We start from the raw sequence: 270,753 nt of genomic DNA, 5'->3' as shown, positions 1-270,753 counted from the left end.
GATATGAACCGTTCTGGTGAGGATGAGCTTGTGTCATATTTGCTGCTGTGTCACATTTCTGTGGTTGGTTAAGCTCAGAGTTGAGCTGCAATGTCACCAAGTATAACCACTGGAGTAACTCATAATGTCTGGGTTATGGGTTAGGGCTACATTCATGTGAACAAACTGGCAATACAACTATTCTATGTGCGTATTAACCATACAGAAATAGCTGTTTTTTTAAATTGCAGGGATAAAATAGGAAAATGTCATGTAAAAATATAAAAATCTTTGATTTAAATGAATTCTAAACTCAGGATACCTCAAAATTTCCCTTTAATAGCAATGGGGAACTTGGTTATGGTAAATGATGCTGGAGTAATTATTCTTATGCATTCATTTCTTCATGTGGGCTGAGTGTTTTTGAGGAAGTGCTGACGTATGACAGAGGAACAGCTGGAAATGGCAACTTCAATGTGTCGAAACACTTTCCACTTTATCTCTGCTCTCGATGTGGAAGCGAATATATTTCACTTTACGTCTTAGAAACGATGCAAACACGTGATAGATTTTTCTTGCTGCTAAAGGTTGAAGATCATAACATAAGCACCTGTCACCATCTTACAAAACATGGCCTCCCCAGTGAATCTGAGAGTGTGATTCAGTTTGACTCTTCACAGGATCCCACTCTGCTGTCAGTCATGGCTCTGATGTTGCCATGTGGGGATTTGCCACTGTGTTTACATTGTGGGCAGTTTGAATCGGCCAGTCATAGAAAAGGGAATTCTACAGAGAAAACCACTGCCTAATCTCACTGCTTGCAATCGGCCGAAAACTCTTGTCAAATCAGATTAAGGCTTCTAATATTTTACTTCAGAGGCTCCTGACTCTCCGGAGAGGCAGTTGTTCATTTGAAGAGTTTGAAAATGATATATCTACCATTTGAAAAAGTCACCTGAACTTCGTTGAAATATATTTTGAACAAGTGCTAAGGAAGGGTTACTAATTGGTTGTCAATATTACTTGGCAGATTTGTTTACAGCAGGTTTCAAACAGATCAGGAAAATATGATGAATGTGGACTTCTGTCTAAGATAGAACATTTACTGTAAATGTGTATTATAGCATTAACTGTTAACTGTCAGAAAATGTGTACGAGAAAAAGCCGATGGATTCAACCATATAGTGCCAAAGGGTGAAATATTCATTTTGAAAGGTGTTCAGAGTGGTTTTTTTTCCTTCCTCTCCTTTCATTTCCTTGTGGGGAAGCTACCACATTATTAAAGAGGCTGTATGAGGAGAGAGTCTTAACCACAACACCCGCTCTGGATATACTCTTAAGAGGCTTCATGTCCAGTGAAATTACATTTTACCTCTAAGAACCAATGACACTATAGATCCATAGGGCTCTTGTAATCTCTAGATCATAGACAATTTTCTCCCGAGTCATGTTAAGCTTTAACAACTGCTTTGTGTCACACAGGGCGCGGACTGCACATGCTCCCTGGGTATCAGTCAGGGTCTTATGCTCTGAGAGATATCAAGGGCAAGCAAAGACACTGACCTTTAAGGTCAATCTGCACTAGTGCATGGTATTAGCACTGAGCGACCAATGAATTTGCTGTATCCCGAACCAGGATTCACTGAAAAAATCCCAGTGGGAGAGTCTTGGTTTAATTTGAAAATTAATTTAAACTGGATTAGACATATTTTTCACATTTCCATATGTTTGATGGACTTGCCGAAGGGTCTGTGAGGTTTATAAGGTTAAATTATGATATCACAAATATTCAGAGGATAGGCCTACGTCTTTTAAAGTCTGTCTTAAAACAATACTGACATGCCCATATATTTGTCCTCCTGTCTATACTGGCCACAAACAGATCCCTTCCCAGCACAAATCCAATGCAACTGATCAGGGACAAAATCCACAGTCCACATTATGTTCCCCAAAATGCGTCCCAAAGTTCAACCCACTGTGTAGTAAAACCAGCAGTCTGAGTTAAGCGAGTCAAGCGTGTATCCTCCAAAGTTACAGTCTTTTTACCATGAAATTCCCTCTTTCTTTTATTACCCCTCTGCTACGGCACAGCAAGGAATCGCCGTCCGTGGAAGCACAAATAGGGAATTTGGCACTGAAGGGACCGTAATGCTGGAAGATATGCTTTTCATTTTTCTAACTCAGACTAATAACATTAGCCTCAGTTCAGCTTTGAATGCATTTTTGCACAAAATGATGATTGTTGGTTTTATCCCCCATCAGTAACACTGAAATCATGTTAGGAAAGTACCACTTCACGGCCTATAAGCATGGGAGGAATGATTACAACTTGCAGAAACTGTTTCACTGTACATATGAGCAAGTGGACACTGTTTTAAGAGAGAGTCTTGAAAAGTACTGTCATTTAATCTTGCAGTGACTCAATCAGCATCCTTAAGAGACTCAATCAAACACATTGTAACAGCATGTGGGGCACAAACACACACACACAAACACACACACAAACACACACACACACACACACAAATACTGTACATCAACATAAACTCACATCTGGTTCTGACAGATCCACATCAGTGATAGACCGCGGCACCTTTGGGGGAATCTGGGGTTTACACTCCTGTTTCAAGCTATCATCCTGGGCCTGCTGCTGTCTTCCTTCCCACTCCTTCCCATTTGGTGCGGTGAAGTCGTGGGAGTACACGCGATACTCTGTGAGCGGCCTGCGACAGGTGTGCTGGACGGTCCCCCAGGCTGGACTGCTCTCACCTGGATTGCTCCAGCGCTGGTGGTGGGCGTGGGTGGGCGTCGCACCACCAGGTAGGTTGACCACGTCCGTGCAGCGGCCCGGGGTTGTGTTCTCCTGAGCGGGGAGGGTGGACGACTTGCCAAGATAGGGCTTCCTGTCTGGTCTGTAGGGCACGTCCAGATAGTGGGGTCCCATGGGTGGGCTCATAACACTGGGCGGGGAGTGCACTGACAGAGAAGACAGAGTGGAAGAAATTCTACGAGGCTGGAGGATTGTCAGGGATGTTGAGACTGGTTTCTTCATTTAACCTGAAACCAGTTCATTACTGCAGTGTAGGAAGTGATTCATTCTATTGCAGGCTCTCCACGCTGAGTGGCATAACCCTGCCACAAAACTACTTGGCAGGTTCACGCAGTCATGCAAAGTAAAATAGTTTAGTCTCTTTAAACATTTACTTCACAACAGGCCAATAACAAAGACAGTGAGAAGACGTTTTGTACTGAAAAATGTCTCTTTTTTTCGATGATGGAGATAACTGTTAGACCACATAACATGCTGGAAGGAAACATGCTGCCTTTGTAACCACTATGTGTAGTTTGAAAGGATGCTTGTTTGCTATAAAACAGCCCTCTGTGCATCTATACTGTAGGGACACCACAGAGACATACGCTGAAGGTGTTGCAACACTTAAAAACAGAAGTACAATTCTATCAGAGCTACAAAGTCACAAACCAGAGTTGCCACACTTTGACAAATGGGCATGGGCCTGTTCTGGTACTGTAAGCACAAGTCTAGTTTAGTCATAGCTTGGTCATAGAGTAATATAGATGCCAGAAAGGTCAGAAAGGACAGTTTAATTTAGGGACTGGGGAGACAGTATCCTTCTCTTTGAGTTTTTGTGGCAAGCTGTCTTACCTGTGGGGTTGTGAATTTTCTTTGACCCCTCTTTCCCGCTCTTTCCTCCCGGTTTCTTTCCAGTCTTTTGGCTTCTTTTGACGGCAGGTTTAGACTCTGTTGTCGCTCCGTTGGCATGAATGCTCTGGCAAGATGCAACACACAACCCATATAAATACTTTCATTCCTAAATCTGTAAAATGTGACACCTCTTCTGATTTGTCAATGGGAAATAAAACATTGAGGGACCTTTTACGACATGGTAATAAAAGACAAAGAGTCTGTTCTATTCACTCTCACAAAACACGGGTCAGTTTTTAGCCATGCTAACTGTCAGTACTTTGGTTTATGACCTCTGGTTTATTTTCGTCGGATATTTATTTTTAAAAAAAGGGTGGACGCAGTATCTTCTCCCAACTTCCATTTGGGTCACAGCTCTTTTTAGCCGCCACACTGGGGGGCGCGGAAAACTGCTGCTTATCCAGTATTGGCAGGCTCTGCCTTGTTTGCTTCTCACTATGATGGGCATTAGTCAGAATAGGCATTGGGTGACTTAACATGAGGGCACTAAACCCTCACCACCCCAAACAAACACACACACACACACACACACACACACACACACACACACACACACACACACACACACACACAGTCCTTCTTCTTCCTGTTTTCACGTCTCTCTCTGCCATGTGGCCCAGAGATTACTCAGAGGGCAGTACCATGGACCATCTGCACTATATTAAAACCCAATCGGCATTTGCGTGAAATGATTGTGCCATTTACGATTTACGGCATCCAGAGGCTCTCTGGATGTCACGAGCAGGTGGCACCTTGAAACCTCATAAGTGAACACCAAAGGGTCTGGCGTGCCATGTGGCCATGAGTCTCAGACTTCTGGTGCAGCAACAGGTTCATGTTAATGCTGTTCCAACATCAGGCAGGCAAAGATACAGCAATCTGAGATGGACAATCATTTTATTTTATTTAGTGCTATTGTTAACAGCATTGCCGGGTGCTCTGACACGTTTATTGTAACCGGAGGACAACACAAGCTCGAAAACAGGTTCATGCTCTAACACTCACTCAGTCTTTATGTTTATTGTTTGGCCAGTCTGGATTTGGCTTCCATCCCTCATAGCTACTCCCCTAGAATCCAAAAGTACCAAGCTGTCCCCCGGGGTTCTTAAATACATTTTCATGTTACCCACACATATGCACAAAATACAATTGCAAAAAGCATTGAAAAAATTTCAGTGTAAATGTAGAATAACATGGTTGTTTTTGATAAATGAAACAGACTGAGCAGACCGCAGTGAAGCTTTTTACTCTAACCTGGCTTGAGGGCGGTTTCTCCTTTTTCTTTGTGCCAGAATGATGAGGTCCTTTCCCTCCTTTGGTTTCTGTTTTGTGTTTGGTCTTCCTCATCTCTAGAGGGAGACAAGATATTACAATATACAGTATATCTCATCAGGGTAGTGAAACACTGTGTAAACCAAAAGAAAAACCAGAAACCCCAACAAAAGGTTAGTGTACTCAGGAAGCTGATTTACTCATGTGTTTCTCTGTTCCTCTGGTTTTAAACTCCTGAGCACTGATTTGCTGTACTGTGTCACTGTCGTGAGAATCAAATTAAACAACCTTCTAGGCAGGTAGAAAAAGGCCTCCCACTTCTTTGTATTTACAAAACACGTTCGATCATTGCAGGCCTGTGTTAACATTATTAAACACCCAATGGTTTGGGGTGCAGTTTTGGTGGTGAAATGGTTGGAAACAGTTGGAAACCCCTGGCCCATTTCTTCGTACGTCATGCTGAGAATCCACATGATTGTTGGCAAGTAGATGAGCTTAACCCATTCATTTCTTATTTACCTTCAGTGTGATTGTTAGTGATGTGGACCAAATCTTCTCGGCTGTGGGCGGCCTGCCAAATTGCAGTATTACAGCCGGGGTTATCTGCAGTGGGGGGAGACAAATCATAAAACACTGAGGTTTTTAATTGAAAGGTTCGGGTTAATGGAGGCCACAGAGACACATTGGACTGAATGAAATGGTTTTCTGAGTCACGGACAGGCGGCCTGGTAGATTATTAATCTAAATAATAGACCAAAATATTTCCCAGCAGCTTTCAAAAAGTACTTCTCTGTAGTACTGAGGGTATCTTGGTTATTATGCACGAACACACTTTAACAGTAATGAAGGCAGTGGCTTTCTTGCTCCCATCAAATCTCTTTGAATGTGCAAATTACAACATGCAAGTTTTTAAATCGCATCACATGATCATATATGTGATTACATATCAATCACATTATTATTAATCAGAGGGGAATTGCTTGTACTCACCCAATGTTTCGTTATCTGATGCAGATTTGGATATATGTGTTCTGAAATTAAAATGAACAGAGATATAATATTACATGCTTGCCTTTAACTATCATTTGAGTAGTGTCTTTTAGCCCTTTGGTCAAACTACACAGCACAAAAACCACCCTGATATGACGTTGTTCTGTAATGTAGAGTCACCGAACGCAACAACAAAATATGACAAAGACACTTGGCAAAAATGACAACCATAGGCAACATAAAACACAAACGACGAGGGTAAAAGCTAACATCGCATCATGAGGAAGTAAACTCATGCTGTACAGTGGTACTCTGTGTTAAAGCAAGATCTAGTCTGGACCACACTCTACCATAAGTTGTGTTTCTTTCAAAGGGAAGCCAGGGGAGTCAAGGTGCTGAGGCAACTGATGACTCTAAGTAGGTGGGCCTTGAATCCGCTTAGTCAAACTAGCCCAAAGCCATAATCTGCCTTCTGCTGGCCCAACAGTCCGCAGAGCCCTGCCTCTCAAAAAGCATTCACCAACAGTGAAACTGAGTCATGTATATATAAAGCTTTTTTCAGTTGTTTCTTATGGGCTGTCAATCCCACTTCTAAGAGCAAAGCATTGTGTAAACAGACAAAATTAACTAAAGATAAGGTTGAGGAGAGGAGCACTGCTGAAGAGCCCGTCTGCTCTGCTGCCAGAAGGATTTACAGTATTAACCCTCGCAGAAAATAAACAGGGAGCCTTTCAAGCCATATTACTACTCTATGAGAAAGCCCTTTCACTTGGAGGGCAGCTTTCTGCTCTGGTTTGCACGCACATCCAACAAAACGAAACAGAATGAAGGCTAAAGTACACAGCAGACACACGCAAGGCTGCATGCCTGGCAGGATTACAATCTTTTTAATACAAATCAATTGTCTGTTTACAGCAGAATGACATTAATCATAAAGGAAAAAGTGTCAGAAATATAAAATGGATTTACCTGAGAGCTAAAAACAATGTATTTTTGTCCGATTAATACAATGCTAGCATGATTGTGTCTCACCTTCTAATCTTTTTATTAGAGTTGTTCCCCTGAGTCTGAGGCATCTCCTGAAGGAAGAACAAAGCATTTTCAGTCAGATGGTAGTGTTTTTCTGTCACATTCAAAAGGATTTGCTAAACAAACCATTGTTTTCTCATGTACAGAATCCCTGAAATGGCATTAGGGACATTTAATTTAAACGACAAGCTTGAATTAAAATTTTTTTGAAAAGTCTGGTTTCAGCAGCAGCTTTCCAATGGCTGTGTTCATCATTTCATGATCAGCTTTATGTTATAGGTACAATTTGGTCGGTGGGAGTCCACAAGTTTCAATGCCTGGTCTGGTCATGATTGTTCACATGGCTCCACCAGTCACAAGCTGTGCAACATGCATGTGTGCGGGCATGCATGATGTTTTTTGCACTGAAGATTGCCCCCCTCTCACCATGGATATAGATCTTCCAGAGCCTCGCCACTTTGTGTTGTTATCCAGCAGGACCGCTGGGCTGCAGGAGCGGCTGCAGGAGCGGCTGGATGAGCGGCTGGGGACAGGCTGGGGTGGGCCATCGCTGGAGCTCTGCACCGCCTCGTACAGGCTGTCCATAGACCCCTCCTGATGCCACGTGGACAGACAGACAGACAGGCAGGCAGACAGACAGACACACAGACACACAGCTGTTACACAGTTGAAATTTGGAAGCAGGTGTGATTTATGAATGGATTTCATCTATGATGTTGGATTAACTCTGATGAGTGCATGTGATGAAGTACATCGTGAGCACAGATCAAGCAGGTTTAGGGTTTTATAGATAACATGCTTTAGGTCAATGAAAAGGAAATTTCATGCTGTATAGTGATTGTTCAGTCAAACCTCATACTCCTGCATTTCAGGAAATAAGAATTAAATTTTCAGCTGCTGTACACACAGACAGACAAACACTAGTTTAAAGTTTAAACAATGGTTGATACCTGATTTTAAAATTCCTGAAATGTACGACACATCCCATGTAATTGTTCAGTTCATAGTAAACAGAAGGAAAGCATCAACATTAGAGTTATGAGGGTGTGATAAGAGAGGAGGGATATGCAACTGATGCTGCTCTAAAGCTCTTTGAAATTTTCTTGTCAGCCGTGGATGTAGGGGAGGATTGAAATTCCTCAGAACAAATCTCAGTGTGGATTAAAATTTGTTCAGCTTGTTTAGATTCCTTCTAGGAACACATAACTATTTCCTCTCTTCATCCATCTCGTCTTGTCGGTATGACGACATCTTATCTGTGTGTTGGACAGACGGACATTTTTAGTGGCAATAAGGGAAGGTGTTTTGGTTCATCAGTCTATACAGTAAGCCTTTTTAGGTTTGAATTCTCATAATTTGTTCTTGGTTTTCATTGTAATATGTTGTCATCTTGGATATAATCAGGTCATTTCATGAGTTTTTGTAAAACTTTATCTCTCACCATTGTGCCAAATATATATATATTTTTTTTTTTTAAAAACCTCATCAATGAGTTTGTGTTTGGGCAAGAAATCACTGTACATGTGACGTGGAATAACCACAATAGAGTACAATCAGTGCAACCACAGTTCAAGCCTCTGTTTACTCTGGCAAGACATTAGATAATCATCCTGATTATTGGTCAACATCCCCAACATCTGTCCAAAGACCAGGTTCTGTATACATGCCCTTGTGCCCACGTGTAGCATGACAGCTGCAGCAGCATCTGAGGGACCATATGTGTGCGTGGTGCATGTGCGTACGTGTGCGCCTGCCATTGTGGCCTTAACTCTTTTCCCCTCTGCTAACAACACTTTCTTTGTGCTTTCTCCTGCAGCATAACGTGTGTGCAAAAACACATCGATTGACTACATAATCAACAGAATTAAAAGCCACAAGAGTGGTACCACTGCGTAACATTCATCTCATGTAGTACACGGAGTTTAGAACAGTATTTTCAAATTTTGACACAAGTGAGGTGTGGATTGTGCAAAAGAAGCAACTCAATATCAGGAGGATATTTCTAACGATTAGTTAATAATCTAACTACGAACAAGACATAACAATGGGCCACCTGTCTTTTGGATAATGTTTGGCTTACTTAGAGACACACCGTGATAAAAACCTGTGCATTCCCTGTAGTTCCCGACACTTAATGGCTTACACAGCACGTTATGATTTACTTATACTCAGTGTATTCCTTGTGGACAAGCTTACACTTGTATCACAGGGCTAAATTCTCTGTCCCTCAGCTACTCACACACAGCTTGTTAAGTAGGTGCAGAAAGCAAAGTGTGTCTCCTACCAGTGAAAAGCAGAAAAGGTTCATGTCGGCTGAGAGGCGTCCTGTTCGCGTTGGTGCGCCTGATGGATGGTGAAACAGCGAGCTGAGTGACAGCCAGAGACTGAGAGGCACAACAGCTCAGTGTGAGCCCAGCCCGGGTCGCCTGCTGTCTTCTTAGATTAATACCACAGTGAAATCCCTCCACTAATCCAATAGATGGACCACCATTACTCTACCAGCTAAAGCAGAGCTCACTCTTGACAACAAGCCCACCATTGGCCGTTGGTGGAAGCAAACAGATTGAGTTTTTGTTTTGAATCTATTTTTTTTTTTTTCTTTTCAGGGAAGCTTTGTCCAGCAGCCATGCTCTTTTTTTAACCCATGAACAGGGGTGAGAGAGGTATTATGTCCTGTACTGAAGAGCTAGGAGCCAAATGCATCAAAAGTAAAAATATAAGATCCCCTGGGACTGATATATTATCATACATGATATTATTACATTGCTAATACTGATGCATGTACTTTGTATAAGCAGTATTTTCCTGTTGGAGCTGATGGAAATAGCTTTAACTACTTTACATAATATTAATTATACTGTTTTACTACTTAATATACAGTCAGCTAGTTTAATCCTGCGGTTCCCAACCTAGGAGCTGGGCCCCTCCAAAGGGTCACAAGATAAATCTGGGGGTTTGACATGACTAATGGCTTAGAAAGGAAGAAAAAACAAAGTTCTGCCATAAAAAAAAATTTTCATTTTTTGGATTGCGAGGTTCCAACTAGAGACTGCTTTTCTGTAAGGGGTCACAAAATGTTTTGGAACAACTGGTTTAATCTTTAATGGTAATTTATAAGATTATCATGTGTTTTTTTTAAATGTAAAATCTTAAAAGTAAAAAGTAACCAGTGATTATATCTGTCAAATGTAGTGGAGTAAAAACTACAATATGTCCTTCTGAGATTTAGTGGAGTGGACATTTAAAGTAGCATAAAATGGAAATACAGGAAAATGAAGTACCTCAAAACTTTTCTTAACTATAGTACTTGAGTAAACGTACGTAGTTACCTTCCACCACTGCACCCAGAGTATTACAAAGACCTAACAAGTTACTTTAAACTCTACCTATAAATATGAAACAAAAACATCTAAGCCTCTGACCGGACCTGTTAGACAAGTGGTTTATATAACAACAAAGGATATAATAATATGTGAAAAATGCACTTCCAAGAAGATGGTTCGAGCTTCAATTACAGTTGAGTTTCAGTTGTGTGCAGTATTTTTTCCTCATGCTCGAAATTAGGCTTTGTGAAACTACTGGCTTCTTTAGAAATCACAATAACTCCTCTAAATGACGGAAAGCTTTTGGTGGTCAATGGGTCAATCTGCATATGATTTGGACAAATTCCATGTACAATATGTGTGTGTATTAACAGATAACACCTTAAGTGTGAAGGGTGTGGTCTGTTAATCCACCAATCATCCACCTCTGATGTCTGAGCTGCTCTAATATAGAGAAAAAAAAAACAGCTGGAGAGATTAACACTTTTGACCTATATTTTCATGCTGACGTGACAGCATGATTTGCTATATGTGTGTCGCTGATTAGTATTTGGAATCCATCCTGTTCATTCAGTTTAGTCAATTCATTATTGTATTCTAATCTTATAGATTGGGTTTGTTTTTTTTTCTGTTTTTTTTAAATGGAACATGACTCCTAGAAATATCATAGGCTTATAAATGAATGAATGAATCAAATAATCACTTTCCCCCTGACTTCAGCCTACTTTGCATGAAGAAATTCCACGCAGCCTAGAGTGAGTAAATGCCGTGAGGCGAGATTAGCAACACCAGCCACAGAGATGTGAACGCAGTTGTTTATGAGTCTTTCTGAAATTCCGATCTGACATTCACACCCACTTCACACTGTGATTAGTCAGCTGTGTAGAGGTGAGAGGAGCCAGGCAATGTACTTCGCACGCTAGCTTTATCTATTTGTTTTTTTACTTGTTACACAATGGGAACAAACCAGTGCAACATTATAAATGTCTACCCGGAGAGAGGCTGCCTGAACAACATGCGCCATTATGCCTGTTTTTAAACAATATCGCATCCCCTCCTCTCTTTCAGAGCTGGCCTTACACTCCACCTGTCAGTGTGGCTGTTTGGAACCGCTATGAATACATTTGATTTCTGGTCCGACAGTATGTCCTAAGAACCACTTCTGAGAGACCATAAACCGGCCCTTAGACTCCCACTAGGGTTGACAGACCTGGGACTACAAGGAGCTATCACATATTAATGTACCACACGCGCATACTGGCTCTCCATAAAACATTTGCAGAGCAGATTTTTTGAATATTTTATAACCTACATTCTTTACATCCAGGTTTACATCGTCTTCTTCTTCCTTGCCTACGCCGTAGCGCTTTGCTACAACTATGTGCGTTACCTCTACTGTCAACCAGTGGAATAGCATGACACTGGGTTTTATTGCGTCACCCGTGTGCATCTGGTAAAGCACAAGATAAAAACAAAACGAGGACCCACTCATTAAAACTTTACAGCAAGTCCTCCAACCTCAACAACCATATATATATATATATATATATATATATTGTTTCTCCCTACCCTCAGATAAAACCCTCAGGAGTGTATCATCATGGTAAAAATAATAAACACACAGTTGAGGTTGTGGAATGGTCGCCTAAAAATAAAACGTAACAATGGGTTGTAAAAAGCTGCTTGCACAGGCGACTTATGGGCTTGTTTTTTCTTTTGTTTTTTTACAGAAGGACAGGTTCAAACATTATGGCCAATAAGTTTTGATGCTACCTTTAAAGTTAGCGACATTCAGAAGGGAACACGTGGATGAGTTTAACCCCACCCAAATAAAACCAATGAGGAACTCATACAGTCAGAACATGTTAGCTGCACTATGTGATTTGACCCATCTGGGACTCATAAGGTTCAAGAACTGTGACTGTGTAAAAGTGTGTGAACTTTTTAAATTGTAAGACATAAGAGTTTTTTTTCCTGCCTTACCTGTAACAAAAGACATCTGAAGCAAACTGGTGAGATCAATTAAAGATTTTTTATTTTTCTATTTATTGAATTTGAAGCAGATGACTTCCTAAAGGGAGTCCAAGTTTACATTGCAGCAGTGACAGACAGCGACCCACATACAGTAGCAATAGTCTGTTGCAGTGACCCACTAAGTGACATCAGGAAGGGATTAAATGTGTTTGCGTGTCTAAGTCCGTGTGTGTGTGTGTGTGTGTGTGTGTGTGTGTGTGTGCATGCGTGTATGTGTGTGTGTGTACGTATGTGTGTACACTGGTTCATTAAAGAAAAATCATGTCTGTGAGGACCAAGTGTTGCGCAGTTTCAGAAGGCCGTGGGATGATCAATGAGGCGAAACAATGAAGTCAAATGCCAAGTCAGACGTCATAGACTTCAATCAGTATCTTCAGATAAAAGCAAGACAAATCAAGTACAGGATTGTCAAATTAAAGTTTGATAAACTAACAAATCCTCTTTCACCATATTCAGATTTATGAAGTTAATTTGTCCGTAGTACTGCATTTAATCAGGAAGTGAAAGGGCATGCAGAGAGATGCCTCAGGCCGAGCACAAGTCAGTTTGGCAGCAGGTTGTGAAAATGTCTTCAGCACAAAATTCCTCACATGTTCGAGAAATGTCGTCACCTATTGAAAAACAAATACAACAATTACAAAACAATACAAAATATCTGCAAAAAACAAATATAATATGGATTTTCCTCAAAAAGATAAACACACATGTTAAAACATAGACTTAAGAGAAAACAGAGCGAATTCAACAGAATGAGCCCTGTGTACCTCTGACAAAGGTTTTGCAGTAGTGAGCTCCGGGATGGCAACTTTTCTCTGTCTTGCAGATTTTGTCATTCTCATCTTTACAGGTGTAGCAGCTGAGTGTAAGCACTGCCGAGAAGACGAAATCCATCAAAAATAGACTCGAGGTAACATCGGTATTTAGAATGCAGAAATTGAATACTGGAAAAGCTTTTCAATGAAAGGAGACGTTTTCTCTCCTCTTTTCCAGGAAATGTCCGTCCACATGTGTTGCACATTAACGATTAAATCAAATGGTTCCATTATAGTTAATGATTCCTGTGAAAGTATTTGGACCTGTTTTTTTTACGCTTTGCTTTAATAAAACATCATGCTAAAATTGAATATAAACCAAAGTTCCCTCACCCTGAGTGCTACACAGCAGCAGGAGCAGCAGCAGAAGAAGCAGGACCTTCATGCTGTCAAAAGATATGTGGACAAACCTCTCACTCTGGCACTTTTATAGTGGCACACACACCGCAGCACCGCACCCAACTAAAATCGGGCACTTCCTTTAGATAAGGATTACCTTCCTTTCATTTGAACACTATTGGTCGTAAGAAAATACAACCCAAAAGAAAACAAAGAGTCATTAAATCTGCTCTCTACTTTTGCAAATAAACAAGTTGTTGTGTTACAGTTTGCAGGAGGACGGGCTAAGGCTGTTTTTAACCCTCTCCTGTTTCTTATTTATGATGTTGTTGCTACAATGGAACAAGTGAATTTCTAAGAAGAGTTTTATGTCTGAGCACTGAACAGGATTCTATCTATTAATTTCAGATGGTGACTGATGGTATCTCTCTCTCTCTCTCTCTCTCTCTTCAACCCAACCGGTCGAGGCAGACGGCTGCCCACCATGAGCCGGGTTCTGTTCAAGGGTTCTACCTGTTAAAAGGGAGTTTTTCCTTGCCACTGTCGCCAAATGCTTGCTCATGGAGGAATACCGGGTCTTTGTAAATATAACTAAAAAGAGTGAAAAGTGCCCTGAGTTAACCTCAACTACATGGGCTTCAACACTTCCGTCTGTATTTTTGCACGCTTGGCTCTGCAGAAGTGCCCGCAGCATCACTCTTTCGTGGTACGTCCAACCAGTGAGACAACTTCTCTCCCATAACAGGACAACAATACTTGATTGTTATTGTTATTGCTCAGCCTACAGGACTTTTTGAGAAACTGGACCTGTTCAGTTTGGACAGCCTAAAAAAACAACTGGAAATGCTGCCATTTTTGTACAATTCTACAGGCTTTGAGAATAAAAGCTTAGCATCTTAGCATGCAAACGTTCTCTAATTAGCACTAAACACACAGGACAGTACAATATCTGTGAGGAACAGTCATACAGCTTAAGGACATTACAGGGGAGCTCCACTGATTTTACACCCCAAATTGTATTGGGGAGTACTGTTGCATACTGTATGAGAAAAGGTTGTATAAAGCCTTTTGTGGCTCCAGGGGGTGCTGTGTAAAGTCAAGAATATATTAGCTGCTACTTGCACAACAAAACTGGTTCTCCCACCAAAATGTCAGCAGTCCAGTTGCATGGTGGGTAATTTAGGTACTAGCTTTTCACAAGGGAGAAGAATGTGGAGTAGGTGGAGTTAAAGAGAAGATATCTCTTCTGCTGCTTCCATTTTGATCTAGTCTACATTTGCAACTTATCATCTTGTTACCATCACTATTATCATAATTATTTTAAATTAAAGTTTTAAATACTTTATTTCTTTAACAATACAAAACCTGTCACTTATTAGGCAATATCCAGTCCGATCGTGTGTAAAAGATTGCATATGAAGTACAATACATTAACCTATATCATACGCCACTCCATGCATCAAATATACTGTATGTTTATCCATTTTAAGAACAACAATGATACAACCTTGACATAACTCACTGAAATAAGATTTAGGCTGTGGATTTTTCCTTTGACACTATGTTCTACTGTGAGTCTGTACATTAAGTTCATGGTGTAGAGCATTAAAAGAACATTTAAAATGATAATAATGTGGAAGTGCTCTATTCAGTTCACCCACTGATAATGGATAAAGCTCTCAATCAACTGGCACAATTGGCATTAATTTCATTGATTTAATCAAATCAGGAACACAGCTAAGACATACTAAGTCGAAACAATGAGTTTTTGTCAATTCTCCTCTTGTTTCTCTTTGGTGCTGTGGGATTAATAAAATAATTTAATAGGTGATTCAATTCATCAGTATATATCCACAAATATATATCTAACATTTTGTGCATTCATACATACATCAGAATCTAACTATAGACATGTCTGAAGGTATTGTCAGCCTTACAACTCATTGAAACAATGCTCTGTTCTTCCTGAGAAGTGTTGAAGTTAAAAGCTCTTGCATCATGCATGCCCGCGTGCCTTTAGTTTGCCACAGAATAAAAACAAAGAGGGTGTGAAAAGAGTTGAATTCTTGCTTGTTCTACATAGAACTTCTAAAATGGCCTGGACAGAATGATTGGTACCCATTACAAGTGATGATAAATAAGTGGACTGTAGTGATATTTCAAGCAGACTATTGTCTTCAGTTAGTATCATAGTTGTCTTCAATTTATAATCAGTCATTCAGCCTATTTAAATGTAGAAGAGTGCTCATAGTGCTGTTTGGTATCAGTGTGCACCAAAATGAACATGGACAAGAGAAAGAAGAGAAATGATAGGAGATCAGAGAGAAAATAACTGCCAATCATGGTCAATGCGAAGGGTATGAGACCATCTCCAAGCAGTTTGATGTTCCTGTGACCACAGCTGCTAATATTATTAAGAAGTTTAAGGTCCGTAGGACAGTAGCCAACTTCCCTGGACGTGGCAGCAAGAGGAAAATTAATGCCAGGTGGAAGAGAAAGATCGGTCAAATGGTGGAAAAAGATCCAAGATAAACTTCAAAAACAGATAAAAGGTGGCTCAAAGATCAAGGTACAACAGTATCCAGTCACACAATGTGTTGCTTTCTGAATGAAAGAAGGAAGACCCTGCTTTTGAAAGAGATACGTAAAAAACTGATTGGAGTTTGGTAAAATGCCCAGAGTCAGAGAGCTCTGTCTCAGTTGTAGGTCATGGCTCCTCCAAAAAGGTTATTGACCCAAGTCATACATCTAAAAGAATCCGAAAATGGATGAGAAGGAAACATTGGACCTCTGAAGTGACCTGCTATTAGTCCTGATCCTAACCCAGCTGGACATCTATGGAAAGAGCTGAAATTCAACTTTGGGAGAAGTCACCCATCAAACCTGAGGGAACTGGAGCAGTTTGCTCAAGAAGAGTTTGGTCAAACTACCAGCTGAGAAGCGTCTCTTTAAGAGCTACAAAAAGAACCCAATTGCAGTGATAACCTTTCAAAAGGGTGGGTTACAAAATATTAGGTTAAGTGTCCCAATATTTTTGTCCATACCATTTTCATTTGTACCATTATTTAAAATAATGTGCTAGATTGAAAATCAAAAGCTACGTGTGTGTTCTATTCAATATATTATCTATTCTGTGCCCCAAGAATAATTTTGGTGATTATAAGTGAAGCTTTAATATGAAACAATTAGCATTCAGAAAAGCTGTTAAATACCCTGTGCAGACTCTCCTGCCTGTCAATGACTGTATTGTAGAACATGACTAAAGTATGAAGTTGTCCTTTAGTGACATCTGTAGACCACAATTGGAACATGCAAGAAAATGTCTGTGATGACTTTCTCAATTCAACCTGTTTTCAGTCATGCAACCCTTAACGGCAGCGAGTACTGTATATTTATGAAGAAACAGGAACATTCAACTGTGAGATGTAGTTTTTCGGTGGCCATCTGCCTTTACCGAGTTTGCAAGAAATCACGAATGCACTCCAAGGTACGCAGGCAAGTTTTATGTTTAAGGTTTTTAGCACCCTCTAAGCTGCTTTTGTTGCCATCTGTTCTTTTGTTGTTGTCACAGTTGCTCTGCACTCACTAAGCAGCTACAACAAGCAGCTTCTGTATTACAAACAAATTCTGTTCACTTTCATTTTGCTGGGCTGAAAGACCAACCCACACTGCCATCTCCACAGCCATGCACTGGTGCCCAAAACATCACAGTAACACATTCATGTAAAACAAGGAAGTGCTGTGAGTTTTCTTAAAGGTGGGTACGTTTAACAAAAAAAATCAAAGGAAGGTGACAGAGCTGATGAGATAATTCCTCCGAAGAATGAATTTCCAAAGGAAATGTTTAACAAAGGACTCGATTTACTTATTTTAGAAATTCATTTCCAGGAGGGCAGAGTTTCCACTATTGGTCGCTAGATACTTTCTTCTTAATCTTATTTAAAATGGCCTCAAGGAAATTAAATGAATGTGGCTGCGCACACACACACACACACACACACACACACACACACACACACACACACATAAAGATGAACAAATAATGTGACAATCCCACAGATTCTCTGACCTCTGTTTCAGGGCTTTCACTTCGATTTACTGTACATGGTTTCAAAGGACTGTGGAATATCAACTATATTATAATGGAAAATTCTTAATCAGGTTCTTGGATGATTCTGGATCTTACTCTTTATGAAAAATTAAAAAAAAGATTTTTTAAAGTACGTCTTCAGAGGAGTGCTGTCACTTTGCTGTGAGCTCACTGATGTCCCTAACAGATGATAAAATGGTCTGAGCAGCCATTGGTGTTGGCACAGTGTCACGAGTTCAGCTCGCCACCATTGCTGTATCATTTATACAATTTATAAACAAGAACTGTTAAAGCCATGCTGAAGGAAATCCAATAAACAAGCTGTCACACAGCAATTCTGCCACTGATCACATGTGGACGCCCTGAGGCTTCATTGTGTTGGAACATATTTCACATGTTGGTTCAGTTGCTAGCTGTAAAAAAAAAAAAAACACACACAGGAGCAGTGGAACGATCTCTTGCTATTATAACAATAAACCAAAAAAGTCATACATACATACAGTGCACCACTTCATGTTTCTTATTAAAATCTTTATTTGCACATTTACTTAGGTTACAGGCAGATCTTTCTTCTGTATCAATCAATAAATAAAAGTGTAGTTGGTACACTGACTGAAGAAAACCACATAAATGATGATAAAAGATGTACCACTCTGAAGAAACAAGCATGTTGGAGGAAACTTTGCAATTTATGCGTTATTCACATTTGAGGTATATTCCATCTATAGGAATTATTAGTCACAGCAAAACAAGCAGTAAACAATGTCCATGCTAAGGAAAGCTGGGTGATTAAAGTCTTCAAAAAACACATTATCAATCACATTATCCTGTGGCCTCTCACAGTTCAGTAAGAATTTCCACAGACATGAATGACTCATTTCTCCCAGAAAATGGCAAAGATCCAAACCAGTGCAATGTAATTGAGCTAATGTGCGAGGCGTCTGTGTAGACATTTGGTCTGTTTAAATCCAATTTATACAATATTACATTATGCAGTGTTGTCAGTATAAATCTTGTAATAGTTCGTGTCTCAGAGTCACCATTCCTGCCTCACCATCTCTTTAAGGTGAGGCAGAATTATGACATTTACATGTTATGTCATAAAGACCATATGGAAAGTCAGTATTTCCTCAAAAAATATCCAAATTTGGACCCTAGAAAAAACAGATGAGATGAGATTTGGATGCAGACACTTCTTTAAATCTGAACAGGTAGCAAATCGACTAATGAAATAGTCGTAGAGTGAAAAGCAGAGTGGTCCAATTCATATGATAAAAAGCTGCATTTCCTATCTTGATTCCTGATAGCTCTTCCGTATATTTTAAATTAGAAAAAAAAGTATTTTTTTTTATTTATTTAAAAAAAAAAAAAAGCTTCCATTAATTAATAGTTGTTTGGTATATATATATATATATATAAAAAAAACAACTTAACAAATTATACCACTTGAGCTTCAGTAAAACTGGTCTGCATGCAAAAGCATTTGTTTCAGGCAATGTTGCTAAAACACGCTTGTTTGGTGGTATAAAGCTAATAGAATGTCTGTTCATGATTGTTTTTAATCATCATTTTGAAGCTCTGAAATGCTGCCATCTTAAAACTGACAAATAGAACCCCCTTTTTTTTTTTTAATATGATGCCTCATCTTACAAGAGCTCCCCACCAGCACAGCACAAGTTATACTGCATCCCTATATGTAATTTTTTATAATGTTATACTTATTGTTACACTAAAATCAACAAGGGCATGTTACAAACTCGTCTCACGCAGTGAGAAGACTAAAACGCCAGATTCTCCTGCTCCGAGGCAGCCTTTCTGTCCTCCACACTGTTGTCTTCAAATGTTGATTTCTTACTTCTGTGGACAGATTGTGGTGGCAAATATGTAAGAAAAATTTGACGCTTTTCGCAGATAAGCGATTTTTCATACCGGAATAATACAAGAGTAGTTAAAATTCTACATTTGTTATTCTACATATTATCCAGTTTATTATAACAGAAATTAAATGAGTCAAATATCTTATTTCCACACTGTCCAGATTTAGAAAATAGTGTTCATTAATTTTCTTATATTATGGCCGTTACATTATGTGAGGATGTGTGTGCATATAGAATTGCTTTTTTTTTATATTTCCTTCAACATCTCACATATTAATCAGCCAATTACAATATACAATTTTTTGTATATTGTTATCAATTTGTAATCGCAGTGCTATAAAATGATTAAATCTGGGCTGTCTTAAGGTCTTATCCATAACCACAATGACATTATTTCCACTGATTTCCCCAACTTTTGCAGTTTCAGTGTGATTTACTCACTGAAATCTCTCTAGACAGTGCCGTCTGACTGGCCAGCAGCCAAATGATGATGACAGTACAGACAAGGTGGTAAAAATGTTGAGACGCTGAACTGAGTCGCCTTTAACTACTAGCATGCACTCACAGCATTTAGGCTTTAGGAGCAGAAGCAGGTGCTTTGAAAACTTTTTTGTCCCATGTTTTGCATCTCAGGCTACACAGAGTTTTTCTTATCCTCCTGTTGGAGGATGTTTGAGTCCCATTCATCCTGAGAGGGAGATTGCAGACACTACTCAGGTCTGCAAAAAGCACTTTCTACCTTCTGGACCTGGGTAAAATAAAATACCTTTGCTCACAGTTAATATTCTTCTAAAACACACCACAGCTGAACATCAATGAAAGATAATGCAGTGTAAAAATGGTAAATATAATTTTTTTCATAAAGCAACAGGTCTCTTCTCGAATCTGTCGAGGAAATTAGGGTTAGTACATTTATAATACAGACATTTGCATAATATTTCAGTGAAAAGACGGATAACCAGTTTCATCACAATATGTCATCTGGTAGATTTATAAATGTATATAAACGCATGAAATAGCTTGTTTTGTATGAAGCTTAATTATATAGAAAAAGAAAAAAGAAAATTCTGCATCTGTTATTCTGTGTTGCTTATCGTACCTGGATCCTTCAAACTTCCGTTCTCGGTAAGAGTCGCCGTTCTTCATTAGGTAGAGAAGGACCATGTCACAGAAGAAAGCTCCCTGTTAAATGAAGTTTTATTCAGCGATGAGAAAATACAAAAAGAAGGGGGTGGGGGGCAGTTGATCCAAAAACATGAAGACAAAATTATTAACGGTACTTACGGCACCCATCAAAGCCAGTCCTGAACCAACATTGATGGCTGTTGGGATGATGCTGAACTTCCCGGCCTGTGAACGAGAGCAGATCTACAAGAATGTGTTGGGTTTTTGTTTTTTTAGCACTGTATGTCCATCAGCTACTACTTAGCTCAGATCGTGTCACACTCAGATCATGTCACATCGTAATGATCTGGCAGAGAAGACCGTATTTCATGCATTCACCCTGAAAAATGTATCTTCCATACCTTTCCATGCACCATAATGTTAAATTGGACACCGTACACTTTGAACAAAGATCGAAAGGTCACATTGGCAGCATCTTTAAAATACCGAGTGTGTCTGTTGGAGAAAGTCAAAGGAAAATTGTAGGTATGGGAATACAACAAAATAATAATCTTGACTTTTTTTTATGACAATGAAGACCTTTGAATATTTTTCTCCTTTTCAAACCATTTGCTTGTAAGACAGTGTCTGCAGTGAGTATCACCTAAAGTTAAATCCTGTTGCGATGGTCGTGTTGGAGACACTGATGTCCAGGCGATTGAAGTAGTACTGTGGATGGCAGTTAGAGTAGCCTTTGTCAAGGTCACAGTCCCAATGTATCATTATGCCAATAGAGCCACCCTGGGAAACAGAATACAAATCTGATCATATGTGGCTTTAAAGCCTGTTAATAATCATTCAAACAAAAAAAATGGAGGTTTCCTCAGTGTTGCAGGGGCTTTACTATAGTGCAGCTTATGTCTGACTGCCCTGTGTGCACATCTCTATACTACAGCCCTACCGAGTCAAAAAGGGGCATGTCTTTTTCCACACATTAATGCTCCTATACATGTATCTGTAGGAAGAATGAATGTGAATGATACAGAATAAAGGGAATTTCATATTGACATGGATGATAAAATTGTGACAACATTCTGGTGGCTCACATTGTGTATCCTGATTAAAAACCAATAAAAGCTGGTTGTTTAAGATCATGCCATCACAATCAAAGCAAGATCTCTGTACATTATTAAGAAAGATGTGTGTTTCTTTCACTTAGGTGATTACTTCACTTTTCAGTGTGATTTTGTCAGAGAGAAACCCGTGAAATTAGTTTGTTTTATCAGTCCCTATGGTCATGATGTAGGATGTGACAGATACATTTGTTTTGATAATAAAAATGGCAGCTGCTTTGCCTGCTCCACCGTTCCCTCATCCCTTGGATTTCTTTCCCCCCCTTTTCTGGTGTATGCTTTACCATTCAAACATAATAGCCTTTGCTCTCCCTACTATTCAACACTTGTGATGTAGATGTAGATGACAGTGCCAAACATACAAAGAGAAAAACCAAATAATATCTATGAAATATCAGAAAAGGCCAGGCGATAAATCGACATAGTTGTCTGATATCTGATTCTGTGTGCAGCTCGGTGTGTGTCAGTTGTTATGCTGAAGATACAATTTAAGGCTCAAGTTATGTAACTTTCAGTAACTCTTGGCAATTTGCAGTTGGAAATCATAATACTAACAAATGTGGCTATGTCCGCAAAGTTGTGTCCGGCTCGCTGGGTGATGTCTCCCAGGCGAAAGATAGGGCAGTACGGATGGAGGTCCTCGTCATATCGGCATTTCTTCAAATATGAGTCATCAGTTGTCTCAAGAACATTGGACCTCAGAGTTGAGAAACACAGAGCAGTGCAGAGTGTATATGAGTGTGCAACTGCACTGTACACAACTCTCGTTTCCAGTTAAGCAAGCAGCACATGGAGAGGTCAGGGTGACTGCTGTTCACACAAGAAGAGGACTTACTTGGTAAATGTGAATTTGGGAAATTGAATGAAATTCTTTATGTAGATGGTGAAGTTTTCAGCATTCTTCAGCAGAGGCCCTCTGTAAAAAAACATAAAACAAAAATTGATTAGGAGCCCCATATTCTGTACATGGTTAAGAAAATGATTTGGTAATTTGATAAGACAAGTCACTGGAAATAATTCATTTAAAGTTTCTCATAGCGGAGGGGCTGCTAAGTAGTAGCTAATGGTAAGACTAGTGGAAGCACTTGTACAGTGATGGTTGACTTTTTGCACGTTGTTCATATATTTTGTGTCTGTCTTAGTGTCTGACATCTTGTATTAACTTACTATTAATTTAATTACTATGATAATTGTCCAAAGGACTGCGCTTGACTAAGCTCCTAAACCAACATATTGTCAAGTAGGAATCTTTCATTAAAGAAAAAGCTCTTCTTTTCAGGGATTGCTGGTTGTTATCTGCTTTCTGCCACTTTACATACAGAGTTTTTATGTGACTGCATTGCTCCTTACTTTGGTTTGAATTTTCTCTCAATGGGACACCAGCTGTAGATTTCACAGGTACCAGTGGAGTTTTCATCTTTTCTTAAGCATCGGCCACTCGTAATTCCTTCAGAAAAACAGCAGCATAAAACAGCCTGAGGTCACTCGCTTCATCACATGTGAAAACACACAACATTTGAGTTTCTGCTGCAAAATATACACTAGATACTATATGACTGGTTCAAATGACAATTCTGCTATTATTTCCAAGTTTCATCTGATTTACATTCAGCACATAGCCTTGAACAGACAGACACTGAAAAAAAAAAAAAAAAAAAAAAAAAACATGACATCAAAACAGAATTTGTTGATTTTACACCCAAATGTATCTTTCAGAATGGCACCAAGTCAGCTAGCTCAATGCTAAAATTAAAATCAGTAATGTTTCTTTCTTACCGTTACCAGCCACTATCATCTTCCCCTCTCCACAGTCCTCATCGCCTCGACAGTGGCCATCCAGCACTTTGGGACTCTGGGAACAAACGTCACGGAAAAGAAGTTCAAGAAACGCTTTAACCATAGCTGACCATTTTTCTCAAAAGTCACAAATTAACCGTCTTGGGTGAAAAATCTTTTAGCAGCGAGCTTGATTCAGGAAGTCCGCGTGTTGCATTGTGATATTAAAACCTGTTCCACTAGTCACACTATGAGGTGAAAACACCTCGACTTTAGGCACGGTATGGTAAGGCTCATATCTGTGGAAGCCCATTTTGGCCAAGTAAAGTAAAGATACAATTTTGACCTACTAAGTCAAAATTGTGAGATACTTTTTCATTTTTTTTTCAAACATAACTTTTTATCTGTTAGATATGACTTTCCATACACATCACATATATTGGCTTTTACTTTACAAAATAAATTGGAAATGAAATGTTGTGAGAAGGTGTGAAGCCTGTGCTTTTATAGGTGCACTACTCTTCCTGGCTGCTGGCGGTGAGGCAGGAGACCATGAGAGGCAGGGTTTACATACCAGGAACCCTCTGCAAATTTGTAGCTAAAGATATAGCTGTGGGAAATGATGAACAGGATAACTGACACACACACACACACACACACACACACACACACACACACACACACACACACACACACACACACACACACACACACACACACACACACGTGCCCATATCTGTGTCAAGCAACTGACCATCTCTATCGAACCTTCAATGAAACATGAAAATTCGAACAGTAAAATGGTTGAGGAGCTCCCAATGTTAAATTCTGTACCACACTACACAATAACTTGAGCATCACTGTTATGTTGTAAAACAGGACAACAATAGTGAATTAGATCTAAAAGACCATTCATTTTGACAGCTCTTATTATAGTCGTTGAAAGTAACGTAGTGGTCTAACGTACTGTCGGTGACTGACATTTAAATCAACTCTACAAAATATTCTTACCTCAGCACAGTGTCCCAGCTTCTGGTTTGGCGTCTCTAAGAAATTGGTCACAACAAATAGAACAGCTTCACCCTAAATGTTGAGGAAACACACACTGTAAGTTGGTCTTTATGTGGACACCAAGGTCGCGCAAAACCGGGGTGTCATGTTCGTGAGGCGTATTTCCCAAAATGTCATACTAGTCCTTTAACTCAGCCAGTCCTGCCTGAGTGACTGTATTTGGATCCTCGTCCCTGCTGCCTGAACAGTGAAAGATCAGGCACTGATGCATGTTTGTACTGCAGTTCGCTAACGCCCTGCTTCACCCACGAATTCAAGCAGTCATAAGGAGCAAATACAGTATGTGCATGGCTTTCTGTCGGTGTTCTTATTCTAAACAACACTACTTGCTAAAGATGGAAGCGCTGAAGTGTATAGTACTGGCCTGAAGGTCTGCACATGCTGGTGCCGTGGTCTAAATGTTTTCACCTGTGGTGGGATGACATAGTCCTCCGGTCCCCACACCATCAGACCAGACTCGGAGGTGTTAGTCACTGAGACCCCCTTCAGTTTAGTTATGACAGAGCTCTGTATGGCCTCGTCTGTCTCCTGGTAGCCTTTCTTGCTTAAGAAAACCCACCTGTGGGTGAGAGCAACTCTCAGAATAAACAGGTCTCGATTCTTAACACTAACAAAACCTGCGTGATGGAAATATTCAACATACAAACAAACAGAGTGTTTTATTTGATACTCAACGAAGACACAAGGTTGTTTTTTTTGGGGGGGGGGGGTTGGGGGGTATTGATATAATACTCTTACATGGAGTTAAAAGAATTGTTATGATACTGTTGGGTACAGGTCTAAAATGTACACTGTTACAGAACAGTGTACTATAGGACTTGCATTTGTCCAGTTTAATTCCCCTATTTTTATTTTTTACTCCATGTACCTTGTACCTATTTGTAATCTAAGTTAACCTATAAAAAAAGGATCTATTGAGGCTATTAGTTGCAAGCCGGCCCCGTCACTTGGCCTACTCTAGCACTGACTATAAATGTATAGGGTAGCCCATTCACTTTACCAAGCCTTGTAAACATCTTCATGGTCAGTCTGTAAACTGAACAATGTAGGTGCAGTATTTTATACAGGTATTACTCAGCCACCATAACCTTATTTTAAATTGCTACATTTAAATTGATTAATTTATGTACAATAGGCTATATAACCTACAGTAGGATTAGGGTCAATATAATCTCCTCACAGACATAAATTTCCACATTAAAATTATAATTTTTTTGCTCTTTGTTAACTCATTCATACCAGTTTATATCATATGGAAGGAGGTAATGCCTCTTTGTAAAGCCACGACAGTAATGCACTTACCCTATAATGTAACCGATGATGGATAACTGAATAAGTCTGTACAAAGTCCCAACTTTCTTATTTTTGGCAACAATGTATTTTTCCGTTTTGTAGTCAAGCAAGGAGAGGAAAGGTCCTTTGAAGAAGCTCCCGGCCATCTCTGCAGCTGTCTGCGGACGGTTGGATGTCAGCGCACAGTGACTGCTACAGTGGCCCTGAGCTTCAGTACCGTAACCAGCCTGCGGGCGGCGGACACACTCTCTCCCCGCTGCATCACCTGCACGGACGGAAATGGAGCTCCGACAGCCTCTAGTGGACACGAGACCGAACTGCATTTAGTACACACTTAAATAGAAGCATGAGGATTGCCTTACGTCTCGCCGTGATCTACATGACAGAATTACACCTGTGCTCACAGGGCTAGCTTGTCATTAGGAACGCCGACAGAAATTATGCAGCTAGATGGGCTACTAATGTGGGAAGAGGAAACCCTCACCAGGGCCAGTTAGGCTTGGGCCCCTCCGCCACACGCTTTTCCACTTAAGTTCAACCTGGTAAATAATTCACTGAAGTCCACTGGGTCTGGTGTAGTTGGTTTATTGCATATAGTCAAAAAGCATACAATAAGCCGAGCTGCTCCCAGGGGCAACTGAACCCGAATTTGAAAGCATTCATATTTATACCTTTCCAACTTTCCAACTGTGGCACTTACAACCTGACCCCTCCTTTGTTCCTGTGTTTTTCTTTTTTAGGCACTTTGCTTGGTCTCATAAATAATAATAGTGTAATATCATCTCCAACTCTTGATATAAAAAACAGTAAATGATGGTCTGCCATTCGATTTATTGTATTCGGTTAATCCTAAAACATGATGAACGGTTACGAATGAGTGGTCATGCATTTTGAAATGCGACATGCAACACTGAAAACAAACTACGGGAATCCAGGGTGGCACGGTGGCTTTACATCTGTGTAAAGATAGCAGGTTGTCCACCTGTCAGCGTGGGCGTCCCCCAGGTGCTCCGCTTTCCTCCCACAGTACCATGACATGCAGTATAAGTCAGCATAAGTCAGTGTATGATGAAAAAAATAACAAAACATTAATCAAGCTTATAAAAAAATGTCAAATAAACTAATCGTTTGTCACATTTTTTAGTTGATACAGTGTCACTTGAGGGATTCATTTTAAGCAAAATGAATATCCTTTATGGATTAAGGTTAGAGAAGCTAATTACTTCAGGTTGTCCCAAACGTAAAACAAACTTGCACTTAACTCCAACAATCTATTCAACGGAACTTATTCAATGCAACACACACATACTATGGAAAATTCAAAGGTTAAGTTCCCTTTAATTTCCTTCTAAACCAACAGATACACACTGAACCTGGGCAGTTTCCAACTTTGCCTAACAAAGCCCAGATTTTTTGGCTGCCTAACACGAAATTCAGGTTTTAAAATCTGTTTCTTTTACTTTTTGCTTTTTAGCCTCGGTGAAAATAAACCTTCCAATTTACACTTGTATGTTTCATTGCATGGCCCCTCTGTCCGGAAGCGACAGCAGGTTTCAACAGGAAGTGGTCTGGAGGCGATGTCATGTCAGACCTTTGGCAGTATAGTACCTTACATTGTCTTCATCTACAATGGTCGCTGTGTAAAAGATAATTATTTACTGATCTGAAGTTGTTTTGACAAGATCACCATACAGTTTGACTAATCAAACAACTGTGTCAAACATTTGGCTGCTGTCCATGTGAAGATGAAACAGCAGTAAAGCATTTCTGTAAAATGACAAAATGAACTGTGGTGGTCTTGTGGTTTTGTCCCATGATGCATTGAGGGGTTTACATACAGCATCATCACATTGCTGCTCACACTGTGCGAGATGTTTGCAATCAATGCTGACAAGTGGATTTTCCCTTTAGCCGTGTGCTTCATGTGTGTGCCTTCAAATGGTAAGTCCCTCTGTGAAATCAGAGAATCAAATACTATTTATAAAAAGACTTTCAATAAATGAAACGCCTCTTTCGCTAATTTAATTGTTTGATTTATTGGTATATTATTCAGTAATTTTAAGGTATCTTTGAAGTCTTGGGGTTGGATATTTAAAATTTACAAAATTGAAGCTTTATAAATATATTTTTATGTATTTTTTCATTTCATTTTTTCACTTTGATACACCTTGTTTATTAATTAAGATGATATCTTAAGAGTGTTAAGTGTCTATAATAAGGTGATTCATGCTTATCCTTTTCAAATTTTCTAGCTTTTTCTGCCTAAATGGCCAATTTAATTGTTATCCAGCTACATTCAAAATATTTATTGTCAAAGCTGACGGTTAAATTGAAGACGTCTCGGCAAGAATTTTGAATATCTACATTAAAAAGGAAGCAGAGTTTCTACTGTTGGTGCTTGTGCTTATTTGAGCATGTGATAAGTAACCTAAGCCAGAAAATTGTTTTTGTGTTTCTCCCTTCCTCTTAAGATGGCCAGCACTATGAGAAAAATTGCGAGCAGTACCTGGATTTTTGTGAGACGCACACACTCAGTGCTCCACTTGGCTCGTCTGTGCTTCTCCCGTGCAAATTTATAACCAGCAGCCACGATTGGGTGTCATGGGCCCACACTTCTGGGGAGAACCTGGTCAATCTCACATCTGAAGGGCGTATTAATTTCCTGCTCCCCAAAGGGGGCCGGGTGAAAGTTTTTCCAAACCAGGGCTCAAAAGGGGACTACTCCATCAGTATCGATGAACTTGAAGACTCTGACCTGGGGTGTTATTACTGTAGGCAGGGAGACGAATGCCTTCAGATGGAGCTGGTTGCTGCACCGGGTAAGTGGTTTTCTGTGTGAAGGTTTTAAGGTAATCTGTTCTCAAGACTGAGCAGCAGTCTGCGCGAGGGAGAGAGATGTGTGGCCTCGTCCATTTTGACGAACCTTGTAGGCCAAACGCGTGAGAACGGACAAGTGAATGAGCTAGAGTTTCCTGTGAAATGTGGCTTTGTAAAAACAAAACTTGTCATGTAGTTACACAGAGAGAGATGTGGCTGCTGATTTACATCTGTGCTGGCATGGCCGCTTTCATGCTGCTGAGTGTCTTCAGCTATGGTGAGTACCTGCACCTCACACTCTCACTCCAAAGCAGTGGATATGAGAAAGGTGTGTGGTTTATTTGATGGATGGATGAATGGATTGGTTATTTTGTTATTGGTTATTTTGTTTTTATTTCAGTGCTCTATAATAACAGAAAACAGAACAATACCAACAATCCTGTAGGCGCAGACACTGAGGGTAAGCAATAATTTCATAATTTACCATTTACATTAGATCTATCTTCTATAGACTGTTGCTTGGTACACAGTTATTTTTACATTAGAGAACAGGAATATATAGTAGATTGTTCACTGGTTTTGTGTCATTTGCACAACTATTTATCCTAATTTTTTGAACATTTATGTAACACTTGTGAACTTTTCAGGTGCTGGTAGGCAGATGTGTTTACCTTTGAACAAAGCAAGACTAGCTGTCTCCCCTTATTTCCAGTATTTATGCATATTTTAGCGTACATACATGAGAGTGGTATCAATAATCTTCTCTAACTCTCAGCAAGAAAGCAAATACTATTGCTATTACGTTTCAAACTACTCATTCAAGTTGCTGCATGTAATGTCCCACTGCAGGTGCTTGTGCTCCACCTCACATGAACATGCCTGAACAGCAGAGGGGTAATCTGTAGTTATACACACACACTCACTCACTCGGCTGTATACTATGTAAGACATGTGATGCACTATCCACAGCATGTTTCCTTTTCCTGCAGGAGCAGACAACATTGATCTTGTTTACGGTGCGTTTACACAGCTCTGATTTCCCCTATTGATTTTCCCTGCTATAAAGCTAATGTCATTCTATCCCACCTAAAACATCACTAATGTCTGTGGCAATATTTTTAATTGATTTTTTTTTTTTTTTTTTGAATATCAGAGAACAATGACCAAGACCCAGCCAACCAGCAGGGTGACCCCACCAGACACAATTGTAGACTACCAGGAGTTCTGCATTATCTGGACAGGACTCAACCCACTCAAGACACCAGTGGGATTTATCCAAACGTGAACCAGTTTAACTCTGAAAGGGAGGAAAGTCAGAGAAAAAAACTGAGATTTCATAGAGGTGCTTAATAATCAACATAATTACCGCAGCTTGTATTACCCATGACACTTAAATCAAACTGGCATAACTCAGTCTTCCCTCACCTCTGCAGAACTCATCAACAGATTACGACAAGCAAGTTTCAGTCAACATTATTATGGTAATATGATTATCTTTTCTCAAATTGCATCATTTCAATGCTGTCAGGAATTGCACTTATTCATTTTATTACACAGTTAACCAAAGTGAACTCAGCCAGCAACAAGCCGAGTCAGCTCAGGCGAATAATCATCACAGAGGTATTAGATTTTATTTGCCTAAAGGGAGTGCAGTCTTCATCTGTGGGCATGTTCAGGATGAAATCATACCATGCACTGAACTTCTCTCTCTTCTTGTTGTTTCTCTTTCAGCTCATGAATACCAAAACCCCATTTACAACAGGAGCAATGGCCAGCTCAACCATCTGTAGAGAACAAAGAGTTGAAACAGCTGTTGAGACAGTTTCAGTATCAACATCCTCTCGCAATGACAGTTGATTATTAATTTTCCCGTTTGCTGTTTGGTGAAGTTCATCAAATAAAGATCTTCACATACAAAAAAGCTCAACTAAGTAACTGCATGTCTCACAATCCAAAATTGCTTTTCTATCCTAACATTTCAGTAATGAAGTTCAGAGTGGTGATAATGAATGTAGAAAATTGTTGAAAATCAGTACTTTGAGCTCATACATTGCCTTCACTGCATTAAAAGTTTGACTTGCAGATCAAATATGAGACTTTTGTGTGTTCCTCAGCTGATCGTAAATGAAAAGCAAACTACATTCACGTCAACAGACAGTTCAGAGCTTCTGGTTGACAGTCTTTTAGCTGTGGAAGGAAACCCATACAGATACATGCAAACTCCAGAAGGGGCCTGGAAACCAGTTGGTTTGAACCGCAGACCCTCGCGCTGTGATACGACAGTACGAACACCACCACGCTGGCTCATTGGTTGTTAGTTACTATGAGTTTTAGTGTTGCTATTACTCTCACGGGAGTTGGGCCAATTAAGCCAAATGAGAACCAGCTGCTCCACCTTAAGACTCAGAAGCCAAAGATGGAGACCTACAGTACACACCTTGTCTGGGTGACATTCATTTCTTTATCACTGCTTCTTTTGAAATGCGAAGCCGATGCTGCTTCACAACAATTTCAAGCATCAGTTTATAACACTGTGAATAGTAACACGTCCCTTTGCCACGATGGGTTCATGTCTGTTTACATACCAAAGGTGCAATTTGCTGATCTTCCTTTCACCATTTATGTTCAAGGTAAGTCAGACAGTAAAATACATCTCATCGATGATGGCACATATCTTTAAAGTGGTTGTGTTTGCTATGCTGCTGTTTGTGTTCACATTTACACACAGATGAACACAGCGGATATTACCAAGCCATTGCAATAGCAAAACAGTGCCACTACTTCCTTGGAGAAAGTGACACCTTTATTATCTTAACAGTTGCTTCCCATGGCTGTTTTGTGAAAAGACACGTAAGCTGTTTGTGTGTTTATTTTTAAAGCTATATACATACAGATACATACTTTTTTTTTTTCCATATTCCAATCTTTCTTTACAATTTGGTTCAATAGAAATTCATCACAAGCCTGACTGTTGTCATCATGGCACTTGCAGACAGAGGAAGAGTTGATATTGTCAAGTCAATACCTCTCATCTGTAGAGGGAAAATTAAAGGTAGTAATTCCAAGTATACAGATAAATATCATGATTTTACATTTCAGAATTTTGTTTATAATTAATTCTCCAGTGTGTCTTTTACAGAGGCAAAGAAAAAGCATTATCCACCAGTGCCAAGACAGTATTCCTGCAACAAGGATGGGTTCAACATTACCATCCCCCAGAATGCCACAGTCCCACCTCTGAACCTGGAAGCAGTTTGGATCCCTTACAGTCAAAGCCAAAATTGTAAACCCAAAAAAAGTTCCAAGGATGCCGTCACTTTCAACTTTCCATTCACTGATTGTGGCGCTCAGTCCACGGTAAATGTAAATCAATTACCTCCCATCCAATGACAGGTCAGGTGTTACGTTTTGGGACTAAATAGAACAGGTTTGGTTGTGTCTTGTAGGTAGCAGATGGGATTATAACCTACTGGGTCAACATTGAGGTGAAACAACATCCCCAGAAAGGCTCTATATTTCGTGACACTCCTTTCCAGTAAGAATAAGAAAATGCTTCTGCTTCCTTTTTGAAGCTTATAGACACCCATTTTAATTTCCTTTTTTTTTTTTTTCAGTCTTACTGTGCATTGTAGCTTTGCACTGGCCCAAATGACTCAACTTGGCATTGAGGTTAAGAGAGAGAAATCTGAGTATCCATCAACATTGAAGAGCAAAGGAATACTAAGGACTGAAATGAGGTTTGCCAAAGGTCAAGTTTATATTTATTTAAATATATAATATTATATATGACAGACATCAGTTGTTAAGTTTTTTTTATTTTTTAAATAAAAAAATAAAACTTTCCATCATTCCTAATTTTTGTTTTGATTGTCCATGAAATGTATTCCTTCATAAATTTATGTCTGTATGCATGTTTTTATTCAGAAAATATCTTCAAAACAATAGAGAGTGCCATCAATTAATCACAGTTACTTTGAAGGGCCCATTTCACATTTTAGGCATTATGAAACCCTCTGGTCGCCAACTCTGTTTAAGATTTTTTTTTTTTTTTTTTTTTTCCCCTAATCTTTTATCCACAGATTCCTCTTACAGGTCTTTCTATTCCTCTCGAGACCCTCCAACAGTGACTGAGCTTGGCCAGCCTGTATACGTGGAGGTGTTTGTCCTCAAACATGAGGACAAGGACTTGGTGCTGCTGCTGGAGGACTGCTGGGCCACGCCGACTGAAAACCCCCATGACCCACAACGATGGAACCTGCTTGTTAAAGGGTGAACACGCCTGAAATTAATCGTCAGTTCGACCTCTTCTGAAATTCAAAAAAGCTCATTCTCTTTAATAAATTATTCACCTGTACTTTATAAGGAACGTATGATTCAATGGTCATCTTCGCATCCAATCCAGGTGTCCTTTCACTGGTGATAGACACAGAACTATTGTATTGCCAGTTGTGTCCAGTAAGGAGCTGATGTATCCCTCTCTTCACAAATGGTTTGTGGTCAAGCTGTTCTCATTTGTAAAGCCCCCAACATTTGAAAACCAGGTATGTAAGGGAAATAGATAATGGTATCTTTTTAGCCTTGGTGCTTTTTTTTTTTTTTTACAAGGATGCTCTTCTACAGGTATATTTCCACTGTGATATAGAGATCTGTAAAGGACCAGACTGCTTACAGTCCTGCAGCAATGGTAAGTGGAGCTGCAGCCAATTTATCCTTTATGAGGGGGCTTCGTCTAATGATTCTGTCTTCAATGGTTAATTTACACACTTACTGTCATGCAACACTGTGAACAATAGTTTCTGTTTTTCCATGTCTTTCAGGACAGCGTAAATTAAGAAGAATCACACCTGGGCCAGGACAGAGAATTCTTTACAGTGTAGTCTCTTGTGGACCTCTTTTTATCTAGTTTAAACAACCAGAAAAAGGACAGCTACTTCAAGTCACATTTGGAAGCACCTAGACTGAGAACAGTTCTGCCAAGAACTGTCCATGTTTTGTAATAAAAATAAATCTATACCTTACAATAATGGCCTTAGAAAGGCCTCCTTTACATCATTTTCATTCTATCAAGTCAACTCGTGCTGATTTTATCAAATTAACCTTGAATCATGCAAGTTGTCAGGAGGGCCACTTTTAAATTCAAGGTTCCTGTCCTCAAAACACGACTGGGTGAGCAGCATTACCACTTGACATTAAAACTGGGCGTGCACCAAATGCCCTGTTCCAACCAGAGCCCTAAGAAGTACCTTTCTGAGTCACATACAGTAACTTAGCTAGGTATAATCTAGAGCAGGGTTTTTATATTTATTTTATATTATATATTTTTTATAGATAGATATAGATATATAGATATAGATATATATATGATATATATGATATATATATATATATATATATATCATATATAATATAATATTTAAGTTTTTTGGTGTTTGTTAAAAATTTTGTTAATCAATACAAAACTGCAAATGGAAAATTAATTAATTCAGGCATGTACCTTATGGCCCGTGGATTTGAAGTGAAGACCTAAGAAGTGTTACCAATTTGCTCATCTCTTTGGCTTAATTTCACATCCACAGGTATTTTCAAGCAGAAAAGCTGTTAGTATTCTTATTTAATTTGATTTAATTGAAAATACAAATGAACAAATCGACTTAATGATTTTTTTTAAATGTTCTATCTATGTTTTTTTGTTTAACAAAAAGAAAGTCCAGCTGGACTTTTATTGTGGTAGAGCTTGGGTCACGTGCTCGCAACTCGACCAATTGAAACGCAGGATGGGTTGCTTTGCGGATGTTACTGAGCGGGTACGTCGTGTGAACGATGGAAGTGAGAGAAATAGGTGTTTTTGTAAAGTTTAATATTGTCTGTGGGGCACAACACCAACTAAACCGTGTTCGGCGTGATTAACGTCAGTATTTATTTCGCCTGTTTAGCTTCTCGCACAGATATCTGCCGGTAAAGCTTGTCAGAGTTGTCAGGCATGTCCAAATCGACGAGACTGGACCCAAAACACAACGAGTCAACACGCCTGCCGATCTACCAGCACAAAACCAAACTGATTCAGGCTGTCAGAGATGGCACTTTTCTAGTTGTGACCGGTGAGACCGGCAGCGGGAAGACCACACAACTCCCACAGTACCTGCATCATGCTGGTAAGCTGTAATTCTGCTGTCCCATCCATGATAATATGAAGTGAACAGCGCTGCTAAACACAGTAGTAGTAGCCTACACGTTAAAAGACAACATTTAAATACAACATGATGCAATTTTTGTCGGTTTATCTTGCACATCAGCCCTGGCTTGTGTTTGGCAGGTTTGTCAAATTAGGATACAAATGTGACTGTGACTTTAAAAGATGAACCATTTTTGGTCCCTTTTTTTTTTTCTTTTTTTTTTTTCTATAGGTTTTTGTAAAGATGGCAAAATTTGCATCACCCAGCCCCGCCGGGTGGCTGCCATTACAGTCGCCCAGAGGGTGGCCCAGGAGATGCAATGCACCCTGGGCAGAGAAGTTGGCTACCAAGTCCGCTTTGATGACTGCACTTCACAGGTGTGAGAAAGAGACGAGACAGCCCTGCAGAAAATTCAATGTATTTATTGCAAATATCTGACAACATGGAGATGTGATTATGTTTGAGCCAGGACACGGTGGTGAAGTACATGACAGATGGCTGTTTGCTCAGAGAGATCCTGGCAGACCCCGGGCTTTCCCAGTACAGTGTTGTAATCTTGGATGAAGTCCACGAACGCAGCCTGAACACAGTGAGTCGATATATTCACTAAATGTCATTAACACTTAGACTTCCAGCTCTGTGCTGCTAATATGCATACCGCTTGTCAGCATTCAAAAGCCAAAAACTGTTCTTCTTTCTCTTCATTCTCCATCACACACATTGAGTAAGTGTTTGTATTTGCTGCAGGATATTCTCCTGGGTTTATTGAAGAAAATCTTCTCCAACCCTGCAAAAGCCACAGAGGGTCGATCTTTTCCTTTGAAAGTGGTGGTGATGTCCGCCACCTTGGAAACTGACAAACTTTCAGCCTTTCTCGGCGACTGTCCCGTCTTTGCTATTCTGGGAAGGACTTTTCCTGTAACCTGCACGTTTGGTTCTGCTGTAGGACCAAAAGACACAGAAAGCACTGGTTATGTAAAAGAGGTACTGAGTTTAAGTTTTGAGTTAATTTTTTTTTTTTTTTTTTTTTTTTTGTAATATTAAGAATTTTACAGGAAAAGCCTTGGTTTCAGAACAAGAGATACTGTATATTGCATTTTATTGGTATTAATTTAATTTGACAGACTTTGCTCCACAGGTTGTGAAAATGGCCCTTGATGTGCACACCAGTGAAATGGCTGGGGATATTCTCGTGTTTTTGACAGGTAAGTTAAAATGATCAGGCTCCAAGATCATATTTATACCTTAACGCTGAAAAACTCTGCCACGTTAATTCTTTTAATGTTTGACAGGTCAGTCAGAGATTGAGCGTGCCTGTGACTTACTGTTTGAAAAAGCCGAGTCTATAGACTATCGCTATGATGTACAGGACCAAACAGTGGAGGGCCTTCTCATTTTGCCTCTTTATGGATCCATGCCCACTGGTAAACACATGCAACAGCTGTTACATCTTCCAAGGTCAATTTCCCAAATTGAAATCAGTGTCGGCTTTTTTTTTTTTTTTTTTCTCCTCTCGTCATAGATCAGCAGAGGCAGATCTTTCAGCCCCCGCCTCCAGGAATAAGAAAGTGTGTCGTGGCCACTAACATTGCAGCAACATCTCTCACCATCAATGGCATAAAGTGAGTAATGCTTGCGGTCGCTGGTTTACAATATGTAAACATGAAATTGTGACATTAAATAAACATCACTGAAATGTTTCACTCACACCTCTGCAAAAGCCATCATCATGCCATTCTTTTCTCTTACAGGTACATCATAGACAGCGGGTTTGTGAAGCAACTCAACCATAACTCAAGGGTGGGCATGGATATCTTGGAAGTGGTGCCAATATCAAAGTGAGTCTCAGCAAATGTAAAATGTCATTTCAAACCTGCAGATAGGTTGTTTTTTTTTGTTGTTTTTTTTAAAAGTGATTTTCCTTCTAACACTCATGCCACTTTTTCTGCGTTTAGGAGCGAGGCTCAGCAGAGAGCAGGCCGAGCTGGAAGAACCTCAGCCGGGAAATGCTTTCGAATCTATAACAAGGAATTCTGGGAAAAGAGCATGCCTGAATATACAGTTCCAGAAATCCAGAGGACAAGTCTGACCGCGGTGATACTCACACTCAAATGCCTGGGCGTTCATGATGTCATTAGGTACACTGGTACCCATTCTGTGTCTGTTTCCTTTCTTAAAGTTCATATTTTCTTTATGCCCCCTTTACTGTCTTTGATAATGAGTTAATTTCTTTTAAGGTTTCCTTACCTCGACTGTCCAGAGGAGAGGTTTATTCTAGAAGCACTAAAACAGCTTTATCAGTTTGATGCTATTGACAGGTGAGTTGTTATACCTGTGGACCAAGTGTTTGGTTTTCCAAGCACAGCAGAAGTGGGTTAAGTAGTTCCTGCTGACATTTCATGAGTTCTAAGTGTCTGGTGTGTGGGCTGTAGGAGAGGTAGAGTGACCCAGCTGGGGGAGTTGATGGTGGAGTTCCCGCTGCACCCAGGCCTCACCAGGGCCGTGCTCAAAGCCGCCGCGCTCGGCTGCCAGGACCTGCTGCTCCCTGTGGCCGCCATGTTATCTGTAGAGAATATCTTCATCAGGCCAGGTCAGCAATTTAGCTTATTGATATATTGGGAGCCTTAAAATAGAACAAAAAAAGCATGCTTGTAATTAAAGACTACAAGGGCAAAAAGCCTTCACCTTCCTGTGTTATCTGTAATATGCAGGGTTTATTAAGGGAATGGTCTCATAGCAGAGATACTAAACTTGTCCCTCAACTGTATGTGACTCAGATATAGATTATTTGTTTATTCAATGATGTGTTGGTTAATTGTTTAAATTTAGTCCCTGTGCCAGGAAATGGCATGTGCAGAGGAGTAGGTAAAGACGCGAGCTCTGAGTTCACATGGCTTTGACTGATCTCATGCTGCCCGCAGGCCATCCTGAGAGGCAGAAAGAGGCCGATAAAAAGCACAGACGACTGGCTACCAAAAGCGGCAGTATGAACGACTTTGCCATACTTCTGAGTGTGTTTCAGTCATGCAAATCCAGGTAATGTACTTAACTGATTATTGCTGCAAGATGAACCTGTATATATTCTTGATGGTACGAAGACATGTCAGTGTTAGTCCATCACTTGCTGTGATATCATAATTGTGAGCCTTTCTCTTGTATTCTGCAGTGACAGACCCTCAGCGTGGTGTAAAGAGAACTGGATCCACTGGAGGGCGCTGAAGTCAGCATTTAGTGTGGAGACTCAGCTACAAGAGATCCTCCTCCGTCTCCAACAGGTACAGCAGTGTACATGACTCAATTTCTCATCAGTGACTGCAGCATGTTGTGAATCCATGCGTTAAATGCGCCGTACTGGTGTAAGCATTACATCTGCAATGCACAATTCTGTCTATTCTTTATTAGCTGTGACAGATCGTGCTTGCTCCCCACATCAATGTTGTACTTGAATAATTGCGATAAACCTCTTTGCAGATCACTGTGGTTAGATGTACAACTCTGTCATTCACTAATTTAGCATTCTGTTTTCCAACACACTGCTGTGCTGATTAATATGATTGTCATTATTAATTTTTTTGGATGCGCCCTCTTGCCTCCCAGAAGAGAGATTTCCCTGTAGAAACATTTGATGGCAATAAAAGTGAACTCTTCAGACGTTGCCTGTGCACAGGATACTTCACCAACGTCGCCAGAAGGTATCACCAAGGAACATTTGAAATTATCCTTATTTTGACAGTTTTGCTGGTTGTGAATAATGTTCAGTTCATTTTTTTTCTATCCAAAATAGGTCTGTGGGAAAGGTATTTTGCACAATGGATGGCCATGGATCCATGGTTCACATTCATCCCTCATCATCGGTAAATGTATTTTTAAATTCATTTAAAAATCAGAATTAACAAACACAGTTTTGGTAGAAGACACCTCACGTTTGGAACCAAAACTGTCATGCTACTTCTCTAATTTCTCCTCTGATCATGATTTCTTCTTGCTCCAAGCTGTTTGACCAGGAGGCAGAACTGAACTGGGTCATCTTCCACGATGTGCTGGTGACTTCCCGAGTCTACATCAGGACCGTGTGTCCTGTTCGATATGAGTGGGTGAAGGACTTGTTACCTAAACTCCATGAAGTGGATGTCTATGAACTGAGCAGTGTGGCAAGAGAAGAAGTGACCGACAAAGAGATGATAAAATGGGAGACCAGGGAAGCAGCCAAAAGACCACCAGGTTTTCTGACTAATTAATCAATGATTAATATGGTAATTGTGATGTTGTACAGCTTAATGGTTAATATAAAGTTTTTGGTCCCTGCTATGACCATGCATCAAATGATCAAAAATAAGTCCACCTAAAGCACAGGGTGGATTAAAAGGCCTTTTTCGGGCATGAAGATCTTAAGTATTATACTGGGTGAATGAATGGAGCAGCTGTGCCATGCTTTATAACAAACTAACAGATTATTTCTGTACTTTGTTTTTTTTGTTTTGTTTCAGAGGTTTCTACTGAGGATGTCACAAAGAAGCTGGAGAAGCGAAACAACGAAGCATCTGTCAACGATGCTCGTGCTCGCTACCTGCAACGAAAGCAACAAAGACAACAACAAAAAGCTCTTTGACAGAAAGCGCTTTTTTGAGGACATGATTCATATAATGTATCACAAAGGAATATTTTGCAAAAGACACCTGAATAATAAACTTTTGTCACATTTATAACATTGCTCCTCCCCTGTTTACTCCCCCCATTCGTTTCATGAGTCTTTGACAAGGTTCACATTTAAAGTAAGTTAGTGCTTTATTCTTAAACAGTGGGTAGACTGAAGGAAAGCTATTGGTTTACAGAGGAGGTGGGAACACTGGTTTAAAAGGAAGACACGTTTTGGGACATTTCACACGGATTTTTAGACATTTTTTTTTGCACTGCCTATCTTTCAGACAATATCTAATCCAGTTGTGTACAGCTGGGGTGAAGTGAAGGTTACAGTATAGTACTTGATGTACTTTCTCACCGACTGTTCAGGTGCAGTGGACCCTTTCTGGCCTCGTACGTCACTTCCTTTTGTGTGTGTGTGTGTCTTCGGGGCTGTTGTACTATCTGGCTGGGACGGAGGGCTTCCACGCTAAGCAGGCGACTATCCACATTAAACCCCATAAAGAGGCGGGTTTTTTTTTTTCCCTAAATTTTTGATATATATCTATCTGCCCGGGATTTGGAAATTATTATAATCGTATTCAACATAAACTATCCATCAAGTTGAAGCTCGGTGGACTTTATTATCTGGCCGGTTTGCATACGCTTCAGTGAGCCACTGCAGCAGCAGTGACCAAGTCCAACAGACCGAGCACGCCGCCGCCGACGCTGCTGCTGCTGCTGCTGCTGCTGTTGTGAGAGAAGAAAACAAGCTCAGCGAGCAGTCCGTTAAAGCTGTGTGATCATTGACAGAGTTCAATACACACACGCTTCGAGTGATAACTGGTGGGAGCTTTGTGCGGTGCACCTCTGGGCCTCGTCAAGGACCGACAGCTGGGAGTATTTTTGTCACTGAAGTCGAGGTAAGTAAAAGCCGGGGTAATGAGTAGCGCAAGCGGCTAACTGGCATGCTAACTAGCTGTTAGCTGGAAAGCTATTTTGGCTAGCTGCCTTGTTTGGTCGTAATGCGGTCATGGTCAGTGTCCTCGCTGCTGTCTGGCGCGCCACTTGGCCAAACTGCCATCATCTAGGGCTGAAGTGTTGTAGCAACTCATGTATTGTGGAGCTACGATTGAAAAGCTAACGACCTGTCTTGAACTTGGAAGGCAACGTTCTTTTAGCTAGCCGCTACACTGAAAGGATGAGAAGGTGTTAACGTTACGGTAATGTTTACGTTAGGCTGCTTGTGGTCGTGTTGGGTAGTGTGTGATTTTGTAGAAATTAATTACGTAGAATTAACTAACCGCTTTTGTTTTTAAGGTATTGATATTCATTGTCTCTTTGTCGCTTCTTAAAATGGTGTACGTAAACCGCATACCATAACGCTTTACTGGATGTTATTGTTACCGATGTCCTGTTTGTAAAGACAAACAGGTGTGCAACGTACAGCGAGAAGTTGTGCATCTTATTTATTATCTCCAAGAGCAGCTACTTGTTACTCTGGCCATTTAAGTAAATGGGTGTATAGCTATGAACAACCCGTGGGTGCACCTCTAATGGCCATTAAAAAGTCTTGAAGTCGAGAGAAGCCTTAACTGTTTTTATCTTTGTAAACAAAACAGTTCGGGCAGTCTTTGTGTTCTGGTTACTGTATGCACTGTAATATTCAACCCCATCACTTCCACTGAAATACTTTGAAATTCTTGTAAACCTATTATCTAACATAAGCTGTTGATTCAGGGCTGACCCTGGATCACCAAAGCCTCTCCTCAAACATTCAGCAAGAGCCGTGGGTGGTTATTACATCTTACAATAAAGGAATTGCAGCCATTTTTCTAATTGTAAGATCAGTGGCATTGATCCCAGAGTTATTTGATCTTTACCTGGCATCACTGTAATACCAGGATCTACTATGAAACACCGGGAAATGTCAGTGAGAGTTGCATAAGATGATAGAAATGCCTGAGTTTTAAAGCTAGCTTGTGGTCATGATAGTTATTGTACTAGTCCCAGGTTGGATGTCACTGTCAGAAGTATCAGATGGCCAGATAAAAGGTTGGACCATATGTGCAGATTTCAGCAGTTTTCTTTGTTGAAGAGCTGTGTTTCAGGGCAACAGAGTGCCTCAGAAGGAGAGAAATTTATTCAAGCGCAGTACTGTAGTGACAACACTCAGATAGGCATCAAGAGCAATACACAGAAAGTTTCCTTTGTTATGAGAAATCAGTTTCACTTTATGTGTTTACCTCCAGCTCCCTAGCTGTAGTTTTACTTCCTTTAGGCCCTATGTTTTTCCACATTTATTTTTCAGTGTTCCTCCACATCCAAAAAGGAAAGTGAGTGTAAAAAAAATATTACCCAAGGGTAGTGAGGAACTGAACTGTAAATAGTCAGAAGTCACACAGCTGTTTTGCTCACACCTTTACAAGTTAGCAGAGCTTTTTAGTTTTTGACAGAGTAAAATTGCACTCATATACTAAGTATTCACTGTAATTTTTGCGATATTTTCTGATGTGGATGGTTCGTAGGCCTTCACACATGAATGAATGCTGATGGTCTTAGTGAGTTCTAATTACATTTTAAAGCTACACTAGACCACAGTGAGAATTGTTTTGTATTTTATCGACAATCTGAGACGCATTTTGTATCCTGCATTAACAGTGTCTCTTTCTTTTCCCCTTCTTTTTCCTCTAGGTATTATATAGGTGTTTTTTTGTATCTGAGCCACTGTCAGGCACTTGACCAATAGGAACAGATTGCACATTTCCACTAGCTTGTCTGCAGCCCCCTCCCAACCCAGACAGTCTTCTGCCCCAGCATGAATGAAGTCAGTGTTGTGAGAGAGGGATGGCTCCATAAGAGAGGTAAGAGGACCCCTTGTGTTCACTGTCCATCACCTGAGTCTACACCTAAGTGACAGTCCATCTCAAAATCTACCTTTTGAGCATTAAATACTCCCCCCTTTAGGTTCATATGGTATCTGTCAAGTTTGTAACTTCATTGATTGAGAACAGCGGTGCTCAGTTTAATTCAGTTTAATTAACGTTGTATGTCACCATACAAGCAAGTAGTTAAATATTAAAACTCAGTCGACTCAAAAATCTTCACCTGTCTGTGTTTTCTAGGTGAATACATTAAAACATGGCGGCCTCGTTACTTCATATTAAAGAGCGATGGCTCCTTCATCGGCTACAAAGAGAAGCCTGAGGTGTCCAGTGACCACAGCCTCCCACCGCTCAACAACTTCTCTGTCGCTGGTCAGTTTTCTATTCTGGCCGGCAAATCTCAATTCAAGTGCCAGATTAAACTCTAAAAAGGGTTTTTACATTTTCTTGTTTTTGCCTTCAATTCTTCCGTGTTAGCTGATGTGTCTGTGTTTTGTAGAATGCCAGCTGATGAAGACAGAGCGCCCCAGGCCCAACACATTTGTCATTCGTTGTCTGCAGTGGACCTCGGTTATTGAGCGCACCTTCCACGTAGACAGCAACGAGGAGAGGTAAAAAACATTCATCCCAAGGGCTTTATTTTAGGTGATATTTTCTGTCCCTGTGGTAGAAGTAGCCTTGGTTAAAATGTGAGAGTGCTGCCCTTGGTGGGCTCAGACCAGTACATCTGAAAATGCTGTTTACATGCAAAAACAACTTCTGTCCACACTATCGGACTATAAACTCTGTTCTTTTGCCTCCTGCTCCTCAGTATCACTTACAGCATGGTGTTTCAGTATAGCTAAACTCCTTATTTAAATCTTATCTGCATTTTTTCAGTTTCTTTTGCCAGACACCTGAACAAGTTTAAAGTAGTGAATTGATCACAGCTATATTAACTACGTGTTTGCCGAGGCAAACCATGTGTTTTTTACTGCTGCTCTGAGACGTCAGTCAAATCATGTATCACATGCTTCTTGTTTGAGGACAGCATAAACATAAATCATCCCCCTCAAATTATTTATGGAGTGAACTAATTTTCATGTGTTGTTAGTTTAGGCAAGTTTGAATGATCAAATCTTGCTTTAAGGACAGAAACACACGAGGAACCTTTTCACAAAATAAAACTCAAAGGGCCTAAATGGGCCATTGTTCACTACAGGCAGCAAAATTCATTTTAGTTTGTGAGAGTAGGAAAGACCATCATCCTCAAAATAGAGGTGGTGCCAGATTAGACCTGATTATTCACCCCGAACCCAAGCAATCGGCATTGAATTTTGTTTACATAGGCTCTGCCAAGTACCAAATCCCAGCATCCCTTAGCTGAATAGTACAGATTATCCTCTACCTTCTAAACTTAGCTTGCTTTTTTTCCTTTTAAGATATTTTTTTTGGCACATATAAACCATCTGTTTGAAGACAAAGAATTAACAATTTGAAAACATTTAGTGTCTTTTGGCAAAAGATACAAATTTCATATTCTTAGAGAATAAATTCAGAGTAATGTAGACATGGCACTGGCTAAATTTGATAAGGGTAATGTGTGTTTTCTTCTGGGTCAGGGAGGAATGGATGCGATCAATCCAGGCAGTGGCAAATAGCCTGAAGAGTCAGCAGCAGGATGAGGAGCCCATGGAGATCAAATTTGGCTCTCCGAGTGACAGCAGTGGCACAGAGGAGATGGAGATTGCTGTGTCCAAATCCCACACAAAAGTGGTCAGTATTTGCACAAGCAGTGCCTGGCAGCTGAGTGTTTGCTGTGTTTGTCCAGCTAAGCTCATCTTTATTGAGCAAGTTGTTCAAACTTTAAGCCTCTTTCTCAAAGCTTTTCTGGTGAAGCAACCTTTAAATGAGTGGAGGGTAGCATTTGCGAATATATTTTGTGCAGTGCTGATTCACTCATAGTGATTTTTGAATTGCTTTGGTTGTATGGACATTTTTAGTCTGCTGATTTTGTCATCCAGTGTAGAATGTATTTGTAGATGCAATATGGAAGTACACATTTGTGGCTCTTAAGGGTAGATTAAATTTGATTCCTTATTTTATGGAAAAAAAAATTTTACGTTCATGGACCTAACCTTATTTGAATTATTTCCTGCTTTACAGTGTATGCGATATTATTCCAACAGTGATCAATGTCTACCTTTCCCTAAACAATTGTCACTATGGGCCTGCCAAAGTCTTTTTTAAGTAAATTTTATTCAGTGAAGAAAATTTTCTTCCCCGCTGCTCTTTCTCAAGTGCTAATTGAAAGGCTCAGTTCTCTAATTTGAGTAGAAATATTTATAGCTATATCAGCACGTCACATCATGCCATGTCTCACATGTTATGATACAGAAGATGTAGCACACAAACATCAGCAATGGAGACAATGCATTCGCGAGCCACTGACTAATTAAAATGCTATTCCTGTACATTTCAAAGACCGGCCGGTATATGTTAATTTTATTTTACATAATAAGTCCCATCAAAATTCAAAGATGTAACATTCATGCTGTCTTTACTAAAAAAGCTGGGTATAAGCTCACTTTGGTGTGAGTACACTAGCAGTTGTATACACCTCTCTCATGGCTTATCTTTGACCGTTGTTCCAGCAGACCATGAGTGATTTTGACTACCTGAAGCTGCTGGGCAAAGGGACATTTGGTAAAGTGATCCTGGTGAAGGAGAAGGCCACAGGGATGTACTATGCCATGAAAATCCTCCGCAAAGAAGTCATCATTGCTAAAGTTAGTGTAAATCACAAAGTACAAATACAATCTTCACTTTAAACTGTTTTAGAGCAGCTATCTATTGGTATGTGAGCCTGCTCTCATTACATATTCTGATTGTGTGTGTGTGTGTGTGTCTCTGTCTGTCTGTCTGCCTGTCTGTCTGTGTCTCTGTGTGTGTGTCTGTGTCTGCGTCTGTGTCTGTATTCCTCCAGGACGAGGTTGCTCACACAGTTACAGAGAGCAGAGTTCTCCAAAATACGCGGCACCCCTTTCTAACGGTATGTTACCAGTGCCTGTATTGTAACAAAGTATATTCAGTATAATGCAGTCACAAAAATTTTTTTCCTTGTTCTTCCTCGACAGACACTAAAATATGCATTTCAAACACATGACCGGCTATGCTTTGTGATGGAGTATGCAAATGGAGGAGAAGTAAGTTTTCGTCCTTCATATCTGGCCTACAGTTGTGTCTGATGTGTTACTATACTTATGTATGACCATTTGGAAGATGGGTAATTGTATCAGGGGTGAAAATAAAAAACACATTGTGCTCCATCAATATAAGGTTTTAAATCCAACTTGGACTTTTTGGAACTATCCAAATCAGGTCAAATTGTGGGCTGAATGTGGGATTTGATGTTGCATCAAACAGTTGCTGTAAGAACTGACATCAGAACAGTTTTGAACTTTATTGTTACACCAATACATTATAGGGATTGCTTTGGTTAATGCATATACCAGGCTGGTCTAGCAATTTAGATTAAAAAAGCTTTTTTCTTAATGACATGCAGACACACATACAGAAAATTCTAAAAGCACACATTGAAAAATGACTGTAAAGAATAACTAAGAAACAAGAAATCTGTTCAAATCGAGGGTTTTTATTAATTGTTTTGTCCCTAAGTCCTGTTTATTTTTTTATTCTTTTCCAGCTCTTCTTTCATTTATCGCGGGACCGAGTCTTCACAGAAGACAGAGCACGATTCTATGGTGCAGAAATAGTGTCAGCACTGGAGTACCTACACTCACGCAATGTAGTTTACAGGGATTTAAAGGTAAGGTGTCTGCCTGCTCACACAGTATAGTATTAATATATTGTATAATAGGCAGTATTGATATTCTTCAATATGCTGTTACCTTAGATCATGTGTCATACAATCGCTTCAACAATCGACATTTGCACTAACCAACTTCTTAGATAGAGTGCTCTGTCTACTCCTCGGGTTTCAATAATGTCCTGTACCCATGGGCAGTTTCCACCACATTCCATTTTTAAGTCTGTTTCCCCCACAGCTGTAAACTAATTTGACTCTAATTTCAATCTTTCCCTGTACAGCTGGAGAACCTCATGTTAGACAAGGACGGCCACATCAAGATAACAGACTTTGGGTTATGTAAAGAGGGGATCACAGACGGCGCCACCATGAAAACCTTCTGTGGAACCCCGGAGTACCTGGCACCAGAGGTAACTCCACCATGGCTGTGGACTTCCACATCGATATGATTTTTGACCAGGATTGCGTGAAGAAGCACTGATGCCATGGATGATGGATGAGCACATGATGGAAACTAGTTTAAGTTGTTGATTAGGATGTCTGATAGGGTCATGTCTGAAAGTTTTGTAACAACTTTGATGACCTCATTGTTGGGCACTATGTGAAAACTAGTAAGGGCAGTTACTCAGCTGATGATCCTATAATTAAATGAAACTAAAACTGGTATGTAAGACGGATGTTTTATTATAATGTCTACAGAGCTCATTGTCTTCATTTCACCAGAGGGTAATACATTCTACAGTTTGATGACCGCTGCTAAATGTTTGCTGATTGTTATTTTGAGATTGTGAAACAAGTGCATTGCTGTAAAAAGGTTAATTGATAGTTTTGTATCCCTACCTTACTAACTGAATGTCAGTTGTTTAATTTCTCTCTCAACTCTTTTCATTTCTGCCCGGTCAGGTGCTGGAGGACAATGACTACGGACGAGCGGTGGACTGGTGGGGACTGGGTGTGGTCATGTATGAGATGATGTGTGGTCGGTTGCCTTTCTACAACCAGGACCACGAGCGTCTCTTTGAGCTCATCCTCATGGAGGAAATCCGCTTCCCCAAGAACCTGGCTCCTGAAGCCAAGGCCCTGCTGGCCGGCCTGCTGAAGAAGGATCCTAAACAAAGGTACGTGTGTTTACTGCAATAGCCAGGGACTAACAGGTGGATAAGTGAGAATCTGAGACATCGAAACTGGGATAAAAGCAAGCACGCGATAATGGAACAACGGCGTCCCTCATAGTGACGGATGTTTGTACAGATATATAACCGAAATTAAAACATTATTTTGTGACAGACATTTGATGTTTTTCCAGGATTTTTTATTTTTGTAAACATTTTGTAAACATACTACAACCATGTAAAGATGTACAGAAAAGGGTTTCCTTCTATCAAGTGGTGTTACAAAATATCAACTTATTGCAGTGCTACTCTGTAATATTGACATCTGCCCGACCTATACTGGACTTTTTTGTCAGATATTGATATTTTGAAATAAACTCAAAACATAATCAAGTGGTTTTTAAAAGGACTCATTAAATTTTTTTTATTAAAGAAATGTGACCAAGATATGTACTGTGTTGGAAATTTTTCAATTGTCAGTGCTCTCTGGTCGACAAACCATGCAATGGCATCATTTTAGATTACTGTGTATATTACATCAGACATATCTTAGGGATTCCTGTGCTGCAGTTTTTTGTTACTTATCAGCCAACATTTTCTGTGATTGACTAATAATCGCCAGGCTCTTATTATGAAATAAATACTGCTTACTATTTATATACTGTTTCTGTGCGCAAACATGACTGTTCAGCTGAATGTCTGCCTCCTGAAGATGCAGCAGTACAGCTCGAGAAAAAACATTTTCTTCCTGGAATTCTACGGCACGTCAGTTGCACTTGATTAGTTTTCTGAATCTACCACTGTGCTCGGGGGCACCACGTACTCAGCAATAAAATAAGTAACAACATTATTTAAGCCAGTGTTCCTTCTTGATTAGTTTTGGTACAGGGAAATGGCCACACAGGCACATAATTGATTGTTGTTTTGGTCAAGCCCCAGTGTTTCTGATAACAGTCAAACAACTGCTAATATTAGCAGATTGAGTTCTGCTTGCAGGCTGACTAACACATGTACCTGTAAGTAGTAGGGAAATGAAGAATAAATTTGTCGAGAAATTGGTAAATACAAGTCAGGAGGAGAACAACACAAGTGGTTTTTGTGCATTTCTGATGACAGGGCTTGCGCATTTATGTGTAAAGAAAGGTGGCTGATGAGTGGGTGATCATCAGTGTTTTTGTTTTCTTCACAGGCTCGGAGGTGGACCAGATGATGCCAAAGAAGTGATGAGCCACAAGTTCTTCACCTCCATCAACTGGCAGGATGTCACTGAAAAAAAGGTGAGACTGGGGGGAAAAAAAAAACAAATGATGTGACATTTAAAACAGGATGTTATCAGTGTAAAAAAGATTTTCTTCTTCCCCTCAGCTTATTCCTCCCTTCAAGCCCCAGGTAACATCAGAGACGGACACGCGTTACTTTGATGATGAGTTCACAGCACAAACCATTACGATAACTCCCCCAGATAAGTGTAAGTAGATCTGCTCCTCAGCAGCTCATTTTGTGCTATAATATTGGATTCACGTGTTTCTAAGGAACTATGAGTTTTTATGTCTGTTTTGAACTTTTGAATGTTTTTTCTTTCTTTCTCTCCCATTGTGCATACTCCAGATGACAGTTTAGATGCAGAGGATTCAGATCAGCGTACACACTTCCCTCAGTTCTCCTACTCTGCCAGCATACGGGAATGATCACTCAAACTCTTGAATAAGCAGGCAGGCTAACACACAATCACAATCCCACATACACACTCGCACTGCTGGGGAATCCGAACGACACAAACAGAAACTGGCACAAGACACATTTTCATTTGGTCTTTAATGCACCGACACACACACGCACACACAGACACCCACATACACCTTCTGGCAAATCAGAAAAGACACAGATTATATAGTATGAAGTGAACACACAGGCTGTGAATGACTGACCTCAGCAGGTTTGTGTGCATAGACTGGCAGCTTTGTCGCTGTACGTCCTCTCAGGGTTGGCTTTAGGCCTCCCTGCAGGACCTCTGCTGCACTACACTGGGCACCACATCAAAGCCTTGATACTTTGAAAACCAGGTTATGCCAGCAAGTACCACCTCTTTACCAGCTGTACCCATGCTACACACACACACACACACACACACACACACACACACACACACACACACACACACACACACACACACACACACACACACAAACCAACACCAACCAACCCATGCATAGACTGCATATATATATACACAAACGTACTTGATAGAATTTTAAAAAGTATAATCAAAATTAGGAAAATAGAAAACATTTTGGGAAAAAGACAAATTTTTATTTCATCAGTTGTTACGGTTTTAAATGTTAAGCCATATTTCTGCATTCTTTTATTTTATTTTATTATTATTATTTTTTTTTTTTTTCATTTTTTTTAACAAGTGCTCTTTCTGGAACTTGCTGTTACAAATCAGTTGTGGGACTGTTCCTACAGTAGGGGGAATTGGGGAAGAGGGGGAGGGCGAGGAGGGTTGCCATTTCTGTGTTTGCACTGCATGTGTGTATATGAGTGGATGCGTGAATGTATTCGTGTGTGCATATGAGTGCAGGAGAATGTATGAACAACCATTTTTGATTCTCAACCATCCATTTGTGTCTGATTTTATGCATGTTTTTAAAAACTCAGAACTATTGCTGGAATATCGACGAGGAGACACTACATGGCACACTCAATGGCCTTTTTTTTTTTTTTTTTTTTAAAGGGAACAAGCATGTAATTTATGATTGCTTTGACCAGCTTGGCACTAAATTGACCCAGTCAGGATTAGAAACTGGGATCTCATGCATGGCTAATCTTTGCTTTAAATGCTGCATTAATTTATCTCAAAGTGATGCAGCAATCAGGCTCTTAGGAGTCCATGTTGCTGTGTCCAGACTGACTGACCAACCATCTAGCTGCTGGTAGGAGGTGTAACAGTAAGTTTTCAATAAGGCCAGTCGCACTATGTGTTAAAGACAGGAATAATAGAAGGAAAGAGGAAGATAAGACTGTACGCTTGACCACAGTTTTTCCCAAACACGTCTAGAGAGACCAATGTAGACGAACACCGCCATTTACTGTCCTCAGTCCAGTAATTCCCACTCCCTAGCTGAGGAGTTAGGCACCAATCTTTTGTTCATTTTCTATTTTTAATATCAGTGTAAGTGTTTAAAATATTTTTAAAATAAGTCTTTGAATGTTCCTGTATTTAAATAATGAAAAGGTTCAATCTTTGTTTAGTCTTTATAATGAGGCCAAAAACTGACTGACTTGGAGGATTTATAACACTTCAAATGATTCCACATTTGATGTTTAGAGTCTTTGGTTTGTGTTTTCTTTAATGCTGTGTCGAAGCACTTAAATCTGCATTGTATGTCTGGAGCAACAGTCTGCAGGTTTACGATCCAACTAAACGCTGCATGAGCTGGTCGACCAACCTTCAACCTGCAAACGGGGAACTAATCAAAACATCAGCTGATGTATTGTGTCGTCGAGATAAAAACCGGCATGCTTTGAGTCATGACAGCACATGATTGAGAGAGGTTCTGGACAGCATATTGAAATGTGCTCACACTGACATAAGCATTTTATGATTCCATGTTGCTGGAAGAGATGTTGGTTGCTCTTTGAGCTTCACTAAAGGAACATCAAAACCTTTTTGTTTGTCATTGTTTTGTTTTTGTTGGGGTTTTCCTCCCTTTTTTGTCCATCTATTTTTCAAATTTTGGAAGACACATTGTCTTGTTTAAGTATACATTATATAAAAATATATATATATTAAAAGTTTTTAAACTGCTTTCTTTTTGATTAAGTTCTTCATTTCAAGGGGTCTCCATTAGATGATTGCTTGATTAGCTAAGATGCTAACTATTAGTAATTTGATTTTAAATGGGCAGTTCATTTCTGGTTTGCATCATCACTTCCCTTTATGCAAATAACTGAATTCATTGTTTATAATTAGCATAATTAGGCATATATTAGGTTAACATAATTAAGGTAAAGAATCTGTTTGATCATTCTTGTTAAAACTAAAGAGAAATTTGTCCCTAACCCTAAGTAGTTAAATAAACAAACGTACCCTACTTTTTACAAACGTACATATTCAGAAAACATTTTAAGTTTGTTCTGTTATTAAAATTGTTTCCAGACAATACCTGAACAAAGTAGATATGACCCATCCTTTGGTGTGTTCTGCAGTTGTGAGAATAATGAAGTTGACCGTTTTTTCTACCATTCTCTGCAGAGCACTGACTCAACAGCCATTTGTCAAGGTTTTGGTAAAATATCTATCAGCATTCGCTGGGGTACCCTACATGTCACGTCTTAATTTGTTTTGATTTACGTTTGTGTGAGTGACAGAGGGTGACTGTGAGATGTTTGAGTGAACGTGGTGACACAGAAAAGCAGCAAGTTTTGACTCACCGTTGAGCAGCAGGTGGCCCCAGTTCTGCAGATGTTAATGTGATCAAAGGCTTTGATTTACAGTTCACAACTCCAGCACCTCTTCTCACTGGCTCAGGCACAGCCATCATACTCTAGCCTAGTGTCCTGCTTTGGAAACAGCAGGACCGAATATCAGAACCACTGCACTGATGGACACCACTGTGGATTTGCCTTCATTGCTATCATGGCCATAAGGGGGTGCTGCTGAACTTTTTTAATATTGGTTGTGAAGCCATACACTGAACCTCGCTGCTGGCCACGCTTTAAGCAATGCTTCACAGCTAAACATGCAAATGAATACCCCTGACCTCTCCTGTAGGCATACACAGGCACAACAAGTGCCTCCTCACAATGGTGTAAATACAAAAAAAAAAAAAAAAAAGAAGCTTGATGGTGAATGCAGCATTAGTAGATGGGGAAGCCGGCAGCTTTGTAGTGTTTGATTTGCAGCTTTACTATGGTTACATTGCTTCTCTGTATATTTGAATGTGATCAACAGTCACGAATGTCACACCTGATGCTGGTGTAACAAGATTTTCTTTTGCTTGTTGCTGTTAGTTGAGGCTCAGAGGACAATGGAGAAAAAAAAAAGCAATCTTTATGGGGAGGACATTGTCCCAGTAGACAGTTTCAGCCCCCCTTTGCAAGACTTTGCAATGTAACGGGTGATACCTGCTACAACATGGTAGCTTATAAAATTTGCAACTATAACGTGCCAGTAAACATTTTTACTGAATAAAGCTCTGTGTGTGTCTTTTATGTTCATCTTCAGTGTACACTGTTCACCTGCGCAGTCTTAATGCGATCCCCTAAAAGCGATCTTTTGTAAAGCTTTATGTACTGGGACCATGGATGTCGCCAGCATTGAGGACACCGGGATGTTTATTTTTTTTATCCTGGCCAAAAAGGTGAAATTCCTCATTAAATTTGTCAGTTTTAGGCCAAAAACACTAACTAAACTAACAGGATTTGTTATTTCTCCATCAGACTAATGTTTCGGGCATCATGCGAAAGGCCTTGAAATGGCATTTAGGCAACTGTGTAGGGAGATTACATTTTCCAAAGTATATTTTAGCAGTTAAATGAATCTAGAAAAATCTAGGGGGATTTTTTTTTTTTTTTTTTGGAGAATATTCAAAAATTTCTACGGACGGGTGGGGTCGCACTGTGGGACTTTGGACTTTTCAGTATTTCTAAAACCCTGGGTACAGCTCTGACTATGACGCATTTCCAGAGAGCTATTAATATAACTAGGGGGTAATTTTTGAGGCTTTAGTAAATAGTTTTATTGGATTTTATTACATTTCAAAGTATTTGCATTGTTCTGTCTCCCTGAAATATGTAAATGAGGGTTGACAAAACAATCCACACCAAGAAAAAAAATGAATGAATGATAGTCATGATTTATTGCAGGGATAATAAACTGCACAGATATAGATTGCATGACGGCCAATTCAAGTCATTCCACAACAGCACATAAGTAGATGTGAAGTTTTTGTTTGAGGTGCGTTAAAATGTTTTCGGTAGATCTTGAATATCGGGTTAACAAAATGTTGCTATGTCATGGTGCATGTCAAGCTGTTTCACACTGACCCGTGACATTTAAGCCTGACAAATAAACTTTTTGTCACTTCAAATAAAAAAAAATTACATTAAAAAAAAAAAAATGACAATCGCATTGAGCAAAACCGGGTTTATTCTCCAAGCGTCGGCCGGAAGTCCTCGCCCTAATCAGTGCGGCCCACCTGTCTTTATTAGCTGCTCCCCGGGCGGCATGGCCGCCCTCTGCTCCGGTCCTCCGCCGACACCCGTGGATAAGTAGCTGCAGCGGTCCGGCACGGGAACTCTGTCTCCGGCTGTGACCATGGCCAGGACCGGTTTCTCCGACTCCAAGCCTCTGCTGGACTTACACAAGAGGGTGAGCATCTGAACAGCGCGCCCAAGAGACCAGTCATAATCACATTTTCTAAAGAAAATAAAAAGATATGGAGGAGTGTGTTGGGGGGGAATCACTCAATCAACGAGAAAACTCGTTGATTTATGCTTTCCCCGGATAACCCATGCTTCTTCGGATTAAGTTGTTTTAACTATTAAATCTTTAAAAAGGCTTGGCCCACTGGGTCTCAATCCTGTTTCTCAAATTCTACATGCATTCCTGCAGAATTTCTGTTTTGTCAGGAAAGTAAGTGCATTCACCAGGTGTCAAGGTGTCTGTGATTAGATGGCCGGGGTAGGACCCTGAGTCTTCATGCCCAGAAGTGAATCACCATTTGATCAAGTTTATTTCTTGGCATTACTGTCCACTGATATCTAGTTATCATACTGCAGCCACCTTACAGTTACATCACTTTTTAAAACCCCTTTTTTTTTTGTTGGTGTGTCTCAGTTGTGGTCATAAAAACTGATGGGCATAACAGATCAGTGAAGACTCTCTGTTGTCCCTGCAGGCGGATGAGAGGAGAGCCCCATTAAGAACTTGGGCTAACGCCTGTGGGCCTATAGATCGCTGGCAGCCTGTAGAAGTTGAGGAGTCCAGGATGGCCCCTGTCAAAATGGAGCCAGAACGCAGATGGGTACGCCTTCTGTCCTGTCTGTCACCTTCACCCAAAACATATCACAGCGTCTCTCTAATCCTTGTTCTTGTTTTAACTTCTTTTTCCAGCATATTAGTCTTAGATGGCGACTAAGTGGTTAGAGGAATAATGTCAGGATGTGAAGGGGCGAGCCCATTGTAGTAACAGAAGCTAGTCTTCGTAATCACGCTGATCTGTCAAATCGAGCTGTTCCATCAGCTTGGTGTATTTTGTTTTTTTTTTTTCTGTCATGATTCTTACAATTCCACTTGCAGATGCATTTTGCACTGATGTGCAAGGTGTTGTCTGTTTGCAGGAAAGGAGGTTATCGATGCAAACAAGTGAAGGCATCATCATGGGGTTCCACGAAGACAGTCAGACACACTCAACTGGTAGTGTAATCAATACCAAAAGGTTTTCAAATTTCTTTCAAAGAGAAATGCACTTTAATGTGGGGATAATCCCAATTTCTACACTTTTAATAAAATTATCAGAATGACATTTGCTGTGAAATGGATTGTTTGTGTAAAATGTTGTAATGAAATTTAAATAGCCACTTTGCTTGAGGTTTTCTTAGCTACATTTTTTTTTCCTTCTAGATGCCTAAATGTGTAGCATGAACACTCCATGACAAGTTAGTCGGAGATAATTTGATAGTTTTGTTAAAAATAGGCGAAAAATAATCTGCTTGTGTGTTGTGTGACATTGTCTTGTCCTCCTTTCCATCCTGTGTAGATGTAGACGCTTGTGTGGAGGAGAAAGTGCTTCTTTACCCTCATGGGCTGCAGGGTCTTCACAGCCTACAGGCGCTGGTGCCCAGCTTGCTGCGCCATGAAGTAGAGATAGCACTGGAGAAACTGGGCCTCATATGGGACCGGACATACGCCTGGGATATGTTCTTGGACATGATGGTGAGACATCATGAACAGAGGTCACTAAACTGCTTCATGTCAGAGTATGTTTCTCATATTTTTCAATTTAAGGAAGGAACATTATCCCTGAAATGGGCTGCACAGTCTTCATCCCTCATTGTACGAGAGGGACAACCTAGAAGACAAACACTTATCGCAACGTAGCTTTCTAATTATTTAGTGTGTGCCTCCTGTTTTTCCGTTTCCAACCTGCAGAGAACTCAAACATGGAACTCTTTTCCCAATGCTGAGCTGCCTCGGCATTTCACAGATTCCACTCGAGCTGTCCTGGTAGACTGGCTCATTCAAGTTCATGTGAGTCTCACTGTTGGTAGGCGTTTCTTTTTCTTCCTCAAAACAAAGCTTGTCTAAATATTGAGTTACTTTAAGGTCTTGTGCTTGTTGTTGGGCTCTGTTAGATGGCCTGTCAGGGGAATTGAAAACACATCTATGCTACATTAAAACAGTAGTCTGAAAATGTGTCAGTCTGCCCCCCCCTACCCTACAAACATAACTGGTTGGGGTTAGGGATGCATTTGAGCTCATGTTAAAATTGATGACGAATCACTTTATTACTGAGAGTTAGATGAAAAGATCAGTAACACTCCAGTGTCTGTATGTTAATTAGGAAGCCAGTTAGTTTGGCTGAACACAGACACAGGAAACTGGGGGAACGGGCTAGCCTGGCTCCCGCCAATGGTATCACATTCAGCACATCTAGAGCTCACAAATTAACACACATCTTGTGTGCAAAATTACAGTTTTATGGGGGTTATGTACCGCACTATTTCTTGGCCAGGCGCAGTGACTTCCTCACACAAACCAAAAAATAAAATATCTTAAGCAGTCTTTCCAGTGGTTTTCAATCTTGAATGTCCTGTTTATTTCGTACCAGGAGATGATGCATTTCCAGGAAGAGACCCTCTATCTGGCCATACACCTCCTCAACTGCTCCCTGCGTCAGATCAAGGTGACCACTGCCAATCTGCAGCTGCTCGGCATGGTTTGCCTCTTCCTTGCTGCAAAGAAGGAAGAGTGTCTCCTCCCTGAGGTATGGCTGGCTCAGCTCTCCCCCCAGCAATAAAGTTACAGTGCGTTAAACTTGCATGATTTGCGTGTGGTGTCCGCTAAACACTGTGACAGAAAAGTTGAGAGTTTTGAATGCCCAGAGAAAGTCAGTTGATAAATAGATTAATCATGCTTCATACTTAATCATACTTTTTTGTCAAAGAAATTATTTTTCCTATTTGTGCTGCTTCTTCCAGGTGTCTGGACTCTGCTACTTAATGGATCATACCTACACTAAGCATCAGCTGCTGCGAATGGAGCGCAAAGTCCTCTGTGGGCTGAAGTTTGATTTGTCCTACTGTCCCCCTCTGGTTTTTCTTCTGCTTCTTGCCTCCATTGCTCGCTGCAGTGCTAAGGTAGCTTGTTGGCTGATTTTCTTTGTCCGATTACTCATTTTTGCCATCCCCCCCCTTAATACTTTTAATAGAAGCATCCTCAGCAGTGAAGTGTCAGTGAGGTCTGAAGTTTCATCCCACCCTGTCACTTGCGCCACCAGGTGGTGTGGATGGCTCGTTACCTGCTGGAGCTGTCTCTCCTGGAGAGCCAGTGTGTGGTGTTTCTGCCTTTGCAGCTGGCAGGAGCGGCCCTCTGTTTGTCCCGCCAGGTCCTGCAGGAGCCCCCGACACCAGAGGGGGAGGCTGCTTGGTGTCTGGCTTCCAGCGTCCATGTCGGCAGGTGTGTATCTTGACTGCTAAGATGCGCTCCCCTTGTCCAAGCGTCTTGTATCACATGCCATTGAGTGATGACCACAATACCCTTTTTAAATGCCCTAGCCCTGGTATCATTAGCATTGTAGCCACTGAGCTCTGGGCTCTCTGTGGTCCTAACTTCACAGCTGCAAAGCTTTACTTTCCAGGTGTTCTTGGTGGCCACCGTCCATCCTCGCTGTCAGTTTGACATCTGTATGCTTTTGTGGTTTTCAGTGAGACTGCCCTGCTGAGGATCATGCACATTCTGGCCAATGCTGGAGCCAAGGCCCAAACCCGAGAGACCTGTGCTACTTTTATTAAATTCTCCTCCCCAGAGACTATGCATGTCAGCAGACATCCAGGTCTAAAGAACGCCTCTGCTCTGCTGGGCATACGCACTTGAAAGCTTCAAGGTAGAGATATTAGCCCAGTATAACTTAAGGACTTGACTCCTGTGTGGTCCAAGCCTCTGTATGCTGAGGAATTACCATGGAAATGGGTGAGGAAGAAGTGTGAAAGATTTAATGCCAAACATTGTTTGACAAAGAATTGCATGCATTTAGCATGCATGGGATTTAGCCAACCTAGTGGAACAACAGTTTTATGATCTTATCTTGCAGCCAATTTAGAAAATATTTGAATTGTACTGATGTCCTTGTCTTGTCATATTGTGGAGAGGATGTGGGCTTTCTATCTAGTTATTTGTGAGTGAAGTTTTAATGTAAAAATAAAGTGTCTGCTGCAAAGTATCATGTTTCACAAATTATTTTGCAAAAATTTATGAAATTTCTGCATTTCTACTAGTCCAACAGGCTGTTACTACAGCTCTACACAAAAGCAGGGCCGTGTTCTGGCTGCATTGCTGGCCACTCCTGCTCACAGGGGGCAGGCACGCCGACACATCTGAATGGCTCAAAGGAGTCAGCTTAAAAGAAGAAGAAAAAAAAAACGTGGGTCAGCTGCTACAGCACAATTTCATATCAACAGTATTCTTCATTAAATGTAAAGACACAAATTACAACCCTGCATACTCTAAAACTTCCTGTAGAGTATCACTTTTGTACACCTGTTGCATAAAATGAGCTCTTGACCACATGCAGAAATATTGTGCGTACTCAGGCTTTCATTCCAGCAAGCAGCAAACAAGATTAATTGGACAATATAGATTTCTGATCACAGGCCAGGTGTGAAAGTCTGTGATCGCTGGTCAGCTGCTGTTTGGAATAAAACCCAATAGCATGACTGGAGATCTGCACATCATGTTCTGGTGCATATCTCAGCCAGCTGTGATTTCCACTGAATCCCTCTTTTTCGGCACATGAATATTATCTTTATCCTAAACGTGACTGTTACCCAGCAATCCTCTCCCCTCTCTGTTTTCTGTACTCTTGGGTTTTCTTCTACTACCACTGTCTGGCTGCTACACGTGCATTAACGTCTGATTGGCTGTCGTATCTGTCTCACGGACCAATGGCCGTTTAGTGCACGGACGGATCGTATTTATTGTGTCTGGTAGGTGGTCCAACAAGCGGCTCTGGGTTCACCTAAGGTAATGCAGTCACACACTTGCAACACCGTGTCTAATTGTGTTATCGGTGGGCTGCTTTGGCTCAGTCTTGTTCCTTCGCCCCGGATCTAATGACATAGTATCGTCCTTGTTGTTTTTTTTTTTCTCTCTCTCACTGTTTTTAACATTTCGTCGTCACCTCAAAGTCGCCGTCAAGCTAGCCGGAATCAGCTACCGGGATTTCAAAACAAAAGCGTGACAGTTGCTGTTGGATAAACCATCAGGTAAGGACTGTCTGAGCAATATATAACAAAGACTAAGACACTGGATAGCGCTGGACATTATCGGACGAGTTGGTGTTACTAATAAAATCCTAGCGTTTTATTTTTTGCTTTTTTTTTTTTTAGCTTAGCATTTTATATTGACACCAACCGGATATGCTGCTGCTTATTCCAACAAACTTGACAGACGTCAAAGCTCAGCCAGTTTTCACTGTAGTCTTATCACATTGCATATTTGACAAAGAGGAAAATGAATCACTTTTTTTGCTGTAATTCCGGCAGATAACAGTTGCAACATGGTCCTGTTTGTTAACGCTAGCGTTGCTCGGCGCCCGAAAATTGAGCACAAGAGGGAAAACGACTTTAATTGGAAATAACTGGCTATTGCACATTTTGAAGGTAAGTTTTCCGGTGTAGATAAAAGCGATGATGAATCAATTAGCTTTTAAAAGACGTGCTTTTGCGAAATCTCTACGCTTCCAATTCAAGTTTTCGTTTTTTTTAAATTTCACATGGCTTTTCACGACGCACAATGTCGTTTAAAAGTTCATCCGCTTCTGCTTTCGTGTGTCTTTTGTATGTGGTTACGACCAGTGTGAGAGAGAGTGCACGTAAGACAGGGGCCGGATTCAAAGTTGAGTGTTACATAACAAGGGGGGACGACAGGGGGGGTCTGTTTCAGTTGAATGCGAGATTTGCTGCCTTCACGGAACCACTCCCTTCTGTACTGAATGTAAAGCCTCTTGAGGCTAAGCTGTGATTTTGGGCTATTTAAATAAAATTTGCCCTGACATAACTTTGCACTGCAGTTACACAGCTTATTATAAAAGTCAAATACCAATTGCAGGCCTGATACATGTTTCCTACCCAGAAGAGTGTTGCTGCAGTGTAGATTAAAATGTGAATATCAATGTCTTATGTCCTAGTGAAGACTTACCTTTTATGCTCCTCTTTCAGACACATAACTCAAAATAAACAACACAGCTGATGTTGTGCAGGGTCAGCTATAAAAGCCGATACAGCCTCCGATGTAGTCTGTGTTCTTCAGTTTTTGGATTTGTACTTTGACTATAAATTACAGCAATGGCATCCAGTGCCTCAGGGAGGACACAGGAACTACATACAAAAAGCATTTTGAAAAACAGCAAAAATCATCTGATTGTTTGACAAATTGTATCTACAGCTGAGGAGTGCTGTACCTATATGCATCATAGGGTAATTGTGTGTCGCTGTTTTATTGAAAGACCATTATAATTCGTTGTAGACAAAGGATTTGTATTACAATAGGGTCCTGTTAAATAACTGGAACCATGTGTGGACAGGTTACTATTTAATCCTGTTCTATCAACCTTTATAACCTTGTACTAATGTTAACATGAGGTATATCAGTTAAAGCCTAGTCGTATATTTGTTTATTTTAAATGCCCCTCTTTAGGCATTTCTTTCAGTTCTCAGGTTTTTCTCAGATGCCACTGACAGACAAAATGTGAGAAGAAATTTTGTCTGTCAGTGTACTGTATGTGAGACGCCATTTTGGCTGCTACAGCTTCAGGATTTATTGTTCTCATGCTGCTGTGCGTGAAAGAGAAAATAAAACCTCAGCATTAACTTGGACAAGCTGCAACAATCTTGTAAAAACATGAATTTACTCTGTGCTCCATGTCTCTGCCTCTTAGTTTGAATTATTTTTTATGGGTAAACTTTACCATTTGCTTTAGTGTTGACACCCACTTCAAGTCGCTTTGGATAAAAGCGTCTGCCAAATGAGTAAATGTACTGTCAAGTAAACAGAGTAGTAGGCTCAGTATTCCCTGTTAGGTATTAATAGAGGGGATGCACATGCTGTCATTGTGTGTGAGTTGCCACGGTTGCCACACAACCTGTAGTATGTGCCATTGTGGATGCACGTGGAGAAAAAAATTGGAAACGATGCTAAAATGTTATAGAACTGTTGCGCAGACTGCACAAACAAATTAACTATTCAGGCAAATATTTTTACAGACTGCCCAATATTAAAGAGAAGAGGAGCAACGTGACACCTGTTTTGGAAGTATCTAACATTAACAGAACAGTTGTTGTTTTTTTTTTCTTTTGGCTGGACCACAACATCGGGGCAAGCCCTATAAATGTGAAATTCCTTGAGTAACTGAGTGAGTAGGTGCGTGATGGAGTTACACCATTGGTCGGCCAGCCTAGTGTTGGAGTTCCCCCACTGGCTGTTGCTTTTTCAAAATGAATTAGTGCAAACAGTTTCTATTGCATCATCAGGGGGGTGTTTACAGGCAGTGTTGCCAACCCAGCGCGTAAATATAGCCAAAATCACAGCACAGCTGTTATTTTCAACTTCTGTGTATGGTGAATTTGTCAGACAACATCACCATTATAAAATCAAGGTTTAGCAGTGCAGAGCAGCAGCTTGGAAATGGCTTGGAAGTGACTGCTGGTTAACATGTAGTCTTAATGGGCCGCGTTTCAGTCACAATTTCATACTTTTTCCATTGTCTGACAACAGAAACAGAAAAACATGTAAATGAGAACAGCTTTATTGGGGATTCCACTGTATTAAAATACCTTATATGTGAGCACAGAGAGTAGGAGAGAAGCAAATAGATAAAGGACGGTCCAGCCACACTAGTTTTTGACCTAGTCTTTTTCTTTTTTTTTTTCTAATTATACTGGTGCAGCTGAAATGCTGTCATTATTGTCATCTAAGGCATTTCAATAATGGTGCACTCAAAATATGTATTCATTGCTTCAAACAACACCAGTATGAAGAAATTAAAAAAATCTAGCAATATTTAGATATGTGAGTTTTTAAGTAATTATAAGCCAGCAGCAATATTAATTTGTACGTTTTGCATCTAAACGCAAAAGAACATTTTCTGTACAGATGGCCATAAGGGGCTGGAGCCTATCTTAACATGCAGTGGGTGATAAGCAAGGTACAGCCTGGGCAGGTCATCAGTCTATCACAGGTCTGAAATTATGTTTTTATGCTGGTGTTTTCCAGCATTCAGAGACAGTCTTGATATCATGTATTTTCTCACTAGGGTCCAGTATGCCAAAGGAAAAGCCTTGCTTGAGCGAGCACGGTTGTTTTGCTACGTCCAGCAAGAATGCAAAAGATAAGAGCAACAGTACGACTCTACTGGCTTTACGTAATGCTAAAGACACAGATGACTCCAGGGGAAGGGGCTCCAACTGCAGCTCAGAAAAAGACTCGGGCTACTCTGGTGAGTTGAAGCAAATGTGTCTGAGATATAACAGTTTGCCAAGTTTGATGCTGTATGGCTGTTTCCTACAGACTTCCATATACACTGATCAGCTACAACATTAAAACCAGTTACCAGTTATATACTGTATACATGTGTGTGTGTATGTATATATATATATATATATATATATATATATATATATATATATATATAATATACTGTGTATATATATACACACACCATTCAGCCACATACCAGTTTTAGCCAACATTAATGTTGTGGCTGATCAGTGTGTATGTACCAATGACTATATGTAAAGACAGACGACGCGTCTCCACTTCCTTCCACTGTGCAAAAATAGAGCCAACATATCCCGGATACAGGCGCTGCCGTCTTGTGCCGGTGACCTCATTTGGAGCTAGAGTCTACGCATTAGCGATTGGGGGGTCGAGCCGTGATATTGAGGTCCAGCCACCTGACTCAATCACGATCACACAGAGCTGTCAATCTTGACGTCGCACCCCTTTTTATAGCATCAAATAACATTAAAACTGTGCTTATCAGAAAAGTGACCACTTCAATAAACATCGCAGTGGTAACAACTCCTTTTAGATGACAGAAGAAATTCTTTGCTGCCAATGACTGAAGGTCTAAAGTCTATCACCCATAAATTGACTATATAGGAAGTGAAACACTGTAACTGCCCAGTTAAACTGAGTTCAGGTAACTGACTTTGCCAATCGTGAATATCTCACCACTGGATCATAAAACCTGTTTGGTTGCTGTGGCTGTATGTTAAGGATCATTATCCTGCTGCATTGTTGATGGAAAAAAGAGAGTCAGCACTTCAACCTCATAGCCACCATTTCATTTAAAATCCAAAGAGCCAAAACATGAAAAATCTGTTACTTTCGTAACACTAACTACTGAAGGAACAACACTGTATAATTGGACACTGACACTTTATGAACATAAAGTAAATGTTTTAATGTTTTGACACAAGCTGGTATTACATAGCAAGATGGTATGAAAAAATGCAACAGTATCACTAATAACTTATGTCACAGCAGCTCAAATATCCCCTTAAGCATGGCTTTACTCTGTATCAGTCAGCATGTCTCAGTTCTCTGTTCGGTCTTCTCTGCAGATGTCTCAGACTGGCAACAGACAGATGTGGAGGACCAGCATAGCAACAAAAGCCAGTCCAGAGGCAGCGAGTGTGCAGAAACTTCACAGCCAGGCCAAAACCGAGAACGTGGGCGTGGAAATCCTGTAAATCTTACCCTGATGCCAGCAGGCCATGAGCTGCCATCCATCTACATAATCAAGAACATGGTGCTTAAGCCGGTAAGGCACGTGTATGTGCAGACACTGATGTAGGGAATGGGATAGACACTACTCCTGTGCTAATAATGATTTTCTTAAAATGTATGTAGAAACAAATATAAGAGTTACGATATTCACTGGGCAGTGTATAGCCAGAGACACTGCACAATAAGACCTGAGATGCAAAGTGAATCTGCAAAATGTCAGAGATATTTTGGTTTGATTCTTCACACCTTTCATTCATGGCTATGATTTTCTTCTGACTTTCTAACTTTCCTAGTTAAAGCCAAAGCTTTTGTAGACATGTATTTTGATACCATAAATGAACGCTCCTGCTAGTCATTGCTCATCTGCCAGAGACAGAGAGGAACAAGGGTAAATTTAGTTTTTGTATACATTTGCTGTCTTTTTATTTCTAATGTACGTTTACTCATGCCCCTCCTTCAAATATTCCCCTTTGGATGCATGTTTTCTCTGTGTGTCGTACTTGCTTTCTTCTTTCTCCCCATTCCACCAGCCGGGAATGATCCAGAAAAGAGGTCAGCTGCTCTGGAGAAATAAAAGCAGGGAGACCGGCAGTTCTGGTGCTCCCCATATGATTCTTTTCCAGCAGCCTAACTTGTTGCCGACTACCCTGCAGGTCCACAAGCCCTTGTCCCGGAAGTCCAACATCACAGGGAAGAAAATAAATGGCACATACCTACCTATTTTCAACTCCTACCCCCGCATTGCACCACACCCCAGCAAGAAGCCACCTGATAAATCTTCATCAAAAGATGAATCCCAGAATCTGAGCAAGAGGGTATGCACAGAACAAAACAGTGATAACACACCTGTGACTCAGAGTCTACCTGCGCAGCACCTTTATAAGCAACCCAAATTAGCAGTCTCAGCCTCTGGGCAGCAATGTTCCTCTTCAACCAGAGATGGCCTGTCCTCTTCCAGTTCTGCTACCGCTTCCTCGAGCCAGGGCTCCCCCTCTGTGCCCAGCATGCACACCACCTCCTCCTCCTCCTTCCTCGCAACCAGAGGACTTCACAGAAACAGCAACACCAGCACTCGCCACCGCCGTTTCCTCAACACAGTAGAAATCCTCAGACAGTCGGGTTTGTTGGACATTACACTGCGCACTAAGGAGTTGCTGCGCCAAAGTAACGCCAGCGAGCAGGACATTGCCCAGCTGCGCCAGCACACAGAGCTTCTGTGTCAGGCTGCCAGCAACCCCAGCTGCAGCCTGAACGGTATCACGGTCTTTGAATGTCTACACAAAGCCATGGCCGAGTCCAGCAGCTACCCCAACCTCAAACTCCTGCAGAATTTACAAATCCCGTCTCATCCAGATTCTGCTGGTCAAAAGGAGAGTATTGCCACAGTTGATGCCAAAGGGCCACTAGCTGCTGAGAACTCAGATGTGCCACAATCTCGCCTTCTCACCGCCATATTGGACCCAAGCCAGAACTGTCTTATATCACAGCAATCTCAGTCACAACGAAGCAGGAAGCTCGAGGCCGGTGAAAAAACCTCAGAGAATGTCACCTTTATGCCTCCTGACAGTTCTACCGGTTAGCACAATCTGCAGTGCCTTCAGAGGGAGAGCGACTACTCAGGGCCAGCCAGTGGAGAACCAGTAGTTATGTTTGGATATTGTGTGTGTTTTTAATGGTTTATCCCGGGTTATTTAAACCTAGTTTCATAGGGATTGCGCAAAATATCTCTGCAGGTCAATGGAAATTCAAGGATGACTTGATTTCATTACTTATTGTACATGTTGCAGATTTTTTTCCAATTGCTTGACTCCACCAGTTAAAGGTAGTATAAGCGATTCTAATCTAATACACTTTTTTATCAAATTTAGTGAATATCTCATAATGGTCCGCTAGCCGTCCGTTCTCTTTGTGTGCTGAAAAAAAAATCGCACACATGCCTGGTTCTGCATATGAGAAATAAAGAAAGTGGCTTGGATTGACAATTTCAGCCCATCAGCACCTTGGGGTGATCATACTCGTGCATAGGAGGGGGAAGGGGATAAAAAGGGGCTGTGGGAGCGAGAGAGACGATAATTGCTACACCACAGAGAAGGAGAGACCGTCAAGAAACAGCCTCAGAGCAGAAGGTCTGGGGAGCAAAGGTTGAAAAAGAAGGGCTACAATCAGGTGAGGGGGAAGACCCGCATTAACATCTGTGAGGCTTTCCAACAGTGGAGACTGCATGGTCAGACTTATCGGCTGGGACTGGCCTGCACCCCGACTGACAGGCACACAGGGAGGGTCGATAAAGAGACTGATGGGGTCAGTAAAAACTTTGTGGATTTTTAACGGTCCACCGGGACCGACGTGAAACTATGGTGGAGAGACCTCCAAGAGTTGAAAGGCATGAAGCGGATGCAGAGGTTGCTCTCTTTCTGCTTGACAGGTGTGTAAAACATTAGCTTTGCTACATTTCACAGAGCCAGTAGGTCAGTATTGTTTTGTCCTGTTTGCTAATGTTTACGAAAGCTAACTCCAGCTGGTTAGTTAGCAAACAGGCACCTGTGTCACCTTTGTGTGTCCGGTAATGTTAAATTACTTGCCCACGGACATTGTGCTTACTTTGTAGTTTGCCAAGTTATATATATATAGCCACGAAGACCTAAAAACAGAAGTTTGGTCCCACAGTGGATTTATTTGATTGGATACATAATTTGAAATGTTATCCCAGGTAATGTTACGTTCTTTGTTAGCTTAGCTACAAACCTAAAGTCCTTTCTTCTGCCACTGTACTTTTGTAAAAACAGTCTAAACAACTATCTTTGGCCAGTTTTACTACGTTGTGTTTTGGATGCTGTGTTTTTGTGAATGCTGTTGGTTTGATGATGTTACATGTTTTAATGTTTGTTTTGCTTCAGCCATGAGAAAGAGTATCCACTTCCACGCCGTATAAGTTGCCCTGGATTCCGCCATTGTGTTGTTGCGTGGGCAATGCCTGTCCATGAATTTGGGGGGCAGAGCTTCTGAAGGAGAACTGAAGGGAGGGGTGTATTTTTTATTGCTGTTGAGTTCAAATATCAAAATAACAGTCTTTCTCCAGAATCGCTTATTCCACCTTTAAGTGTTTCACATCTGAAAGCTGATCCCATAATTAATGTACTAAAGTGCAATTTATTCCCGAGCCACCATCTTTAAGTGCCACTGTGATGTACTTGTGAACCACTCAAAGGATTATGTGAAAATAAAATGTGTTTCCCCAGGTGGAGGAGGACATTGGCTTACACACAGGTGGTGCTTAATGCAAATATGACAGCTTCAGTGAATACTGTCGGTTCACTTGGTCATTTTGCTGTCACACCAGACTAACTTTATTCAGGGAATAAATCTATCTCCTGGTAGATAACTGTTGAAATAATGTTTTTATAACTTCTTTCACCTGAGAAAGAGAGAGAGATTAAGCAGTTTTCAAGACTGGTGCCTTCATAACAACATAGCTGAATAAAAGGCTCCCAGAAAAAATGGCACTTTAAGGAAACCGGAAGCACTCAAGGCACAACTTGGAGCTTAATGTTGCAGAGAAAATCCCTCTGTCACATCACAGACTGCACTACACTGGACTGCTTCAAGGAATTGAAATTCTTCTCAACAAAGCCTTAAAAACTCTTTTTCACTTGATGTTTTTTGCTTTACCAGGGTACATCATCATCACAGGTTATTACATTCATTTAGTTCACTGAAGTCTTTATTCATTTCACATATACAGCACATGTCTAGTGATAATAGAAGCATTCAACCACGGACTGTATGAAATCAACACGGCTCCTGCAGGATAATCACTGATGCCATTTCCATTCATGTAGCAGCTTTTTTTGTCCATTTTCACTTCGATGATATTCTTTTTCTATGTGGTCATCTGTTTTGATCATAGATAGAGCTCAGTTTTCATTGTAAGCTTGAGAGAGTTTGACAGTGTTCATGTATAAAAGTATGTTGTGGTATGTGTTTGATTTTTCTTACATTTCTTTGTGCATATGACATACAGCTATGCTAGTAATGCGTTTTTGAAATTTAAAGTGGTTTATACAGTGTATTTTTCATAATTTTAGGGTATTTAAATAAAACGATGTATAAAAATGTGAATTTCAGTGCGTCATATGAATCTTTTTAAATTGCATCTCATATTATGGTTGAATTTTTCTATAGTGAGTTTACATAACCTCAAATTAATCCAGCTGCTGGCATGGAAACTGAAAGACTCACCAAGGTTGTGATGCACATGTGAGAAGTACTTGTCAATTATCAGTTTCTCTGATTTTACTGTTTATAGGTATGTGTTTGAGTAAAATGAACATTTATGTTTTATTCTATAAACTACTGACAACATTTCTCCCAAATTCCAAATAAAAATATTTACCTTTAAAGCATTTATTTGCAGAAAATGACTAAAGGTCAAATAACAAAAAAGATAGTGTTTTCAGACCTCAAATAATGCAAAGAAAACAAGTCCATATTCATTTTTAAACAACACAATACTAATGTTTTAACTAAGGGAGAGTTCAGAAAATCAATATTTGGTGGAATAACCATGATTTTTAATCACAGCTTTCATGCGGTTTAGCATGCTCTCCACCAGTCTGTCACATTGCTGTTGGGTGACTTTATGCCACTCCTGGCGCAAAAATTCAAGCAGCTCAGCTTTATTTGATGGCTTGTGACCATCCATCTTCCTCTTGATCGCATTCCAGAGGTTTTCAATGGGGTTCAGGTCTGGATATTGTGCTGGCCATGACGGGGTTCTTGATCTGGCGGTCCTTCATCCATATCTTGATTGACCTGGCTGTGTGGCATGGAGCATTGTCCGGCTGATATCACTTGTGATTTTTATCTTTACAACTACAATGTCCATGATTAGCACAATATAGGTAATATAAATAAGACAAGTCTTGCTCATCTTTGACCTTTGGATTCTAGACTTGCCGCTAAGAAAAGCAGATGAAGTAATATAGCAATCAGTAACCAGCCCGCTCAGTGCCAAATCTTAATTGTTGGACCCATAAATGCAGTTGCCAGAGAGTTTGGGATCAGGTAACCTATTGTATCAGCTCAGCATTTCTCTTTTTGGTCGGTGGGCAGTCAGGGTCAGGCTGGAACAAATGATGCACACGCTAAGAAATTAAGATACTGTAAATATTTGCCAATAAGTTTCAACAGAAGTACACCGAAACTTTCCACAGACTTGGAGCAAACATGTAAAATGAAATATATTCAAATAGATTGTTATGATTTGGTTTATTTCTTTGTTGCTGTGGGGAAACAGCATTAACGCAATAATCACTATCAATAATACTGCATGTTGGCCGTTGACAGTTGGATCTTTCGAATGGGCACAAACTATAGAGAACGTAGTTTGTACTCTGGATATTAACATTATACTTTGGGGTGAGATGGAGATTTTAAACTTTTTAAGGCCCCCCCTCCTACATAATAATAATTCTAAAAATCGCAGGCACCTGGTCTCAGATCCCCATTTTGTAGATGGGGATCTGAGACCCAACATTTCCTAAGATGCTTGAGTCATTGTGCCAAGCTTCTTAAAGCTTATTGAAGCATTTAAGAGTATATGGGCATGGAGATGAAATCTGTTGACCACAAGCATTCATTGTACTTTTGCTTTTTTTTGGGACATACTCAAAAGTTCTGTATTAGTTAATGTTTTGCACAACGATTTTAAGAGGAAAGGAATCATGAAGCACAGAAACTGAACTTCGATTCCTGTTCCGTATGGTCTTAAATAGCAGAAAGGACTCATGTCAACAGTCAGTCAGTTTCTGCATATTTTCTGACCATGTTAAAATGGCCCATTTGTTACGAAACCTGTCCTTTACTTAAAGGACCATGTAAAATTCTGTACCAAATTAGATGAACAATCATGTTATAGAATAACTCATACACAATGCAATTTCTTGATTCGATTATCATAATCTATAACAAAGTTGTCCCACCTGACTGAGAGTTCCAGCTCCAGTTCCCAGCTTATATAATGCCCAGCCTGGCACAAGCAGGATAGAGGACAGGGCCAGTATCCAGCCCAGCACGTATTCCCACGCTGGGTACACATACCAGCGATTATAGATAAGAGGCTGATGCTTTACTAAAGAACATATAAAAGAGCCCCTAGAAAAAAATAAAAAGAGACACTCAGTTATTTTTGTAAATATATTCAGGTGAACATGGCGATAAGGACCAAGGCTGTGAGGATATTCATAATGCACATATAAAACACTGAAAACTTGACTCACCAAGCTTTCACCCCTTGATGGGAGATGAGGTTGGATAAACAGCTTAAAATAACCAGATGAGACCAGATGTTTGTGTTTGACTTGGTGTAATTTAAAGGGGAGCAGTTTTCTTCAGTCTGTGAAATCAGCAGCATGATCTTCTCTGTGGCTCTGGAGGAGCTGTGTCAAATGTGGGAAGATATCCATGATGATATCAAGACATGGTTGAAAGGCAATTGAACGTCTAGTACTAAATTGCTGGAGTACTCTTTTAAAGGAATTTGTTTTAATCTGTACTAAGAAAAAAAGTGTAAAAACAACAATTCACAATTTTACACGTGGTTAGCCAAGAACAGTTGCCAGGTAACCTTCAGAGACTTCAAAAGGTTACTCGAGACACAACAGATATAATGGGAATATTCCCATTAAAGGAAATATTCCTTTAAAACAGCATACCTACCAAATATCCATTCCAGTGCCAGGGTTTCAAACCCACAGAGAGAGAGGATGCAAGCCCCATTACAAGCTTATTAGTCAAATATCTCGAACACATCCATACATCCCTCCCTGGGGACAGCAGCAGAGACATTTATTCTGCATTTTACTGTAGTTGTCAATCTCAAGATGTATGGAATCCTATTTGAGCCAATTTTTTCACACTATTATTATTATTAATATTATTATTATTATTATACATCAACTTATATATGGTTATAAGAAAAATGTCTTAACAAGAAAAGCATCTAATTATAATGATGACTAAATTATTAAACAAAATCATGACATAAAAATGGCTATACTTTGACAACAAAACACTGCCATAATGGAGTAATAAATAATAAATGTATCAGTGATCAGGACAAGCTGAGAAAAGAAGCATGTGAGCCAGAAGAGGAGGAGGAAACACTCCCGTCAGCCTGCTCTTTGCATTACAGTAGGAAACGTATCTATGATGGATGTCATCACTACTTCCATGGCGACAAACTGAACAGAGAACAGACAAGACAGAATCTCCAAGCAGATTTCCAAATGGAAATGTGTTCTTCTAGAAGAACACATTTCATGTGCATCTTACTTGTGTGTCCAGACCCAAGAGAATGAGCATGACAAAGAAACAGATGGACCACAGTTGAAGCAGAGGCTTCATTGCTACAGCCTGAGGATAAGCAATGAATGCCAGGCCAGGACCTGGAAACAACATCAGAACAGATGCTAGACTGGTCTTCCATTAACTGACTTTGGGCAACTTACTGGAAATCACAAAGGGGTTTAAGATACACCAGGAAGAACCAAATGTTGAATAGGAGAAACATGGCAGAACAATGCAGCAAAGGAGGTCTTTTCACGTGTGCGTCTCGATATTAGATCAAGAAAATGATGTTTCCAGCAAACCGAATGTAAATTGTAAAGGGAAAGACCATAATTACCTAGGGTGCTGTAAACAACAAAACCCAAGGAATAACTTTATTTCTTTATTTTTGTGACCACTTGCAGTTTTTCTTCCTGGTTTTTTGGTGGGGAAGATAAAAAACACAAGTGTGGGAAAACAAGTGGGAATAAGTGAAAGAAACGAATAAGCTGAACGAATACCATTAATTTACTTAAAGAAATTGTAGAAACAAAATCAAACACTTAGCGAAGGAATTCCTGATGATAATATGTTTATCATGTTGTTAGTTAGAGCCTAGACATGTATAAATAAATATGTACACATCAACCCTTAGCACTGAATAACTACTAAAGAATAGACTAGTGTCTGATGTTGGTTAAGGGAAGGCACTGTAGCTTGTACTGATATGGAGTCTGGCTGATTGTGTTTGTAATGTAAATATTGGTCAGGGCGGAGAGGCCAGCGTCAGCTGCCATGCCTGGATGTGCCAAAGGGTGCGCACTGCTCAGCTCAGAACAAGTGTCCCACAGCATACCAGAGCAGGAATGCATGCAATGTGAGAGGAGGTGAAAGTCAGCTGTGCCCGCTGAGTAACTCTCACTGGGCTTGTCGTGCCTGTGGTTGTCCTCAAGATGGCAGCAAAGATTCTGCCCATCGTAGACAAGTGGTGGAAAAAGCACTGAGATCCTTTACTTAAGAAAAAGTACCAATACAAAAATGAAGAAATACTCTATTACTAGTAAAACTTGCACATTCAAAATTCTGCTTTAGTAAAAATACAGCAGAAGTTATCAGAAAAATGTACTTAAGGTGTTTTTGTTTTTGTTTGTAGTCACTCACAAGCCAAATAGTTGGGAACCACTGGTTTTAACCTCAACAATTTGTGGTATTTTGTTTGAGGTATTTTAAAAGTTTCTTATGTAAAATGTTAATCTGTAAAGTAACTGGTAACTATAGCTGTCAAATAAACATAATATATAAACTGCAATATTTACATCTAAAATACAGTGAAGTAAAAGTCTAAAGTAACATAAAATGGGTGCACTCAATTTAATTTACTGTTAGTTCACATCTCAGAGTGGAGGCCTCCTCTGCAGGGCCACAGCGAGTTACCATACTGATGCTTTTTAACAGTGGGTCCAGGAAGACGAGCTTGCATCTTTCTGAATATCTCTGGTGGCATGCATTACCTGGACTCGGTCACTTCTGCAATGGGAACGCCCTGCTCATGAGCCATGAACCCCAGCACTGAGAAGACTGCAAACCAGCCCACACACTGTTGCCACTGTTCAGCAAACACAGCCGAGGACAGTCTCTGCAAAATATCAAAGCGCAGCGCATGCTCTATGAATTCATAGCACAGAGTGGATCATTTTTAATATACTTCCTCTTAGCTCTTGATCAGGTCAGAAAAATTGATCTCAGAACCTTAATGATTGTTAGACATCAAGCCCGGTTACACACTGACAAATACTTACTTATAGCAGTTGTTGTTGTAAGTGTTGTAGCAGCCAAGCACAGCTAAGGAGCCCACACCCACACTGAATGAGAAGAAGATCTGAAGAGAGAGTCCAGGGATCAAAAGAATTAACAACATCACATAGGGGAAGGTAGCAGTGAAATAAACCACCTGGGGAAGAAAGACCTCAGTTTTAGGGCTTATATAAATACCTTTCCTGTAGATTTTAGACATTTCCGGACACGAAAGTAGCAAGTGACCCACATGGCAATTAGACACAACAGCACCTCCCACCTAATGCTGCCTCAGTCCCGCCTGAAATAGCCAGCACTCCTTGACAAGAAGAAAAAGATGAACAAGTGCAAATTGTTTTATTTATAAGTGGTTTATCTTGCATATCCTGGAGGTTTAGTTTGTTAATGATAGAGATACTCCCAGAGTTCTGTGGCAGCAAAGGCTGAGTTAGTCTGGTTGGTCCATTGGACAGTGTTATGTTTTGATGACAAGTCTACACAGTCATCTGAAAGGATAGTGAGAAAACATATTCAGACAATAATTTATATGATTTAAAAACAGTTTGTCAGAGTTTTGTCTTGTTAGTAACAGTTCAATGCATCACGCAAAACTGTCAACTTTTTTGCAGCTTATATGCATGCCATGGTGTGCTGCGGTTTTGTTCCGGTGTTTTATGCATAGCAAATGTTTCTTAATCCATCTGTGTGGTGTAAAAGCATGTGGACAATTCTAAAAAAAAAGGTTTTTCATTATTATTTTCACACCAATTGTCTGAGAAAGACATGTTTGTGCTCAATACATCTGGTTTAAGCCTTTTTCAGAAGAGACATTTTTGAACATAATAAAATCAATGACGGCTGAATTCCATTTAGCTGCCTCAGTTTCCGGGTCCGGGTTATTGCGCATGCTGGCTCATCTTTACACTTTTGCTATTCTTACTGTGACAAGTCAAAATGTTTGGGTTGAAAAAGGTCTATTACATATGTAGTTACCTAATAACAACCTATGTTTATTCTAATGATACAGTGATCTGGCTAATCTGGTGGACAACATGATTCTATGTAAGGTATAATTGTCATTGAAATGCAATTAAAAGGGACTAATTTCCCCCTAAAGACAACTAAATACAAAAATAAAGCTAATTTAACAAAGTGAAAAATAATTACAAATTTACAATCTCTGCCATATAAAGCTGGAAATTAGAAAACAGGCAAGTTTTTTTTTACAGGTTTTACTTAAGATTTTACCCAGGGGAATGTATTGGTAGACAATCACTCCAAGAATACCTATCTGCAGGCAAAATGCGGACCTCCACAGTGACAGGCACCGCCACAGTTGACAGGAAATCATATGACCCCAGCAGCGGAAGTTGGTTATCTTCTTGTCATTTTGTTCCCATCAAGTAGCACACGGATTTAAAAAAAAAATATATATATAGTTTATTCATCAGAAATATATTTTAAATTTCAATTGACTCTCTTAAAGGCTTTATACATTTTTTTAAGTTAAGTTTGCAATTAGTACTAAATTTAAAAATAGGCCAATATAAAGTTAATTCAAGAAGTCTTCAAAAAATTGTCAATTCTTTAAAATTTTTTAATGTTATGTATAAATAAAATTGATTTATTGAACTATCTCTTATAAACCACTTATTCCATTTGCCAAGGAGGTTATGTTTTCACCTGTGTAGTTTGTTGGTTTATTTTTTCAGAAGAGACATTTTTGAACATAATAAAATCAATGACGGCTGAATTCCATTTAGCTGCCTCAGTTTCCGGGTCCGGGTTATTGCGCATGCTGGCTCATCTTTACACTTTTGCTATTCTTACTGTGACAAGTCAAAATGTTTGGGTTGAAAAAGGTCTATTACATATGTAGTTACCTAATAACAACCTATGTTTATTCTAATGATACAGTGATCTGGCTAATCTGGTGGACAACATGATTCTATGTAAGGTATAATTGTCATGGAAATGCAATTAAAAGGGACTAATTTCCCCCTAAAGACAACTAAATACAAAAATAAAGCTAATTTAACAAAGTGAAAAATAATTACAAATTTACAATCTCTGCCATATAAAGCTGGAAATTAGAAAACAGGCAAGTTGTTTTTTACAGGTTTTACTTAAGATTTTACCCAGGGGAATGTATTGGTAGCCAATCACTCCAAGAATACCTATCTGCAGGCAAAATGCGGACCTCCACAGTGACAGGCACCGCCGCAGTTGACAGGAAATCATATGACCCCAGCAGCGGAAGTTGGTTATGTTCTTGTCATTTTGTTCCCATCAAGTAGCACACAGATTTTTAAAAAATATATATATATAGTTTATTCATCAGAAATATATTTTAAATTTCAATTGACTCTCTTAAAGGCTTTATACATTTTTTTAAAGTTAAGTTTGCAATTAGTACTAAATTTAAAAATAGGTCAATATAAAGTTACTTCAAGAAGTCTTCAAAAAATTGGCAATTCTTTTAAATGTTTTAATGTAATGTTTAAATAAAATTGATTTATTGAACTATCTCTTATAAACCACTTATTCCATCTGCCAAGGAGGTTATGTTTTCACCTGTGTATGTTTGTTGGTTTATTTTTTCAGCAGTATTACGCAAAAAGTACTGAACCAATCTGCAATAAACTTGGTGGAGGAATGGGGCGTAGGCCAGGGAAGAACCCTTTACATTTCGGGGCTAATCCGGATCATTACTATGAATTTGAATTTTTTTCTCTGAAGTCTGGTGTATGTTGTCTGAAATTGGCCTTGGCTGAGGTATGCACTCTACTGAGCGCATTGTCTAGTTAAATAATGTGAATAGGCTATGCCTAACTGGAAGATCCTGTGAGCTACTGATAAAAGACAGCGACCTTTAGCACTTTTAATGCATCCCGTGTTGCCAAATCAAAATGAACCCAGCTAGTATCCAAAGTAAAGAGACATCTTTTATGTTTGGGTTCAAATTGACCCCAGCAATTTAAACCTACAAAAACTGAATGTAATTGAGGCTGTTACCAGTTTACACTTCAGAACACATAGTTCAGAATCAGAATACTTTTATTGGCCAAGTACTGTATATTTGCACAAACAAGGAATTTAGCTTGGTGGTTGCATGTGTACATTTAAAGACAGAAAGAATAAAACAAAATGTAAATCAATTAAAAAAAAAAAAATAAATAAATAAAAAAATATATATATATAAATATATATATATATATATATATATATATAACATGTCATTTGTGTTTTACAGTTTGTGTCGGTTCCATTTGGTCAACCAGACACTAGGGAGTGCCAAGTGAATCCACAACATCACAAACAAGGAATCACACTACCAGAGGCCTGTACGACGAAGAAGGATTTGTGGTGAGCGAGTTAACTTCACGTTAAACCCTGGGTTTTCAGGGTATCGATGGTGGCTCCCTTCTTACCGGGGTACATCGCCATGGTAACTTAGGATAACTTCAGAGAATCAGATCAAAACCTGTAAACAGCCCCACCACTGACCAATCAGATCACTCGAAAGCCAGTCATCATTCCTACAGGATCCTGACATGGACAAAAGAGTGGAACTGCATAACTATTCAAGCTTCATTGTAATTGCAAAAAGATTTTTTGATTCCTGACGGGATTCCTGACCGTGTCCATTATTTAGTCTTTTTCTATCACTACAGCTCAGAATAACATGACGAGAATCTGTGACAGTAAATGGAAATAAAAACTAAACCCCCTGGTGTTAATTATTAGAAAAATTATCCACACACTATGCAATATTTCCTATGATTATAAATGAACATACCAGTCAGATTGATGTCATTAGATATGAACTACTTTTTTTTTCTTCTCCACTTTCCTCTTGGATTTGGCAGCATCAACAGCCTGACTCATTAGTTCAATTTGAAAAAATAATCTGCATCATATATTTATAATAGTTTGTTCATCATAAGTCCACAGAGCGAATAGTAAGAAACTTAATAATCATTTCTGTACTTATTTAAAGTATATCCTTAGCCTGACTTTAATATTCGGAAATTATATCTAGTTTTTATTTTTCTACTCTAGTTATGTGATCTTATTGTTTACATTTCACCTTGATGAATATCACTTTTGGATGTGGCTATAATCGAATTTACCTGCAGGTATCACCGTTTCTTCTGATATCATCCTAAGTACTTTATTCATGGCTTTGACAATGTTGCTTGTAATTAACAACCTAGATAACCTGCATCACAAACTTCGTCATACAGGTTATCTAGGATGGCCAATGTTAGGCTGAGTGAAGCCGGATAACGAAAAGATATCCTGGTTTCTTGAAATTGCTTTGTAGTACAGGCCTCAGGTGATAGGTAGCTGATTCGTAGGCATACAATCTACTTTGATGGCTACCATGCGATCTACAAATATCGTGCATCATTTTTAATTTCAACATAATAATTAACATGCTATTTGTTTAGCAGGTGTTACAAGGGATAATGTGGGCTGCCTCTTCAACTTGCTTTACAAATTGTAGAAATTGTAGATGAGGAATATGACTTGGTCTGGAATAAAAATCTGGTCAGAAGATTTTTTTTTCTTTAATCCCTGTAGGGAGAGTTGAGAACAAGGAGAGGAGGAAAACTGGACAGGGATGGAGACTGAAGAAGATAGAGGAGGAAGGGTAAAGAAGGTTTCTCTGTGGGAACCCTCTCCAGGTTGTTTCCTCTGCCGTCTTGGCCTGTAAATCGAACGCAATAGGGTATGCTGGGAACAGAGTCCACCCATCTTTACGCCAGTTTCCAACATTCTTTTACACTGCTTTGTATATTCATGCAGTTCCCCATTATTGTCTGGTTGAAAAAGTGGTGTCCAAATCAATCGCCCCATGGCAGTAATGTATTCTGTGTGATCTCAGATGTTAAGGATGAGGGAGGTAGAGCAGAGAAGATGCAAGTGCAAAGAAAAATCAAGTTATTGACGGCAATATTCAAATTGTTCATTATTTTATTCAGTGCACCTTGTTTAAGAATTACAGTAGCAAACACTTAATATCAGCAATCATGACAGACACATTTCTTTGCATTAAGTGCTCTTATTGTTTTTCAAATTTTATCCTCCAAAAAAGGACAAGCTTTATATCTTCTTTGATTAACTCCTCATCTGGAATACTGGGATCCAGTGATCAGCACATAGATTAGTTTGACCTGCAAAACACCTTTAATCACATCAAGCTAAAGCAAAGTAGAGCACAGCAGCCCTAAGAGTAAGAAAAAGACACCTGTTAGTGTTATCCGCCCAGTTCCACTGGTTTCTCTGCTCCTGTTTCTTAGCTTGATCTGCTGGCCAGGCATTAGCTGGCAGCGCTTCATGTTTCCAGCTGTATCCCACACCAGCAGCTCTGCCTGAGCAGAGCAGCAGCTGGATGTGTACTTCACCCACAGTGGCTGAGATGAGCCCAGGACCCATTCAGACACATTCAAAGGGGAGTCTCCTTTCTCCAATCTGGCCTTGTGGTGGTGGTGGTGGTGGTTCCGGCCTCCGCTGCTTGTCTTCTCCCTAATTGCCTGTTGCTGGTTACGGCCAGGCTGGGCATCCACAGAGGACAGAATCTCCTCTGTGGATGGGGGGCTTAGGAATAAAGTCAGAATGCCCTCACCCTTCTGTAGCTGGAGGGCAGCAAGTCCAGAGCGCCCCCTGTCTGACACGACCAGAGATACACTCCAACTAGACTCATTGCAAATGGAAGGGCAGGTGGACTGCCCTCCTGCAGCAGAGCAGGATGGTGGGGACGTGTCCGGATCCTACAAGAGAAAGAGGGAAAAATGTTACAGTGATGATCAGTGTGTGAGATTAATTTGTGATCTGCCCATAGACAAAAACCAAGGGGATTTCTGCAAAAAGTCGTAAAAGTGGAGTATATCCTATTAGTTTTCAGTTAATGCTCACCGGGGGGACTACGGTCAAGTAGGCAACTGCGTAATTTGAGTCTGTCGAGTCAAGAGCACGCACAGTGAGTGTAAGAGTGACAGTCGCTCCTGCCTGAGCCGTGGCAGGAGTGTGGAGGTTCACCTGATCATGGAAAGACCCTTGTTCTGCAACATGGAACCTGAGAGACAGAGACTCAAACTTTAAAAACAAAATTTTCTACATAATTATACTTCACAAAACATATAATTACGTTGATAATCCTGATTTTAAAAAGTACCAAATCGCATTTACTGAATATTATTTTACTTTGGAGAAAACAGTTCTCAAATGTTATGGAATGTTCTTTTCTAATTTTGCATTTATATTACAGTTGTTTCATCCTGTTTTATTTTGGTGTTTCCTGTTTACAGCTCCAGCCTGATCAGCTGACTGTCAAACGCCTGTGCTGGCTTGTGGGATGAGCCTATATAGGCAGGTCCTTTGTTCAGATCTCTCTCTCCCCATCCTACTGCAGTAGCACCTTTTTGTGGTGCTTGGTGTATGCTTTTCATTTAATCATCTATTTCATTAGACTTTTCAAGCAGTAAACTTCTACCCTGGTGGTGTCTTTGAGCCAGCTATAACACTATACACGGCTGCAAAGTGAGGACGTTGAAGATACTGAATGACAAAATAAGTGCCCTGCTGTTCAATTTCATTCAGTGGCTGAGCAACATTTATTTATTTATTTTGTTTTTTTTTGTTTTGTGTTGTACCTGTGAGGTCCTCTCTTATCAAGATATCCACAGTCGTCATCCATGCTCAGACTGAAGAGTCGGGCCGGGCCGTGGTTCAGGATGTCAAAGTCCACCACTGTGCTGTGGCCAGGTACCAGGCGAGGGACTGACAACACCTGAGGTACAAAAATATGAAATTGTATGAATCTGAGTTGTATGGAAAGTTGGCCAATGAAAAGTCAAATGACTGAACCCAAAAAGTTAAGTTGCAGGCTATAAGATCAAAACAATTAGCTAAAAGACACTAAAACAGTCCACAGAGATAAGAGGAACTGCAGAGTTGGGTGATAAATCTCTAAGGGGCTTTAAAAATGTTGAATAGTGCAGACTTAAATTTATGGTACAACACTTAAGAACATTGAATTTGTTTAACAGAGCAGAGTACTTAACATCCATAAAGCATATTTAACAACTGAATGGCAGTATTGAAGTACTTGTTATCAGCAATAGCAGGTTTTAAATTCTGCCCAACATCACAATGAAGGGCAGCCCTTGTCTTGTTTAGCACTGCTGCTGATTACCTGTATCTGAACATGAGTGGGCTGGACCATCTCTGTGGAAACCCTCTCCAGTTTGTTTCCTCTGCCATCTTGGCCTGTAAGTCGAATGCAGAAGGGAACGCTGGGAACAGAGTCCACCCATCCCACCAGCTCGTCCACAGAGTAGGAGGACGAAAAAGAGGAGGAAGAGGAGGAGTTCAGCTTCACCTTCTGCAGGGTCTCCCCTTGAGCTCCCAGCAGCATCACATGACTGAAGGATGCTTCCTCATCTGGAACCAGGCCTGTAACAGCCAGCACCACAAAGGCCGGGACACCTGGGAAATTCCATAAAGATACATAGCGTTTTTTTTCTAAATGGCAGACACATTCCTGGGTGTGAGACTTACTGTACACTACCACTGATACATCACTGATGATATACCCATCCCTTACCTGCTACTGGACTACCCTCCACTCTGGCCAGACCTGGGTGTGTCTCATTGGTTACAGTGGCAAAGTAATACAGGAAATCTACACTGCTGTCACCTGGTTGTGCAGATAAAAGACAAATCTTTTGTTTTTTTTGTCTCATTATTTAAGTGCAGTCACATAATATCTGACGAATTATCTGTTGGTGGATTTGCTCAATGTCTAACATGGTTTTTCTTTACCTATTACGTTGAATGTTAGGTGTCCGTCACTTTTGGCGTGGACTTCCCACTGGCCTTGCAGTATAGGAGGAAGCAGGCTGATACGGTACAGCCCCTTGAAGCGCTCCAACTCTGCTAGAGGGCCTTGATCACTTAGCAGGGACTGGCTTTGGTCTGACAGGGAGAGGGAGATGAACAACTGGGCTTATTGAATCATCAAACGCAAAGAAGACTAATGTTAGTCAAACATTTTATAAGCAAGTACAATAATATAGTTCACAGTCAGTAGTTGCCAGAATAAAAAAGGAATAAATAAACCAATGCTGCCTAGAATTAGCTTTCATCAGCAGTTTATAGTTGCATAGCGTATAGCTTTGCCCTACAATTACCTGAAGGATTGGTGAGGATGCACTCTATCAGGATGCCAGTGACATGTAGGGTGACGCTTTTCACTGAGCTGTCAACTCTGAAGGAATGAGAGGACATCAACTCCTGGGCACTCTCCACGTGGAGTAGGGTCACCTGGGTGAGGAAGGAGAAAAAATGTGCTTGACATATCTGAATGATAAATGCATGTTTCCACTTCAAAGAGATTTAACGTGTCTATGGTCAATATTTCTATAATAAAAATGGATCACACGACAACTTCTATGTGAAAGGAGATTTTTGACACACACATAATCACTACCAAACCCTGGAGTTCCTCCCCTGCAGTCGCAAGATAATTAACAAGGTAGGAGGGCAGGGGGGGGGGCATATCTCTGCAAAAGTGTTTACTTTTTCATACTTTCCTCTGATCTTTGTTTTGTAGCTAGCATCTTTGCCTCAAGAACTGGTTTGATTTAGTTCAGCTGAGTATGTAAAATGTTGATGTCCATCAAAAGATCCAACTGCTGTACCTTGTCAGCAGCTGTGTTATCCTCCACTATGGTAGAAACCTTGTGGATGTCAGAGTTGGTGGTAAATATAGTCAGTCCTCCTGACAGGGAGGACAGGGAAGAGTAGAGAGAGAAACGGTCAGGGGACAAAGGTCCCCTACTCCTCCTCTTTCTCCTCCTCCTCCTCTTCCCTCGGATCTCTGTCGTGTAGTTGTGGTCTTCGGTCAGGAGAAATGTCACCTGTGGGAAAATCAGATCAGAACTTAAGCGATGGTTGAGCTGAAACAAATATGCCAAAATTAGACTTGTTTGATCGCAGTCCTCTTGCCATCACAGTTTCTGTCCACAATTAATGCACAGTATGTAAGATAAGAAATGTAGGAGTTCATTACAGAAAAAAATTCCATCTTAAAATGCAATTTACATAATGCTATTTCTCTTCTTTGAAGTACATAATCAGCATCTGCAAACATAGATAACGTCTTCCTGAGTTGTAATTTTGAATTCTTCATGTCATTAGGTGAAACTTTTTTGTCTGCGATATTACAGCCAGGTGTGTTTCATTTAGATGTAAGGCTTCAAGCTGAGATTCATAAAATGATCCCCGTATCCCGGTAAAATCGTAGCTCGGTGTATTCAGACCAGCTCCACATTTATATTACCACAGTCTTCCTGAATGCTAATCCTCTTAAAAAGAGACTCATACATTTCAACTGCATGTCTACGATACTGAACATAATGTAGCTTTTATTAGAGATAAATCATCTTTAAAATTAGAACCTACCTTGCTCTGTTTCTCAAGTGTAAGTGCCTTCACCGCATCAAACAAGTGGGCATCTTTAGGGGAGGCATCAGTGAATACAAAGATCTCAGACAGTGGTGGACTGTGAGTGAGTGCCAGCTGTAAACACACAGCAAAAGGGGAAATTAGCTGCCACACGTACTTGCAATTCTCATACCATACACGTTTTCACACATACCTAATGGCGTTACCTTGAGTGTTACATAAAGATACAGCATCTAAAGTTACCTGAATGGCAGAGAGACACATCTCTGGCTCGTCTCCTCCACCCAGTGCCATCAGTTTCTCCATGTGCTGCATGAACTGGTATGGGTCATCGGTCTCATACACTGGTCCTACGGCTGAGGCATATAGTAGAACAGAAATTTCAGATGGTAAGTTACAGCTGATGGCTTTTTGAGCAGAAATAACAGCTCAATCTATTAGGATGTTAACCATCACATTAAACTATGGAACGCTATGAAGCCTAATTTAATTATTAAGTCAAAATTCAAGGGGCCTTACACCCTAGGAACAGTTCAACATTTTGGGAAACACTCCTATTTTCTTTCTTGCCAAGAGTTAGATGAGAAGATTGATACCACTATCACAGGACTCTCTGCAGACCAGACAAGTTCTTTGACACTAAACTAATTTCTTTTTAGACCTGGATTTGTGCATGGGGGCCTTGTCATGTTGAAGCAGAAAATGGCCTTCCACAATCTGCTACCAATAAGTTGGAAGCACATTATTATCTAAAGTGTAAGTGTACTGTAGCATTAAGATTTCCCCTTAAAGAGCACTCCACCGGTTCAGTAAATCGATGCAACAGAGCCAGAGATATCGACAGTTTGGTTGGAGAATCAGGTGCAATATGCTAGTAGTGGCTAATATAGCCTTGGTAAACCCTGACTCAAGTGACATCACTGGAGGCAATTCATCATATTTTGCACAGTTGCCAGTTTTTTATGCCTGTGAAGTAGTACTCATTAGTGTGCTGTGGTTTCCACATACTTGCAGCCATAATAGAGACAGGTCAGTCAGTCAGTCACCATAAAATCATTGTCATTATTGTTCATCAACATTAAGTAAAAAGCATGTGACAAAGCAAGAAGTATTGTAAGTGATAAAACAGCTCATGGATAACTGATAAAAGATTATTACATGGTAACAAGATAAAAAAGGAAAGTTTCACAAAAATGATTTAAAGAGAGTATAGATTTAGCCCAGCTCTCCAGGCAGATGGCTCCAGCTCTGTACAGAACTGTTTTCATTCCGGACTGTGACAAATATCTCTAGCCGCACCTGGGTCATGGAAGGGCACAAGTAGAAAGGTGCCAGGCTGCTGAGGGCTGTTGGCTCGGCTCTGGATGATGGAGTGAGCCCGGAGGCGAGCAGCAGTGATCTCCTCAAACATGCTGCCTGTGGTGTCCATGACAAATACCAATGCAGGGGCCTGCTTCACACTGAAGAGCCTGTCAAAGGGAGTTTGGAAAGAAAATAAAGTCATACCACATACACTCAGCAGCTGAAACTTATTTAAAATATTTGGGAAGCTGTTGGCCTACATATATTATTCAATGTTTTCTATTCATACAATTGTAACAGGAGTTGAAACTTACCGGAGGAAGGCTTTGTGACCCACAGTGTCTCTGAGGTCTCTCAGTACAGTCAGGGTGGCCTCAGTAGCCAAAGTGGCAGCTTCCACATGGAGGTAATGGTGCGGAGAGAAGAGGGGTGAGGTGCTGTCCTTGTTGATGCCCCCTTTAGCCCCCATATATCGGCCACTGTCCAGAATACCTCCATGACTACATTTACCTGAAAAATAAAAAGCCATTCAAACACTCTATATAGAAAATACTTTGGATTTGAATTTACTTGTTCCTTTGTTTTTCGTTTGGAGGTTTTTCTTTTTTTTTTTTTTTGGCAGGACTGCAGCTGCTCGAGGCTGACATGGGACTAGCATACCCTGAGGTTTTGGAGGGAAAGTGCTGAAGTAGCCAGTGGTGAGCAGTTGGGTGTCTTGCTGTGTGTGTGTAAGTCTTGGCAGGAGGTTGTTTCGACAAGTGGCACTGAAGCACTCCATACAGGTAGGAGTGTCCTCTGTGGACAGAAAGCGTAACGGTTTAGTGTGTCATTGTTAATGAGGCTCATTAAAGCTCCTAATCAGTACTGCAGCAGTACATCCTTTTTCAAAAAACGTATACTCTGCTATCATCTTTGTTTGAGTCTTCACTGTTCGGATTGAAGGCCTTTTCTTCACTCTCAGGTTCACTATGTGGGGATTTGGTACAGTATTCAACAGCTATATTTCTTTACAAGTAAGCTGACAAGTTATTAGTCACAGAGGGAATGCCTACCTTTCTGAGTTAATACGTGTTTGAAAAGGCTTCAAATCACTTTTCAGGTTCAAGGTCAAGTACTATGGTACTGTGATGTAATGGATGGCATTTTCAGTTTTACCATCATACATAAATAATAATGATAATAATAATAATACCATGGCAGTGGTCATTGCTATGCATTGTGTTAAAAGAAAATTTGTTTTGGTCAGATTTGCCTGTAAATTTTATTTAATTCAGTTGTACTGGCCATGCAAGACGTCAAAAGGCCAAGGCACAAACACTATGGAGTGATAGTAACATTGATTCGGCCATGGTACAAAAACGTACCACTGCACAGCAGTGTGGTATAGCACATATGCATCCATATGTATTGCAATTTCGCTGTGCTATTGGTCATAAACATGGTGGCATGGTACCTACATAATGGCATGGCATTAATGGTGAGGATGAGACATGTTAGATGTACATACAAGTGTGTAGAGTCACGATGACTATTATTCTGGCAATGTGGGATTATTTTCATTGTTGATGAATCTGCTGATTCTTTTTTCGGTTAAGCAATTAATAATTATGACATAGTAAAAAAATTGTGAAAAAATGGCATTCACACTTTCTCAGAAGCCACAGTAATGTCTTGAATTTGTTTGTTTTGTCTGACTGTCTAAAACATTCAGATGTTCAATTTACTGTCATACAGTATATGATGAATAAAAACAGCAAACTGTCAAATTTGAGAAGCTTGAACAGGAGAATGTTTGCCACTTTTGCTTGAAAAATGGCTGAAACAATTAATCGATTATCATAATAGTTACCAATTAATTTTCTGTCAATCAACAAATCAATGAATTAGCAAATCGTTGAAGCTCCACCTCAGATTGTTGGATTTATTTTGAGCGTTTGTGCAAATGGATTTGTGTTCTCAACTTTTGGAGCATAATGCTTTATTGATTTTCTTTGTCTTTCTCTGAAGTGATGACAATTTTCTTAAGATGAAAAGTATGTATTTAGAGACTGATATCTATTTATTTAAGGATATGCTGTATAGCTTATTCACCTAAAAGTGAGTATTGTTACCAGTACAGTGTAGGCTTCAAGTGTTGAACTCCTCAAACCTCACCTATCCCTTAGTTCTGTTTTCCCACCTCTGCCCATCACCTGATCAGCCACTTGCCTGCAGACCTGTTTTTCATTGGCCATTATTCTCAGTATATACAATATGTTGTCAGAGTTTCCACTGATGTAGTTGTCAGAATGTCTACGTTTCTATTCCTGTCTGACCCTTTTGCATCTCCACTAACAAACTATCAACCTCTCATCTAGTTTGTTTAGCTTTAAGCTTTAATTCCGGCTGCGTTGCCTGTGCGTCTGCGTTTGGGTCCATATTCCTGCTGCCAGAAGATGAATGATGACAAATGTTTTACTGTAACAAGCATCCAGAGGAAAAATAAAACATTACAGTGGTCAAGGTCATCATCTGTGTTGGTTTTGATAATCATGAAACACTGCAACAGATAAAAATGCCTGCATTACATCACGATAAAAGTACCTGTAAAGAGGCAGAGACTCTACAAGCTATGAAAAGAATAATTTTAATTCTAAAATGAATTTATGTACAGCAACTGTTGAAAAAGGCCCCAAATTCTATTTGATAAACAAATTCCTGTTTTTCTGCAGTCATATCTGGACTTATATTTAGATCTGGAGCAAAATAAATGTATTTCCTATGAGGAACCCAAATGGAAAAGCCATGTGTCCCTTGGTGCTGGGAGATATGGTTGAAATCAGATGATTATCATGATATTAATCACGATACGCAATCGACACCCTTAGGCAAACCTATGCGGTCATATAAAACATAAAATAACCAAACTAATGTGTAAAGACCTGGACTGTGTTCCACTGTTATGAAACTTCAGTAACTAATTGTGTTAAGAGATCCTATATAAGATCATCATGATAGGATTCTATTCAAAGCTGATAACCAATAATAATGAATCACCCTCCAGCCCCGGGATCATGTTTTGAATTGATAAAGTGGGCAGTGGTGTAATCACAGATGTGAAGGTATGATTCACCTCTAGCCACAGGGATGGCAGGCTCCTCTGGCTGCAGCAGGTGGAGGTATATGGAGTACTGGCCCATCTCCACCCAGTTACTGTGGCTGTAGAAGTCCTGGCATAACACATGTTTAAAAGACAATGCTTTACATATGTTTTTTTTTTTTTTTGTCCTGCACATATTGGATGAGGATATCGAAAGCAAAATCCTTGCTAGTGCTCTTGATCCTGTCCTGTCTTTCTTTGTTAACAGACAAGTGTTAAACATCGTAAGTCCCGTGTTACAAACTGTTTTGCTTCTGCATTGAAAACTGCTATTGTACTTTGTGTATGTATGAATCCTCAAGAAGATTGTTCCTAAATTGTAAAACAGTATTGTTTATAAGTAATGCAGTATTTATTACCATTTAATTATTTAATTAACTTATTACCATTGTTACAGTATATCACAATTATCTTTTGTCGTCTGTGTCTTAATTACAGTGCCACTGTGTACCTGCAGGGAGTGAAATAGCTGGCCCAAGCTATGACGAGCACTTTGGTACTCCTTGGCTCGTACTGAGAGCAGAGTCTGAGTCCAGAACTGCCGTAACACCACCATGGCGCTGTCCACACGCTCTGAATCAAAGTGGTACACTGGATCGGACCTGGTGGAGCTCAGGAAGTCCATGGCAGCATTGGACTTCACCACTTCTCCCACAGCTCTCCAGAAGCCTCGGCCTAGTCTGGTCTGGGAGAGATACAGGTGGATTTTTTACCATCATTGGAATGAGATACAGCTCTGTGCACATGGATAATGTGAACATTTTTTTAATACAGCTTTCATTAACTCCTTTATGCAAAATAAATGATCAGCCAGTGATGTTGGCTCACTTCAGTACTGATCTCAATGATATCTGATATGATTTAATGAAATATGTAAACCAAAAGTAGGCCTTTGGTAAAACTGTGTTTTATACTGCATGTGCAGTAAATATCCTGACTGCAAACATCATCTTACCTGTTCCTCTGCATGGTTTCCCTGGTGTTTTTTGATGCCCTTCAGAGTCTCCAGGGTGACATTGAGAATGGCCTGCTCTGTGATGTACTGGTGCGTGTGTGAGTCCCAGGACAGCGTTAACACTCGAGACCAAAAGTTGGGGAGGAAGCCCATGCATGGCAAAGCCAAGAGGAGGAGGTAAGCGAGAATAAACCAGCACATCTGCTTCTCACTCCCTTCCCAGATTCGTCTTCTGCCCTTTGACATTAGAGATAGGCTGAGTAGGTCACATCTGCATAAAATAAAACTATGCAGTCATTTGCAATACAAAATCCAATTTGATTTAATAGACATGGCACCTGGTATAGACCTAAACAGATGCTAAAATGCTCTGTATAGCTGATGGGAACTGCAGAGTCCGGTGATCTGTGGGCTTTTGCCAAGCAACACCTGTCAGATTACACATAGTCTTTTTATCCATTTTCCATCTAAAAATATTGACTAGCATAAAGCTTCAATAAATCTAATGTCACGATTTAAGCTTTTTTGTGAATGTTTTGTTATTTTTGAAGCTGTTGCCTTGCCTGCTATAGAGGCCTGTTGAAAACATTGTTAGTTCAAATACTGCAAATCATTCAGCTGAGCCGAACCAACATTACCGAAAGAGTTCTTTAAGGATTCATGAATTTGTCACATAAAATGCAATTTCTGTTTGCTAAATGGACGGATATGAATCAACATGACCCCTATTGTTCAGTAAAGTTTTGTGCTGATTGGATCAGTCTGTGCCAGTCATCTATGTGTCCTTTTCTGTCACCCACTCCTTAAACCTCCTCTCACATTTTTCTCAGCTTTGTCTGTACAGAGGCTCCTATTGTTCCTTGACCACTTTATTCAGATACAATACTTTGGTTTTGTTCTCTTAGTCTGTGCTTTCACAAGGGAGACGCAGAAACAAAGCATGAGGCCTACAAACAACTGCTCCCTCCACTCTGACAGCCTCCATTCAGCAAATAAGTCTTAATTGATTGGCGTTGTCTCTTAAATCGAGAGCACAAAGACTCCCCCATTCACTCATTCTGCAGGAATGATGCAAGGTCTGATACTTGTACAGTGATTATTGATGACATTTTTATGTTTTTAACATCTTTAACCTGTGCAACTTGTGTTATACACACTTTAAGCAACTTCTCATCATCTTTTGCTTAGTTTGCCCTTCATCAGACTGATGCATGTAAGCACAGTATATTAACTAGAGCAAACCTTTGCACCAAACTTCCTCCTTCATCACACTGCAATAATGTCAACTAAGAATGCCTAATTTTTTAAGGTCACAAATTAGTGAATGCTGTACTGTTTATTTTTTAATCCTGGTTCATATATTACCAGGCAACTACAAACATTTCCCTAAAGTTGTACTTATAATCTAAGAATTTCAACACAAAATAAAAACGTTCTCACCTCAGTTACTCCGGCAGGACTCTTTCTCTTTAGACTTTGCTCAGACACGCATTTAGCAGAGACGTCACAGTCACAGTGCACAGGAACACCACACACGTACATGCATATAACAACGTAGATCACCACAACGTGTGACCAGAGGAAACTGTGTCTGGTATCAGAGCGTTCTTGGCCATGTAACAAAAATTATTGAGTCTTCACACTTGTCTGTCCCTGGGCTCTCGTCTCTGGCCGACTCCTCTGCAAAAATAACAACCAAGATATGAATGGAAGAAGCACTCTGTTGAGCTCGGATGAGAGTCTGATTGACGCTTCGCGGGTTTTGGGTGTGTTTCTTAGCGAGGGGGGCACACCATGAGGCAGAGGACATCCCGTCATAGCTCCCCTGCAGCCTTGTGCCCCCCCTTACCCCCCATTATTGCACGGTGCATTGATTTGCCACAATAGGGCCGCATATATTACCAGCCAGGGTGTTCAACTTAGGCCTACCCCAACCCCCCTGCCCTCTCTCTCTCTCCATCACTCTCGCTTTTCCCAACAACACCAAAAAACACTGCTTTTCCCGGCTGCAAACACTACAACCCCTTCGTCTCTCCTAGTTACCCACATTTCTAATGGTAATGCAAAGAGGGGCATCAGTTGCTAGCCAACGCTAGGGACAGTGTTAAACTTCAGTTTGTGGGACTGAATGTGGTAAAAGGAGATGAATTGAATGAATGGGGTATTTTTCCGCCTTGGTCTTCTGTTGTTTCAAGGGTTTTGCTGTTTCTCAACTACCTTTAAGGGATAAACTAGTTTTCCAGAGCAAAAATATTTGATCATGTTTCAGTTAAGGGGTGAAAGAGAAACAAAGAGACAATAGGAAAGTTTTGTTACTATAGTTGTGTCTATGTCTCAATGCAACTCCTTGGCAAACTATAAAAAAAAGTTTGTTCAGAGAGTGAAAGCAGATCAGTGGGGGGCTTGACCACAGACCTACAGAGTCAGGGAAAGATGGGTAAAAACATCTTTCCCTGCACATAGTTGCAGAGAGAACATCCTGAGGGGAAACCATTTTGCTAAACCTCCCAATTTATTTGAAGACATCTGCAGGTGAGGTTAGTGTTTCCTGTTCACCTGCAGTAAGGTAACCCAGTTTTTTTTTTCTGTGCTGAGAGTTTGTCAAAATGGTTTTGCTTTAGCCAGAAGATTCTCTTGACTCCGTTTTACCACTATCAGATTTCAGTCTATCACATCAACTGCATACAGTAAATATTATGATAGGTACTCTTGTTGCTTTACCATCTCCTCAGCCAGAAATCTGGGTGTGTACTCTTTATATTCTACTAAGAGAAGCTACTGATGTTTTTTTGTGTGTAGAAGCATTAATGCAGTCATGAGAGACTGCAGAACTCTCTCTATACAACACTGATAATGAAGGCCCTGATTAGGGTAGTTACGTCCCTTCTCTTTGCTGGTCTCACCCTGTGATAGCTATCAACACCATTTGACCTCTAAACTACTGAATGATGCAGGCTTTTTAACAATTGTAGGGGCTGGACTGTTTTATGCCCATACGGCGCTGATGCCGTCAGCTCATGAATGCTTGCAAATTACCCTCACACCATATCAGAGGATGGAAAATACATGTCAGGTGACAGGCAAGGATAGACAGAAATACTCAAATTAAACTCAAATGCCAGGAATTAAACCAACTCTTACACCAAAACAAAATTCAATGTTTACTTTTACTGTGCAGCAAATCTACAAAGGAAGAACTTGTAAGTCCAAACTTTATCAATAAAAAATTTGGGAGCTTGAAAATGTCTGTGTACAGGCAAGTTACAACCACTACTTTGTATGCTCTTGTTTGTCCTGCGGCTGTACCCTGCTGGGACTTTTTTAATAAAACAACTTTTGTTTTTTTGTTTTTTTTTGTATTTGGGTACTTTTTTTAATTTGGGAAGCTGAGATAAAGAAGCTAAAGAGCCTTTGCAATAGGCCATAATCCACCTGTGTAATAGTGTAGAGTGTGTGTAGTACAGTAATGTGTCAGGCATGATAGAAAGGCTCGATCACATTCTGAGCCCCTCCCACAACAGAAAGAAGTGTTGCTGTGCAGTGAATCAGTGGTTATCAGTAGTTCATCATATGAATGGCTGAACTAATCAGACTCTAGGTTTTAGCGTGGAATAACTTGACTTCATCCACAAATGTGATTTTAACCAACAATTGATCAGTGAAGAGCCAGTGAGTAGGTTTGGGAAATGGTCAGTGGTAGATAGATAAAGGCAAGTGACAGGAAAGGCCATCTGTCATGAAGACGCTCAAACCATACACTCAGCAAGAAGCCTTCCGTGTTTGACATCCCTCTTCCTGCGCAGGGTACAATTTCTGCGTAAACGTGTACATCTGATGCATTGTGCCCATGGAATATACGTTAAAAATAACCTTCATTGACTGTATAGCTTCCAGTAGTGTATAGGTGAGGATGTCTATTGGTAAGTTGTTAAACCTACTGTATGCAGTATTGCAGGTTTATTCTACACCAGGCGAAGTGTTCTGCTTTTGACCAGATTTTCTTCAGTAGTGTCACAACTTCCATCTTTACAAAAGACAGTTTTCTACCGACTCTCCATTGAAACTAACGCTCCATCATTTCTGCTTATCTAAGAAGCGAAAACTTATCTTATAAACCACTGTGCACTTGAATGCAGCTACTTATACTTATATGAAAGAATAGTTTTAGGAAATTAAAACAAATATATGTACTTTCATAACATGTCCAGTTGTTGTTTTGAGGTGTGTTGGTAGCATGGCATGTACAGAATTGAATTCTCTTTTCCTTTTTTGTTAAAACAGTAACTGCCTTGACTTTGCTACCTGCTGAACTGGCATGATGGTGAACTGCTGTGGTCTGCTATCTGCCAATAAAGAACCAGGCAAAGAGCTGTCAGCGAAGCATGGCTCTAGCATGGCTGGAGACTGGTCTTTTTTTAGTTACACTGGTAGCTATTATTTAGCTTGGATGCTGAAATGTAATGTAATGTGATTGGACAGACACTAATAAGTTAGTGTCTGTCTAACTTATTCACAGGAAGTGGAGGGAGTGAGGGTGCCGGTGTTCAGGTGACTTCTGTTCCAGCCTCTCTGGTGCCCTACACTCTGTCTTTCTCTGCCCGAGTGTCCTCAGTATTAAGTATTCTGATGATTTTTTTTGTGGGTTTTCTTTTTCCTGTTTATTGGTCTTTCACATTGCTAACTTTTTTGGTTTTATTATTGTCAAAACTTTTCAGAACAGCACTAAATACTTGAAATAAATCCAGTAAATTATGTCTTTGATGTCAATTTGTGTCTAAGCAAATAAACGACATGAGCATTAATGTATTACTTAAAGACTACACACCTGCTACACACTGTGTGACACCAGGTATACATGCAAACCCTGAGCTGTCAGACCATTTGACCAAGTTTAAGAACTGCCTGCTTGAACTGGGATTTTTTTTTTTAAACTAACCAACCAGAGGTTACTGCTTCTTTGTAATCTTTAGGGATGGATGAGTCTAAGTCACATTGCACTCCAGAACTGTTTGTGCCTGGAGATGAACCTCACACATCAGCTGACATCTTGCCCTCAGGCTGCACACAGTTTTACACTCTCTGGCAAGGACATATTCCTCAACACATCCTTGGTTATGTTCACAAACATTCTGAGAAAATACTTTTGTAGATCAACTGAGAGCCACAGGAATAATGACAATTAAATGTTAAACTCTCTCAAAATTATTTTTATTGTTATTAGTATTATTATTTTGTATATTAGAAGTGTCTTAGAAAAAACAAATTACAGTATGACTTTAAATCAGCATATATATATATATATATATATATATATGCTGATTTCTGCTTATCTAAGAAGCGAAAACTTATCTTATAAACCACTGTGCACTTGAATGCAGCTACTTATACTTATATGAAAGAATAGTTTTAGGAAATTAAAACAAATATATGTACTTTCATAACATGTCCAGTTGTTGTTTTGAGGTGTGTTGGTAGCATGGCATGTACAGAATTGAATTCTCTTTTCCTTTTTTGTTAAAACAGTAACTGCCTTGACTTTGCTACCTGCTGAACTGGCATGATGGTGAACTGCTGTGGTCTGCTATCTGCCAATAAAGAACCAGGCAAAGAGCTGTCAGCGAAGCATGGCTCTAGCATGGCTGGAGACTGGTCTTTTTTTAGTTACACTGGTAGCTATTATTTAGCTTGGATGCTGAAATGTAATGTAATGTGATTGGACAGACACTAATAAGTTAGTGTCTGTCTAACTTATTCACAGGAAGTGGAGGGAGTGAGGGTGCCGGTGTTCAGGTGACTTCTGTTCCAGCCTCTCTGGTGCCCTACACTCTGTCTTTCTCTGCCCGAGTGTCCTCAGTATTAAGTATTCTGATGATTTTTTTTGTGGGTTTTCTTTTTCCTGTTTATTGGTCTTTCACATTGCTAACTTTTTTGGTTTTATTATTGTCAAAACTTTTCAGAACAGCACTAAATACTTGAAATAAATCCAGTAAATTATGTCTTTGATGTCAATTTGTGTCTAAGCAAATAAACGACATGAGCATTAATGTATTACTTAAAGACTACACACCTGCTACACACTGTGTGACACCAGGTATACATGCAAACCCTGAGCTGTCAGACCATTTGACCAAGTTTAAGAACTGCCTGCTTGAACTGGGATTTTTTTTTTTAAACTAACCAACCAGAGGTTACTGCTTCTTTGTAATCTTTAGGGATGGATGAGTCTAAGTCACATTGCACTCCAGAACTGTTTGTGCCTGGAGATGAACCTCACACATCAGCTGACATCTTGCCCTCAGGCTGCACACAGTTTTAAACTCTCTGGCAAGGACATATTCCTCAACACATCCTTGGTTATGTTCACAAACATTCTGAGAAAATACTTTTGTAGATCAACTGAGAGCCACAGGAATAATGACAATTAAATGTTAAACTCTCTCAAAATTATTTTTATTGTTATTAGTATTATTATTTTGTATATTAGAAGTGTCTTAGAAAAAACAAATTACAGTATGACTTTAAATCAGCATATATATATATATATATATATATATATATATATATATGATGTTGTTATGTTGTTCCTGCATGGCATACAGTATACTTAAGTATGTAGAAAATCACACTGTCTTCTTATATTAAATACCAGCCACCTACACCAAAAACACACTTACCATAAGATATAAATATCAAAAACAAATATCAAAGTACACTAAAAATGCACTCATTCTCTTGGAGGGGATATTAGATTCCAGGTGTGTGTCTGTGAGTGTAATTTTTGCAGGGGAGGAAAGGAAGGATACAGTTACCCTGCTGTCAATAACACATCTGTCGGGCATTTGTGCGTGGGCTGGAAGACGCATTGTGAGTACAAACTTTGTGCAGCCTGCTCCAATTTAGCAGAGGAAGCAGAATTTTTGTGATTTCCATTGCAGCAGCTGCAACTTAAAGACACTATTTTTCCGCAGATGGGGTCTTGCCGCGCTTCATAGGCAGTTCTGGAGAAAATACAGGAGTCGGATACATGGTTTTCTAACAAGAAGCTTTTGGAACAGAACATTGCGCAATTTCAAGCTCCGCCCATACGGTGTTTTCTTTTTCTTTGAAATCGAGCGTGCCCAGGGGGAGGCGTGACTGCCACTCTTCCTTCAGCTTTTATCAGGTAAAAGTCTTTCTTGTTCTACAAACCTACAAGTTGTCTGTACACATTTGTAAGACGGAACTGCGGCAAAACTGTCGGTACGTATTCAAGTAGTCCAGGATGACGCACTGCTTACCAGAGGCTTCACCGATAAGAGATACACCGGGAAACCCTGTTCATACCTGGGGGACAGTTTTGTTGTCGCGCTGGCTTTGAATTTATGCACGAATCTTAATGGTGTGTTTAATGTGATATCGGGAAAATACGGCAAAGAAGGAGGTCGGACGCCTCCCACAGCCATTGTTTCTGTTTTGATCTGCAACTTCCCGTCAGGGGGAGGCAATGACTGGCACTGCAAAATGTCCAACGATCAAATGAAACTAACGACGCAAACAAGTGAGCGAAGTGGAGAGGGATACAAAACAAACCGGACGGAACCAGGGAAGGGCGAGGACGTGCGGAGGGTGGCGGTTCTTTGCTAAGTGTTTGCGGGCTTGTACTGTCCTGTTGAGAGGGATACAGGAAACAGGGGAGACGGGATAGATGAACCCGCCGAATCCTTTTTTCTCTCTGAATCAATACGAATGAATACAGCTATGTTTTCTAACTTTGGAGATGTGTGGAGTAAATTTATTAATAGTATTGCTGAATTTTCATCCTTAAAAAAAAAAAAAAAAAAAAATCCTTAATCAAGGTTGGCACATTCAGACCTCATACCGTGCTGATAAGTATAATGGTTATAAAATACCTATAATGCACTGTACCTGTCATTCATCCCTACAAATGTCCTCGTTAATTGTTGCACAGGTACGATGGACTGCTGTGGTCTAGTAACTGCCCAGAAGGAGCCAGGTATGGAGCTGTTAGAAAACAAAACAGACAGAAATATTTGATTTCCAACATGAACTTGTTGTACTCATGTAAACTTCAAAAGGAAAGGCTTGTATTGGCTGTAATGGCAGTCAGGCACAAAATCACATCCTGCTTGGCACATTATTAGACAGAGATATGTTTAACTATCGAGTGGGTGAACAGGTACAGCTTTAATATGGCTAAAAAGGAATGAAACCTTAAATAACAACTATTTAAAAATGTCTTTACAGAACACAGCAGTGGTCATATTGTCCTTATGTTCGTTGTGGTTTTTTTTCTTTGTTTTGTGTCTCGGTCAGTTCCTCTGAAGAGCATCGAGGTGGAGCTGGAGGTGAGGGACCATGTGGCTACAGTGGTCTCCACTCTGAACTATGAGAACAAGGAGGACCAACCAATAGAAGCTGTTTTTGTTTTCCCTCTGCCTGGAGATGCGGCTGTCTGTCATTTCAGTGCTAAGATTGGACAGACGCAGATTGTGGCTGAGGTGAAGGAGAAACAGCAGGTGAGCTGGACAGTAGAGGCTTAGTCACTGTAAATGGATCTTAAAGAAACAGCAAACACAGTGAATGTTTGCTCACTTGTGTCGTGTGTACTCCAGGCCCATGAGGACTATGATGATGCGCTGAGCTCCGGTCAGCAGGCCTTCCTATTGGAGGAGAGTGAGCAGAGTCCAGATGTATTCTGTCTGAGTGTGGGCAGTCTGCCTCCAGGAGAGAGCGCCTCCATCAGGCTGGAGTACGTCAGTGAGCTGGCTGTGCAGGCTGATGAGGGGCTGAGGTTTTGTCTGCCTGCTGTGCTCAACCCTCGCTACCAACCTCAGGGTAAGAAAACCAGCCAACACTTTTGGATTTAGTGAACACCAAACTGGTCTTTGAATTCCAGCAACTGTGAAGTGTTTTTGGATGGGAATGTTGCATTTGTGTGCCTTGTTTAAAATCACTAAAGGTCTTGTATTCGATAGCCCTGCCAGAACTTTTGTAATTACACCTTACTTTCTCAAGTGACCCTGTGTCATTCATAGTTACACATGGACCGAAGGATTTCAGTGTGTAATATCTCTTTAGTTACACCATCGCTAACCTGCGTGATCTTGTTTACAGGTAGTGAAGGTGCCAGTGTTAAGGTGACTTCTGTTCCAGCCTCTCTGGTGCCCTACACTCTGTCTTTCTCTGCCCGAGTGTCCTCTCCTCGTCAAATCTCTAAAGTAGAGTCCAACTGTTCCCTTGACCCTCTCCAGTACCTCAGCACAGAGCAGACCCAGGCCGCGGTAGGTAGACTGCTAATGTGTCTGCTGTGTGTGGTTGCTCGTCAATACTGAGAACAAAATATATACCTCTGTTGATATTTATGAATGTGAACTGCAGGTCAAGTTGGCTGCAGGACACAAGTTTGACAGGGATGTTGAAGTGCTGATTTATTACAAAGATGCCCACCAGCCCACTGCTGTGGTGGAGGCAGGACAGGCCTCTGCCAAGCCTGGTAAGTGCAAATTAGTGAAGTTGTTACTTTGCAGAAAAAAAAAGTTCATTATCCTCATCCTCCCACTGATTTACATGTGTTAGAATAAACCACATGTGTTTCAGGCACTCTGATGGGTGATCCAGTAGTGATGCTGAGCCTGTACCCTGAGTTCCCCAAGTCTGTGATGTCTTCAGTCGTCTCCTGTGGAGAGTTTGTGTTCTTACTGGATCGGTCTGGGAGTATGGATTTTGCTACCACTGTCGATGAGCAGCAAGAAACTCGCATTGGCAGTGCCAGGGTATTTATTATGTGTTACTTCAGTCATAAAATCATTCATAGTGTCCCTCTCACACAGTAACCTTCACTATCTTTTCTCTCCCTCCTTCAGGATACTCTGCTGCTCCTGTTGAAGAGCTTACCAATGGGCAGCTATTTCAACATCTATAGTTTTGGGTCCAGTTATGAACACATCTTCCCGTAAGTGACTCAGTCCACAAAAATGTCACTTGTTGTACATGTGTATTTGTTCATTGATGCAGGGTAGGGTGAACACTGATATTTCGCAATTCTGCCAAACCCTACAAAATCTGTAGGAATAAATTTATAGCAACTACAGTACTGTTAAGACTTGCTTAAGTTTAAGGAAAGATAATAGTTATACTTTTAAAAAGTTGGTCTGAGAATAGCTGTGAAGTCTTAATTGCAGTGTAGAAGTTGTTAACACCACACAACCATCCACCACCTGAACTCCTTCGTTTGTGTGTTTCTGATGGCAGTAAGAGTGTGGAGTACAGTGAGAAGACCTTGGAAGAGGCTCTGAAGAAAGTTGAAAAGATGACCGCTGATCTGGGAGGAACAGAAATCCTTGAGCCTCTCAAGCACATTTATAGCCAGCCCTGCATTCCAAATCAACCTAGACAAGTAATACACACACACATATCCACACATACTCACACACACACATGCCCACACAAAATGCCAACAACACTATCAAAGACATCAACAATAAGGGCTCTGTTTTTGTGACAGAACTATGGTTCTCCGATAGTTTGGTACTTTCCTGATCTTGAAATTTACTCAGCTCCCTCTTCACTACGAATGTCTGGTTCAGTGAATGCATTGCAGTAGACGCAGTACCAGTCTGCCTGTATATTTCAAGAACAAGATGCCAAGACACTTGAAGGCCTTCACTTGGGGCAGTGATTCACTCCCAACCTGAAAGGAGCATTCTGTTATTTTCTGGCAGAGTACCATGGTCTCAGACCTGGAGGTGCTGACCCTAACCCTTGTTGCTTCACACTTGAACACAAATCATCCCAATGCACACTGGAGGTCACAGTCTGAATAAGCCAGAAAAACAATGTTATCTGCAAAAAGGAGATATGCAATCCTGAGGCTGACTGGCTGCCTCCCCTTTGGTCAAAGGTTTTTTTTTTTCTTAATAAGAGGTACACTTATCTCATACTTGAACATGCTGTTTTTTATGATCAATCCATAGCTAACACAAAAGCTCAACAGAAAGGCAGCCACTTGGGTTCAGATCAGTTCAGACAAAATTTGGGAGTTACAAGCAGATTTGGTGACTGGCAGCCTCCACTTCCCCCTCATCTAAATCAGGGTTAGGGTGGCAATCAGTTGACAGCTCTGCTCCTTTGTTTACCCCAGTGTTCAAGAAATAGGGTCGTAGATTTAATTAAATGTCTACAAAGTTGATTATCGACCTTTGGTCTAAGGCACCACGCACGCTTATGTACAACCTCATGCTCAAACATAGTGCTCAGTATGGACAACCTCAACACTAGCTCAGAGGATGGACTCAACAGCCAACAGCTACATCTGTAAATGGCTGGGCCTTCCTCGATGTCTTTCCAACACAGCACTGTTTGGGAGAAACACCCTGAAGCTTCCACTGAAGTCCATTAGCTTGGGTTACAAACAGGAGAAGGTGACACTCAAGTTCAAGCTGAGAGAATCACCTGACCTGTCTGTCCAAGACACCAAGGCCCAAGTTTTGCATAGGACGCAAGTAAAAAGCGAAGAGAGTAGGCCAGGCCATCAATCGACTGAAACTCCAGGAGATTGTGGGATTGCTGCAGCCAGGCAGGGCTGGTTTTGGATGAAGAGCACCTAAAATGTGGTCCAAAGCCACAAAGAAGAAAGGCCGGTATGGCTGGTGCCACGGCTTGACCCTGCGTAAGGTAGCCGCAGGCTGGAAGCAAACGGCCAGCCCGGTAACTGCACAGTGACTGACTCCAGTTTGTCTGGCAAGGGGGCGAGGCTCACAGCAGCAGCACAAGGGAGTGGTCCCTCCTGTCACCTGGATGTGAGTGGAACATGAGAGCTTACCTCAAATGTCAGTTGAAGCTCCCACAAGAGATCACCACAACCTCTTTAAAGCCAGGTATATCGCCCTCTGGTCCACCTCTATTAGGACGGTCATTGTGGAGGCTGCCTTTGAAAGAAAGAAGGAAATGTATTGTAGTTATTTTTACACCACTGAGTGAAATGAGAGATTTAGTGTTGATAAAGCATCACAGAGTTACTGTCATTAAGAAGTGCAAGTATGGCGGTGTTGTCAGAGTACTTTAAGTATGTGGTGATCGGAGATGGGCTAGTGCAGTCATTAGAGTAAAGGGTGTGGAGGAAGGGGCTGATGGCCCAGCCTTGCATAAGAGTGAGTGAAGAACGCGAGAAAGCTCCATGGCACGGGCCTTTAGCACTGTTGCCGGGATGCCATCAGGTCATCGGGCCTTGCCTGGTTTGCAGCAGCTCAGCTGTCAGCATTCATTCCTCCTGTGTGAAGAATGCAGGGCGTGCTGATTCTGAGACATGAGCTCTAAGCAGCTCTTCATACGGAGTAGTAGAGTTAAGGGTGTGGAAACAGGCATAGAAAGTGTTCAGGTCTTTATCAAAAGTGACAGGGTCAGTTATTGTAGAGAGGGTGCGTCTTGACTCACACTCAGTCACACCATTTATTAAAACTGCTGCCTGTGTGCTGAGCCCTTTGTTTGAAGCTCACACTTAACACACCTTTGTTGTTCTTCATACTTTACCGTTAAATACCCTTGTGTTACTGAAATAAAAATCTATCACACCAATAAGGATGACTTTCAGCAAATGCTGCATGTTTCTGGCTGTGACGTTATGTAACTTATGTGTAAACTCTTCTCCCTAGTTATTTGTCTTTACTGACGGTGAGGTGGGTAACACAAAAGAAGTGATAAATCTGGTGAGGAAGAATTCAGGTTCCCACAGGTAAAACCAGAATAACACATGCTCCCAGTTTGTCCCATGTTCTAGTGCTTCCCATGTTAAAAACAAAACTGCTGTATTGTAGGTGTTTCTCTTTTGGGATTGGGGAAGGGGCCAGCTCTGCTCTTATCAATGGGTTGGCCAAGGAAGGAGGAGGTCATGCACAGTTCATCACAGGGACGGACAGGATGCAACCCAAAGTAAGACAAGTAACAAAGACAAAAAATTTTCAATTAAAAAACAACAACAAATTTTTATTTGCACAGAAGGCATGGATATAATTCGACAAGTGAAGAAATTTTTAAAAACTTTTTGTACATATTTTCTTCTAACCAGGCAATGCAGTCGCTACGATTTGCTCTTCAGCCAGTGGTGGTGAACATCTCAGTCACATGGGATTTGCCAAAAGGAGTATCTGTCACTTCTCTCTCTCCACCAATCACAACACTTTTCCAGGGTCAAAGGTCACTGATTTATGCCCAGCTTACTGGACAGGTAGGAGCAGCACCAGCTCATAGTGAAATATACCTCTCTGGTTAGATGTTTTGTAACACTGTCAGAGTTGTTTTGTCAGAGTTCAGAAGCAGCAGAGGGCTGCGTGACTGTGAAGTACAGCCTGGCAGATCGTCCCTCTCAGAACCAACTCCACTTCAGTCTCAAACCTGCAGAGGACACAGGGTAAAACAGTTTTTGTTTGGACAGAACAGAATTATTTTAAATTAGATGCTGACTTTACAATACTGAGTTTATTTTAGTTGTATGAGTAAAGTGGTTAAAAGGGGTAAAACAATTTGACAAGCTTAACTTTTGGCAAACATCCCATTCAGATGTTTGCAATCAACTGTATCCATTCCACACTTATCCTTTGTAACCCATCGCTTTGAAACTTAGTTTACAGTATTTGTTTCTAGGTGGGCTTTTATGTGAAATGTGGTTTACAATTTAAACTTAAAGGACGTGACACGGTATAGTAAAATAACATAAAAAATCAAAATTGACAAATGTTGTAAGTCTGATAGTCTAAATAGCAAATGTTAGCATGCTAACACACTTACTAAGATAGTGAATATAGGAAATGTTATACCTTAGCACCAGGATGTTAACATTGCCATTGTGAACATGTTAGCGTACTGACATTAGCATTTACCTCAAAGTACTCGTAGTATTGTTGTGACATTAACAGTGTTTATTTTACTTCTAAAGTCCATATATTGAAAAGGTGTTTTGTGTCCTCATATACCTTTAACAGGATTGTCTAGACATTGGTCTCTATTTTGTATTCATAGAAATGTAAGGTGAGCTCCTCCTGTGGTTACTTCTTGCTCCTGTCTGCAGATTAACCGTCCACAGGTTGGGTGCTCAGACTCTGATTCGCTCCCTGGAGATGGAGGAGAGAGACGATGATGGAAAGCATGATGAGGCAGTGAAGGAGAAGGTGGTGGAGCTCAGTGTCCAGTCAGGAGTGAGCAGTTCCTTCACTGCCTTCATTGCTGTCAACAAAGGCAACGGTGAACCGATTCAAGGACCTCTGGTGTGCAGATATGTTGAAACACCAAGTGAGTGTTTTTCCAATAGCAAATGAAAAACTACTACTGTATCACCCATTGCTGATCATGACTGACACACTGATGAGCCAAGACATTCTGACCACCCCTGCCTAATATGCTCTTGGTCCTCCACATGCCGCCATCCTCTTGCGCATCCTCTAACACCCTGTCACCGCTTTGTGGTTTGTCCCTCCTCGGATCACTGTTGGTATGTACTTACCACTGCTGACTGGGAGCATCCCACAAGCCATGCCGTTTCAGAGATGCTCCGACACGGTCGTCCGCCCATAACCATTTGGCCCTTGTCAAAGCCGCTGCTCATTTCTCCAGCATCCAACACGTTGACTACGAGAACAGACTGTTCACGCATCATCTGATATGTCCCAGACCTTGACATGTGCTGCTGTTATGAGATAATCAGTGTTATTTGCTTCATCCCTGAGTGGTCATAATTTTTCGGCTCATTAGTGTAATAGCGCAAACTTAATGCTAAGGATAGAGCAGCACAATACTGTACTGCTTTCACATAATAAATATCATTACTCATTTACAAACTTAAAAATCACCGTTATTGAATGCATTTTCATTTAATTTGTAGATAAGAGCCCGAACTTCTGGCTCTGTACTCACAGTGCGTTTGTATGTGCACATTTGTTCACGCGGTCTTATGCCTGTGTGTGTTTATATGCATAAAGTTGCACTTATTATATGATGTTAATTTGGATATTTGAAAAACTTGAGTATTTTAAGTACTTTTGTTTAACTACTCGTTGTGAGTCATGGTAATAGGCTCAGAAAGTTCAGTTGATATTTTTTGTTTACTAATTCTCATGCAATGTCTTGACCTCAAACTTTTTCTGTTTTTTAAATCTTGAAGTGGCGAACTACAACTTTTGTGCTATGAGGAGTTCAAATTCGTTATTTCCCGTGCCAGTTGGAAACACAAGTAAGTAAAATGCTGAATGCAACAACACATTTCAGAATTGCTTTTTTTTGTTTTTTGCAGCTTTAATGTGAAATACTGTATGTACTGTAGGAGTTGTTTTGGCTCTGGTATGCTTTGTTAGTCATTGACAATAAGCTGAGAATCCAGTAGTTTATTTAATATATTTTGTCTTGACCACAATACAATTTAAAAAAAAAAAAAAAAAAAAAAAAATCTGTTTAATTCTGATGTTTTTTTCCAAGTGTAAGTATAAAACAAGGAACCCATCCAGTTCAACCACAGTGTGCATGTTGCATGTTTAAGAGCATGGTGCATTCCCAGCTCAGTACAGTAAAACTTATGTGTGATAGTATGCCAGAACCCCTTGATATTTCTAAACACATGTTGTGTCCTCTTCATTTGATTTCAACTATGATGAATCATAATGTGTCTGTCATCAACATCAAAAACCAGCCGTGTGATGTGACTTTCATGTGTTTCTGTGACTCTGTTGATTTGACTTTGTGAAAACATCTTAACACCTAAGCTTAGGCTTAGCAAGCTCCTTGGTTGCAAATCTTGGTCCTTCATTTCTTGTCATCTCCCCACTTGTGCTGTCTAATAACAGCGGCAACGGCATATTTGAAGTGGCCCTGGATGGGGGTTGTGCTTATTTAATATGATGCAACATGCCCACATTTTAAGAGGAATAATTTGATGTTTTTCAGCTATACACTTATCACATAGTTGCTGAGAGTTAGATGATAGTTCAATACAGAATGGCTCATAAGCCCCAAAAAACTACAACTTGTCATTTTTACTCTTTTGCACATTTTCTACAATAAAAAAATAAGATACGGTGTGTTAATTAGTGAGCTTTAGAGGTCCTGGCAGGTGAATTTTGTTACCTTTGAGCAGAACCCGACTAGCATTGCCCCACTGTTCCCAGTCTTTATGCTAAGCTAAGCTAACCAGCTGCTGGCTATAGCCTTAAATTGAATGGACAGTTATGAGAGTGGTATTGATCTTCTTATCCAGCTCTTTAAGTAAGCAGCAGAGCGTATTTGCCAAAATGTCAAAATATTCCTTTAACTACTGCTACGTCTGTGAATAAGGACAAGCAATTATTGGTGTGGACAAAAGGAATCTGTACTGAATTTGTGAAGAACATGAGAATTGATATGAACTAATTGCGCCACAGCACAGTTATGATCAATTATCAATTTATGATCAGCTAATGACCTTCATTTAATGTCCTACTCTCTTTTTATCTATAGCGGTGCATTCTGCTTGTTATTCCTCATCTTTCGATGCATCCTTTGGTGAGTAAAACGTTCATTGGCTTTTTGAACAAACACTGGTGTGATTCTACATCCGCTGAGCACAAAAATACATGAGGGCACTTGTTATTTCATGTTTGGGCATTTGCCCGGTCTAAAACTGCTGTGATGTATATGGAAGCTCATTTCTATCATTTAAAAAGAAAAAAAAATAAATCCACCTAGTTTTTTTTCTATTATCAATTTTTTTAAATGTACATTAGTTGCTGACACTCTAGCTACCTTTCTTAAACTTTCATTTTTCCCAAAATTAATAATTGACAAGCTTATTTTATACTTCTTTATTTCCTTTATTAAATATTTTTTCTTACAATTATGACTCAGCAACTACACTGTTACTTGAACTACTGAATCAAAGCATAAATGATGCTAGAAATCATTTAGGTCCTAAAACTCATAGCACTTACCAACTAACCACAGCTGACAAAACCTGGGCTGTAGTAATCTTTTAGACCGTTTCTCTGTTCAAACAGAATTCAGAATGGGACCTGAAAGATGAATTAGCATGTGCACAAGTCAGATGGGTGCATTTCTATGAATTCAGATTGCAGTTACATGCTATTGAAGAGCAACTGTGACACTACCTCTTAGTTATTCCAGAAAAAGCAAGAAGTTACACACACACACACACACACACACACACACACACACACACACACAAACAGTTTTCTATACAGCACACAGAAAAGACTTTCAACACAGACTTCATACTAACTCTGAAAGAAACTGGAGTTCAGCTGGTGTCTTCTGGTGGTGCCCTGAGTTCCATTAAATATAACTAATATCTGGGGTGCTGTACAGTAAATTAGGGATTTGCAACTTCCTGATTACCAATCAGACAGAGTCTGAGAATGAACACATCCTAGTCTGGGTCATAAGAGGTCAGACAAGTGCCCTAATGCTGAATAGGATACCAAACAGCAATTTAACTCCACTCAGCTATGTTAAGCCACTTTCACCCCACTTTAATTTTGATTACTGTCAACCATCTTTAGACCTGAGTGAGTGACCAGGTAGTGCTGGTTGAAAATTGAAAGAACTGGCTGTAAATGTTACTGAAACAGGCAGTGGCTTGATTTGGTCAAATAGAGAAAAACATCAAGTGACTCACATGGATACTAACGTAAAGTAACACTAACTGTAGTTAGACACTCAAGTGGTCTCATCTGCAGTGTATTGTATTCACATATTTGTATCAAATCGGCACAATTGAAAAAATGATGTACGGGTATAATTTTATCTTTGCGCTTTTTAATTTTTAATTTTTTTTTTGCTCAGACTCGTGTCGTAGAGAGGTTGACGTATCCATGATCAAGCAGCCCCCCAGAGACCCTTTGTTGCAGTTGGTCTCCCTCCAGAAGGCCACTGGCTGCTGGCTGCTAGATCCAGCTCTGGCCACTGCCCTGGGAAAGACCAGCGAGGAGGTGGAGAAAACAAAACCTTCAGTTGTGAGTCGCTGCTAGAGATAATAACACAAATTAATTATGGGACTTATTTAAAAACACATTTAAAAACATAAGAAATTGTTAAATACTCTATTGGAAAAATAAATACATTTTCGAAAGAGAGACCAAAAAAAGGCAAACTAAGATACAAACATTCAGTGGAAATGAGTCTGCAGAAGAATTTGAAGAGCTTGTGATTTGCAGCAGCAGCTAATCATCCCTCGTTGTGGTAAACAGGGTAACAGTGGTTAAAACTGCAGTAACACCAATATGTTCACATTCTGTGTGATTAGGTCAACAAGGAAGTGTGGGCGACCATTCTGGCTCTGATCTGGCTTCATGCTCTCAAGATGGATTTTAAGGAAGAGTGGGAGCTTCTGGCTATGAAAGCTGTGTCATGGCTCCGTGCTCAGAATGGTAATAATCATAATAATAAGTGGTGATCTGTTGTTTTTTAAACAGTGTTTAATGGTTAAAATCGGTCAGTCAATGTGTATCGTCTGCTGATGACTTTGGGTTTCTTTTTTTTCAGCAGCATGTGTGGCAGAGTGTGTGGAAGCTGGAAATACACTGTTGGGTTGCGAGGTGCAGAAAGATGTCCTGGGGCTCTGAGGTTTTCATTAAACTGGCTCCCCCTTCAGGATTGGTACACAGAAGCAGATTGTCTCGCTCCTACAACCTTTATGTCACACGGTACTCTTTGCACTATCTAGCTTTATGATAATGTGTGCCTTAGTGTATTTGCACTTTCTCTGTCCAGGATCAGCCATGTAAGAAGACGAAGAATTGCTCTTGTGTTCTGCACCTTTAATGTTGCTTTGTATCGGAAAGTGTTTTACTCACAAACATTAAAGTTGAATCTTTGGGTCTGAAACTTGATTCATGAATGCCCACAAATAAGAGATCATCATATTTCTCCGTGCAGTTTTCAATAATACAGTTTGAGAAATCACGGTAGACGCGATACAGAGGGGATACATTCACTTTAGTGGACACTGAATTTCAAAATTATACTAAAATTTACACTGATGCAAAAGCCTTCTAGATAAATCTTGTGCATTTTACTTGCAAACCAGACCTCAGGCTATAGCATAAAGTTCTGGCCTTACTGTTGCTTAACAAATTCAGAAACTTGACCAGAAGTTGTTGAGGATGTTTTTGTCTGGAGATTCACCCTCTTTTCTTTTCTTTTTTTCATCTTAATTAATTGCTTTTAGGGGCATATAAACAGCATTTAATTATTTAATAGACCAATGGAAAAATATTGGTAGCATTTATTAAACAAGTTCATTGCAATGTTTGCCAGTAGAGTGGTTTAGATTTTGAAAAATAACCACAAAAAAAACATTCAACATTCTAAAAATTTGACCACAACTGTAAATGGGGCTTATAAGAAAAAGTAAAAGCAAACAAAAAAACCTTAGGGTCGATACAGGTCAATGACGCTTTCATGTTTCAGACTTAATGCAGCCTTAGTTTACATAATACTCCAGGCAAAATATTAAATATGAAAGACTTAAAAGATGACAAAACCCGCACAAACACTTGAGAATAGACTTTTGAGTGAGGTAAGAGACCTCTTGTCTCCAGCAGGGGAACTTTTAAAATAATAAAATTTGCAAATGCAATGTGGTGCAATTTTAGGAATTTACAATTAGCTAACTGAACCTAGTTTGTGGGGAAAAAAAATATATATATGAGACACAAATGATTATTCCAAGCAGAGTATCTTTCCTCTTCTCCTCAAATGCACTTCATACTAAAACCATAGTCAGGCGGCTGACTACTGGAGTGCTGGGTTTGCATCACAGCGCCCATCCGCCCGGCGCCCTCGTGGAGCAAATCAAACATACCCGGTAGAAGCGTGACGGGGCTTTCACTGTGCTGCCGCCGCGGCACGAGCGTTAAGGAAGCTGAACTTCCAGATATGGTTGAGGGTAGGGCGAGGTTTGGGCGCTCCCTCGCCCCTAACAAGCGACTGTGCATTGGAGAAGCTGGACTGGTTTTTTTCCCCCGTTTGTTTTGTCGTACCTCCAGGAGACAGCTACCCACAACACACAAGTGTCTACCTACCAAAGGTAGCCGTTTCGTCTGTGTATTTATTTATTTATGTTTTGCTTTAGGCTAGAGACGCAGCGCTAGCTTCAAGGTTAGTAGATTTTAGCTAAAAACTAAACTACACAGATTTGACAGTTATTTACTTCAGTTAAGTTGGTGAATGACATCCTAGAGCTATTTGACCTACCTCAGAGCAAGGGGTTCCTAACTCGGTTTTGGTGTGGTTTAGAGGAGTACTAGATTGAATTTATACAATAAAAACATAAAAAGAACCGCTTGGTCAAAATAAAGCTGAGAATTCGGGCGGTATTAACGAGAAAATACAGGTAACTTAGGAAAAAAACCCACATATTTTCCTAAATTTGATTGCGCAGTAACTACCGTTACCATTTTATCACTAACCTACAGCAGAGAGTCCTCAAATATCCGTGTGACCTGTTGCACAGGTATGATGTCCGACTCCTGTGGTCTGCTTACTCCCCAGAATGAACCATGTACAGGAAGCTATTTGTCTCCATAAATCACACAACTAAACGCTTCCTTTTATTCTGTGTTAAGCATGCTGTCATATTAGGAGCAGCCTGCTTAAGAGCTGACTATTTCAGATCATTTAAGTTATTTTTGTTTTTGTATGACCCTGTGCAAGAATGAGGGTGTTCGTGAATGGGGGGTGGTGTGTATGTGTTTGGATATATTCGTCCATGCCAGAGTTTGTTTGGTCATCACGGAGGCAGCAAGGGGTTTTCCTAATCAGAATTAAAAACGTACAAATTTACTAACTGTTCAGTAACAATCCGCTGTTTCTCGGCCAGATCCTCTGAAGAGCATCGAGGTGGAGCTGGAGGTGAGGGACCACTGAACTACGAGAACAAGGAGGACCAACCACTAGAAGCTGTTTTTGTCTTCCCTCTGCCTGGAGATGCGGCTGTCTGTCATTTCAGTGCTAAGATTGGACAGACGCAGATTGTGGCTGAGGTGAAGGAGAAACAGCAGGTGAGCTGGACAGTAGAGGCTTAGTCACTGTAATGGATCTTAAAGAAACAGCAAACACAGTGAATGTTTGCTCACGTGTGTCGTGTGTACTCCAGGCCCATGAGGACTATGATGATGCGCTGAGCTCCGGTCAGCAGGCCTTCCTATTGGAGGAGAGTGAGCAGAGTCCAGATGTATTCTGTCTGAGTGTGGGCAGTCTGCCTCCAGGAGAGAGCGCCTCCATCAGGCTGGAGTACGTCAGTGAGCTGGCTGTGCAGGCTGATGAGGGGCTGAGGTTTTGTCTGCCTGCTGTGCTAAAAAAGTTCATTATCCTCATCCTCCCACTGATTTATATTTATCATCAAATGCATTTGTTTTGCAGTATACCCAGACACACACTCTATTTTCACATCTTCTTTTAGGTTTAACTCCGTGAATTTAAACCTGACTAGTAGCTAGGTATTGGCTACATTGTAAGATAACTCTGTTATTCTGACAGTAGCCTAACTTACAGTAACTGACAGGCAATCAACATCACTCCTTATTAAAGGTTATATAAGTAGCCTATATAAAATATATACAAATCACAAATGAATAATCATTCTAGCTGAGGAAATTATTAAAACTTGCTCATTTTCAGAGGGCGAAATCACAAGCAGCGTGAAAAAACATCTCATCCCCTTATTGCGCTACATCGCTCATAGTACATCTGGACAGTTTTTCGCATTCCATCCATTAGAGTTCCCTCACTCGCTGTATGTTAAGGAGAGGTGTTAGAAATAATCTGAAACAGGTGTCCAGTGGGTAGAAACTTGTCCCATTTGATAAGTGAAATTAATCTCCTCCCTAGCTATTTGTCTTTACTGACGGTGAGGTGTGTAACCCCAAAGAAGTGATAAATCTTGTGAGGAAGAATTCAAGTCACACCGTTTATTAAATCTGCTGCCTGTGTGCTGAGCGCTTTGTTTGAAGCTCACACTTAACACACCTTTGTTGTTCTTCATACTTTACCGTTAAATACCCTTGTGTTACTTATTTAAATGGAATTCCTGACTCCAGATGGATGAGTAAGTAAAGACCTTTTTTAAAGTTTTTGTAAACTTTGTTACCGACTTATCAGGTTATGCAGGTGCTGCGGTTTGCTCTGCAGCCAACTGAGGTGGACATCTCAGTTCAGTGGGATTTACCAAAAGGAGTGTCTGTCACTCATCTCTCTCCACCAATCACTGCACTTTTCCAGGGTCAGAGGTCACTGGTTTATGTTCAGATCACCGGACAGGTAGGAGCAGCACCAGCTCATAGTGGAATACCTATTAAATACCTGAGGCTGGATTTGCCACCCAACAGAGTGAATAATTGCCTTTAAATGTGTGTTTTTTATCAGGTATGCCATTACATTAGCAAAAACATGGTTTGTAACACTGTCATGCTTTCAGAGGTCATGAGTTCAGAAGCAACAGAGGGCTGCGTGACGGTGAAGTACAGCTTGGCAGGTCGTCCCTCTCAAAACCAGCTTCGCTTCAGTCTCAAACCTGCAGAGGACACAGTTTTTGATCAGTCAGCAGACATGTGGTGTCATTTACTGGGTAGTGAGGTTTACTCCTCTCTCCTGTCTGCAGATTAACAGTCCACAGGTTGGGTGCTCAGACTCTAATTCGCTCCCTGGAGATGGAGGAGAGATATCACAGAGGACAGCAAGATGGAGTAGCGAAGAAGAAGACGGTGGAGCTCAGTGTCCAGTCGGGAGTGAGAAGGTCCCTCACTGCCTTTGTTGCTGTCAACAAAAGCAACAGCGAGCCGATTCAAGGACCTCTGGTGCGCAGACATGTTCCAACACCACGTGAGTGTTTTTCTAAACATAAGTGAAAGGTCTGTCCCCCACCACTTAGATAGTGTATTGAAGCACAGCATATGAAAAATATCATGTAAATTTGGTAAATATTTTGTGGTAAACAGTCCACTGAGTGTTATATTGATTCTAACTTTGATATACTCTGCATTTTTTCCATTTGACCCAGAAACACTCACCGCCTTAACACTGCACGTGTACATGTAAGTTTGAGTATTTTTGATGCAATATATAATTTGAATGTCTCTTCCTTTGACATCTGTAAGTCGATGTACTGAAGGTACAGTAAATGGATAAGTGTTGCTTCTGTAAATCTTGTGTAATCAGTCAGTAATTTGAATAGAATTTGCAAGAGAATAAATAGTAGTTCATTTCACTTTTCTTATTTGAAAGGGAAGCTAGCCTGGCAGCGTTCTCCTTCACCCTGCATGATGATGGTAGGTAAGTAACAAATCAAAGCCACTTTTTAAAACACATCTGTATATTTGTATATGTTTTTCTCAGTATTAACACTGAGCAGTGCATTTCTTTTGCAAGAACAATTTTTACATTCTTGATGATCAAGCCAAACGATGAAACAATATTACGTGATGTTACACCCACATTAACATCAACAGATCTAACACATCAGGGTCAACATGACCAGGCAAAGACAGTGTCCCTTCCAGAACATTCTTGCCCTTATCTGTAGGTAAACACTTCCTTACGTATATTTTCCCGCCAAGTCTACTTCCAAACATGGCAATGAGTCAGCCTGTGAAATCAGTACATTCATAATCATACTTTTCCTCACAGTTGTTACAGTGTAGAAATTCACAATCTAAAAGTGCATATTGCAACAAGATATTTTAGTCCGGACTAATAATGTCCATAATAAAATATATGTTAAACATTTTTTCTGCTTGGTGTGGAGTTCTGCCCTGCGTGCGGCCAAAAAATTCAATCAATGTTGCATACAACATTGCATACAATTTCATATTTTACTTCCAGACTTTTCAGATTTGTTGTGTTTATTCTTTATTTTAGATTGCTTCTTAGACATAGTTTTTCGTGAGAGTAGAATTGGACCCGAGCATCCACCCAGAGACCCTTTGCTGCGGTTGGTCTCCCTCCAGAAGGCCTCTGGCTGCTGGCTGCTAGATCCAGTTCCGGCTGCTGCACTGGGAAAGACCAGCGAGAAGGTGGAAAAGCCAAAGCCTGCATCGGTGGGTTACTGTTTGCTTATTTATTATTTACTCTATTTAAGAGTAAAATCTATGAACGTATTAAGTTGCAGCAAAAAAGATCTCACTTTCACCCTCAGTGAAAAAATAGAAAATATATTTGATATGGTGCCTTTACTGAACACCTGCTAAAATATTTTCTGCTGTGTTCTGTATGAGCTGAAGACAAGAGTGTGGCAATATACTCAAGTCTGTGCAGTAATATTTTAGGAGACAAGAACATAGTGACAATGTGGCTGATGATGTCCTCCTGCTGTATTCTACCCATCTGGCTTTCAAATGCCCTGAAATTGTTGACCTTTTATTTCGTACATAATGAAGATGTAAGATTGTTCAAAACCCCCCAGCAGTGTTTTCCCTTTGTGCTGTGTCTGATTTTTTTTTTTTTCCCCTCCTGTTCTGCCTGTTCCATGTGTTTCTTTGATTTGCTGAACTAGGTCAACAAGGAAGTGTGGGCGACCATTCTGGCTCTGATCTGGCTTCATGCTCTCAAGATGGATTCTAAGGAAGAGTGGGATCTTCTGGCTATGAAGGTTGTGTCATGGCTCCGTGCTCAGAATGGTAAAAATCATAATAATAACTGCTGGTTTTAACAGTGTTCGCTGATTGAAATCTGTTTGAAAGCTGTTTTCCAACATTCAGTCTCCTCTGCTTATGATTTCTTATGTGGGGGGGGGGTTAGCAGCATGTGTGGCAGAGTGTGCTGAAGCTGGAAATACACTGTTGGGTTGCGAGGTGCAGAAAGATGTCCTGGGGCTCTGAGGTTTTCATTAAACTGGCCCCCCCCTTCAGAATTGGTACACAGAAGCAGATTGTCTCCATCCTACAACCTTTACATTCTCAACATTGCACTTCAATCTTGGCACTGCTTAAATTTAACCATGTAGTTGTTTGATTTGTAAGCGACTTAGATTTGCGCTATTTTATCAAATATAAAAGTGTAAATGGTGAGAGGACATACATAGACACTACTATATACTGTGCATTCACAAACTGACTGACAGGAATTAAAAGTTTGGCGGTTCATAATTATGTTTCTAAATTTAATTCTAAATTTAATTCTTTGTCTTTGTGCATACAAAAGGTCATGTCATGAAATTTGTTTCTGATTATGTTGTTTTAATTCTGTGCTATGAAGGTGACAGGAGATGTGTGTGTCAAGGATATCAAGCCTTGTAGTTTACAATATTCCTATAAGCATTTATAAAGTAAAGTATGCTAGACTATGTGAATTGACAGTGACGTTAACATACTTTACAATGTTTTAATGATCAGTATAGTATTCCTACAGTGTCTATTATCATTGATAGAAGTTTGTTATGAGTATTTCACCTACAAATGAAACAGTCCCTATACTGTATATACTGATACTGTATGAAAACCTCCACCAACCAGTCAAGTTGCACTTTACATCCATGTCTATCCAGACTCATATAATATATGTAGTGAGGACTTGTAGGGAATTTCATGAAAGATTCAGTATCCAACCAAATGTGAAATATGGTCACAATCACCCATTCTGTTCCTGAGTTATGGCATTGTATAATATCCAGAAATCATCATGATGTCACAGTGAAGTAGACCTTTGACCTTTTAGATATAAAATGCCATCACTTCATCATTTTATCCTATTAAACATTTTGTGAAATTTTGTCACAGTTAGCGCATGAATTCTTGAGTGAAGTCCCAGTGACCTTGACCTGTGACGTTTCATCCTCTGGCTGGAGTAACCTTCTAATGACTTAATTCTTGAGTCCAAGTGAAAGTTTGTGCCAGATATGAAGAAATGAATTTGTCTTTCTGGTTGTGTTGTGTGTGTGCAGCACCTGTTGTCAAACTGATGACGACGTTTTCTTGATTTGCTTGTGTTTTGTCTATTTGCATGTGTTTTCTTAAGTTGCAGTGCGTCGACCTGTCTCAGACACTGTACTTAATGCCTCTACCCACTGCTGTCACTAGCACGGTGGCATAAAAATATCAGCTTGCTATGCACTATATGTACTTCATATGCAGGTACCAGCAGTCAACTGTATTGACCACCCCTCCTTTCTTCCCTTACTTCATGTTGCTTCACCTTCAACCGGTCTTTCGTTACCACTGGAAATTAACCAACTCCACAAGGCTTTTGGCAAACTTCTCCCTGTAGTTCTTGTGTGTCAAAATTGAAAAGGTTCCTTTTATAGTGTAGGTAATCAATAAAATTACCAGCAATTTGTTAAAAGTACTGAGGTGTCAGATGAACCTGCAGCTTGGCTTCAGTCAGCCAAGTAGTTAGATAAATGGTTCCTTTTCTACAACATGGTCAGTGCACCACAGCACCCCTGACTCTTGATTTATTTTCTTCTTACAATCATTTCATTTTTCTTTTAAAAAATTTCTGATTTTTTTTTTTTTTAATTTCTCTTCTCCTATGTAGTGTCTGCAGCTGTCACTGGTTATGGGGAATGTTTTGGTCATGCTTGTTAACGGGAAAGCCCTTGCGTACACACTGGGTGCAGTCAGTCGACGGGCCATTCTTGGCCTCACTGGGAGACAGAAACCCCAAACAAGATAATTTGATCCACTAGATGCAACATTGGGATCCATCAAATGGTTTACAGTTTGCCTTTGAATTATATTTTACAGCCACTTATAGACATTTACACTACATTTATATTGTATTTTTAATAAATGTTTGTGTTACGGGCAATAAATGAAAGCTTCTTTTGCTTCATGTCCATTATTTTGCCATTCGCCTTGCTATGGCAGGTATAACGCGGGGTCCGTCAGCCCATCTGTCTGTCACTTTTCCATAGTTAAGGGTTTCTGCTCTGTGATCAGCTCACTGGAGAGTCAGGAGCAGCCATTGTTGAAAATATAAAGTTGTAACCCACTATTCCTCATAGTGAAAAGGTCTGAATACTTAGAAGTTAAGAATATTCTGTTTGCAGGGAAATTGAAGTTACTCTGGTCTCTTAAATGAGGGGGTCATCATCTTCCTACTACCAGACAGACATTTTACTTCTGTCCCTCCTAACTCTTCCTCCCTCTCCACTTTTTGCCTACATTTCTGTTTGTACTCAAGCTGTTTGTGCTGCCATAACACATGTTCCTGCTGTCTACGTGACTGTGACCTTGGCATAAATCCGATGAGACATGAAAGGCCTTGATGAGGACTCATCAAGATTCAGAGCCCGATTAAAGGGAATGTATAAACCTACTGCAGGTGCAAGTAAGGTGAGTAAAATGTTCAAATTTTAGAGCAGGGAAAAAGCCAAATCTCCCCTATAACAGACACATACAATTGCATTGCTTGCAATAAATATTTTGTACACATATCCACGTGCCATCCACATACATTAACCTCTAGCGCTGGAAAGCTATTGAGAGACCAGTCGATAATCAATATCTAAACAAAAGGGCGAGTCAATACAGCATCAAGAGGACATTGAGGTTGTTTCCAGTTGTGAACTTAATAAAGATACAAGCAAATAAAGTTGGACTGTAGTGTTTATCAAAATAGGTTTACTTCTCATGTGAAAACAGTTCTATTATGTCTATTGTGTCAAGTCTGAGAAAAAATAAACCCTATGATGTCAAAGGGATGTGATCAGGGTTAGAAATTTCTGTATTTATTTAAACTAAAGGCACGGAGTGTAAAAGACATGGGCATTTACCAGGAAGCGAGGGTCTACTGTAACAAATGATGTAAATGAGTTGCATTATGGAAATTTTAGGATCCAGCATTTTTGGAGGGTTGACCCCAATAAGGAACTAAAAAGCAGGATATTTTTGCCCCTGTGGCATTGACTTTGATCATTCTGCTTTGAATTTTTCTCGCACAGGTCATCTTTATGGGAGATCTCGAGCTCTTGAAACTACTACACACACAAAAGACTATAACAGGCTAAATGGTTTAGGAGGATGCTGATTTTGAATGGAATACACAGCTATTCTGGCTGATTTATTTATATGGATTAGCTAATTGTAAATGGACTGCATTTATACGGCACTTTTTCTAATCTTATCAACCACTCAAAGCGCTTTACACTACATGCCACATTCACCCATTCACACACACATTTGGGGCGTGTGAATGGGGCAATTTTGGGTTCAGTTCAGACACTTCGACTTATGGACAGCTAGGTATCCCCTCTAATTTCTGGGCAGCCACCCCCACCATTACATGTCCATACAGAAATGTTCAACAATATGATAATCAGGATCTAAGTTAATTGCACAACGTGTAGTATTTTTGTGTGTGTCACCGAGTAAAGAAAATATTTTGGCCCATGGAAAAGGGTCCGGGGTTCTTTATTTACAGAAAAGGTTGAATTGATTTCCTTAAGATATAATAGGACCCGTTTAGCTCTGGCAGAGGCATGTGCCATCAGCTCATACCTTGACAAAGACTAAGACATGTTGCTTGTTACTGAAGCTCACAGAGACAGATTTAAGCCTGCGGGGGAGTTGTTCCTATGGCAGACGGCATGCAACCGTGATACTCGCTGTCACAAAACCACCAACCCAAGCCCCTGCGATTTTTGATCATTTGAATCCTGCTTTTAAGTAATGGAACATTGGATGCTGTTCCCTCTCAAATTAAGGTTTTGCACTCCGTATCCCAAAAAGTTAGCTGTGTGTTCAGTTCATTAGAGTTGCATTTGAAGTTCATTTACAGCACAGGGCTTAACTATTTTCGATGTTAACGTGTCTCTATTTGCATCAGCAGTACAATGTCGGTTACAGTAGGCCATTACAGCCAATATTACTCCAACCTTTGGCGGACCTCCAGCCAACACTTTCTAAACTGGTTTCCAAGGCAACCCCAGCCAGCAGGACCAATTAGAACCGACAAAGGATCTCTGAGCACTTTACTGCCTGGAGATTAGAGGAAAAGAAAACACATCCTCAAAACAAACAACAAATGAAAGGAGGGCGCTCTGATCTGTGGGTGTGACTGTATAAACTGTGTGTGTGGGGTGAGACACCGAGACAGCGGCTTTGCATGAGCATGCACCTGTGGGCTCAGTTGTTTCTGCTCCAGTCTATCCATTATGGGGGGAAGGATTTAATTAAACCTGCCATCTTTCCTTCCCTCCCTCTGTTTCTCTCTCTGTAGGACTGCTGTGTGTCACTGTGTGTTGTCAGAGCCACGTGCAGGAAACCAGATCAATAAAAAATACTTTAGAGAGACTGATGTTTCTTTTTTCTGTTTAGGCCATCATTGGACCACTGTGGCTTCTGAGCCACACATCAATCACAAGCTCTGTGTGTGTGTGTGTGTGTGTGTGTGTGTGTGTGTGTGTGTGTGTGTGTGTGTGTGTGTGTGTGTGTGTGTGATTGATCTGATAGCCTTTGTACTTCAATGGGAGATCTACTTTATTGAATAACTGACACCTGTGATCCCATAATGTTTGTTGGTTATTGTGTGTATGTGTTTGTCACTGCCTCTTTCTCTGTGAGTTAATGTGTGTCAAATATAAAAATCAGTGACCTCTACTGTAAACCTTTTTAACGCATTGCTGTGAGGTGAGAACAGGGATTAATTCACTGTAATAGTCATACTGTCCTACAAAGCCAAAACAAGATACAGTATCTGGTCAAAATTGAGTGAAGACTGGTATCTAACTTTACGATGTCTTTTTTACCATATAAAAACAAACTATACAATAGAAATGTTTTATTTTTTTGTTAAAACAACCTTTAACATTTGCAGTAACCAGGAAACGGAGATAACAACCAAACTGCGGTAACAGCTCTCTGGCTTTGTATAGCTGCTGAGGCTGCAAGCGCAGGCTTGGTAAATCCCTGGGCTCTATAGAAGCTGTCATCCCAGTTATGACACATTCACATCATATTGTTTATCATCATTACGCAACTGTTCACGTCAGGCTCTGGGTTGTAATGCCCAGTTGGAGATATCGGGAATATCTGATAAGCACAATATCTCCCACTTGGGGAAAGTGTCACCAAACCAGTGGCAAAATGGCTGCAAAGCCTCCATCAGAAGCGTGTAAATTACTATCAAAGAAATACAACTGATTCAGCCAATTTAAAAGGAGCTACTGTCCTGAATGAATGTAAATACATTCAACGCCCTCCCGCAAAAGTTGCTAATTTAGGCTATTTTATTGATGTGACTTCAATGCCTGAACACTCCCAAATTGAAATAACAGGAGGTTTTCCTGTTCACACAGGAAAACCACCTGTGACTTTCAGCCTGACTTTCTTTTTTGTCTCTCTTGTACTCCCTCGGACTTGAAAGGCTTTAAAGCAGTTTAGATGTAGCTCTCTCCATGGTAACACCATCTCCCACTCTCACACACACATACACCCACATTTTCTCGCTGTCTCTCAAGTCATAATTCTGCCCTACCCTGTGCTTTATCCCTGTACCCTCCCCCGATATGCACTCTCTCTCCTTCTCTCTCCTTCTCTCTCTCACACACATTCACTCAACCTCTCCTGCTCTGGAAGCTGGTCCACTGCAAATGCCGCACCATCCTCTGACTGCGAGATGTTCACCCCAGCTTGTAAAGGATCTGCAGGGGAGCCGAGGTAAGGCTTCACACTCATTTCCACTGGAGCAGAAACACAGGAGAAACGTTACTGCTGCCGTTGCTGGCTGTTGACAACAGCAAACTGGGAGCCAAATGACTGATGGGAAGAGCGTGAGTGTGTGTGAGTGTGTTAATTTACGTGAGAACTCTCCAGCTGGACGAGGGTGCCTGTGTGAGTTGCAGGTTAGATATGACACTTGTGATCTGCATGCAAAAAACAATCAACTGAAGTGGAAATTAATTTTGGAAAATAATCTTTGTCCTCTCTGTTTTTTAAACTTGAGGAAAATATTGCTGTCTGTGTGTGTATTTATTTGTGTTACGTGTAGAATAGTTATACATTTGTGTGTGTGTGTGTAGTTGCTGTCAGAGAGCGAGAGGAAGCCTGGTGGCATGCAAATTGTCTTTCTTGTAATGCTGCAACAGTGCTGCATCGTCTGGCTATGCTGCTACAATCTCTATTCTGTATATGACACCATGTTACGTTTAAGTGTGTGTGTGTGTGTGTATGTTTGTGCGCGTTTGATTACGAGGGGGATGGTGAGTGGGGGCATGAAGCTAGGTTCCCTCATATGTGAGTGGATAAGAATAAAATGTAATATTTAAATTCAATGCAAAACACTTTCCTGCTCCAAGAGCTAATTCAAAGTAAGCAAGAGATAGACTACCATTAAAAGACTAAAATATTTGTACACACAGACACACACTCACACATATATGTATTATTTCTGTAGTATTAGATAAGAAGATGAAGAAAATGTCCATGTGAATAACATATGAAATGTGTTCTGAACTGTGTGTGAGCCCGAGGGTAAATGTCTTCACGCACGCATGAATTATGAATTTTCCAGCGTGTGTGTTTGCGTGTCTGACAGTAGGCATTCACTCCTGTTCATGTGCACATACAGTACATGGTGAGTGTGTGTAATGTGTGTAAGCAAAAGTGCCCCTGAGGAAACGTGGTCCCTACCGCAGGCAGTGCAGAAGGAGGGGCAGTGGGAGGCAGAGAGACGTTATTTGATTCATGAGTCTGTTTCTCCAGAGGAAGCACTGCATTCACGATAATAGCAGACATTAAACATTTGTCAGGACATCCAGCAAGAACGTAATGATTTCATGAAGTCCTTTACTGTTGAGGAACGTAAATATCTACTAGCATCAGACGATGAAATGTGAATTACTTCAGGAATTTCTGCAGGCAAAAACTAATGAGGTGTATATCAGGAATTCCCTTCTCTCGTTTTCTGTTGTGTTCTAGACGGACTATAAAGTGAGACTATAACTTAAAAATGATAATCTTTGTCCTACAAATAAAAAGTTGAATCTATAAGCGAAAAAACACCCCCCTTTCCTCAGTACACTCAAAAGGTTTTGCCTCTACAGCCTTTTCTGGTCTGGTATGGCCAGTAGCTTGTGGTGGCTAATGTTAATAAACTTATAGCTGGACATTACTGGGTCAGTGCACTGACTTTATGACTCTTCTCTCTCACCGTTATCCCGTAATTGCCATTTGTGGCCATAGTTGGCAGTGTTCAGTATAACTTCCAGAGGCTCACTTTAAGAAAACTCCTCTCGGAGATAGGTTCCTTTAACACTATGCACTATCAATGACCAAAAATTTTTGTTTAAGAACTGTGTAATAATTTGATGTGTGTCAAATTTAGCTTAATAATTTGCTCACAGGCCAGTCTCCACAGTACTCACAGAGCAGTGCACAATCTGTAAATGTTTTTTCTTTACCACAAAGACACGTTTTCAATATATTTACGTCATTTTGTAAACCACGTCGTGATCATCTGTTGGGAGATGTGCTTTATGCGGAGCTATGCCTTCAGCTAAGCCTTTGGAACTGTGACTGCTGACTTCAGACTGGTTGTTTAGCCTTTGGAATGAGCTATGAATGCTCATAGCAACCAAAAAAATAGATGGCGGCTAATCTGTACCTCTCAGTTGGACCAAATTCAGGATTTGTCCCACTTTCTTAAATGTGTTCAAACAATCACACAAATATGCACTTGCATATATTGTCCATGCATGCGTTCTTATGAATATTTATGCTACCAGTGTCAACGCTTCTGCAAAGACAGCAGGAAAAGACACCCTCACAGACAAGGATTGTATTTATATTGCATTTATCTTTATCTCTGTTTCCCTCACTTCCTTTTACTTTGAGTAAATTTTTTCATCGTGCCCACGCTCTGTGTCATCTCTTTTGTCCCCATCGTTCGTTAAGTAGTCCACTTGAGCAGTGATAAAAGTCAAATAACACTCAAAGAAAACTGCACACACCTCCTATGTTCTGTTCTCACACCTCTCCTCTCCACTCCTTCTCCCTCTGCTCATCATTAACTATCTGTCATTAATCCACCTCCAGTCTGTCAACACTTCCCACTTCCCATATTCTCCCCCTCCTCCCCTCTCTCTTAAACCTCCATCCTCCGCCTGTCACGTATGTTTCACTGATCATTAAGTCTCATTTCCAGTCACATCTCTGATTGTATCTCATTACACATACCTTTCCAAACCTTTGTTGCTCATCAACTCTGCAGTCGTTTTTCTGCTTGTATTTGTGTGTTCCCATTAAATGGAAAAAAAATTGAAAAATTGCTGCGTACTCTGATTAACTTGTTTTTGTGCGGGCTGAGTGTTTGCAGTTGCCCCTGTGGGTGTTTCTAACTGTGTTTGAAGGATCTTGTGTTGCTTTAACCCCCCCCCCCCCAGAGTTGCAGTGAAGGGGAAGTACGTGAATTAAATTGATGTTTTTTCTCTGATCTATGTCGTCTGGAAGAGTGAACAATGGGAGGAAGGAGGGCTGAAGGCACCATAGAGGCCATGGGTAGAGGAGGTGCAGTGTATGTATGTCTGTGTGTGTGTGTCTGGGTGTGTGTGTGTGTGTGTGTGTGTGTGTGTGTGTGTGTGTGTGTGTGTGTGTGTGTGTGTGTGTGTGTGTGTGTGTGAGTGTGAGTGATCTGGAAGACTGGGTGTATGGGTGGGGTCGCTTTCACTTTCCCTAAAATCCACCAACAGAAAGAAGATCTATGGCTTTTGGGTGGGGGAGGGCGTGGGTTGGAAAATGAAAATAGAATACAAACAAGAGGAAGGTTTAGTGAAGAGTGATAGATTCAGAATTATTAAAATGAGAAAATGGAATATACGAGAAGGATAGAAGAAAATGAAATTCAGTAACAAGCTAAGGGAATGAAAAAAGAGAATAAGAAAAGACCATCTACTGATTGTTGTGCACTTTCCTTTACACGAGAAAGACTAACAGCTCCCATGGTCACAGCAATGGGTGATCTAACGCATATCTCGATTAGAAGAGGACTGCTTTATCATCTGTTCACTTAAACAATTCATTTCATTCATTCACTTGATTCTTGGTGTAACATTAGGACAAAACAGTACGAACCTCTCCTTTAATAACAGCACAACAGTGTATGATTTATGGCACAAATTTGCAGTGATGGAAGGTGAATAATTACATTCTACACAGTTGCTGTACTGAAGTACAATTCTGAGATACTTGTACTTTGCTTAAGTACTTCCATTTTCATTTCTACTCCACTACATTTCAGAGGCAAATATTGTCCTTTTTTTGAATCATGTCTATTATCAGGCAAAATGGTTTCTGTCTCATGTGGGTGACTCACTCTGATTATAACACCTGTTCACTACACAGGTTAAAGGACCAGTGTGTAGGATTTTTGTGGGATCTCTGGAAAATATGGAATACAATATTCATAATTACGTTTTCATTAGTGCATAATCAACTGAAACTAAGAGTAGTTTTGTTTTTGTCAGATTAAAATGAGCCCTACATATCTACACAGGGAACAGTTCCTCTTCAACTCTAGCCAGCCATGTTGCACTGCCATGTTTCTACAGTAGCCCAGAACAGACAAACCAATCACTGGCATTTTTACATTATCTGAAACCCACAGTAGATTCTCCTACACGCTTGGAAAGGGAGGAGAGGAGTAATCAGCTGGTTGAGATCGGCATCTCAACGCTATATGCCACTAAACCAATTCTGTAGAATGGCCCATATCTATCTGTATATCTATCTATATATGTACATAGATAGATAGATAGATATACACAGATATAGATAGGGGCCATTCTACAGAATTGGTTCAATGTCAGAGATGGAAACAACTTCAAATAAATGTGTCTTTTTCCCAAAACTAAATCCCCAAATGGTTTCATGCTGCAGACACATTACTGGATGAGAGTAGCTTTCAATAAAACCCGCTAAAGGCTCATTTCATTAAACGTATGGCCAATATTTTTGGTCAAAGGGAGATGCTGGTTGGTTTGTTTTGAAGTGTACTGATGTAAACAAAACTAAACATGATTGGTCAAATCATTTGTCAGTCCCTTGAATTAATCTGCAACGGCTTCCTTTTGGATGTGTAGGTTACCAAACGAAAAGACACTATGGAATTCAACTACCGGTACCTATATTCCTGTCACTGTTACTTTGTTTTCGACAAACATGAACTGGTTTAAAGGTGCTAAATGTAAGTTTCTGCTATCGCTCCAGTCTAGAAGAAACGTTGCGAGTTCAGCTACAAATTTCATTCCTTTACTCACCAAGAGCTGAATCCAGCGGTGGAGAGCAACATCAGAATTAAATCTTCTTTTGCTTCTGTTTATATCACTTCTTTTATTCTACTGAAGTTAGCACCCTAACTAGCTGGCCCGTCTCGTAAGAATATTTGGCGATACTGAGTCACTGTAGCGTCGTCTGTCCTCAGTACAGCATGGGAGGATGAAGAAGTAGCACTGCTCAGAGGGCGTATTCTAACCCCTTGTAAATGCAATGATGACTGATGCTCTTGGCAAGTGACCATTGTCACCACCACCACCGCCCGCTCCCGGCAAGAAACCACTTTCCGCAACACAGAAAAACTTACATACAGCCCCTTTAATCAGTGGTATTTTGTTCTTCGTAATGAGCCCCCATTTGTCCAATGGATATTTGTTTTTTGACCCACAAATTACTTTTTACTATGGCAAGACAAGATAGCCATAAACTAGCAGGTAATATGCTAACATCTTTTTGCTGCAAAATTGAATCTTGTCATTTCTGTGTCGTAAATCTTATTAAGATTTATTAGGTTTGTAGGCAAACCTTTGGTGACTACATTCAGTGTGTCTCACCGAAACACATTGTGTGTATCCTTGAGGCCTAACAAACATGTTGAATGCATTTCCCTTCTAATAAAACATTTGCGAAGCAATTTAGTAACCTGAATTGTTTACCTGCCTTTGCTGCAGCGTCGCTGTGTTTCTGCCACCTGTAGATCAGTGGAATACTTTGAAACCACTGGCAGGACTGTACACTGTGACATGACACCAACGTGCTCATGCACGTGGAAACGCATGCAGATGCATGAGAGAAAACGTATTATGTTAATCATAAAAACACAGCTTTATAATGTTCTCTTCATAACACTAGGTCATGTTGTTACAGTAGAGAGAGAGCCATATAAAGTTGATTTCTGTGACTGGAAAAATATGTAATTCTGTCTTGTGCCCAAAATATTTGCATTATGTCCTTCCGTTTGTGAAAATGAGTCATGAATGATGAAATGGTGCACGAGTCCTTAGTATGGTTCTAATAAAAATCATAGTATTTAGAGAGAACAATAGCTTCACATCAAAGGTGTCTCTGTTTTGGTTCATAAAGTATGTGCTTTTATGTTTGTGTGTGCATTTGAATTTGTGTATGCATGTGATTCAGTGTGTGCCTTTTTGTTTTCTAATGTTCAGAGCAGCATATGGATGATATGTTGTGTTTTCACGAAAATCACAACTTAATTATGTGATTCGCTTAAGATATGTGTTTTATTGTATTCGCAATTCGCAATTGCGGTATCTTATAATCATTGCCTTTTTTACATTAATTTTGGTTTAATTAGAGGACTCATAGTGGTTACATCTGCTTATGTCATAGCTTGAGGACAATCAAATATAATAGATTAGTCTGTTGTGATCTCTGCTGTCATCCATTACTAAGCTTGCCTTAATACATAAGCAGTTGAAGGGATACATAGAACAACCTCTGAGTAAAGACGAGATGATTATCTTAATTTAATTGGAATGAAATGCAGCTGCTGTGATCATAGTTCAGTCAAACTTCATGCAAGCATCCTCCAAATGCAGAGCCCGACTGTGAAGTCAACAGAGATATTTATCATAATTAATTAAGCAGTGATCTCCAGAAAACATGTGCTTTACCAGTCTGTATGCAGGTGGCAAGAAAGAACAGAAATGGCAAGACGCACGTGGAAATAATGTTTGGCTTGTTGTTCAATATGCAGGCTTGGTGCCTCTGTGCTTCGAGTATGTGAGTATCTCTGTGTGTGTTATAATAGATGGTGATGGATGTGGTTGAGACATGAGCCATGAAAGCAGGGCATCAGATCTGTCTCTAAAACAGCAGCCCTCTTGAAAAACCTCATATGACTAAGTAACCTATTAGAGGCACAAGATGGAGAGATGGATGAAGGGAGGGAGAGATGATGAAGGAAAATGAGAGAGGTCTGTCACATCTGTCGGGGTGTATATCACCCCCTGGGAATCCATCTAATGACTAAATACCTTATTACATGGTGGGGAGTGAGAAGGAAGAGGAGGGAGGCGGTGAGGAAGGAACAAAAGTAATAAAGGTGGAAACATCACCTCTCCTGGGAGTCTCACTGCCATTAGACAACAGGGAGACAGTTAGTGAGAATGAGACAAAACTGGTTTGATGGAAGAAAGAAAGTGGAGACAGAAGAAAGGAAAAAGTGAAATAATGAAGTTTGTAAAATATTCTCTGAGACAAAATTATATCATATTCTTGAAGTGAGATAACAGTGCATTCATTTCACACATGCTGCATCTTGATTATACTCATGGTCCATTAGAATACACTAAGCACTGTTGTTTGCTGTTTGCATAAACAGAAAACCCCAATTTTTTCTCTCTTACTGGTAGTGGTATCAGAAACATGGAGAAAAATTTAGTTTTATGTATAAAGGTTACGAAATTATAATTCAAATAGTAATTTGTCTTTTAGGAACTATGTCCCTGTGGCTCTGGACTTTCGGACAGACCCCGCTGTGAACAATTTAATTGGAACTACTTTCTAATGAAGAAATAGTCCCTATGAATACCGTTGACAGTGAGGTCAGTGATTTATCCTGAGTAATTGGGACTATGTTTTTAGAAAGCAACATTGCTGTTGGATTTTTTAAATGTGTGGTTTTATTTTGACATGTCAAAACCCTGGTAAATGGGAAAATATGTCTTTTTATGATTTGAGTGAATGGAACCTTTAATCTGTGTCCACCCTTGGGATTAATGTGGATTTAAAGGATGAATATTACAGGGGATCTTACAAAGGGTGAATACCAATAACAGAATTACTCATACCATGCAGTTTGGTGCAATAGATTCTAGCTTTGTGAAACTTAAGATGTTCTCTCTCACCTCCCTGTCCCACTTACACACACACATCTGCGAAAGTGCAAAGTCACACATCCTTTTTGTCCCTCACATTCTCCACCAAAAACTGTATCACTGCTCTCTTTAGATTGAACCTGAAAGTTGTTTCAGCAGTAACATAGAAACAGAGGAATGTTGGGTAAAAAGGCAGTTACCTGTGCTGGCATATACAGAAGATGTGACATCTGACACTGATTACTAAGGACATTTTTGAAATTACAAGTGACACAGTGGCCCATTACACAAATTGCAACCTGGTCTACCTACATAGGAACATGTGATTTAATAACCTAATTAAACTACAAGATAACAAAATGCACCATGTTGGCATGACAAACTGTGAATCATGCCGCCACTGTGTATTAGGCTGTGTCAGAGTAGGTAAAGCAAAACTTTTGTCTTGACAGTGACACTCTTGAGAGATCTCAATGTCAAACAGGCTGATGTCTTGAAATTGGCAGATTTAAATCATGTGTTGTAATCCCGTTTCACAAAGCAGTACTGGCATTAAGCGGCTGGCCCAGGAGTTAAAGTGCTAATAACAACATTACAGTGCAGCAGGGCTGATAAATGCATGCTGTTTGACAGTTAATATGCTCTTGGTAGTGTAGCCGTAGAAAAGATACTGTGGTGACCTCATGAGATGTGGTGTCACCCAGCCCACTTGCCAACATTTGGTAACACAAAATGTGGTGGTGGTGGTGGTGCAAGTTTCACATTTTAGGACAAAGTTGATGCGCCGTACACGAAACAGAGAGGAGACTGGGGGACAGGAGTGTGACTCTTTCCAGAACGCAACACATCTTCTCAAGTCATAATGCTCTTGATAGCCACTGAACAACTGAATCTCAAAAGAATAGCATCAACAATAGGCAAAACTGCATTTGGTATAGCATGTTTACATATGGGCATTCGCAGGTTTAATGAATACATTTTTTTGCACGTGCATCGTGAGGTCACAGAACATTAAACAAGCAGAACATGATCCTCTGGTTTGAATGTGATGGCAAATAATCAAAGCAAGAAGCAAAGTGAAAGCAAGAAAGTTACTTTATCTCTGTAGCAATATGATGATACAGTATATTGAAGCCAAGTTTATTTTGAGAAAAATATGCATACAGTCTGTAATTCTCTCTATTCAGTATGTGCTTGACACACAGACTAAACTGTGTTATCACCATCTTGATGACTTTTCAGGCTTGATGTAGTTTTGGGTCCAGTGAGAAAAAGGATTTCACACAAAGAGGGTTTAGACATTTCTGATCAATACAGCAGTCTTGAGTATTGCTTTCCAGCCTCAGAGATCTCCCAGGTGGTTTCTGTTTGATTGATGTGGAGACTGTGTAATCTGTAAAATGAACAACAAGGGCTCAACTGAACGTGGCAGAGTCAGAGGAAGCCAGGATTCATTTGTTCAATTTTTCTAGAGATCTTTATTTCTCTTACTGTGGCGGCATACGGAAGAAAACACAAAAGAAAAGAAAACTGGAAAATAAACACGTGTTTTTATTTAAAAAAAAACTTTCTTTAAACCACCATGAATTGATTTTTTTAGGCCACTTAGGGGCAGCATGACAAGCTGTAAACACAACAGTAACATTATCAGCTTTTAGGTTGACATGGTGAGCGTTGTCTATTTACACATCCAGCAGACACGGAGCAAAAGCATCATTCGTTTTAAGTCCTGACCAATATTAACTCTCCTTTTAGCCGTGTTTTGGTCTCCAGTGACTCTTGAGGGAAATATATATTAGTGCTAAATGCTCCACTATGTTCACCCGCTGCATCTGGTGAACATAGTGGGCATAGTTTGGTGCTTGGCATGTAGCGCACAGTCGTTTTTTGAGCTTTCTGGTTAAATACAGATGCTTGCTTTGGTCAAAAACAAGGCCACATTTGTAAACCGTCACAAGCTATCTTAACTTTGGATCCCATTGTTCTCCCAAAAGACACCATGGTGTATAGCAGTATTTATCCAAAAACAAATAAATCACAACACCTAATATTCACGTCTGCCTCAGGGTTGGAATATCTATTATCTTCTCCTATGTTAATGTGTGCAAGTTTCATGCTTCCTAACTGATTAGAAACCAGGAAGAGTATCATGTTTAAAATGATACAATTTTTCACTGAATTTAAGAGTCGTATAAAGTTCTGCAACTTTACTTTTTTTTTTCTTTCCTCTTTTCCAGTCTGACTTTCATGACTGCTGTGATAGAAATGAATTTTGCATGTATACTGTTTGTGAACCACTAGAGGGAGAGTTGGGTCTGCACCCAGAGCTGTCACTGTCAGGATCTGATAGCCTTTGTACTTCAATGGGAGATCTACTTTATTGAATAACTGACACCTGTGATCCCATAGTGTTTGTTGGTATTTGTGTATGTGTTTGTCACTGCCTCTTTCTCTGTGAGTTAAAATGTGTTTCAAATATAAAAATCAGTGACCTCTACTGTAAACCTTTTTAACGCATTGCTGTGAGGTGAGAACAGGGATTAATTCACTGTAACAGTCATACTGTCCTACAAAGCCAAAACAAGATACAGTATCTGGTCAAAATTGAGTGAAGACTGGTATCTAACTTTACGATGTCTTTTTTACCATATAAAAACAAACTATACAATAGAAATGTTTTATTTTTTTGTTAAAACAACCTTTAACATTTGCAGTAACCAGGAAACAGAGATAACAACCAAACTGCGGTAACAGCTCTCTGGCTTTGTATAGCTGCTGAGGCTGCAAGCGCAGGCTTGGTAAATCCCTGGGCTCTATAGAAGCTGTCATCCCAGTTATGACACATTCACATCATATTGTTTATCATCATTACGCAACTGTTCACGTCAGGCTCTGGGTTGTAATGCCCAGTTGGAGATGTGTGCATGTGTGCATGTGTTTCAGACTGAAGACCAGTTCACTGGGGAAAGCTTGTCCAATTGGGGACAAAAGCTGATTTTCGAGTCAGTGGTTTAGGTCAGGGTTAGGGTGAGTCTCCAGGAAATGAATGCAAGTCTATCTAATTTCCCCAAACGTGACCAAGGTCAACAGGTGTACGTGTGTGTGCTTCCAGTGGAGTATTGTATTGATTTTCATGAGGGCAGTCTCATATTGATAGAGATCAGAGCACATTGATAATATTTCACTTATAATATTTTCATTGTGAAATCTTTTGACATGTCATAGAGGACAACGTGGACTTAGTGAGTACTTTTTGAAGTGATTGTAAATCAAATCAAGGCTGTATTCAAAGAAGGAAGAACATGAGAGCTCAGGTTTAACATGAAAATGAAACCTATAACCTCCTCTGGAAATTATTTTATTTTTTCGTTTATTTTATTCCCTGGTATCAAGCCTATGTTTGCCTTTAAACTCCAGTTCACACAGGCTGTAAAAATAACACATGACAATAATACAATCCAATTCAAAAGCATTGAAAATAACTATGTATGCAAGTAAACACCACCTTTGTCCAACCGTGCAAAGTAGGCAAATGCCCCAGGACCCCCAGAGTGCCAGGTCCACTGCATGTCAGTTGTTTTTGTTAATTTGATCAATTGCAAATATTACCCTGATTTTGCACCAACATACATTCTCAACAATCACAGAATGTCCTGTACCCTTGTCTTGTAGGGGGACCATGTTTAAAATCCTAGTTTCAGTATCTTTATTATTTAAGTTATATGTTCAAATGTTTATTTTAAACTGCCAGATATTTTCAACTCAAATATATTTTGCTAAGAAATCAGTATATATACTGGTGTTTGGTTAGACTTGTTTACTTATTTGGTCTGAATTTGAATTGCCAGAAATAAGAAATTGAAGTTTCATTTATTTTTATGCAGTGATATCGCCCCCTACATTAGTGTTCTCCACAATGTGCTGTCAGTTGATTGATCCAATATTTGTTTGGATGGGGGCTACAAATAGCAAATATCAGTTAACCAGCTTGGGGGCGCAAATTGTTAGCTGCTGCTTAGTCCCATCTGTGATTTGAGCTTATGTTATGACATTAGTTACTCTGTGCTGACGTTACAAGACTCCCTGTTATTGTGAGTTTTCGACAGCCTGTGGGCTATCATAATACGGCTGTGATTGGATTGAATTATGTATGATACAACAAATTCATGAAACAAAGTCTCAATCAACAAATAGAATATAAAACATTCTGAAGCGCTGAAGCATAAAATATCCCATGAGGTATTTTTTGAAAAAAGGCTTTCTAGAGTTATTTCATTACATTATCTGTACGTTAACATTGAACGTTAACTCTGAGAGTGAGACCTGTCAACTCTAGAGTGAGGAGGAAGGACACTCCCTTTGGTCACAACATGAGAGGTTTCTATGTGCAACGATGCAGTCTGACTGCACGGCTGCTCAGCTCTTCCCTTTTCCTTTAATAGCATAATATTGAACTCTTTATTAATAAATGAATACGGCTTTACTCTGCTTTTGAGTAGTTTGCAGATTTTCCATTCAACACAGACTCCTGTGATGCGTTTTTAACCGATATTATAAGTCATGCCTGTAAAAACTTTACCTAAAGTTACACAAATCCTTGTCTAAATGAAAGACTAACATTTGAAACATATGGCTTGAAACATGATCGCGGTGTTCTTCTTCCTGTATCGGGCTGGAGGTCTCATGGGCAGCGGGAGCATTGTAATTGCTATGTCCTCTGTCACTGCCCATTCAAGGTGTTTCTGCAAGCTACTGTGTGAGTGGGAACTGTGAGGAGAAATCAGCAGACTCACTGGGGGACACACAGCGCAGGAAGTAACCACATTTCCTGGCAGTGGCCATGTGGGCAGACCAGTTGTAATGATGAAGGTGATTCAAGGGTCCAAATGCTGCTGCGGCTGCAGAACAGCTCTTTGTGTGTGTGAATGTGTGTGTGGGAAACAAACACAGAGGGTCAGATGGGAGATTGTGGTCCCTCCCCGCCTTGCCCCTCCCGCCCCTGCAGACATGTGTGTATACCTTATTGTACCTGTTTTTGTCAGTGTGTCAGGATGTGTGCGTGCATGTGTATTTAACCAGCTGTGAAAGCTAAAGAGCGAGCAGTGTTTCAGGAAAGAAGTAGCCGATCAAGTGGCACCGTAGTTAACAACAGCTCTGGAGAGGCAGGTGGGGAAGAAGAAGTGAATGAGACAAAGAGGAGAAAAAAAAGAGGGCAAATAGAGACGGGACCAGAGGGAGAGAGTGGGAGGGAGGCAGACAAAGTGCAACAGTACATAGCATAGAGAGAAAGCGGGAGAGAAAGAGACACACAGCAGAGCATACATTTCCCAGAAGAGAGAGCCTGAGAGTGAGAGAGACTGCTGAGAAGTTCAGTCTGACAAAATGCTGAGGAGGAGGAGAAGCTTATCCTTCGGTGGATTTGGATGGTATGTTCCCTTTTCATTGAATGCTAATGTGTGTGTTTGTCTGACAGTTTGCATACTTCTGATTGTGCACATTATGATTATGGTTGTACAGTGAGTTTGAATGATGCACTGTACATTGTGCTACTGAAATGTGTGGTTGCTGGTGTTATGGGTGTGTGTGTGTGTGGTGCAGAAATGTAAACTTTTTATCTAAAGAGGAAGGATGGGTGGAGGTCTCAGGCAGCTCCTCTAGATCACACCTCTACCACTCTGTTTGGCAGCCTTCTGTTTCTGTGGGTGTGTGTTTGTGTGTGTTTCTCTCTGTCTGTTTCACAGTTTCACCCTGAGCTGTCTCCATTCAGGGTGGGCTTACAATCAGCAGTCTGCTGTGTCTCTGCTTGCTGCTTGTTGTTGTTGCTATTGTCCTTTTATGGGACTATGGAAACAGCTCTTACTTATGTTCTCCTGACCTATTGGTCGAGAGAAGATCCCATGATGCAGCGCTGAAGAAGCTGCCAAGGAGCCCATTTAGCGCTGAATGCGCCGACTAGTCCGTGGGGGGGGGGGGGTTGTGCTGGCTCCCCTGCTGACAGTTGTTCTGACACTGAAGCGCTGCTCCAGAGCACTTAACCTTCCCAGCTGGGGTGAGGCAGCGTGTCCTGCCAGACAGGCTGGAATAACCTGAAACAATCAGAGCTGAGGAGCAGTGCATTACATGCAATGGGGTTAATTAGCGACTATTCTGTATTACAGTGACAAAAACAAAACATAGCAATCAAATTTTTCAAAAAAACAGATGATTTCTTAAATTTTATTTTACACATGAAATTAGTTTACTCATCATGAAGAATACTACTCGACCTTTGAACAGTTGTACAATGTTTTCTGTGGCTCTGGAGGAAGTTGTTTTTCTTAAAACATTATTTTATTTAACCTTTATTTAACAAGGAAAGGTCTCACCTAGATTAAAAAACTATTTTACAAGAGTGTCCTGGCGAAGGCAGGCAGCAGCACAATACACAGGGTTACAGACATACATAAAATAATTTCCAATAAAAATGAAGAATAAATTACAGTAACCTACAATATCAAAAATATTCATCAAAAACTTTCGCAAGTCGTCATCATCAGGGGTCAAAAAGGGGGCTATATCAATCAAACAAAACATCTACAGCCAGATGTGTCTGACTCCAAGTCGTAAGATTAAGATTACTTTAAATGCATCCAGTGAGACCAGTTCTCCTAGATTTCAGGAAATTTTGCAACTGATTCCAGGCAGAGGGAGCAGCACACTTAAACGCCCTTTTTCCACTGTTAGAAAAAATAACCCTGAGTTGCATTATGGGAAATGTAGGATGAAGTATTTTTGGAGCTCTAGCCATACTACGGACTAAAAGTCAGGATATCCAAGTCTCTGTTGCTTCAATGTTGACCATTCTTTGTTAAATCTGTCCATTGCAAGTTCCCCAACTATATTAAAGCGCAATACTAAATTACTGGAGCACCCATTTAACAGATCAGCAACAGCTCATCTCAGCAACATGTTTGAATGTTGTGTGGCTGGAGACTAAAACATCCACAGAACAATGCAAGATGAAAGAGGTCACGATAGTAATTTCTTTCTCTGTTAGTTAAAGAATACCTAATAGAATAAATGGTCTAACTGTGAAAAATCTATAACATGTTATTTTGTTTATTATTATAATATCAAAAAAACGCACCAGAGGGGTAAGACGAATACCCTATTTTTCAAGAATGGTCAAGAATCATAGTGTCATTTCATCAAATTCCCGAGACAAGGGAAGCATGTAGAATAATCTTAGTGGCAGAAGTTTTTCTTCTTAAATATGTCTTGGAGGCTGAATATGAGATGGAAATACTTCTTAAGCAGGATTCTTCCTGCTGTGTATGAGGTCTGCGGGCATACTAATCCAAATTTAACTGAAATTAAAAGCAGAGTTTGTCTCGTGGATTACTCTTAAGAATTTGTAGGCTTTAGCAGATTACATTTTGTACGCAGCCAAGACAGATCAAACAAGCAGACACAGTGTGAAGGGACCATAAGTAGTATCTATCTTCTTAATACTAGACTCATTGATCATTTATACCACCACCCACAAGCAAAATGTGGCCCAATTACGTTAAAGTTTCTAAGAATACTCAAATTTCCCGTGTGCTGATTGTTCGAACATTTTCAAAATGTGAGGTGCAATGAACATTGCAGCCCCTGAGGGACGAAGCATGGCTTCAGGCATTTAGTGTTTTTGGACAGCATTTTACTTTGCATCTGAAACTTGTAAGTATCAGCCTATCTGGTCTCTTTGTGGAATTTGAGCATGTTTATATTTGTGGCTATCACATGGACAGATATGGATGCACAGATGGCTACTTCAGATGGCGAGCTGTTGGAGCACCTGTGCATAGATGCATGAGGAAATGTAAAAGCAAACGGAGAGCTGACTATGAGGAGGCAGGCCATTTGAAAGAAAAAAAAAAGTTTCTTTCAAACAATCCAGATCATCTGTCATGCTATTTAGATAGGAAAAACTGTCCCAGAGAGGTCAACTGTAGCATTCCCTTCATAAGATGTGGGGTGAATATACATACACATGATAGACTGATCTGTTTGAGGAGGCATAAGGTGGGTGGTGTATCTTCTTAACTGCTCAGAGATAATCCTATGACAGCAAAGACTACAGCTACATTACAATATGAAAGAAGGTAACATTTGTCGTGTTGCAGCATCAGACACCAGTGAGGCAGTAAAGTGTCATGCTGGCACCCACTGGGAACCATGGTGTTTGATTGTTTTACTGTAGTTCTGTTGATTGAGATACATTTTAAAAATGCATCATGCAAACATTTGTATTAACAAGCTTTAGCTCAGTATGAATCTGTAACGTTACAGTTCTCTGTGCTCTGCGCTATTCTCCTCTGTTTACACTGCTGTAATGCTGCGCTATTGTTGATATCACATTAGAAACCCAGAAAATATTCAAATTATATTCAAATCATCCAGGTAAAAAAAAAGTGTGCGCTCTATTTGTGTGTCCATGGCATTTGTGTGTCTGTTATGAATGTGCGTATTTGTATCAAGTAGATCAGGCACCGTTCTGCAAAGTTAAGTCTCTAAATAAATGTGATGAAAGAATTCATGTCACAACATCTTCCTGGGTGAGAACGCTGTAATACAATCACTAAACATGCACATACACGCACACACACACACACAAACACACACACACACACACACACACACACACACACACACACACACACACACACACACGAGGCATGTGCACATGCAGATGCCTCTCAGATCCTCCACCATTATTAGCAGTAAACAGCAACTGAACTGAAAAGTTGTGAATATCACTCGCTCGGATTTTCCATGTTTCTAGGATGAACAGGACATATTGAAGCATGACTAAAGCCCTTATAAACACTTAGACTTCTCAAAACCGGTCCGCGCAGTTAGCAGAGAAGTAACCTTTTAAAATCTAATCATGAAGTATGCTTTACTCTCTGCCACGGACTTTAGACTGACACTGTACACTAATTGTGTACTTCAGGCTGTATCTACTCTGTATGAATTGAAGATACTTTATGGAAACTGGCACATTTATTTTTGGCCTTTATGACCTGGTTAGCTTGGTTGGACCAAACTCAAAATACTCAAAACAGAGTATTTTACACACCTTAGAAATGTTGACCGTTTGTAATTCATGCAAGTTTGTGTTTCATGCACTGACCATGCATACTATAACACGCACACACACACACACACACACACACACACACACACACACACACACACACACACACATATATATATATATATATATATATATATATATATGCATACTATAATGTACACACACAAACACATGTGACGTGATCAGAGACGTGATCAATAATGTTTCTTTCTCTTTTTATGTGTGTCTTTGTCTCTTCGTCATTCTTCTCCAGGATTGACAAGTCCACTTTGGCTGCACTGAAAACTCGGTAAGTTCTTTTTTAGTAACCAGGTTTGGGGCATCTTTCTTCTGCTTCTAATTTTGCCAAATCTATCCCAGTGTCGGGTAAAAATTACTATTCTAATCTGATTAGTTAGTCAGGCAAGGCACATAATTTGTGTAAATGTGCTTGTGGGGAAATTCTTGGGAAACACTGATGTGTAAGGGTTCACAAATGAGGACTGAGACTGCGGCTTTCCCAACTTCACGGTAACGTAAAAGCTACTTGCAAACTGGACCCTATTTCCACTTATTTTCCATCATGTTGATTGATTCTGACTGAAACCTGAACAATCGATTGACTGTAGAGCTACGGATATTTTACTTGAGTATCACATAAATACAGATATGTAGAAATTAATACACACTCCTACTCACGCTACACACTAAGCAAGTCTTTTTCAACTGAGGACCCAAGTGAAAAAATAATCTAAATTTCTTCCTTTTTCCAGGAGTTTTGATGCTATCTTAGCCATTGTTTCATCACTTCCTGGTTTACTGTGTACCTGTACATTTTCTGCCCAGTCCTTGGGCAAGGCACTCAATTTCTTACCGCTGCAGTGGAGATGATCAGTTGTAATTAAAGACTGTGGTTGTGTTGTGGCTTCCCGCTGTGTATTTGGTTTCCTTTATGAATATGAAGCAGCAGTTTCCACATGACCCCCTCATTTTTGTCAAAATCCTATGCCATGCATTCATGGCAGTGGGGGTCGTCAAGGGGCCGGGGGTTGTTGGACTTTTTCTGCCCGATGTTCCGCCTCGTAGGCTACATTCAGGCAGCCCTAACCCTGTGATTGGTGAACTTTTATTGGAGCCATACAGAGCCTGACAGGAAGATCTGCAGACAAACCTCAGGATTCAACAACTACTCACCCTCCTCTGCATTTTTTGGAGAGAGAGAGAAGAAGTAAATAAATAAATAAACTATATATTTCAATTTACAGGTAAAAAAAAAAGTATGTACATTTAATATTAATCACAGCTAAAGCAGAAAAGGACAGTGTTCTTATAGTTAGACTCAATGTGCTAATTTCAAGGTAAGCATAAATGTAGGTAAATAAATAGCATCCACATAAATTTATTCTTCTGGTTGAGGAACCCCATACTTCATTGTGTCCCTTCTCCTTCTGATACCGAAACAAACCCTTTGTTACTAGCAAAACCCACCACTGGATCATTTTCTATTTGGACATGTTGTTCAAGCCCACAATGGTAGGATGAGACTGGGATGAACAATGGTGCACCATTTCAGACTGTCTGCAAACCTGTCAGATCTCAGATCTTACCGATTCATTGTAAGACAGAGTAGTGCATCACTGGTTGCCGCCATCACAGCAAGAAGCTCCTGAGTCGAAACCCCACAAGAGTCACTTGGTGACTTTTTCCTATTGGTCTCATTTATTTGCTCTGGTTTTTTTTTTATCCCATAGTCACAGATACACAGGTTAGGTATTTGTATTGTATTCCTGTTTTTTCTCCTGATCAAGGCACTGGCCTCAGAGCTAGAGATGGTGTGAGTGCGTTGTAATGTGGAAGCCCACTGCTCCGAAATAGTAAGGATGGGTCAAATGCAGAGGACTAATATTCCCACAGGAATTGATAAGATATATTTTAACTTAATTAAATTACATAAAAATCTTACATAACTGGTTTATACACAGTTGCTGCAGGATAGTTTACATTAAGTAGCTTTGACTGTAAAAGTCAAATTTGACCAGTTTTATTCCTCTAACTCATGACCTACCACAACTACAGTATATATATATATATATATATATATATATATATATATATGTGTGTGTGTGTCTGATAACTCTAAGCTGCCCTGTGTTGCTCCACCACTTGCTTTGTTAATGTTGATAACATTGTTCACTCTCACTTTGGCTGACTTTATTTTGGAAACAAGAGCTGATGATGCTCATCATATCATTTGGAGTTTCTTTTATGTTTAATAGCTGTAAAAGGAGAAGTAACAGTAGAAATATCGACAGATGTGGACTTTGATCTATGACTTGGTTGTGCAAGTTGAGAAAGAAGTGAAAATCAAATTAACAAATATACGTAATGGCCATTTGGTCAAATTAATTCTGAATGGGAGTGGAGAGCATTTGCTCAGCTGTGTACCAGCTTCATGTGATTTTCTTTGAGGATATTATGTGGAAGGAGCTTGTCTGTGCTGAAGCAAACCACCAGCAACCCCTGCTAATAGAGGTTGCCATAGTGATGAGGGGTGAAGAGCTTTTGCGTGTGTGTTTGTCTGAGTGTCAGTTTATACCAACTCTATCTGTAGCTACAACCCAAACCCTAGGCTGTCCAAGCAAACACACACATGCACACAACCCAAGCAACAGTAAACTCTGCACCAGTCAGCCAGTCACAGCCACGTTTACTCTCTAAATCTGTTCAAACCTTTTCAGTTTCCCTTTTGACATAAGTTGGGTGTTGGTCAGTTCTCAGGAGACCTAACTGTGCATGCACCATCAGAGCCAAAACTGTAAATACGAAATAGTTTAATTTAAACTCTAATAAAAACTCCATCTTATCAAGTCATATTGTCTTAAAACCAGTAAAAAGAAAATCTGCCAGCGCAGTAGAATGATTTCCACCTGATTCCAATAGAGGTCAGCTTTGTCAAGAAGTTTTCGGAAATGAGTGTCTGTGTCTTGAAACAAACATGGAAAAGGCAAATGACATGATAAGAAAGAAGATTTTTGCTGTGTAGTTAAATGCACTTGGCAACAGCTTTTCTACAGGAGAGATCCAGGGTTTTATTTTGAGTTAATTAATCACAAAGCTGGTAGCAGCTCATCATACATTGCGGGTTGGTTTTTACTCTTGAAAACAAGTGATTGTTTTGGATTTCTACAGTAGAAGAAGACTAACAATATATGAAGATTTAGGATGAGTTGTGTTTTGAGCCTGTGAAAGGCTTTATTCTATCAAAGTGCTTTGTATAAAGGAATATTAAGATCAGTGTGAATCATGTAAAGTACTTGTCTGTTTTTCTCATGCACGTGAACACATGCACACACACAAACACACACACACACACACCTTTAGTGTCTCTCTCAGTCCATGGCCAGGTGTCATTAGACCGTCTACTCTGGAGTGGCTCTGCATATGAATGAGTGAGTCGTGACTCCTGCTTGAGCTGCTCCTCTGTCCTGATGCTGAATAGCATAGACTTGTGTGTGCGTGTGTGCGTGTGTGTGTGTGTGTGTGTGTGTGTGTTGGATCCAGGCGTTAAATGTAAGAAAACAGTGCAGAGAGAAGGACAACAGAGTTAAGAAGGAGTGGAACAGAGATGTCAGTCTGCAGGGTACAAAAGATAAATGCAATACAGTGGGACACTTGATGTGCTAACGGGGTCACATATGATTTGCAAAATAGTTGTTGATATAAAAACATAAACAGGTTTTAGAATTGCTATCATTTATTTATGATCTATTGAGAGCTTTCAATTGCATGAAAATACTATAGAATGCAAATTATACCTTTCTGAAATTCACAGGTCAGAAAACAGTAAGAAAGTCTGTGGAGAGGAAAAGAGGGGAGGAAGGAAAGATGGGAATTGGAGACAAGAAAGAGAGTACACAAAATGACAGATATTTGACTTTTTCTTCATTTGTATAACACCAGCCCAATATTTGCTGTTATTCAGACCTAATAAACACACAGCTTGTAAGATTCCTGATTTATGACTTTAAACTTACTCTATTGACTCAATAGTTGGTCAACTCAACTCCTGCAATGAAAATGTACCAGGAGGATTATACTGGAAAATAAAGTCACAAAGGAAGAGGAGAAAAAAACAAGGGAAAGGTGAAAGAGGGAAGCAGAGGGCCAAGGGAACAGAAACATCAGATGGATAGTTCACTTCAAAGTTTGCAGCTGCAGGGCAGCAGATGTGAGGATGTGTGCTTTTTATTCCTCCCTAGCTCTGATTTTCTCTCCCTTTTTCTCCCCCTTCTTCTCTCTCCTCTGCCATTAACCGCCACTGCTCCTCTGCCTCATCTCTCCTCGTGGTTACTGGAAAGAGATCTCTCCGCCTTCACAGCACACACAACACCTCATGAATAACTGCATAATCAAACCTGAGTGTCTGTGTCACCTAATTGTGTGTGCGTGCGTGTGTGTGTGTGTGTGTGTGTGTGTGTTTTGTGAGGAAACACATGCATCTGTTTTTCTTGAAGTGGTGGTGAGGGTGAATGAATATTATAAGTGGACGAAAAGGCACAATAGAGGAGAGAGAGGAAGAAACACACTGGTAGAGGGGGAGACGTTGCCCCTGATCAGCTTCTTAATACTTTGTGACGATGCCCCGCAAACTGTGGTGAGTAACTGCTTCCCGTGTGTGGTTCTTACACTGTCTGCATACTTGTAAGTAGATGATTTCAGTCTTTTATCTTGAATCAGCTCCTAATTTTTTAGATTCACACCTGCAGTTTATCTGCAGATGAGTTACTTTCCAAGCTGAGATGTACATCATGCACAGTAAGGTCTGCTGGCATCTCGTGCTATTATTAAATTTTCAGAAAATGCACATATTTTGCATTTGCACAAAATGACCAAAATGAATAAATGGTATATCTATTAATTATTATAACGGTATTAAAGTCTGAAAAAGGGATGTGATATGATTGCTATTGATACAATACTATAAGTTTTGGAGTGAAGACTGCAGCTAGGAAAACATGTGTCTACTGACATTTACTGTTTTTTTTTTAGAGCTTTATTGGATTTTGATGTCACATGCTTTAATTCAATGTTAAGACTGTATTTATTTCTTGAAGAAATTGAGTGGTTAAATATAGAACTGGTTTTACTCCTTCGAGATGTGTTATTGATGGGGAAAGCTACCTATCCTGCTTTATTTGCAGTTACATGGTGTAAGTTGTTTTATTGATTATCGAAATCCTCCTAGAGGTAATAAGTCTTTTGTACTTGATAGGTTTTTTAGTTATTGTCTTGTTTTGTCAGATGTTATGTGTATCATTTTTTCCCCCCAGTAAGGTACTGTTAATAGATTTGTGTTGAGTACTGTTGTTTTTACAATAAGTAATGGGGATCTAAACAGTGCAGATTTCATAGTTTGTTTCAAAATGGCAGATGTGCTAATTTCTAAGTGTATTTGAATCCTGTATTATGGCAGGAGAGTTGAAGGGATTAGTGGACTTAGTAGGTAAAGTAAAGTGGATGACAGGAAAGCCAACTTCAATAGAATGGAGTATAACAGTATAGGACACAGTGTATAGGAGCAGAGGGTAATAAAACACAGCGTTGGAGTGTGTTGCATCTGTTACTTCAGGATATTTGATGGCTCCAATAATAAAGCTCTTCAGTCAGCACTGTCCATGACAGCGTCTGATAGAGATCAGATGATTGCTTTGTTCTGTGCGAGGAGGATACATTGGATGTCTATAATAGCATCAGTCTGAAGTATTACTTCATCTGTTTCTATAAGGAAAGCTATCACACCTCAGTGTCATGGCCTAGTTCCCAGTTTTTCTTGTAAGAGCTGCTTGTGTCTACTGTCTCCCCACAGTGTATCTACGAGAACAAATAACTCGTATTACGAGTATGTTGTTTATCATGCTCAACCACAGATTGTTTTACCGGCTGGATTTTCAATCTGGCCAACTGTCTGCCTGCCTCTTCCTCCCGAGTGTTGTTAATATGCATGTGTGTGTGTGTGTGTGTGCGCGAGATTCAGCAGCCCGCTGCTGTTAATTAAGTGCTGATACTTGTCAAACATTATGTCCGTCCTCCTAAGCAACTCCTCTACTCCTCATGTCTGCCATTCTCCGCTCAGCTCAAACGGAGCAGATGCTTACATTTCAGAGCGCTCTCCTCTCTGACAGACAGCTCGCAGCTCTGTGATGTGGATCTCTCTGTGGCGTTCGCCACTCTGCTTTTCAAGAGTAAGGCCGCAGCCAGCACACATGTTGCTGGGTGGTGCTGATTTGTAGTCTAATTTAGCATTTAATTCACCACTTTAGTGCAATAAGATCCTCTTTTTAGGACTATGCACTCTTACATTTGAGTCTATTCCCTTTTGCACATGTAAGAGAAGGGTTGAATAAGTTATCGTCCCCTTCAGTTGAACTGTTGTGTGGAATGGCAGGCGGGATGAGCGACAGGAATGGGGCTGAGATTGAACAAGGGCCCTGGAGAAAAATAGGTTTAGAGAATATATGAAAGAGGCCTTCTTTAAAAAAAAAGTAGAAGAGTGTGATAAGAGGAGGTTCCTTTTTTTCAAAAAAAGAAGTGCCCTCTCCTTATCGTTGTCTAGCCTAGTTTTTTGGGGCCAGGTGTAAATGTTATCCGTCTGCCAGCATCATGGAAAAGAATAAATGGGCTGCTGCTATTTCTGGAGCCTGGCATTTACTCTATCGCCTGCTGCCCCTTCTATATTGCAGGGAACGGTGGTGAGTTGTGACCACCGAACAAACACAAGATTAAATGTCTGCTGGTGTCATATTGACTTTAGGTGATGGCTTACTAAAGCTCAAGGCTTTGCTCTGTAGCACATGGAGGAGAAGCAGCCAGTGATTAGTCACGGGGAGGCTGTGTGCGGCCTTAATGAGCTGTCAGCTTTATTGTGTTTTGCTTATTGGAAGCAATTGTTGATGTAGTGTACACGGTTACAGTCTGTTACTTAACCTGATATAAGCCTGCAGGCAGTGGCAGAGAGGAAGGAGAGTAGTACTAATGGAGGAGAGAATTTCAGTCAGGTTTTATTTAATACACAGCTGCCGTGGGTGAGGGCTGGGGGAGAATTTTGGAGCCAGGGTTCGGTGTTACCACAAACACACACATACAGAGCTATATTTTGGGACTCACTTACCCCTCAGAGCACAGTTTCACTTCACTTTTTTTAAACAATGCAACCCCTAGGCCTTATGTGTGGCTATGTTTTCCTCTGCCTCTGGGTGGTTTTATGAGATCTTGTATGTGTGAGAAAAAGGTAGAGAAACCAAAACTAGAAAGCTACAGAGATACTTACAAAAGTATGATGTGGGAAGTGGTACAACTCCACCCATCCTCAAGGAGAGGATGTTGCACTTCCTCTCCTCTTACACCTCCAATTCCAAACAAGCTGCATACATATATCATTTAATTTATGATTTTTTAAATACCTGACATTTAATATTTCTCTGACATCTGTTTTTAAACGGAAATGATGGTTCAATTTTAGATTTTATAACTGAGTACAGTAGGGCAACTATATCTGCAACAATTTAAATGCTCTCCATCTTGTGACCACAAGATGGAGCTGACTGTATGTGTTTGTCTCAAGGTGCCTTCAGAGGAAAAACTCAAAGCACTGTGATGACAGCAGGTGAAGTGACGGAAAATGATCACTGGAGGGAGTTATTTCTCTATTTTCATGCTTGCTAAATCAGTGTCAAGCTCTGACCCACCTGTTAACATGTCCACCTGTTGAAGCTGATACTGGGAGCAGCTCCACATGACTGGTATTCGTTATGAAACCAATTTACACTCCTTTTTTTATACCTACTAGTTAAAATAACAGAAAGGAGACACACTTCGATCCACTGAGATAATAATTCAGTGATCATTAGAAGCCAATGTGATGTCCTATTTTATTTGAAATGTGTGTGTGTCTTGACCACTCATAAATTTTTCTTTTACACATAAAGGTGGAAAAACCACCCAAAGTTCTGCCCATAAGCTACTGCATCTTTAGACAGACATACAGTACCTTAAACCCACTAGGTGTATGTTTATAGATTACCACTGCAGGACAAATGCACCATGTTTTTTAGCCATACTGTATTTAGTGGCCTATAGGGAGCCAAGGCTGTTGCCATGGCAATGAGAACCGATGCTCACCTATGGGATGGTCCATTGTGGTGCATTACCATGGTGAAAGGCCCTGATTATCTCCCCTTGCAGCCAGACTTCATTGCCAGTGCATCAAAACATGAACAGTGGAAGAAAAGCTTGTGGTTTCCCATAGCGACCACAGTGCGTTTCCCTCCATTGATCTGGAGATTGTTTGTTTGTGTGTGTGTGTGTGTGTGTGTGTGTGTGTGTGTGTGTGTGTGTGTGTGTGTGTGTGTGTGTGTGTGTGTGTGTGCGTGCGTGTGTGTGTGGAAAGGAACATATGGGGATGAGATACATAGGGGAAAGCATAACATGACTGGTAACATCACACCTAAAGTACTTTGTGCCCTGTGCAATAACCCAGAACTCTCCACTGTCTGTATATCGGGAAGTTTAATTTCACTTATGCAATTACATGCTTTTATTAAAAGGAATTGGCAGGGTGCCTAGAGGTATACAGTAATGGTGAAGAGTGACAGCTTCATTACAGGATAGCTGAGGACCAAGCAGGGACAGGAGCTTCTGCTCAGAACAAGGTTAAATCAGATTTCATTGTGGAGCAATGGAGGCTGCACTTAGGTACTGTATACAGGAGAGAGATAAGGGAGGACTTATGGTTTTTTCTGAGAGGAGATGATTAGTACAAGTAGTAAGCCTTAGGCCTAAGGGAAAAAGACATTCAGGTGTCTGGTGGTTCTGGTCCTGATGGAGCAGAACCTGCGACCTGATGAAATTTTTCTGATGAGGCAGTGAGCCAGGTGTGATGTGTCTGCCACTATCCTACTGGCCTGCTTCCCGGCACTAACATCGTGTAGAACACTCATGGACACTCGTCCCTGGCCCGTGAGCCGCCTGGCTGTTCCAGTCTGTGTTTGGTGTGGGTAGAGGATGCAAGGTACCACACAGTGATGGGGGAGGTGAGGACCCTCTCGATGGTGGCTCTGTAGAACTGGGTGCGACCTTTCGTAGAGATGTTCATCTTCCGGAGCAGTCTGAGGAAGAACAACCTCTGGCGGGCTCGCTTGACGACATTAGATGAACGTGTCTCCCATTTCAGGTCACTGGTGATGGTGGTACCCAGAAACTTAACAGTCTCCACCACCACCTTAAGAGCTGCATTTTTGATGAGAAGTGGGGGGTGTGAGGGTGGGTGTTCCCAGAATTCAATGACCATCTTTTACTGTTGCCATCAATTAAACAGAACTAAAACTTTACAGGCAGTAGTGGATACAATATCCAGTAAATGGGAGTAAAGTGTGACTTTTTACAGAACATGCTGTTGTTTTTTTTTTTCTTTCTCCCTCTTTAACCCGAATTTTCTTTAAATTTTACACTTCCTTTGCTAAAATGCGCACTCCATCACTTTATTATTCAGAGTAATATAAGAATGTATCAATATCATCTCTTTGTACTAAGTAAAAAGATGTGTTCAGGAGGTGTTTAGCTTATTTTAGCATAAAAACTGGAGGCAGAGAGGTCCTTTAAAAGACAAAAATACTGGTACAGTATTGCTCTATTTTGTTAGCGACTTGGCAAATGATTCTCGAACCTGGCAACAATGTGGACAGGACCTCTGAGATGCTGCGGGCAGTCACTGCAAACACCTGATGTCGGCCAATAAATAGCTGCAGTGCTAACAGCTCCTGCTGGTCGTAAAACCAAAACAAGCTGAAAGAAGCTATAAAGCACCGCAGAGCTGAGGGAAATGCAGAGTCAGTTGATATTATTGTCACTATAAGCAACCTCTTTCACATATATGTAGTCATTTGATCCATTTTTAATATAAATATGTTGATTCTAGCAGCTTTAAATACACTAGATCTGCTCAAACATAAAGAGTTGTTGCTTTCAGTCTATTATCTGTGTAAGGTTAACACATACGGGAGGTATTTTTATTTATGGACATGAAAATGATAACTATCTTTGGTTATATCTCTACATAAGAAACTAAAAAAGCAGTTTCAGAAAATGTGTGTAACTATGTATGAAAGGTTTTCCCATTTTACCCTCGTGTCTTGTATGTGGCCTTTGTCACTATGTGTTTATGCTTTAATTCTTATTTTCATTTTTTGGCCTTGTAAAATCTGAGCCTGAATGCCAACAGCTTGTCTGATGATTGGTGGCCATGTCCCTGACATACAAACTTAAAAACGTAACAACAGAAAGATACCCGCTTTTTTCTCTACTCTCTATCTCTCTCTCAGACTCTAAAATATGTATTGCCACTAGTGTCGCTGTGTGTGTGCTTTGCTTATTAAGCAACAGTCTTGCTACTCTAAAGTCCCCTCTCAGACAACCAGCTGCCTCTTTGCTTTTGACAAATATTTACTTTTTGCCTTCTCCCTGATGCTACAAACACACACACACACACACACACACTCACACACAGAGTAGCTGATAAGTGCACCATCTGGCTTGAGTGCTGGCTGTTAAGGGCTCATAAAACAGACCCTCACCTATTTAGAGGCAGAGGGCTCCCTTAGCAGTAGGCTGAGGGCAATGGGTGAACAGCATGCACACTCTCCTTTCTGCATACACACGCACAGTTGCACACATGCCCACCCACATGAACATTCATATCCACGGGGGACGTAGGAGGTGAGACATATAGGAGGTGAGATAATCGGAGCATGTACCTGTTTTTGTTATGTCAATTTCTTCACCCCTACCATCCTCACTGACGTTCTTTGAGGATAAAGATAGATAGAGATTGATTCTGTCAACCTGCAAAAACGATCCTACAGTTCCATCTTCGTCAGTACTGCAAAATACACTTCTGGCAACTTTGTGTTACATGTCACCGCTGGGGCTGTTATTCAGAACCATTTACACTGCACACAGACAGCCTGTGTTGCTCAATTTATTATTTATACTTCTCAAAAATATGGGTGCATATTACGTCAAAAATAAGTAACCTCATCCTTGAGATAAACAGGGGACCAAAATCAAATCAAAATTTTGTTCCAAATTGTTCTTCTCATCTTAGTTTTCAGAGTTGTGAGGATCCTTCCAGCCAAAGAAATCGAACTTTTCTAAAATTTCTTACCTAAACCAGCTGAGGGGCCAATGAGTGATTATGAGGAAGTCAAATTGGGAAGAAAATGTATTTTAGATGATTCACATGCAATCTGACATTTAAAAGGCAGCCTTTTTTTTTTTATTGGCAATTCTAATATCATCACCAATGATTAAAAAATATCAATCCATCCTTATTGGGTAAAGTAATACCATCATACGAGAACAAATGTTGTTTGCAGTCTACATTTTTTTTTTTTTTTTTACTGCTGTTCGACACAGAACAACTGATCTTGATGTTTGTTGTGTGCATCTTTTCTCTGTCTCGACAATCTCTGTTGTGTCTCTTGGAGTCTTTGCCAAAACTAACTAGGCCTGGCCGTGTTAACGTTGGAAACCACATAAGAGGATGTTGTAAGTTATGCTCTTTGATTACTGCTATTACTGTTTTGTACACAAACACTTGACATAAGCTAGCGGCAAATTATAGCCCGTCTCCTTAGCATCTGAAAGAAAGGAGGGTGATGCTGTAGGGAATAGAAAAATGAGAAAGAGAATGAGTGAAGGCATGGAGGGAGACTTCGTGTGTTTCGGAAGAGGGAAAGACGGATCAACGGAGAGAGCAAGGAGACAATAATAGACCAGGGGAGCCAGATCCCGAGCTGAGTTTAGACACACTGTTACTACTGTCCACATCACACAGCAGAGATGCTCTCAACATCTGAAAAGAGAGAAAAGGGTCAAGATGGGGGAGAAAAAATAAGAACAAGGGAGGATGGGGGATAAAAGAGAGATGGATTCTCTCTTTGGAAAACTGAGCCGAGGGGGAGAGAAAGAAAGCAAACGAAGGAGGACAAAGGGGTCAGAGGAAGCACTGGGGGTTATGAAAGAAAATCCTTTATTCTCAAACATCTATATTAAAGCTGCTGACAGATGGTGGAGCACTTGGCAGCAGATGTTTTTGTCCATCCTCTGATTCAGAAGCCATTTTAAAGCTTTCTATCAAACTATCCATTGTTTATCTCTTTATCTGTCTGAGTCTCAGGGCTGAAATCACTTTTCTTATTGGCTCATCTTGCTCTTATTCATGGTCATAAGTGGACGTAAGGGAAAAATCTATATTAATGCTGCATTTGTCTCATGGTCAGCTCTGTTTTTTGTATGCATTCAAACAAATAAACACACACACACACTTTCCCTCTCAGTGCATCCATTTTGTACCATCATGAGAGGCAGGGAACAAGGCCCTGTTTCGCTCCAGCAGAGCTGAGATCAAACCCAATTTTCTTTCAAAGGAATAATTCATCTCCATATGAGAAACCTGCAGATACGGCCTCAGCTTGTCCTTGCCTGTTTGGCCCGTACATTGTCGCTAACAGCTAAAAATGGTAATGGCTATTGTTGATAGATCATGGCAATTTACCCCCGGTCACTGCAAAATCAAATTACATGCTGCAGAAGATGAAAATCGGAATATAAAGTGAGATATGCACCATTTAGCAAAAGTGACAGCTACTTGTTCAAAATCATTGATAGAAAAAAACAGTAGTTAGTTAGTTACTGTTGCTACGCCTGTCAAGCTCTCCGTTCTTGAAAGGTCCATATGCCGTTCTTAATTTCAGATAGACGTAGACAAAAGCAGCTCATCATGACTTCTTGTAAATGCTGTCACTGGCTGACTTTTTAATTTTTCTAGCAGATTAATTTTAAATTGAGAAACCTGTAGGATCTTAAGAAAATAGGGTCTTAAGAAAAGCACTTGATGGCTATCTACGTGACATTTTGCTACCAGAGTGAGGCTAAAGCTACATCCTCACGAGTTATTGATTCATATAGAAGCACAGAAAAAACAAAACAGCATTGTTCTTGTATTGAGATCTAAAGTTTGTTAGATCTAGTGTTATTTGTATTATAAGGGAAATGTAAGAGTAAAATGTTATTCTGTTCTACTGGCCAGTTACTACTGTTAGCCAGACATGCTAACGATTGCAGGTTACATTAGCACAGGTAAACACACTTTTTAATCCATTCAATGCACTATTGCCCTTGTGGTTTTGGTTTTTGGAAAGGCTGAAAAAAAGACACCGCCCTCCAAATTCTTTTTATATGGAGTATCGCTACTACAGCCACATGCACACTGCTACAGCAACAAGGAGAAACCTTGACAAGCCTGTTGGGCCTAGTCACGGTTGCTAAGCTATTATTAGACAATTACTGTTTGAGGGAGGAGTTTAGCAGGTTTAGCCTTAACCCATATGACAGTGCAGAACAGGCAGTGATGGGCAGTGCTACGTATTGCATGTTACTGTACTGTGTATAAGCCATGGTGGTTACCATCTTCTCCCTTTTCTTCCTATGCTACTGTAATGAATTCTTTCTATTCTTCCCCATGTCACCTCTATTCCTGTCTGTCAAGGTGCGTATTTAAATGCGCGTATATTCTGTGCGTCTGAGGTTCAACCAGCTGTCGACTGACATCCTAGTGAACCAAGGAAACTGGGAAAGCAGGAAATTGATTTACCGCTCTGATGCTGCGCATGACATTGTGGACCCAAAGGAAACATAGAGAAAACAAAGGGATAAAAGAACAGGAGAAACACTGGCTCATATGGAGTGCAAAAGACCTGAACAGAGAGTTAGAGGGAGTAATAAAAGAAAGAGGTGTAGCGGCAGACATAAAGTATAGTTTTTCTGTTGTGCCATGTGGTGCTGCATCTACAAAACATTTTCAGGAGCAGAAGAGTAAAGCTTTATTTGTCTGCTTATGTTTTTATACTTAGATCTCTCAGAAATCCATTGCAGTAGTTTCAGCGATCAGAGAAAAAAAATGGCAAAATGTAGGGTACACATATTTGCAGGACTATTTATTTGTGTGTGAGTGAAAGAGAGACAAAATAACATCCAAAGCCAATATACCAACACATCAAAAGCAGAAATAAACAATCATGCTCTAAAAAGCCTGGTGTGTGAAGAAAATAATTAATTAAATTAAATAATTGTCCGAGGACATTCCTGTTGCGGGAAGTGACAGCAGTGAGCAGAAGGTTAGTCAGGGCCAGTGTGCTTGGTCATACAAAGGGCTGTCTGAGATTTGACACAGTAAACAGCGCTCAGAAAAGGAACTGATATATCTCCTATTCATCATGGACCTGCATCAGTCATTTCTCATTTCTCTGCTCCAACGCTTGCCTGTGACCATTCACTTGCATTTTCCCTCTGCTCATTCTATTTCTTGTTTGCTGTGTCTCTCTCATTTTCCTGTCTCCTCTCTAATTTTCCTCCTTATTTCTTTGTCTTTAGCCCTGGTCTGTTGGAGTTTGCATCAGTCTCGTCTCTTTTAATTTCTTCTGCCTCTTTTAAAGATTGTCTACCTTTCTTTTCAAGCACTTGTTAAGGAAAAGTCAGCCGTTTTGGCAATACATAGGAGTCAGGAAAGCTAGAGGCATCTGCAGTCATGTACTCGCTCCTGGCAAACCAAGTTTTAATCCATAACTGGCATCTGGTGCTGACAGTTTTTAATTATCTGTAAAAGATATCTTCTCAGCCCTGTGTTAGTCAGACGACCTGTGCAGGGTGTACTCTGCCTCTACCCCAAAGCATGCTGGGATAGCCTCAAGCCCCGCCGACCCTGAACAGGATAAATGGTCTCGAAAATGGACGGATAGAAGGATAGATAGGAAAACATCCTCTCCCTCCTCCCTAAACTCCCTCCATTTCCTCAATCTCAGATTTTTATGAGACTGGACAAGTGCAGGCTAGCGTTTCACTACACAGCTGTTACTGATTCAATTATGTCAAATCAGTGATTTTCCAAGAAGAGATGGATGACTGCGTTATGAGGTTTGGGGTTCAGGGTTAATTGGGCAAAGATTTATTTATTTTTTAATGTTATGTTGTTCTTTTCTCAGACAAAAAAAAAGAACTCCTACAATTTCCTTGAAAGCCCTTGAAAACGTGGTTCAAATCTTGACTATTTCTCTATGATATCTAGATTTTCATTACTACATAAGCAACAATCAGAGTTCAGGTTGGGTAAAACAAAATCTAGACATTATTAATTAAAAGTGTAACACTCAGAAAAATGTTTCATCAGACCCATATGGGTATGGTGGGTGTATCATCACCTTCATCACTTGGAGATTAAAGTAATTGAGAATGAATCTCAGTTTTGCAGCTTTATCCTGTATAAATTCTGTACTTTCTCCCTGATGCTGACAGTATCCAGCCATGGCGTTGTGTGCCAGCTGTCTTGGTTGTCTGTGTAACAGCCTGTCTTGAGACTAGACACCAGTACTCCTGCTGATGGAACATCCATCAGACACCCACTTTGGACACTCTAGGGGTAAGAGGGCAGTTTGTAATAGCTGTCTGGGCTGTGGGGGGGTGGGGGGTGGGGGTGGGTGCGTGTGTGTGTGTGTGGGGCCCTTGAAAATGCCCTGTTCTCCTCTGCAACTTCGTTCTGCTCTGAATCTCACAGGACTGCTCATTGGGCCCGCTGGTACTTTTTCATACATCACACAGACACATTCACACACACCCACACACACACACACACACACACACATGTGCACACACTCCCAAAGACAGTTTTATCAGTATTTCCTCTTTAGTTTATTGTCCACGGCTGGGCCCAGGGGAAGTAAACTGCTGTTTGTGTGCGCATGTGTGTGGGTGCGTGCATGTGTTACGACAATATTGCAGCTCAACTTGTCCCCTAGCATGTGTGTGTGTTTGTGCCCCTGTGTTTACTGCCATTATCACTCAAGGCTATCAGAGCTCCAAGTGAACATTTGAATTTACTGTCATCAAACAGCCTCTGAGAAAATTGAGGTGTACAGACGATTGTGTCTCTGTCCTTTCTGCAGTGACTGTGAAAAACACTGACTCATCATTCATAATTTTATCACTCAGATCTTAATGTCTCCTGCACACATAAATGTTCAGTTGGAGAAGAAGTTGCTGCCATATTGTGAAAAAGACCCGACCTATCCAACTCAAGCTCTGCAATATTAATGAGTCATAACACTTTGGTTCATTCAAGCTCAAATTAAAGTAATAACGCAACAATTTCATATCAATTACATTTGCTACACTCCATTTCCCATTTAAATAGAACAGCTGCGATCAATCTTACAGTCTGTTGATAAAAGCTTTTATAGTTATTGCTTTAAACACCAGGTGGCTGATGCATGTTACTTTTTTCAGCAGAAGTAGCAATAAAAAGACAAGCAGGGTAGATAAGATGAGTCAGTCAGGTTTCCATATATAGCTCAAATATAGCTCAAATTCTAACCAAATTTCCAAGAAAATGAGAATTAATGTGCTTTTCTGTGAATAGTTTGTGCCAATAATTCTCCAGTTGGGTGCCATTAAACTATTGAAGAAGGTATAATTATAAGACCACCGGTGAAACCTCAAAAAGTGGAAAAACGATGTGGAACTGGTGATGGAAATGTGGCATTTATGTTTGTTTCATGTGTTAGTTTGAGGAACATTACAGTCTTCTCATTGGTCCACACAGACTTGTCTGTCACAATTTTTTGTGTCTTCAGTGGAATGAAAGCTAGAGTGACAAATGCGTCAAAATCTTCTTTTACGTCATGATTTATCGAAACCTGTTTCCATTGCACTTTGTCACATTTAGTTTTTTATAGAAAAACCAACTTTTCCAGATAGGGCATGTGTAAAAAGCATAAATGTGATATTTCAACTTTTTTTTTGAAAATACCTGCCTTTTCCATTCGAATACCTGCTTTTCTGTTCAGGTTTTATGATGCGCACAGTGTGGACAAAAACAGAAACTACACTTATTGGCTAAGTTCCATTAAATACCCCAGTGAACTCAGCTATACTGAGTCAAACTGTTATAGTGTTGGAGACGTATTTTTGCCAATTGATCTCTGGGAAGTGCAGTTAAAAAATAAAAACCACAACTTCGACCTTTTCACACCAACAGGTTCTTGTATGCCATTTATTCCAACCACATCTAAAGACAAAAATGTTTATACCTGTTCTGAATAGCCACACTAAGTAGACAGATTGAAACACACTGCATCCACGATTGCTCTCCAAGAATGGTGTGTCTTTTACATGTCTTTGTAGAATTGACATAATGACTTGTACAAAATCTCTTCTCAAAGACATCTATGGTGTTTTAGTTGTTACACGAGAGGTGATGGAAGAAATGTGAAGAATGGGGAAAAAAAGGTTGAAAAAGAAGTTCAAACCCTGCACATTTGTGGCCAAAGTGTTCATTATTGTTGAATTTTCAAAAATTGTCAGATGCAACACAGATTGCAACATGGATGAAACACAGAATTGTCTTCAGGTTCAGTACAGTATGAAACAGCTAATAACAGCTGAGTTTTAGTGAGCTCATATTCTATCTGTCACCTAATCTCACTCTTTAAGGGTAGACCTGGTTGTGTGTGTGTGTGTGTGTGTGAGTGTGTGTGTGTGTGTGTGTGTGTGTGTGTGTGTGTGTGTGTGTGTGTGTGTGTGTGTGTGTGTGTGTTGACCGTCACACACCACACGCATTCTGTCCCTCTCCTCCTTCTCCATCTGTTGCCTCTTGACAAACACATGGTGTCTTGTTTGGCCGACTCAGCAAGGCCTCCGGCTCTATGGGCTACATGTACAGTCGCATACAAACACATGAACACACACTCCACCATCTCTCATGCATTTTTGTGTAGGACTCAGTGGTGTAAAGAAAAGAGAAAGAAAGGGTTTACCATAGTTGTGAAAATGAGAGAGACAGATGCATAATGGGACACAGAATTTATAAGCAAGGTAAGCAAAGAAAGACAAAAAAAAAAAGGCAACCCTCAGGAATGGTATATGAGAGAATGTACTGTGGTCTATTCATTTGAGGCTCTTGGCAGGTTCGTCCTTTGCGTCCTGAGATTCTTCCAGAGTATTATCCTCATCCGGAGACGACATGGAGAGAAGAGAGGACAGAATGGAGGAGGATAAGAGACTGAGAGCAGAGGAGAAGGCTGATGAGAAGAGCAAACAGGCATAAATACTGTTAATTACGAGCAGGGAAAAACTGAGAAATGCAGGCTCAGGGAGGGATCGTCAGACAGATGAGTGATTGGTTTTATTCAGTTAATTATTCGGGTTCAGCATGTGTACAGGGTGGTAGGGTGAGACTAGGCATCAGCGCATGATAAATGCCACATTTCAGTGCCAGTCTACTGCCTTTCGAAGGGAGGCAAGTGACACGCAGATGTCTAGGATTACAATTGTTTTTTAACAATGCTACACGTGCTGTAGAAAGTACCATTCATAGTACGGGCAGCAATGCAACAGGGCCTACTGATGTTTCTTCCACTTGTACATATTATAGGTTTCATCTTTCTTCAGTAATATTCAAACTGGAAATCAAATCTATGCCTGTGTTTGAGGAATTAGTGCTACATTTGAAAACTATAGAACCTAATCTGTGTCACATAAAGCTAAAAATCCATCCTTTGAGTATCAAACACTCTCCTCCTTTATAGACTTGAAAAACGAAGGTAAAATGTTTGCTATTTACTCCTTCATGAAGAACATACACTGATCAACCATATATACTATATATATATATATATATATATATATATACACCACTTAGCCAGTACAATATACCAGTAACTGGTTTTCATGTTGTGGCTCGTCAGTGCATGGTGACAACATGCTCCTACCACACAGAACCAACAAAAATTCACGCAAGCCAACAAATCACGAGCAGCACACACTTCAGAACCGTGGCATTTTGGAACCCACCACCACAAACAAGCAATATTGTTCATAACTAATACTATTATATTGGCACAGTGACCTAATAAATGTATGTTAAGGTTTATTTGGGAAAAAGGTCATTATTCAGGATTATGGCATAATGACCGCTGAGTTGGTAAATTTACTGATTGACTGACAATTATGCATAATGACTGTTTTCACAAATAAACCTACAAAACGGTGGCAGCGGTGGCCAGATTAAAAATCATCTGGCATGGTGGCCTGTTACATTTGAAACAACTTACCCTTGGGTTGACTTGGATAAACTTCCTAAATCAGAATATCCATCTGATGACTGAACTGATGACCTTTTAAACTTTATTTTTTAGAATATTTTAGGCCCTCTCTGAGGGCCTAGAGGGCCCTGACGGCTCCCCTCTGGCTACATAGCCAATATTAGCCATAACACTTGTTTACTTTCCAGTCTAGAAGAAATGTTGCAAGTTCAACATCAAACTTCACTCCTTTACTCGCCAACAACTGTCTCCAGCGGTGGAAAGCAACGCAAGTGTCAACTCTTGTTCTGCTTTTATTTCCACCACTTCTTTTTTCTTCTACTCAGTTAGCAAGCTAACCAGCTAGCCCTGGCCCAGCTGGCCCGTGCCTAAATACTACTTTGTGATAATGAGTCACTGTAGCATCCAGTCTGCCCTGAAGAAGTAGCGCTGCTCAGAGCACGTATGCGCACCTCTTGTCTTGTAAACGCAATGATAGCTGAAGCTCTTGGCAAGCGACCAATAACTCGTTTTTTGCATATTGATTTAATCCATTGTTCACATAAAAATATTGCTTGGTACAGTTTTAAATTCAGTTTATCTATGCTGTTGACCTGTGTAATGACCTGCATGCTGTTTCATGTACTTGCTGTTTACAAAGATGGTATGGCCTTTGAGGTGTTAGTAGCAATGATGATACACACACAATCACACACACTACAGTCAGTTTGTGACACGATAATTACATGAATTCTGGTAATGTGGGGTTATGTGACAAGCTGAAGGGCACGTTGTGGTGTATAGTCATCACGCTGTCACATGTGCTCTACTGTAGTTAGTTGGTCATAATGCTCATGTGACACCTTTTCATCCAGACAACTTCATGCACACATCAACGACACACTTGTTCAGCTACTTGGACCCTTCTCTGGAACGGTATGCACGTCTGAACCTGTGCACCCTAGGTCTGTTTGTGTGCTTTCAAACCCAATAAACAAGATCATCAATAACTATGTGTTTTTTCATGAGGAACCTTGACATTTGAACAGAAATACATTGATCTGAGGCACTAAGTTTCATTTGCAATAGCATAATGGAACATATCGTATTATTGTGCAAAAGTTACTCAGTCTACATTGTTACTGTATACAGTGCTTCTATGAGAAATCATCGCCAAATGACAATCATTCATATAAGTATATATTCCTGTGAATCAAATAGTTAGGATTTGAGGAATATGAGAATTTCAGATGCAATTTGTCTGTCCCAGATAAATATACTGAATTGACTTGTCTTCACTTGCTGTATCTGTATTAAGTGAAAGTTGTTATAACCGGAAGGTCCTGTTACGTCCTTTATTATCTTGACATGGGGTGCGCATGACTAATAGAAGATGGCATACATGGAAGGGTTAGAGTGTTGCTGTTGTACATGTGATTGATGAGTAAAGATACTCGAAAGAAGGAACTTATGATGTCATGAGAAAATAGATTATGTTCGTGAGATAGACATATACAGACATTACTGTATCGTAACTATAATTGTTTGAACATATTGCATCGTTGCCCGGTGTCGCTAACACCAGTTTAGAGGTGGAACTCTTGCCTCTTTCACACATTTCTGTTTTGTGTCTTGGTTTAAAAAGGGTATGTCATCCATTGCTGCAAACTCCGGTTGTGTGCACTCTTCACCACTGAGCTGAGCAGCATTCATGTCCTTTAACATGATACAGTATACTCTCCTGTGCGTGGGTACGTGTTTGTCTGTGTCTATATGTGGGTGTGTCTTATTTTATGTGTGCAATACTTATATAAGAGCAATTTCCCAGCCTCAGTACAGTGTCGGAGTACTAACTCACTTTTGTTCACTTCCCTGAGAGGAACAGTAAGGATGCTGCAGTAAATTTATCTTAAATTAATTATCCAGCAACTTCTGCGGTTTGGTTTGCTGCTCTGTCACTGATATGGTAATAGTGATCCACAGAGCCTTGACATTTAAAAACAGCTGCCAACTGGGTCTGGGAAAATCCTCTATCACACAGATGGTAATTCATTTCTTGTTGCCTGCAGAGGAAATGGGTAGTTAGCTGCCATGGCTGGACAGACAAATAAGAGTGCCACCCAGAGACACTCAAGTCATATTAACAGAAAACAAAGACAAATGAAATAGCTCTATTGGACGGATAGTTTGTTGAGAGGAAAAATGACTAAATATTGACTTTGCTGTCCTCTCTTTTCTGTATTCATCAGGTGCCTTTATTATTATTCTATTTATGTACGGTCTAGAAAAATTGTTTTTTACCCAAGATATCTAAAAAATCAACAAAAACAAGAATGTTGGATGTGAAGAGACTTGGTCAAATGACACCAGACATTAACTTGGCTAGTAGACTGAAGAAAAAGAAGGGATCTTGGGAATCAATGTGTATATAAAAAACATGAATCCAAAGTAAAGAAAGGAAATTTCATTTAAAAACAATGTAAAAGAATAACACTGGTAATATTCCTTATTTCTGTGATTGTCCACAAATATCGTGAAATGAATCAATGTAACACAACAATTTATTATTTTGTCTGTCAATACAGCACAGTTTACTCAAACAGAAGCAAAAAGGTCATCTGTTGGGGACTATTTTCAGTGATGGATTAAGACACATCTCGTGCTCTAGAGAGTATTTACAGCAGCAGGGCATGTGGATTGAATCAAAATGAACTACAGTTTCCATGTTCACAGCAATGAAGGAACATGTCATCCAGTGTAACTGTGTGGCACATTAATGTGTTTTTGATTGTTTTTGAACAACAATTGAGCTCTATGACACAGAAAAATAAGATATATAAGGCTTTGGATACACAGAAACTATTTGTTAGTAGGATACATTCATTGTGGGATCTTGGTTTTTACATGGGATTTGTTGACAATTAAAAAACAGAGGCTAACACCAGACTAATACTTTAATGTCATTTATTTTACCCCACCTCTCCTTAGAAAATACAGTGATTTTTACTTTCTACACTTTACTTTCTTCCACTACAGTGGAATTCCCCACTGGCACTATATTGGTAATTTTAGCTGAGTAAGCAACTACATGAGGCCACTGCTGAGCCGACTGCAAACACACTTTAGAGAGGGAAATTATGCTTAATGGGATGTGAGTGGAACCAAAAGAGGAACAACTTATGATCATATAAATGACCGTGCAGAGTCTTTTACGGATTTATGTTTGCTTTAAACGCCTCTATAAATCACTCAACACAACCGACACTTCAGGTTTGTGTGTGCATATTTGTTTTTGAATGTACCTGCATGTTTGTGATTGTACTTTTGTATATAGAGTATCTGTATTTATCAATGTGTTTCACCATGTTGATGTTGTATAGTTCTCTGAAAAAATGGGCTTGGATCCAAATACTGAATTGCAGAAAGGATCAGCGTGTACTGTACAAGGGAGGAGAGTAAACACACAGAGAGATAAAACATAGGTGGGATACGAGGTAAGACTAAACGGCAGATAGGCGTGGATGGGAGGATTGGGCTCTAAACTGATGCAGGTAATCAGTAACAGATTGATGATTATCAAAATAGAATATGATTAGTGATAACACATTCAGCTGGGATAATCAAATTGAGATTGCTTTCCTCCAAAATCCATCGACTGTACGGATTTCGAGAAGAGTTTGTTCCACTTTGTGTTTGAGCAGTGTTATCAGTTATTCTGTTATCATCAAGATGTAAAATAGGTCTAAAGTCTTCCTTCCTGAAAACAAATGTGCTAACAATTCATAAGGTAGTTATTTATTTATTTTCTGAGGTTATCCTTTATCTGATTACTGTTTTCGCCACAGAAGGGCTTTTGGTTTTAGTAACTGCCTTTTTGTGAATCTGTCACAGTTTACTTTGTAAGCCTGATGATTGGTGGTGGTGGGGGGGGGGGGCCCTTAATGGAAAATAACACAGACAAGAGAGGAAGAGACAGAAAGAGAGATAGAACGCTGGCAGATAAGGACGTCAGTTACAAGAAGACAAGAAGAGAAGTGTTGCCGGTACAAAGGGCAGAGGATGATAGCTCTGAAATAGCTAGAAAGATGTGAGAGCCAACACAAAGATAGCTTATATGCTTTACAAAATAACTGAAAATTATGACTTTCCAATGAAAATCCAGACTAAGTCTCCAAGTCTCCACAGCACTGAGAGTTGCAGTCTAAACCAAATTAGGATCTGGAGGACAAACATATAATTGTATCTTTCAATTATAGAGCAGATCATTGGTGAATGGAGCCAAACAATACATGTAGAACAGATCTCAGACATTCACCCTTTAATTAAAGGGTATCATGGCAGTTTAATTTCATAACAACAAATGCGAGTCTCACAAAAGTAACACCAGCACCAACACACCAAGGGAGGAATTCCTTTCACCACCTGGTACTGACATGACAAACAGAACCTCCGTACATGAGGGCTAACTGAGTTTTTATAAACCTGTCACATAAAACAGCCAAGACACAGAGCTGAAGTTATGAGTGAATTATGTTGAAGTTTGGACCAACAAAGACACATTCAAAAGCAATAATAGCAGGTAAAAAATCTTTGACTATTGTCTATACACACTCAGAACACACAGTCTTGCTTTATAAGAGGGACTGACAGTCTTCGTAGAGATGGAGTTCCATCAAACCGCACTTTCAAACACTTGAAAGGGATTTTTTTTCCCCCTAACATAGTCAAAGTCTACACCACCTTTTAAACCACATCAAACACGTGTAAGCTCTTGTTCCCATAGCACAATCTGTACATCAGGCTACGACCTGATATGAGACGGCGAGCGATGACATTTCCTTTTATTTACTTTCTGGGCTCATCATATGATCTACACGACAATATGACATTTCAAGAGTTAATCTCTTATTTATGGCACATTTGCCATTTGCATTTGAACTTTGGTGTTTCTTTTATAAACATTGATATTGATATTTACTGTCCTGCATGGTGGAGCTCATTATGTAGAGACACTGTACATATACACATACTGTACAAGCAGAAACTCAAACCCACACACTCTCACATTCAGACATGCACATTATGGACAACGAAAAGGGATTTCACATATTAGAGTCCTGATGAGCTGTCTTTCTATTTTTACGGCAGTACTGCATACTGTGGAACATGGTGGGTTGGAAAAAAAAACGGGACAGAATTGGAGAAGAAAGTGGGGAGAAGGAGGGAGTGTGTGAATGTGTGTTTGTGTGTGTGTACTGGGGGGTGGAGTTGTTACTCAGCAGCCGTTGTGAAGGTCATTTTCTCCAGTGGGCTTTCAGTTGGGTCAAGCATTTTGTGTGCGTGTGTACGTGTGTGTGTGTGTGTGTAGGCAAGTATGTCGCCTTGTATATAAAGATTAGACCTATTATAAGTACTGCCATGCTGTATTCTTGTTTAGTATGAGGCTTATTTAAGAATTGAGCATGGGAATTGTGTGTGTGTATGTGTCCTGTAATAGATTGAGCTGCAAAGGGAGGTGACGTTGGTCGACTGGCATCTGTTTGTTTGGGAGACACTTGAGAAGCTGTGAAGTGACAGGAAAGGCAGCTTGGCACCACTGAGGATCACACAAGTATGTGTGCATGTCTGTGTATGCATTAGAGAGAGAGAGAGAGAGAGGAAGTTTACATATCTGAAACAAGTGTTCAAACAAAATTGATTTTCACTTAAATTTTGAAAACCAATATGCCATTTTGTTTCAAGTTTCCAGCCACAAACAACCATCCAATTCTATAAAAAATGATTTTATAAGCAGATTCCAGTGTTTTTAGACTCAGTATGCTAAAATTTGACTACTTTTAGACCAACCACATTGACTAAATACAATATGAAAAATCCACATCATAAAAAAACTGTCTTTTTGGCTTCTTGTCAAAGTTATCTGAGGGTCGGTGGGGGGTATGTATGGGGAATGGGACTCTTAACCTCCTTTTAAGAAAAATTGAACAAACAGTTTAAAATTGAAAATGCTGATTCAAAGATTAAGGGCCTGCCTTTCTCAAATCAGTTTAATCAATTGGTTTTAGATATAAATGTCTGCACATACTAAGTCTCATTTATTTATCTCTGCCCACCGGTACACATTGTGAAATCACATCATATCTGCACTGAATGTTGATTGAAGCAGGGGGGTGTAGTGGTACACCTCAGGGTGTCACACAGGGATAATGTCACACCTGTGGATGTGTGTATGTGTGAAGGAGAGAGTAAGGGGGAAGGGGGGGGGGGGGGTAACAAGAGAGTGAGTAGTGTTTGTTTGTTTGAAAGAGAATAGATACGGTTATCTCATTTCCCCCCTTGATGACGCACGATAGGACCCCAGAGAAATGGCCGAGTCTGCAGGTGTGAGGGAGAATGTGTGTGTATATGTACATGAATGTGTTTTTAACGGTCTATCTCAAGAGGAAATTCGATAGTTCGGTTGAGATGTGAGCTTGTTTGTTTGCCTCCATACAGGAGTTGGGAAAATCCTCAGGTGCTTTTGAGCGAAGGAGCCATGATCACAGATTGTGTCCCTCAAAAATCACAAACTGCAGTTTTTGGAAGCAAATCTCCATAAAGAGAATATACCAAAAATCTACTGTGTTATTTCTCGGGTGCATGTCAAGGGGACACAGCCTTGGGGGTCCTTCAGGCAGATCCTATGGCAGCTGTCCGGTTGCTATGGCGCTGGTCACAGAGGGGAAGAGCAATGCATGAGGAGAGAAATGGGACCTTCCGTTTAAATATTTTTTTTGCTGCTGCTGTTTCCACAACTTAAACTACTCCCTGGCTACTGTTGGACAATTACTGGGGCATCTCATCTACTCAGATGTCTTTGTCTCTTGTCTTGAATGATGCATTTCTCTAATTATCCTCTGTACCAGGAGTCTAAGACTGTCCATTTCAGCTATCGAACAGTATTCACCCCTTTATCATTGTTGCCACTCTTGCCTAGACGAGCTTTACCAGATGTGCAGTGTGATTCAATGTGTATTTTTCTGCTGCATCAGGCTTTTATGTTCATTGTATAGGTTTATGTCTATGTCCTTCTCTGTCTTCAGAGAGTTTTATGGTCGCTGCCACATGAAAATCTCATAATTCACATTGCTATTTATACCTTGAACTTAAAGTTTATGTTTTATATTGGGCAGCCTTCCTATTCCAGAGAAATATGAAATAAAAAAACTGATCAAACATTAACTCATTATAGAAATGAGGAAATCAATGAAGAAAAGCCTGACGGTAAAGCCATTTAATTAGACGGCTGAAAGCAAATCATAGCTTTAGAACACTCCCAGTGTTGCAGAAAGGTGATACAGTTTCTGGTCTTACTGTCATGAGTGAAACTATAATTTGTGCTCTACGGGAAACATTGTATTTACATATATTTCAAAACTCCAAAGCTAACTAATAAATTAACTTTATATCTTGTTTGCTTAATACATACAAATACTGACATGTGAAAACACAATAGTAAGAAAGAGGTTGCCAGGTCAGGTTTGCTGGCCATGTCTTCATATTCTATAAGAATTGTATCGATCTATTCATCTAACTCTCGGCAAGAAAAGTGTACTGTGTACAATTTTGTGTATTTCCCAAGATATCAAGCTATTTCTTTAATGCAAAAGCAACCAGACCAGTGACATAATGAACAAATAAAAGAACAAAATTAATAAACAATCACATGAGTAAATGATGAACCTTCTTGGCACAAGGAAGAAAATGGGTGGAGATACTATGTAGAAAAATGTAATGCTACCAGAGTGAATGCAGCTAGCCAGTCAATTAGTGAAGTAGCCATTCACCCACTCATTCATTCAGTTGGTCACAGTTGGTTAGCCCACTTACAAACAGAGAGGAAGAAGAACAGGTAGCCAAAGATGGAAACAGAACACTTTAGATCAATATATTCTGGGAAGATGGCTGCTTTAGCTCTGTTTACTGAACTGTAAGATAACTGTAGAGGAAACTAGCTCTGGTTGGGGCTGGAGAGATTCACTAGCATTGTAGACTTCATATTCGGTATATGAACAAAAAGCAATGCACTCAGCTTTTAAAATGGGAAGAATAAAAGCAGAAGTAAATTTCAGAGAAGATATGACAGAACGGGATAATATGAGACAACGAACAAGAAATGCACCATGAAAAAATGGGTCATGTATTTCCACGTCTGTCTTTGCACAAAATAGAGCATGTAAAATTTGTTGAAATTATAATTTCATGTGGTTTCATTTAATCTGCTTTCATTTTGTTAGGTTACATTTTAATTCCAATGTCCTTGGCAACAGCACAGCAGGCAATAGGCTGATAAGCCTGTTTGAATTGAGATTTCACACGGAGGGTGTGTGGTGAGCAGGAGTTGTTAGATGTGAGTGTGCCTACAAATGAAATCATAAAATCAAGCATTGATAGAACAAGGTCGGGGAGATTAATACAAAATTATTAACAAGGTAGAAACAAGGGCAGGGAGAGATAGAAGGAGGCATACAGTAGAGGAGGAGGAGGAGGTCGTGTTTTGCATAAACCCCAGCCTATCAGACGAAGGAGGGTGGGACTCAGCAAACAGGAAGGGGGGAGCAGAGCAGCAGCAGACACAGAGGGAGAAGAAACAGAGCATGCTAGAGGAGGAGGTAGAGGTGGGAATTTAGAGGTAGGTAGACAGAGAGATGCAGTGCCAAAGTGAATGCGTCTGCGAGGCTGTCTGTCGAGCAGTTCGTCATCCTCTCATCAGGGACCATGATGTGTTATGGAGCTATGATATACAGATTCACTGCAGGAGCAGGGAATGCAGATAGAAGTTCACCTTGAGCTGGAGTCCAACAGTGCCACTCTGGACCTTTGGGATTACAACAAATGCTGATTGATCCTACAAGCAAGAACAACAGAGATTTGATTGGATCCGACAACCTGCCAAACCTGAAGTGGCTCCAGAATTTCTAACTTTTTTGACTTATTTGAAAACATCTGACGGACAGGCTCTAAACTACCAATCCAGGGCCAGAATTCAAACAAGCTATTGATTTGGCAGAAACTTGGCCCGCTGTCTTGAAAGCTGACAGCATACAGATCCAAGACTGTGGCATCCACAGCTCACACTGGAGCCCCGCAAAGCCACGACCAAGCAGGTCCTGCAGCCCAGGAACCCTGGAGCCAGCCTGACCTTGGACCGGCTGTCACCTGAACCCCTCCTGGATCCAGCAGAAACGTCAAGCATGTCTCAGACAGGAGGACGGTTCCACAACAAAAAGGCTGGCATTCGGGCCGCCGTGATCCTGATTGGACTCCTGCACAAGTCTCGCAAAGCCAAGGAGAGGGAAAGGGAGAAAGAGGAGAGCGAAGGGTGGGTGAAGTTTGTCGAATCATGTCATCTGAGGAGGCAGGAATCCTGGGTATATCATGTATGGCTTAGGAACAAGCAGACGGTCTGTGCTGCAGTGTTGAGCTGGGATTGTAAGAAAACTTTATTAGCTCGTAATGTCTTTGTTATTCCACAGGCACAGGGCACTTTAAACACTTTGCAGTTCAGTGAGTTTGCAAATGCAGTTTTATTATAGGTCCTTTTTATTAGTGTGCTTGTCTATGTGAGTGTGTGTGTGTGTCTTGTTGACCACACTTGTGTGTCTATCTAGGTCAGTGGAAATGACAGATGGGAAATAGAGAGAAAGGTATTGTGAATAGAGGTGAATAGAGGTGTGCTCAGAGTGCTTTTGAAGAGCAGACAAGAGGGATTGAGGGACTGGAGCACAGAAGCAAAGCTGCGGTCTAGAGAGAGAGGGACGTGGAAAAAAGAAAGGGAGAATATGAGGCGTTAAAAGATAGAGATGTGGCGAATAAAAAGGAAAAAGGTTCAGAGCAAAGGTTGTCCACTCATCTTGCCATGTCTTTCTATGTCCAGGTCTTAACAGGTTTTGCAGTACGTATAACCATCACTGATGTCCCACTTTCATTCCTTCAGCACAAGGGCAGAGTGAGCACACATTTGTAGATAGGTGAACTGGATGAGAGTTCTGTAGGTGCGCTACAAACTACAGCACAGCAAAGAACACTGTAACATCCGTTACTGCCCGCTAACCTGCATTAAACAGCAGTTGTAAATATGATACTCAAGCTGATCTTTAATTTATTATGGATGATGAAGGCTACTAAGCATGCAACAAAACTGGTGTTTCTATTTACAGGTAAAACTGTTGAGGACCATATATGTGAATGCTTTTCAGACCAACTGCTGCTACCTTACTTCCTCAAAATTGCCTATCCAAATGTACCTGTAAGAGGAGATTTCCTGCATGCTGTGTTGTAGCCAGATCATCGTACTGCTAACACTACCTGAGCTGAGTGCAGTCAATAAGACCCCTGGGAATGTCCCACCTGGTAACAAACTGCGTATGAGGTTTCCAGGGTTGAGACTGCCAACATTTCCCCCCACTAAGCCTCCCAATGGATAGACCTGTTTTGGCCGAGCTAACATTAGCAGCCACATACGTATGTATGTAAAGTTAAACTGGAAACTGAGCAGAAGGTTGCAGACTGAGTTTGCCTATTCAGTATTATTGTGGTGAAGGATATAAAGGATACATACAGTGTGGTCTGGGTTAGGTGTGTGTGTGTGTGTGTGTGTGTGTGTGTGTGTGTGTGTGTGTGTGTGTGTGTGTGTCTGTCTGTCAAAGGCTACTTTTGGGGGCAAATTTCAGACTAAAGACCAGTTAATTGGGGAAAGCTTGTCCAATTGGGAAAAAGCTGATTTTGGTTCAGTGGTTAAGGTTAGTTGCAAGTCTATGTAATGTTCCCAAAAGTGACCCAGGTCAACCTCTGTGTGTGTGCACGTGTGTGTGTGTGTGTGTGTGTGTGTGTGTGTGTGTGTGTGTGTGTGTGTGTGTGTGTGTGTGTGTGTGTGTGTGTGTGTGTGCGAATGCACGCACTTTTCTACTCCGTTCTAATAGCTCGGACCAAAATAGGCTGAGTCAAAATAGACTGTAACTCACTTTGCAAATGCTGATAAGTTTATCTGAGCTCTGGGTGTTTGTGTGTGTGTGTGTGTGTGTGTGTGTGTGTGTGTGTGTATGTGTGTATAATTTAGTTTGAGATAGTGTAAAATTAACCCCCAGGGGCGAGAGTGGATTAGTAACCATGTAAATCGGGCAACTGCCCCAGACCTTCTGGGGCCCCTAAAGCCTGCAGGTTCACTGTGTGACATTTGGTTTGTGGTGATTTGATTAATTGTGATATAAGTCAGGTATAGGCACCACTAAAACAAATGTCAACTGAGATGATAAGGACCTGTCATATTACGTGATCTTGAAGTCTTGGTTTGTATAAGGAAGCGAATCCTTAATTATTTTAGTTCATAATATGTTTACATTATGTATATTTCCGAATAAATGAGTGTTTAATTAAATTACTATAAAGTAATTGACACAGAGCAAACCTGCGGCACAGTGGGGCCCCAACGGTTCATTTCTTCCACAGGGCCCTCTAGTGGATTAATCCAACCACGCCTGCCATGTTTGTCAATGCAACAATACTGCATTGTCACACAGATACACACAAACATGCGCTTGATACACTCTTTTCTTTTACGGGAACACTTCTTGCATGTTTCTCACATGCTTACCATTTGATTTATGATTTCGACTCTACGCTTTATTGCCTCATGTCAAATGACATGAAACAGTACAATCATGTCTGGACAACAGAAATAGCCAGAAGCACTGCTGCAATAATATTCTACCGCTATCCCTTCTGTTGCTGTGGCTGTGTCACATGATGATTACAATTTCCGACAATTTTAAGGGGTCTTTTTCTGAGTAGTGGTTGTTATGTTCATGACTGCACTCCTTTCAGACTTCTACCACTACTATTTGTCTCAACTATATGCCATCCATTGTAGCAGAACATTTCATGTCCTTAAACACTGCTTATTCTAACAATGAATGCAAGAGAAAGTAAATTACTGACTGATTGGTGTTATTAGAGCCCAGCATTTGTAGCTGAATAATAATAGGGAACACTGCGTAGACTGCTAGAGAAAGAGTGTTTTATTGGGTTTGACTTGGCAGCAGAGACAGTTGTCTGACTTTCCACAATACAGGGACAGCACACAAAAGCACATGCAAACATACAGGCACGCAATCTTGCTCCCTGCCTGCATCCTCTTTGTATTCCGCTCACTCTTTATCTCTGCTCTGATAGAGCCATACTGTATATTTGCCTTCCATTAAGTTGAATAAAAAGGGGATCTCCTGCTTGTATCTTAATGTTTGTATTACCCCCCATGCATTAATGTCCTCCACAGCTCATTTATCTCAAGCTGCAGACATGTTTTGTCTGTGTGTATGCGTGAGTGTGTAGCTATTTGTGCATAAACTGTGTTTAGTCTGTGTTGTAAAAGCCAGTTCTTTTGCAACAAGTACGTATCTGGTTATGGTTACGTTTCCCTGTCAGTCTGTGGTGGTGGGTTGCAATTGATTTGTGTGTGCGCATGTGTGTGTGTGCGCATGTGTGTGTGTGCGTGTGTGTGCATGCGAGCGTTGGGGAGGGGCTGGGGCGGCTGTTAGGGTTAGTTTCCAGGAGGGAAAGTCTCCAGGAAATGAATACAAGTCTATGTAATATTCCCAAAAGTGATAAAAGTATGTTTGTGTGTCCGTATGTTTGTGTGTGTGTGTGTGTGTGTGTGTGTGTGTGTGTGTGTGTGTGTGTGTGTGTGTGTGTGTGTGTGTGTGTGTGAATGTGTGAGAGAGAGAGTGTTGGGGGGGGTCAGACTTATGTTACTTTTGGGGACAAATTTTAGGTTAGGCAAGTAGTGGTTATGGTTAGGGTAAGTCTCGAGGGAATGTAATTTGTGTGTGTGTGTGTGTGTGTGTGTGTGTGTGTGTGTGTGTGTGTGTGTTTGTATGTGTGTGTGTGTGTGTGTGTGTGTTTTTGTGTGTATGTGTGTGTTTGTATGGGTGCGTGTTTAAGAGAAGAAAAGTGAGAGACAGGCTCATTCATGATGCCAAAGTGTTATTTAAACCTAACCTATAATCACAGTATGAGGCTTCCATTTCACACTTTGAATTGCTCCCTGCTGCGATGAAATGCCTTTAATAACACAGCTGACAACATGTAACATCTAACAACATAAAATGTGACATGTATTTTGAATAGGGATGAGACACTGTATAAGTTCACTGCAATGTCAAAGTAATTTTGAGACAAAACATGCATCTGTTTTGCAAACTGCAATATTTAATGAATATTTCAATGCCCCCGCTGGCCTGGCGGTACAGCACTTCCTGTCGATTATGGGGAGTTGGGCAGTAACCAGAGACATCAAGCAGATGTTTCATTAAAAAAAACCCCAAATCAATTCTATTTGCTAAAAGGCTTTGCAGGAAAAGGTTGTCGCCTGTGTATTAATGGCATATGAATGTAAATTGGTAGGTTAATTCGGTGTTACATAATAAACACATTTATAATTATACATACTGTATTTTGGCCTTGTTCTTGTCTGTTTTCCTCATGCTTCAACAGTATGAAGGTTTAGGTTATGATAGGATGTGAAAATCCTAGAAAAAAAACCTACATTTCTCATCTACAATTCAAATCTTTCAAGGACAACAGTGAATTGTGGATAATGCTTTTAAATGATCAAAAGATCTCCTCAGTGATTAGTTAGCCTGACTCATCAGAGTTAATTTAGCAGACCTCCTTTTGTGCTTCTTTATCAGCATTTCAATGAGTTGCCATGGTCATTTGGGTTTTCATTTTTTAGCCTTGAAAAACTCGAGGCAAACCATTAAAGGGGACTGCCACTGAATTCAAGCCTATCTGATGCCAAGTTTCACGAACAGTTCGCTTCAGTATCAAACAGCAAGGACTTGAAGGATTTGGACCTCTATATCGCTCATACAGCTGCACGGTCATGAAAATTTCCACCAGCAAAGCATTTATATAAAGAGAAGCTCGATTTTAACACAACAAACTGGATTTTGAATACACTTATTCACTTACAAAGTTGGTCGAGAGGATCAGCTAGAGCTGCTGTAGGCAGAGTTTGTTACCAGGCTAGCTGTTTCCCCCTCTCTGTATGCTAAGCCAGGCTAACAGGCTTCTGGCATGTACCCATGGTAATAGACATCTCAGAACAATTAACAACTTGAATAACTACACAATGAAAGCTTTATCAAAAATACCTCAATCAATAGCCTTGCACTTACATGTGATGTGCATTCAACTACACTCCCTCTAATGTGCAATATTCCTTTAACTAACAGGTCCTGGTGACTGTAGATAGACTCTCTTTAAATAAAATCCCTCTTTGGATCCCCACAAGATCCCCCACCTTCTACATATTATTTATAAGCACAGCTGTCAAAGTAATGATGAGTCCAGAAGCAATAAAATGTGCCGATGATTCGGTTATTAGTCATCCTACTTGGACTGGGTGGAATAAGATCACAGGTCGTTGGAGGAGGACTTTGTGTCATGGCGTGACAAGTCCTTTATCCTGCTAAATGTAGCAAAAACTAAGGACATGACTATTGATTTTAGAAAGTCGTCCTCTGCTGCTGCAATGACTTGTTATTAAGGGAGAGGAAATTGAGCTAGTGGAACACAACAAATATTCAGGCACTGCTCTGGACAAGAAACTGTGTTTTAAAATCAAGCAAAATTCTCCAAAAGTGAAGCAGCATCTTTTCATCCTGCGGAAATTGAACTCTTCAAATGTTTTTTTTCCTGCTTTGATGTTTGTCTTATAGAAGGTTTATAGAAAAAGTCTAACAACCGACAGCTGTTGTCTTTTGTCTGCTTGTAATCTTTACACAGCCAGAAAAGAGGCTTGTTAATGTGACAAGAGACATCACCAGCTCAGGGATGTTTACAGCAAGCAGGTCCATAGATTGTCCTGCACAGAGAGTTTGAGCTTCTGCCTTCAGGTTATTGCTACAGAGTGCCTGATAGGAAGAGAAAAAGCCTCAGGGTTGTCTTTGTATCAATGTCTTATTATATTCTGAGCATCTAAACCCATATACACATTAATAGCTGTGCACTGTAATATTGCAGTTTCCACATATGTATTTGCACTTTATGGCACCTCAAATCTGATATCATCTTAGTTTTTTTTTTTTTCTCAGTTCCTTTCAGTCTTTTGTTATGGTCTTACAGTTTTCTTTGATTGTCCCAGTCGTCTTATTTGTTTTGTTTTGTTTTTTTTAAACCCTGTCTGCATATTTCCCTTTGGACTAAAAAGATTGATTTGATTTGACAGTTTTGCAAGTATCACCACAGCTGCGGTCCCTTAAGAGAAAATGTCATCCAACGGTATTTAGTGGTCCATTACATACTGTATCTGTTTGAGGGTCCTTGATATGAAAATGTTCAGGAGCTTCGGCCTAGGGCATAACAGCAGAATTGTAAATGGTTAGACACAAACTGAGCGCTGCCTCCCTTGGAAGAACATGGTACACTTGTACAACAATCATGCACAGTAATGGTGAAACTTGTCGTTGTTAAATTGACTAGCTCAGTATAAGAGCATCTCATACGTACTGCATACCATCCAGTCATGAAGGATTTGTAACTGTGTCCCACAGTAGGCATGTGTTTGGTGAAATGTCGGGGACTGAACAACTGACAGAATAGATCAGACTAGCAGCTGGTCACAGCTAAAAAACCATCACGAATAACCTGCCTGGCTTCCTCTTACACACCGAGTCAGCCAGCAACACTGCAGCCTGGCAGGCTCCAGAAGAGGGAAATAACACACACACACACCCATCATCATAATACAAAGCAACTCTATACTTTTTACTTCAACAATTACATCAACATTAACAATTTTGGAGAAATCCAAAGCTTGACAGACCTGCTGTTTCTAGTTACGGTTGCTATGCTATGATAGGACAATCAGTGTTCGTTTAGTTGTGTGAGATGTAAAAATGTATATTTTCCTCTTCATGTCACAATTATGTAGTGTCAAAGCATTTAATTTTCATAGAATCTATTTTTTTTCTTTTAAACTTCTTGTTATTACTCTGGAGAAAGAAAAAATCGAGACTTTCTGTAGGTAAACCGTATTCCCAGGCGATGTTTTTCATTGTAGCAGATGAAAGATTCTAAACATTTGCACTTGTAAGAGGAGAAAACCTCGTTATACAGCTTAACTACAGCTGGTTTTTTAAAGTGCAGTTCTTCGTGTTGCTTTTCTTGGACACATTACACAGTTTTCCTTGTCCTGTAGCCCCTTCCCTCCTCTTGCTGTCAAACCCTTCTCCTGCTGGTTCACAAAACCGTTTTTATTCACTGACTCACTCGTATTTCCATTCCTACGTCTCCCGCTGCTTTTCCTTCACTACTTTCAATTACTCCCTCTTATGTTTGTGATTACGAGTCACGGGGGACGGCTTGTATAGGCTCACACACACACACAAAAACATGTACACATTTAATTGCACTTGAACTCACACATCTCTTTGCTTTTGTGTTTGTACAAATATGTGTGTGTTGTATGTGCATGTGTGTGACTGTCAACCTTGTCTTAGGGTGTAATGGAAGAGATAGTATCGTCTCTAACAAGTGTCCAGAGACCCACCCAAGACAACCCTATTTACCCAGCTCTGCACTGGGGACTGAGAATGCTATTTTTAGTCTGCAGAGATTCATTTATTCTCTCTCTCCATACTTCGCTCTGCGGCCTTCTCTCTTTCAGCGATCTGTCTGACATCCATTCATTCTGCGTCTCCCTGTCTCTGTCTTTGTGTCTCTGCCCGTTTTCTACTGGACCTTTCTTCTTCGGTGTGGCTATCAGGTAGTCTGAAGTGGTGGAGCTAGCTGACAAGAGAAGTATTCAATGTCATCTGACAGATGCCTAACTCCATTTTTTCCCTCTGACTTGAGCCAGTGAGAGTGGGCGAGATTGGGCAATGATAAAGAGGAAGTGGGCCCCAGAAAATGAATAGGATTAGATAGGATTTATGGCATTTCCAGTGATATGAAAGAGAGAGGGGTGATGTGAGGCAGCTATGCTTTTCACTGCAATGCAGCACTGTGCCATAGGACAAAAAAAACTCTCCTTAAATCAAAAGTTTTGAATCCATACCTAATGCAGACTCTTAGACCTACTGAATCCAAAAAGAAAATGTTCACTCTAACAAATATGTACTTAAATGCTTATCAACACTTTATCACCACTGTCCAGTGTTCAAAATGACGCAACAATAGGTTTAGGAGAAGATGTACACTCATCTTTTGTCGTTTGAAAATGCTCTTGTTTCTTGACACGCTTAAAGTGTTCGAATGTTTACAAATGGAAAAAAGAGATTTTGTTTTGCTTTTGTTTTGCTTTGTTTTTATATCTACTAATACATTAGTCTACTACCAGTAAATTGACTGTTGGGCTATCCAACTAAAGTATGATTAGACTGCATAAAGCACAACGGCAGACGAAGAGGTAAACATGATTCAGCCCTTGGCCTTTATCAGTGCCTCCCTGCTGTTGGGAAGCAAACATGTGTAAAAGTCCATCAAAGGTCTCTTGGCACCATTTGAGCAGCGAGACAGAAAACAACACTGACATTTCGAAGTTAAGACAAAAGCTATTGTAAACAACATAACCTTTTACTAGCTTGTACTATTTTTTTTTCAAGGTACAGTGTGTGTGAGTGTGTGTATGTATGTGTGCAGTCTGCAGTCCTTGATAAGTATTTAATACAGCACAGTCAAATATTACAGTGAGCCACTGGAGTATCATCCAGGGTAACAGACTTACTGTAGTATAATTAACCTGGTTTCTCTGGGAGGAACAAAGCTAGGACACACAGTTATAGCTTCCTTGGGTGGGACTGTGTGCAGCTGGAGAGGGTGAGACCTTCACGGGTGTCAGTGTAGTCCTACATTTGGATTAATAACAGAAATAATTGAGAGAGGAGACCCAAGTAAACCAAGAAGACAGCAGGAAAGGGGAAAATAGAAAGAAAATGAGAAGACTAAGAAATATGAAGGATTATATACTTTAATTCCCCAAGCACAAGGAACGTAGCTTGATGCAGGATCAGATTGAGTCTTTCTAGCTGTGAAACATTTCTCATCATTTCTGTAGATTTAATTTTACTGCAAGGGCCATATTTCTTGTGATCAAGAGACTATTAGCACATCACATTGGCAGTTCCTTACTCTCGGCGTCCTTGTTCTGTCACGTTTGGGTCCTGTGAGAAAATGTGAAAATATATATAAGGCTGGGGATGGGGAAAAAACTGAAGTAGACAAAACATTGTCCTAAAAAAATGTAAAGTCCAAACAGCAAATTTAATCAAATAAAACTACTTTTACAGTGAACTATCAAAGTTTTATCAGCTGTGGTTATGGGACAATCACAAAAACATGCACTCTTTATGGCTGTGTGTCTTAGAGATGTTCTGACAGCTTACGCCATACAATATAAGGAGCTAGCATGGCAGAGTGCACACAAACCACTTCAGGGTCTCTTAGTTTGCATGTTTCCCTGTGTTTTCCCCTTAATGCGGTTTTCAGTCTGTCACATAAAGAAGCTGCAACACCGATAATGACAAAGTGTGTATTTAGGGGTGTTTGCCAGTGTGTTGTTTGTTTGTAGCTTAAGTTTTTTATAATGTTCGTTGTGTGATTTAAACTGAACTCATCTTCCCATAATTCCTCAGCTCTCACACCTATATCTGAACTCCAAACCCTTCAACCTTACCTTCTATTGATATGACCATTTTGTTATGTTGTTAGTTATTAAGTTAATTATTAATCAGAGTTCCAAACTGATCAATAGTACATTTAATGAGACTGAATTAGCGAATTGGCAATCTTTCCCTTTTTAAAGGTGGTGCCCCGAGGGGGGTTTAATGTAAATTAAATCCTATTACTTAATGTAATTTTTAATTATTTCTGATAGCCAATAATTGATAAGCTGTTGCTGCACCTACAAAATTCCCTACAATAACGCGTTGAAACAAAGCCTGAAGTGTGTTATTACTTGCAACGAAGCCAACATTCACACACACACACACACACGCACACACGCACGCACACACGCACACACACACACACACACACACAAACACACAGACACACACACACACAACACACACACACACACACACACACACACACACACACACACACACACACACACACACACACACACACACACACACACACACACACACACACAGAAGCACAAACACAAAATTAGTTTCCTCTCTTCTACTCCATCAGCAGAACAGCTAAATGAAAAGCTTATTTACTTCCTCTCCTTTTTACCTGCTAGCTTTGTAGTTGAAGGACCAATTACTTTTTTGTACACATTTATATATTAATTTCTAAAAGCAGCCGCGTGTCTTCTCACAAGAGACATGTGGCTCCCCTCCTCCTCATCACCCCCGCACTATCTGTCTGTCTGTCTGTGTCTCATCCTCTTATTGATAATGAGAGTGTTTCAGGTTGTCTGGTTGGACTCTGTCTTATCTCCTGCCTGCTGTCATCTTTGTATCTATTCATATCACAGTAAGAGAGAGAGGGCGCGGCCTGACATTCCCACAGGAAACAGCCGGTGACTTTGTGTACAGTTGGCTCCTAATTATTGCTCTCCTGACCTCTGTACATATCTGGGATGCCTGTACTTTCCTGTTGGACAGCTGATTCATACATCCATTTCTTAACTCCATGTGTAGCGGACTCTGTAACGACAGACTGATAGCAGATAGCACAGGTGGAAATAGAGGACACACAAGAAGACAAAGTGATATTAATTTAAATTGCTGCTTATATGGCCTAAAATGTGTGACAGCACTGTGGTGTTCTTATAATCTTCAGTCAGAGTTTTGCTAGAATTACCCCTAAACAAGACTAAGGCTGTGTCTGAAACCACTCCCTCATTTCACCGATTCACTACCCCCTATATGACTGACGCTCAATAGTTTACTTTTTAGTGAGCAGTAAATTAAGACTTTTATATTGTTGTTTCAATATTTATAGTTATTAATGAATGAATGAATGAATGAATGAATTTTAATCCACATAGAGTCTTTAAAGCTTATAGCCTTGAATGTTTTTAGTTTTGTGATTAACAGTATTTTTCTTTCTTTCTTCTCTACTGTGTTCATGGATGAATTACTGGGCAGGCCAAATGAGCACAGGCTCAGAGGCCCAAGGCATCAGGGGGCCGCTGGACCAGAGCCTCACTCTGAAGTGACTGTTTACCTTTGTCACTGGAAGGTCAATCAAACGACTACAAAGAGACACACAGCAACTACAAAGAGACATACTACGACACAAAGAGAAACAAATGACTACAAAAAGACACAAAATGACCACCAACCAAAAACTCACAAGTAGACTGCATTGTTTTGTTGTCATTGGGGGTCTTGCTCCTATGCAGCAGGCATGGGGGGCCTTGAGCATGTCACCCAGGGGCCCTTTATCTCATAATCCAAATTGGAGATTTTCAGACACTATTCATCATAATTTTGCGTAGTCACTGACTGGTCTAGCATTGCACAAAAGTAATTTCACATCTATAAAATTTTCATTAAAATTTTTTGTGTCCATACTCCTATAGTACTGCAACCTCTCATAACGTTGGAAGGGAAACATCTCTGCTCTTTCCTGCTTTGGACAGGAAATTGTTCATGTTTGCAAATCTAAATTGAACTGAAGAGTCCGTTCATTAAATACTTGTTATACCTGGATGTGTTTATACTCTCCTAAGTTAATTGACTTTGGTTATATTAAGCAACAGGCATGCCTCCTGTAACATCAGCCTCTTAAAGTGCTTATCAGAGCTGTAGCTGTCAAGTCTAATATTTGAAATTGCTGTGCGACTTGATTCTTTATTCTCAGTCTACTTTAATATACATCAGGGTTGATGGGTCCTACGCTCCACAGGAGGCTATCTTATGTTTCCTGCCCTCCGCACTCTCCATCTCTTTGCAGTGCTCATCTTTCTCCCGCTCTGTCTCCAATTACTGTTGTATTAACTCCATTAGAGAAACCATCAGTTTTGTAACTGGCCAAGCGGCATGAGGATCCGGCTCCTTATCAAGTTTCATAACAACATAACAGCTGGAAACAGGAGTGCGCAGTAAGGCCCTGGGAGAGGCTTTGTACCCGCGCCCCACAGTTCACTCTATCCTGAAGCTTTCTGTCTCTGTCCTCCATTCTTTATTTTTATCTTCTCTGCACCATCTATCACCCTGTTTTTCCTGTTTTCATCCTCCTATCTCCCCCTGCTTTGATCTGTCCATCATGGGGATGTGCAAAGAGCTGTTCCTTTTTTTTTAACTCTCTGTCTCACTCACACATACACACCCTTTCTTTCACTCTTTCCCTCTCTGTGTCTATGCCTGTGGCTGACGTCCTGCTATCCTAATCTTATCTCATGGGTGTAATCAATACATGAAATAACAGAGATGTATTACAGTCTCTTCCTTTATCTGTCTCTCTGTCCCTCTCTCACACACCCGCGTACACACACAAATTACCGGCATCATTAGATAAACATGATGACTGTGTGGATGTAATTATTGTTGAATAAACCATAATCATTACCAGGCAAATCCAAACAGGATTACAGATATGCTTCTGTACAAAAAAGGTACAGCTTGTACGACTTTGGATGCAGATGTAGAGTATGATGTATGCTGAGTTGAGTTACACTTTAGTCATTAACCCAGAGAAACTCATCAAACAAAAACTATTTCCTAAAACCCTTAAAGAGCATATTTATTGTTGTGGATGAAAACATTTTTCAGAGTTGACTTCACTGTTCTTGGCAGAACGCTGGGCCAGAGAAAGTCACAGAAAGCAGCACAACTGCCATACAGTCACAGCCAGTATTTACTGTGTATTAAAATAATGTAATAGTGTGGCAGCCGCTGCACTTTGGCTCGCCGGGAAAGTTCTGCCTGGTGGTGTTTGTACCAGCATGGAGCCAAAGGACTGAATTCAATTCAACCTTGTGATTTAATTTCACAGCCCAGGTGCTTGCTTCCTCAAAGCCAACATAGAAGGCATCAACAGAACAGAACTGATAAAATATTTAAAGAAAGAATTTGAGCCCGACCATATAACCAACCAATACTGGCCCATCAAAGATATGTCGGAGTTGGTGTATATGTTGTCCAATATGTGCCAATATGAAAACTTTGTTTTACAGAACATAAAGCAGAGAAAGCTGCTTTGTGTACTCTAGAAATGGTGTCATCACATAGTGTGTCCAGCAGAGTGTCAAGCAAAGATTATGATCATGGCAAATAGAGTATAGTGAAGTTACACTATACTTTACAGTGAACTGTAAAGTTACAGTTAGGCACCTAAAACACATGATTAGGGTTAAGGAAAGGTCATAGTTATGATTAATAAAAAGGCAAATGTATTGCAGGCCTGCAGCTGACCCCAGTTGTGCCTCTCATGGTTTATGATTTTTTTCAAGTCACAAAGCTAAGCAGCTGTTTTTCTGAAAGATAAATACCCAGCAATCTTTGAAAATCCCAGAAGAGTTTAACCAACTTAAATGACCTATTTTCTGAAGGATTTCCAGAATCCTCAAAGATTCTTCTAAGCGTCTGGATGAAACAATATTCCATCCGCTGCACATTAAAAAAGGGTTTTTAGCCCATTTCCAATTATAGGAGTCTTTTTTTAATCCAAACAATTATCATATGACAAAAGAAAAATCTAAAAGTTCAATTTTTCTATTAAAATATACAATAATAGAAAGTAACCTTCACATAGAATAACTGATAGTAAAACTTTTCATTTTTGGTTCACATCTTACAAATTGAGCAAGGCCGTATGTTCTTTTCCCATCTCGGTTTTTTGAGTGGCATCTTGGGAAACATGGTAAAAATATGTTTCATCATGCAGTGGATGGAATATTTTTTCATCCAGACGGAGCAGTCTCTGAGGATTTTAAAAACACCTTCAGGAAAGAGGTGAGTGCTGATAAACAACCTTCTTGGTTTTTCAAAGATGAACGGGTATTTATTTTTCAGGAGAACAGCATAGCTCTGTGACTCGAATGCAATGTTAACATGTGAGAGGCACAAACTGGGGCTAGTTTGCAACGGAAGTCAAATTCTCATCTCCTACATGAAGGTCTAAGGCGCTACCACCTCCTTGCCCTTATTTGCTTCATCACTACATAAAGGGCACACCATCTCATGCACTGGCATTGAACGTTGGTGGTAACTGTAAAATTTCCCGGGATACTCAACTATAATGTTACATATTACTCCATTTGATGATGCTCGTATGCCAATCACCTTCTTTAAAGAGCCTTGACTGCACATCTCATCTAAGCCTTTTTCAACACTTCTCTCCCCTGACTCACTTTCTCCATGACCTTTTCTTCCTAAATTGCTTCTTTGCTTCCTCCCTCCTGCTGTCCCAGTACTTTCTCTCTCTCCCTCTCTCCACCCCCTCCCCCACGTCTGTGTGGGAGTCAGTCACTGTGACGTAGCTGTTGTTTCATCACCACAGAGACAATCCAGGCTGCAAGGACAGCAGCTCCTCATCTTTCCCCCTCTCTCTCTTTCTCTCTCTCTCTCTCATGGAGACACACACAGTTTTCCTCAACAAACAGCATCTCTCTGTGTGCAGGTGTGAGTGAGTGTTTAAGACAGCGAGATGGGTGTTGTCCCTGTGCCCGTACAGGGCGGCTGTAGAGACACACAGCAGGGACCCGCCCCAGGGAGAGTAGTCTGAACAAGCTTTTCCTTTTAACAGGTCAGTGACAGAAAACACACAGTGTCCTCCTTTACCTGCAGGCAGATGAGAACAAAGAAGAAAAAACAATGACCAATGTCTAGCAAAAAACATGTTTTTCCTCTTTTTTTCAGTCTTGTAAACCCTCCCAGTCTGTCTTGGCTCATGGTGCTCATTCAAACATTGTCCACCCTTGGCTACCGCGTGCTAACGTGCTGCAGCATTACATACACAGCGGGATACAGTGGTGCATTGTGTGAGTGCTGAGCCGGTGGAAAGAACTGGCCAGTACGGGCTTTTCGTCTGCATCGAGGAATGAAGAATAGGGTTGAACAGGATTTGGGTTTGCCCTGAAATAGCTAACGGCGACTGGTGTGCTTTGTCAGTGACTTTCCGCCTCTGTTTGGGTTTCTGTGAGTGTCAGTAAAAGTTGGGAGACTATGACTGTCAAGGTCAAAGAACACTGTTGATTAAATTCAATGGAAGAAAAGGGAGAAGAAATGATTTTTTTAACTCTCTTGGCTCAAGCTCACTATCACATTTTTATATTGTGTGCCGTTAAGAGAATATAGAATGATCTACTATGATTCCAGCTAATGACTTTTACTACTTATTTCTTTGTAAACGTTCTTGATCTTGATCACACATTCAGCATGAGAGTTGTCCATCGCGAAGCATCATATTTGAAGTAGTACCTTCAGATATATCACAAGATTTTTTCAGAATACTTTGCAGGTTTCTGGGGCTAAGCTAAACCTCCTGCTGTCTCACAGTGACAGTTCAACCTTTAACATCTGGGATCATTAATGTGCACTCATGCTTCTCAGTACGCCACCCAGAAAAAGCTTAAAAGAGGAGAAGAGGCTTCAAGCCCCAAACGACTTCTCTTTAAGTCTCCTTGACAGCTCAAAGGACTCCACTGAGCCATCTGATACTTCACTGCATATTTCCAGCACGCTCTCTCACTCACATGAAACCCTTAAAATATATCGACATTAAAATTTAAAAACAAAATTGCACTGTTTAGTAAATTGAGGGCTCTTTATTTATACTATGTCACTGGATAGGAACTAGACTGACACCAACAGTGTAAAAACAAAACAAGGATTCATTACTTCATGATGTGTGAAAACAGTATTATGCTAAAATAATACGTGATCCTGTTGTCATAATACTGCCAACATTTTGAGTAAAATCCAGAATTAGACAGCATATTATGAATGGTCACAGTTTCATCAGTCTACTTGGTTTTGTAGTTCAGCTAGCTGTTCCATTACATTATGTTTTCCTTTAGCAGTTGGCTAGCTGCACAGTTAACCATCCAGTCAGCTGCTGAGTTAGCCTTACATTAGCTAGCTAAAATAGGCTTGAAAATTTAGCACTTATGAGCTGCTAATTTGTGTCACATTTGTAATGGAAGCTTTGTGTGTGTGCGTGTGTGTGTGTGTGTGTGTGTGTGTGTGTGTGTGTGTGTGTGTGTGTGTGTGTGTGCGTGTTCACAACTTGTTAACAGGTCACATTCATTAGTTATATCTTTTCTTCAGGAGAATTGCAAAAATAATAGGGTTACCTGTAATTTTCCCCATTGTTTCCCTCATTTGCATAAAAAGAAAAATGTAGGAAATATCAATTAAAATGAGATATCCCAGTCACGCAACATCTGCAGGGAGCACAGCTGGATAGCCAGTTGGTATAGAGTGGTTCCGAGAGGCAGAAGGTGTCAACTCTAATTAAACCAACACACGTGCTGGATCGTGTTGGAACATCAGGTCCAAAGCTTTTCTTGCCTTATTGTGGTGAAAATAATGACTGTGTCCCAAGGGGAAATACTGTCCTTTATTCACACAGAGTAAATAAGGGAGGAATATTGCATCCGCCTCAGAGGATGAGTGACCTCTGATAAAATCTGGAACATTTTGGAACATCAATAAATCAACCCTTATTCTTCCTTATTTTGTCCTCTTCTCTCCAGGAAACAGGAGCTGCTGAACATCTCCAACGTCCCTCTGGGAGAATGTCCCCCCTCACCGCCCCGCACTGCGCCGCCCAGCATGAAGGTAGGACACGCACATGCATTAATGTGCATATACACACATACACTATAGTAGCTCTTTCTTTGACATATTTTGCCCTTTAGACCATTACGCCTATTAGAAAATTGAAATCTAAAATGGATTCTTCTCATATCCTCATATCCTCACTGATAAACCACCTTAACCAGCAAAGCAGTTAAGAGACAGTGACAAACTGCAGTGTCACAACAACTTAAAGTTCACAACATGACACAAAATACATAACTACATTTAAAGTAAAGTGAGTTCTTTACAGGTGACTCTGCTTTATCTCACAACATTTATATAGTTTGTAATGCATGGTGCTATTCTTGTTCTGCAGTACTTGCTTTATATTCTCACAGCCTGCATTTTTAATGAGCTGAAACACATATATATTCGATTTACATTTATCTAAACGTATCATATTAAATTAATTAAAAACATACAAGTTGGTCACCCTGCATGATTTTTTTTTTTTTTTTTTTTTTTGGTCATTAAGGCAATCAAAATTCAAGTTAGGTCACCATCAGTCCAAGTAAGATTCTCCATAATCAATTTCTAATATTGCTCTCTCGGACAGTAAACGCAGCTACATCGCTGTGTTAATTGAACCCCACTCCCGTGTTGCTGTGACTGCTCCTCCGTGCTTGGAGTGAGGTAATCCTTTTTTCAGTGTCTGCTTGAAATAAATCCAGATTTTATTTTTTTGGACTTGCCTCTGTAGGCAAGAGCCCAAGATGCAAGGCTCATGCAGGAGCATGTGCTCTGTGACACTGCCATACTTTAAATGTTGGCTTTACGATTAAAACTATAATTTTTTCTCCAGTGTCTACTCATATTGTTACCCTGCTTTTATTGCATTGCAAACTTTACTTGGGTTTAGAGAATTAACCTTAGCCATAACGGCCTTGACAATTGGCACATGGAATTGTAACCATACAAGGCCCTAGAGTAGTTTTCAAGGTACTGAGCTCCCTTGTTTTTTATTTCTCTGCCTTATACTACTTTTACTGCCAGTTCTACTATGATTTGGAGTCTTTAGAGTGAATTTCATCTTGCCAAAAAAAGGTTGTGTGATGTAAAGGAAGTGCAGTTGAATTATCCTGTGATGTAGATGGATTCACGATCAGCTACAGTAGGAAAAGGTTTGAAGCTTTATTCTCAGGCTGATGGTATCCTGACCACCAATTGTCAAGTTCAATCAAACTGTGTCCTCAAAGGAAACTCTGGCCAAAGCTGTGACTCGGCAAATTGAAACTAATATCGGAGCAAAACCAAACTGAATATGAAAACAAATGAAATCCACCAGACTGTAGAGGATCATCTTTCTCTGTTGTCTCACTGATTTGTGTAGTAACATAGTATGCTGCACATATAGAGAAAGCATTGTATTATTTGCTGTGTATGAGATTATAAGGTGTGATGTTTTCGGGCATTCATTACTCACACGCCTTTGTACTTGTACTAGAGGTGAAGAATTTTTCATTTTTCCACCAGCATGATGAAAGAGAGGATAGGTTTTGCGGGGAGGCAGATTAGCAGGGTGATATGCAGGAAATAGATGATGGCTCCCGCAAAAGGGAGCCCCTTTCTGTAGTATGTCATCTTGAACTAAGCCATCATTATCAAATCTGCTGAGGACAACACAGGGGGAGAAAGCACAGAGAGGAGGAGAGGAATACAAGGATAAAGTTTGCTCATGGTAAGAAACATAGGAAGAGCTGATTGACTGAATATATGGTCAGGACAAGACATTTTCTCTCATAGTATTTGAGAGAAAATATGATATATGATAGAAATATAGATCGAGCAATAAGACATCAGTTTCCTTCTCAGTGTGAGGTAAATTTCTGGTAATTATCGATCGCCAACCCATAATTTGAGCTAGAGCGGTCTACTGCTCAGTTATTCGTAATCAATGTCACACTGGTAAAGAAGTTATGAAATTTCCTATAATCACAGTTCACATCAGATCCACCCACAACACTATTCAACTGTGGCTGCCATTTGCATGAGAGAAAAGAAATGTGTAGAACAAACCACAGATGATCCTGTAGCTTAAAAATGAATAATTTAAGCGATGCACTACACACAATACTACCCAAGCCTTATAGCTAGACCATGTTCATGTGATCATGCAACAAAAAGGCAGTACTATTTAACAACAACCGAAAACATATTCAAAAAAAGTCTCCACTGGTTCTACATACATTGCCACTTTTCATACACAGTAGTTTTGGCACCAATTTCAGTCTGCTCCTCCGTTGTGCATTTTAGTTGCTGGATAATGCACTGCTCATAAATACAAAAAAATTCACATGTGACTGCACAGTCTGCATGTCGTTGCTAAACAACCTAGTTAATGTCATTGCCCTTCAAACAGAGTGGCCATAAACAGGAGCCACCTGGGCAGCCAGACTGCCATGAAAATAGGGGTCTGTTACACCTGGCACACACCCTCATGTATGCAGACAGAGCATCCTTAAATTAATAGAAAATTGAAGAAAATAAAGTGGAGAAATTTTTTCTCTTTAAGAAGGTCTTTCAGTGGCTAGGACAGGTGTTTAGGGTTAGAGGTCAAGAAACAGTGGTGTGTAAACATATACACTAGCAAAGGTGGAAAGTAATAAAATATATTTACTCAAGTACTGTACTGTACTAATTAATTTTGAGATACTTGTACTTCACTTGGGTTTTGTTGTTTTCTTCTGCTTTATACTTCTACTACACTATACTGTGTTTTTCACTCCACTACAGTTGTTATATAAATCAAGGTAATAGTTACTTTGACTATTCAGATTAATAATACAAAATATAATCAAAAATAATATACTTTAAGTATATTTTGATACCATTATGCACTCTTACTTACTTCAGGAATTCAACTTTGGTTTACAGGTAATACAGTGTGTGTGTGTGTGTGTGTGTGTGTGTGTGTGTGTGTGTGTGTGTGTGTGTGTGTGTGTGTGTGTGTGTGTGTGTGTGTGTGTGTGTGTGTGTGTGTGTGTGTGTGTGTGTGTGTGTTGCATGTGTTTGTGCACACTTAATTCTGTGATTTTACACTTTGTAGTGACTCACATTGTGAATAATGTTAACAGTCAACCTTCAAAGACACTGCCGCTGAGACAGCAAAACAAAGACATTTAGACAGTTCTTGGCCCACATTGCTGACCTGCAGAGTGTGTGTGTGTGTGTGTGTGTGTGTGTGTGTGTAGACATATACAGACTGGAATAACTTGTTCTGTTTAGACAAACAATTCAGTTTGCTGCCTGACTTGACTTTTCTGTTTAAGCTTTAGGCATTTAAAGGGGAAATAGAGATTAAAATCTAGTGAGAGGGAAGTCCTTTTCTAAATGGGAAAGGGAGGTAGAATTATGAGGAAGACAGAGACACAGAGGGCTCAGATGTTTTAAATGCTGTTGTTACGGTAAGTCTGCATTCTGACTCAAAAAATAACCAGTTCGTCTGTTACCTAAGTTAATATACTTTTCAGATCAAAGTGTGTGGCTTAGCGTTTAAGTTTACCAGCAAATATATTCTCTACTTCCATTGAATCTACTTTAGGTTACAAATTTTTCAAAATTGAACAAATTTCTCTTCCATTCATCACATCTCAGCAGCACGATGATTACTGTGTAAATGCCACTTCATGGCTACTGTCTAATGAACTTTACAATAATATGATTAGTTTGGAAAAGCACGCAGGGGGACAAACACACGTTAGTGTCAGTCAGCGCTGCTGAACTCATCAATGGTCCTGTTTCACAGACGGTATTATTCAATCATTTGCAAAAGAAAAAATATTCTGTACCTAGAAGATTTAAAAATCAGGCAGGGTGTTTGGCGGTTTTCCGCATCAGACCCAGCCACGTTCTTAGTGTTGTTTAATTTCAAAAAATCTGGTTTGGGTAGATTTTCCAGCTTAAGCCAGTGCAGGTCAAATAACTCTAGTAACAGGCAGTGTTGTGATTGAATTGGTATCCTTCAGTGTAGACACTGCATCTCTCAACCTTCTACAGATTTGTGTCTTATTTATAGCAGATTTAGTCCCACATATACAGCATTTCACAACAATATTTCATAACCCAGGGACGAAGCCAGAAACGCATTGACTGAAGTATCAAATACAGATGTGTGGTAGTGTATACAGTGTTCCAGGTACAGAGCTGTACAGCGAGGATGCTATAAGGGTGTTTAACTGTACATCTCATAGCTGAGAGGGCCAGGGCTGGCACTTTTTTGACGCAGAGAAGGAGTTGTGTTGTGGGATGGAGGGATGAGTCTGTGACTCACTCTGCTCTCATTGTAGGACAATGCAAACTTTGGCTGACGTGCCGTTGTTTTGAAGAAGGCTCTTGCATGTTGCAAGCAGAAGCGAACTGCACTCGATCAGAAACAGTGAGTGAGTGCTGTGGTTGTGATAAGATCATGATACTCATGGGACACATTTGTGTTTGACTCAGCAGTACTGTAAACAGAGGAGAAAAGAAAGAAGGAAAGAAATGAAGGACCCCAATCTTTCCATTAGTGTTTTTGATAAAGATAAATTCTGTAATATTCCTTTAATCCTGAAGATAGCATGACAAGACATCATCATTGCCGTTAAAATGCGGCTGAATATGTTCACGACTTCACATGAATATTTGGGAATTCTAGCAGCCACTGAGTGTGTCAGTCATCAGGCAGCCGATCTAATCTGCCTGCGGTCTGTGGTAGCCTCAGCAGGCTGCCATGGGAGATAAGAGAGACTAAAAGAAAAAAACAAAGGAAGGTGATAGTGGGTAGGAGAAAGAAAGAAAAGATCTCTAAGACAGGAGTAGGACAGGAAAGAAAGAAGAAATTGTTAGAGGGTTAAGAAAGAAGAGAGAAGAAATGAGCAGAATGAGACACTGAGAAAAAAGAGACAAAGTGCAAGGACAGCAAAGTGTCAAATAGTTGTCATGTTTTAGATTGACACTGAAGCAAAAAAGACAGATTGGTGTATCTTGTCCTTGCTGTTGTCTAGTCAGTGTGGGGGATGTAGTTGATGATTGAATACACTGTCAGCAGTGCAGGAGCCCACTCAAACACTGCCAGGACCAGCCACATCAGTGTGTCTTTTAAATTATCATGGTCAACCGCCAGTGAGGATGTTATACGATACGTCAAAAAGAGAAGGAAAGCTGAGGCTGCAAAAGTGGCTTTTTAGGAATACAGTACATCTGCTTCAGTCTTGTTGCCCTCATGTGAAAGCAGTTGCCATTACACCACAAAAACACACACACACACACACACACACACACACACGCGCACGCACGCACGCACGCACGCACACACACACACACACACACAAATATGTCATGCCAACATGTGCAGTTGGCTTAGAGCACATGTTGACTGCCAAAGGTGCTATCTAACAGACATAGACAGCTGTTCTTATTGTTGGTCTGGCAGTCTGGTGTTGACTCTGCTGGTCCAGCCCCAGCACTGTATCAGCTTCCAACTCCTTTAACTGGTTAATATTAACTCATTGATAAACTCTGTGTGAGTGTGAGTGTGTGTGCGTGTGTGCGTGTTGTGTGTTGTTTCGTTGACAGTGGGAGTGGTGATGAGAGTTTTATAGATTAATCCCTCTCCGACATGCAGGTAACCAGTGAAGAGAGTGAGTATTAGTTTTTATTACAGTAGTGCTGTCAACATGTAGTGATTTAGAGGTTTCACTCTAAGAATACAGTCATTCAAAAGACTGTAAAACACCAGTTAAACACCTTTCCAGATTTACCTGTTTAAAGAGCTACAGTTCATTGGTAAAACATTTATTTCCCAGTTCCTCTTGCTTTGTATTTTATGGTGCTACTGAGTGCTCACCACCCTGACTGAATTTGTAAGTGTAATAATGCAAGTCAGCGTGTGGTATTAGCTGTCTACTTAATTTAAAGTAGGTCATAGGTGATTTTTATAATTGATCAGTCAATTGGGGTCCTTTTATTTATATTTTTTTTAACAGAAATGCTTTTGTGAATTTTCTTCCTTTAAACCAGCCTTTATTTTTTTTTTTTTCGTAATGGAAGTTTAATTTGGTGACAGGAACTTACATCTCTTTTGTGCGAGTGAGTGCATGCATGTGTGCACACACACATGTGTAGCCTACGCTATACCTGCCCTCTTGACGCAGCTAAGTTTATACTGTGGAGCAGAGCCATACACACCTAGCAAGATCTGCTGCCGTCAACACCAATGTGACCAGTGTAAGACCTTGAAATTCAGACATTTGGCTTTTGTGTTGAGTGTCGAAAACACTTGTATAAGGTGTAAATTAAAGGGCAATGACTGCGGTGTTGTATTGACTAAGTGTGTTTTTGGTGTCGGTAGATTTTGATTCTCCAAAAGTCAAAGTTTAGCAGTGTTACACCCAGTTTTACAAATTTTAAAATCTTCTTCTGTCGCTTTTTCAGTCTGCAGAGTTCTTCGATATGCTGGAGAGGATGCAGGTATGAAATTCTCATACTTTCTACATACTTTTCTTTCCTGTGAATCCAGCCTCTTTCTCTACCATAATCCCTGTATCTATTCCTTATTTCACCATCTCTATTTCCTCATGCCTTCTCTCGCTCTTTGACTAATAGTACTATTGAGCAATAATTGCATATTTGCAGGGTAGCAGCATGTTTGTTCTCTCAGGTGACTGTTAAAACTTTGAAGAGAGCATGAATATACTGTGAGATCGTGTCTGTCCTCTCTCTTTTTCTCCAACCAAAACCAGATATAACATATACAAGGATGAAACAGACATTGAGGATTCAGTCAGTGTAGGTCAGCTGGGTTCAGTCTATTGCTCAGTTTGGCTTATGGGCACGCTGGGGCCAGAGAAAGATCTGGACTGGCATAACTATTTTCTCCTTCTCAGTATGGAATACATTGATTTCTTTTTTCTTCTGAACAAAGTTGGTCTTTCTGTATGCGACCACTTTGTGCCCTCCACAGGCCGCAGGTTTTGAGTAGTGTCAGGACAGATGGGGATGTAAAAAGGGAGAGGGGGAGGAGAAAGAAGGTGGGAAATAAAAGGCACAGAAAAGACAGAGTAGTCGAAGGATGATACAAAGCATGAGAAAAGTTCCCTATTGCAGGTTGTTTGTGGGGAATAATGGTTCATGGTTCCCGATGAGATCTCCAGAATGTGTGAATTAGGTAGTTACTGGAAATGTTTATAAGTTAAGTATAGAATGAGCTTTACATTAACACAGCCAATCAGATTTTCTTTGCATAGACACTAACTATAGTCCAGTAGGTCTGAAGTGAGTTGTCACTGAAAGGAAAGAGTTAGGAAACGTTAGTGGTAACACTGTACTTTGAGTCCACCTATTTACCATTTAAAAAGCAGTAAATAAAAGTTTAATAAATCGTTTATAACACACTATAATATAATTGTAAGCAGATGTAAGTGGTCATGAATGTATCTGTTTATAAACAGATAATTAATGACGATACAGTAAAACACAACTGTAGCAATATAAAACATGACTTCATAGGAGAAGCTGTAATTGTTGACGAAAGTCTTCCCGCAATAAAACGTCTAATTTCAAGTCATAATTTCCATGAAAGGAAGGAAGTTTGCTGATATTCTGTATTTTTCTATTGTCAACAAATTTCACCAAAATACCAAAACCCACAACGAGCTGATCTTACTAACAAGTGTTGTCTGTGCTGCCAAAGCCTGATATAGCTTAGTACTCTGTGCTAAAGTCCTCAGTTGTTGTCAGAAAACTATTAAAACACATCGATGAGCCGCACTGTTTTGCTGAGTGACATGTTCCTTCCTTAGGATAAACTAGGGCACTGTAGTTTGTTTTGAGACAATCCTAGTAGAGCACCAAATGTGTATTAATCCACTGGTGAAAATAGTCCCCAAAAAATGCACTATTCACCTCTTTTTGAGGAATGTTTGCTAGAAAATACAGTGCCCAGCTGTAAGACAAATGAATGTATATATGAGGATTAATTATATTATATTATATTTTAAAGGATTTACATCTTCAGTGGGAATGAATAGGCTGGGGGCTGAGTGTAGGGAGGATGGAAAGTAGGGAGAGATGGACTAACACACCCTTGGTTTAGGTCTTAATGTGAGATTTGTTGACAATGTGAAAAATATGGTATAAGGCCAGCCCCATCTTTAATTTTGAGTCATGATTTCCCCTAAATGACACAGAATGCTAAAAGAAGAAGGGTAGGAAAATGCAGCTCGAGATGAGGGAGCATTACAGCTGAATGAAGACATCAGGGGAATCATTTGGAAAGTGTGACTTGTGGATGGCAGCCAGTCAGTGCAGCCGGGTGATCAAAGAGTCTCACACACACACACACACACACACACACACACACACACACACACACTGAAACTGTGCACCTCATCTGTCTTTTCTGAACCTCAGCTTGGATCGACCTGCTCTCTTGAGCTTTGCCACCTATAACTCTGCATTCGGAACTGAGTGTGCTTCAATACTATAATCTGGGTGGTGCTGATGAAGGTCAACTTTTTGATCCCCGTCCTTTCTTTTGATGTCTTTTCTTCTTCTTCGGTTTCTGACAGCGCCCCCTTCCACCTCCCCCTCCTTCCTATTCCTTTCTCCTCTCTTCGTCGTTGTCTCTCTGTCTCTGAAAATTGAAGCCACTTCGGCGCATCTTTGTGATCAGTCTCGTATTGTGGACAATGACTCCCCTGTGACTGTAACAGCTGCTCCATCAATATCCACTTAGACAGACACACACCACTACAGACCAGACTGAGAAGTGTGTGTGTGCACTTGTGTGTGTGTGTGTGTACTGGGGGTCCATTAGTCTGTACTTGTCCTGTTCAAATGAATGCTGTTTGATTCTTGGTATGATTGAAGGCATTATGAGTGATGGTACTGGTGCGTAAATTCAGCACTCATGCGTTTATTTCCTCACTCTTATGCTCAGTCATGTAGACGAGCTGTTCCACTGGTCCTGTACCCGTAATTGGCCAATTTACTCCGTGTCTACCAGATTGGCTTTTTATATCCTCAAATACACACAAAACACTGCAGACTGAAAAAGGCCTCAACCTCCATGTCAGTGCTGCTGTATCCCAAAAAATGGTAATAACAAACGAGGAAAGGAACATGTCTGGAAGCTGGATTCAGAGAGAGAAAGCTGATGACTAAGTGTCTGTATTACCTGTTTGTGTGTGCCTGTGTGTAGGCAAGTGCATTAGCATGTATGACTCATTTAGTTGTCATCTGGGAACAGAGACAATGAGATCTTTAAACAAAAATGCCATGTCCTAGGAGTTTTTAAATGTAGAATAAAAAAAACGGAACTTGATTTTTGACCTTTGTGCTTTTCCGTCCTCATGCTTCGCACGGACACTAATAAGGTCCCTAAAGCTGAAGAGACCAAAAAATGGAAGGTGTGACCAGACACACACACATATATTGTCTGTAGATCTCATCAGTTTGTGTTATTATGTCCTCCATAACTATGCATGTTTTCCTTCATCACTGCTTCATCATGCCTCCGGAAATGCTCTGTGGTTTTTCTTGTCTCATCCGTCCACTTATGAGGGACTCTGAACACCCCTGTGTACACTTTTCAGATTTTTCTTGGGCAAAAAAATCAATAGCCTCCTGATCTGATTGATTATAAACTGAATGAACTCCAACCGCCAATTGATCCTGCCTGGCCTGCCAGTATCCTGACTCCTGCCGCTGCGGAATATAAATGACCGGCTGTCCGTAGCGCAGTGCTCTCAGTCGTGCAGACGGGCCTCAGCAGTATTTAGAGGTCATACATTGGAGCAGTGCTAAACTAGCAGACTGCCAAACGACTATAGGCTCATAACAGCTCTTAACCCGAGGGGCTACTGAATCAAACCTGCTCTTACATCATCAAGGGGTGACACACCCTCATCGATGTTTGCTGATGACTCTGCATTTCAGGCTGTTGCATCATAGCCTGAGATTCCATTTGGCATAAAAAGTTGTGTTACTCTTTCGTCCCCGTGTTTGCGGCTGTGCTTGCAACTGCTTCATTGTGGTGAAAGTGAGTGAAGTTCACTTATGTTAAAATTAACCTTTTTAACCGCGTGTGTGTCCTCTGTTTAACAGGATGACTATATCCCCTACCCACGGATAGAAGATGTGAGTCATTTCTCACTGACAATACTCTCATAACACACATTTATAGCCTTCTCATGTGTAAACCTTAGCAAGGAGTGTTTCTTAAAGCCTTCAAGTCCTTTATATTTTTATCAGTTACCCTCTGTCTCATGATTATCAAGCTTGCCTCATGAAGGTGCAGTTCAGAACGTGTTTGCCTGTCTCAGAGCTATATATTATATTTATTAATTCTGGCTTTTCTCTCCCCCCCCATCGGCCCTCCTGCCCAAGGTCCTGGAGAAGGGTGGTCCATACCCCCAGGTAATCCTGCCACAGTTTGGGGGTTACTGGATTGAGGACGTGGAGGCACCGGCAGGGACCCCCTCCTCCTCGGATTCTAGTTTCTGTGAGGAGGAGGACAGAGAAGAGGGCATGAGCCCTGGTGGGGGGCACAGTTACCGTCTGGAGTGTAACAGTACAGCCCGCGCCTACCGCAAACACTTCTTAGGCAAGGTCAGTGTGTGTGTGTGTGTGTGTGTGTGTGTGTGTGTGTGTGTATTAATGTCAGTTTCACTATCTATTTAGCAGGGGAAGACTGTTATTTTTTTTGACCTAAAACTGCTCTCTCGCACCCACTCTTCTACATTCATACATCCAGGAACACATGAACTACTACTGCACTGGCAGCAGCATAGGCAACCTCATCATGTCTCTGAAACACGAGGAGGCTGAGGGACAGGATTTCTTACGCATCATGCTAAGGTACAATGAGAGACATGCATTGTCAGTAGTACTGTCTTAATTTGATGTGTTCCGTGTGTCAAGCTGCAAAGCATGTCTAACATCATAAATAATGCAGCGACGCATAATAATATAATAATAATATTGACTTTCATCCCTTTTTTGTACAATCCATGTTTCTCTTGAGTCCAGGCTATTAAAGTCCATCTTAAACATGCTCTGTTGATTTCCTGTTTAAAACAAAGTATTTGATAGCTGAAATTTTGACCTGGCAGTGGCGCTAGATCAAATCCAGTTATCCTGATGGGAACATACATACAGGTTTTCATCAAATTTTATGCCGATCCATCCAACAGTTGCTGAGACATTCAAGTCAAAGCCACAGATATGAAATTCATGGTGGCACTTGAGTAGATGTAAGCAGATCACTCATGTCCTGAGGATTAATCCTCTGGGGACTGTGAATGTCTGGGGGGGGGATTCATAAAATTTCATGGCAATCCATCTGGTAGTTGATTAGATATCTGAATCTGGACTAAAGTGGTGGACCTACTAACCGATAGACTGACCTTTCCATCCGCACAGCCACATTGCAAGCATGGCTAGAAATAATCATAAAACAGGCCTACCTAGTGGTTGTTGCAGCTCTGTATGCTCTTTGTCGTTATTAACTCTGGACAGATTGGTGGTGCTGTGATGGTAAGCTTTCCTGTCATTATCATAGTTGGTGACATTCTCATTAACAGGTGACAAAAACAATGAAGTAATGCTATGTTTTTGCTTATCCATTGTGGGCACTGCTGAGAGGGGACTGTAGCCAGGTGACGGCTGATCTCCTCTTTGACAGCTGACAGTGATGATGTTAGTAATATTGCCAGTATTGCTGAACTTGGTATTAAGCAGCCCATAATCGGTTGCTGTCTTTTTTCTGTTTCTTTTTTCTGAGTTGAGACTCACTGAGACTGAACTCCTTGTGATCATAGATTTTCCTTAATTGTACCTCATCAGTGGATCACATATAAACTAAGTGTTACCTAAGACATCGAAAGTTAAGAAATCTCTTTGATTGAAAAAATCTCTGAATCCTGTTGCAGATCGAGGACCAAAACAGTCCATGACAGGATCTCTTTGGCAGGCATCAACCAGCTGCCCAGTGTACCTCAGATTGCCAAGGTAAGATACAGTTTACAAGTACACGATATATAAAGGAGGCCATTTTCCATGAATTTCCTACCCGTCCCACACATACACGACATCAAAACATGATGGCAGCTCTAGGTGCTTGCTATATGGAGGCTGGCTCATTCTGAACTGAAATCCCACAATTGGATCAATTCACAACAGCACTTGATGACATCTTTTATTAACTTTTCCAACACATAAAAATATAATCCAACACAAGACAACATATTGCAGTACATCAATGAAGTAGAGGTAACAGAACAAACAGAACAGAACAAAAAAAGCCTGGGCACATAGAAATCGCAAATACAAGTAAAACAAGACAAACCAATAAAGTGAGAAAAAAGTCACATCAAAAGTAGTAGGAATATTCAAAAGAGAAACAGAGGAACAATCCCATATTAAATGAGGAAAAGTACTTGCTTCGTCTTAACGTTTCCAACAGTAATTATCATCCATGAGTCCCATTTTGCACTTGATGATTTTCACCCTCAGATGTGAATGAATTATCCAGTCAGGGATAGAAAGGTACAGTTATGATTTTTAGACGACAAGAAATATACAGTATAAAGAGATTTCTCTTCTATGATATCAGTCACACAAAGTGAGTCTCTTTTTCTTTCAGCTTCTGTGTGACGATGCCACAGGGCTGAAGTTCAACCCAGTCCTCTACCCTCGGGTGAGTCTATAACTAAACCCCCACATTGTGACCTGTTCATAACCAGCCGGACTTCACCTCATCTGTCCAGCTATACATTTATCAATCGAGATGACATGACTTACCTTTTCCTCTCACTCTCGGCTTCTGTTAAGAGACAAGGGGGCACTGTAGGGTTGAAAGTGCAAATGCTGTAGTCACCAGTGTCTCACACAACTTAATATCATCAAGGCCTTTTTTTTCAAACATTAACTGATGCAGTGTTTCCTTAACCACCGTAACCTTCATTAACTTTTCAGCCTCCTCTGACTCTAAGTCAGAATAAATAGCGCACAAATTATTACATTTTAGCCCTCAGAAACCCACTACCTCTCTACCTTCTGCCCTGGTCGGTAAGTGCGTTATTCAAAAACGACTGATGACACAAGGCAATAACAACTTTCGAAAATGGATACGATGGATCTGTTTCTGCTCCTGTGAGCCCAGTGGAGGACTGTGATGGAGCATGCTTTCAGCCTGTGCCTCAGGGAAGGAAAAAGAAACCATCTGTGTCTCAGTCTGCAAGAGGCAGCGACAGGATCACTGTCCTCGCCAGGGGCCGTGACAGTTTGTCACATGCCTTACCTAACAAGGCCCCAATAAATGTGCCCTGGAAACCTTTTGGAGAGGAGGAAATCATGTTTTCCTCACTACGAAAGCAAGCACAAAGTGTGCAAAAAGTTGAAAGAGAGGAGTAACTATAGGGAGTAAGTAAGAGATCATTCTTTTTGTTCATGTACAGGGATCCCAGTTGATAGTGGCTTATGACGAGCATGAGGTGAACAACACCTTCAAATTTGGAGTCATCTACCAGAAGTTCAGGCAGGTGAGCAATTTTAACGATCTTGTCAGTGTACTCCAGTCTACCTCACATACACCACCTTATCTTATACACCGTTTAATCTCTTGTATCTTTTGCCCTGTTTTATGCCCTTTACCATTTTTGTGCCACTTCCACTCAGACATCAGAGGAACAGTTATTTGGGAACAATGAGGAGACGCCAGCTTTCAAGGAGTTTCTCAGTATCCTGGGCAACAACATTGAACTTCAGGACTTTAAAGGGTAACAGTAGGAGTCGAATGCGATTGAATAAGAGAAAAGAAACAGAGTGAAGTGCAATAAAAATGAAAAAGAGATAAAGGGTGCACAAGGATGAAAAGAAGGATGACATTAGAGTGCATTGCAACAGAGCAGAATAGCAGGGTTTAATTACTGTAACTTTGGAGCAATTTGTCCTGCTGTTTCGGCCTCAGCGTGCAATCAAGATAAACTGCTTCCAGAAACAGATCCTAGAAACAACAGTGCCACACAGTCGGGTAATCATAGCTTTGTATACTGTATTGTGTTACATTTGTTACCTTCACTCTTAGGGAGGCCTATAAATTGTGGCTGACACATTATGGCAAGCTGCACAACACTTTTGGGTGGCACTTGAGCTAATTTAGAAAAAAATGCAAAGAAACTGGTGTTCAAGATACATGAAATAACATCATATTTATCCTTATTACTGAAGGCTGGAGACCACACAGAGAACATGACACAAGTGTTCTGATATCGTGACAGGTTCCGCGGTGGGCTGGATGTGTCCCACGGACAGACAGGGTCTGAATCTGTCTACACCGTCTTCAGACAGAGAGAGATTATGTTCCATGTGTCAACCAAGCTTCCCTTCACTGAGGGAGACGTCCAGCAGGTACAAGACTTTAATACTGGATTTATTATTGTGACACAGAAAGCACAATGGATTTAGCTGCTTTGGCTCAAACATGTCAATATTAAACTGGTAAGGTGTGATTAGTGACTATGTGTTTTGCTAAATTGTCATCATGAAAGCTGTGGCTAAATGGTAAATCAATTGTTTGCACTTTATTTGGTGTGAAGCTGCTAAAATCTCACAGTGAAACATATAAATACCTCTTGCATTCAGTGGTTAATGTGTCATAGAAGACTTGCAAATTTTGCTCTGGTTTTAAAACTGTTCTGTGAGCTACACAACCACATAACAAAATCAGTTGAACTGCTAATAAATCTGCCTCCTCAGCTCCAGAGGAAAAGGCACATAGGAAATGACATTGTGGCCACAGTCTTCCAGGAAGAGCCCACACCGTTTGTTCCAGACATGATCGCGTCCAACTTCCTGCATGCTTATGTGCTGGTGCAGGCTGAGAACCCGTGTACAGAGCACACAACATACAAGGTACAAACCAGACCAGTGTGAAAAAACGACAGTGCTTCTGCAGCAGGGTGCACTGTAATAACTGTGAATGAGAAATCAAACAAGCTGTAGAGAGTACTCTTCACTCATCATCGACAATGTGTTCTCAAGTTTCCCTCCGACTTAGTTTCATCCTTGCAGCTTGAAACCTGAGCCCTCCTGAAGTAAAATGCTAATAATGTGTGACTATTATTTATTTGATGTGAACAGGTGTCTGTTACAGCGAGGGAGGATGTACCTCCTTTTGGACCCCCTCTCCCGAACCCAGCGGTCTTCAAGAAGGTGAGGGACAGAGTTGAGTCTTAGTCTGTAGCAGTACCTCAAGTCAGAGTCGCGTCATGAATCTGATGACTTTAGACTCGACTTGACCGATTCAAAAACGACTTGCAGCAGCACGAGTGACTTGTAACTTCACTTGGACTTATGCCCTTTGACTTGGTGTCTTCTCCAAGACCCAAGTTCTCCATCATGATGATGATGGAAATGTTGGACTATGCCTCTACCTGTATTAAATAGCTGTCATTACTGGTTACTGAAATTTTACATAAGTTCCCAGCCTTTTTGGCTTGAGACGCCTTACAAAAAGAGCAGCGTCTACTTGGAGCCCCTTGTCACTTTTCAGATGTCTATGAGTTTATAGCAGTTTCATTTGGTTTCATTTAAATAACTTTTTGAGGTCAAAAGAGTTTAAATGATCCAATTTTTCACAAAAAAGCAAAGATTAAAGAAAAATATATGAATAGGATGGGAACAAGTGGACTAAACTAGATAACTTACTATAAAGCAGTTAAAACTAGCTCCACCTCGAGCAGCAACAACAGTAAAATCCTGCTTATGCATTGATGCATCATCATAACAATCTAATAAAATCATATAAAATAATCTGTAAGTTAAAGAGGGCATTTTTCTACAGAACAGTAACTTTTACTTTGGACAGTCTACATTTAGCTGCTACTAATACTTAAAAAAACATGCATTTTTACATCTGATCTGAGTACTCCTTCCACCACCTCTTGTAGGTATTTATAACTTACTTATCTAAAGCAAATAAAAGAGTTTACCGTTTTGGTGCATGGTAAAAAGCTTTAACTCTCCTGTTCATCTTGCATGTTGACATTACCCAGAATGGGTTAAATTATTTCAGATGGCTGTCACAAAGGGGAAATTTCTTTTGAAAAAAAAAAAAAACCTGACTCGAAGACTCAGTAGAAGATTCCGTTACCTATTTAGACATGATTTGCAGCATATTAGCACAAAAGGAGAGGATTTGAGAAAGATGGGATTTTAAATCAGTGAGGCTGTTGCTCGGGCACAGTTTGCTGCAAAACTGTAATCTGTATGGTGCTGATAAAGGTCACCTTTCCTTTCCTCATCACTGCCCCCAACTCCTCTGTTTCATCATCTAACTCTACCCCTTTTCTCTCTCTCTTCTTCTCTCTCACCAGGGTCCGGAGTTTCGAGACTTCCTGCTGACAAAGCTGATCAATGCTGAAAACGCCTGCTACAAGTCCGACAAATTTGCCAAACTAGAGGTGACACACACTTGCTCAACCACACTCAAACACTGCAGCATGCCTTCGGTCACCGTTCAACTTCATCCACAATCATCACCATAATCGCCATCCTGATGATGTCCTACATGTGTTTTCATGTGTGGGAATTGATTCCAGGGGCGAACGCGAGCGGCCCTGCTGGACAACCTCCATGATGAGCTGCACAGACAGAGCCAGGCCACGCTGGGTCTGGGCCAAGCTGGAGAGGAGGACAAGCTGGAGAACGGGGGACACGGGGGTCTGCTAGAGTCCTTCAAGGTGAACATGAACCCCCGACAAAAGTATAAGTGACAAGGTGTAATCTGCTCTCAGCTCTGTAACATTCATTTAATGGCCATCGTCACAGCACAAGAGTCTGGAGTTTTCTCACTTGTAGGTAAATGTCACAGGTCTGCAAGGTGATTTAAGGTGCTAAACCACTGGTATGGTTGCTGCTGCTGCTTTTCTCTGTGTTTGAAGATTACTACTGGTACTAGTGTGTGTGGGCATTTAGGGAGGTGGATTTGTATGTGTGTGTGTGTGTGTGTGTGTGCGTGTGTGTTTGTGAAAGTGAATGCAAACACTGCTGTGATCATATATGTGCGACAAATGGTCCCTTTCTCTCTGCGAAACTTTCTTCTTTTCCTCCATTTTCTCTCACTTGCCTTCTAACTCTTTCGCTCTCATCACTCAGTGTCCCCTTGGCACTCTTCCTCTACAGCTAAAGGCGAATTGATGTTAATAGGACCACTGCAATGTGTATTTTGGTCTGTGTGTGTGAGAGATGAATGTGTGACTGATTTGACAATTTGGCTCTCTTACTCTTCGCAGGAATTGTGGACAGCTACAGTGAATTTTCTGCAGTCAGTCCCAGTGGGTGCTGTTCTCATTGCTCTCATGGCAGTTACTGTGTATTACCTGTCTGCATTACTGTAAATTCAACGGAGGATTACCATTTTATCAATAAACAGTTGTTTTGTGTGATGTTTTTTGTGTTTATACTTTGAAAGAAAATAAGTAGCTGATGCTGTATCTGCAGTAGCTTGCTGAATTATAAATACACAACATATTAAAATGTTAAATAACTGTATTTTCTATTTAAATTTTACTGAATGGAATGGAATCTGGAATTTATTATGGTCTCGAGAAAAATGTTACGATCATTGTCATCAATTAACTAAATGAATATAAAGTTGTTAGAACACTGAGGATTAGTACAACACCTATTCATCCATCCACTCCAACTCACTTGGCTTCTTTTCTTGGAGAACTGCGCCCCCTGGTGGTGGCATTGTGCAACAGCATCTCTGATCCTATTTCTAAAATATAAGACAATTAATTAAACGTCCCTTATTTTATTTTCCACGCCAATTCCGTTCTCTGTCTTTCCACGTACATTTTCCCTGTCACCAACTATTCCGTTACCCATCTGCCTCTCTCCCTTTCCTCTGTGCTCCTCTTTCCTCTCCTCCCCCTCATCCTCTGTTTCCTCTCTCCCCTCCAGAGAGCCATGCGTGTTAGGAGCCACTCCATGGAGACAATGGTGGGGTCGCACCGTCACAGGAGCCCCGGGGTAGGAGGTGGGGTCCCGGCCAGCCTGAGTGGAGGGGGGCTGCCGCAGAGCACCAGCGAATGCACAAAGAGCACCTTCACTGTGAGTAAAATTGTGGAAAGGAGTGAGAAGCAAGGAGAGAGGGATGGGAAAGACGGATTACTAGATAACTGGACCTTTTCCTTAACAACCTGACCAATGTCACCTCTATTTAGTTTCCCTCGAGCCTGTATCACATCAAGATCTCTATTCAAAATTTTCTGTATATCAGCCTAGAATATGTGTTATAACCTTAAAATTTTTTTCAATTGTGTCTCAAAGCATACTCACATGCTCATATGTACGCTGAAAAAGTTATTGGTAGCTAAAATAATTCCTCCTGTTCATACTGGCGGTGAAGAGATCCCTTCACTTACATTAGACAAATCAAGAGGGGAGTTCCTAAATTTACGGTCTTTTATGTACAAAATTTTCTCCTTGTGTTTCCCTGGTTTTCTTTGTTGAACTGTGAGGGAGGGATAGTAACACAATTTATGTAGATTGCTGAAGCCTCATGATAGCTTCAGCTGAACTTTGAATGCATTTCTGCACAGAACAAAGATTTTATCTCCCATCTCTTACATCGGAGTTGTGTTAGGAAGGGATTTTTTTCTCAGTCGGTATGGACAGTAGGAATGATCACAACCAACGATATCTCTTTCTGTGTACAGATGGGCATGTCAATATGTTTTTGTTTTTTTTAAATAGTAGAAACCTCATACTTTAATTTGTGATCTTTAGCCTCCAGTGTTGTCAGCCAAGTCTCCGCTGAAGAGCCCTGTAAAACGGCGCTCAGGCCTCTTCCCTCGTCTCCACTCCAGCTCAGAAAGCCCCTCGGACAAACACACACGCAGGTTGGCCTCACTATTTAAACAGTTCCTGTTCAGTCCCATGATTGTGTTACGGGAGAGACAGCAAAGCTGTCTGTGTTTTCGTGCAGGTAGCTGGAGCCCAGAAAACGTTGGCGTTGTCATCACTAATGTGTTTCCTTTGTCTGTAGCGACCAAAAGCCTGCAGACGTCTGCCTGCTGTCCCAAGAAGTGAGGTCAGAGACGTCATCCAATCCCAGCTCACCTGAGATCTGCCCCAACAAAGAGAGGTGAGACCAAAGCTGTTTTTTTCATGGAGATCAGCTCCATAGTCATCTAAATTCTCTAGAGGGAGAAGGCTAAAGCCAAACAGGGTAAAGTTGTTTTTTTTGTCTGTGTTCTGTAAATGGGTTCAGTATGGACAGTAATTTTAAATCTATGTCCAGTAAATCTCATCATTAGAAATCCAGGCTTCATCCCTAGATTTCCTGTCAAAGCCTTCTGTAGAGGATCTGATTTTCCGCCTCTCTTCCCCTCTCTTTTCCTCCCCAGGCCATTTATCAAGCTGAAGGAGTGCAGCAGCGGAAGGCCGAACATATCTCGTTCTTCATCCAGCACCAGCAGCTTCAGCAGCACCACGGGAGAAACAGAAGCTCTGGAGGAACTGGAACCAGTGAGTTGTTTGTTTGACCAAATAGCATGAAGTAGTATGTAATTACCAAGAGCTTTGTAATAGAGCGTGTGAAATGTCAGCACAGTGATTATAATGATTATAGCTCCTCTCACTTGCTGTGCATCAGATGACAAAACGCTTGTCAATGTAGTTTTATCTTATGTGACAAATGCCGTACGATTGTTCCCACTCTTTGCATTTAACTCTGGATCGGTTTGCACAGCTTATTGTCGGCCTCAGAAAATAGTTCAAGTAAGTACTAGTTTAAGTAAAGATGCATGAGAGCAGTTAAGTAAACAAGTGATCGGCAGAAGGGCAAATCTGATAAATTCAAAAAATCTATTAAATTTTACAAAGGCATCAATTCATTCTTTCTTTATTAAAAAGCCCTCATTAAATTTGGATTGGTTTAAAGGACAATTTCAATCAATATGGAAATATGGTTATAGCTTTCTTGCCAAGTGTTAGATGAGAAGATCGAATATGAAGCTACCACCTGCAGCTGATTAGCTTAGCTTAGGATAACGGCTGGAAACAGGGGAACACAGCTAGCCTGGCTCTGTCCAGATTGTAAAGGGGGAATTTTATTGTTTGTTTCTTTGTTTCTTTTTTTTTTTTTTTTACCTGAGGCTAAGCTAAGCTATTTGGCTGCTGGCTGTGAATAAGTATATTTTTCAAATGTCTAACTATTGCTTTAAAAAAATCCTACAGGGAATTTGCATCATAAAAATTTATACCAGTCTAAAAAGTTTAAGCTATATTATGCGAATGATTTAAAGCACAAGGAAACTAAGTTATGGTGGCTTTTAGCTGCAAAGCACCTTTTCCAGTCAACTACCAGCTGAACATCCAGTGACTCTGACTTTGCTGGCAGGAAGGTTAATGCTGACTTTTCCTCCTCCACCTCTTCCTGCACGTGAAGTCTGTGCTTTTCTCTGCTCTTTCTTTCCCTCAGGTTAGTTACCCCTGTATAGCTTCCTCCTCTGCTTTTAGCCCTTCCCTCAGTGTCGACAGCCAGGGATCAGGTACCCCTGTCATCATGTGCCGCAGTCCGACAGGTAAACCTACAATGTTACGCGCAGACGCACAGGGATTATTCAGATCTTACTGTTAACACTCTTTAAAAGAATGACCTGCCAGAGATGACAGAGTTTTTATCTCTAATGAGCGTTTCCTTCCTTTTGTGCACGTTCCCTGCTTATTGCTTTTGTAGATGGAAAAAATAAGACGTCACCGAGGTCAAACTTGAAGTTCCGCTTTGACAAAATCAGCCACTCATCCACAACTGTAAGTCTTGTTAGCATATTTTAACAAACAGTATTTTCAAATTTGTTTCCTGTCACAGAGTGCCAGCGGAGGACCATCTACTTGTTAAGCCAGAAACCCCTGAAACTTAAATTTATTATAATTTAAATGAACAGAATTAGTGGAGCATGCTTGGAGCAATAACAAAAGTCCGCCAGTGTGTTTTTGATAGACTCATTGTCTACCTTACAGACATCTCATTATTCCCGGATCATGAAGTGGAGTGGAGCCGGTGTCGGTGTCAGATTGATAAATTCTTGCTGTCAGTGAACACTCTCCTCTAACTAGCCTCTCTCGTCACTCTTCTCTCTTTCAGTCCGAGTAGCTTTGTGGAATGGAAAAAAGCGACTTGCACAACAAAGGGACAGCACAAGCTGATGGAGCTGCAAGAAAGAAAAAAAAGAAAAAAGAAAAAAAACCCGCCACAACAACCATAATATAATCACTTTAAAACCACTTACCTAAAGCCAAGGATAATCTGACAAGATTACCAACTGCAACAGAGTCCCCACGCACTATAAACTAACTGATAATACTGTGAGTGTGTAGGGAGGAGAAACAGCTGACACGCTGGATTTCTTTTTAACCAACCTTTAGCTACAGAAATTAGTCAATGTTACAAGTTGCTGCATCTCAGTTGTTAATTGTTGACATCATATGAAAGTCCTGGCATGGCTGTTATACTGTGAGCGTAGGCCGAGCTAGACTCAGCCTCAGCTTTTTCTCAAGCCTCTTTTGTATAATAAGAGAGATAGAGTGCTCCAAAGGAGTGGTAACATGAGACTCTGGCCGGACTGTTACTCTTTCCCCTTGAATGGTACGTCTTGCAATAGTTCCTCTTCTGTCTAGAAAAAGGGCACAGTCACACACACAAACACACACAGGCACAGGAACTTGTTCTGTAGACTTACAGTAGCAAAGCCTTGGAGGTGGCTACACTGGGAGTCTCAGTTTTCCACTGTAGGATCTGAACTTGTTCTTTGCATATAAAAATGCCTTTCTAGGGAACATCTTTCATTCAAAAAAAAAAAAAAAGCCTTGGTAACCTAGCTAGCATACCTATGACAGCATTTCTGTATCTGTAAGGGTTCATTCAAATCTCTTAACTCAAGTGCTTGGTTAGTGGAAATTAGCTCTCACGGGGCACAGTAGGAGACACCGCCAATGCATTTTGCCATAAGCTTATTTTAGCCAAAGCTGCGCCTTACAATCTATCAAAAGCCCTTTTCACCACCGATGCTCCCTCTCTCTCTCTCTCTTTCTCTGTCTCTCACTGTGTGAGAGGATGAGAATCCTCTGGATCTGGTTGCAGCACAGTTTTGGGTAGCCAGTCAACACCCACATTTGCTGAAAATAGATGTTGCACTTACTGAAAACATTTCACCTTCTGATACCTCCCATTGAAGCTTGCTAGCTCGGTGTATCTGTGTTTATGTTTGGTGGAACTTAAGAGCAGGAAAGTCTCCAAGGTTTTTAAGTCTCCCAGCACGTGAGCTGATTAAGATGACTTGAAAAAAGATGCTTCAGGTTAAAATTAACCTTTGAACCACCTTTGGCAAAAACACTTTGAATGTGAACTTTTTTTTTGTACTTTTGATTTTATGCTTTATTAGCTGTTATTACAAAGTCTCTTAGAAGTAAATTGCAAAGCCAGTTGCTTACAAGCACAACAGGACAATAGGTCCAGTCTAGTCCTCAACTATACTATAGCATTAGCCTCGAGCACAAACTGGAGTTAGCAGGGCAAAGTGGGAGTTTGTTAATCAAGAAAAGGTTAAAAGACACACAGATGTGTTTCCTATGTGACCAAACTGGTAGGTCTTTGGAAGAATTTCTATGTCCTTTTACTGTGTAGAGAACCATTCCTGTTGCCGAGATGATGGCTAAATAGTTTGTGAAGTTCTGTCACATCAAAACACACAAGGTTTAAAGGCCCCAGTCACCCAAATTATGAAAAAACTTTTTTAATTTAGGTGACCTTAAACTGTCCAGGAAGTTGCTTTCAAGGAAGTTCCTTGAGAAGTACCTTTCTAATATATCTGGACTAGAAGTAGATGTAATGACTTAGAAACACTGTTCTCCATTAGCATAGACCAGTTATTACCTCGAGTAAGGGAAGCAGGAACAGAAATCCTCCGGACAGAGGTAGGAAGTTCAGATGTCATTTAGTTTGTAGCAGGTATTGCCTAAACGCCCTGCAGCCTTTTCTCTGTTAATACGCTTAATTTATTAAAATGATAACTTCTTTTGCATTGATGTCATGTAAAAATGTAAGTGCAGAGTACGCTAATTAATAAGGTAAAATGATTAAAGGAAATATATTAATTTAAAAGATGTCTAAACATGTATATGTATATTTGGTTATGTAACGTGCCATTGAGAATTTATTCTAAAATAAAATGTTGTATTTTGTGTCATTTATGTGTTTTCCCTTCTTTTACAATCTCACACTAACCTTGCAAGCTTACAGCTCAATATAGGGGTATTTCTGCCAGTACTTTAATATTTTATGTGAATTAACAAGCACCTCAGCCTGGTTCAGCTGGTATACTGCGATATCTCCTCATTATGTCCTCCACTTGCTGTCCTATATGCTACCTGCATATGAAGGAGTTTTGGCACTTCTCTCATCTCCATAATTAAAACAGTCACTACTTCCATATCACAGTGTAATCAGGGGAGTCTATAGACATTGATAAAAAACTACAAAAAAACAAAGCTGTATCTTCTTTTTTCCTCTGCTTTAAAGATTTTTCACAATGCGCAGGTGAAGTCTTAAGCTCAAGAATGATGAATAGTCAAATATTTATTAGGAAATGCAGTCCTGAAAGTGAGAAGCTCCGAGGCTCCATGAGTCCAAGTCATATGTTTCCTGAAAACGTCTAGGATCGAGCAGTATCCCACAAAATATACTATATTATGTACTCCGAGCAGACAACTCTTCACTTCCACTCTGCTTCGATTGCAGTAAGGGAAATTTTACGGATGAGTACACAGTGGACTGGGCAGACTCTCTGGTGGCTCTCTGTTGCCTCAGTGCATCCTTGGAAATGTCTGCATACACCACCTGTAAAGTGATTAATAAAGAAAGGGCCATATGCCCAAACTGAAGGACATGCCAGGGGAAACAAACAATGCTGGGGACCCTGCAAGGGGCATACTGCTATGAAACAGGACATTCACCCACCTCAACCTCCTGCTGGAACTTGGGGGGAGCTGTAAATGGGGAAAAAAATAAACAATACAGTAAAGAGAGCAGTTTAAGTAACTTTTGGTCATTGTCACATGCTATGAAATTAAGAATTACAGAAACCTTTATGAGAAGAAGTGCTACGTTTCTGCGGTACTGGGCTCAGACAACAAGCTAATCCCAGAATGAGGGGAAGACAAAGAAAGGCACCGGCATAGACCAAAACCCTGTGCAACAAATTCCTCTGAGAGGGGACAGCTGCATGATGGAAGAAAAGGAAGATTGTACACAAATGTAATTAGACTCTTTCGATAAAATACAGTGCACACATGCTTGGACTCACATTCTAATGCACACAGATACATATTAGGTCAACATATATGATTCTACATACCTGCAGTGATGTTCACATACATCAGATGTCCCTGATCAGTGTCACCTTGACCCCATGTAACCGTGCATCCATAGGAGCCTTCATCTAATTGGATGACTCTTAGGAAATTCAAATCTAGGCGAGTTTCATTTACTGAGAGATTCACATTGGTCAAACGGTGCCTTGCAGAGTTTTCAATGGTGCTGAACAATTCATCTGTTGAATTTCTCCACATCCAGTTCCCTGTCCAGGTGTCGCCACAGTGCTGGACCACACAGGAGAGAGACAGACTGCCCCCTTCTGGTACATAAAATACATCACGTTTTGCCAGAACAACCTGGCTGCATTCCTCAGCACCGAGACCTGAAAAAAATAGGAAGTCGCCTTTTAGCTCATTATAGCAGAACAAGAAACTATATAGTACGGACACGGTTTATTGTGCCATTTTTGTACAAGGTAGACTGTTACTGTTATAATATACAGTGTTTTCTTCATGTTAACATCAAAAGACAGTGTGAGAGCCTGAAATTGGACTTATTAAGGTAATTATGCTGTTATTCCATGTCATATAAGCTAAACAAATTGTCAGATATTCCATCATGCCATTACATGTATGTGAGTCATAATATAGTGTATGTAGGCTATAAAATTTATGAAACCACTGTGCAAACAACTCTGTAGCCATCCAGTTGCATAATGTGGATAGAATACCATAAAGAAACCACAACTCTTTTTACTCACCAGATAATTTCCACATGCACAGAACAAATTGTGAGACTTTTATGAGAGTTTGACAAATATATCAAACACAAAATATATGCAACACACTTGAACATGACTGTGATTACCACATCTTGTATTTACAAAAAATATGTAAATTAGAGTGAGTGACTTTATAAAACTTACTTATCAAATATTAATCATAAGTTAAAATAGAAAGATTTTACACACTGAGTTAACCTCACTGCAGGTAAAAACAAGGTCTACAAAAGTAAATTAGTAAAGGTATAAGACTGCGTAGCCTTAGCAAGCCAAGTTCCTAAAATGTAAGATAGTGTATCGAGGGGACTTGCCTAGTTTAAAATGAGAATTTTTAATATGAATTCAGATTTACATGAACTAAAACGTGTTACTTACCAGTAGGAAGAATGCAAAGACAGCTAATGGCACTGAGGAGATAGTTATGCATGTCTGACAGTAACAGTGCTGGTTTCTCAAAGGTTGGTTGTACTTCCTCAGTACAGTTTAAGTGTACATGCCCTGGTTTGACCGGGAGACTTGCTTGGAAAACCAAACTCCTTTGTTGACTTGCAGTCAGTTGTTGGGAGTCGATCGTGTTTCTCTTCCTCTCACTTTCTTTTCCAGTTCTCAGTCATTTGACAGGCTTTGCTTTATGCTGCTGCTGCTCTTGTACAGATGGAGTTAAAGGAAGGAAATGATCCACTAATCATCCCCCTCCACACACACACACACACACATAAACACACACATATAAACACACAAACTTGTACTTCTATCTTTGTGAGGACACTAATTGACACGATGCATTCCCTAACGGCTAAGGAATGCTAGGGCCTAGTCCCTTACCCTAATCCTGAAACCTAATTCTAACCTGAACCCTAAAACCAAGTCTTCACCCTCAGACAGACATTTGAAGGTGTGTGGACCGGCCAAAATGTCCTCACTTTCCCCAAAATGTTCTCACTCCATGTGGTATATAACACAAACTAGTCCTCACAAAGACAGAAGTACAAGTACACACACACATGCCATAAGGCTAACAGACTAAATTACGGGAAAGCAATGACTTCAGCAGTGGGGATATAACTTTCCAACAGGAAAGAGGCCAATTTCAATGAAAAGCAATATAGAGAAAGCATAACTGAGCAACGCTGAAACTAACCACTTTCTAGTTTCTGGTTTTGTTTCTGCTTTTGGTTTTGTTTTTAATTTATTGACGTATTTACTGTATCATAAAATGCCTGCCCAGCCGGTTTGTTCGTGCTGTACGATGACCCTGATGAATTTTAACCGCAGCTGGCTGATCTTCAATAACGAGTTAAGAGTTAAGACATTGCAACAGCACATATGACTTCAATTTAACTAAGCAGGTCGAGAAGGGTTAAAGGATTTAAAGAACCGTGCTACTATTGCAACAGGCAAATGTTTAGATTTTGTACACCCTGGACATTCCCAGCCACAAATAGCAAACCGATTTTCAGCAGAAGGTTATCCTTCAAAATAAAAGCTGCGTACTTTTGAAGAGATAAAATACTGAGCAAATATTGGGGTCTATAGAATGTAAGCAAAACCTGAGATTAATTCATATTTAATTAAGATTCAGTTTTGAAAGTATTTTTGTGCAGTGTCGCTCTGGAACTTTGGATTACTCACACATAGTATGGTTTTATTTTGTAAAACCGGGGCGCTCGTTTAATGTTGGTCCCTGTCGTCCCACTCACATGATGTGTGGCACGGGCAGGGTAAGTCAGAAAAGGGATGGACTCTGGACTGCAACGCAAAATAAAACAGCTGGAAAAATCTGTTCATAGTCTTAACTCCTTTAGTTCATGTGAGGCATAATAGTCGGCATTAGTTTAATTCAGATCTAGCAGCAGGGGTCATCATTCATAATGCAATTTGAGATCCAGAGTGGCTGGAAATAATTTTTTCTCAACAATTGAAATAGTGTTGACTCCACATGGATCAACAGAGAAAAATAAAATCAGTCTCTCTCTTTGCTTGAGGGGAATCAATGTGGGCTATATATTCAAAAGCAAAAACTTTACTTGAGTCAATTTTACCCACAGCGCACAAAATATTCACCTTGGTTGGTTGCCTTCCAAGGATAGGACCACTAATATTTATTTTCTTCAGTAACATAAAGTGTATTATCACACGTCTAGCCATGTATAAGAACTGTAAGTGCCAGATGCTGTTAGAAAAACAAACATGAAAAAAATGAAGAAAATAATTTAAAATCAATGAATATATAAATATATATATAAATATGTCTTGCAAAGTCTTTTTTTTTTAGAAATAGTAAAAAAAAAAATCTATTGTATAGGCTTAAAATTTGGGTTTTTGAGCAAAGTAGGGTTAATGAACTAAAAGAAAATTTAAGCTCTTTCCTAAAATCTTTTAAAACCAAAAATTTACTTTGCAACCTTTCAGGAAATGTTCCTAGAATAAAAAAAAAATGATATCCATGATTTGTTTGAGGTTGGCTATAGGAAGAATTTTTTTTTTTCCTCCCTGCTTTTCAGCTGTGGAACTTTGTTACAGATGACAGTTTACATTTTGTGTGGAATTTTATGTTGGAAGTGTCAACTGACGTGACTGAAGTCTCAAAACAATGATTCAATCGCGGTGTTAATTAAACAAATCCAGGTTTTGTTAAGGTGCATCTCTTTGTCACTTGTCTCACTCAGGGCACACATTTCCTGCTGTGACTTATCTTCGATGGGTTTTGGGGGGTAGGAATATAAATAGATAACAAACTCCGCCCTGCCGCCACGTCAAAGACCAACTGCGTGTCCATAAACGAGCGCACCCTGTGATCACGCTGACTGTCGCTGTGAGAGATAAACAAAGAGCCGGTGGCTTTTCAGGAAAACAGGCAACGCTCCTCAAGCTCCTCGGGAACATGGAATCTGGTAGGTCGGGTGCCACTTTTTCCTGTGTCGGTCACGTTGGTTTGTGTCGCCGGCAGCCTGAGTGCAGTGTGTATTTGACAGCTAGAGGATGACAGCTGATGGAGCTAACAGGCTAAGTTAGCATGCACTGCATTAGCTTGTCAGTTTGCTAGCGCGACTTTGCCGCTGTTTTCTCAGGTACGTTGACATTTCATTCCCGACAGATTGTCAGTAAGGGACCGACATCCAAACTGTAGACGCAGGCAGCTAACACAATTTAACTCGTTTGGCAGAAGCTATTGTCCGCTGCAGGACCAGGAAATGGTAGCATGTGCGGCTAGCTAGTCAAGAATAAGTGTCAGAAGTGCCAGAAGCTGTCAAACTCTCTAAAGTCTTAGCGATTCATTTAAGTGGGGTTTTCGTTAGGAAGCGCAGTTTCCTTTTATAAAAGAGGAAAGTTTCGCCTATGTTATACCACTCCTTTAATTCGTTTTTTTTTCTGTCCAAGTTAACCTTTAGCCAGCCAAGACGGGTGAGTGGGATTTTTTTTCTCAGGTTTCAATCTGTCACTGTACTAGGAACTGAAGTGACAGATTGAAACCGGAGTTTTATGAACCTCTGGTTTCATAACACTTCTTACGTGGCAGGCAAACGTTTGGGCTGTTGTCAGATGATTATTTCTGAGACCCGTGTTAACGAATTGTCCTCTTCTGTAGAACATGTATTTCCCCCATATTATTAAAGTTTGAATTAAAATAATGACCTCGATGCTGTCATAATACTGAAATGTGATTTTTGTCAGCTACTGTGAATCTCTACTGAGCCTCCGCTGTTATTAGGCTTCATGCCAATAGTCGTTCGGCCCTTTGCACATGAAGCAGTGATGGGCATAATAAAGTGCTTATCTAAAATAAAGCCGGGTGTATAACCAGTAAAGTATAAATTTGAAAGTCACCCTGGACGCCTGTGCTTGGCCTCTCTTCAATGAAAACCAATGTGATGTCTGTCCTCACCATTCATGCCCTCACATGTTGAAATATGTCAGGCCAACTAACTAACTAACTAACTAACTTAACAAACTGACCCCTTAGTTAAGCTCAGCTGTTCTAGAGTCTGTGCTTCAACACACACCACACCTTTCTTATCTTGCATTTGCGTAGACCGCTGTTAGTTTGATATCGGCTGATACTTTGATACAGAGTAAACATTCATATGTCCCCTTTCAAAAAGAAAAAAAAAAAAAAAATCATGCGAAACCCCATGCAGGCCTGCTCTCAAAATATTCTCTGTCTAAGACTTGCTTCTGCTTTTTTTCCTAATAATAAGGGCATGACTGTTAATGAAGTTTGACACTGCTCTAATCTGTGGCGGTCAGTGCATTTCAGCTTTGTGTCAATGGAAAATAACAGAATGCAGCTGAGAGAGAGGGGTCGAACTTTAGGCAGCATGCATGACTGGGCAATGTCCCTCTCAATGTTTAATTGCTTTACACTATTATTTGATGGAATTACAAACCACACACCAGTGCCAGTTTGATTCTGTCAAAGTGTGTGTGCGCCCCTCCTTCCCCGGTCCAGCGGGACTAGACAAGCTTTCCAGTGTGTTCCTCTCACAGATGGAGCCAGAGGAGTGATGCCAGCCCTGAGCTCCCTAGGGCAACTTGTAGTACTACTTGAAAGCATTCTTGATTTCATCCTTGTTTGCTGCCACTGTCCCTCCCTTTTCCAAGTCTGTCCTTCAGGCTTTATTGGAACTCCAATCATAATTGTGTTCAGAATCTTTAATAGACTATTCTCCATTATTATCTCTGTACGGAAAGTGGAAAAAAGAATGCGCCAGACAGCTTCAGTATTCAACAAGGATGTTCTGTTAGCTTATGATAATTGATCTTGTGTTTTCCAGGCATGATTGTAACATCTTAGTGCATTACTGCTCATAAATAAGATCTTAACTGGGAAGTGTGTATGCCCAAAGTGCACAGATGAGTCATGGGAATTGGGACAATGGGGAAATTCCTCCTCCAGCTTGTAGACATCTGTCTGACTGTCTAGCTGTGAAATTCTTCCTATTACAAGTTAACACATACTCAGCTATACCTGTCCTAGTTTGAAGGAGAACCAATATTTTTGCATTTTCAGATAAAGTTCTCCTCATATTTTGTTAGTAACCATTTACTGCCCTCCAAAACACTCGGCTAAAATTTTTCTTGGTGAGCTAAGTGACCTGTTGTCTTTAATTTGTACGTATTTTGATTGTCTTATCATATCAGGGGATTTCAACTTGCATGTAGATAATCTGAGTGCTAGCTAAGGAACTAGATGCATTACTTGATAGTTTCAGTTTAACACAGTATGTACAGGTGCTTTCTTTGAGTAAGAACTTTCAAAAGCCTCAAGTGAACTGTCAGACTCTGTATATGATTTGTTGAATAATTTTTATTCAAAAAAGGTAAATTTTATGGACGCCATTGCTCCAGTAAAAGTTAGATGGTCAAAAACAAACTGAAAGTACCATGGAAACAAATGGTAAAGTCCAACCCGTTAAACTCCTGAAAAGAGAGTGTAGGAAAACTGAAAAGAAAATGGTACAAATATAAACTCCATAATCACTATGAAATGCATAAGGAGATGCTTCACACATATGATACTGAAATAGAGTCTTGGTTGAAATTATTGGCAACCCTGAATTTTTAGGTACAGAATATAGAATAAATTCAGAAATAAATTCAAATGTACCAATTTTGTATAATCAGAATCTTTAATAACAACAACCGCAAATAAATTCTTTCATATAGTGAAATAAAAAATACAGACATAAAAGGTACGTTTGACACAATTATTGGTACTGTTTTGATGAATTTAAATTAGTTCCAGTTTTTCTTTCACAATGGCAAAAACGAGATAGCTGTCTGAGAGCATCAGAAATGCTATTATCAAAAAACATAACAATTCCAAAAGCTACAAGGCAATCGCCAAAGATCTTGAAATCCCTGTTTGTAAGGTTATCACAAAGTTTCACAATCATAAAACTATTAAGACGCTTCTAGAAAAATCTCAATGAAAAGTCTGCTAAAATGCAAATTGCAGAAAAAAACATCACGTGAGGCATCTAAAGATCTTCAGGCTGACCTGGAGCAATCTGAAGTGGCAGAGAGTACCAGCAGACAGGCGCAAGAAGATGCAAGAAGAAAATATTTTGATTATACAAAATTAGTTAAAATGCATTTATCTGAAGATATTTATAAAGATATTTATAAATTCTGACCTTAAAATTTAGGGGTTCAAATAATTTCAACCAGGACTGTATGCATAACAAGACAGTCTTATTTTCTCTAACATCATCAATATAGGTATAAACAATACACGTACACTATCTGTTGAGATTTTAACTAACCCACCTTCACAGTTGGCACCTGAACTTATATCTGTTAATAAGTGCAACGAGTGTTGCTTTTTTCAAAGTTAAAATTGATAAACTACGACAAAACATCTCTTCTCAATCACTAACAGATAAACATTTTGAATTACTAACTCAACTCCTCCATTTACTGATTAGATACTTTGGCTACCAACTTCTTCAAATCCGTCTTTCATCTCATAGCAGCAGACGTGCTCTAAATTGTAAGTGTGTCGCCGCTGTCTGGCACATTCCGTAAGTCCCTGAAAACAGCTGTTCTAAAGCCCCTCCTGAAAAAGAATAGTCTAGATGCTTCCATACTGAACAACTACAGGCCCATATCTAATCTACCATTTGTTGGCAAAACCATTGAAAAAGTAGTTTTTCATGAACTATCCACTTTCTTAACGTCAAATGGGTATTATTCATTAGTTTCATACAGGCTTCCGTTCTAATCACAGCACTGAAACACTCTCATTAAAGTAGTAAATGATGTGCGCATTAATAGCGATACAGGCAAAACATCAGTCCTAGTATTATTGAACCTAAGTGCGACCTTTGACACTGTAGATTATAACATATTACTACACAGACTTGAACATTGTGTTATATTTTCAGGTACATTATTCAAGCGGCTCGGAGCATACTTACAAGACAGGAGCTTTTTTCCCCCCAGTGTCTCTATTATTCTGCCTTTTACATGCCCCTGCTTGGACAAATCATCAAAAACAATAACATTTCTTATCATAACTATGGAGATGATAGATGAAATTTACTTAGTCCTCTCACCGAAAGACTCTGGTCCCCTAGGCTCTCTTTGTCAGTGCATTGACAAGATAAATGGCTGCATGTTATAAAATTTTCTTCAGCTGAACAAGGACAAAACTGAAATAATCTTATTTCTGAAAAATGAGGAGAGACTTAGAATTGACACTCATCTCAATACAAAAGGACTTAAAGTGAAGGACATTGTTATTAACCTTGATGTCTTAATCGATTGCAATCTAAATCACCTTTTACTATCTCAAAAATCTAGTCAGACTGAGGCCTTATGTCAAAACATGATTCATAAAAACGTATTCATGCTTTTATATCCAGCAGGGTTGACTACTGTAATGGTCTTTTCACAGGCCTTCTTATAAAGACTATCAAACAGCTTTAGCTTGTACAAAGCGCAGCTGCTACAATTCTTAAGAGAACCAAAAAAACTGACCACATAACTCCGATACTTAAGTCCTTACACTGGTCTATAGTGTGTCACAGAATTGACTTTAAGGCACTACTGCTTGTTTATAAATCACTACATGGGGCAGTATCAAAATACCTCTCAGAAATGTTTCAGCATTACACACATGCTAAAATGAGTAAGTTAGTAATACCTACTTTGAGAACTAAACACGGTGAAGCAGCTTTTAGCTGCTATGCTGCTCAGCTCTGAAACCATCTTCCTGATGCTATCAAAAGTGCTCCAACCGTAGCCAGTTTCAAGTCTAGACTTAAAATCCAATTGTTCTCAGATGCTGTTTGTTAACTGATCGAATGTACTCTACCTTCTGTTAGGGAATTTACTAATTTTATTTTAATCTCTTATTTTTATTTTTGTAATGATTTTTGTCCTTCTATTTGTTCATTTGTAAAGCACTTTGAGTTGCCAATGTATATGAATTGTGCTATATAAATACATTTGCCTTGCCTTATTGGTGCTTGCTCTCCTGCCTTCTTCCTTTCACCATTAAGTCTGCTATTCCTGTCTTTTATTCTTCATTGCATCCTTCCCTCTCTACCTCTCCCATCTACCTCCTCCAGGTCTGAGTCAGGAAAAAGTAGCCACCTTCCTTAAGCGGCTGCGGGCCGAGCCACGCTACCTGTTGGCCCAGAATGTGTCAACGTGCATCGACCCGTTGGAAGTTTGTCTGCACCGGCAGACTGTCCAGGATACTGTGCACATCTTCCAACACTCTATCCCCACAGAGGGCAAACCCATAACTAACCAGAAAAACTCAGGTGAGGACATAATGTAGTACAGCAACATTCATGATGTAGCATACCTTCCAGGAAGAAGAAATATGTTTTGTATGTTTTAGACATTTAGACATTTTCACACACCTGGTTTCCAGCAGGTCTTCATGATAACAAATGGAACATAAGCTGCACATTTAACTCAAATAATATTTTTGTCTTAAATATTTCCTGACTGCAGTAATGCATCACAAATGATGGATATGCAAACTCTAAGTTCTGATATAATGTTGCACAGTTGTTTTGTGGTAGTGTTTGTTGCAAAAGTGATTTCCAGACAGTGAGTGTGAATGACCAGCAATATCTGTAAATATCCGCCTGTTTTATTACTTAAAATGGTGAAAAAACAAAATATCCATTTCATGGAATATATGTATGATTTATGCATTTACGTGTCCTGTAAATTCAGGTGCACTCTGACAGACCTCTCACATGAAACATTTTTTTGTGAAATTTGGTTGCTGCAGCTTTTTAAAGCATATACCAAGTATACATAACTCCCGGTTTGCACATCTTTTGCCATCCGTTTTGTATAACAGTTAAAATTTGCACTTTTATTTGGATGGAGTTACCATGAAAAAGAAGTAGTATATTGAAGGATTTAAATCAGTTGCCAAGAGGATTATCTCACTAAAATTATCAGATGGCCAATTTAAAAAAAAAAAAAAAAAATTCCCCCTGCACTTTTGTCCATAGTTCCCTGTTTTCTGGCTGAAAACTGGTTTTGCTATGTGGACTCCAGTGCCTCACAACCACGGTAAGTGGTGCAGCTGGAACCACTAATCATGTGTTGGCGTATACAGTGTAGGCTATAAAGGTTGGTCTTGTCTCAAAAATAGACTAAATGTCTCAAAAAGTCTAGAGATGGATGCACTTTGTGCATCTTGAAGACAACCCATGGTGACTCTAAAAGTGGACTGTAGCTCTGAAACTGATAAATGCATTAATCCTCCCTCATGGACAGCCATTGGTTTCCACTTATTTCAGCACAATATGGAATAAACCTACATAGACATGAAACTTTTGTCAGATAGGTCCATCCCGCTCCTGCATCAATCTAAAAACCTGCAGCAAGCTTTGGAGGACATCCACATGCATTTATTAGCCTAGTCGCAATGATTACAAAATGTTTATTAAAACCATCAGATCAGCTCTAAGAGTTCTTAGTCAGGTACAACCCTGTTGTTCAGTGAAGGGATCTAATGAACAAGTGACTCTAGCCTTTCAGGTTTCGGAGTGCTATTGAATATATAGAGATGCCCTTGTGCATGTGAACACAAGCAGCACTGCAGGTGCCGGGACAGACGTATTTAGTCCTCGCTAAACTGCATGTTTCTCAAAATCTGTCTTTGACTTCTTTTTACCACTTAGGGAGATGTTGGATCTTCTCATGCCTCAACGTCATGCGACTTCCCTTCATGAAGAAGTTTAACATAGAGGAGTTTGAGTTCAGTCAGTCCTATCTCTTTTTCTGGGACAAGGTAAGGCATAAAAGGTCTGTTTTTTCTCCTTGTGGGCTTAGAGATGTACCGTATATTCCTCTACTCTAGATGAATTTTTTTTCTGAACTTGCTTTTTTTTTTTTGGTTGAATTCTTGTGTTTTGTTGTCATGTGGAAGGTAGTTGGTAATATGTTTGGGTGTTTCCTCACATATCTTAAATTTCCTTTATTTGCTTTTTTTCCATTTTTAGTGATGAGTATTATAACATACTGATAAATGGATGCACGTATTGGCACTGGTACAGTGTTATTATGCAGCACTCTACTACTATACAGTCATTGTCCCACTAAAACTCTTCTTTGTGTGTTGTGCTCAGTGCTCTTCCCGGGCTGACATCACAGTGACAACTCGATAACTGTATCGCTTTCTGGCCTCATGTCTTTTTCTCCTATGTGTTTCGACAGGCGGTGGTTGCAACGTGATTATGCATTTTTGTTGTAACAAGTGCCAGACGTGGGGACTAACACTAAATGTAATATCAGTTCTAAATAAGAAAGTAGTAAATGCCAAACTAAGAATATCCTGTCCCCTCTCTCAGCCACTCGCCTACTACATTACATCAAGGGTGTAGATTTGTCTTTCAGACCTCTAAATGCTAATTATTAAAGTGACTTGAAATTTGAACATTTCCTTTCAAGCTGTGTTTATTTGGGGGTGGGGGTTCACAAAGCTGCAAATTCCAAGTCCTTTTAATTCATTTGGCCAAATGGGACAATAGAGGCTGAAGTGTTACAGTAGTCAAGTCTCAAGTCTGGATTTTTGTCTAACTCAAGTCCCAGTCTTAAGTCTACATGTCTGCATTATATACAATAAAGTAAGTTGATATATTATTAGATGGTAGCCCTTCTCAGCTTTTTTCCCCCTATATTTACCCACCACATCTCTTGTCATGTTTGTTCTGTTTTCTATAGGTTGAGCGTTGCTACTACTTCCTCCAAGCCTGTGTGGAGACAGCACAGAGGAAGGAGCCAGTGGACGGACGCCTCGTACAATTCCTGCTCTCCAATCCAACCAATGACGGAGGACAGTGGGACATGCTGGTCAATCTCATTGGTTAGCTCTCACTATGATACATAATCACACACGAAAATCATGTTGAATGATTGACTAACCCGTATAATTGTGCAGTTACAAAGGTACTTGGTTATTAGGAAAATCAAGTATACTTTCTCTTAACATGTAAATCTTCTAACAGAAGAAAACACTGGAATATTACAGTTACCTGACTGAATTAAAAAATATTGTTTTATACTGTCCTGTCTACAGAAAAGTATGGCGTCATTCCAAAGAAATGCTTTCCAGAGTCACACAGCTCAGAAGCTTCACGCAGAATGAATGACATCCTCAATCATAAGGTGCCTTTTCACTTTTCTTGCTGTTCAAGCTAATTCAATCCAGTTCAAATACAAGTAAGTCATGTATTCGGTGAGGTTTCACTGACTATTGTTTTTGTCTCACTGTGTGCCACAGCTGAGAGAATACTGCCTAAGACTGAGGAACATGGTGGCAAGTGATGTTACTAAAGATGAACTGTCTGATGCTATGGACACCATGATAGAGGAGGTGAGACTGAGGGCACACAAAGCTGTTTCCTGTAGAATATTGTATATAGGGCATTTCCACCACAGGAACTTTGCCAGGCATGAAGAAACTTTTGAGGAATTCAGGAATATAACCTATGTTTGACTGGAGGAACAAGGGTCTAACTTGAGTTCCTGTACAATAAATTCCAAGTGCCAAAAAAGTCCTTGCTCCGCGGTTAGTACGGTCCAAAGGTTCAGGAAGCATCAGGGCAAAGTTTGCACTGCTGAAAGTTGCCGATTGATCAAATACAGACCTTGCACCTGCTACAACTGTGTAAAGCTTCACTAACAAATTGGATGACTCTAGTGTCTATATTAGGTCGAGGGATGAACGTTTTTTGTAGTGTTTATTCCCATCAAACATCAAACTTTGACAGCTATGTAGTTGGCTTTCTTATTGGTTTTCTTTCATGTGGCTGTGTACTAAAGCAGAAATAAGTAAACAAAAAACACTTAACAGATTGTACTTTGGAGACAGGTGTTATGAAGTTTTTTTTAGTCTCCTTTTCATTCATTCACTAGAACTATTCAAACATGAGAATGGCTCAAATGTAAATATAAAGAAGTACAGGATGGCTCTGTGTTGTTTCCTCGTGTGGGAAAATTGCATCTCAAATCCTCCTGCTCAATCCTCACGGTTTTTCAGAGGTAGCAGAAATGCAAATAGGAATGTGCAAAAAAAAAAACATTTTAGCAAAGTCCTTATAGGCAAGTCTCGCCACTCGGCAGCCATTTTGGCAATGCCCCCTGGCAGTTATTTCGAGCTAACAAGACCAGGGTTACCGAGACATAAAAACTGCATGTATAGAATCACCAGTTAAATCTGTTTAAAAACCGCTTAAAAAGTTTGGTGACTTTGCCCCAAAATAAGGTTTTAAATGCATGCGCAAGGTTTCTCGACACCAACCTCCTTTACAGCTCAATCCAGAGTGCCGTTACGTGCAATGATGCCGTCAGCTCATCTTACCAGAGAACTTGAACAAATGCCATGCTAATTCACATTATGGATAGCCTACAGTAAGCCGAGAAAACAATAATTACACTTACCTGCATGTGATTTTGTATTGACTGTAAACATAGAGTTTATGTCTAATGTTTAAATCAATTGAAACTGTAGTGAACTTCAACTGTGTGCTTGCATCAGTGCAACAACAAGATTGACTTGATATGTTTCCCGGTTTGACTGTTATACAGCAAATTGGCTTTTTGGGGGGAAGGGCAGGATATGTGTCAAACAAACGCCATCTTTGGTGTTACAGACCTTTCTATTCAGGATTCTTTTAAGTGGTTTGTTTCCTCCCTTATAACATCTCTGATTTTAGTTCTTAGGTTAGTTCCTCTTGTTTCATAGCTCTTGGAACTATTTGGAAGAAAGAGTTATACAATGTGATGATGGCGGATTCATTTTTTTTAAAGAAGCACTGGTACATTCAGATTAGTGTACGCATACATATTGAATAAATTACATCAAATGTTTTATACCTTACACCTTGTTCAACTTTGTTACATTGTTCCATTTTTACCAGAAGAGGGGGCTGTCAAATAATAGTTTGAATGTCTGAGAGGAGCAATGTTGAAACAGAAGTTTAATGGATATATAATGGGTTAAGGTTAGAATGATAGGTTCAAGGTTCAGGCTAAAACTGTTAATGTATGGTAAATCATGGTATGTATGGTAGATCAGGGTTAAAGTTCCCAAATTTTATGCTAATGAGATGCTACAAATAGTAATATAGTGATGCTTTTTGTAGCTGTCCACTTTTTGACATTTTTAATTTGGTGCCAGTGATCCACAACACAACTTGAAGGGGTACATAAAATGCTGTTTTAATTATCATAGACATTAAACACAGCTTTAAAAATCCTAAACCAAATACTCTTATTTATTGTTTAATTTAATACAATACAGCACAATATATATTCAATCTTGTATACAGTTTAATACAACATTCATTCATGTTGTCTACAGTTTCATTTAACAGCAACAATGTCTTTGCACCCACCGATCGGCCACAACATTAAAATCCGTTGCTGGTAACTGGTTTTAATGTTGTGGCTGATTGGTGTATACAGTGCATTCAGAAAGTTTTCAGACCCCTTCACATTTTTCACACTTTGTTACGGTGCAGCCTTATGCTAAAATCATTTAAAGTAATTTTTCCCTAATCAATCTACACTCAATACTCCATGATGACAAAGCGAAAACTGAATTTTAGAAATTTTTGTAAATTTATTGAAAAAGGAAAAAGTGAAATATCACATTGACATAATTATTCAGACCCTTTGCTATGACATGTAAAATTTAGCTCAGGTGCCCTCCATTTCTCAAGATCATTTCTGAGATGTTTCTATACCTTGATTGGGGTCCTCCTCTGGTTAAGTCAATTGATTGGACGTGACTTGGAAAAGCACACAATGGTCTATAGAAAGTCACAACGCATATCAGAGCAAAAACCAGGCCATGAGGTCACAGTAACTGCCTGCAGAGCTCAAAGACAGGATTGTTTTGAGACACAGATCTGTGGAAGGCTGCAAAAAAAAAATCTGCTGCATTAAAGGTTCCCGAGAGCACAGTGGTCTTCACAGTTCTTACATGGAAGAAGTTTGGAACAACCAGGACTCTTCCTAGAGCTGGCCCCCTGGCCAAACTGAGCAATCGGGGGAGAAGGGCCATGGTAGGAGAGGTGACAAAGAACCTGATGGTCACTCTGTCTGAGCTCCAGAGATCCTGTGTGGAGATGGGAGAAACTTCCAGAAGGAAGGGCAACTCCACTAATATGGGCTTATAGCAGAATGACCAGATACAAAAACCTCTCCTCAGTTGACGCATGAAAGCCTACTTGGAGTTTGTAAAAAAGCACCTAAAGGACTCTCAGGCTTTGAGGAACAAGATTTTCTGGTCTGATGAAACCAAGATAGAACTTTGTGGCCTCAATTGTAAGCATCATGTCTGGAGGAAACCAGGCACTGCTCATCACCTGCCATACACCATCCCAATGGTGGGGCATCATCATGCTGTGGGGGTGTTTTTTCAGTGGTGGGGACAGGGAGACTGGTCAGGGTTGAGAAAAGCTGAACGGAGCAAAGAACAGAGATATCCTTAATGAAAACCTGGTCCAGAGCGCTCAGGACCTCAGACTGGGCTGAAGGTTCTCCTTCCAGTAGCCCAGCCAGAGCCTGACTTAAACCCAGTCAAACATCTTTGGAAAGACCTGAAAATAGCTGTTAACCGACAGTCCACATCCAACCTGACAGATCTTGAGAGGATCTGCAGAGAAGAATGACAGAGAATCCCCAAAACCAGGTGTGCAAAGCTTGTCATGTCATACCCAAGAAGACTTGAGGCTGTAATCACTGCCAAAGTTGCTTCAACTAAGTACTGAGTAAAGGGTCTGAATAATTATGTCAATGTGATATTTCAGTTGTTCGTTTTTAATGAATTTGCAAAAAATTCTAAAATTCTGTTTTCGCTTTGTTGTTATGGGGTATTGAGTGTAGATTGATGTGGGAATAAATAAATTTTAAAAATGTTAGCATATGTCTGCAACATAACAACAAAATGTGAAAAAAGTGAAGGGGTCTGAATACGTTACGTTACGTAAGCACTAAATAATTAAAGACCCTAACATCACTTTCAAAATACCAGCCTGTGCTTGCGAATGCATGGTAACATTGTTTTCTTAGTATTCTGTCATTCCGTTTTTATTTATTTATTTATTTTTATTTTTTTGCATTTTAAAAGTTGTCCCTTTCTTGTGAACACAATATTTCAGGAACAACTTCAGGGAATTTCTTCAAATTTAGCACAAACATTCACCTTGACTCAAGGATGAACACATTAGATTTTGGTAGTCATAGGTCAAAGGTTAAGCGCACTGTGACCTATTGTCCATCTCATTCTTTTGAATGCGATATATTAGGAACGCATGGAGGGAATTTCATTGTGTTTTTAAATGACAAATATGTCATTGAAAACATATTCCTGATAGTATGAGATGCTTGAATCAGTTATTTATATGTTTACATGAGTGCACACAGGTTAATGTGTGTCATTTCTGGACTACAAAGTGTGTAAAAGCAAAAAATTAAAAAAAATCACCTGCCCACTGCCCCAGATGCCAGAAAGTTAAAGATAGAGATCTTGTTTATGGAACACTCACACACATAGCATCTGACGCTGGACAGTAAAGATAAATTCACCTCAAAAACTAAAATACAGCATAATCCACTCTAGCGGGGAAGGTGAAAATGTACCTGTAAATAAACACTTTCACAACATAATAAATATAATACATATTATAATGTGTATGTATGCATACAGTGAAATACAGTCATGTGCCTGCAGTGTGTGTTTTTGTGGTTTGGACAGGTAACACTGTGGGTGTGTATTCATATGAGCCTTTATTTCTACTTCCTCTGTATTTGTGTGTGTCTGTGGGTGAATGTATAAAGGTGAGTCAGTCAATCAGCCTCCTATTGAGATGATTAAACACAGTACAGGGGTCTGGTTAAGCAGCCTTTGTTGTCAGCTGTTTGGTTATATTGTGCTGCTGGGTAGTTGCTTGTTTAAACAGTCGCCTGCATCTCACAGACGCCCCATGGATGCACGCACACGCACACGCACACACACACACACACACACACACACACACACACACACACACACACACACACACACACACACACACTGTGCAACAGCAAAGACGACTCCCACTGCACTGCACGACAGGATGGAGGGCGGAGGGCTGTCAGTATGTTTGTTTGTCCACCTGGAAGTGGTTTGTTTTTTGAAACACCACTCTGTCACGGCCGTTGATAGTGGAGGATTCAGTCATGTCAAAAGAATGACCAGCATAAAGAGAGCCAAATTGTTCAAGGATATTGTTGCAAACACATTTGACCAGCATCATTCTAAAAACCATGATTCATAATGGGACACCTACCTTAGTACAAAAAGTTAAATCTGTAACATGTTTAATAAATGGGATTTGATTTAATTTTGTAAAATCACAGCTATTGAAGTCATTAATCAAATGAAATACAAATTCATTTGTTTGTTTGGTTTTATTATTATTATTTATTTATTTTTTAACTTTTGACCCTGTTATGACCCCAGTAGTACGAGAACTGTCATCCAAGCACATGGCTAGGGTATGTTTTGTATTGTATTTTTAAAAATTAAGATCCATTTGGATCTTAGATCTCATACTGTATATTTATAAAAACATTTATCATCTTATCTGCAATTTAAAATTTGCCAAAAAACTATATTAGGATCAGGATTAACATTAGAATTATGACCAATATATTGGGTATATATTGTAGATGATTAATTTGATATTCCAAGTGCACAAGCGTCAGTTTCCTCTGCGGGAAGCATCACAGTTGCACTGAATTAAGCAAACTGCACTTAAGACATAGCTTCTTAAACTTGAAAATATGCATGCTTTTTATCGTGAATTGAATATTTGTGACAATTTTACATAGAAAAATTAGATATTTGAAGATGTCTGTGATTTTATAACTAGAGAATTCATTGATTAATTGAAAAAATAACCAATAAAATATCTGATAATGAAAACAGCTTTATACAGTATGACTAAAGTCAGTCCACAAATGTCCCATAACCACATCTACTTAGCATGACCCTACATTGGGTCCAGTTCCCATGAATGAAAAATTCTGTGCTATTGTATCATAAATTTAAGGTAATTTCAAGGTACAGTAGTGTATACTGGATCTGTGGGTTTTTTTTTTTTTTTTTTCCCTTCGTAAACAACCAGGATAAATTTAAAATCATGCCATCAAATTAATCTAAATCCCCATTTAAAATACTTGTAAAAGTGAAAACAGATAAATGCCAGAATTATTGTGGAATTACATCTTTTTCTACGTGAATGTGTTACACTGACTGTAAGGTGTGTGGTCTTAAACCATTGACATGACAAATTGTTCTGGTCTCGAGTTTGATTTGCCTCCATCTTCAACGATACTGTCACATTAACTCTGTAAATTAGGATTGCTATAAACTTCAGATGACTGACAGGCCAAGATTTTGTCAGTCGTGTCGCATTTGTGGTTATTAGTTTTGTGGTATTAGTGTTTTTCTTTTGTAGCGGAGCATTTCTAGGAGCTGTTTTTTTCAAGATTAGGTTTACAAACCACCAGAGGTGATTTCACAGACCACTGCATTGCTGTCCATGTGTACATGCCCTCTTTTCCAAAACTATGTTTGTGGACATGCCGTCATGCTGTCCATGTGTGTTTATAGGCTTACATAGTTGGTTTTCTTGTTCTTTTACAAGTGGGAAACTAGTGTTTCCTCTACTTTTTCACGTGCATTTGCATCTATGCGTGCACTTGTGTTTCTCAGGATCAAAGTACCGTGTCAGTCCTACTTTGGTGTGTGTCGAGGTGATACTGTCCACCCTTCCTATGTGGCGGCTGTGATTGTGACCTGGTCTTCATCACGCCTGCCCTATACACACTCTTGTGACAGGCAAACGGGGTCACCGCCTCTGCTTCCACTTACTCTACTTGGGGTGTGCTTGATTTAAATGAATCCCTTTGCGTGTCAAGAATGTATTCCTTTCGTTAACATTGGTCAGGCACATTCGTTAAAATCAAGCACATCACATTTGTCTAAAAACCTTGGCAGTAAAAGCTTAAACTACTTTTAACCTGCACCTGCAGTAAGAATGAGCAAAGTAGACCAGTGCATAATGACAGTTTCCCTTTATAGACGCTGTTAGGATGACAGTATCCGTACGCTGCCTTATTGAAGCAGAGAGGATTAGTTTCAGTTTCAAAGCCAGTCTTTCTCTTTCATGCTATATCTGGTGTGTGTCACTGCCCCTCTACTATCACTTACATCGACAAGTTGGCAGCAACGCACACACACACACACACAAAAAAATAAAGGTACATGCAGTACTTTACACACATGAAACACACACAGATGGTATCCTATCCCATAACTGTGCCCTTTCATGCTCCATTGCGTCATGGAATTAGAAACACCATGTGTGCCTCTGGTCTTGGCTCCGACTGCAGTAAGTGTGATTCTTAAGACGAGTCTTATTTATGAGACAGCCATCAACTCGCAGAAGGACTTTCTTGCTGAAGCTCAGAGGCTCAGCATTGCTAGCTGTTGGCTCAGTTTATTTGTTTTTTGATGTGGGTGGATTCCTGCTTATGTGTCATTGTTAGGGGCTGAAAGAATAGTTTTGCCAGTTGTCCACTCACCGAATTTCTTTGCACCATTGCTAGAATTCAACAATGACCACATGTGTTGCATGTTTACAAAACATGGACGTTTAATCAAAACCTCGCTCATTTTTATCCAAACTGTTTGCATGGTGTCATTTGCTTATGCTCACAGGTCCAGCTTCTAGAGAAAAGTTATAAATTTACTTCAGAGCAGCAGTGACGTGCATGTATTCCTCAATTTGGCATCACCTGAGTGAGAGCCAGACCCAAATTATGTCTGTAATGGCTTGGCTCACACTATTTTACTTTGTTGTCTTGCACTAAGAGCTAAAAGTAATTTAGTTGCATCCTCTTTTTCAGCAAAAATAAATTTAGTTAAAAATGTAATGCTCTAATTTAATCATTACATTTATATGTTAAATGTGTAAAACATTCATCCACTTCATTAAGAAGATTGAACAGGTAAAAGCCATAATTTGGCATATATTTCTATTATTATATCCAAAGATTTTTGTTAATGTTTAGGTCGGGGGACTATGAGGGCCATGGCGTCACCTCTTGAAGCAGTCCATTGTTGATTTTGAGTGTGTTTAGGATCATTATCATGTTATAGAAGCCATCCTCTTTTCATCTTCAGCTTCTTTACAGACAGTGTTTTGTTTGCTCTTAGAATCTGCTGGTATTTAATTGAATCCATTCTTCCCTACAGTGAAATGTTCCCTGTGGCACTGGCTACCACACAAGCTCAAAGCATGATCGATCCACCCGCGTGCTTAATAGATGGAGAGGTTTTCTTTTCATGAAACTCTTCACCCTATTTTCTCCAAACTTACCTTTGCTCATTGTGGCCAGAAAGTTCTAGTTTAACTTCCTCGGTCCACAAGACTTGTTTCCAAAATGCATCAGGCTTGTTTAGATGTTCCTTTACAAACATCTGATGCTGAATTTTGGGGTGCGGATGCAGGAAAGGTTTTCTTCTGATGACTCTTCCATGGAGGTCATATTTGTGCAGGTGTCGCTGTAAGGTAGAACAGTGCAATACCAGAGTCTGCTAAATCTTCCTCGAGGTCTTTTGCAGTCAAATGGAGGTTTTGATTTGCCTTTCTACCAATCCTACCAGCAGTTCTCTCTGAAAGTTTTCTTGGTCTTCCAGCCCTCAACTTGACCTCCACCATTAACATTACGAACTGAGGACAATGCTACTTGAAAACACTTTGCTATCTTATTATAGTGTTCTCCTGCTTTGTAGGCATCAATTATTTTAATTTTTCAGAGTGCTAGGCAGCTACTTAGAGGAGCCCATGGCTGCTGATTTTTGGAACAAGGTTTGAGAAGTCAGAGCATTTATAAAACTTCAAAATTTGCAGTACTTCGCCTTTCCTAACGATGATTGTGAACAAGCCATAGCTCTAAAAAGCTAATTAAGGTCTGAGACCTTGGTAAAAGTTATCTGAGAACTTTTCACTCTAAATTTGTACAAAACAAAAATAATGCACTAATCTTGCTTAAAATGTTGAAAGAATGTTTCACATTCAACATTGTGCCTTTTTGGAGACCAGTTCATCTTCTACTCTCTGAACTATTCACAGTAACAGAAATTTTAACCAGGGGTAGCCAAACTTTTACACGCCTTTGATATATGCAGATATATTAAAGTGTGTTGCCATTGGCTTGGTCTAGTTACTGTATGTTTTAGTCTCACTTCTAACTTTTATTTTTTATTTTTTATTTTTTAGTCACGTAAAACTACTAAACATGCAGAGAGATGCCAGTCGGTCAACACTGGAGCACAGATGCTATCAAACATGAGCCGTGGTTAGCGCTAATAGCGTGCAGGTGGTGGGCTTATTGTTTATACCAAGACACGCAAACTTGCTATGACACAGAAGTGAGACAGACTTGAGGTGGAGCTGACTTTGACGTTACAATCCAAACATGAGTCAAGTCCTGTAGATTTTAGGAGTAATGCATGTGGTTGAAGACCTTGAAGTCTACGCAAAGGGATTGGGTTGGAATCATCATTATTTTCTGTTTTGAAAACACACCCATAATTAATTTGCGGACTGGAAAATATGATCATTGTTCATAATTAAATTTTTTTGATACTCCCAGTGTTTTGTGGAAGGATTTACAGAGTGTTGAATTAAAAGTCAAGCTAATTAAAGGAAGACTGAGAAACTGGGCACATCACCAAATTAATTTGATATGTGAGAAATATCATTTTGGGATTCTTTTACTTAATTTAACCAGTCAAAAACACAGTTAAATCTGTGAACTTTGCTTTGGTGATTCACTCGCAGCAAGTTATACGTTTAATTATCTTACTGTTTTTGTCAGCCTCCCCATTCTTCCCCTTCTCTGTACCTCTCTCACCTTTTCCCTTCTCCTCTGTCACTCATGTACATCTGTCATTGAGGCAGCAGGTGTTTCAATATTGATCCTGCTCTAATGTCACTGTGGCTGTTTATTCTCTGACTGAGTTCTCTCTGTCCGCCCAGCCTTTCCCTCACACCTACTTAGTTTCCGTTGTCAGGGGAGGTTGAGTTGGCACGTGGCTGAACTGTAGGGGGATGCTTACAGTATGCCTTGGGGCATCTGAAAGAAAAGTTGTAAAATGAGTGGAAACGTTTAAAGTTACCAGGGAGAGCAGAGTTGATCTTGGAACTGACAAAAAGGAGGGGGATCAAAGGGTAGCAGAGATGTCTTGTGAAGGTGCTGAGGGCATCTGGGCAAACACAGACCAGACAAGGGGATGACACCTTGGCATGTCTTCTCACACACAAGGCAGTCTAAACAAGGGCTTTATACTGCCTTTTGTTTGGTTTGAACAGATGCCTTTGTTGACTTGGCACATGTGGGTATTTTTTTCTGTGTCTATCTGTACTTTTGTGACTTTTACGCATTTCTTTGATGTAGAACGGGATTGTTTGTTTGTGTAAATCACGCCTGAACGTATACGTTTTTGAGTTTCTCTCTGCGAGCATGTGACGGTGAGAATAGAGGGCTCTTTGTCTATTAACCCAAAACCAAGAATGTCAACCTTATTTAGGGGCATTTAACTAAGCATGGGAAACTGCTGCCATGGCTGCTATATTTCTCCAGACAGGGCCAAAAATAATCCCCTCATCAACCCTATATTCAGCCAGAAAGAAGTTTAATTTGTTTGGATATCAGTAGAAGTAGTCAATACAAATAATTTATTAACGTCCATTGGAAATTTGTCCTTTGTGTCACCCATATTGAAAGTGGTCATTGGGATGTATCGCCATTCATCCACACAGTTAGAACAATACTCAGGATGTAGTACACACTGTGCTGTAGACCCACTGCACCCTGTGTGTCTGCCATTTGTCAAAACAATGCATCCCTTTGTAATTGCACGTCTTTTATCTGAAACCAACAGTGGACTGCACTCCATCTTAATTTATTTTCCCCTCTTAATCATAGGGAAAGCATCTGCTGAGTCTTAAGAGAGGAGAACAGAGGATGCAAGAGGTGAAAAGCAAAAGGGGGAATTTCCTGAGATAACTACTGTATATCAGAGGTTAGAACAGCCAAATTGACGGATGGCCCAGTCCAAACAACCCACTTTAGTCCACAGGAACTTAGTCTGAACTTCAGCGCCGCAGGAAGACACACATGGAGGGAGGGAGAAAGAGTGTGAGGTGCAAATGTGGAAATGGAGGGATACGAAAAGTATGGAGGGGAGGGAAGCAATGTAGAGAGGAAAAAGAGGGGAAAGTATAGGGAAAGTTGAGAGAGGCCAAAGCACTGACGGATGAGTGTATGCTGGGAAGTGGAGTTAGAGGAACTAGATGAGCACACTTTAAGAATATGAATGGTAAATGGATTGGCAAACTTCTCAACAACTCCCTAAATACAAGGAAGAACAAATACTGCTCATTTTGACTCGTGGTGGTTCCCTTTTTCTACAGTAGACAAGCAGAAGTGTTACAGCAGACAGTAACACAAATGTGGGTGTCTTTTCATAAGAGTGTGTTACGCTTTAATACTTCAGCCTGTAGCAGCAGTATAGTGTGCCTGCACACATGCAATCGCATCACTGACGGCTTTTTTTGAAACAATGATTTATTGGATTGTTGTTTCACTATGACATTTGTAATTTGAGCTTTTGATACAAGAACTAACTGTTTGAAAATGGTAAACATGAGCTTGGCATCGATTTGTTTGGATTTGTTATGAGTGCAATTTTGTAAGGAAGTTGATGTTCAAACTGTGTATTGCTGTGCAGGTGTTCCGAGTAGCCAGCGTTTGTCTAGGCAGCCCTCCTGAGACCATCTGTTGGGAGTACAGAGACAAGGACAAGAACTTTCATCGCATGGGACCCCTTACCCCCCAGGAGTTTTACAGGGAACACGTCAAACCCCTATACAACATTCAGGACAAAGTATGTGGGTCCTTTCACACAACAGATTGGCAATAAAACTTGCTGTTGGTCAATAATGTGTAGAACCTTAGTTTCTAAGTTGTACTGTTTCTGAGTTTGTGTTGTAACTACCTGTCCTCAGGTCTGCCTTGTGAACGACCCTCGACCCCAGAACCCATATGGGAGGCTCTACAGTGTCGAGTTCCTGGGTAACATGGTTGGGGCCCGCAGCACTCTGTACAACAACCAGCCCATCCAGTTGCTTAAAAAGGCTTCGGCAGAGTCCATCAAGGAGGGAGAGGTTGGTAGGGACAAACTGGCGTAATTGTGGACACAAGTATGTGAATTTGTGCGTGTGGACTGCATAAATTTGAGCGTGGCTACTGCTTTTCTCCTAGGCGGTGTGGTTTGGTTGTGATGTTGGGAAACATTTCCACGGCAAGCTGGGCATTAACGACATGAATGTGTGAGTATAAAGACATCCAGTGTGTGTAGTTATGTGACTGAAATGAGTTTATTATGGGTACGAAAATCCCAAACACCAATAAAGTGTCAACCGTGAATTGTGGTATGCCATCATTGGCATCCAGTGGATTTTAATATGGCAAAATGTATGTACTGGATTCTCCAAAAGGCTTAAATTGAACATATTATTTGCAGTGCTATTAAAATCTAGATTAGATATTAGAATCATAAATTTAGCATTGCTAACATGGCTTTAGTTTCTCAATTTGTCAAATATAGAATAGGATAGGATAGGATAGGGATGGGATGCAGTAACATTTGGTATTTCTACAATGGTTTTCATGCTTCAGTGCCCTTCACGAGAGATTCGTTTTCTGGGTAATAGAAAAATTACATAATTACTACAATACTTTGAGGTCAATACAGTAAGTAAATACAACAACATCAAACACACTTAATATTCAGTGTTTGTACCTGCTGCCACTATACTGAACCATACAACTCTGGAATGCATGAGATGGCTGAACACCAACCAGCCCAACACCCAGCTATATGTAAAAGTAACTATCTTTAAAATTAATTTTACCAGTGAACCGTCCCAGTGATTTTTGGCACTGTTCTGCACTCCTGTCTGTGCCATGTCTATGGCGGGGTTCACATGACCGAACCAGACCTCATGTGTTTTCTTGAGGTGTCAGTCTCTCCTTAGGGGGAAAGTTGCTTGTCTTTGCACTTCAAGTGCAGCCGCATCTGTGTCTTGAGTTTTTAGTGCCAGAATTAAATTTGCCCACGGAACCAAACCTGCTTGGTGCCAAACGTCTGGTAACATCTCTGTTGAAGCTCATCTTTCAGACAGATCTTTTCTTGTGCCAGTAGATTATTTTGGAATGAGGCTGAGGCTTAATGCAGCCATATTTCTAGTCATGCTAAAGAAAGAATTGAAAAAGTGAGCTTTCCTTTAGCCTATGCAAAATCCAAGGCTCACGAAGGCCCTCCATTTGGCTTTTTATGGTTATCACACCTCTTCTGCTGGTTGTTGGGAAGTTATCAAAATACTGATGTCTTTGCCTTTTCTCTAAGTGTGAGCAGTATGTAGGGGACATCAGTTTGAACTTCTTTTTCAGCAGGGAATGTAATGTAATGTGTTTATTTTGTGTGTATGTCTGTGTGTAGGTTCAACCACGATCTTGTGTTTGGAGTTTCAGTGAAGAACCTTTCGAAGGCAGAACGACTGATATATGGAGATTCTCTCATGACCCACGCTATGATCCTCACTGCCGTCACAGACAAGGTACGCTCGCATAAACATACAGTACAGGTGTGTGACTGTTCCGGAAACTCATACCAACATACAGTACGTATACAAGCAGACCAACAGGAATACACAACTTCAGAATTTCCCAGGTCTTATTGCTACAAAGCCCTGCTGCATGTTTATGCTGCTTTAATCGGCTGCAGTTTTTCATAATTTTGTCAATTTTCTCCCTTTTGTAAGTAACCCCAGCTGTCAGGACACTTTCTTTCCTCTTGTCTCTGCTTCTCACTTTTATCTCTCCCGTCGGTGTCTATTTTTCTCTCTCAGGATGGGAAAGAAGGCTATGAGAAGTGGAGGGTGGAAAACTCCTGGGGCGATGACCGTGGGAACAAAGGTAAACCATAGTACATCATAACACTCCTTTCTATCCTTTGGGTGTAATTTTTTTTTTCTTTAGATTTAGCATTTAAAGAATTACCAGAAAAATGTCTTTTAACCTGAAGCTAGAAAAATAGGCTGATTTCCGTAATATCAAACTGATAGTTGGCTGAAAACAACTAAAATAGTTTCTTTCACCTGGATCTGGTCCTAAAATCATATACATACTTTTGCAACAAAGTCCTCCAGCCTTTCGCTTCCCTTTCACATCTTTCTCACACCACGGTGTCTCCTGACAAACAATCATCTTCCTGTTTATGTCTATTGAATTATGAACAGGATTAGATTGAGAGGTTCCCCTGTGCTGCTGCTTTATGAACTTGTAATTGGCTGTGTCCTGTTTCATAAAGACTCAAAGACATAAACACAGGCACAGCTGCCCCTATTGGGTTGTGTTTTGTTTTTTTTTGTTTTTTTAAGCTCAAAGCCTCTGGATCCAGTTGCATAAATACAGTATAATTGCAGAATAACCTAGTGAACCACTGTAGCTGGTGAGAACTGCCAACACTCGCCAGCCAGTAATGTACTAGCACTAGTCAGTCACATTACCTCACCCAGCTTCTTTGTATTTTCTCTGTACTGTGCTGTTTACTTCCACTGGCATTTTGTTCTCAATACTGTATGTCATTTAATTCGATAAAGGGGTTTATTGCAGAGGGGGAAAAAAGACAAGCTAACGAGCTTGGTAACTGTTAGCAAGCCCGTTTGCTTGGTTTTAAGCTTGGTTGCTAACAAGACACAGCTCTCACAATTTATTCAAAATATGGATTTGCACCATTGACTTCATAACTGTCTATGAACCATGAACATGAAATGAAATGAAAAGAAATGAGAGTGCATGGTTCAACACAGCTTACAAGCAATGATAGTTTCAACAATTTTGGATTCTCAAGCTCTCCGTTCCTTCGAAGGTTAGTACTGTCAAAACAGATGGTCTAGACTTGACTAGATTTTAAAAATTTGGATGGATTTATATCACCCAGCAAGCAAGTCCACTAATCACGACAGTTTAGTTTGAATTAATTGATTTCATCTATGAAACCTTGGTCTTTTAAATACTGGTGCGACAAGGCTTTTAGATTGATGAAGAATAAAACTGCATCGAGACAACACTGACCTATGACTTGGCGTTGCAAAATGTTTTCATGTTGACTAGTAACTTTTGAACCTGAACCTTTTTATTGGTCAGCTTACTGAGTTCTTTTTTTTGTTTTTGTTTTAAACCACAAATTCAATTCATGAATTTAACAAACTGAAGACAGCCTTGAGCAAAAAAATTGTAAGTCATTTTGCCTCCCACAGCACAGCAGTTACTCCACACCACTGCCCCAGACTTAACTGTCTACTGTTGTTATTCCCTCTATCCTTTCATCTCTTTTTCTCATCTTCCTCTGACCTTCTCTGCCTCTCCTCTCCATCTCTGGGCTTGAAATTCCACTGCAAATTATAGTAGAGTATTTCAGGTCAGTCATGCATCATCTGGCAACACACATACACAGTACAGCATATACACGCAGTGAGACACACATTCTCACAATATTTGCTTGAACCCACAAACCATAGTGACTGTTGGGAAAACATGTGAAAACCCCTCAGTCAAATCAAATGTACTTCACGCATATCTTATTCCATAAACACCAGCAGATGGGGAAGGCCAGGGCCCCCTGCCTGTCCGCAGCCAAATTAATAAAGTTATTGAGAACAAAAGTTTGAAAGGTTCACTTCGGAATCTAGGGGCTTTGCTTGTTTGACAAAATATGAGGGGGAATAGAGGCACAAGCGGAGAAATGCAGAGAGAGCATACAGGAGAAAGGAGAGAGAGAAAACAGAAATAAAGATGTAGTGCAGGTAGAGATCAGTTAGAAAGAAGGGGAAAAAAAGGCAAATAGATGTAGAGATGATTTTGGAAAGATCACAAAGGAAAATTTGGAAAAATAGTTGTAAGAGCCGAGGAGCAGAGTAGAGTGTGTTTATAAGGTTTGACTTAACGTCTCCCTTCAGGCCTTTTAATATTCCACCTAACCCTGAAGGAGTCTCTCATGAGAGGTTTAACTTTCTGTTTCCTCCATCTTTTAGCCCTCACACAGCCGCTGTTATGACTCTGCTCACTCCAAAACTCATACTTTTTACACTGTTTTAGACAAATGTTTGGCAACTCGCCCTGAGGGTTTTATTTTTAATTTGATAGAACATTAGCCTGAGGTTGACTCCTTAATGTTTGTCATGAGCTCTGAATGAGTTTGACATGGATAGAGAGAAACTATTATTTCCTACCAATGTGATTCTATTGTTAAATAAATACAAGATGTTGATGTTAATGTGGAAGGAAGGATTTCCTTGGTCGTTAACATCACAGATTTTCGGGTAGAAAAGGTTTCTTAGATTGTAATCTGATCTATTTTCATTACTTTGCACCCAAACAACAGTTAAATATCCGTCCATTCACATTAAACGAAAAATGCCTCTTCTGTGGTCTTACCGCAGCTCTGGGGGTTTACTGTTCCCCATCTATTCTTATGTAGAATTAAATAAATAAATTTACACTTTGTTCATATCAAAATACCACACTTTCTTCTTTGCTGTGATGCATCAAAATTATTTCACAGATATATCTTGCATGAATTAAGCAAGATAGTTAAATAATACACATGCATTCAGAAAGTATTAAGACCCCTTACATTTTTCAGTTATGTTGCAGCTTTATGCTAAAATCGTATAAATTAATTTTTTTCCCCCTCATCAGTCTACATTCAACACTCCATAATGACAAGGTGAAAACATAATTTTAGCATTTTTTTGCACATTTATTAAAACGGAAAAACTGAATAAGACATTGACATAAGTATTCAGACCCTTGGCTATGACACTTGAAATTTTGCTCAGGTTCCATTTCTGTTGATCATCTTTGAGATGTTTCTACACGTATATTGGATTCCACCTATGCTAACATTAATTGATTGGACATGACTTGGAAAGGCACACACCTGTCTATATAAGGTCTCACAGGTGACAATGCATATCAGAGCAAAAACCGAGCGATGAGATTGAAGGAATTGCCCGCTAAACTCAGAGACAGGATTGTGTCAAAGCAAAGATCTGGGGCAGGCTACAAAAAAACTTCGAGAAGGACAACAGTCACTGCAGCACTCCACCGATCTGAGCTTTATGTCAGAATGGCCAGACGGAAGTCTCTCCTCAGTGAAAGACACAGGAAAGCCCACTTGAAGATTGCAAAAAAGCACCGAAAGGACTCTCGGACTTTGAGAAACAAGATTCTCTGGTCTGATGAAACCGAGATTGAACTGTTTGGTGTCAGTTCTCAGCATCATGTCTGGTTGAAACCAGGCACTGCTCATTACCTGCCCAATACCATCCCAACAGTGAGACGGCATCATGCTGTGGGGCTGTTTTTCAGTGGTGGGGGACAGGGAGACTGGTCAGGGTTGAGAAAAGCTGAACGGAGCAAAAAACAGAGATATCCTTAATGAAAACCTGGTCCAGAGCACTCAGGACCTCAGACTGGGTCGAAGGTTCCCCTCCCAACAGGGCAATGACCCTAAGCACATAGCCAAGACAACACATGAGTGGCTTAGGAACAACTCTGTGAATGTCCTTGAGTGGCCCAGCCTGAGCCCTGACTTGAACCTAATCGAACATCTCTGAAGACACCTGAAAATAGCTGTCCACCGACCATCCCCATCCAACCTGACAGATCTTGAGAGGATCTGCTGAGAAGAATGGCAGAAAACCCCCAAATCCAGGTTTGCAAAGCTCGTCACATCATATCCAAGAAGACTCGAGGCTGTAATCACTGAAAGGTGCTTTAACTTAGTACTGAGTAAAAGGTCTGAATAATTATGTCAATGTGATATTTCAGTTTTTCCTTTTTAATAAATCTTCAAAAATGTTTAAAATTCGTTTTTCATTTGTTTTTATGGGGTATTGAATTTAGATTGATGTGGGGAAAAAATGAATTTAAACCATTGTAGCATAAGGCTGCAACATAACAAAATGTGAAAAAAGTGAAGGGGTCTGAATACTCTGAATGCACTGTACCCCAAATCAAGTCCCTCCCAATTAAAGAGTCATGCCCCAACTTCCCTCTTCATGTGGAGACACATGAAATCCCAAGGGATGACCAAAAACTTAAAACTGCTTGATTGACTTCTATGTCCTTGTGTCCTAATCTCTCTACTAACATTTGTTCTTAGGCATTCAGTAGGTGTTGTTTGAAGTTTTTGTGATATGTCTAAATCATTGTTGACTTCACCTATTTTAGAGAGATTTATATGATCTCCGTGGTCCATTTTTGTCAGTTATCAGTCCAGTTACCAACAAAATGTATCACAAATTTGCTAAAGAAAATGCAGATTACTGTGCGTTTCCATCGACTGCTGTTATGCAGATATTAGAAGCTGGTAGCATTGAGATAAATAGTTTGTGGCACTGATTTCTGCCATTAAGCTATTGCAGAAGAAGGCGGCTCAACAAGATGGCATAATTAAATAGCTCAATCCAACCTCAACCTCACCTTGTCATGTTTGCTTTTTATTGATAAACCATAATTTTTTTCCAGATTGCCAGCGTTCCCAGTCCTATTCTTTTAAGGCACAAATTAAAAATGCATTGAAAAGCAAGATGACTGCTCCAGACTCTTCTAGCTTACACTTCATCCATCTGTTCTGAGACAGGACAGTCTGCCTATCCTTAAAAACAAATAATGACACCCGACATTCACACACACAGACACAGACACACACACACACACACACACACACACACACAGACAGACACACACAGAGAGACACACACACACACACACACACACACACACACACACACACCACCATGCCACCCAGCATGCGGGTTCCAGGAAGCTCACATCAACACACACACGGACACGATAGTGAGAACCAGGCAGTGTGCCACCTAAGATTTGCGTACTTGGAAGAACATGCACACACAACGCACACATTGACGCGCCCTCGCCGATACATTGTTTGGAACTCTGGCACGTTCTTGTGGTCACCCTGACGTCGTCGATAAGTCAGCTTGACAGTTGGAGGGATGCTCTTGTTTGCTCAACTCTGAGCACATGAGAAGGGTAAGACACGAGACAGAGCAAGAGGTGGCATCAGGGAAAAAGACAAGTAAAATAACTTGAATTCACTTTATGATCTGGTTGGCATAACAAACTCCTCCAGGTCTCATCCAGCTTTCAGTATGTGTCAGTTTGGTTCTAGATATCAGCTACTTTGGTTCCAGATAACTTTTAGTCTTTGTTACTTGTGTAAAAGATATACACACACAGACATCTTTCATTTCAATTAATCATTTCAGCACGGGGCTACATCCTCTTCCAAAAAGAGATTAGGTTATCCCAACATGTCTTCCATCAGTGGAAGTTCAAGGTAAGCTTTCATAACCTATCCAGACATTGGCCACATTGACCTTGCATAGACACACACACACACACACACACACTTACGCACACTTGCACACTTGCACATTGAGGGACAGACAGACATTGTTTAGTTTTATCAGGGTGAGCCTGCAGCGGTGATAGCAGGGGTGTTGAATGCATACTGAACTGCAGGATGAGGGAGTCTAGAACCAGGAGGGGCGGGGGTCCTTCTCACCCTCCACCCTTCTGCCTGTTGAAACAATAGAGTTTAGTGATAAGGAGTGCTTTTAAGCAATTAAAAATGTGTACATAAACATCATGTTTGACCATTCTGTTGAATTGTTTTTAGCAACCCCCCCTACTCCTCCCCTTTCAGTGAAAGGAGTAACAATAATCGTTTTAATTAGCAACATGCTGTGTTCTTACATCAAATATTTCTCTCTAAAAAGAATTGTCTTGTGATTAATGCTTTCTGTGTACAGACATACTGATTTTAACCTTTTTTTCTCAAGTCCTTGTATTTTAACAGAGTTATTTAAACGATAGAGCGCCCTCATTTTTGGAGAAAAAAAAAACAGCATCTAAAATGAGGAATGCTTCTACACAGGATTATGTTCAGATTTCGAGGAGCACCACTCTTTTTTTAAAATGTATAAAACTGAGTAACAGAGATAAATGCTTGGTTTTGTTTATTTAGACTGACTCATTTATTTATTATATTGATAATGATCTACACATGTCCAAAACAAGTTTTTTTTTTTTTTTAATTTATTTTTTTAATCAAACATCTTTGTGATGCAGTCGCAGACCAACTCCAAGTATGCCAACACAGTGGCTAATTATGGTGCTACCCCAAAATTGTTTTTTCATCATAGATTACTATTATAAAGGAGACATCTGTAAAACTATCGACAGGACAAGTCCAACTGCAAACTGCAACTTTCATGGCTTAACAATTATGTATTGTTAAACCAAGTTTTATAATTTTTAAAACTTTCACAGAGAACACTAACATGCATGTGAAGTGGGCTGCACAACATGATGATCCGCTGTTCTGGCTGCAGACTCCTGACAGAGAGGATAGATAAAAATCCTGAAGACGGAGGGAAAGGGTCATAACAACACTAGATCCCATCTTCGTTTAAATGTAGAAGTTTCTACCTAGTGTTAATTTTGGCACCTGATTTTCATTTAGTTTTAGTCTTAGTCTTTTGATGAAAGTGCATATTAGTTTTAGTCAAATTTCAATCACTGAAATGTTAGTCTCATTTTCATCATAGCATTTTGAGGCCACAGCTGTCGCCATCTTGTTATACAGTTACCATGGTTACAGGCATCTATGATGAGGTGTCCATGACACTCTGCTCTGCAGTAGTACAGACTGACTCACCTCAGTAAATCCAATTAGCATTTCCAAACTGTCTGTTTGAACAGAACTGATCTTTCTAATCTAGCACAGTTGTTCTTGCTAACTTAGCATTACTGCAGCTACCTGTGCTGTTCACTGCGAAGCATTGAGTCATTCAGAAGCTGGATTCACTCACCCGTTCACTAAAATACTGTTCATTTTCTTGCTTCAATTTGAGAGGAGGCGGTCTGTCTTCGGATAACATGAATACTGTGATCTTTGTTTAGCGAACATCTTGAGGACGATTTGGATGGTTACTATCGACATAAATCTTTTTATTAATTCCTTTTGATAGCAAAACTAAAGATAGCCGACTGAAAGTAACGTTAATGTTTAATCCACATCACCCAACAGTTACATTAGCTTACCTATTTAGAAAAATGCCGGTATGCTGGATCCACCATGTTTTTGTAGTTTATCTCTGCTGTTTTGTTGCCACTTTTTGTGTAATTCTCAGTAGACTGTAGATCAATTCAGTTTATAAATCTGTTTCTCCAAGAACACTGACAGAGACATAACTTTGGAAGGTGTTTTTTATCAATGGTAGCTCAACAGGTCAAGTGTCTTAAGTCATCTTCTGAACATGTAGTTTGGTTTTTATTCTTTGAGAAAAGTAATACACTTCATCATCGGCCTCGTTTTCAAAGGTTACATTTTACTTAGTTTTTGTCTTCCTTTTGTCGTGAAAAAAAGGTCAACAAATATTTTTTGTCATAGTTTTCTTTGACAAAATTAACACTATTTCTGGCATACAACAATGAGATGCTTAAATGCTCTCTAGACAGATTTTTGGCAGGAATATTGTAATTGTTCTTGGATTTCTAAGAGAATGGATTGCATAGTATTGCCTAGCCCTGATCCAGGACTGTGTACTATGTATCATAGTCCTGCATGGCTATCACCTGAAACTTGGATATTTCACTCACAGATCATCTCATAAAACTAGTTACAGGAACAATGGCTTCTGTCTCATTCAGAAAACCTTGGAGGTCGCTAAGAAGATTTCTTACAATCCATTGAGATTGTATTTTCAACATTATTCCCATAACAAATTTTATAAGCGGATTTGTAATTTAAATAAGATTGGGGATATAGCCATGCAGAACTGTGATACGTAGTATACGGTCATACGTCAGAGCTAAATATTGCCTAAAGCAACTTCTGTGAACTCATCAAGAGTCCCATTCACTTGTTATTTATGGTGAATATATTGACTGTGAACGTTGTTTTCTTGATTCACGTTTCTGTTAATGTTGTCTGGATTTAATTAATTCCAGTTACGTGTGTGATTTGCAAAGGTTTCCCTTTGAATCATTCAAATAAGGTTCCCATCTCCCAACATAAAGTATATTTAGGTGACACTTAACACTAAAACCACCAGATTGTGATCCAGTTTTTTCTGTAAGCTCAGGGTTCTGCTCAACTGCCATCATTTTGGATGAAAACCAATCTAATCAGACTTTTACAAATGAATGCTTCTCTTCCCTGTCTGCCTCTTTAGGTTACCTGATCATGACAGACGATTGGTTCTCCGAGTATGTTTACGAGGTGGTGGTAGACAAGAAGTTCCTGTCCCATGATGTCCTGGAAGTGATGCAACAGGAGCCCATTGTACTTCCTGCCTGGGACCCAATGGGAGCCCTAGCGTAACTACAGAAATCCAGGTTTTAGCCCCAACCTCTGGTCTGTTTGACTCCGCCCTATTCCTCGGCTGCTTTTACCTCTCCAATATTTCCCCGACGCCTCCTTCCAAAACAGCCTCTTCTTCTAGACAAAATAATAAAGATTTTGTTTTCTTTTTTACTGGATTGCCTGTGTGTTTCTTCGTTGTCATTAGAGAGAGTGGAAGCTTACACTGTTTTTTGTATGTCTGGCTTTCTGGGATTGTAAAATGAATATAAGGCACTGAAACTGGGCCTGAGCATTTAAAAGTGTTTGTTGCATCACAAATACCCTTTTAATTTGGAGAGAGGACAGCATCACAAACAGAAAGATAATATAAGAGTATGACTGCAATCTGAGCAGTGGACATACAGTAGGCTGTATATTGACACTATAACACTATAAAAGGCAGTCAACACTGCTGTTTTATGCCACTCACTCTCCTGTGTGGTCAGCAGTTTTATTGTATTTTTAGATTAGATTGAAATTCATGTCTTATGCTTGTGTTCCCAGCTTTTTCACCCAGCTAACCTCTTGGACATAGGCAAAACAGCAGTGATTTGCTCTTCTTAGAATAACGCTGAGACAGTTCCCTATAACACACAATCTTCCCATAACTTCCTCTCTGTGCAAACAACACAAGGTCAAGCAGAAAAGCAGCACAGGTGCGCATGTGTACGAATGAATCCTGTGGGTGCACACATCCACATATTTATTGTTATATCTTCCGTCTGTATCCCCCCGATTGGATATCTAGGAACGTAAAAGCAGGAAATGGTCATTCCTCAACAATATTCGCTCATTCTTACACAGAATAGCCACATTGCCGTGCCAGGTGAAAGCCCAAGTGCTTCCTGCACAAACTCTGCAATCATTCCTCAGTGACGTTCCAACTCTTCCTGCTTTAAAACACTCCCGTCAAGGTAAGGTTGGCCTCTGACCTCCCGGCAGTCGGTCTGGCAGCTAAATTATTGCTGTTCACCCTCTGCACTGTGGCTGTTAAAGGAGAAAGTGCCCATTCAGCATCACTGGCTTAAGGTGGGATGTGAGACCTGGGACACGACAGCTGTTATTATGAAAGGAGTGTGCGATGATTGGGCCTTATTTCACTGCCGTTTCAATAACTCAAAATCTTTGTCATATACATCTTTCCTGACACATTGCAATGTGTGCTAGGGATGAATTTAATTTGGAATAATCCTAAAAAAAACCCATGAAAACATGTTACGCCTACTGTATAAACTACTACCTCCTCCCACTCATTAATATGCATTTTTTTTTCCTGTTTTCTCATCTTCTCCTCACCTCATTATCTCCTCTGTGCCTGGCGCTCCCTTTACCCTGCCTTTATCTGCAGCTCAACTCGTCTTTATTTATATACTCCTCTACTTTCTCCCAGTTTACCTCCATCTATCCTGTTCACATATCTACAAAAATAGTTGCAGATGGGACTTGTTCCACTCTTCTCAGTGGATCCAAACACAACAGAGAATTTGACGTGGATTATAATGACAGTTATGTAGTTTTGAAAAATGTACTTGCTACAGAAGCTAGATAGATGGTTTTGTGAGATTAAACTGTTGACTGTTGGTAAATTGATTAATCACAGGCCTAGAAATCTTCCCTCAGAGGAATGGCATTTTCGTATATCTGGGTTTTATTTAGAGGACAGGGTACACTGTAAATCTTAGCTGGCAAATCCCTGGTTTCACAATATGTTCAAGGGGAAATGGGAGATCATTTTTTATGGGAGTGTTTATCCTTTGTGAAGTCATATACAGTTTCTGTACTGTGGGTCAAAAGGTGATGTGGGTGTAAAGTTATAGATTGATTGGTTGATTGACCGATTTATATTAAAATTGTTGTTTCATGTTGCCATGAACAAGGCTGCAAAAACAATGAAATGCTCTACCAGTTTTTAATGTTTGATAAAAGAAATTTAAATATGAACAAATCTGTGTGTGTACACACAAGTGGTGCTGAATAAACAGTGCAGGTAAAAATGACAAATCTGAAGCACTGGTTGGATTAAAATTGTATAAAGTGTGAGTGAAAAGACGTGTAACCTGGAGTTTATTCACCCTGTAATCAGATGATTTGCATGTTGTTTGAACAGCACTTGTTATGGTGCTCAAGGTAAAACTTTGAGCTACATTGATTTTTCTAGTTAATATATAATTTGGGGTATTTCAAGGTAGAGTAGTCCCTTGTGATGTTTAATCCTGCACAGACCACAATTCTTCCTTTTGTCTTTGTTGTCATTGTTGCCATTCGAAAAGTAGATCAGGTGTAAGATCCACACATGGTGAAAAGACACATTCATTAAATACAAAATGTTTGAGTAACAAAATAATGCTTTTTGTATTATTTTATAATAGCAGTTCTTTCTTGCTTGTGGCCAAAATGCAAGAAAGAACTGCTTCAATCAAGAAGTTCACGGATCTCTCTCCTGGGAGTTCATGTTGCACACTTAATTTAAGAAATAGCAAAGGAGTTCAACGCTCAACACTAATGCTTTCCTGGGTATGAGTCAAGGTTTGTATATTATTCTCTCAACACAATATACTATGTATATGTATAACGTCTGTTACCACCAAACTAGCTTATATTATAAGGTATAACTTCGTTTAAGCTTATGTCAAGTCATTCTGTATATTAGCCTTAGCTACAAAGTAACATTAGCTCAAACAAAATTGAAAAAAAAATTGAAAAAATGCAACAAAACGTGATGTTTGCTTTGTTTTGTAGCGTTAACTGTGCTGTAAAAAGTTGCTCAATTTCTCAGCAGTTTCCAAATGAGGGGTCACGTCGAGCCCTGATCTTCTCAGCTGATTCACCAGTCACTCAACTCTCCCGCGGCAATACCAGGACAACATCTGCTGAGCGAGGCCAGCGCTAACATTGTAATCTACCCTTTCCTGCTGTGTTTGTTTCAGTTTAAAGGCTTCGCCTCGGCGTATCATGTTAGGGCTTTTATTCTGCAGCATTTGCAGGACATGCTTTGCACTTATCACTGCGTCCGTCCGTACACCCTCTGTACACGCCAAGTGCTTTTCTTTTCAGCATCTACTTTTTCATTGGACCAGTTTTTAATATTACAGGGCGTAAGTGGAAACAGCCATTTTATGACCGAGCAGCACACCTTCCACACGTCGGCAAAGCGAACAACATGTGAACCCACGCTATGTCTGCATCAAAAAAGTATGACGGCTGTTGTGACATGGCAGGAGTGTCCTAGCCCTGTTCATATCTATTTAATATGCGTCTTCCACCGAGGTGTTCCGAGGTCATGCAGTACTGTTTCCGAACAGTGAATCTTGGGGGCCATGAGAAAATGACACTCGCTTGGCAGATGTTGGTGACCAGATAACCACGAGTCTAACTGTCTGAGTCTGACTCAGATTTAACCCCTCCCTGGTATTCCTGAAGGTGTAATCTGTACCCTGCACGTTTAAACAGTATAGGCTGACTGTTTTAAAAGCCTACGTAGCGTTCTCACGTGTTGCTTCTCTCGAGGGCAGCCTGCGAAGGCTTATTGTGGATATAATTTAAGGTATGGGATGCAGATCAAAGCAGGATTGTGAATTTCTGACCCTGTCCACCCTGGTTTTACAGGTTCAGACGTCAAAAATACGATAGTTTCCCTGTCCAGCTGTTTGTGTTTGACAGGATGAATTAGCCCACTGTTGAACCATACAGGACTGTTCATCACACACCTGGTCTTATTATTCTCTTGTGTTTTTTTTCTCTCTTCTTCCCCTTTTGCGTGTGTGTGTATGTGCATTCCTTGTGCGGATTTGTGTGTGCTGCAATGAGGATTAACCTAGTACTTCAGCTGATGCTGATTGGAATGACGCTCACACAGAGGCTGGCTTTTACCAAGAAGGAGAGACCGGACCTGGACCCGTTTTATGTGTGTGAGTAGGTGAGACGGAAAGAAAGAGGACACTGATTATAATTTAACGTCAAAGTGATAGGAAGTGTGTTGTCTATCTGTGTCCAGGCTGCCCTCTTTTATATCTCATCTCACTACCACTCTTCACACACACACAATAAAGGCTAAGTACACTGACCGTACTAATGTACCTGGCGTGGTGCCTTTTGGCCCAGTCAGTTGCAGGAGCAGGTAAAGGGGTTGGCTAGAGCAGGACACAGACAGGCTGGGACTTAAATAATCTCTTTCTCACACTCAAACACTCTTCATAATGTTCACACTTCACCCCGCTGGTTTTCTACTTTTAATAACTTCATTTATGTATCTGTGTTCCTCTCTTACTCCTACTTGGCCCCCTTATAAATATGCATCAAGGAGTCTTGGATTAGGGGCAAGGATTCTTTTCTAAGGCTCAGCATGTGTGTGTTTGGGGCAAGAGTGTTTGCGTGAGTGCGTACTTGAGTATGTGTGTTTGTGTCTTAAGCCAGGCAGAGCAGAACACGGCTCGCTGTAAGCCCAGGCATGTGTGATTTGTGTGAATGGGTTTAGTCTGTGCTGATAGACGACGTCTTGGACACTAGATGACCAGATGCTCCATGGACAACGCAGGCTGTCCTGCTAAAAATATCAAGGTAAGACCACGCTGCCTGTCTTTTTACAACCCGTAATGTCATTTCCAGCGGGTTCATCATTTACAATCAACGTTCAGTTATGGGCTATAAATCTATACCAGACATGTACATATGTAGTGCATGTGTGTTAGCCTGGGTCCAGTGACATAATCCCACAATTTACTAGGTGATAGGGTTTTCTTTCCCTTTCAAAGAGAGGAACCCATAATATAAAAGCTTGTTGTTTTACTGATTATCTATCCATCAATTATTTATCTCTCTGTCGGTTGATTTAGGTTAACAGTAGCTGAAGAATTGTGTGTGGTTATAACTTTCCAAACGCTATTCTCATATTATCTAGCGCTGCTTAACAGGTTCACTTGAGCACACAAAATGTGGGCATGAAGCCATGCAGTTTTCAAGAAGTCCCAAAATAATTAACACAACACAAGCCATAACCCTCAACCACTCTCAGCCGCTTTTTAAGTGGAACTTTTGCATTGTATAGTATTGTATTTTACAGAATTTTTTTTAATTTTCAGCTCCGAAATCGAGTGTGAAAGGAAATACGGTCTTGCAGAGAGCAAGTTTGTGACATCCTGTGAGATATACAGGGACTATCTACAGTACAAAGCCTAGGCCCTTATAATCATTTGTCATATTATTAATGAGGTGGTCATGTTTGCAGCTAAAGGCGGCCTGGGAAGTATCTTGCCATCACAACATTTCAGGGATGCTGTGTACAGTGTCCCTCCCACCTCTAAGGATCACGTCATGACTTTAAGGCCATTAGTTTATTATTAGTTCATTAGCTCATTTGATGTCTTAAAGTTAGGAATGTTTGGAAAACTTTTATTCTGTGATAAACACTGTGACAATAGCTTCTGAGTTTCAGAGTTTTTTTCTTTTTATTATTACTTTACAGTATTATAATAATATAATTTAAGGTATAAACTTTAATGTATTTGCTGCCCATGATGGTCCTGCTGAATCTGTTGTAATCAAACCTTTGGAGTCATTGGACTCAGATCAGCAACCGCCTGTAATCTGTCCTTGCATGCCTTATGGGTTGTCTTTATTGCGGAGAAGGTGTAAGATGCTGGTGCATCTCAGAGAGAGTTTATGTCTGTAGTTAAGGTATCAATAAGACGTCAAGCCCCTAAGGTGTGCTTGTTTGGCACTCTAGCAGTGTGTGATAGCCTAGAGTTTCCCGTCCATGGCAGCTCACTGACCCCTTTTTTCTCTAATGACAACCCATTTTTTAAAGATGTTTTTCTGGCATTGTAATAGATAGATCCCAGTAGAGATGCAGACAGGAAATGGTGAGGAAGAGACAGAGAGGAGGGATCACATGCAGAAAAGATCCCGGCCTGAATCGAACAGAGAACGTTGCGACCACACTATGGTATGCATCTTGACTACTATTCCACCAGATGCCTCATGACACCTTTTTTTTTTCATAGCAGCCATCTACTGCCATCAGAAGTGTAAACTTTAACTTACGTTTTCCCTTTAATTCTTCAACCTTTAAATGCATCAATGAGCATCTTTTTGTTTTATCCAAAACGCATTTTTTCTTTTGTCTCATAGAAAGCTGACCTATCCTCCAAGCATTTGTCATGGTCTATATCAGAAACAATATTTAATGTATCCCATTTGATCGTGACATGCAAATGAATTTGGCAAGATACAGAAACGGGAAGTAACCCATATATCTCTACATTTTTCTGCCTGATCATTATCATCATTGCTCAAAGTCCTCAATGTATATGCACATTTTCAGCTTGACAACATGACTCTAGAAAGCAGTTATTAATCATAATCAAAATTTCTCAGAAGGTAGACATGCCCTCATTGTGCTTGTGGGTAATGTTACCTGCTTAATGTATCCTCTCTTGCCTCACACATTACTGCTTGTAGCTATATGGGATTATTTGGATTGCAATTTTATATTTAAATCCAAACACAGAGGGGGTTAGAGGTACAGACTAGGATGAAGGAGTATGTTATAGTTATGTTCTTTCAAGTCGTAGAGGAATTGATGATGATGAAAAATGACATAAAGCTGAGACAAATCAAGCAGGGGTTTGTGGATTTGAAGCAGTGAGGTCGCTGTCTGTGAGCAAACAGCCAAAACATGACTGCGGAAGTACAACAAAAACTAAATTAATAATGGTAAACCACAGTAACCGCTACGTTACGCGGCACCTGTAAAACAAAAGCTGAACACAGTGTAGAAAGTCCTTTGCTTGCACGACCACACGTGTCTGAGCAAATCTTTTGTGTATGACAGCAACATTTAAGTGTTGATTGTCTGTATTGACTGTCTGAGAGTGACTATTGTTTGTGTGTTTCAGAGCTGTCTCGGGTGCATGATCGGGCCAACAGACAGATTTTACACAGTCTTGGTAGAAGCTAAAGGGCCATATTTCAGTAATGCCCACACTGACATTTCCCAACTTTTTGTGCAACCACCACACAGCAAATGGAAATAAATCTGTCCTTCAGTGCAGTTTACTGTGTGTGTCTTGAAAATTTGCCACTCAAAATGATTTTGTGTGGCTACTTATCAGGCTGCCCCTGCAAATCTGCGACATCTAAAAGCCAAAACTGCTATTCTTTTCTCCTGGGAGTAGTTTCCTCTTAAAGTTCTACAAGTTCCAGTGACTAGTAAAGTGTTGTTTGTGCAGATATGGCGGGAAGTGTAGAGGCTTTTAGACTAACAACTAATGTACTAAACGGTTTTCTCCGCCCACGTCTGCCCGCTCTGTTTATTTTCTAATTACCAAGAGCGTGATGTCAAGTTGGCGTGGTGTCAAGTGGGCATGGGAAACTATAGCCCACACTTGTGGAGCACAGTAGAAACCCTGTGGAGCAAATACTAAAAAACTGTGTGTTTTTCATGGCACCTGTCCTTGTGTGTGTGTGTGTGTCTCTCTCTCTCTCTCTCTCCCTCTGTGTGTATGTGTGTGTGTGTGTGTGTGTGTGCGCATTCTCGCAGCCTATTGAGGCTTGAGTGAAAGCACATTACTGCTGAAAAAAGTCGCTGACATCAAAAAGGCAATTTCTTCCGCAATTATCTATGCATAATGTTAGTTCAGAGGACCGTCTCTTAATACGCATGTATTTGAAGGATGGTCTTTCTTACCACCAAACCACGAACTGCCCTTAAGAGACTGATTCCTGAATGGACAGAGAATTTTAAATCACGTTCTGCCTGGTTTTTTATTTATTTTATTTTTTTATTTATTTTTACCCGATCCCTAGGGTTTTTTTTTTTTTTTTAAGCAGCTTGAAATGAAATTTGTAAATTTGATAAGCTCCTATAGCAAAGCAGAGAATTGCATCAATCAATCAACCAATCAATCGGTCAATCAATCAAACTTTATTTATATAGCACCTTTTAAACAAATCAAATGCAATTCAAAGTGCTTTACAAGCGATTGACAAAACATAGGACCAAAGCAACAATAGACAAAATAATAAAAATAGTACAAGCAATGAAAATAACAATAAAAATAGAACTATGAATTATTACAAAAAATAAATGGATTATAGTAAAACCGGAAAATGTTAATAAAATAAAATGGAATAAAATAAATAATAATAATGATAATAAATAAAATAAGTATAAATTCTAAATCCATTACATAAAAGCAAGACTGAATAGATGGGTTTTTAGTTTACATTTGAAAATATCAATATTTCCAGTTCCTCTCAGATCCATCTGGAAGGCTGTTCTGGCGGCTCGGAGCGTCATGGCTAAAAGTAGCATCACCAATTGTTTTTGTTCTGCTTTGGTGAAAAGCTTAAAGAGAAGAACGGGAGGATCTGAGGGTCATCCCTGGTTCAAAAAACCAGAAGCATTTCCTAGAGGGTCGGTCAATATGTAGGCTGACATGGAGGCATAAGTGTCAGCCAGTAAGAAACTGCAGTACAGAACTGCTAAACACAGTTTGAGGGAAGTTGGAAACAGTGTCTCCATTGCATAGTTTGTCAACCAGCGAGCTAGGATAAGACTCAAAAAGTCATCTACTGAGGATATTTACATAGATAGATATGCTGACAAATGGACAGACAGACAGATTTAGCACATTTTTCAGTCTTGTTAGTTTTCCCTGGCCTGTGTTAAGTCCTCCATCAGGCATTTCACATAGAGATTAAAATCAGAAAAGGAAAGTTGGCTAATAGTGCTGAAAACCTACAAATGTCAAGAGTCCAAAAATCATTCAGGAAACCCCCTGAGAGCTGCCAGAGCAGATGCTGATAAGCACATTATTTTTACTCAACCGTTCCCAGCATCTATACCCCGGACTATAGGGTGTTGGCCTGGGTTTAAATATGGCTAGGTTACAAAAGCTGGCAAAGAGCCCAAAGCCTTATGAGTTGTTTTAGAGCAAAAGTGCACTGAGCAGACGCCCTTTTGGGATCTCATGGGGATTTCAGAAGCAATATGCTGATGAGCTGATATTTGGTTCATGATTGGGACCTTTCAATTTCCACTATGAAATATGGGTTATTACGCATTTCCTAAATGACGACAAGGATTGTTGCAATTGCAAATATAGTTTGCGTAACATGGGTATACGTGAGGAAGGGTGCATGCGTGTAGGTGCTTGTGTTTTCTGGACTTTGTGTCTGTCTGCGAACTGAGGTTAAATTACAACACAGACAAAGGACTGCTTATTGTTATTTTTTTGTATTTCTTGATTTTCTTTAAAATTGCATATTGATTCAATGTGACCGTTTGTAGCAGTCTGACTAGCAGCAAGCTCACTTTTTCAATGTAGCATGTAGAGTACATTAAGTGGAGAGAAACTAGCTACGTAACACATTTTAAACACACAGTAGTCAGCTTGTAAATTGTTCAAAGAATGTATTTTCCAGAAAGTTCGTGTTTTCCTTTTTAATGTTATTTGAAAATATACCTTATCCTTGAATACCTTAATTGAATGCAGGTTCTGTATAAATTAACTACTGGTTCGAAATCGAACAGGACTCAAAAATTACAGGGCTCAGGGGTCAAAGCAGCAAAAGCCTAATTTCACTTTAGCAGGTGTGCATGATGACATGTGGAAGGAATTCAAAAAGCAGAGGAGAAAAAGTGGAGGACGGACCAAATATTGAAGGATGAGAGCAATGTGAAAGCATAATGAGTTCAGGAGAAAAATAGAAAAAGAGGGAGTATGAGTATGAGTATGAGAACTCCAGCAGGGCTTTACCAGGCAGTGTATGAATCTGTGTATATGTGTTTGTGTGTGTGTGTGTGTGTGTGTGTGTGTGTGTGTGTGTGTGTGTGTGTGTGTGTGTGCACGAGACAGACGCTAGCGAGGAGCACCCTGACACTGAGCCCCACGTTGACACACAACTACTTCAAGGGCAGTACTTCCCCTGTCTGCAGTGAGTGTGCTTTAATGAGAGTTCTGCCGTGACCATACTCCATCAGAACTGTTCAACAGTTCATTATTGCTCTTTGTATTGTTTCTATATCAAAACAAACTGGAAAGTGTGCATGTCTGTGCCTGCATAATATTCCTCCTGTGCCCTCCGTCTGAGTGCGTGCATCCATCTCTCATCTCATCCAACTCAGAATACTGTATATCTGCACGGCTGTGCGTCTCTGAACGCAGTATGTGTGTAAGTGTGTGTTCGTGTGCAAGTCAGTGAGAGAGGGACGACAAGGGAAGGGGGAGAGAGAGAGAGAGAGAGAGAGAGAGAGAGAGAGAAGTGAGAGAGGTTTGAGAGCTCAATGGGCAAACACAGTGCCGTGATGTGCTAGTGCACGCTGTTTCTCTGACAAGTTTTTGCAATACTGCGGAATTCTTGAATTTTCATGTAGAAGTTGCTGCTGCTGCTCTTTGTGCATCTTTTAGCCGCCGCAGGTTCTATTTTTTCTCTTTTATCAACTACAAAGGTAATGTATGCATGTGAGTTGGGATAAAAATACTACTAGTGTCTTTACTTTGCTGTTTTTTTTGTTTTTTTTTTGTAATTGCCTCATAAATGTCAATGTGGCAACTAGCGATTTGTCTAAATTTTAAGCAGAGTTGTGCAAGATAAGAGATGGCTTAAAAGAGTGCCTAAATTTTTAATTTGGGGTGTTTTTTTTAATGTCTCATTATATTTTCCTTGCAAGTCCTCTTTCAGTTTATCTTTACAGAAATCTTGATGTTATCGTCTTGTTCTCTCTTTCTTTATTAAAGTCTGCTTGGTGAGACTGTAAAAGATAAAAGAAAATTGTTTTTTTATAACCGTAATGATTAATGACTTCAAAGTTCACACCACAGTATCACTCTGTGGTGTCAGTTTTTCAAGAACAGAACATGCAAAAAATACATTTCAAACTTTATTTGAGTAATATATGTTGCTTCTTTGTGTATTTTTTTCAGCCGGTGATTAAGTGTGTCTGCACACGCGGGTCAGATTTAGTATTTCATCAAGCCATTTATCACTGTTTCCTTTTCCCGACCTTCTATTTTGAGGCAGTGTGGCAGCTGATACGTGTGCTTTAATGGCAACTGTGAGCTAACTGTAGTTGAGAAGATTACTTTTTACAGTGACATCGTTTCACTTTATCCTCACATTTCAAGTAGAAATGGTGAGATTTCCGTCAAGTTTAAGCTTCTAAAGCGTCTCAAACTTTTCCTGTCAGGCCAGAGGGAGCGCACCGTGCTTCCGTCAGACTGTGATGATTCAGATGGAAATGAAGTCATTGTTTTGATGAAGAACGTATTGATTGCTTTCATCAGGATGTAAAAGTGTTGTTTGTATGAAGAACAATGTTTGTGTTGAGTGCAAGGTTAGCCAGTGTTTCTTTTCCACCCAGAGCCCAGGTATATGACCGGGTCTTGGTTGTGTGTTAGTCAGATGTTAGCATGGAGTGAATGTCCTGCCTTGTAAAACTGCTGTACACTCGTTCTTAATTAAGATGATGGCATTCCATGTAAATCGAGTCTTCCTACATTCTGGCATTCATTGCTAATTGAGATAACGCTATAAACAATCTAGCCCACTTTTAAACGGCGCTCTCAGTTCGACCCATTACTTGTGGTAGCATTTTGGATTATATGTTGAGTCTTTGTGGATTTTCTGTTGAAAATTGGATGGCTATATTGTATGCACAATTTGCTGCCACTATGAAAAAAAATTTTTTTATTCACGCATAGTAGCCTTCCTCCGTGTTGAATATAAAATGAATGATAGTGTTTATGAAGCACCTGTGGATCAGTTTCTACTCTGAGTATTTTAGTGGTTTTAAGTTTGCACTCTCACATAATTTAGAAAAATGGACAAAAACTACTTTTTCAAGGCTCTTGACATTGAATATCAATTGATGCACCGATGTTGACAGAGATGTTTAACTTTAGAAAAAACTTGTGTTATAATTATGTTTAGTATATCAAGTAATTATAATTTAGAATTGAATAAAGAAATAAAGGGGATTAATTTCTCTCCATACTGTCCGCAGATAAAGGAAATTCTGTCATCTAAGACATCTGAAATAGTACTAGAAGGTGCTACTGAAATATCACCTATGTCTGATTTTACCCAATAATGAGTATAGACAATGGGTACATGTTAGATGGCCCTGTTAGAGTAATGAGCTGGTTTTCAAGCCTCGAGGTAAAATAATTAACTTAATTTTTTTCCTGCTAATCTGTTGCCTGCTTAGTGCACGTCACACCCAAAATAAATAAGGAAAAACCTGTTAAGCATATTTGAGTTGAATCTTTTCCTTATAATGAATATTTTTCCCAGTGCCTTTGGTGGCATTTAAAGTGACAGTCCTTTTTAACATTTGTCCACATTTCCACTTGAGTTTTCTGTCTTTCGAAGTTTTGTCTTGTGTTTCCAGCCTTCAGAAATTCGGCTGGTGCTTGTATATATTCTCTAATTTTTCCCTATTATATGCTTTTGATCAGATAAGCATCAAAACAGGTTACGCAACTGAGAGATAGCGTCAAATGAGAAACATGAGGAAAAGCTACTTAAATCGGCATGTCCCAGCACAATCCCCTCAATTTGTATTGTTCTTAATAAGAAGTATATTTGTCCTGCAATGTCTGTTTTACCCACATTAAGATTTAGACTTTTATTCATAATAAAACTGTAGCTAAAACACACAAGACAAGACCTGACACTGAGTTTCATACCTGTGTTTCATTATCATAATTCAGGCTGTACTGAAATGTAGAAAGACATAAAGACCCTTTATTTATACTTTATATAAGTTTACTGAAAAGTAATTTAAAACTGCCAAACTCTTTTCCTGTGACTTATCTATCTATTTTCCTCTGTGTGTTGCAGTTCATGCCTTCACTGAGTGTCACAGAGAATGAGCTGTTTGTGGGGAAGATAGAAGATTCTTGTAACTTTTCTTCTGGCCACATCCTGTTCAAACACATCTCTCTTCTCGTACACCATCCTCTCACTGTCCTAGCTGCCTGCTCTTATTCCCTCTTGCTCAACACACTCTTACACATTTCAGTCCTTTCCCACATACACACACCTCCCCTTATTCTGGCCCCATTTTTTGCTTTTAGCTCTGCCCTCCTGTTCCCTTTCTCCTCTACCTGTCTAAGAAGGACAATCTTTTGTTTTTCCCAAACTTATCCTACAACGTCACTGCACAATTTCCTCACTCTCCTAAACCCTCTGTTCCCCTAATGGGCACCGTATCAGACAGCAGTGCCACATTCCCTTCATCGACACTGAGAACCTCTCTCCACCCCTAACCGCCTCGCCAACACCAAGCTTAACACGACCCAATGGAGACAAAAGATATGATGACAATGGACAAGGGGGAGAATGATGTAGAGAGGGACCAAGGGAGAGAGGACGTGGGGGGAGAAGAGGAGGGAACACAGCAGGAAAATGGTAGACTTATGCTGGCTGATGGTCTTGCAGAGAGAGGACCCAAGAGCCTGAACTTGGGCTCTGGCCAGCAGGTGTCCAATGGCTTCACCACATCCACCCCTCAGAGCCCCAGGGAGGGACCGGGGACTGCAGCTTGCTCTGGGGGTACAGCCTCTGGCCCTGGAGGTGGCACCGGCTCCTCCCTGCAGATGGGAGGTCTCAGGACTCTGGTGGTCCAACAAACCAGCTTGGAGAGGCCCAGAGAAACCTGGAGCAAGAAGATGGACTTCTTGCTGTCCGTGATCGGCTACGCTGTGGACCTGGGAAATGTCTGGCGCTTCCCCTACATCTGCTACCAGAATGGAGGAGGTGAGGAGGCAAAAGATGTTTGAATGAGAGGAAACGGGGATAGGTGGACAGGGAGATAAGGAGCGGGATGGATTGGAGATAAGGGTACATGAGATCCCATCCTAGAGTAAACAGGATTTCAAGGACTAGAAAGAAGAAAAGGCTCTTTCGTGGTTTCTAATGCACTATAATTCACAATATATGTAACGTTTTCCATTGTTAAATACGGAGGTAGATGAATTCTATCTCTGATACATCATCACGTCAGCAAAATAAACGCCTAAAAAAATGCTGTAGGAATGCTACAATTAACAAAGTTGTTTATGAATAGCATCTGATTTAGCTTATTTCAAGGTAAGTGTATGTTTTCACAAAGTCTGTGTGGTTCACCTGTGCGCTGTTACTACACAATCCTCACCTAGCAGCAAACAGGGCCTCCCTCTCTACTTTTATTGAATTTGCAATAATAAAATCTTTGCAATTTCCTGTGTTCTGTGTGTGTCTCACGGAGCGAGGTAGAGATGGGGACTGGCAGGCACTTGATAGAGGCAACCGTATTAATTGTGCTTTTTGTGAGAACGCCTTTAGTCTCTTTCTCCTTGCTTAATAACCTGTCTCCCAGGCAGCTGCTCAATCAACCCTTATCTTTGCTTTCATGTCACAAAGAGACACGGGCACACATGTACACACGGGCCCATCTCCATACACAAATGCACACATACACAAAAAATAAGTTGATAATCTGATAGAAAGAAAGAAAAAACAAAGAGATGTGTTATCAAACTCTGCACGTTAGGCTGGAGAGTCCTAAGATCTGGCTGCCATCCTGCGCCTCCTCTGTTATTCAATGTTTGGTCTACTAAAACTCCTTTCATCACTTTTATACTTTCCTTACTTAGCAGTAACAAAGCCAACATTGCAATAGTACTGATTTTTCAATGTAGAATTTAAACTAAATTACCCTCTTACTGTGTGTTTCCACAGAGCACATTGAATGCAGAGTCATATGAAACTGGGAAAACAATGCCTGTTGTTTTTGAATGGACTAGGGTTATGTAAATGATAAGGTACTTACAAAATCAGATGATTTTTACAGAGTGCTTTTTAATGTTCTTGCTTCTTGTTGATTGGGAGTTACTGAGAGGACTACTGACCTTACAGATGGAGTGTGAACGAGCTGCATATCCCATGAGTGTAATTGACCTTTTAATGTTCTACCATAACTCTTGCTTTCTTTAAGTTTTTCTCCTTTTTCTCTTTTCTCAAAGTTTTCATCTTTCCCACATCCATCCCCACATTTATTCTCCCTCTCCGCTCACTCATTTCTTACCTCCACCCCCATTTCCTGGTCTTAATTTCCCTCTCTCATCCCCAAATTTCGGCATGTCTCTGTCCAGGCGCCTTTTTGCTGCCCTACCTATTGATGGCGGTTTTTGGAGGTGTGCCCCTCTTCTACATGGAGCTGGCTCTCGGCCAGTTCCACCGCAGTGGCTGCATCTCCATCTGGAAACACATCTGCCCCATCTTCAAAGGTAACTGGGGGGGATCAGTTAGTGGCAATATCTTAGATTTTTTTTTTAAACATGAGAGAACAGTGTATAAAACAGGAAAATTGACAGTAGAAGAGCAAAGAAAAAGAAGAAGGACTGTGTAAAGCTGTCAGAGTCTGAGAGACAGCTCATTTAACCTTCTTGTCCCCCTCAGTACAATTCCCTTGAAGAGCATCCCTTGCTTCATGGACATCGAGTGAGATGTACTGAGTCTCTGTTATGGAAATTGTCACATTTCCATGCCAAATGCCAGATGCTCAGAAATGTGATAGTATGTAAATTGTTGTTGTTTGGAAATGTCACACACTTAGCCAATAGAAACTTGAATTAGCTCGAAAACACTACCGATGTCCACCTCTGCAAGTTCTGGGGAGTGACTGACTGGTGTCAAACACTATGCACATTTTTTTAAGATAAAATGTACAGGTATGTACATAGTTCAAGATTTAATTTTTTTTTCTTTTTTTGTACAATAATCTTTTCCACTCCTCCAGGGATCGGCTTTGCCATCTGCATCATAGCCCTCTACATAGCCTTCTATTACAACACCATCATGGCCTGGGCCTTGTACTACCTACTATCGTCATTTCAGCCCACCCTGCCCTGGACCACCTGCACCAACAGCTGGAACACAGCCAGCTGTAACCGCTACATGTCCACCGACCACAACGTGTCGTGGTCCAACTCCTCCACCTCCCCCGCTGAGGAGTTCTATACGTAAGTACATGTAAGTCGGACATAGAGGCATACGGGGAGAGCTACGCAGGAGGGAGACGCCAAGTGAAGGAGGGAGGATGACTTCCAGAGATCGATTGCAGGGTCAGTTCTGGTGTTTTAGAGCCCTGACAGATTTACCCTTGCATCACAGATTGTGAAGACATTGCAGGGAGGTCAGCATTTCAGAATAAGAGTCACTGTTCTGATCTGAGATGGTTAGAAGTACGTGAGTGACTCCCAAGCAACTAACTAATCATACACATGTACAATTCATAACTGAGGAATTGCACCACTGAAACACCTGTGGAATAGTTGATATCAAAGGTAATTAGATGCAAAATACAGCTGATATATTACAAAGGTATAGATGAATTTTAATGAGCATATATTCAGGGGACAGTTTAGCAAGTCAGCCCATGCTGTGTGCATGTATTGTTAAATTACATGTTAAAAAGTATTAAATGAAATTCTGAACTACTAACGATGTTTTGAAATACATATTTTTTGAAGATGCAATTTTTTTACTTCAGCTTTCACATCTGCTGACTAATGGAAAATATTACAACAAAATCAAACTCAAGTCAAGTTTAAACTAGCTTGCCAAAATACGAATGCCTCTTTAGCGAAAGGAGTAGGTGGAGGGCAAGACAGGCAAGATATAAGGAGGGAGAGAGAAAATGACGTGGTTGTAATAGTATGAAAAATCAGACTAGAGACCATTTGAAAACCTGGAACAGAAAGTAGGGATAAAGAAACTTTTCATTCCTCATTGACTTTAACGACCATAAATATGCTCTTTTATTCAGAACTAACATTGCTGACATGGAACTAAGACTCATTAAAACATATTATTCAAAGTTTTAAGCAATCTTTAGCATGCTACTTACACAGTGATTAACTCAAGTAGTGGGCACAGACAGGGTTTTAAAAAGGAGGGGTAGTGAGGACAGACACAGAAGTGTTTTTTAGTGTAATTTAAAACCCGAGGTCTGTCAAAACAAATGCCTTTCTTATTCCTGCCTGTGTTGGCCTTATCAGCTGCTCACTAGACTGTGTCTGCGTCTGTCCAATGAGAGAGAGTCAGGATTTATCCGTACTTGACTTTTACAAATACAGGTTTAAAAGTAAATAATTCTGCAACTCAGTCTGGCACCAGAACTGTTTTCAACATACATAGTGTCTCTGTTTTATCATCCGAGCTCTGTGTGTTTAACCTGTGACTTACTGTTCCTTTTAAAACCTTTTATTTGCACCAAATTGCATTTTTTACATTGGCTTGTATAAACTTTATTTTTTGACATAAATTTGCATTAAAGTCAGTCAGGGTCCCTTGGGATCGTTTTTAGCCGGTCTTTTTACCAGAGATGAACTGCAGCTCATGTAGTCTGCGTGTGTCATGCATTGTGTGTGTATACTTGTCAGGGAATTAGGCTCTATCATTTGTATATTGGAGAGTGAGTATATACGGTACTCTTCCGTTTTTTCCTCCATTTCTTGTACAATGTTTTACAGTATATCCTTTATGTTTCTGTTTCTTTATCTTTTTATATCACATTTTCTTCCTTCCATGCACTATTCTTTTCCTCTGCTTTCCAAATTTCCCAACATCCCATCTCTCCAACTTGTCTTTGTATTCTCACTTGTGCTTCTGTGTTACTTCTTATTATTGCCCACATTCTTCTCCTTCCCTTTACCTTCCTTTTCCTCTCCTTTTCTTCCTTCCCCTTTCTTCTTTCCTTGATTCCCACCACTCCCCCTATCCCCTGTCCTCTACTCTAAAGTCATCTCCCAATATTTGATTCCATGCAACTCCTCATCTATTCCTTGTCTCCCCTTTTTGCATCCCTTTTGACCTTGACTCTCAACCCACATCTCCCCTCCCTTGTCTCCTCCCACCAGTCGCCAGGTGTTGCAGGTCCACCTCTCCCCAGGCCTGCACCAGCTGGGCTCTGTCAGCTGGCAGCTGGCCCTCTGCCTGCTCTTCATCTTCACCATCGTCTATTTCAGCATCTGGAAAGGAGTCAAGACGTCTGGAAAGGTAAGTGAAAGGGCACCTGCATGGCTGATGGGGGTATCAGTTAGAGTGGATGGATGGATGGATGGATGGATTGATAAAGACAGAGAGGCAGAGAAAAAGACAGTAATTCTCCTTTCATCTCTTCACCCTCATTATCATTCATCATCATGGGTAGAAAAGTTGGTTAGAAAGGCAGGGTTAAATTTAAATGGTTTGTGGTTCAAACCTTGACAATCAAACCTGAAATGACCAGGCAGGCCGGAAACCAGCATACACAAGGTGGAAGATTTTTTATTTTTTTTTTTAATGCACCAGTAACATTTGTTGCATATCGTACCCCTCTCTCTCCTATAGTTTCATGTCTGCATTTCTACCGTCTGCATTTCTGCCAGTAAAGTAATAGAGGACAATAATAGTATTATCTATAGCAATTCATGTAAATGTACACTTCCGTTGCACTGCTCTCTATAATGAATGATTCAGTTTATGCACAAGTAATAAATCATCAGTTCCAAACCCCCGATGTCAAGCCTCTCTTTCCCAGAAAAATCCTGCGGTTCATAAGAAACAATGTATTTTATGTTGAAGAAAGTTGTCACTGAGCATGGGCAGATATCAGCCACTATGACCAACCAGACATAAGACTTCATTAACAGGAAAGTAAATCAATTTGTTTTTTCTTTTTTTTCCTTTTTCTGCATTAGGTAGTTTGGGTGACTGCTACTTTTCCCTATCTGGTCCTTCTGGTCTTACTCATCCGTGGGGCCACTCTGCCAGGGGCCTGGAGGGGTGTCGTCTTCTATCTCAAGCCTGATTGGGAAAAACTGCTCAGCACTACAGTAAGTCAGTAGTTGTAATCCAGCATGTCATTAGTTGGTCTTTACACGGACTTCTGGTCCATGTTAACACACACCTTTTTCTTACCCTGCTCTATTTCTCTTTTCATTCACGGCTGTCTGAACCCACATTTTCTATGTATCTCCTTATCATTCACCATCAATGACGTTCCACACTCTTCAAGGTGTGGATTGATGCAGCAGCTCAGATCTTCTTCTCTCTGGGTCCAGGGTTCGGCGTACTCCTTGCCTTTGCCAGCTACAACCCATTTCACAACAACTGCTACAAGTGAGAATGTTTTTAAACCCACTTAACGTTTAACTTGTTATATTGGTCATATATGGATGAAGCCTGTCTGCTTAAGGAGCTGAATGATACTACAGTTCATCAGATATTATGATTTTTTTCACTCCTTTAGAATCCTTTTATGGAATCAGGTTTGAGATATCTATATAGGTATGACCATCACCTAGTCTAATAAGTCTTTGCAGTGGCTCATAGATTTATGTTTTACACGGATGTTTTACATCTCCCTAACCTCCCAAACCTTTACTGTCTCCCGCTGCCTCTCAGAGATGCGTTGGTCACCAGCTCTGTGAACTGTCTGACCAGCTTTCTGTCTGGCTTCGTCATCTTTACCGTGCTGGGATACATGGCTGAGATGAGGAAGCAGGATGTGGATGCTGTGGCCAAGGACGCCGGTAGGAGACTACACCAGAACACAGCCAATAAGAAATTGTTTACCCAACCTCACATTGTAGGAAAAATGCATCCCAGATTGAACTCAAGTAAATTTTACCTGGAAAGGAGGGAGAATATTGTATGCAAAATATCTGTAGGTAGATGCTTTGATATCATATATGTACCAGCGTTCATCATCAATACTATTTTAGGTTTACAAAAACATAGCTGTAAGGATGAATTCAACATGACTGTAATTTCTGTCTCAACCAGGCCCCAGTCTGCTGTTCATCATTTACGCAGAAGCCATAGCAAACATGCCTGCTGCCACTTTCTTTGCCATTATCTTTTTCCTCATGATCATCATGTTGGGTCTGGACAGCACGGTTAGTTTGATGATTCCTCATTTCTATGCAGAAGTTAATGTTATGTTTGCTAAATGTTCTCTGTGTCCTCACGTGTTCCCCTCTCCTTGTTGTAAGCTACCTAATTCCATCGTTGCCCAGTGCCCTTCTTCTGTGTGCTCTCTCAAACCTAGAAACAGAGGTTTCATATTTGCCTTGCTGTACAGGCAAATGCCTTGTTCTGTTTGACTTGTATGTGTCAGATGTACCTGTTTCTCAATAAAGGTTTTGGGTATAATTTGTCCTCACTGTTCCATTTGGGATAACAGTCAAGGAAAACAGTGTGATAGGACTTTCATATCACTGTCCCCATAAGCCCGTGTTTATCTGCTCTGAGGCAGCCAGCTGCGGAGACCTGTAAGGCTCTTATCACGTACTGATAATCTGTGTGGAATCAGCATCGGGGCTGCTATGCTCCTCGATTTTATGACTGAGGATATTACTGCAAAATGTGTCTAGTGCGTGGAGTCATGTTGGATCAGCATAACATTTATCTCTTAATTTTTAGACAGGATGTTTTAAATGTGGATGAGGATGTTTATATTAAACAGCTGATTAGCAACATCTTGATAGCACTTAACATGTAGATAAGAAATTATCCATACATTATATGTAGTCAATATAAGTGGCCTTTTCCACAGTCTAAGTGCTGCCTTTCGAGTTTTCTTTGCTGCCCTGACTTCTCCTTTTTTCATCTTCTACCTCTTTCTTTTTATTCTGCACCCTCTGATGATTTCTCCTCTCTCTTTCTTTCTCTCTCCCTCTCTTCTTCACTTTCCTCTCTCCAGTTTGCTGGGTTGGAGGGTGTCATCACAGCTATGCTAGATGAGTTCCCTCATATCCTGGTGAAGAGGCGCGAGTGGTTTGTCTTTGGCCTGGTGTGCGTCTGCTACCTCGGGGCTCTCTCCACGCTCACATATGTAAGTTAAACAACAACATTGCACACAGGTTACTATCAAATGGCATCCATCATTAAAACATCATACTCAATCAATTTAGATTTGGTCTGGACTTCTTTTAATGCCAATCATTTCTCACATCCTCAAAATCCATTCAAATATATCATTAACCATTAAGAAGGCTCATACTTTTGTCAAAAGTATCTTCAGTGTTACTACTCTATTTACAGTAATGTCATGGACCACATTTATTAGCTGAAATCAGATTAGAGCATCCTGAATAATCAATCTCCAACGCTCATTATAGTAAGGTGTCAATACCTAACATGCGTCCCTGCTCCATTAGACTCTCACAACATACTAGCCTAATTGTTGTCTTCGACTTTGTCAATGAAGGCTGTTGCATCAGAGTCATTTGTAAATAGCTTTTCAGAAATCCCCCCCGCTCTCTCTCGTCCTGTGTCCTGTCTCAGGGAGGAGCGTTTGTGGTGAAGTTGTTTGAGGAGTACGCAACAGGCCCTGCAGTCATCACTGTGGTGCTGCTGGAAGTCATCGCTGTTTCCTGGTTCTACGGTAAGCTGTGGGAGAGATACTGAATGTGATGATGATGGTTATTTGTGACCCTATTATGAATCGTAGAGGTCGTTTACCAGTGCATCAGCGTCCTGGATGTGAGTTTTATCTTATTCGGGATATGACATTTACATGGAACATGAGAAATCTGGTTATTCATATCCCTGTATACAAGAGCATAACAGCATTCAGGTTTCTGGTCGTCTCTGTGCAGATATATCTTGATTTCCCACCATCTCAGCCACTATAAGATGGTATCCTGGTTCCTGTCAGAGTACTCCAGCTATCATATCCAGGTGTCTCAAAACCGGGATAAGGTCTTATCAAGGTTTCTGAACCTGGAATCAGTCACAGACGTAGACACAAGTGAAAAGAGATGGAGATGTTCTCCTGATATTCGGGACTTTGTAGTGATTGTGTGTGTGTGCTTGTGTCTGTGTGTGTATGTGTGTGTACTCATGTGTGTGTTTATGTGTGTGTGCGTTCCAGGCACCAACCGTTTCTGTAATGACGTCCAGGTGATGCTTGGTTTCTACCCGGGTTGTTTCTGGAGGGTCTGCTGGGTGGTCATCTGCCCCTGCTTTCTCTTGGTGAGGCTTGTGGACAATATCGACACACACTCACACACACACACACACACACACACACACACACACACACACACACACACACACACACACACACACACACACTTACTGTAAAAGGGCGCTAACTTGTGTCAAATGTCCCTGTCCAGTTCATCATCATCAGCTTCCTGGCCTTCCCTCCAGAGGTCAGGTTGTTCGACTACCACTATCCGCAATGGACCACGGTCCTGGGCTACTGCATCGGGGTGTCCTCATTCATCTGTGTGCCTGCTTACATGGTCTACCACCTGCTCAATGCCAAGGGCACATTCAAACAGGTACAGGTCCTTCCTTCCTTTCTTAAGTCCATCCTCTATATGGTTTCCCTCATTCTCCCCACATGTCCCCTTGCTCTGTCATTCTCTTTCTTACCCATATCATCTCCTGACCTTGTTCTTTCATTGACACTTCTCCAACAACAGGGATTGCTTCGGTTCCCTTCTTTCTCGTACACTGTCAGGGTCTACCCTCCCCTGTGAACACATGACTGGAGATCAGGATCAATGGAGCAGGGAGGAGTCACAGGCCAGAGATTAGCAAGAAAAAGCCATGACAACTTCCAGGCCCCATAGATCTTACACAGGCATACACGTAGGGCATTACTTGACACACACACACACACACACACACACACAGACACACAGACACACACACACACACACACACACACACACACAGACACACAGACACACACACACACACACCTAAACTTGCCACCTACTAATACAGACACACACATCCACATTTTTAAATGCATGTGTGGACTGTCATGTTGCCAGATTTGAGGATAAAAGACTAAAGGAGACCATGCCATCCGCTGCACTTCAGCATCAGAATCCCCGGCCTGTCTAAGTCAAACTAAGTCAAGCCAAATCCGCACCATTGATAAAATGAATTCTCAAAACATATTTAAAAGACAGGTTTTATCATCTTTAATTCTTGCTCCTGTGGGACCCTATGTAAAAATTTAAGAGAAGCGTATTTTGAGAACCGTGTAACTTACATAATAAATACAATCACAAAAGATCTCATAATTATCCTCATTATTATTATTATCATGTATAATGTGTCTGAGAGTTGACAGAAGGTAGGAGGACTGGTAAACAGATCGTCTTTGGCTGTCGTCCAATATTGACATTGCTACCAGGGCACACAATGACACTGATGCACACTGTCAACTCATGAGGACAGATGGGGCTGTGCGAGGTCAAAATGTTTCTGTTTCTCTTTATTTTAGGGGCAGATGTCATTCATGAACTTCCCAATTTTGTAGTAAACAATGTTTTGATCAAGTCGAGTGTGCTTGAGATTGGAGCTAATCTCAAACACAAAATCGCAAAACATGACATTTGAAGGTCAATTTAATTGTTCACATTTTATAGACCAATAGGGAGATAAATTGATACTGAAAATAAGTGTTAGTTGTTGCCCTATTTAAGATAGTAACCGTAATTATACAGAAACAGTACTTCATGTACAAATTCAGCATTGGTTAAATACATGTGTTTATCAGTCCTTGAACATTTTATTTTAATAGCAAAATCTTCAAAGATATTACAGGTCCTGCATCTAACACACCTGACAAAAACTAATTTAATCAAAATTGAATGTAATAATGAATATACTTTGCCCTGCTTTGCACTTTAATCCTTGTCACTCGAAAGTGGTGTATTTATGTTCCTCCTATCTTTCCCCTCTGTCTGCCTCTTTCTTGGTATTCTCAGCGTCTGTTAAAAAGCATCACTCCAGAGCCCAGCAGCGACAACCACAGAGACTTCATTGTCACCAACGCAGTCTGACCAAACCCTGACCCAAAGGTCACTGTAGAAGCCACTCTACCAACCTAGAGCGCCCTCTTCTGGACAAACTACAAAACTACAGGACAAAGGGGCTACCTTTCACCGTCTTTGCCTCTCTTCACACATCGCCTTCACCTGTTTGTCTTTCTCACAGTACGATCTAGAAGTAGAGGTGGAGTTAGATGGTGCAAGGCTGCGGCAGCTTTGTTTAGCTTCGTTTGGTTTGGTTTCTTAAACTGGTTCAGTTTGGAAGGAGTTCTCTGGTGTGGCAAGCCCAGAGCCCAGTTCATATTCCCAGTTCCTTTTTATATTTTTCCACTTAAAAGCATCACCTAAGTCAGTTAGTAACCGAATTTTTCTTCAGGTAATACAGCTGTAACAAATATTTTATACTGGTATACAAAGTATGATACAATCTGTGCTGATGTAGACAGTACTATCATGCACTCAAACTGGAGATACTGCTCACTGACAATAGTTTGGAGAGGGCCAGACAGTGACATTTCAATCCACTCAAACTGCTTATGGTTGTACTTTCACATTATTCTTTTAAGTTATGCATTATAATATGTAGCAAAATTCAGGTATCTTTTTACATCTTCTACTGAAGCCAAATATATGATATCTGTTCTGTTCATATTTCTAAAGATGTTTCAGTATTATAGTTGTCATTATGTTGTGTCGACTGTCAGCCTGCATTTATTTTATGACATTTTAGAGGAACGAAAGATTTGCAACAAGTTCCCTACACTGTGAAGCACTGTCTTGTAGTACGTGTGGGTGTACTTGTACTTCTATCTATTTGAGCAGCAGTTTGAGTTATGGCCCTTGAGGAGAGAGGACACTGTGGGAAAAGCGAGGAAATTTTGGCCCGTCTTCACCTTCTGACACACTTTCAAAGGGCTGTTTGAGGGTTAAGACTTGGTTTTAGGGTTCAGATTAGAATTAGGTTTAGATCAGGGTTTTAGGGTAAGGGGCTGGGGAATCTATTATGTCTATGAGTGTCCTCACAAAGATAGAAGTACAAGTGTGTGTGTGTGTGTGTGTGTGTGTGTGTGTGTGTGTGTGTGTGTGTGTGTGTGAAAGAAAGAACGTTATAATGTCCAGTGGAAAAATGATTGTTGGAGAGAACCAATCACGTGTATTCATTCTATAACTGCAATATAAGATATGTATTTATTTTATAATGTAGTGTTGCTGTCATTTTGACTTTCGTCACACTTCAGCCATTACATGACATAGTGCTGAGGGTCCTTGTTTTAATCTCAGTGACATTCTGCACTCAGTTGTCCTACTGCATAACTGTCTGTAATAGAAACCAAATATGGAACAGAGCTAATAACATTATCAATGTCATATTCTGAAAATCAGCGTTATTGCTCTTTACTTTCTACCGAAAAATAGTGGGTTTGTGTGTGTATGCACATGTGCCTGTGTATGAGAGTGTTTGTATCTGTGCGTATGTAGGAGCAGGAGTTAAAATATGGCGAGTACTGTACATCAACATGTGTCTTCACTAGTCAGTCTGGTATTGGTGTGATCTATCCTGTGAATACCTGTCTCCTCCCTCCATGGATGTGTGAAAGTGTGTGTGTTTAGTTCTTGTGTGACTGTTTGTGCGTGCGTGTGTGTGTGTGTGTGTGTGTGTGTGTGTGTGTGTGTGTACCTTGGTTAGTATGTCGGTGCACATATGGATGGCTGTGCAAAAAGGATTAGAAGTATTCAGCCCCTTTATGTGTACATGCCGTGATGTGTTTGTATAATGTGCTTAGTGTGTGTGTGTGTGTGTGTGTGTGTGTGTGTGTGTGTGTGTGTGTGTGTGTGTGTGTAATGTAATCTCCTGTTGTCTTGTTAACGGCCAAAATATCTCATGAAGGAAGTGAACTACATCTTGCCTCTCTCTCTCTCTCATACCTCTCAAGCTTATGTAAGATCTATGTATGTCAATAAAAGACTGTATTGAGAAATACACCTGTATAGAATAAATATATATAAATATATGGGAAATAACAGATAGTAAAGATATATGGAAATAAATAACCTCTGTCATCTGTGAGTTGATTTTATTTGTTTGTCAGTCCAGTCAGTACACAATTTGACACATTACAATTTGTTTTATTTATTTTATCCTAAGGTCAACATAGTTATCCAGTCATGTAGAAACATGTACTTGCATAATGACCATAACACTATGAAAGATGTTTAATTTAAAATTCAGATAGATCCAGAGCTGCAGTACGCTACATATTTTTACATACATACCCATTGTACACATATAACATAGATATTATTCTATGGAGCAACTGTGTGGATATTCACAAAACCTGTACACATACAGTATATACAAGGCCTGAAGTGATGCTTTAATGAGTAGTTGACCAAAGGATCTTAACAGGGAAATAAATGCTCGGCAGACTAACCCTTAACTGCCTGCTGCATAATGTTTTGATATCACCACTAGAGCCAAGCCGATATGGGAGTCTCCTTGGACACATAACATACTCAGACATTTTTTAGAAGGATTCCTCCACTTTATTCTCTTCAATGAAGGCTTGCACCGAGCAGGAGAGCCAAAAAAAAGAAACATGTCTGTTGGACAAATGTAATGGTGACACTACCTCCACATGATCCCGAAACCATTTTTTTTTTTTTGGGCATTTCTGCTTTGGTAGTTCTTATAACTTAAATATTATATACTGTATCTGCAAAAGGCCCTCATTGGCCAGCATTTTGGCCTGGTCTTGGCAGTCAGTGGAAGCTCTTTAAAGGGTCAGATCAACCGATTTTCCCCTTACCCTGGGTAGTATTTGCCCAAGCAAATACTTAATCTCTTTCATTCCCTACAACCATGTTGATCGTTTTAACATGGCTACGTACCACAACAGCTGAAGGAAATCAAGTCTTTTTTAAATAGCTGAAATCCTTTGCTTCTTTTTATACATTGCTCTGTCAACAAGACAGAAACCAGCAGAATCTACTTGAGGATCTGCCCCAAAATCTACCATAAGGCGCTGCTCTGAATGCATACAAAAAGGTAGTAATAATACAATGTTGAACTTTAACACTACCAGATCCAAACTAATAAAACAGAATTTCAATGCAAATGTGTCTACAAGACCAGTAGCTTCTTATCTAAATAGCGATGCTGTGTCAAGTGGGCACTGTGGAGCCTCTTGTGAGGTTGCTCCGTGTGCCACTGTTTACAGTTACTGTGTTTATAGAGTGTAACAACTCTATTAGCCATCCTCAGTGACTGTGTGATAAGCTGCCAGCTCAAATTTGGCATACAACTCAAGTGGAACGGGACAACATCTGGGCTGCGATGTTGTATCTGGTGCAAACATGTGGAAAACAATTACTCCATCCTCATTTATGGAAAATCATGTTCAGTCTGTATTATGACTTGACTGATTTAAAAGCACACTGACACACCGGCGTGAAGTGAGTCCCATCTTGATCAAAGCTTTCAGCAGAGCACACAATAGGTGTGTGTCTGTGTGTACTTAGGTGCACAACTTGGTGGTTCATTGTCATCACTGAATAATCCTGCAACTGAAATTTGCAATCAGCAGCTTCAGCAAACAGTCGTGTGTTCACGTGCAGACACACACACACACACACACGCACGCACGCACGCACACAAACACACACACACACACACACACACACACACACACACACATATTGCCGAATACATCGACTACTGCTCCATCAGATCCATTAGATCTGATGGAGCAGTAGTCGATGTAAAACAGATGTGCAGTTATATACTATGTAGCCAGTGATTACAGTGTATCCTGAGGTAGCAAATAAACTTTTAGAGAAATGTCATTATTTCAGCTTGTAGTCATGCAGTCTTTCCACACATCAGCAGTTCTACCTGCCAGGTGTGAAATGAAACTCAATGTGTACATTTTTCAGTTTAATTGCACCTCCCTGAATGTGCATATACTCTATCGTGTGTGCATCCATCCTCTGAATTGTGTACCAGGAGCTTCTCCTATATGTGTGAGTGTGTGCACTTTATTGTGGCAATTTCCTCTGAGCTCCCTTCCCCTGACTGATGGACACATCCTGTGTTCTCTGCCTTGCCTTATCGCCGCAGATCTATATTAAACAGCGCAGCACCGCCGGCATATCCCTCCACCTCTGCTGTACCTGTCATCTCAGGATCTGCCTGCCCGCCTGCCTGCCAGCCTCTCTCACTATCAGGTGTCTATCGAGACTTGAAGCTCATTTCATCTCTTTTTCCAGCTCTCATATCTTCTTATTTTTCCTTTCTCATATTAATTTGGGCAAGCCAGCCTGGGTCGTGATTGTGTGTGCATCTATGTGCCTAGTCTCTTTTTCAAGTCTGTCTATGGTTGCTGTCATTTTGAGAAACTCCCCGCGGGTTCTTATTTGCACTATGATAACCCTAATTCATTGCAGCAGTTCACTTTGACTCTCCACTTTCCAGAGAGCGGCTGGGATTGACATATCTTTCAACTCCCTTTCTGCCTGCCTCCCCTCAGTTCTTGATGTAAATTTTTTTTTTTGACAGCAGTCCAGAGGGTCACTCTTTATTTCTGACAGAAAAATCCTGGCATTTACCTCCCTAACTTGCTCCGTCTGTCCTCGCTCTGTCTCTCCATTCCTTCCTCTACCCAGCCTCTCTGCTGATCCCCTGATACTGCCGCTAACTCCGAAGAACAGGAAATGAAACAGTTTTTTCCTTCCAATCTGTTGCTTCCACCCTTTATCACACAGAAACCTTGAGTTCCTGCAATGGCTGTCTCTCACTCCCCTAATGAACTCATTTTGCACGGAGGGATAATACCATCTTATCTCGGCAGAGTAGGCCCTCTTCTCTCGCTGACACACTCTCCCTCTCTCTTTCGTTTCTCCATTGCTTGCTTCACCTCCCTTCTTAGTTCATATAATTGTTGCCAATACACTAGGCGGCCTTTGATCTCTTGTCTTCTCATTACAGGTGACGAGATGACAAAGATGAGGAGAGAGAGAGAGAGAGATTGAAGTGATCTTTAATAGTAACTCTGAAATGCCATGGATTCATCTATTATAAAAGTGTTTCTTCAATATGAAGTGTTATGTTATGTCATATGATGACCATGCATTCCTAGAAAAGTACAAGAAAACACTGACTTTATGTTTAATTCACTGTCAGTCGCTCATGTGAGAATCCAGTGTGTTATCAAAAAGACATATGAATGTATGTATATTTGTAATAATATAATTATACTAATGTATCTTTTCTTCTGGGCCTCAGATGTTCTCCCTCCACCTCCTGGCTGCACGGATAATGCAGAATGGAGAGATTTAGGCATAAGGTCTTTATTGGGCTGCAGGAAATCAGCCTCTTGCTATTTCCAGCAGATCTTCTCTATGTATTATGTTTCTTGGTTGAAGAGCCTGCTGAGGCTTAAAATGACTGTATCCGCAGTGAGAAAACCTTCGGGTCTAAATACAATGGACGGGATCAGCTACAGCAGGGTACTGTGGCAGTGATAATATAGGCATCCGAATGTGGACTCGTAAGACAAACGGTTGCAGACTGGACGATGGGCGATGATACAACCTACTAAAGGAAAGGGACAGAAATGAAGAACTGCCAGAATAAATGTTGTAACATTGATCATACTGGCGATTGTCATGTTTTAGCCCATTAAAGAATTCAAAGAGTTTTACCAAAGCATACCAGTTTTATCACTAAACAGGCATTGGGTTCTCTTCATTTCAGTATTCTATAAAAATCATACTGAACCTTTATCGAGATTTGTTACTTTTTGTGCTGCTTTTCACAGCCAAAGGTTATCATATATTACATAGACCTGTCTCACCGTAGACATTTTGACTTGTAAATCACACGTAATCTAATAAAATTAAATGATCCTATTCAGTTCAGCTGTCCCAGTTCCAGGCCCCTGGTATTATGCATGCTGGCTCAATGGTATAGCTTACCGCAACATCTAAATGGAACCGAGCCGTGGTTAAAGAAATTAGTTACACTTCTACTCTTCCTACCATGACTGCAAAATGCAAAATGCAGTGATGACAGGACTTAAAAAGGTCTATTGTCACACTGAAAAAAAATCACTCTGGGACAGTTATGAAAATGCTTTTTTATTGTTGTTTTCATGGAAACTGGGTGGGAATATCCTCTACTGCATTTGCTGAAAAAATTTAAGCACCTGATAATCATGCAAATACTACATCTCCATTTAAACCTGGCAGGAGGCAAACTGTTATTAGATGCTTTCATTTGTATGATTAAATTAGACACATTACATTACATTACACATACATTAAAGGTAAAGGTTGTTTTGTTTATGCCATTTTTAAGGTGTTCAATCTTAACTTGAAAGAAGATCCTCCTAATCCCAATCCACTCCGTTTCTAATATGGACAAGAACCTTCTTCATTACGTGTCAGCTTTTCAGACAAACTAAAAGTCTATGCAGAGGACTAGTGTGCAGCAACAGACCCTCTTCACATGGGTCACAGAAGGGTGAACACAGCTGTGGCTCATACAATTAATAATGGGTAAGTACATATGTGTGAAATCACTGTGAACCCCCCCACACACACACACAGAAAAAACAGTACAAAATAAAACACAATATGTTACCAACAAGTCACAATTTTAAATGTATAGGGCAGGATTTGGCTGTTTGCTTCTTCCGTCTTATAAGAGCATCTCTTTAACGAAACTCTGCAGTCTCCAGTGTAAACTGATTTTTTAATGGGGTCATATCCCCCCCTGTTGGTTTCACGGAGTACGATGACATTAGAGCCAGAACAGCTTGTTTTGAGAAGAGCTTACCACTGGGGGGACCGGAGCTCCAAGGAGAGGAGGTGAGTGAGGCGATCGGGGTGTGGACTCAGGATGCAAGGAAAAACAGTAATTTAAGCCACTGACAATGACATCGTCATCAAATTATAGTTGGCGTTATTGCTATAACCAGCCCACATGGGTGAAAAAACGATTGGATGAATGTGTACCTGAATGGTGGAGCATGTCATTGAATCAAACTTAATGTACATTTAAAGACTACAGGGATTTTCTCTATAGTTTTATTTCAGTCTGCATTTATTTAATAATTGCTCGCATTAAACTGTTGTGGCCAAGTGGAAAAATGGGCTCAAAATTCAATTCGTCTATTGCTTTTATTCTTTTACTATCTACACGGACTAACAAATACACAACCAACCTCTCTTACTCACACACACGCACAGTGCCTGTGATCCGGTCTCTTGTGGGGAGCAGAGTTTTAATTATAAGGCGGATTGTCTTTAGTCCCATTGTCTCTGTCTTGGCATAAGTCCCTGCAGTATCCTCATCCTCTACTCTAATCCTAATCTTGTTTTCTCCTACACACTCGCTTTCCCAGTCTCCCACTGCCTGCTGTGGTTACCTGTGTGCAGAGGATCTATTTTTTCTCTCTTCCTCTTTTGCCCTCCCTGTGACTCCCTCTTCATCCGCTCTTTCGTCGTCCACCTTGTTGTAATAAATGCAGTTTGGATATTGTGTTTACAGTCGAGAGGGCGGAGAGGAGAGCTCTACCTACTGCTAGAATGTTATGGACACACATGCCACTACACAATTTGTCTCCACTTTTAGCAGAGCCGGGATATTTACCCCAACAATCGAAAACAAACAGAGGACGATTCGTTCATGCACAGCTGCTCGCTCACAAACAGCGTGTAAGGCCTAATGGGCTACACCCACGGTGCGGGGGGGAGGATGGAGGAGTCATCAATCACTTCTGTCACTTCTTTATTTGCAGTCATTTCTATCCTGCGCTTTCTCTATTTTTATCTTTACTTTCTATCTCTGAGTGTCTCACGCTCCCATTTCCACCCTTTTTCCTTTCATGCTGTTCAAGTGCAAGGCAATCACTGCCTTCTCTGTAAACTAAGTACTTCCTAATCAGGTTCTGTTTTATTTTGTGTCTCTTTCTCTTCCTCTTCTTCTGCGCTTTTAACACTGAGGCTTATTGGATGATCAATAAAAAGGAAAGAGGGAGAAAAAAGATGGAGGACGGGGAAGGTACGCTGAGGAGGACAGGGAGAGGAGGAGGCAATGACCCAGATAATGCAATGGAGTGAAGCAAAATGAGCCTCCTATCCTTGTACAGACCTCAGCTTCACAGCCATCCACACCATCCTTTCTGTTCCCAGCACTCACTCCTTCCCTGAACATCAAATCCGAGTGTGTAAAATCAAAAGAATAGTGCAGTTACCATGTAAAGTCATTGGAAGGGTACATGCTGTCTTTTTTGTTTTGACACCTCACATCAAGATTTTCAAGGCTCTTTGAGATATGGGTTGTGTTGAGGTGCTGTATATCTCCTCTCACCTTTCACCTCTTGCATGACCCTTGTTTGACTTTCCTTTCACCATCATCCTCCACACACTCACACACACACACTCGCACACACACCTCCCCCGGCTTTGGCACGCCCCACCACCACATCTCATCTCCCAAGAGGGGTGGGTAACGGAAAAAACATGGAAGCACTGAGATGTGCGGTCCGGTCTTTTCTTGCAGCAGATCCTGTGTAGAAACAGAGTGGAACACAGTGATGCATTATTCATGGTGCTGTATGTCACCTATCTAATACCTTAGTACACACACACACACACACACACACACACACACACACACACACACACACACACACACACTGTAGGTACGGTTTAGTAGCTCTTCACCTACCATG

General features: G+C 40.3%; 15 protein-coding genes, 2 long non-coding RNA genes and 1 pseudogene across 49 annotated transcripts; 11 read left to right on the top strand and 7 right to left on the bottom strand.

Annotated features, from left to right (window-relative positions):
- Positions 1-12,539: 12,539 nt before the first annotated feature.
- On the bottom strand, positions 12,540-13,556 carry ly6d (lymphocyte antigen 6 family member D). Its single transcript, XM_040131493.1, has 3 exons — positions 13,497-13,556; positions 13,116-13,220; positions 12,540-12,962 (listed from the first exon to the last, which is right to left on the bottom strand). The coding sequence occupies exons 1-3, from the start codon at positions 13,546-13,548 to the stop codon at positions 12,877-12,879; spliced, it is 243 nt and encodes an 80-aa protein (XP_039987427.1). The 5' UTR covers positions 13,549-13,556; the 3' UTR covers positions 12,540-12,876.
- Positions 13,557-19,008: 5,452 nt separating this feature from the next.
- Positions 19,009-26,004, bottom strand: LOC120792003 (P2X purinoceptor 5-like). 4 transcript variants are annotated; one of them, XM_040130975.1, is made up of 12 exons: positions 25,856-26,004; positions 24,962-25,112; positions 24,494-24,565; positions 23,483-23,558; positions 23,057-23,153; positions 22,542-22,622; positions 22,262-22,403; positions 21,238-21,374; positions 20,996-21,089; positions 20,754-20,837; positions 20,569-20,651; positions 19,009-19,449 (listed from the first exon to the last, which is right to left on the bottom strand). In XM_040130975.1, exons 1-12 carry the CDS (start codon positions 25,990-25,992, stop codon positions 19,371-19,373), a joined length of 1,233 nt encoding a protein of 410 aa, XP_039986909.1. In that variant the 5' UTR covers positions 25,993-26,004; the 3' UTR covers positions 19,009-19,370. The 4 variants fall into 4 exon arrangements, with proteins under 4 accessions (XP_039986909.1, XP_039986910.1, XP_039986907.1 ...); XM_040130976.1 differs by having other exon boundaries at positions 20,754-20,819; XM_040130973.1 differs by having other exon boundaries at positions 19,393-20,651.
- Positions 26,005-27,720: 1,716 nt separating this feature from the next.
- On the top strand, positions 27,721-30,865 carry LOC120791517. 3 transcript variants are annotated; one of them, XM_040129940.1, is made up of 10 exons: positions 27,721-27,787; positions 28,318-28,665; positions 28,860-28,940; positions 29,064-29,123; positions 29,513-29,557; positions 29,653-29,679; positions 29,817-30,005; positions 30,097-30,144; positions 30,221-30,283; positions 30,395-30,865. In XM_040129940.1, the coding sequence occupies exons 1-10, from the start codon at positions 27,769-27,771 to the stop codon at positions 30,451-30,453; spliced, it is 939 nt and encodes a 312-aa protein (XP_039985874.1). In that variant the 5' UTR covers positions 27,721-27,768; the 3' UTR covers positions 30,454-30,865. The 3 variants fall into 3 exon arrangements, with proteins under 3 accessions (XP_039985874.1, XP_039985875.1, XP_039985873.1); XM_040129941.1 differs by lacking the exon at positions 30,221-30,283; XM_040129939.1 differs by having other exon boundaries at positions 30,221-30,865.
- LOC120791518 lies at positions 30,351-31,987 on the bottom strand. Its single transcript, XR_005707690.1, has 3 exons — positions 31,873-31,987; positions 31,565-31,695; positions 30,351-30,447 (listed from the first exon to the last, which is right to left on the bottom strand). It is a non-coding gene; the product is annotated as an uncharacterized LOC120791518 (long non-coding RNA).
- LOC120791516 (zona pellucida sperm-binding protein 4-like) lies at positions 30,993-33,934 on the top strand. Its single transcript, XM_040129937.1, has 10 exons — positions 30,993-31,293; positions 31,392-31,513; positions 31,613-31,715; positions 31,803-32,020; positions 32,110-32,198; positions 32,278-32,411; positions 32,743-32,932; positions 33,066-33,204; positions 33,284-33,347; positions 33,481-33,934. The coding sequence occupies exons 1-10, from the start codon at positions 31,080-31,082 to the stop codon at positions 33,564-33,566; spliced, it is 1,359 nt and encodes a 452-aa protein (XP_039985871.1). The 5' UTR covers positions 30,993-31,079; the 3' UTR covers positions 33,567-33,934.
- Positions 33,935-34,304: 370 nt separating this feature from the next.
- Positions 34,305-39,545, top strand: dhx40 (DEAH (Asp-Glu-Ala-His) box polypeptide 40). Of its 3 annotated transcripts, none has more exons than XM_040131685.1 (18): positions 34,305-34,467; positions 34,597-34,815; positions 35,068-35,213; positions 35,306-35,425; positions 35,584-35,820; positions 35,975-36,041; positions 36,129-36,260; positions 36,359-36,458; positions 36,588-36,674; positions 36,792-36,974; positions 37,074-37,154; positions 37,269-37,426; positions 37,758-37,872; positions 38,003-38,111; positions 38,434-38,528; positions 38,621-38,690; positions 38,829-39,057; positions 39,324-39,545. In XM_040131685.1, the coding sequence occupies exons 2-18, from the start codon at positions 34,644-34,646 to the stop codon at positions 39,443-39,445; spliced, it is 2,223 nt and encodes a 740-aa protein (XP_039987619.1). In that variant the 5' UTR covers positions 34,305-34,467; positions 34,597-34,643; the 3' UTR covers positions 39,446-39,545. The 3 variants fall into 3 exon arrangements, with proteins under 3 accessions (XP_039987619.1, XP_039987620.1, XP_039987621.1); XM_040131686.1 differs by having other exon boundaries at positions 34,305-34,489; XM_040131687.1 differs by having other exon boundaries at positions 34,305-34,502.
- A 318-nt stretch (positions 39,546-39,863) lies between these two features.
- akt2 (v-akt murine thymoma viral oncogene homolog 2) lies at positions 39,864-52,098 on the top strand. 3 transcript variants are annotated; one of them, XM_040130730.1, is made up of 14 exons: positions 39,864-40,379; positions 42,151-42,320; positions 42,582-42,713; positions 42,841-42,952; positions 43,943-44,096; positions 44,978-45,109; positions 45,307-45,372; positions 45,458-45,526; positions 46,027-46,149; positions 46,431-46,559; positions 47,053-47,267; positions 48,451-48,538; positions 48,627-48,729; positions 48,870-52,098. In XM_040130730.1, the coding sequence occupies exons 2-14, from the start codon at positions 42,275-42,277 to the stop codon at positions 48,947-48,949; spliced, it is 1,449 nt and encodes a 482-aa protein (XP_039986664.1). In that variant the 5' UTR covers positions 39,864-40,379; positions 42,151-42,274; the 3' UTR covers positions 48,950-52,098. The 3 variants fall into 3 exon arrangements, with proteins under 3 accessions (XP_039986664.1, XP_039986662.1, XP_039986663.1); XM_040130728.1 differs by having other exon boundaries at positions 44,975-45,109; XM_040130729.1 differs by lacking the exon at positions 39,864-40,379 and adding an exon at positions 40,482-40,679 and having other exon boundaries at positions 44,975-45,109.
- Positions 52,099-53,432: 1,334 nt separating this feature from the next.
- On the top strand, positions 53,433-57,706 carry LOC120792002 (cyclin P). Of its 2 annotated transcripts, none has more exons than XM_040130971.1 (9): positions 53,433-53,634; positions 54,103-54,289; positions 54,606-54,681; positions 55,025-55,200; positions 55,417-55,515; positions 56,096-56,251; positions 56,466-56,624; positions 56,765-56,943; positions 57,192-57,706. In XM_040130971.1, exons 2-9 carry the CDS (start codon positions 54,254-54,256, stop codon positions 57,358-57,360), a joined length of 1,050 nt encoding a protein of 349 aa, XP_039986905.1. In that variant the 5' UTR covers positions 53,433-53,634; positions 54,103-54,253; the 3' UTR covers positions 57,361-57,706. The 2 variants fall into 2 exon arrangements, with proteins under 2 accessions (XP_039986905.1, XP_039986904.1); XM_040130970.1 differs by having other exon boundaries at positions 53,435-53,634; positions 54,164-54,289.
- A 731-nt stretch (positions 57,707-58,437) lies between these two features.
- LOC120792380 (CLOCK-interacting pacemaker-like) lies at positions 58,438-65,589 on the top strand. Of its 8 annotated transcripts, XM_040131532.1 has the most exons (6): positions 58,463-58,506; positions 58,671-58,748; positions 59,028-59,144; positions 61,796-61,978; positions 63,108-63,307; positions 63,804-65,589. In XM_040131532.1, exons 4-6 carry the CDS (start codon positions 61,804-61,806, stop codon positions 64,851-64,853), a joined length of 1,425 nt encoding a protein of 474 aa, XP_039987466.1. In that variant the 5' UTR covers positions 58,463-58,506; positions 58,671-58,748; positions 59,028-59,144; positions 61,796-61,803; the 3' UTR covers positions 64,854-65,589. The 8 variants fall into 8 exon arrangements, with proteins under 8 accessions (XP_039987470.1, XP_039987466.1, XP_039987469.1 ...); XM_040131535.1 differs by lacking the exon at positions 59,028-59,144; XM_040131538.1 differs by lacking the exons at positions 58,671-58,748; positions 59,028-59,144 and adding an exon at positions 61,636-61,687 and having other exon boundaries at positions 58,482-58,506.
- Positions 65,590-68,342: 2,753 nt separating this feature from the next.
- On the bottom strand, positions 68,343-75,840 carry LOC120792165 (annotated as a pseudogene).
- Positions 75,841-77,443: 1,603 nt separating this feature from the next.
- vwa7 (von Willebrand factor A domain containing 7) lies at positions 77,444-88,805 on the bottom strand. Its single transcript, XM_040131432.1, has 17 exons — positions 88,704-88,805; positions 87,264-87,534; positions 86,760-86,993; positions 86,282-86,378; positions 83,830-83,964; positions 83,484-83,679; positions 83,167-83,336; positions 82,111-82,223; positions 81,865-81,981; positions 81,102-81,320; positions 80,592-80,724; positions 80,224-80,376; positions 80,006-80,098; positions 79,595-79,887; positions 79,053-79,189; positions 78,316-78,475; positions 77,444-78,170 (listed from the first exon to the last, which is right to left on the bottom strand). Exons 2-17 carry the CDS (start codon positions 87,507-87,509, stop codon positions 77,601-77,603), a joined length of 3,066 nt encoding a protein of 1,021 aa, XP_039987366.1. The 5' UTR covers positions 87,510-87,534; positions 88,704-88,805; the 3' UTR covers positions 77,444-77,600.
- Positions 88,806-94,229: 5,424 nt separating this feature from the next.
- On the top strand, positions 94,230-106,121 carry LOC120791724 (von Willebrand factor A domain-containing protein 5A-like). 6 transcript variants are annotated; one of them, XM_040130329.1, is made up of 20 exons: positions 94,525-94,800; positions 95,212-95,256; positions 95,577-95,779; positions 95,876-96,098; positions 96,378-96,544; positions 96,642-96,756; positions 96,861-97,036; positions 97,127-97,215; positions 97,515-97,659; positions 99,914-99,993; positions 100,076-100,190; positions 100,327-100,485; positions 100,565-100,668; positions 101,326-101,546; positions 102,415-102,483; positions 103,740-103,784; positions 105,081-105,250; positions 105,541-105,664; positions 105,780-105,893; positions 106,008-106,121. In XM_040130329.1, the coding sequence occupies exons 1-19, from the start codon at positions 94,764-94,766 to the stop codon at positions 105,857-105,859; spliced, it is 2,367 nt and encodes a 788-aa protein (XP_039986263.1). In that variant the 5' UTR covers positions 94,525-94,763; the 3' UTR covers positions 105,860-105,893; positions 106,008-106,121. The 6 variants fall into 6 exon arrangements, with proteins under 6 accessions (XP_039986267.1, XP_039986266.1, XP_039986265.1 ...); XM_040130333.1 differs by lacking the exon at positions 94,525-94,800 and adding an exon at positions 94,230-94,502 and having other exon boundaries at positions 105,780-106,121; XM_040130332.1 differs by lacking the exon at positions 94,525-94,800 and adding an exon at positions 94,231-94,425 and having other exon boundaries at positions 105,780-106,121.
- Positions 106,122-107,968: 1,847 nt separating this feature from the next.
- On the top strand, positions 107,969-113,716 carry LOC120792164 (von Willebrand factor A domain-containing protein 5A-like). Its single transcript, XM_040131233.1, is given in 11 exon segments — positions 107,969-107,978; positions 108,118-108,159; positions 108,162-108,298; positions 108,394-108,588; positions 109,398-109,556; positions 109,756-110,117; positions 110,296-110,329; positions 110,525-110,567; positions 111,153-111,331; positions 111,787-111,910; positions 112,032-113,716. Coding segments are annotated over 11 exon segments (1,365 nt in total). The 3' UTR covers positions 112,112-113,716.
- Positions 113,717-130,503: 16,787 nt separating this feature from the next.
- rap1gap2a (RAP1 GTPase activating protein 2a) lies at positions 130,504-202,627 on the top strand. Of its 7 annotated transcripts, XM_040130416.1 has the most exons (23): positions 130,504-130,766; positions 134,715-134,750; positions 179,327-179,411; positions 185,844-185,879; positions 189,516-189,548; positions 189,798-190,019; positions 190,165-190,268; positions 191,342-191,420; positions 192,055-192,108; positions 192,869-192,952; positions 193,089-193,189; positions 193,691-193,820; positions 194,169-194,324; positions 194,553-194,624; positions 195,788-195,874; positions 196,013-196,153; positions 197,379-197,528; positions 198,207-198,319; positions 198,466-198,564; positions 198,827-198,947; positions 199,903-200,005; positions 200,161-200,234; positions 200,569-202,627. In XM_040130416.1, exons 1-23 carry the CDS (start codon positions 130,723-130,725, stop codon positions 200,575-200,577), a joined length of 2,133 nt encoding a protein of 710 aa, XP_039986350.1. In that variant the 5' UTR covers positions 130,504-130,722; the 3' UTR covers positions 200,578-202,627. The 7 variants fall into 7 exon arrangements, with proteins under 7 accessions (XP_039986350.1, XP_039986347.1, XP_039986349.1 ...); XM_040130413.1 differs by lacking the exons at positions 130,504-130,766; positions 134,715-134,750 and adding an exon at positions 162,257-162,988; XM_040130415.1 differs by lacking the exons at positions 130,504-130,766; positions 134,715-134,750; positions 185,844-185,879 and adding an exon at positions 162,257-162,988.
- A 23-nt stretch (positions 202,628-202,650) lies between these two features.
- Positions 202,651-205,228, bottom strand: si:dkey-52l18.4 (uncharacterized protein LOC560708 homolog). Its single transcript, XM_040130420.1, has 5 exons — positions 204,953-205,228; positions 203,837-204,178; positions 203,566-203,700; positions 203,440-203,468; positions 202,651-203,319 (listed from the first exon to the last, which is right to left on the bottom strand). Exons 1-5 carry the CDS (start codon positions 205,002-205,004, stop codon positions 203,170-203,172), a joined length of 708 nt encoding a protein of 235 aa, XP_039986354.1. The 5' UTR covers positions 205,005-205,228; the 3' UTR covers positions 202,651-203,169.
- A 2,099-nt stretch (positions 205,229-207,327) lies between these two features.
- blmh (bleomycin hydrolase) lies at positions 207,328-238,322 on the top strand. Its single transcript, XM_040131408.1, has 12 exons — positions 207,328-207,471; positions 212,653-212,850; positions 214,237-214,346; positions 215,279-215,420; positions 215,634-215,722; positions 215,838-215,930; positions 227,412-227,567; positions 227,689-227,847; positions 227,945-228,012; positions 229,185-229,302; positions 229,594-229,660; positions 238,018-238,322. The coding sequence occupies exons 1-12, from the start codon at positions 207,462-207,464 to the stop codon at positions 238,164-238,166; spliced, it is 1,359 nt and encodes a 452-aa protein (XP_039987342.1). The 5' UTR covers positions 207,328-207,461; the 3' UTR covers positions 238,167-238,322.
- Positions 238,323-242,315: 3,993 nt separating this feature from the next.
- Positions 242,316-262,056, top strand: slc6a4a (solute carrier family 6 member 4a). Of its 4 annotated transcripts, XR_005707759.1 has the most exons (15): positions 248,298-248,637; positions 251,031-251,948; positions 253,325-253,459; positions 253,972-254,194; positions 256,094-256,232; positions 256,916-257,050; positions 257,233-257,336; positions 257,622-257,749; positions 258,003-258,115; positions 258,922-259,053; positions 259,506-259,605; positions 260,095-260,195; positions 260,342-260,509; positions 260,654-260,822; positions 261,956-262,025. XR_005707759.1 is itself a non-coding variant. In XM_040130778.1 (14 exons), the coding sequence occupies exons 2-14, from the start codon at positions 251,492-251,494 to the stop codon at positions 262,028-262,030; spliced, it is 2,010 nt and encodes a 669-aa protein (XP_039986712.1). In that variant the 5' UTR covers positions 248,298-248,637; positions 251,031-251,491; the 3' UTR covers positions 262,031-262,056. The 4 variants fall into 4 exon arrangements, 1 of the variants encoding a protein (XP_039986712.1); XR_005707758.1 differs by lacking the exon at positions 248,298-248,637 and adding an exon at positions 242,316-242,744 and having other exon boundaries at positions 260,342-260,822; XR_005707757.1 differs by having other exon boundaries at positions 260,342-260,822.
- On the bottom strand, positions 259,154-261,959 carry LOC120791926. Of its 2 annotated transcripts, none has more exons than XR_005707760.1 (3): positions 261,857-261,959; positions 260,103-260,201; positions 259,154-259,610 (listed from the first exon to the last, which is right to left on the bottom strand). It is a non-coding gene; the product is annotated as an uncharacterized LOC120791926 (long non-coding RNA). The 2 variants fall into 2 exon arrangements; XR_005707761.1 differs by lacking the exon at positions 259,154-259,610 and adding an exon at positions 259,617-259,943.
- Positions 262,057-270,753: the final 8,697 nt, after the last annotated feature.

Source organism: Xiphias gladius, chromosome 7, assembly GCF_016859285.1.
Source record: "Xiphias gladius isolate SHS-SW01 ecotype Sanya breed wild chromosome 7, ASM1685928v1, whole genome shotgun sequence".
Lineage (NCBI taxonomy): Eukaryota > Metazoa > Chordata > Actinopteri > Istiophoriformes > Xiphiidae > Xiphias > Xiphias gladius.
This window is presented reverse-complemented; position numbering and strand designations above follow the sequence as displayed.

Bases quoted from the DNA above. Each gene is read 5' to 3' on its own strand.
- akt2 (XM_040130728.1), top strand. From the start codon at position 42,275: ATGAATGAAGTCAGTGTTGTGAGAGAGGGATGGCTCCATAAGAGAG. The intron at 42,714-42,840 runs GTCAGTTTTCTA...TGTGTTTTGTAG, and splicing joins CAACAACTTCTCTGTCGCTG to AATGCCAGCTGATGAAGACA. The intron at 42,953-43,942 runs GTAAAAAACATT...CTTCTGGGTCAG, and splicing joins GTAGACAGCAACGAGGAGAG to GGAGGAATGGATGCGATCAA.
- blmh (XM_040131408.1), top strand. The intron at 215,931-227,411 runs GTGAGACTGAGG...ATTGCTGTGCAG, and splicing joins TGGACACCATGATAGAGGAG to GTGTTCCGAGTAGCCAGCGT. The intron at 227,848-227,944 runs GTTGGTAGGGAC...CTTTTCTCCTAG, and splicing joins AGTCCATCAAGGAGGGAGAG to GCGGTGTGGTTTGGTTGTGA.
- LOC120791724 (XM_040130329.1), top strand. From the start codon at position 94,764: ATGTCCAACGATCAAATGAAACTAACGACGCAAACAA. The intron at 99,994-100,075 runs GTAAAACCAGAA...GCTGTATTGTAG, and splicing joins AAGAATTCAGGTTCCCACAG to GTGTTTCTCTTTTGGGATTG. The intron at 105,251-105,540 runs GTGAGTCGCTGC...CTGTGTGATTAG, and splicing joins AGAAAACAAAACCTTCAGTT to GTCAACAAGGAAGTGTGGGC.
- vwa7 (XM_040131432.1), bottom strand. From the start codon at position 87,509: ATGTCAAAGGGCAGAAGACGAATCTGGGAAGGGAGTGAGAAGCAGATG. The intron at 86,379-86,759 runs GTACACAGTGGC...GTGTTATGCCAG, and splicing joins AGCTATTTCACTCCCTGCAG to GACTTCTACAGCCACAGTAA. The intron at 79,888-80,005 runs GTAAGGGATGGG...GGAATTTCCCAG, and splicing joins GGAGGGTAGTCCAGTAGCAG to GTGTCCCGGCCTTTGTGGTG.
- si:dkey-52l18.4 (XM_040130420.1), bottom strand. From the start codon at position 205,004: ATGCATAACTATCTCCTCAGTGCCATTAGCTGTCTTTGCATTCTTCCT. The intron at 203,701-203,836 runs GTATGTAGAATC...TCCATCATGCAG, and splicing joins GTATGTGAACATCACTGCAG to CTGTCCCCTCTCAGAGGAAT. The intron at 203,469-203,565 runs GTTTCTGTAATT...CCCCATTTACAG, and splicing joins TAGCACTTCTTCTCATAAAG to CTCCCCCCAAGTTCCAGCAG.
- LOC120791516 (XM_040129937.1), top strand. From the start codon at position 31,080: ATGGAGACCTACAGTACACACCTTGTCTGGGTGACATTCATTTCTTTA. The intron at 31,294-31,391 runs GTAAGTCAGACA...ATTTACACACAG, and splicing joins TTTCACCATTTATGTTCAAG to ATGAACACAGCGGATATTAC. The intron at 33,348-33,480 runs GTAAGTGGAGCT...CATGTCTTTCAG, and splicing joins CTTACAGTCCTGCAGCAATG to GACAGCGTAAATTAAGAAGA.
- dhx40 (XM_040131685.1), top strand. From the start codon at position 34,644: ATGTCCAAATCGACGAGACTGGACCCAAAACACAACGAGTCAACACGC. The intron at 36,261-36,358 runs GTAAACACATGC...CTCTCGTCATAG, and splicing joins TTATGGATCCATGCCCACTG to ATCAGCAGAGGCAGATCTTT. The intron at 37,427-37,757 runs GTCAGCAATTTA...TGCTGCCCGCAG, and splicing joins GAATATCTTCATCAGGCCAG to GCCATCCTGAGAGGCAGAAA.
- rap1gap2a (XM_040130413.1), top strand. From the start codon at position 162,861: ATGTCTCAGACAGGAGGACGGTTCCACAACAAAAAGGCTGGCATTCGG. The intron at 195,875-196,012 runs GTGACACACACT...AATTGATTCCAG, and splicing joins ACAAATTTGCCAAACTAGAG to GGGCGAACGCGAGCGGCCCT. The intron at 198,565-198,826 runs GTGAGACCAAAG...TTTCCTCCCCAG, and splicing joins ATCTGCCCCAACAAAGAGAG to GCCATTTATCAAGCTGAAGG.
- LOC120791517 (XM_040129939.1), top strand. The intron at 28,941-29,063 runs GTGAGTACCTGC...TTTTTATTTCAG, and splicing joins GCTGAGTGTCTTCAGCTATG to TGCTCTATAATAACAGAAAA. The intron at 29,680-29,816 runs GTGCGTTTACAC...TTTGAATATCAG, and splicing joins CAACATTGATCTTGTTTACG to AGAACAATGACCAAGACCCA.
- LOC120792003 (XM_040130973.1), bottom strand. From the start codon at position 25,992: ATGGCCGGGAGCTTCTTCAAAGGACCTTTCCTCTCCTTGCTTGACTAC. The intron at 24,566-24,961 runs GTGAAAACATTT...CTCAACATTTAG, and splicing joins ACTATGTCATCCCACCACAG to GGTGAAGCTGTTCTATTTGT. The intron at 23,559-24,493 runs GTAAGAATATTT...GTTTGTTCCCAG, and splicing joins AGCTGGGACACTGTGCTGAG to AGTCCCAAAGTGCTGGATGG.
- slc6a4a (XM_040130778.1), top strand. From the start codon at position 251,492: ATGGAGACAAAAGATATGATGACAATGGACAAGGGGGAGAATGATGTA. The intron at 257,051-257,232 runs GTAAGTCAGTAG...ACACTCTTCAAG, and splicing joins AAAAACTGCTCAGCACTACA to GTGTGGATTGATGCAGCAGC. The intron at 259,606-260,094 runs GTAAGCTGTGGG...TGTGCGTTCCAG, and splicing joins CGCTGTTTCCTGGTTCTACG to GCACCAACCGTTTCTGTAAT.
- ly6d (XM_040131493.1), bottom strand. From the start codon at position 13,548: ATGAAGGTCCTGCTTCTTCTGCTGCTGCTCCTGCTGCTGTGTAGCACT. The intron at 13,221-13,496 runs GTGAGGGAACTT...TCTTCTCGGCAG, and splicing joins GCTGCTGTGTAGCACTCAGG to TGCTTACACTCAGCTGCTAC. The intron at 12,963-13,115 runs GTACACAGGGCT...GTTTTTCAATAG, and splicing joins CTGCAAAACCTTTGTCAGAG to GTGACGACATTTCTCGAACA.
- LOC120792002 (XM_040130970.1), top strand. From the start codon at position 53,581: ATGGCCAGGACCGGTTTCTCCGACTCCAAGCCTCTGCTGGACTTACAC. The intron at 53,635-54,163 runs GTGAGCATCTGA...TTGTCCCTGCAG, and splicing joins TGCTGGACTTACACAAGAGG to GCGGATGAGAGGAGAGCCCC. The intron at 54,290-54,605 runs GTACGCCTTCTG...GTCTGTTTGCAG, and splicing joins TGGAGCCAGAACGCAGATGG to GAAAGGAGGTTATCGATGCA.
- LOC120792380 (XM_040131536.1), top strand. From the start codon at position 61,804: ATGCCAAAGGAAAAGCCTTGCTTGAGCGAGCACGGTTGTTTTGCTACG. The intron at 61,979-63,107 runs GTGAGTTGAAGC...TCTTCTCTGCAG, and splicing joins AAAAGACTCGGGCTACTCTG to ATGTCTCAGACTGGCAACAG. The intron at 63,308-63,803 runs GTAAGGCACGTG...CCATTCCACCAG, and splicing joins AGAACATGGTGCTTAAGCCG to CCGGGAATGATCCAGAAAAG.